Source organism: Myxocyprinus asiaticus, chromosome 13, assembly GCF_019703515.2.
Source record: "Myxocyprinus asiaticus isolate MX2 ecotype Aquarium Trade chromosome 13, UBuf_Myxa_2, whole genome shotgun sequence".
Taxonomy (NCBI): Eukaryota; Metazoa; Chordata; class Actinopteri; order Cypriniformes; family Catostomidae; genus Myxocyprinus; species Myxocyprinus asiaticus.
In genome coordinates, this window is record NC_059356.1 from 41,561,033 (window position 1) to 41,834,008 (window position 272,976).

At 39.5% G+C, this 272,976-nt stretch overlaps 2 protein-coding genes across 11 annotated transcripts; one reads left to right on the plus strand and one right to left on the minus strand.

Moving 5' to 3' along the window:
- Positions 1-1,030: 1,030 nt before the first annotated feature.
- mrtfaa (myocardin related transcription factor Aa) lies at positions 1,031-75,685 on the plus strand. 8 transcript variants are annotated; one of them, XM_051713993.1, is made up of 19 exons: positions 1,057-1,253; positions 2,843-2,905; positions 17,417-17,600; positions 22,567-22,627; positions 35,076-35,141; positions 54,480-54,535; positions 54,640-54,796; positions 55,927-56,088; positions 58,234-58,394; positions 59,753-59,866; positions 61,550-61,800; positions 62,051-62,219; positions 62,369-62,791; positions 63,689-64,231; positions 66,143-66,343; positions 66,746-66,862; positions 67,180-67,326; positions 73,107-73,164; positions 73,268-75,685. In XM_051713993.1, exons 3-19 carry the CDS (start codon positions 17,535-17,537, stop codon positions 73,804-73,806), a joined length of 3,291 nt encoding a protein of 1,096 aa, XP_051569953.1. In that variant the 5' UTR covers positions 1,057-1,253; positions 2,843-2,905; positions 17,417-17,534; the 3' UTR covers positions 73,807-75,685. The 8 variants fall into 8 exon arrangements, with proteins under 8 accessions (XP_051569950.1, XP_051569953.1, XP_051569949.1 ...); XM_051713990.1 differs by lacking the exon at positions 22,567-22,627 and having other exon boundaries at positions 1,031-1,113; XM_051713989.1 differs by lacking the exon at positions 22,567-22,627.
- An 8,999-nt stretch (positions 75,686-84,684) lies between these two features.
- LOC127450155 (protein shisa-9-like) lies at positions 84,685-202,781 on the minus strand. 3 transcript variants are annotated; one of them, XR_007898922.1, is made up of 7 exons: positions 202,517-202,781; positions 199,419-200,598; positions 143,882-143,997; positions 143,656-143,697; positions 98,371-98,481; positions 90,873-91,758; positions 84,685-89,118 (listed from the first exon to the last, which is right to left on the minus strand). XR_007898922.1 is itself a non-coding variant. In XM_051713997.1 (6 exons), exons 2-6 carry the CDS (start codon positions 199,967-199,969, stop codon positions 91,292-91,294), a joined length of 1,287 nt encoding a protein of 428 aa, XP_051569957.1. In that variant the 5' UTR covers positions 199,970-200,598; positions 202,517-202,781; the 3' UTR covers positions 84,685-91,291. The 3 variants fall into 3 exon arrangements, 2 of the variants coding, with proteins under 2 accessions (XP_051569957.1, XP_051569958.1); XM_051713997.1 differs by having other exon boundaries at positions 84,685-91,758; XM_051713998.1 differs by lacking the exon at positions 143,656-143,697 and having other exon boundaries at positions 84,685-91,758.
- Between the last annotated feature and the right edge of the window lie 70,195 nt (positions 202,782-272,976).

Sequence of the window (272,976 nt, forward strand, 5' to 3'; positions counted from 1 at the left end):
AACTCCTTTTCCACTGTACATCTGGCACTTGCATCTGGAAACAAATAGGTTACTTTTAGGCTGCCTTTGTGCGCTATTTGGAGCTTCACAGTGTTGGTCACCATTCACTTAAATTGAATGGACCTACATAGCTTTTTTCCCTCTAAAAATCTTTGCCTGTGTTCAGAAGAAAGCCATACACATCTAGGATGGCATGAGGGTGAGTAAATGGTGTGAGAATTTTCATTTTTGGGTGAACTATTCCTATAAAATCTCATATTTGTACACTAGGAGATATACATGCTTAAATATTTTAATTCCATTGATCGATACCTAACAGACAAATAGAAATCCGCCTAAGGAAGCTCTATAAAATTATTTCTTGGTTAATAAATAATAATAATAATAATAAAAAGTCCTGTAAACATACACAACTACCAGCAAACACATAATGTTGCCCTAACAATAGTATATGGTTCCCATTTGGTTTTGTTTTTCAGTGCCAACTCCTAACATTACAGGAACGTTCTTTTTGGGTTTCATTTTTTTTTTAAACCACAAATTATCCTTCCCATAACATTCTTGGAACCTAAAATTGTTAATTGGGCTGTAAATGCTTCATCCTGGCAAGTGATGAAAAGTATAAGTTCAAAAGCGGCTAAGGCAGTAAATTACACCTATAATTACACAGAGAAACTTTAATAGCAATTGAATCGAAATTACACTGTAAAATAGGAGACCTATAATTTAGACCCAATCGTATCTGGCCAATTTGAGACACTAATTGGTATTCATAAACACAGTTATTTAATAAACACTGTTTTATATGCACACTTCAATTGTGAAATTTCAACAGAGAGCAAAACCGGTGAGCATTTTCATTGGTTTACTAATCTCATCATTAATAGACGAGCAGCGAGGCGATTGGCTTAGAGGATCAACGAGAAACCCCATGCCGAAGTTCATCTGAATGATCCGATTGGTCATTGCCAACGTCAATCTGCAGGGTACTCTCTTACTATTGGATGAGTCTTAAACTAGGCGGGTTTCCTGTTTAAGTTTACTGGATATCGTAAACAAATACAGTTGAGTGCAGATCATTGGGATTTCAATAGATGAGATGCTCCAACCAACGTAAACTAAGGCAACTTTATTTATTTATGATGTTAAAACTTTCGTTTGGTGCGCAGTCTTTTATTCGTGTGGTTTCCTGCATGTTTAAGCTTGCTGGAAGTTGTATTGTTAAGTTGTGAGCAGCAGCAGCAGCACATGGAGTGAGTTGGTTTGTTTATGAGCTACTGTGCCACATGTTTGCAGAGTAAGAAAGCCTCTTGTTTGGATCTGTTAAAGGCTTGACTAAAGGTCTATAAGGGATACAGACCTACTTGGTAACATTGGGGCGTTGGAGGGTGTCTGTGGTCCTGATGCTGTGGAGGTGGGACTGTTATGTAACATCTATCAGGTTTGAGATGGAGTCTTCTGCTCTGCATCTGTGTTAAGTCCATCTGTAGGTTGGTTTTCCCATTATGCTTTCAGTAAGTGCTGGTGATATAAATGTGTTTCCAAGGTCTGGGGTTGGAATAGTTTAAAAAAGTGTGCATGCTGACTTGTTATTTGTCTTCCAGACTGTGTTGATGGAAGACAAAAGGCTGTTGTTTGGTGTCTATTGAAAGATTTGTCTCTGAGATGAAAGATTACTACTTTCCATATGCTGTTTTTTGAAGTGTGCACAAAGTACCATGTTATTACCATGTGTTTTTGTCCTGACATGTCACCAAACCATGGTTTTGTTTGACACATATACCATGCTAACTATTTGTTTTGGACATCTAGCCTATGTAAATAGTATGATATATGAATATATTAATAATTCAGAATCAAAGTACCATGGTATTACAAATCTACTGTACGATGGTAACACCACAGTACTACTGTAAGGCTTAAAGATCAAAGCCACAAATATTCATTTGAACCCAATCTAAAGTTTTATAAATGCTGTATTGATTCATAAGAAGTAGTTTAACATCCTGTTTTGCATTAATAATACAAATGGCGGTTAATGGTTTGACCATTCAAATTATTTTCAGCTTGTTAGGGTTCAAGGTTCTGTTGTAAGACGCATCTTGAGGCGCATTGCATGATGCATTGCAGTTATTGATCAGTTTTTCTGTCATACTTGCAATTCAGCTGTATGATGGAAGTATGAATACACAATATCCCACCGTTTATCATCAACAAGCATGACTTGTGTGACTTGTAGTGATAAAAAAAAAAGTGAGACAAAAAGAACTCAAACGTCCTGCAGGGTTTGAAGTAAAGCAGCTTAAATTTGTAATCATTTTGCAATATATTGACAACATTTGTGTTGATGATTGTCTTGGAAAATAATTTTCCATACAAAATTGTGTGTTTTTGGAGCTGTAAGTTGTATAACTAATAATAATGTTTAATAGTGTAATGTTTATTTATTGTGGCTATACTTCCAAACCAGTGTATGTTTTAGGCTAACGTTTATCCTGGTGACATGCTTTGTCCCTTTGACTTCCATTGTAAGTGCATTACGGTGCACATGATCTTGGTTTGATTTCACCAACTCGGGGACCTGTCGACATTATTTTGTCATAATCGACAGCATGCCACAGATGTAACAGATTAACTTGTATGAACCCGGAATATTCCTAAGCAACTCCTTGTTATTCCTTGTGTGAGATCAACATCATCTCGCATCATCTTTGTAAAATGCAAAAGTCTGTATGTATGTAGTAATGTGGGCTTGACTGCAGGCCCCTAATATAATTACATCTATTTTATGTTTTTTTTTTTTTATTAGTTAATCTTTGATTCTTTCTTTTCTGTTTTTCAGTTACTGCTGTCACACATCTGAAATGGAAACTCTCAGGACTGTGTTGAACAGGAAGTAAACCAGGTACACCAAATCACAGGCACTCACAAATAAAAATATTTCTGGGTATTTTTCCCACTTCACATAAGACTCATGTTTATTTAGCTACTGTTCCGCGTACACTTCTCTGTGATTCTTAGTAACTCTAAACTCTGAATTGTAGTAGGTAGTTCATTTGATGTCAAATTACCAAGAAAACCACACTTGAGTTAACTACAGTAATATCTGCAGGGCAGTGCTTGCACAACACCCATGAGTCGTGGCCTAAAGCCAAGTAGTAATGCAAAATGCAGTTCGCAACCCATTTTACTTCTGTTATCGGATATATTTTTGAACGGGATATTCAATGGGGGGAAAAAATGTAGGGCGAGACTTTTTATCCACTGGAAACGTTGTCCATCGAAAACTGATTGGATTGTGCAAAGTGGGCATTAAATACCAGAATGAAGCCAGGTGGTTGGAGGGCAGGGGTGAATAGTAAAAGGGATTGACGTCAGCTGAAAAGAAAAGTTGTTTGATGTGGAGCAAGTTTTTACATTTTGATTAAAGATTACGAAGACATTTTATTTCTTTGGAATAACATGCATTGATAAATAAAAGATCAGGGAATAAAAAGGATAAAACTTGAAAGTGTTAGTATGATGCATTAGACAGTCAGCGAGACGGACTGTCACGTAAACGTTTTTTATGGTGCTGTGTTCAGTTGCCTGATTTGCTGCCATTATTCATGTGCTCAATATAAATGCATTTTCTGTTTGTTTATACTGCAGTTGGGGCAAGCTAAAGGTTTCTGGTCATCGACTGTATTCCACAGTTGTTGCCTATATACTGTAGCTTAGGTTGTATTTAACCAGGAATATTCTAGGGTTGGGGTAATACCTCTTGATTCGGTTCAATGTACGATATGAAGTTCACAAAGTGATATTATCTTGATTCGATATAACAACACTAATGACAAAGTATGAAAGTAGAAAAATGTTTAAATAAAATGCAAATTATAATTTCTTATAATAAAGTTATCTATTAGCCTACACAATATAAACACTCAAGTTCTCATTTACCTTTATAAGAAAAAATAATTTATATAATTTATACACTAATAAATAAACCTTAGGACAAGCAATAAAACTGAACAGAACATGTCCTGAAAAATGACAAGTTGTAATCAAAACTCTAAAACATGAAAGGGACAGCTCACAGACATAATTATTGTGAGAAAGAAAAAACACGTGTGTGTATATATATATATATATATATATATATATATATATATATATATATATATATATATATATATATATATATATATATACACTGATGAGCCGAAACATTATTACCACCTGTCTAATATGCTGTTGGTCTTCCTTGCGCCGCCAAAACAGCACCGACCCGCCGAGGCATGGACAGTACAAGACTTCTAAAGTGTCCTGCAGTATCTGGCACCAAGACATTAGCAGCAGATCCTTCAAGTCCTGTAAGTTGCGAGGTGGAGACACCGTGGATCGGACTTGTTGGTCCAGCACATCCCACAGATGCTCAGTCAGATTGAGATCTGGTTAATTTGGAGGCCAGGGCAACACCTTGAACTCTTTATCATGTTCCTCAAACCATTCCTGAACAATGTGTGCAGTGTGGCAGGTTGCATTATCCTGCTGAAAGAGCCAACTGCCATCAGGGAATACCATTGCAATGAAGGGGTGTACCTGGTCTGCAATGATGTTTAGGTAAGTGGCACGTGTCAAATTGACATTCACATGAATGGCCGGACCCAGGGTTTCCCAGCAGAACATTGCCCAGAGCATCGCACATCCTCCACCAGCTTGTTGTCTTCCCAAAGTGCATCCTGGTGCCATCACTTCCCCAGTTAAATGGCACACATGTACATGACCGTCCACGTGACTTTGGACCAGGCGAACTTCTTCCACTGCTCCAAGGTCCAGTTCCGACACTCGCATGCCCATTGTAGGCGCTTTCGACGGTGAACAGGGGACGTCATGGGCACTCTGACTGGTCTGCGGCTACGCAGCCCCATATGCAGCAAGTGTGATGCACTTTGTGTTGTGACACATTCTTCTCGGAACCATCATTACATTTTTTTTTTTACTTGTGCCACAGTAGACCTTCTGTCGGTTTGGACCATACGGGATAGCCTTCATTGCCCTCGTGCATTGATGAGCCTTGGGTGGCCAACACCCTGTCGCCGGTTTGTGGTTTGTCCCTCCTCGGACCAAAGTTGGTAGGTACTCACCACTGCTGACCGGGAGCACCCCACAAGCCTTGCCATTTCAGAGATGCTCTGAACCATTCATCTGACCATAACAATTTGGCCCTTGTCAAAGTTGCTCAGGTCTTTACTCCTGCCCATTTCTCCTGCATTCAACACGTTGACTACGAGAGCTGACAGTTCACTTACCATCTAATCTACCTAGACCTTGACATGTGCCCTTGTTAGGAGATGATTAACATTATTCACTTCACCTGTGAGTGGTCATAATTTTTTGGCTCATCAGTGTATATATACAGTGCATTCATAAACTATTCAGACCTCTTCATTTTTTTCACATTTTTTTATGTTGCAGCCTTATGCTAAAATGCTTTAAATTATTTATTTTTTGCACATCAGTCTACACTCCATACCCCATAATAACAAATCAAAAACCAGATTTTTGATAACTTTGCAAATTTATTATAAAGAAAAAAATGAAATATCACATTGACATAAGTATTCAGACCCTTAACTCAGTACTTAGTTTAAGCACCTTTGGCAGCGATTACAGCCTCTATTCTTTTTGGATATGATGTGACAAGCTTTGCACACCTGAATTTGGGGATTTTCTGCCATTCTTCTCTGCAGATCCTCTCAAGTTCTGTCAGGTTCTATGGGGACTGTCAGTGGACAGCCATTTTCAGGTCTCTCCAGAGATGTTCGATTGGGTTCAAGTCCGGGCTCTGGCTGGGCCACTCAGGGACATTCACAGAGCTGTTCCTAAGCCACTCTTGTGTTGTCTTGGCTGTATGCTCATTGTCCTGTTGGAAGGTAAACCTTCGGCCCAGTCTGAGGCAGGGGCGGTACTAGGGTCAATGGACATTCAGGGCTTAGCCCAGATACTTTGATGAAATATCAGAATATAATACGTTTAATAATAAAAATCTGAATACATCTATGATGTGTCATTTATATAGTAAACTAAAAAAGTCTCACTAACTTATGTCTCAGATACGCTCGAAGATCAGAAATTGCATGCTTTTAACAACTATACTTTAAAACACAATTTAAAAAATCCCCACTATTTTGTCCCTTTCGGCTTTCTGTAGTTTGACACACATTGTGCTGTATACAGTTTTCATTGATTCGTCGGGTGCTTAAGTTAATTTACAAGAAAGCAGGTTGTAAACAAGCTAAATTGGTACTAGAGATGAAAAATAATAGCTAGATTACCTAAAGTTTGCTATGTTTATTGTATCCTGTCTTAATAAAGAGTTTTGTTAAACACGCAAATGTTCTGGCTCGTGACTTTAACGTTAGCAAATTCCTCGAATACATCTGTATATATTACTCCTTGTTTTCAGGGTTATACATCTAAATATTAGGTACTCACTGCATCTGGATGGACCAACTCAACACAGTATCCATTACACAGCCGCAATCGCGTGCCTCAAGCTCTCTTTTTGCATGCGCACACAAACGTTACATGAGAGCTGGAAAGCAGCTCCTGACAAGACAGCTCATGGGTACTGAATTGAGTCTGTATTTGGTGTTGTCAATACCATAGAAAGACAGGAATCATTCATGTATACAGTATATTACCCTAACTTTAAAATGTAATGTTAAAATAATAAAATGTAATATGTTTTCATATCAACTTGATACCCAAGCTCTGGTACTTATGACATCACTACAAAAAGATGATCAAAACATTCGGGGCTTTACAGAAAACATTCGTAGCTTGAGCTCCGGTAGCCCAGCCATGGAGCTGCCCATGGTCTGAGGTCCTGAGCACTCTGGACCAGGTTTTCATTAAGGATATCTCTGTATTTTGCTGCATTCAGCTTTCCTTCAACCCTGACCAGTCCCCCAGTTCCTGCCACTGAAAAACACCCACACAGCGTGATGCTTCCACTACAATGATTCACTGTTGGGATGGTATTGCGCAGGTGATGAACGGTGCCTGGTTTCCTCCAGACATGATGCTTGGAATTGAGACCAAACAGTTCAATCTTCATTTCATCAGACCAGAGAATCTTGTTTCTTACCGTCTGAGAGTCCTTTAGGTGCTTTTTTGCAAATTCAAAGCTTTTATGTGTCTTGCACTGAGGAGAGGCTTCCGTCTGGCCACTCTGCCATAAAGCCCAGATGGTCAGGAGTGTTGCAGTAATGGTTGTCCTTCTGGTTGCCCATCTCCACACATGATCTCTGGAGCTCAACTAGAGCGACCATCGGGTTCTTGGTCATCTCTCTTACTAAGGCCCTTTTCCCCCAATTGCTCAGTTTAGCCAGGCGGCCAGCTCTAGAAAGAGTCCTTGTTGTTCCAAAGTTCTTCCATTTAAGAATTCTAGAGGCCACTGTGCTCTTGGTAACCTTCAATACAGCTGAAATGTTCTTGTAGCCTTCCCCAGATCTGTGCCTCGACACAATCCTGTCTCTGAGCTCTGCAGGCATTTCCTTTGACTTCATGGCTTGGTTTTTGCTCTGATATGCATTTTCAGCTGTGAGACCTTATATAGACAGGTGTGTGCCTTTCCAAATCATGTCCAATCAATTGAATGTGCCACAGGTGGACTCCAGTCAAAGTGTAGAAACATCTCAAAGATGATCCAGAGCTAAATTCCTGAGCTAAATTTCAAGTGTCATAGCAAAGGGCCTGAGTACTTATGTCAATGTGATATTTCAGTTTTTTCTTTTTTGCAAAGTTATCAAAACTCAGTTTTTTGCTTTGTCATTATGGGGTTTGGAGTGTAGCTCGATGTAAAAAAATTAAATCATTTAAAGCATTTTAGCATAAGGCTGCAACATAACAAAAAAAAATAAAATAAAAAAAACAAAAAAACAAAAGGGTCTGAATACTTTATGAATGCACTGTATATAGTATGTGAAAGTGTATGTTTTTTATAATTTGTTTGTGATCATTATTGCTATCACATTTTAGCTTTCCAAAAATGTAAAAATTCCACATTCTATCAGTTAATATTGTTATGACAAGACAATTTACAACATTGAGCTGACATTCATTTGTATAACAGTGCTAAAATTTTTTCCCCTTTTTCACCCAATTTGGAATGCCCAATTCCCAGTGCGCTTTTAAGTCCTCGTGGTCGCATATTGATTCGCCTCAATCCGGGTGGCGGAGGATGAATCCCACTTGCCTCCACGTCTGAGACCATCAACCCATGCATCTTATCACGTGGCTTGTTGAGCGCTTTGCCACGGAGACATAGCGCGTGTGGAGGCTTCACGCCATCCACCGCGGCATCCGCACTCAACTCGCCACACACCCCACCGAGAACGAACCATATTATAGCGACCATGGGGAGGTTACCCCATGTGACTCTACCCTCCCTAGCAACTGGGCCAATTTGGTTGCTTAGGAGACCTGGCTGGATTCACTCAGCATGCCCTGGGATTCGAACTAGCAAACTAGCGAACTCCAGGGGTGGTAGCCAGCGTATTTTACCACTGAGCTACCCAGGACCCCAAATCACGGCAGACTTGCGTGAAAAGTGACTCTGTCATTTTTGCAGCTCAAGGGCGTAGATTTGGCTTGACCATTGGGGGGTTGCAGCGTGAAGCATTTACGTATTTCCATTGATCATGGTATAAATAATGGGGGGATGGTACTTGCTTGTTTTGATGGTTACCTCCCCCCATCCACCCTGGAATCTACGCCCCTGTAACAGCTTATTTTAAAAGTTCAAGGTAACATTAGAATGAAAGTTATTGGCATTTTTTGACAATAAATGTTTGCTTTATAAGACTAGCCTGTTGTTGTTTCAAATCACTATTTTTAAATTAATAAATTACTGTGTTGAAATTGTGTATCAAATTTGAACATTAGGCTTTACGGGTTAAATATGCCATTAGCACTCTATGTATCTGACAGAAATGTGTCTGACTGAAAATTTACAGTGTTATAATTATAATATTATTGTTCTTTGCTCTTGAAAGACTAAATAGTAAACTTTTGTTATATTTATTTAAAAATATGTGTTATAAGTGTCAAATTTATCAGAAAATTATTTGTTTTTAGAGGGCAAAAAGTTATCTCAGATTTCAAATATGACAAATAAGTTATATAAATAATAAATACAAAGAAAAATATGAATGTACACTGGTGGCCAGAAGTTTGTGTGCAGATTTTGCTCTTATGGAAAGAAATTGGTACTTCTATTCACCAAAGTGGCATCAACTGATCACAGTGTATAGTCAGGACATTAATAACATGAAAAATTACTATTACAATTTGAACTAAACTAACTTGAAATAACTTAAACTACTTCAAAAGAGTTCTCATCAAAAATCCTCCATGAGCAGCAATGACAGCTTTGCAGATCCTTGGCATTCTAGCTGTCAGTTTGTCCAGATACTCAGGTGATATTTCACCCCAAACTTCCTGTAGCACTTGCCATAGATGTGGCTGTCTTGTCGGGCACTTCTCACGCACCTTACAGTCTAGCTGATCGCACAAAAGCTCAATGGGGTTAAGATCCATAACACTCTTTTCCAATTATCTGTTGTCCAATGTCTGTGTTTCTTTGCCCACTCTAACCTTTTCTTTTTGTTTTTCTGATTCAAAAGTGGCTTTTTCTTTGCAGTTCTTCCCATAAGGCCTGCACTCCTGAGTCTTCTCTTTACTGTTGTACATGAAACTGGTGTTGAGCGGGTAGAATTCAATGAAGCTGTCAGCTGAGGACATGTGAGGCGTCTATTTCTCAAACTAGAGACTCTGATGTACTTATCCTCTTGTTTAGTTGTACATCTGGCCTTCCACATCTCTTTCTGTCCTTGTTAGAGCCAGTTGTGCTTTGTATATGATACAAAAAAACAAACAAAAAAAAAAAGTGCAAAATTGTTTCTTTTTATATTTTGTTTTGTGTCAAACAATTTGAATTTTCTGACATTTTTTTCAAATGTCAGGCTTTACAGGGTTAAGTATTCCAAACAAAGTCTAATTTAAGATAATCATTTTTGCTTTTTGTTTTTGTTTTTTTTGTTTTTTTTGCTTTTTGATCAACAACTGATTGTAAAGAACATAAAGGATATTATAAGTAATATTATTTAATTGAAGCGGAGGGTGTGGATCTCATCTTTGACGGACACGCATTACAGGGAAGAAATTTTCCATTATAATTTCAAGCACTTTTAACCACTTATCAACAAAACAAGGCGATTTTACAGGTATTCCAGTCTTAAATTTCTAAAAGCTAAATTCATGCACTTTAAGCACTTCACGGAGTTTGTGCAAACCCTGTAAACAATGTAGAAAAAAGCAACAGAGATTTTCTGATGTTTGATGGGTCATGTTATTTATGATCACAATGTCAGAAAACAATGTTGCAAATTCCAAAAAAAATTGTTTTTTTTGCCTCTATATGGTTTGTCATTAATTTTGGTTTGCAATATTTCAAAACTCCATATATTGTCCCATCTCTAGAAGATTTCCTTTAAGTGCAAAATGGAGTTCTGACTGGCAGTTGTGGATAACTTGGTTGAGTAACAGGGTGTTGGCGTAGGTGCATCTGTCATGGATTAGCCAGTTGCTGCTGTGCCGAGGCATTGGGCACACAGCATGATATTCTGACCCAGTGACATCATCTTTTGGGTAAAGTGTGTAGTCTTAAATTTTTTGCTTTGCCTACACCCCACTTGCTTTGCTTGGTTAACAGAAAAACGGAATCATCTAACTGTATAAAGTGCCTGCTGTTGAAGCCTCTCATACCATCGGTGAGCATTTGAGAGGGAGGATTCACCACAGAGTGAAAGATAGTTTGCATGTCAACCTCGATAAAATCAAATTGAATGACCACAAAAGCTAAAAGAAGAACCATGCCCACAGTTTTTACATTTTAAAGAAATGACTGAAACCACAGTATAAAAGGCTAGTGCATTATTTAGCCGACATCATTTTGAAATAACACATGCATTGTTTGGAAGAGTGTTGAAAGGAAAGTTTATTAGATTTGTCTTTTTTCTGTTTCATTTGACTGATAGACATGATTATGTTTTGGTCTGAGCCATGGTGCTTATGCTGTAGGGGGGGGTTCGAGTTTGGCATGCGCTGTGACCTGATCTTATTCCCCCACCTAAAAAGTAGCCATAAAACTGAAAATGATGTGAATGCTTATAGTCTTTATCTGAACTCTACTTTTAAAAAGTCTACTGGATGGAAGGAATCGGATAGATAATAACTTCAACGTAGAGATTATATTAATCTTTAAAGTGATGGACGGTAAGTGATGTCAGTAAGTGCTGATTGCGCAATATGTTCCCAGCACTGGAACATCTGTTTCCCATAAAGGTCAATAAATCTTATACATTTAGTCTAAGTGTATAGAGAAGATGTCTACATCTTCCATTTGTTACCAGTGAGCGTGTGTTCATCTGTACACTAAGGATGTCAGAGAGCATGTTTTTATGTTTAAAGTGCACTTCTACTGTATATAAGACTTCACTGTTTTTAACTCAATCAATAAGCCACTGACTCAAGGCTGTAGGTTACTGTATGTACTTTGGCATGATACAAAACAGATTGCCTAAAACACCTTAAAGCTGATGTTTGTAATTTCTGTGCCACTAACACCACCAAACGTAATTGCAAAAATAAACTTTGTTTTCAAAACAGCTTTCTGACTGTGCCCCTCGTCTTCTGTTGGTCAAACAAAGAGATAGTCCCGCCCCCAACTCATGCCATTGGTTAAGTAATGTTGTTAGGGCTTTTCTAAGCGGGTTACGCAAAACAAACAGCAGTTTTCAAAGTGCCACACAAACACAGTGTTTATAGTTTTTGAGAAAATTAACCAATGAATGGCTTGCTTATAGTTGTCTCTGCATATTAAGCTAGGATAAAGTTTTTTAACAGGAAGAGTTACATACTTCAGCTTTGAAGTCAACATGAAATCTAGGTTTACCATATTTACTTTCACCATACATGTCTTACTGTGGAAGATTCATCGGTTTGCCTTATTCCAAATAAATAAAATGTTTGTCTTCGTAATCTTTGATGTGAACTTGCTCGGTCTCTAAAAATAAAAGTCATCCATTTGCATTCTGGGACTGGATTCAGGAAGCATTTTTAAAGGGATAGTTAACCCAAAAATGAAAATTTTCTCATCATCAACTTACCCTCATGCTATCCCAGATGTGTATGACTTTCTTTCTCCTACTGAACACACAAAACAATATTTTTAGAAGAATATCTCCACTCTGTAGGTTCATTTAATGTCACAACATTAAAACCACCTGCCTAATATTGTGTAGGTCCCCCCTGTTCCGCCAAAATAGCGCCAACCCGCATCTCAAAATGGCATTCTGAGATACTATTCTTCTCACCACAGTTGTACAGAGCGGTTATCTGAGTTACCGTAGACTTTGTCGGTTCGAACCAGTCTGGCCATTCTCTGTTGACCTTTCTCATCAACAAGGCATTTCTGCCCACAGAACTGCAGCTCACTGGATGTTTTTTGTTTTTGGCACCATTCTGAGTAAATTCTAGAGACTGTTGTGTGTGAAAATCCCAGGAGATCAGCTGTTACAGAAATACTCAAACCAGCCCATCTGGCACCAACAATCATGCCACGGTCCAAATCACTGATATCACATTTTTTCCCCCATTCTGATGGTTGATGTGAACATTAACTGAAGCTCCTGACCCGTATCTGCATGATTATATGAACTGCAGTGCTGCCACGCAATTGGCTGATTAGATAATGGCATGGATAATTGTTGGTGCCAGATTGGACCTACAGAGCTGAGATATTTTTCTAAAAATCTTCATTTGTGTTCAGCAGATTTACATATCTGGGGTGAGTAAATTATGAGAAAAGTCAATAGTTTTCAGTTGCAGATGCCATTTTAGAAATTCCCTATTCAAAATCAGCCATGATTAATTTAATCCAAGAGTGAAAGTGTCCAATAAAAAGATGGTTACTAAGATTATGTGAGTAGTATTCAGATGGTCATGTTTCTAAAATGGCAGCCCCTGTCCCACGTAGATGAAAAAAGCTTTTATAAGGCTACTGATGTGACTAGAGTCCTCATCTCAAGTGAGTGGTCATAATTTTATACTTGTGTTTAAAAATTGGAATTAATTTCTTTAAGAGGAAATCTTTTTTTTTTTAATGGGTAAAAATTACTGAGTGCACCTTTAAGACATTTTTCGTGAATCTGGCCCCGGTTCTGGCTCCATTCTCACACTTTTCCATACCCGATGGATAAAATCCTGCCCTGTATTTTCTTGAATATCCTGTTTCACTCTGAAGTAAGTCACATTATGTAAAATAAAATGGGTTGCAAATTACATTTCATGACAACGTCCAGTGGCTTATTGTTTTATAAAACAGCAGCAACTGCAGTATTAAGACACCAATTTAATAATAATAATCACGATAAGCAGTTCTTCTGTCAAATAATATAGTTCATTAGTTAACTGTAGGCCATTTACCATTACCAAGCAACAATTCAACTGTGTGTGTGGTCACAGGTGACTGTATTTTGGCTTTTTTACAGCAATTCAAACAAGGCTTGTCCAATCAGAACTTTAAACCGAAACTCTGTTTTAAGATGTTTGATTAGCTCTATAACAGACTGTAAAGCATTGATTGCATCAACAGACAGACAGTCTCTTCAGAACATGTCTCGTCTCACTCTCAGCACATTTCACATACCACAAATACTCATATTTTTTGTTTTACTACCAAGAAATGCTCTGTTAACCAAACAAATGAGAAGACAAAAGAGGATATTAGAGTAACATAGATGAGTTTGCAAAGCAATTGTACAGCAGTGCTGAGAAACCTTCCAAAAATGTATACAGAACGTGGCTGTCAATCATATTTTCCCTATTATGACATCATTCATCACCATGGTGATAGATTCCAGCGCTGTTTTGTGCAGATGCCCGATGAGTAGAAAATGTGTGGGTGAGTCTCTGAGTTAGCTCATGACTAAGCTGTTATCTGATCTGTACAGAAATGGACCTGCAATTCTCTGCACTCAAATCTTGAAGAGTCAAATGAATGTCTTTTGACAACAGCTTTCATCAAAACCACTTCTCTTTGTCTGCAATAATACATTTGAATTTTGTCTGACCCTCTGTGTTTAAAGGAATAGTTCACTCAAAAATAAAACTTGTGTCATTATTCACTCTCCCAATGTCATTCCAAACCTGTATGCTGTTGTTTTTTTCCATGGAACTCAAAAGGAGAAACTTGGAAGAATCATTATACAGCTGTTTTCATACACTTCAAACTCTTCTGGCTGTGTTTCCCAAAAACATTGTAAACCTAAGTAGATTGTAAACCATTGGAGCCAATGGTCTCTACGATCAACTTAAGTTTGCAATGCTTTTGGGAAACGCAGCCCTGGTCGGTTACTCACATAAAGCTCTCATATGGCTTTAGATGGCTTGGAAGATAGCTCACAAGTCATATGGACTAGTTTTATGGTGTTTCTTTTCCTTTTTGGAGCTTGACAGACTTGACTTGTGTCAAAGAAATCTCTTATTTTTGCTCCAAGGAAACAATAACAGCATTTGGGTTTGACAGAGTTGTCCGTTTTGGGGTTTAAATTTAGTGTCTGCTTCATGAAAAAAAGTATTGCCCTGCTTGTGTTATATTGGTCTCTAACTGCTTTTCAGTGTTTGTGCTTTGGTGTTTTTTTTTTTTTAAGAAGCCTTTTGTTCATGTCAACAGAGAAACTTTAACTCACCAAGAAGCCCGACTACATCAATCAAAATTCTTGATGTTGTAATTTTTGAAAATTAATATTGTCTGTGTTGTTTGATGAGAACAGAAAAGTTAGATTTTTCACCTCATTATACTCATTAAGAGCAGCTCTTTCTAATGATATATTGCTCAAATATTAATGGAGTTCTTTCAAGTAGATGAACTGAACTCCATATAGCTCAGTAGCTTTGTTGAACCTTGCAAATTCTTCAGTAAACTAGCTGATTCAGCTGTGTTATTTCCCTATTATTCAAAGCAAGTTAATGGGAGGTGCCAGTGATCTTTTTCTAAAGAGAAAATTTGTCCTGAGTGACTCTAGAACAGGTTTTGTAACATGAGAGCAGTTCTCTAGGAAGCATACCCAAAACAGAGAAAGTTGAGAGACTGTTTAATTGAAATCCACTGAAAAAGAGAATCTATGATGGAAAGATAAGATTATCACATTTCTTTCAAATAAAGTAATGCGGAATCAAAATTTATAAATTGATTGCAGTGTGCAATTATTACATCACTTTTCAGAAGGTTTTATTTTTCAACTATTAAAACACAGACGGTGAAGTGACATATCTGCACATGATCTGAAACATTACAGTTCACTACATGCATTTGCTGTATGATTGCACCTGTAACCACAAACCATCCGTTCAATAAGAAAACTACTCTTCTGCACTACTGCACCATTTATCAACAATACAGCATATGCAAACTATATATGGACTGACAAATGTAAGCTGACAACAAGCTATATATACTGTATATATTAAAGCAATTTCACACGAGCAAGAGTGCTTTATGGCCCATCCATCAGCACAGCTGTGATTCAGCCACAGGTAATTACAGCCATGCTGATTTTGGGCCATACAGCACGATTGCGAGTGTTATATTGCTTTTATGCAACAGCTCAACGAACAAGTAAATAAAACAATCAGGACAAGGACTGTCACCAAAAAACGTATTTGTGCATGGAACTACTTTCTTCCGGCACAGATCTGGATCTGTCGTTGCTAGTTAAAAAGATGCGCACTTCAGTAGCAACCACGGCTTGAGCTGTTTCTAAAAGTTATTGGAAAAACAAGGGCTACGTTCACACAGTCAGTGTTTGAGATTGACAGCCGTATTTACTTACAGGTGTGAGTCTTGAAATGTCCTGTTCATACAACAGCTTACAGTAGCAGTAGTGTAGTGTTCTAGTCAGCTTGCTGAAGATAATGGGAATTCTGGTCAAATACATCATATTTTCTCCTACCAGATTTGACGATGGTTTTGCTATAGTAACATTAGAGTAACCATGCAGAAGCCATAGTTTAAATGCAGTTAACCATGGTGTTACTACAGTAATGTGGTGTTAATATAGTAACCATGATTAATTGTGAGGTTACTATGATTTTACTACAAAATACCATGGTCATACTATGGTAAATTTTTTTAAGGTTAGGTTTAGGGGGTAGGGGTGTGTGAAGGATGTCTGTGGGACTCTAAATGAACACAATAAACACTGCTATTTCAGCTTAGTGCAAATAGCCTCTGCCTTCTAGAATTATGTTTTTGAACATTCAAACATTCTAAATCTTGCCAACATTCTAAAATTACGCTTATGAACATTCAAATATTCGAAATATTGTCACCATTCTAAAAGTCTGCTTTTGAATATTAAAATGTTTTAAATCTTGCCAACATTCTAAAATTCTACTTTTGTACATCCAAGCAGTCTAACTCTACCTAACATTAACATACTGGCGTACTACTGCATACAATATTATTTTCAAGAGTTTGTTATTGTGGAATAAATGTAATGTATACAGTACTTGTAATGTTTGCTGGAACAGTTTGCCATAACACAAAATCTCACTATTTATTAAATTACCTTTTTGATGTTCTATCACTATAAAAATTGTTGCTGGGAAAGAGTGATGCTCATAAGCAGATGTGGCCATGACCGTATGTGTGACTCAGCATTGAGATGATGTCATGTGTTGTTTATGTGTGTCAAATACCCGACCTATCACTGTTGAAATGCTGCTTGTAATGTATTTTTCTGTGTGTGAAGTGTTATAACTTGTTACCGTGATAATCTTTGTCATCTGCCTAAAATGTTTGCGGCAGCGTTTGAGTTACTGCTATTTTTCTGACACACACACACACACACACACACACACACACACACACATACATTCTCTCCAGATAAGATTCCCCCTTTTTCTTTGTGAAATGTGACCTTTAGTTACATAAAAATGATTTACTTTTATTTTTGGAAAATATCATTTTGTATATCTTGTAAAGTTGTTCATACATCAAAAATATTTATGTTTTTCCCTTTAAGAGAAACAAGTCACTAACAAAGTTAAAAAAGAAACTGACCATTGCTTTTAACACCAAATTCACATCTGACTTTATGCACAGAATTTTTAAAGCATCCATTATGAAGGCGGTATAGTGTGTCAAAGTTGTCAAATGTAATGTTACCCCCCACTGTTTTATATGTCACTTTTTAAAGGACTTTATTTCTTGTTTGTGATTTTAATGTTTTGTGTGAGAAGCTGTGGAAAATTAAGTATCAGTCAGTCTATAACTATAACTGTATTTCTCTTTTTCCATCAGGCATATTTAACTATGGCTACAGTGGACTCCAAGCTGGGGGAGGAGTCAAGTCCCTGCAGCACTGCCCCTATTGTTACCTCAGGCTCTGCCTCCAGTCCACAGAGTGAAGCTGTAACCAATGAGCTACAAGAACTGTCTCTTCAGCACGCCCCCAACTTACTTCCTATTTGTGAGAGGAGGAATGGTGAGGATTTTATTATTATGCTGAAGAGATTAGATTTAAAATCAGGAATGAGTCATACTTCAGCTTTTGTGAGCACACAACATTCAAAACTATAATTACTCACTCATTTGTCTAATTGACTGTTTTTGTGTTAAACTTCACTTATACGGTTGCCGAGCTACTTTAATATAGTGCATTAATATAGAATTCTGTTTCTACAGAAATAAAGAATAGATGTGCGATTGCCGGTGTGCTGATATCGGCTTCTTTGAACAACAATTTTAAACGTGGCTCATCCAATCTGAATTTAAAGCCAGAACTATCAGGTTTATAATTACGCTTTAGTCACATTAATCATATTCAAGCTAATAAACTGATGGACACTGTGTCAAAATAAGAGCTCCCACTTACACTTAAATGTACACACACACACACACACGGACACACACAACTGCATGCATAAGGTTATAATTTGATACAATAAGCTTAATGTTATGATCTGCACAGGTGCACATGACAAATGCAATATATAATAATATCTTTGAAACATGGCTAAACTGATTATCTGTGTTTGGTCTCATGGCAGTGACATACGTACTGTAGCATATTGTTACTGCCCCCTAACTAATAAAAGTTTCTGTAGTTGTTTGGATGACTTGTAGCTTGTTATCTTTCTATCTTTGTACGCGCACACACACTTGCAATCGCACAATCTCTGTGTGTCTTCAGGGAAATACAGTTTCACTTTATGGTTGTAAAACTTATGAGCAGAACAGAAATGTATTCAAAGGATCTTAAAGGGATAGTTCACCCAAAAATGAAAATTATGTCATAATTTACTCATCCTCATGTCATTATAGAACTGTTTGGAATTACACAAAGAGAAATAAATAATGACAGAATTTTAATTTTGGTTGAACGATTCATTTAAATATCGATTGAGGAGAGAAAACAAGATGTAACTGATGGGAAGAGAGAAGTGTAGATGCAAGATGAAAATATATATAAGGATGAGGCAGAGCTGGACATGATTAAATGATTAAAGATTTTCATCGTGTAAGTAAGAATCTAGGCCTCAATGTTTTATGGACAGCATTATTTATTGATTAATTATTTTGAGGAAATCTTTGCTTTGCCACCCAGTGAAACTTCGCTCCCACCCAGTGAACCTTCTGAGCACTGCAGTGAAGTTTAGTTTGTTTATTCTTATCTTGGAGGAGTATAGACGCTCTGAAAATAGAGTTATGGTTGCTTCATCGGCTCTTGCTGGATTCGAACTTGCATACGACCAACTGATTACCAGACCAGACCTTTAACAACTATGCCACACCTCTCGTGTGCAGAATCATTGTAATGTTAAGTAGATTTGCTAGTGTGATTATATGCTTATTAGTGTCAGTGTCACTTTTTTTATTATTATTAAGAGACAATAAGTTTTCCCTATATGAGGGGCTATTTTTTCTACTACTAAAGACTACTACTTTTCAAGGAAACTCATAATTGGACAGACCTAGAATAGAATAGAATGAAATATATCAAATGTACAGTTGAAGTCAGAAGTTTACATACACCTAGGTTGAAGTCATTAAAACTCATTTTTTTAACCACTCCACAGATTTAATATTAGCAAACTATAGATTTGGCAAGTCATTTAGAACATCTACTTTGTGCATGACACAAGTAATTTTTCCAACAGTTGTTTACAGACAGATTGTTTCACTTTTAATTGACTATATCACAATTCCAGTGGGTCAGAAGTTGACATACACTAAGTTAAATGTGCCTTTAAGCAGCTTGTAAAATTCCAGAAAATGATGTCAAGACTTTAGGCAACTAGCCAATTAGCATCTGATAGGAGGTGTACTGAATTGGAGGTGTACCTTTTGGATGTATTTTAAGGCCTACCTTCAAACTCAGCGCCTCTTTGCTTGACATAATGGGAAAATCAAAAGAAATCAGCCAAGACCTCCACAAGTCTGGTTCATCCTTGGGAGCAATTTCCAAATCTGTATTCATCTGTACAAACAATAGGACGCAAGTATAAACACTATGGGACCACGCGGCCATCATACCGCTCAGGAAGGAGACGCATTCTGTCTCCTAGAGATGAACGTACTTGGTGTGAAAAGTGCAAATCAATCCCAGAACAACAGCAAAGGACCTTGTGAAGATGCTGGAGGAAACAGGTAGACAAGTATCTATATCCACAGAAAAACAAGTCCTATATCGACATAACCTGAAAGGCTGCTCAGTAAGGAAGAAGCCACTGCTCCAAAACCGCCATAAAAAAGCCAGACTACAGTTTGCAAGTGCACATGGGACAAATATCTTACTTTTTGGTGAAATGTCATCTGGTCTGATGAAACAAAACTGTTTGGCCATAATGACCATCGTTATGTTTGGAGGAAAAAGGGTGAGGCTTGCAAGCAGAAGAACACCATCCCAACCGTGAAGCATGGGGGTTGCAGCATCATGTTGTGGGGGTGCTTTGCTGCAGGAGGGACTGGTGCACTTCACAAAATAGATGGCATCATGAAGAAGGAAATGTGGATATATTGAAGCAACATCTCAAGACATCAGCCAGGAATTTAAAGCTCAGTCACAAATGGGTCTTTCAAATGGAAAATGAACCCAAGCATATCTCCAAAGTTGTGGCAAAATGGCTTAAGGACAACAAAGTCAAGGTATTGGAGTGGCCATCACAAAGCCCTGACCTCAATCCGATAGAAAATTTGTGGGCAGAACTGAAAAAGTGTGTACGAGCAAGGATGCCTACACACCTGACTAAGATACACCAGTTCTGTCTGGAGGAATGGGCCAAAATTCCAGCAACTTATTGTGAGAAGCTTGTGGAAGGCTACCCAAAACATTTGACCCAAGTTAAACAATTTAAAGGCAATGCTACCAAATACTAACAAAGTGTATGTAAACCTCTGACCCACTGGAAATGAGACGAAAGAAATAAAAGCTGAAATAAATCATTCTCTCTACTATTATTCTGACATTTCACATTCTTAAAATAAAGTAGTGATCCTAACTGAGCTAAGACAGGGACTGATTTCTATGATTAAAATTTCTGACTTCAACTGTATACATTTATACAGTACATGCCTAAATTCAAACCCTTAACACATTTATTCACCAACAAACCAATGCTTACCAGCAAATCAAATACACATTTATTCCCTCATGCATTTTATCAGTCTAGTTACATTTCTGTCATCCTTCAGCATGTCTTATACTGAAATGAGATTTCTCTATCCTTCTATCAACACATTCTCTTAAGTGCTAAGTTTATCTATGAAGCGCACGCAGCTTATGACATAATGTTATTTTCTCCTCCACAAATACTTTACACCCTCACACTCCAGCATTTAAAACAGGAAAGAGACTGCAGCACATTTGCTAAAAACAGCTCCCTGAAACACCTGCTGAATGAAGTGATTTTACACCTGAATGGTGAGAAGGTGTGGGTTTCAAACACACTTTTGACATATTTCCATAAGATTCAGCACTGATTTTTAAATAGTTGTACCAGACAATTGTGTGTTTGTCTGTATGGTCGTCAGAAACTCTGCACAATTTTTAGGAAGTCACATTTATGTCTTTGAGATTTCATTCTAGCCATATTCTCAGAAATTTTGATAAACGCACACACTTCTCTAATGACCGTGTGTGTAGGAGTTTACCATAAAAATAAAGAGTTGTAAAATTATAGTTAGCATTAAACGGGTGTCTGTTGCTGTGGCCTGGATGATTTTTCTGATTGGTCATTTACAATTACGCTTGCTGTCCTCGTTGTCGGTCAGAAAGAGCATATTTGTTTTGTGCTATTAACTGTACACTATGTTAAACTTTCTTAGTGCAAGCCATTGTCATCCAGACCACTGCTAAAGCGAGTGATAATAAGCATGTAATCACATGGAACGTGCTACTTTTCTCAGCGCTGGCAGCGATGGAATGTTAACTGATCTCACAGTGAAATCAGAAACAGTAGGTTGACTTTTCTTTAGCTAAAATCGATCTGTTTTCCAAAATTAAAAACACTGGCCCCAGGGGTCAAAGCAGTCTAAGCTCCATTTTCCAGGTGAAGTGTCCACGGAGGGGACAGATGTGATACAGTGAAGAGGAATGGATATTTTATAAACTTCACCCCCCCAAACCTAAACCATCAGTGGCGTAAAAATGTTATGTTAGAGGGAAAAATGCAACCTCCCTGTCGCTTTTGTTGCTGATTATGCAAATGCAATTACTTCATGGTTTCAACGTGGGATCTGAACTCGGGTCTCCCAAACGCTACTGGTCACACCACAAGGGAAGGTAAAACACACTTGAGCCGTTGCAAACATTGCAAGTCAGTTGGCATAATGTGGCTGGTCCTAGGGTACTGGATCTCTCAGAAACAACATGCCACATGTGTTCATGTTGTGGACTGGATGGACCACTCGCAGCCACTTGTGATTACAGGATAGGTCATTTTATTGGATTATTTTCTAGAGATTGGAGGGGTGGATGTCCATGTGTATCTCAGGTACCAATCTTTGGAAGTAATCAAATTAAACAAGCATACTTTTTGTGTAAAGATATCCCCAGTAAGACAAAAAAACCTCTCAAAATTTAAATGTGGCCCGATGGAGGGTTTGGCTTTTCAAGCCGGTAAACGCCCCCTAGAGGAAGACCCTGCAGTTTCTCATTAGCCAAAATTGTAAGTCGACAGCATTTGCCATCCAATTAAGTTTACTTAGCTATACAATAGGTACTAGAGGTCAACCGATATATCAGTTTTGCTGATTAATTGGCACGTTAACAGAGTTCTGGCACTATCGGTTATAGGCAAAAATCAACACCGATAGGTTTTCCCCATTTCTTCCGGTGCTGGAGCGGCTGGGAATGGTCCGCTGTCGTTACAGTATGAAAGCGGACTCTAGAGGCGAAATAAAAACTTTCACTTCACTGATGCCTTGTGTTGTTTGTTTTGACACATGAGACTACACTCTTCATGGAGCAGAACACTCCAGATGCGGATTTAAAACATCAACAACGAAAAGGTATGTATACAGTACACTACAGTACTCATTGTCATATCATTATAAAGTAATTAATTTGTTGACTAGATGCTGCATTAATAGAGAACAGCAGTATGTTTGCCGACAAGGCTGAGAGGACGCTAACATTAAAGCTAACCTCAAGCAGTTAGAACAGTGTGACAAAAATACACGCATGTCCTACCCAAATGTTTAAATGTCACGATTGTTACCATCTATTACCATCTATTTGCATTAGTTTATATCCAGCTGGTCACTATTATGTATTCGTTAGCCAGCTAAGTTGCATATTTAAAGCTAGTGACGTGAGAAGGCAAATAAAAATCTTCATGCATCTGAGAGAAACATATAAACAAATCAGAAAAGCATCTGATTTCAGTTAAATTGTTTTATCCTCACTGTAATATGATGACTTCAGATCGATCATATTCTTGTGCTAAAAAAGGCTAGACACAGTGCAGCAAATACAGTTTAACAGAAAGCATGTGTCTAAATATGTTTTTAAAGTTCTTTTTAATTAGACACATCATCTACAAAACAGCGCTCCTGCATGAGACGCTGAATCAACAAAAAAAAGGAAACAAAGACGTTCGTCTAGCGTACGTTTACATAGAAAAACAAATGGATGGTTGCAAAAGCGTTCGGTGTGAACAGCCCCTTACAGTTGGTGGAGGTCTTTGGCCATTGCGTCTTGCTCTCTTATAAGCGTTTCTCAGATTAAGCAATGAGTTGTTTAATGCTTTGTAAGGAAAGATGTTCAACTTGGAAACGTGTGTCTCGAGATCCTCGCTGTCAGTTCCAGTCTGTTGTGTTCCATCTGTTTGAACAGCCCCTGGCCTGGGCTCATAGTCTGAGCCACTTCACCACCGAGTTCAGCCGAATACCACTGCTGTCTGTGAATATTGCTACTCTACATACAAATGTACTGAATCTGAAAAACACTGTGGTATTTCGCTGTTATTATGAAGCTTGAGTCTAGAGTAGTAGGAATCAGTGCAAGTGTAACACCATGTGAACTGTCTATTGAAGCGTTTTCCCCCCTCATTTTACTTTTAACTTAACATTTGAGAATATGGACCGACTTTTTTAATTTGATGCACATTAGTTGAAAATGAAATGCTCTTTTTTTTTTAACAGCCAGGATAGGAATGTTTTATGCAATAATGTAATGGTGCTGAATGGTTTATGTATTTATTGTGCCCTCTTGTGGTCTAAGGAAACAACGTCAATTTAAAAATCAGCTGACTTTAAAATTAGAATATTAGTTCATATATATTAATATTTATTTATTTATTTATTTAATTTTAAAAAGTACAATACATTTTCATGGCTCAGTCAGTACTGTTTATTTTTGTAATTAATTCAGCACTATTTTACTTTGTGTGTTGTTTTTTCATTCAGTATCAATTTTAAAAACGGTTGATTAATCGGTTATCAGCAGGTACTGCCCAACTTAGTTATCGGTATCAGTAAAATCCACTATCGGTCGACCTCTAATGGGTACAAAATTGTCCCCAGAAGTGAGCTAAATCTGACAAAACCTCTCAAAGTTAAAAAATTAGGATAAATAAAGATGGTTTTGCCTCTAAAAATGCCAAAAGGTTTTCCTTTAGAAGTTGAGTTTGCATTTATATTAGAATTAAGTCTAGGGATTACAGTACTTCTAGGATATGCATTTTTCCGTGCCCCGTACTGTCTCGCACACGGTCGAGCAAGTATATTCTTTAGATTGCAAGCCTATATGGCCGCATTTGACACATGTGAACTACGACTGCTTTGTGATACTCTTAGCACAGCCAACGCCAGCTGCATGTGCAAAGCCGCGGACAGTCCATGTGTTTAGAAAAACCAGGCTTAACGCGGACAGTCTGCGGAAAACTGAAGAAGTGTATACTTTGGCCTTAGTTTGTTGTATTTAAAATGTACTTTATTTAAGAACAATATATTTCTATGGGATGTCCTCATTTAGATTAAGGTGTGTTTGTACAGGTTTGGCTATTCTTTTTGCCTCTAATTAAGACTTCTGAGAATATTTGAAGTAGTTCTCGCTGTTTGAAATGTTTTGCCCCAAATCTACAGTTATAATAGCTGTGTCTCGTTTCGAAAGGCTGTGTGCTCTGGAGGTCGCTTTTTTCGGCCACATATGTCACAGAGGCTGTCTCATTTCAGAAAAGTAAGTAGGACACTCCCCAAATGTGACCTTCTTTCACAGGAATTTGGAAGATGCAAGAGGTGTATCCTTCGTTGGCACTCACAACCCACAATTCTTTGCTTCAACAGAAACTTACCTAATTTCTCTGAAAATTACACAGATTTACCAAACATATTGATCTTCAAATGAAAGTTACAACTCTCCTAAAGTTTACCTCAGAGTTCCCTTCTCACTCAAGCACTCGTGCAGGTTGAGAGCGATGTGAGCTGTGATCACAACCATGATATGTTCTCTTTCGTTTGTCCTGTGAAGGCCATCTCTTTTAAACGAAGCTAATTTTAGGTTGAGGATGATCGGTATACTGCTGTCTTTTAGAGGATGGGTCCTACCACAGCCTTCGAAACGAGACAGTGCATGTCAACAGGTTTCTGTGAGGGTTGGGTTTAGGGGTAGGGTATAGTACAGTAAATATCATTTTCTAAAACCACTGGGTCTTAGTCATGTAATGAGCAGAACAAATTTGTGTAAATCTTTAGTAAAACCACTCTCTACATATATCGTCCCATTGAATTGGAGGATAATTTATGTACCGTATGCAAGTATGTATTCGTGAACGATTTACACACAAATTTGTTCAGCCCTTGTTTAATGAAAAAACCTTGTGTCTATGAGACGGCTTCATTAATATAGCTTCAAAGGTGTGTGTGTGTCATTCTGTCTGTACATAGAGGTCAGCAAGTCCAGTGTGGACTGCTTTATAAAAAAACACACTAATCAGCAGAAGTTGTGTGTGTGTGCTGAATGAGTGACTGAAGGAACAGCTGCAGTAAAGTTGCTCGCAGGAGCAGTAGTGTCTCACTCACACACATACACACACCTTTCCCTCTGGATAACTTCAGTCTCCATGCTACCACTGTAACGGCAGGAAGCTCAGGATCTTTGATGTGTCTTTTTTTTTTCTTCTCGTCAGATATCTCCCCTCTTATTTTTTATTTATTTCATTTCCACCATTTCCTGCTCTTTCATTTTTCTTTTATTATGATGTGCAGCAGCTTGGGGGTCTTCTTGGACTTGAAATGACTGAAACAGATGAAAAATGAAAGACAATCACAACCTGAGACTTTGAGACTTTTGAGTTAAAAACTTTTAAGTCTCTTTGAAGGAAAAGTGGCGAAGATCTTCTTTTTGCTGCAGAAAGATTTATATTCCTTCAAAAGCCTGATTACCATGCTGGACACCAGCTCATGCCTCCATATTGGCCCCGCCCCTTTTGGATCTCCTCCAATCAGCCGAGGCATGGAGAAACAAGCTGGCAGATTAGATCGTGTGCGGCGTGCTTGCAACAGTCTTAGAGAAGGTGTGGAGTCATGTTGCATGCATTTGTGCAGACAAACATGTGTTTGCAGTGTTTGCTAAAGCAAGCATGACTGTTAGTGTTTCTCATACTTTGAACAAACCCCTAACCCAAAGTATTAAACATTGGTGTGTAACTCGTCCCACACCGTTTGTGCTACAGACAATGATACCTCAAATATTGAGGCTTGTTGAGGAGAGCTGTGATCTGTAAGTCAGATCACACAGCAGATTTTTGCCTGGCAGCCAATTAAATGGGCAAAAAAAAATAAAAAATAAAGGCCCATTGACTTGTATTAAAGGGAAGAGACCCAAGACACATCAAGGGACAATAATGTCATAGAGACATTGGGCCGGTAAGCTGCCATCTAGCAACCACACAGAACTAAATCCCACTCTGAACATTTAATTAAATAGGATTTTGTTAGTTAGTGAGACCTGTGTAAACACCAGGCACAATCCATAGAGCATGTGTTTGTATGATCGTGCTTGCTCGGCTTGGCATGCCATGGGTGATATTGGAACTAGAATGTTGAAATCCCGTCTATCCTGGATAAACAATTGTCAGCTCTTACACAAACACGTGCACATGGTTGAACTGTGGGTTTCAGTTTCTTGCAGGTTGCAATTTAAGCTGTGAGATGTAATTTACATTGATATCCTCAATAATCTGGCAGCAGCACAGAGGCCTGCCTCACAGATTGAGTGTCATGTAAATTATGACTGTGAAGACACAAATAGAAACATAAGAATGCATTACAGAGAGAATTAGAGATGTCTTGAAACTTTAACCATAATTCTTGTAACCATATGGTAGCCATAGATTAATTATGGTATCCATAGCAAGACCATAGTTAATACAGGTAAAACCCTAGTTGGGTCCTTATTACTATGGTTAGATCATTTACATCCAGTGTTGGGTAAGTTACTCTAAAAAAGTAATTAATTACTAACTACTAATTACATCTACAGTGTAATTAGATTACTGTACTAATTACTGTCTGAAATGTAATTGCATTATTTATTACATATTACTTTCTAAATCCCTAATCAACCTCGACCAGATAAAAAAGGATTGACATGAAATTGTTCTTTTAATTCTTTCAAATAAATCATATAAAATCAAATAAATTATTCAAGAACTGGCCAAAGAATTTAAGGGGGCAGCATTAAATTAGAAAACATACATTTTAACATTAGACGTTAAATTTAGATTTTATTTTATATATTTATATTTGTTTTATATAGAATTGTTCTATAGTCTATACAGTATTTAACACAATTACATCAGAAGTAGCTGTAATTGAATTACTGAAAAATTAAGAGTAATCCCTTTACTTTTTTCACTGAAAAAGTAATTTAATTACAGTAATTAATTACTTAGTAATGCATTACACCCAACACTGTTTACGTCTATCTATGCGTTTAACTAACACTTCTCTATTCTGACAGTGCATTCTAGGTATGTGTTTTATCAGTATGTGAACTTAGCCTACGACCTTGCCATTGCTAGCACCGTGCTCTTCAATTTGAACTACAGGAACTCAATGTTATAATGCCATTTGTTATGAAAAATTAGCACATTTAGGAACTATACCTACATTTTACTACACAGTTGCCCTCTCTCCCCCAGTAGATTTAGTATGAATTTACAAAATCTTTACCAAAATAACACAGGTCACTTGGCAGCCATATTTGTTTCTCTATTGGAAACATGCAGGATAAAATTACAGCTCCTGTCTACTTGAATGGGGAAAGACCAAAATCCCCAAAATGGTCAGTCAAGATTACGATCAATTAACATCAATTCCAGCTCTGCAATAAAATCTAACAACAATGGTATCATCAATAGGGATGTGCTGAACAACTAATTTCACTGACGTTTAAACAGAAATTTTGATGTCGACTAGTCTAAAATCAGTGGCGGGCCGTGCATTTAAAGTCTAGGCCTTCAATGTGATTCATGCCATTAAGAAAACACAGTTTCACAATGAATAAGACACCCTATGCCTTTGGGCATCATACATTATGGCGCAGCTAACTAGTAATACCAATTGACATTTTAAAAACACGTCCACGCACGAAAGCCAGAACTTGAAACGACACTTAATGCTCAAGCAAGCCTAAACTGCAGCATGACTGCTTTGTGAAATTAACATCTCCCGAACAGACATTCAAAAATCATAATTTTTCATATGAATCTATCAAGGAGGTCTATAATACCTGGAAAAATCTATCTAATAATATTTGCAATTTAAATGTTGTTTGCAATGAAAGTTTCGTCAGGGTACACGGTTATGCTGCATTCCATTCAAGTTGGATGAGGTATATTCCTACTTGATATTTCCGACCATAAATGCATTCCATTCCCCGATATTCGGAAGATGACGTTTAAGAAAACAAAACTGCAATGCTCCCGTTAGCTTAGCAGGGGTTTGACTCTTATTAGAGATGTCTCCTTGCAAACCAACTGATAAACAATGCTGCAGCGCTAGCATTTGTGCTTCAGGTGTACAATTATATCAAAAGAGATTATAATGTTTTATACACCTGTTTCTGCAGGCATTTGTTAAACAAGCTTTAATATCATGTAATGTGGAAATGAACACGTGTATCGATATTACTTAATAAAGTGAATATTTCTCACTTACTTTGTATATCTCCCTGAGTGTTGACATGTTTGTGTGACATCATGCCCCTGCATCTCGGCGAAATCGGAATTGAGAATTTCTGCACGAGCCTACAAGATGCATTCCATTGTACTTTTCCTAGTAGGAAGTTGTAAAATCCGACTTTCGGAGTTGAATAGAATGCAGCTCTTCTTTTCAAAACTTGATCGGACACTGAATGCTCAAGCAGCCTAATTTATACTTAGAAAACTCCTGATGTTGCTATGACCATGCAAAAAGCACTTACCAATTTACTTGAAGTGAAAATCAGTCCTTTCCTGTTTAATAAATTAAGCAATCACATGGTCATGCAGAACATCTCCTGTTTTTAAATCCATAAGGATCTCTTTCTCAGTGGTGATGTGGCAGTGACAGCCGACTCGTCAGCAAGATCTCCCGCTCTTCACTTTCAAATTACATCACTTAGAGCATGATTGCGTCATTCAAGGCCAGCTAGAAGGCCTCGACCGGGACATATCCCAAAGATCACACCCACCAAGAGCAAATAAATCAATCTGATTGGCTGATGAATCTGACAGTCTGACTTTAGTTGCTCATTTGCACTGAGAGATTCTGAAGGCCTGATGGGGTGGAGCTCAGACTCACACGCTGCTTCGGGCATGTTATTTGTGAAACAGTTGTCATACTTTGCTTGTAAGCATCAAGGACTTAATTCTGACTGGATAAACTTTTCATTTTTCTCTATTTGTTTGTAGATTAATTAAGAGTGGAAAGCGGTTAAAAATACATAGGCAAAAAGGTGATTGAGAATGAAAGGATGAAAAATATTTATTTATTTGGCATGTTAGGCCAGCAGAGAAGGCTTTGCCGACCCTGAGAATTGTCTAAAAGAAACCAACCTTCAGAAAACAGTCAAAAAAATGTGTTTATGCAACCCATTTAAAATACTTAATCTATTCCAAATCCAAAGCTAAATTCCACTGAAACGGGGCATTTATCTGCTATGTGCTTGCCTTGAATTATGATCATTGTACTTTAAATATAGAACAGCATTCAATGAATCAGCGTTAGCGAATATTTAACAGGTATATTTATTGAAAACAATTGAATGAATAGTGCAGGACCATTAGAGCAACCCAGCCTGTTCTAAACGGAATTCACCACGTAAATGTTACTTAACATATTAAAACAGTCAGGACATTGTTGAAAATAATTAACAGGTAGACTAAGCCAAATCTATGAGAGAGAAAAATGCGCTGAAAAGTTGTCCGTATTTCACAAGGTACAGTCGTGCATTACCCATTTATCTAATATGACAGCTGTCAGGTAAAGAACGTTAACCAATAACAGTTACGATGTAAAAAAAAAAAAAAAAAAGTAGCTATAGGATACAAAAAATAGGCCTGTGATGTAGCCTGCAATAAACCTAATGTATTCTAAACATGACGTGCACACAGAATAAAAGATAGTTTAACCTTATAAGCAGTCGGCACCTTGTTGAAAATAGCCTTCTTAATCAGCAGATAAAAAAATGGCCTACCTACCTAGAAGTCAATTTCTAGGCTACTTACTCAAAAGCATAATATTTTTGATGAGCAAAATGAACACGTCGACATGGTCCGGTGAAAGACGGGACTTGACTCACCTGAGGCATCTATCCTGCACTTGAAAAAGCCCGCTCAGCAGAAAAATAACTTACAAGCATGCACAGACTTAAAGAAGACTCAAATGTGAAAACATCCATAGGGACTTTCAAACGTTTGGAAATCCGATTCCCGCACCACCACCGAAGTGATTTCACAGCTACTTTGCTGAGTTTGCTTGTCTAGCGAGAGGACATTTTCCTGCGTGCGCCGTGAGTGAGAGAGAAGAAGCACGTGCAGCCTGAGGTGAAATTAAACTTTGTATCTGCTCCAGATATCCTGTTTTTTTTTAAATAAGATTTGTATTATTAATTCTATTAAAATATGTAACATTAATATGACAGTAATTTAAGCACAGCCTCTGCAAAAAATATAAAGCCAAACATAAATGTGTAAAAATGTTGATCAGTTTAATGGGGGAAATATTAACCGACTAGTAATTCCAGTGTCGCCTAGCAGCATCAGAACCGTTTAGTCGACTAGTCTTGCACATCCCTAATCATAAATTATGTTTCTTTAGCTCAGATCACGCTTAAAAATACTGTTTTTCAGACTGGTCCTAATGCACATGCGCATTCTCAATACAAACTGTCATTTGATCTTTTAAAGGTGCACTAAATAATTTTTTCCTCATTAAAAAAGCTGTGCTCCTTAAGAAATGAATTGTAATTTTGAAACGTATGTAGGAAATCATGACCACACATTAAAATGAAGACTCCAGTCATATCAGTAACCTTATAAAAGCTGTTTTATTCTACATGGAGAGGGTCCGCACATGGGGGCTGCCAAGTTAGATTCACATGACCAGCCAAATACTACTCGCTTAATCTCAGTAACCATCCTGTTATTTGACACTTCCACTCATTGATAAAGTATTCATGGCTGACTGTGAATTGTGAATTTTTATATTGGCATCAGTAACTGAAAACTGTTGCGTTTGAATGATGCTGCATCCAGGCCACTAGGTGTCAGTGTAAGTCTGAGATGACATGAACAAGAACTTAGTGCACCTTTAACTGTATGGCGGGACTTGCAATTACAGCGCTGCCATAATCAGAGTTATGGCCTGTCTCATTCTATACTGTCTCTGATCATATTCACAGGTACTGTGTTTATTTCTCCCATAGTAAAACCATGGTACATTTTTGTAAGAAATATTTTGGGAAATGACAACAAGTGGTTAGAGGGAAGGAGTTAAAAAATGAAAAGGCTTTGTGACGTCAATCGAAAAGGAAAGTTGTTTCAGAGGCAGAAACATTTTATTTCTTTGGAATAACAATTGTTATTTCATGTTGACTTTAACCATGGTATGACATTTCTCTGATATGAGAAACTCTTTAACTTTGCACAAAGGTGTGTGGCTTCAGCAGGTGTATGGTCTTTATACACTGTATGGTCTATTTAGAACCTGCGTCACTTCATTATTTTCTCTTTTGTTTAACTGCTTTTTAACACTGATCTCTGATAGTGACAACACATTTGCCACAACATTAGTTCTACTTAAACATTTACACATGCCTCTTGCCAGGCATCTCGCTATCACCTCCCATAAGTATCTTCAGTGACCTCATGCCAGATCACAGTTTAGCATCCAAACAGCTGTTGTGAGGACAAGTGCCAGATCACAATTTAGCTACACAACAGGTGCTGCACTGGCTCCATTCCACCTCACAAATAGCATGCGAACAGGTCTGAAGACCCTCTGTTAATAAATATAAATGTACGGACAAGTTCAGACCTCAACAACATCTGTCAAGTCTAAAAACACGACTCTCCTCTGGCTTAGTTGTCAGATTTGTGATAAAATGCTTTCGTGATTAGAGTTAGTCCCTAACTACGGCACCATTTTCACATCGTAAATGTCATGACCATCAAAAGTTTTTTTTTGTAATAATAGCTTTCTTATTTTGATTGGTATTTTGCGTATTTCTGACCTGCATCTTCCACATGAACACCACAGCTCAGCGTTTTTAGAGCATGTACATTAAAGGTGCTGTAAGTGCATTTTTTTTTTTTTTGTTTTGTTTTTTCCTCATGGAAGAATATGCCTGATATTTTCCTTCTTCCTTAAAGAGATTATTGAAATAAGTGTCCTGAGATATCTCATCGGTCTCTGTGACAGTTGTAGACTTTGTAAACAGCACACAAAAATGTGTTAGCGGACCACGGTCAATGACGCTTTTCACCTGTCAATCATTCTGCTCATTCTCATACTGTTGTATTTGAAGCGGACCATTGAGGCTATGATTCATACTGTCAGTTGAGGGCGCTATTGTGCCACTGTTGAATTTGACAGCCACAGGAACAAACAATGTTGCTCTTTTACTCGGTTTTGGTCTCAAAATTATGTTTGAGGGTGGGGTTTTTGAATGAGTGGGCGTGGCTTATTAAATGGCTCAGTCACATAAAAGCTTCAGAATGCTGAAATTGCTTACAGCACCTTTCATAACTAGGCCACAGCTCCAAAATTGATTACACTCTTGACATTCTTCCCATCACATATAATGTGCTCGAAAAATCTTTCATTTTTTATCAAGTTCTTTGATTTGTTACAAGGTAGATATGAGAGCAGATGAGATTAATATTGAAGTTTATTTGATATTAATTCCAATTAATTTTGTTTTAAAACTTGTAATTGGAATATTTGTTATTTTAATATGAATGTATTTGAATATATTAAAGCTTAAAGGGTCACTTTATCCATTTCAAAAATGTAAATTCTGTCATCATTTACTCACCTTCATGGTGTTCCAAACCTGTTCCACTTTCTTCTGTGGAGGACACAAAAAGGGATGTTAGGCAGAATGGTAGCCTCAGTCACCATTCACTTTCATTGTATGGAAGAAAGATGCAATGAAAGTGAATGGTGATCTCCTTTTATGTTTCACAGAATTATTAAACTCATACAGGTTTGAACCAACTAGGAAGAGTAAAAATAATTTTTTACTGCCTTAAATGTTTTAAATATTCGTTAACATGATGGGTTTTTTTCAGCATGTTTGGGGAGCTCTTTCTGTGATTCCGCTAATGTCTAGGTTCATACATGCTGATTCTACGCTACCACAGTGGTTCTCAGCTTGGGGGCCGGGACCCACTAGGGAGCCTCAGCACACTTCCAAGTGGGCCTCAAGATGACTTAAAATTAATTTAAAATAAGAAATATTAAAATAATTAAATATAATCCAACTTAATTTAAATGCTAAAAAAGACTTTAAGATGTATGCCTACAAATGATAAACAGACTCTTTCTGAGACTTCTAGAATTAAAAATTATCCATGATGAATTATTTTAATCAGACATGTCTAGTTTCGGGTGAGGGGGCCTTCAAATATTGTCTTGGGACAGTGGGGGGCCTTGGAGTCAAAAAGGTTGAGAACCACTGCGCTACCACATTGTTAATGGTTACACCAGGGAGCAGACATGTCAAAATGTCATATGCAACAACCTAAACCACAGCGCGGATAGGCTCGATTTAGCCTCGTATCAGGTTATTAATCTAACAGAGAGGAGCTTATTGCCCATGTGGTTGGGTTTAGTTGCATGTTTGTTACATGTACAACTTGCTTTTGCTTTCTTGTAGGAGTAAACCTTCAGAGATATGATACGAATATACAAAGTGGAACACAAAAGGAGATATTTGGCAGAATTTTAGGGACTGACAGCCTCAGTCACCATACACTTTCAATATATGGACAAAGGAATGGTGACTGAGACTAATAGATATTAACATAGACATACTAATATATATCGTATCGCTTAATGAGGGTGAGCAAATGATGACAGAATTTTCGTTTTTGGGTGAACTATCATTTTTATCTCACTTTTAGTTCAAACACTGCTCATGGCAGTTTCAGAGCAACATGAAATTTACACTATGTCTTCCTGTGGTAAGCTGTAGAAACATCTCCAACACTTGCTTCTGTTTTTAAATGAATGCCGAAACAGGAAGAGGAAGTATGTTGTATGTAGTCTGTACTCTCTTCTCTATAACTGATAAGCTCTCTGCCGGCTGTCAGGAAGAGCTTGTTTGAGAGGAGGATGAAGAAGACAGACCAAGCTGCTAGTCGGGTATTTTACTACTTACTGTATGTATCTTCTATCATGGTCTATCATGGTATATTTCCTGATAGGGTGCTTTCTTCTGAAAACATGAATATCATGCAGCACAACGATAGCAATGGGCTACTTCGAAACATTTCGTACAGAATTAATTTTGTTTCCTATTCAGGTCTATTAACCTGTTCCGAGAACTTCTATGTTTTTCATTGCAAAAGACCTGCCAAAACATTTGCTTTGTTATTTGCTTATATTGTACTAGCATTTTATGGTATCTTTTGGTCTGTACTTGCACTATATGAAATATTTTGCAATGTGAGTGAGCGTGTATATGAATAGTTTTATATTTATGCACTTTTGAATTGCGTACATTTGATGATGATGCTGTTTTGCTCCTGAATTTACAGTATATTTATTGGTTAATCAACCAATCAATCTGCAGTATTATTGAATGGCAATCCAAGGAATTTGCATATTGAGTGTATTGGAGTATTTGTGAGCTTCAGTGTGTATCGCTCTTTGCCTATATTGATAATGAATAGACTGAATTAGTCACTTGAATGTTTATTTTTGTTCTTTATAATTAACTGTCTCTAACTTGCTTGTTTTCTTCTAGTGCTTCAACTCAAACTTCAGCAGAGGCGGACTCGAGAAGAGCTGGTTAACCAGGGGATCATGCCACGTAAGAACCATTCGCACTCTCGTACTAGAAGTTAATAATAATCTATTGTACTTGGCAGTAAAGTTCTAATAGTGCTTGAAGGTTCTACTCAAAGGAATGTTCCAGGTTAATATGTGTTAAGCCAGTGATTCATTTATTTATATATATATATATATATATATATATATATATATATATATATATATATACTGTATGGAGATAACAATCTCCACGGCTCTACAATAGGAGAGAGTGTAACGGTCAACTTGCGTGTTATGACAGTAAGTCACCGTTTACAGATACTATACAAATTAATGGGGTGAGCCGTAAGACACCTACCTGTCGCAAAATCCTCTGTGACTTCTCTTATAAAACATCAATTTATCGTTGTAAACTCCACACATAGTTCATTCTAAAAGGATTGTTTAATGTAAATCATGTTGAAGATTAGTGGACAGGTGGTCAGTTCATTAAGTGATGAGCTATTTCCTCACAAAAGCAGTTTATTCAGCACACTAAGGCATCTCCTCCAGACATACATTCAAAAAGAACGGCCTCTTGGCTCCTCACCAGTGTACTGGCGCCGTGTTATGCTGTTTTGGGCTAAGCTTGTAGGCTCCCCTATTAGAAGGGTTCTGGTTAAGTTCAATCGGCAGTATTGATGTCATAATGTTGATAACCACATTAATACAAAGAAATGCTATTACATTAAGGCACTTACAATGGAAGTGAATGAGGCCAGTCCATAAACATTATGATAAACATGGTTTCAAAAGTATAGCCACTAGACTTAAACATCATACATGTTAACATGATTTTAGTGTGATAAAATCAGGTATTTACCGTGTCACACAACATTTACAGTACTAGATTACACGGTTTACCAACGTTAAGTTGTAATATTGCATATAACTTTACACAGATAAGGTTACCAAATGATTTTATCACACTAAAATCAAGTTAGCACATATAATGTTTACGTTTTGTGGCTTTACTTTTGAAACGGTGTGTATTTCATTGTTTATTGACTGGCCCCATTCACGTCCATTGTAAGTGCCGTATTGTAACTTATTTGCTTTTTTTAAATAAACGAGGGATGAGGTGAAATTATTTTCTGTCTGATTAAACATTGTGCCATACATGCTGTCGATTGAACTTAACTTGTGTATATAACCCCGAACCATCTTGTAAGATTTGTGTATCCCAGAAGTTCTGTTCTATGTCAAATGTGTGCTTTGCATTTCAAATGTAGTACTGTACATCCCGAATGTTTCTTCAATCCATAAGTGATATTTTAGAGATATTTTTCCTCACTTGCTCAAAATTCCTCCCACATGGTCTCACAGTCTTCATCCTCATGTGAATCTGGGTGAATTCTAGTTGTCTTGTGGTTGAAGTTGGCAGGTTTAGCTAGTCTCTGTCATCCTGTCTAACATGCTGATTTGGTTTGGTAAGTGTAAGATAGTCAAACTCACTTCCTTTGTAAGTGGTTTTTCACTGAGCTGCGTGGAAGGTTGGCCCATTCATATCAAAACATTTTGAGCTTAACTGTTGGTTCATCACCATTGTGCTGATGTCCATGCACTAAAAATTTATTAAAAAGTTTGGCTGCATCTTGTTGTTGGAGGTGGACGGTACGATTAATGCAGTTATATTTTACAATTTTACTTTATATTTTATATATAAAATAAAATTTGTTTTATGTTTTACAATTTATGATCTGAATGAGTTAAATTAGTTAAATCAGCACCCAATATTCTCACCCACACACAGACCCAACTTATGTTTAAACAAGCTTTGTTTCAGGGCCAAAACTTCATAAATAGCTTAGCAGCAACTCAACAAATGTTAAAGCGAATGGTGACTGAGGCTAACATTCCACTTCACATCTTCTTTGTATTCAATGCAGACAGAAAGTCATACAGGTTTGGGTGAGTAAACAATGACAGAATTTTCATTTGTGGGTGAACTACCCTGTTAATGTGGCGTCTACTTCAGTTGTTGCAGTTTGGATCTAGATTCATTTAAAACTTTTTTTTGTATCAGTGTAGATTAGCTGCAAAATTCAAGAGAGTTCATTTATGCTTAGCTCTGAAAGAGCGCTGTAGTGGTTGCCAAGTTTAGCCGGGTGAGAAGTTTGAGTCTCATAAGTCTAGATCAGTGGTGTTTTTAGCAGTTGTGTTACAGTTGAAGTCAGAAGTTTACATACACTTAGGTTGAAGTCATTGAAACTAATTTTTTAACCACTCCACAGATTTCATATTAGCAAACTATAGTTTTGGCAAGTCGTTTAGGACATCTACTTTGTGTATGACACAAGTAATTTTTCCAACAATTGTTTACAGACAGATTGTTTCACTTTTAATTGACTATATCGCAATTCCAGTGGGTCAGAAATTTACATACACTAAGTTAACTGTGCCTTTAAACAGCTTGGAAAATTCCAGAAAATGATGTCAAGCCTTTAGACAATTAGCCAATTAGCTTCTGATAGGAGATGTAATGAATTGGAGGTGTACCTGTGGATGTATTTTAAGGCCTACCTTCAAACACAGTGCCTCTTTGCTTGACATCATGGGAAAATCAAAAGAAATCAGCCAATCCCAGAACAACAAAGGACCTTGTGAAGATGCTGGAGGAAACAGGTAGACAGATATCTATATCCACAGTAAAACAAGTCTTATATCGATATAACCGGAAAGGCTGCTCAGCAAGGAAGAAGCCACTGCTCCAAAACTGCTATAAAAAAGACAGACTACAGTTTGCAAGTGCACATGTGGACAAAGATCTTACTTTTTGGAGAAATGCCCTCTGGTCTGATGAAACAAAAAATGAACTGTTTGGCCATAATGACCATCGTTATGTTTGGAGAAAAAAGGGTGAGGCTTGCAAGCCAAAAACACCATCCCAACCGTGAAGCATGGCAGCATCATGTTGTGGGGGTGCTTTGCTGCAGGAGGGACTGATGCACTTCACAAAATAGATGGCATCATGAGGAAGGACAATTATGTGGATATATTGAAGCAGCATCTCAAGACATCAGCCAGGAAGTTAAAGCTCAGTCACAAATGAGTCTTCCAAATATAGAATGACCCCAAACATAGCTCCAAATTGTGGCAAAATGGCTTAAGGACTACACAGTCAAGGTATTGGAGTGGCCATCACAAAGCTCTGACCTTAATCAGATAGAACATTTGTGGGCAGAACTGAAAAAGCGTGTGCGAGCAAGGAGGCCTACAAACCTGACTCCGTTACACCAGTTCTGTCTGGAGGAATGGGTCAAAATTCCAGCAACTTATTGTGAGAAGCTTGTGGAAGGCTACCCAAAACGTTTGACCCAAGTACAAACAATTTAAAGGCGATGCTACCAGATACTAGCAAAGTGTATGTAAACTTCTGACCCATTGGGAATGTGATGAAAGAAACAAAAGCTGAAATAAATCATTCTCTCTACTATTATTCTGACATTTCATATTCTTAAAATAAAGTAGTGATCCTAACTGACCAAAGACAGGGAATTTTTGTCTACGATAAAATGTCAGAAATTGTGAAAAACTGAGTTTAAATGTATTTGGCTAAGGTGTATGTAAACTTCTGACTTCAACTATAAATGCAGTTCACACATAACTGTGTCAATAACACTAAGTTTGCTGGTCACAGGAAACAGTCACCTGAGCTTGTTTAGACACTTAAACAATTTAAAAATCAAAGTAATTCATCCAATATGCTTGAAGATTTTAGAAACTGTTTAATGGACCCATTATGAGCTAATGTATTATGTTAGTGGTAATAAGCACTGAAAGTCTTCCATATAACCGGGCTGCAATTCATGTCAGTTGTATCTGACAATGTTAACTCAAGATATGCACAGGTGCTTAAACTGACACCTACCTGCCGCAAAATCGTCTATGACTTCTCTTATAAAATTCAATTAATTGTTGTAAACTTCACACATAGTTCATTCTAAAAGGATTGTTTAATGTAAAACATGTTGAAGATTAGCGGACAGGCGGTCAGTTCATTAAGTGATGAGCTATTTCCTCACAAAAGCAGTTTATTCAGCACACTGAGGCATCTTCTCCATAGACATACATTCCAAAAGAACGGCCTCTTGTCTCCTCACCAGTGTACTGGTGCCGCGTTATGCTATTTTGGGCTAAGCATGTAGGCTCCCCTATTAGAAGGGGCAGTGGTAGCTCAGCGGTTAAGGCTCTGGGTTACTGATCAGAAGGGTGGGGGTTCAAGCCCCAGCACTGCCAAGATGCCACTGTTGGGCCCTTGAGCAAGGCCCTTGACCCTATCTGCTCCAGGGGTGCCGTATCATGGCTGACCCTGCACTCTGACCTCAGCCTAGCTGGGATATGTGAAAAAAAAGAATTTCACTGTATATGTGCAAATGTAAAATGTGTGATAAATAAATAAAATTATTTATTATTTATTGAATTATTTAGAAGGGTTCTGGTTAAGCTCAATTGACAGCATTGATGTCATAATGTTGATAACCACAAAAATGTATTTCAACTCATCCCTCATTAATACAAAGAAATGCTATTACATTAAGGCACTTACAATAAAAGTGAATGGGGCCAGTCCATAAACATTATAATAAACATGGTTTCAAAAGTATAGCCACTAGACTTAAACATCATACATGTTAACATGATTTTAGTGTGATAAAATCAGGTATTTACCATGTTACACAACATTTACAGTACTAGATTACATGGTTTACCAACGTTAAGTTGTAATATTGCATATAACTTTACACCGATAAGGTTACCAAATGATTTTATCACACTAAAATCATGTTAGCACATATAATGTTTACGTTTTGTGGCTTTACTTTTGAAACGGTGTGTATTTCGTTGTTTATTGACTGGCCCCATTCACGTCCATTGTAAGTGCCATATTGTAACTATGCTATTTGCTTTTTATAGATTAAACATTGTGCCATAAATGCTGTCGATTGAACTTAACTTGTGTATATAACCCCGAACCATCTTGTAAGTTCCACTGCAGATTTGTGTATCCCAGAAGTTCTGTGCTGCTATGTCAAATGTGTGCTTTGCATTTCAAATGTAGTACTGTACATCCCGAATGTTTCTTCAATCCATAAGTGATATTGTAGAGATATTTTTCCTCATTTGCTCAAAATTCCTCCCACATGGTCTCACAGTCTTCATCCTCATGTGAATCTGGGTGAATTCTAGTTGTCTTGTGGTTGAAGTTGGCAGGTTTAGCTAGTCTCTGTCATCCTGTCTAACATGCTGATTTGGTTTGGTAAGCGTAAGATAGTCAAACTCACTTCCTTTGCTTTGTAAGTGGTTTTTCACTGAGCTGCGTGGAAGGTTGGCCCATTTGAATCAAAACTTTTTGAGCTTAACTGTTGGTTCATCACCATTGTGCTGATGTCCATGCACTAAAAATGTATTAAAAAGTTTGGCTGCATCTTGTTGTTGTTGTTGTTGGAGGTGGACTGTTCGATTAATGCAGTTATATAAAGACAGTTTATGATCTTAATGAGTTAAAGCAGCACCCAATGTTCTCACCCACATACAGACCCAACTTATGTTTAAACTAGCTTTGTTTCAGGGTCAAAACTTCATAAATAGCTTAGCACCAACTCAACAAATGTTAAAGCGAATGGTGACTGAGGCTAATATTCTGCTTCACATCTTATTTAGTATTTAATGGAGACAGAAAATCATACAGGTTTGGGTGAGTAAACAATGACAAAATTTTCATTTGTGGGTGAACTACCCTGTTAATGTGGCATCTACTTCAGTTGTTGCAGTTTGGATCTAGATTAATTTAAATCTTTTTTTGTATCAGTGTAGATTAGCTGCAAAATTCAGGAGAATTAGCTCTAAAAGAGTGCTGTAGTGGTTGTCAAGTTTAGCCAGGTGAAAAGTTTGAGTCTCATAAGTCTAGATCAGTAGTGTTTTTAGGCAGTTGCATTAAATGCAGTTCACACATAACTGTGTCAATAACACTAAGTTTGCCGGCCACAGGAAACACAGTCATCTGAGCTTGTTTAGCTACTTACACAATATGAAAATCAAAGTAATTCAATAAATATGCTTGGAGAAGGTTTTAGAAACTGTTTAATGGACCCATTATGAGCTAATGTACTCTGTTAGTGGTAATAATATAATATCTGGCAATGTTAACTCTAGGTATCCACAGGTGCTTAAAGTGGATAAAATTTTACTTAAATAAAGGCTAGAAGATGTCTTGATATTTCTTAAAGGAATAGTTCAAATAAAATGCAAATGAAAGACAGAAAGCAGAAGCAGAGAGTTTAAATTTAGTAACAGTTCTCTTTAGTAAGTTCTTGTTATGCTTCAGACTGCTCCCATAATATCTCCCAGTATCTGTGATCCAGTTTGAACCTAGTGTCTGCTGATATCAGCATCTGGCTTTGGCACACTGGTTGGCCCATAAACACTGAACACAAATATATTCTTGACTGGTTTTCTGGAACATTGTGGAATGAAAAACTAGGAAGTAATTGCTGGTTTCCTTGCTTGTCAACTATACAACTTCCATAATTAGTGCTATTGTTTATTGGAAATTAAAGCTGCTGTAAGCTATTTATGTATTTATTTTTGATTACCACACATAAAATATAATTGAAAATAAATATAAATACACTCAAAAATGATTTTAGCTTATTTAAAAGATTTACACATTTTTAATTTCATAACAAAATTCCATCAAATTGAATTGTGTAATGTTTAACAAAATTACATTAATAAAACTTAAAATATTTTTGTATTTTTATTTTATTTTCTTAACAATTACTTGATTCAATTTGATGGAATTTTGTTATGAAATTGAAGTGCATAAATCTTAAAATTATTTTTGAGCATATATGTTCTAAGAAATAACAAAAAACTTGCCTGTGTGTTAGCCAGTCAAAAAACTTGGAGGTGGCTCTCTGCAAATGGCATGAGTTTGGGGCGGGACTATCTGTTTTCCCAACCAATGGAAAACAAGGGGAGTGTTTGGGAAACCTGTTTGGAAGATCATTATTATTGTAATTGTGTTTAGTGCTGCTAGTGGCACAGAAATTACACACTTCATCTTTAAAATTAAAGACTTACCATTCAATCTAAAACTTTAATTACATCCGATTTTACAGACTTGTAGAATAAGACACACTAGCATACGATAAAGATAGTGTGTGTAAAGGCAAAATAGAGTTTTTACTCTTACTCCAAGTGAATGCATGGCAGGCAATGCACTTTATTTGGGTGGGCTACACACACACACACACATTTACATACATGAACCAGAGACCAGGTGTTAAGTGATATATTTAAATATATGCCCTAGGGATGTGCCCGAAGCCAATTACACTATTCAGAAAGGCACGAATATTGACTTAAAAACGAATAACAGATTAATCCGAATAATATAAAAAAAGAATCGTTTGACTAATTATCCAAGAAGCACAAGGATGAAGCGACATTTTAAATAAATATATCCAAAATGACAACTAATTTATGAATCTGTGCATCCAATATTTCTAAAGTGTAAATTTTATGAATGAAAATGCGCACAATGTGATTTCAGATCGGATGGGCGCAGTCTCGACTCTGTTTGCTGTCTCCGTTAATTGTGCGCACGTGGAGCTTTTCAAGTGTAACATTAACTAAGATACAACCTCATATACACTTTCCACTTCTTGAAATATTTATGTTAATGATTCACACATGATTCTCATGTATTAATTTATAGCCTAAACCTGAGCGCAATGTTAAATTCTTGACCTGAAGTGATGATTTCACATCAGAGCTCGTCCATCCATCTCATAAAGTTGACCACATTTATATCCACGTCAGTGATTTAAGGTTATATGCTGGTTAAGTTTAAATGCTCCATAAAGGTTTAAATGCTCCATTCATCTATTAGGAATATTCCTGCTTGTGTAAAACGGAGAAACAGAAACATTCTCCGTTTTTTTTTTTTTTTTTTTCTTTTTCTTTTTCTTCTTTAAACTGTGCTAAATTTGAGAATGTTAAGTGTTCTTAAGCTCTGGAAAAGCACTATATAGATGTAACATTGTTGTTTATATTAGGCTATTATTATTATTATTTAATTAAATAATTGTGTCCTGTCATAAAAATTCTTGATAGACTTATGGGAATTTCACCTGTTTGTAGGCTATATTATTTTATTTAATGTTTGAATTTTTATTTTTTATTCACTGCAAATGTGTGCTTGACATTTCACAATTTGCTTGACACCTTCTGCTTCCAGAATAATATTGGTATACATGAACAAACAAATGAAAATTCTGTTTCATGCAGACATTAATATCTGAAATACCAGGAGAAACCACAGTTAACAACATATTCCACAGTTAATGTAGCCTACAAATTCAGCTTCATCTGGTTAGAAAAAATACATAAATTAAATAATAATTCTATAATTAATAATAGTAATGTAAGAAGAAAATATTAAATAATCATTTAATGAAATAATAATTCTATAATTAATAATAGTAATAATAATAATAATAATAATAATAATTATTATTATTATTATTATTATTAGGCTATTATTATGAAAAGGCATATACAAGGCATATTTTATTAATAGAAACTATAAATGTAAGAGTAACATTTAAAAATGGGTGTTTCATTTAGTTTGACGCACTTCCATTTTAAGCCCTGCCCACACCCGGTTCTATCCAAATACAGAGACAGATACAGGTAATTTTGTCATATGAACAGATACAGATAATGTCTTCACTGCACACACCTAATATCCCCTGTTTCCCATTATATCTGTTAGGCAAAGGTCAGTCCTATGCTATATTAATAAAAATGGTTTCCAAAAGAAATTTGGTTATATGGAGATCTAACTAGATACAGTGAAGAGAGAGTATAGAAAGATGAAAGGGACTGTCCAGGATACAAATAAACAGCATGACAGCAGATAGCACCCTAAGGGGTTCTTCACAGCACTCACCCAGTAACTAAATCTGGAACCAAAAGAAAATTAAAAGCCACCAGCTAATGTGCAATACATACACACATCCAAAGTTTCAGAGTGTGGCTTCAAAAATCTGCTTTTTATATCCTCTTTCACTCTCTCCTTCCTTTCACTTCCTGTATATGTTGACATGTACTTCCTGTCAACTTGAATGCACTCTCTCTCTCTCACCCCATCTCACATGCATACACATAAAATGCTCAACAGGAGAAACAAGTTCTCATACATTTTTACATCACTATTTTGCATTTAAAATATTTTGTGTATCTACCCTGGATACTCCTACTTGGGTGTGGATTCTGATTTGTGTATGTCAGTCTTGTAGGACATTGTAAAGCATAAAAAAAAAGAATTACACACATCAGCTTTAATAAATTCTAACAAAATCGACAAAGCAAACGTACAGTTTAGAAACAAAGAGCTCTACCACGGTTCTTAAATTTGTGTAATCAGCACCCTGAATCACATATCCAAGATGCCGTTCAGAGACTTTAATTGCACTTTGAGTTTACACAGGGATGTGGTTACGGGGACTTTCTGCTCAAGTACTGATTACATAATCTAAAACAACTTAAAATGTCTTAGATACAGCACAGTTGAAAGGGATTACATAACATGAACTGATTCTATCTGTGCTCTAATTTGTACCTTTTTTTGCCTTAATATTTTCTCATTGATCAAACCATCTTTGAATAAAAGAATTGTACATTTAGGATGCTCATTGTGGCCTGCTTTAAAGTGTGTAATTTCTTTGTTGCTTGCGTCACTAAACAGAATTTTAAAAATAGGTTGGGATGCTCAAACAAACGGAGGAATGTTGTGATAGCACTGCAGAGCCACTGTTTGCACTTTTTGGGAATGTCAGCCTACAAATGGCTTACTTATATTTATCTCTACATATTAAGCTAGGATATTTTTAGTATTTAAGACTACATCCACATTAAACTGGATACATTTGAAAACGCTGTATTCACATTGTAGTGTGGACTTGGAAATCTGAGATATTCTAAAAAAATAACTGTGGTGATGTGGGCGTGGCCAAGCGACATCTGTGGAGAGCGAGGCCGGGAGAGGAAGAACAGTAAGGATTGACACCTGTGGGAAATTATCTCTAACAGCTGTTCTGTGTTTCAGTGAGAGCTTGAGGGGGTTAAAAAGGGTCTCCAGACTGCCGGAGCGGAGAGAGAGAGATGCATGACGCTGATGGAGTATGATCCTGTTTGGGCTGAAAAGCCATTTGTTTGTGTGTTGCACTGAAAGAGTGTTGTAAATAAAAGACTCACGTTGGATTGTTCACCCGGCTCCCTCTTCCTCCTTCAGAGAGTTAAAGAACCTTGTCACAATGACATACTGTATATGTTGCCATGTCCCATTCAATCAAAATTTTTGCATGTTTCAGTGTGGATGAGCGGTTTTGGAAAACAGCAGTGTGGACTGAGAGCATTTTTAAACTACAATGCCATTTTCAAATGTAACCGGATTAATGTGGACGTAGTGTTAATATCAAAAAACTTCACCTTTAAATTATTATTAGTTTTAGGAGTTTGTCTATTCAAGATTATATGGCAGTAGCTGCAACAAAATTTGAACCCGATTAAATTAATCCCCAATATGAAGATGGCTGCTGGGTGGCGTCATGTTTGAGGGGGCGTTAGAGCTGAAAATGATGATGAGACCATTCACACATGAAGTGGTTTTTCTCAGCAAACACATAATCTCTCTCTCCCTCTTTCTCTTTCTCTCAAACACACACACTTCACCCTCTTCAGGCAGATGGCTGCATGTATTTTGCTTGTCATGGTTAAAGGGCATTTTTGGCTGTGTGTGTGTGCATTGATGTGAAAGGAGCCACTGACTGCTGTGGGGTCTATGACCCATCCATTCTTATGACCACCCATCTTCCTCTTACTTTTTCTAGACTTTATGGCTATATGGTTTATGAATGTATGTGGCTTTCAAAACATCTTAACAAGAAAGGATGGATAAGTGTTTAGTTCTTTGAAAACCTGACATATAATGAGGGGGGTTGCGGGATTCACTAACAATTAATTCTTTCCAATTAAAGCGCCATTCATTTGCACACTCGCTGGTTTAGCGCACAATTGATTAAATTATGCAGATCAGGCAACGCCGCAAACACAGCCACAAAATCTGGGGTGAATGCTATTTGCACGACACAATTCCGATCTTTTGGCCCGATTCTGAGCGCTTGACCACATCACGCATCTGGATAAATACCAGGTTTTAATGCTGTTCTCCATCATTTGATAATTATTTGACAAATTACTGCTGTCATGGTCTATAGAAAATGTACATAAGCATCTCCTTTGAATGAAATTCAGTTTAACATCTGCTTTCCTCGGGCGGTAATATCGCAATGTATATTGCACAGGGCAAATAGCAGAGTTTAGCTCCATCTATAACGAGCCAAATTCACATAGAAAGGAGACATGTTTGCACGGAAAGAAATGACATTGACTTGATCCAAATACTCATGATACAGCGCTACTTCAGCGCTAATTGTGCCTGTTTAAACTTGACTGCGTGTGGTTGGTGAATGAGACCACTGAAATACCAGGTGCAAAAGTGGCCCAACTGTTTATTGAATTTACCCCACAGTGATTACTGTTTGAATATGGGATTATCATCAATTATCGTCACAGTAATTTAAAAAAATGCTAATTAAGGCTGATACCAATATGGTCACCACACTCAAGAAAAAAAATAAAGCCTATTTTTAAGTTTTACTAATTTTAATTCCATAACTAAATTTGATCAATCAATTGAATTGTGTAATTTTTAACTAATTTAAAACCTAAAATATTTATTGTTTTATTTTTTAATACTTTTTACTACACGCACACACCATCAACACACTGATAAACAAGTACATAGTTATATTAAATGGTTCTGTCATAAAGGCACTTAATAAATGGTGTTTGCCAAGGCACGCAAAACTATTTCTATTTTTAAATAAACCTTAAGTATTACGTTTTTGGACACATAACTTGTCCCACTCCATTTACAAACATGAATAAGACAGTACCTCAAATGATGTGCCTTGTTGAGGAGTGGTGTGCTATTGGTTAGATACATTTTCTGATCAATCAGACTTAAAGGAATATTCCAGGTTCAATACAAATTTAGCTTAATCGACAGCATTTGTGGCATAATGGTTAAATGTATTTCGACTCATCCCTCCTTTTCTTTAAAAAAGCAAAAGTCAAGTTATTTTTATTTGTATAGCACTTTTAACAACACACATCGTTTCAAAGCAGCTTTACAGGAAATCATGCATTAACAAAAAAATGAAACTAATATCTATGAAGTCTTAGAGTGATCATTGTGTAGTTTGATTAAATATGATTGTAAATTGTGTATAAAAACTTAAATAATTAAATAATAATTGTATTTAGAACCCCTGTGAGCAAGCTGAAGGCGACTGTGGCAAGGAACACAAAACTCCATAAGATGTTGGTTAATGGAGAAAAATAACCTTGAGAGAAACCAGGCTCACTGTGGGGCCAGTTCCCCTCTGGCTAAACAACATGAATGTAATGCCAGTATTAGTTATTTATGTGCAGTGCAGGTCATGGTTTAAGATTAGTAAACTAAGTAAGTGTTAAGATCCAGTGTTTAAAAAAAAAAAAAAAAAAAAAAGATTTTTTATGAACCGTAAGATTAATGACTAATGTCTTTGAAGTCCATCCTGGGTTAACTGCAGAGGTTCACATAGATGCATTGTCCTTTGTTAGGTGGCTGATGAAGGCTTTTGTTGGCAATTGAATGATAGTCTATGTATTCCATTTCAAGAGTGTAGTCCATCCATAGACAAAGGTGATGCAGGCAGAAATCAATGAGGTGAATCACAGGTAATTTCGGTGAGGTTCATTGGGGTCCATCCTAAGTACAAGGTTCAAACAGTGGCATATGAATTATCCGATGTCTTACAATTGGAGTTGGCATCAGTTCATCCTCTGAAGTCCATCGTAAAAGACTGAAATGATGTCTGGCTAACACTGACTGCATTTAGTCGTCATCACTCAGAGACACGTAGCAGTGGAGTCTGACACCAAGCAGGAATGGAGCTGGATCTGGCCTGCTCTGGTAACCTCAGGATATGAATCCCGAGGTTGAGACATGGAAACAAATAGAATAAAATTAGCGCAGATGTTATTCAATGACTATTCCATAGTTTAGGAGCCAAATAGGAAAAGGATCTACCTCCTTTTGTGGATTTTGATATTCTAGGAACTATTAACAAGCCAGAATTTTGTGATCGTAATGAACGTGATGGAATATAGTGCGTCAGAAGGTCACTTAAGTACAGTGGAGCTAGACCATTTAAAGATTTTTATGTAGTTAACAGAATTTTAAAATTAATATGAAATTTAACAGGTAGCCAATGTAACATTGATAAAAAGGGGCTGATATGATCATATTTCCTGGTTCTAGTCAGCACTCTGGCTGCTGCATTTTGAACCAATTGAAGTTTATTTACTGATCTTGCTGGACATCCTCCCAGTAATGCATTACAATAATCTAGTCTTGAGGTCATGAACGCATTAATTAGTTGTTCGGCATCAGGAGGTGGAAGAATGCTGTTCTACAAACATTGGAAATTTTATTTTCAAAAGACAGATTGGTATCAAATATAACACCCAAGTTCTTCACTGTAGAAGACGACGCAACAGTACATCCATCAAGAGTCAAATGATATTTTTAGAGGTTTTTGACCCCTGTTTTGTTGGAATTGAGTAGAAGGAAATTTCTGGCCAACCAGTCTTTGATTTCATTTGATACTCTGCTAATTTGGAGAATTTTGTATTGTCGTTTGGTTTAGAAGAAATATAAATAGCAGCTTTATATCGGCATAACAGTGGAAACTTATTTCATGGTTCCTGATAATATCTCCCAGGGGAAACATATATAAGGAGAAAAGCAGAGGCCCTAAAACCTGATTCCTATGGCACTCCATACTTAACTTCTGTTTGATTTGACAATTCCTCATTTACACAGACAAAGTGGTAGCGGTCTGATAAATAGGACCTAAATCATAATGCAAATCCACTAATGCCAACATAATTCTCCAGCCTATTCAAGAGAATGTCGTGATCTATCGTGTCAAAGGCAGCACTAAGATCTAAAATCACTAGAAGAGAAATGCAGCCGCGATCAGATGATAAGAGCAAGTCATTTTTAACTCTGATAAGTGCAGTCTCTGTACTGTGATGAGGCCTAAATCCTGACTGAAATTGTTCATATATACCATTTCTCTGAGAAATGAACATAGTTGGGAGGACACTACCTTTTCTAGTATTTTCGACATAAATGGTAGATTTGAAATCAGTCTGTAATTACCCAATTCTGCAGGATCAAGCTGTGACTTCTTAATAATCAGTTTGATAACTGCCATTTTAAAGTTTCTTTGGTCATGTTCTAAGGATAGTGAGGAGTTAATAATATTAAGAAGAGGTTCTGAGATTACAGGGAATACCTCTTTTAAGAGTTTACAGTTGCAATCAAAATTATTCAAGCCCCCCTGACCAGCAATACATTCTGGTGATGTGAATTAAAACACATCAACTAAAACCTAGATAAACAGTAAAAGTACGTTTTTAATACACATATGAGTGAATTTGAGAACAAAGAGTTCAGTTTACCCAAATTTTAAAATAAAAAAATAACTAATTCTCTCCACAAATGTCATGTAAAAAATATTCAACCCCCAAAGTCAATCATTTGTCATCACCTTTATCCTTAATAACAGCAAATAAATGTTTCAGGTTAGTGTTCTCAGGCTTGAGACACCTCTCTATTAGAATTTTTACACATTTCTCATGAGCAAAAGCTTCCAGATCGTTGACATTCTTTGGTTTCTGTGCTGCCACTGCTTCCTTGAAATCCCAACAAAGGTTTGCCATGGGATTTTAATGATGGACTGAAAGGGCAATTTAAGGACATTCCACGACCTATCCCTGAACCAGATTTTGGACAACTTGGATGTATCCTTGGTGTTATTGTCTTGCTGAAAAGTCCAGTGATCACTGATCTTCAGTTTACACACTGAAGGCATCACATTTTTCATGCCAAAATGGCCTGATACCTGAAAGAATCCGTGGTGTCAGTCACATAGTCAGGATAGCCATTTCCTGCAGCTGCAAAACACCTCCATAACAGGACTGACCCACCTCCATGCTTGATTGTGGGGATGGTATCGTTCTTGTCATCACCTTGTCATCTTACTCCAGATGTACTGCTGACCCATGGGTCTAAAACTCATTTTCAGTTTAGTGTCATACGTCTATAAAACCTTCTTCCAGGACTCCACAGGTCTTTCCTAATTACTTCTTGAATATTCAGTCAGCTGGAGTCAACATTTCCCTTGGTGAAGTTTTGCTTTCTTCCACACCCCAAGAAGGTTGCTGTTGTACCATATTTAAAAAATGTATGAATGGTGCTGTCAACTTTGTCTATTGGAAATTGAAGTGCCTTGGAAATGTACTTTTAGCCATGACCTTTCTTGTGTAATGAAATAATCTCCTCTATTTGTCCTCTATATATCCTTTTGAGACAGCTTATTTTTAATTGCATTTTTTGCATAGAAATACATTTTTGCTTACAACGCTAAACTTAAATTTTAAAACTTAAATAAGTGCCATTGCAGATTGATGACTTAATTTTGTTTTAAAACAATTACTTGTGTAGCCTTACATATTTAAGAAACAGCTACATGCAATAGGAGTTGAATAATTATGACATGGCTGTATTTTAAAAAAAATTAATGAGACACTGTTTTCTGAGGTGCTGTGACAGTTGATTGCATAGTTCCAATTTTATTTATGATTATTTCAATTTTATCAGTAAAGAAATTCATGAAGTCATTACTCTTGTGCTGTGACAGAATATCTGGTTCAGTTGATATTTTATTCCTAACCAATTTAGCCACAGTACTGAATAAACACCTAGGATTGTTGTGGTTATTTTCTATGAGTTTGTTAAAATATGCTGACCTGGCAGCTTTTAGTGCCTGTCTGTAGCTACAGACACTATCCTTCCATGCACTGCAAAATACCTCTAATTTTGTATTCTTCCACTTGCTGCTCCATTTTCCGAGCTGCTCTCTTGAGAGCATGAGTGTGATCATTGTACCATGGTGCGTGGCTTTTTTTCTTGAATTTTCTTTAATCGAAGGGGGGTGACACTATCAAAAGTGCTAGAGAAGACTGTATTTATATTTTCTGTTATTAAATCAAGTTCTTCTAGACTTTTTTGCCTACTAAGTATGTGAGACAATACTGGAAGATTAGTAGTGAAGCTATCTTTTAGTGGTCGAAAGAATAGTTCTACCTGAACGATAGCGTGGTGTAGATTGAGTAACATTAGCTGATCGCAGCAAACAAGAGACACGGTAGTGATCTAAGGTGTCATCGCTCTGCGGTAGATTTTCTATAGTATCAGCATCAACTCCTTATGACAGAATTAAATCTAGCGTATGATTATGGCGATGAGTTGGTCTTGTCACATTTTGTCTGACTCCAAGAGAGTTGAGAATATCGATAAATGCTAATCACAATGTGTGATTTTCATTATCCGTGTGAATGTTGAAGTCACCAACAATTAAAGCTACATTAACTACTAGATCTGACTAGAAATTTGCAAATTCACCACGGAAATCCGAATACGACCTGGGTGATCTATATACTGTAGCAAGTGCAAAGGACATTTTTGTATTTATATCTGACGGTGTCACATTAAGCATTATTAGTTCAAAAGACTTATATCTTGTTCTCTGAGTAACACCAAAGACTTCACTGTAAATTGTAGCAACACCTCCTCGTCGACCCTTCAGGCGAGGCTCATGTTTATAACAATAACCTGAGGGAGTAGATTCATTTAAACTCAAATATTCATCCAGTTTAAGTCAGGTTTCAGTCAAACAGAGCGCATCCAAACTATGATCTGTAATAATTTCATTTACAATTAGTGTTTTGGTAGAAAGAGATCTAATGTTTAGTTGCCCTACATTCATGTGATGTTTATCTTCAATTTTTATTATTATTATTATTATTTTTTTTTTTCAAGTTTGACCTTAATCATATTTTTTTTAAATGATTTAGTGAGGGGTTTGTGTTTGGTAGTTCGGGGAAAAGACACAGACTCTATATGATATCTAGGTGATACAGTCTCTGTGTTGTAGTTTATGTGACCTGTGTGATGTCTCAAGGCAGCTAGCAGACGTTCGGATTAACCAGTTTGTCTGCTTCCTGACCTGGACCCAAATTAGTCAAATACGTTCACTGTTAAGACTATGAGCCAAATTAATAGAGAGGAGAGCAGCACCTTCCCTGGAGGGATGGAGTCCGTCTCTCTTTAGCAGGTCAGGTCTACCCCAAAAACTCTTCCAATTGTCTATAAATCCAATGCTATTCTCCGGACACCACTCAAACATCCAGCCATTCAGTGACACTAATCTACTATAATCCTCCACATCTGAAACAGTATCTACCGGCTTCTATTTCTCACTGACCTCCACTAGTGTTTGGATGCATGTCTCTAACTCATTAATCTTCTCTGTCAGCCTGACTAATTCCTTACATTGAACACATGTAAATGCCTCACTGCTGACGGAAGAAGCTATAGTAAACATGTGGCATGCAATGCAGGAAGAAATAACATGAGCGGATGCCATGACTTTCTGCAATTGTTTGTTGTTGTTGTTGTGGTTGTTCTTGAGTGGCGAGGGTTTGAGATCGATGTGGTTCCTGATCAGTAGATGTTTGAGATTGATGCAATAATCTGTGTAAAACACAGTGGAGAAAATTAATACAAGCAGTTGAGACGTGAGATGTAGACAAGCGGGAAAAGAAAAAAGAGAAAACGGGTGCACGTGGTAAAAAACACGCAGTTGAAACCTTAGAAAAGAGGAAAAACACGAAGCACACGGTAAAATGGCAAAGGATAAAATGATGAACGTATAAGAATAAGCAACGCTAAGTAGGCTAGCAAGCTACAAACACTTGTGCAGCATGCCTGCAGCAACCGGAACAGCAAAAGTCTGTGTTGCAGTGAAACACTTACAATGGAAGTAAATTGGGCCAATCTGTAAACGTTAAAACACTCGCTGTTTCAAAAGTATAGCTGCAAGACATAACATAACATGATTTTGGTGTGATATAATCGTTTACTAACCTTTTCTGTGTAAAGTTATATGCAATTTTACAACTTCATTGCCATGACAACATTGTCAGCAAACCCTAAAACGACCACAAAAACACAAATTTAAACAACTTTACAGCACAAATAATACACAAGTTTTAACAGAATTATTAATTTAAGTGCTTTTATAAAATTATAAGATGCACATTTCTGCCTTTAAACCCTACAAAAATTGGCCCCATTCACTTCCATACTTTGCCTCACTGTAATCTCGAACCTCGACAAAATGAAGGACGATTTGAAATTATTAGTTTAACTTGTATTGAACCCAGAATATCCCTTAGTTTTGTCCTTTAGACTTGCATTTAAGGGGGGATCTGTAACTTATCTAGGGACCAGAATTGCATAGAGACTTTGGGGTGAGCTTTTCTGACCTGGACCAAAAAGAAACCCCCTCGCAATGCCATAGCAAACATATAGCAACACCCTGGCAACCACACATAACAACCTAGCATCGTGACTTTTGCACAGGCAATCACCACTCACATTTTCTTCAATAAATGTATAAAAATTCCACCTTTTTTATCATCAGCACACTTTTTTTTCACTCTCTGAAGTCACAGTGTACCAACAACAATGCTAACCGAGAAGAGAGGAGTAGTGTTTCTAGAGTGTACCAAATATGGGGGAAACACACATACACATGCCGAACTCCTCAGACTGTGAACCTGCTGTATTAAACTCTCTCTGATGTGTCTGGCTCGATATTATTTTTAGATCACATGCTTGTGCGTATGTGTGCCTGCAGTGAAAAGGTGCATTGAAAGTGTTGTTCCCGGTAACCGATGCCTTTAACAAGTCTTTCTTTCTTTTTTTGTCTCTAATTTGTTTTTTTCCTTTTTTTGTTTTTTTTGTGTTTTTGCACTCTCTTCCTTGTCCTATTTCCCAAGTATGAGCTGTTGTTCACTTATACCAAAATAACATTTTCAACTGATCAAAAAAGCTAGGAAATATATTTGCATCACAGTGAAGCCTAAACGTTGCCTGGTATCTGCACTACACAAATAACAAGTTAGCTATTTAGGATTTCTCTCATTTACTGAAATTTTTTTCCCATCCTCACAGCTGTTTTTGTAAAAGAGAAATATTTTTATTCTAATAGTAATTTCTCTTTGTATCTCTCTTTTTATCCTCCAGCACTGAAAAGTTCTGCTTCCTTTCACGAGCAGAGACGAAGTTTAGAGCGAGCCAGAGTGAGGCGCTCTCCACTACATTTATTTATTTATGTATTTTTGCTCATTTCTTAATGGAACAAACAAAAAAACTCTTTCTCTCTTTTACTTTCTCTGTATCTTAGACTGAGGACTACCTGAAGAGAAAGATCCGCAGTCGTCCACAGAGATCAGAGCTGGTCAGGATGCACATTCTGGAAGGTGTGTCTTTCACACAGTCGTATACCCCTTATCAAACACTGTCACACACTTCCACCATTACCGGTCCAGAGACTAATAAAGGTATATATGGGTGTTTCTTCAACTTAAGGCACTTTTAGCGCTGTGGACTTTTAGAAAGTGTATTCTTGTTGAAGCATTATTTTCTCTCCAGTTTTTTTATTTGTCCACTAACAATGTCCAATGTCCAGTGTATGTACATGCATTACATGAGATTTATGTCATGTTTGTCATTTGTTTTCCTGAAAGTAATAAGAATTCCCGCCACAGTGTCATTTCGACCACATCTCAAATTCTGTGTTGCTTTAAATTGAATTTAGTGGAAATGACGGTGATAGAAATGACTTTTTTTTACTTTTTCTTTAAATAAAATGTCAGAATACCTTGTCTTTATAAGGCTAATTTCATATCACACATTTAATGTATCCTAAATACACACAATGAAATAATCATTTTAAAATTTTGGTAAAATTTAGTTTTCAGCTTCATTGGAAATGACGGCCAATTAAAATAAATATTCTGCTCACAAGTGATATTTACCCTGGTTTCCTTCAAATATCACTTTTTCATCTCAAGCATGCTTGGTTGACAAGTTCATTAACATTTGAAAAAGCTTTTTTAGGGGAAAAGTTGTTTGGTGTGGTGAAATTGACCGCACAACTGTGGGACAGTCGTAATTTAAAAAAATAAAAGAAATAATTGTAATTTAATAAATATTGAATTGGTTTGTTTATTTCACAATTTGTTTAGATTATCTTAGTTTTAAATATGTAACAAGTTGTGTTTTTGTAATGGATTTTCATAGTTTGAAAATCTGGGTCAAGTTTAAAACACTAAAATCTACAGTATACACAAGGCATTTTGAAAGTACCAAAAATAAATGATGAAGGCCTGGTAAAACGTTTTGAAAGTCAGTTTTAATGTGACCTTCATATGACACAAACGAAAGACTTGAAATCTGTTTGTTTATATAAAAAATCAACTCCTGGGACATGAAATTGCCAGAACTTGAAGAAACACTCATATATCTATCATCCTTATTCATAAAAAGTGGCAGAAATGCCAAAAATTAAGGAAATGCTCAAGTAAAAATAATAACCATTGTGTTCACATGATGCCAGATTATTTACAGTATGTATATGTTCTAGTATGTATTTACAACAGTGCAATTGAATGTATTTTTCCATATACAGAGACGTCAGCGGAACCCTCTCTTCAGGCCAAGCAGCTTCTCCTGAAACGAGCTCGTCTGGCAGACGATCTGAATGATAAAATCTCCCAGCGGCCCGGCCCAATGGAGCTCATTCACAAGAACATCCTCCCAGTACACAGCAGCCTCAAACAAGCCATCATAGGTACTGAATTAAAGCCATAAATGATACTGTACAATGGCCCCAAAGCATATTAAGCCACACATACTGTAAAAGTCACACTTAAGCCACATTTAAAAGTATTACAAATATCAAACCATGTTGGTTGTATTTTCATAAAACATAGCACAAGTACATTTTATGTAGTAAACAAAACTTTTCACTGAGAAATTTGTTGGATTTTAAATGCTAAAACATTATATATACGGTACTGTTCAAAATTAAGATTTTTTTTTTGTTGGCATTTTCTAGTTTTTCAAATTTTCACATTTTCAAATGTTAGCGGAACATGTCCATAGTTAAAGGGATAGTTCACCCAAAAATGAAAATTCTCTCATCATTTACTCACCCTCATTCCATCCCAGATGGGTATAACTTTCTTCTGCAGAACACAAAGATTTTTAGAAAAATATCTCAGCTCTGTTCGTCCATACAATGCAAGTGAATGGTGACCAGAACTTTGAAGCTCTAAAAATCACATAAAGGAAACATAGAAGTAATCCATACGACTCCCGTGGTTTAATCCATGTCATCAGAAGCGATGTTATAGGTGTGGGTGAGAAAGAGAATCAAATATCAATAATTGTTTTGCTCTAAATCTCTACTTTCACTTTTACATCTATAAAGATCTGATCACCATTCACTTGCATTGTATGAACCTACAGAGCTGAGATATTTTTCTAAAAATCTTTGTGTTCTGCTGAAGAAAGAAAGTCATACACATCTGGGATGGCATAAAGGTGAGTAAATGATGAGAGAATTTTCATTTGTGGGTGAACTATTCCTTTAATACGATAACCAGTACCAGTGGAACTTGAGGGGAACTGATTTCATCCACTAAAAATGAACTTGATTTCAGTTGAAAAGTAATTTAAAAAATGCTACTTCTGAGTAAAGGTCTAACATCATTAGTATGCAGCTGCCACTTGGTTTGATAGTTGTTATCTAATGTAATGCAATTCAGACATTTGTATTTTTTAAGTGTGGCTCTCTTTAGGAACGTTCAAACACTATTTGGGGCCACTGTACACACTACCTAGAGTTAAAGTTAAGTTTGCGCTGGCTAAACCTTAAGATAGTGTCACACTTATTGAACTTTTACACTTTCATTCATACTTTACTCTTTTATCTCCACTAATTCCCATCTAAATCCCTCTATCTTTATCTATCCTATCCTCATCTGTCTCTTTTTTTTTTCCACCGTTCTTACTGTCCTGACTGAAGCGAAGCTCCTTTTTTAACATTACCTTTAGCGATCGAGTCATCTAATGCTCCGAGTCATATCTCAGACTCAAATATCCGCATTTATATTCCTGCCGCTCAACACTTTCCTCTCACTTTAAAGCCACACACAGGCACTCAAGAGCCCGTTCCATCGCATCGTTAGCGGTATGTGCACATTCATCTTCATATTTTATCCTGCCGTGTTCCTGCAGCGGTGCAGTGGGCGATAATTAAATGCTGAGTTATGGTAATGAGATTGGTGCGCATCAAACACAGTTAAATTAATTAGATGGGAATTAACATTCATGTTCACATTCGCCGCATTGTGGTGGACTGAGTCGATTAACTGAAGTTTATGCAGTGTCATACAAAACTGCACAGTGAAGAAATGCTGGGATCATGTTTGGAATGCAATTTAAAATGTTTTAATCTGAGCACGTTCTAATTAAATGTAAAGATTTAAAGGCTTTATTATTTCCTCTTGGGTAATATTATGGCAGAGTTAGTGAAAACCGAAGCAATAAACTAAAGATAAGAGGTTTCTTTCATCATGATGTGAAAATGCTTTACTTTTTATGTTGTTTGCTAAGGAAAGCATCTATTATTATTATATTATTATTGCTTATAATTGGCATTAGAGATTTTGCCACGTAACTCGCCCCACGTTTATGCTATGGATGTAAATATTACCTCGAATCATGTGGCTTAAGGAGAGGTATGCTTTTACTTTTCTAGGAAATCAGACTCATGATATTGAAATGGGTGAAAAAATCCCATAAATTTACTTTGAAGGAGGGGCCCAAGCCATACCTTGATTTCAAAATGATTGATTAAAACTTACTATCCTTTTTTTAACTATCCGATTTTTTTATTTCACTCTTCCTCTGTTCACTTTCTATGTATCAGAGACAGAGTTTCCAAAGGTAGTGGGGGAGAACTCTTCATTCGACGAGGAAAGCAGTGACGGATTCTCTCCGGATCAGATGTTCTGTCAGCACTCTCCTCCCGACCCCACCCACTTACCTTCACCTCCTGAGACACTGGCCAATGAAACCACACCCAAACAGGTGCACAAACTCTTATCCTCTGTACTATGCTTCTGGCGAACCTTGTGTATTTTAACATTTATTTTATGGCCTTGTTTACATCCATTGTAAGTGCCTCACTGTAACCAAGATTTGTGCTTTTATTTTTTTATTTTTAACTAAGTGACAAGTCATATTTATTTTCTGTAGAAGTTTTTATTGAACCCGTTTACACCTGGTATTAAGAGTATTAAGGTAACGTGGTCAGACGAGACACTTCACTGTTTACACCTGGTCGCTAAAGTCTCTCCTGTGACCACGAGCATTCGGATTTCGAGGGGAGGGTCTCCGTTTCAAGACGACATACATCAATCACTATGTCAGTGTGTTACTGCATGACATTAAAGCGCAACAAAGTCAGAAAAGACAAAGAAAGCGCAAAAAATAAAATAAATCGGCGCGCTCTTACTAAGCACAAACGCAACATTTACAGCAAAATTACGCATTGTTTTAGTGGAGGACCTGTATCAGTTGAGCTCCAGATGTGAGTGCTTGTCATCTGTGTCTCTGCATGTTGATTTCAGACACACTGAAGAAGATCCGTGAAGTTCTTGTGCTTGTGTATGTTTCAGCTTTTTCAAATTTTCCGATCGGATGGTTATTTCCTTTTAAAGTAGCACATAACCGGTAAAGTTTAATTTCTTGTGATAGTGCAGTGGTTGATTGACAGATTGACACATTTAGGACAGATTAGCGTTTACACATCAAATGCAATGTCACCGTATGTGGTTTTTGTGATCCAATCACAAACCGTTTTGCACCCAGTTTACACCTGTATTTAACGCTGACCACTTGTGAACGGATCAACCGAAACGCATCTTAAAACCAGGTGTAAACGGGGTCATTATGCTACAAAGGCTGTCGATTGTCCCAGTACTGGTGCACTGTGTTGATATACACTCAAAACTATGTACTTTGCTATCACCAGTTAAGTATATACTTATATTGCATAGTGTAAGTATGCAATATGGGATAAGGCCAGACACATTTTCTCAAATACATACAGGTTGCACTTTCAGTAAATCTAACCTTAAGGTTAATAAAGTAATTATCCTTCATCAGAGTACTAGACACACACTTTAATGTCTCTGCATAGTTCATCATGCTCACTCAGCTCTCTATAATTGTGAATTATCTAGAGTACACTCCTTCTCCATTCCGCTCATTAAACTTCCAAACACAGACACCACCACACACGTATGCAAACACACAAGCAATGTGTAATCACATTTTATCATCTGCACACATTTGTGTATTGGTTCTTTTGTCACATTTATGTCATATTAATGTAGTCGCACAGAGTTCCTCAAGTTTATGTGCTTCTCTAATTTCTCTTTTAGGTCCCGCCCCCTCCTCCTCCTCCCCCTCCACTGCCAAACACAGCTGGACCCGCCCCTCAGCAGAATGTAGCCAATGGAACAACAGGCCAAAAGCAAGCCCCTGCACTGCAGAAGGTGATTGATTTTGTATATACAAACTATAACAACTGCAATCACATTTGAGGTTTTCTGATAGGTCATAACCAGTAACCAACACATTAAAGCCACAAATGCTGCAAATCTCCACAATCAGACATTTTTTTCAGTGACTTTCCCTTATTGTTTTTCATGACACACTGACTAGCTCCACCCTCACTGAAATCTCAGTGGTGTAAAAAATCCCAATCCACAAAGCTGTGTATTAAACATCAAACATTATCTTTTTACCTGCAGGGTTCCACAGTCTCAGAAAACTTGGAAATTATAGGGAAATTAAACAGTATGATTTCCATTGCTAAAACTTGAAGAGCCATGAGATCTTAAAAGAATTTGGTAACACTTTATAATAAAGTGCCATTTCTTAACATTAGTAAATACATTAGGTAGCAGTAACAAACAATGAACAATATATTTATTACAACATTTATTAAGCTTCGTTACTGTTAGCTTATAAAATTACAATTGTTTATTGTTAATGTTAGTTCATATTGCATTAACTAATCTTAACAAATACAACTTTAGATTTAAAAAAATGAGTAATTAATGTCATAATTAACATTAACAAACATTAATAAGTGTTGTTCATTGTTAGTTCATATTAACTAATGTTGTTAACAAATGACACTTTAATGTAAAGCATTACCAAGAATCACACACATACACACACATACACATAGAGTATATATACATATATACAGTATACAGTGTGTGTGTGTGTGTATATATGATATATATATATATATATATATATATATATATATATATATATATATATATATATATATATATATTAGAGGTTGACTAATCTATCGGTTTTACCGATTAATCTGTGCCGATATTTGCTTTTTGGAACTATCATTTATCAGCAAAAATCAACACTGGTAGTTGCCGATAGTGGGGTTTTTTTTTTGTGTTTTTTTGCATTCTTCTGTGGCCGGCTTGGTTTTGCAGTGTAACAGCGGCCTCCAGAAATAAAATAAAAAACAATCACTGACACCTCGTGGGTATTTTACTGTATCTAAATCTTTTATCATTGACAATATTCATCTTTATTTTTACTTCAGTGCATATTTTGATATTTTGAGTCCCTAGAGAAAAGGAGAAAAGTCTGTTTTATATATTACTGGACAATTATGACAAGTGTTCACTGATGATCTACTGTTGAAGAATTACTGATCATATGGTATTTATTAGCCTATATGGCAATATTTACTTCATAGTGTTTATATTGTAATATATTGTAGAACATTATAAGAGTCCATGTTTTGTTTCCCTTATGTGTTTGTGTGAGCTGGAAGCACAGATGTGATCACTAGTGTATTTCCGGCTTGTTAATAGCTAAAAGTCCTGGCTGCGTTATGCACAGAATCTAAAAAAAATTCTGATCATTACTGGGATTTTGTTTGATCAATAAAATGATAATAATATGGGACTTTATTAATTGTGTACTCTTGTAGCCTCTATTTCTGTGCCTGTCACAATAAGGAACCCTGTAGCTGTATTTCAGTTGCTGAGTATTTCAATTTCAGTGAGGGAGAAGAACTACTCGACACTGGAAATTGTTGCGTTGCATCTGATTGCAATGACTGACTTAGAATGTTGGTTTGCTTCTATAACTAACATGTTGTCGTCAGAACATTCATCATCTATCTCTTTCAGGGTGGTAAAGGGTCAAGTGAGCGCCCTGGTCAGCGTTCTAAGAAGGTGCGAGATAATAAACCGAAGGTAAAAAAGCTGAAATATCACCAGTATGTTCCTCCGGATCAGAAAGCCGAGCGTGAGCCTCCACCTCTGCTCGACTCCTCCTACGCCAAACTTCTCTATCAACAGCAAATCTTCCTCCAACTACAGATCATCAACCAACAACAGCAAAACTACAACTACCACACCATCCTACCTGCCCCACCCAAGTAAGACACACCTCTGTACATGTGCTTACGCAAAGAATAGGACTATTCTGTCACGTCATACACATTGCTTAATAAATCTCTTTTTTCCAACTTATCTTATGAACATTTTTAAGATCTCCGACAGAGATTGAAATCTCCCGGAATTTATTTTCCTGTACTTTTAATATATTTTATACTGGTTAACTAGATGTCTTTTAGAACTGTTTGTCTTCAACAATGCAATTTATTTGTGTTATGTTAATATATGTAGGCCTCCTGCTGATCAACACCCTGCTTCAGCCAATGGCCCTTCACCATCCAGTAATGCCCCGTCCCTTCAATCAACATCTACTAATTCAACTGGCCAGAATCCCCCGACCACCACAAATGAGTGCGGGATTAAAATAGGGCCTCTGCCTCCCAATCTGGAAGAGCTAAAGGTACTAACACCTCCTGCTATCAGTAAACATCTTGTGTGTTTATTAGAATACTCGTTCTGCATTCAGTATTCATCACTAAATGGCTATTCAGTAATTGGGCAAATCTTTGAACTGATGTAACATCCTGCTATTCTCTTCATTCCCTGTAGGTGGCAGCACTGAAGCAGGAGTTAAAACTGCGAGGATTAACCGTATCAGGCACCAAAAATGACCTTATCGAACGGCTGAAGAATTTTCAGGAGCAATACGGTGGAAATGCCGTCACTAATGTGCCAACATCATGTAAAACCAACATAACCCAACCAACACCACAGCAGTCAGGTGTACCCTCTGCCCCTGCAGTGGGAGGGGTCTCTTCCCCCTACCAATCAACAGACAGCAGCATGGTGGTTCCTACCTTCTCATTTGTCGGCACTGTAGAAAGGGGCAGGGCTCAGACTACAGCGCTCCATATAATGCAGTTTGGCAGCACAAGCTCCTCCCCTCCCGTTTCCCCCGCCCACTCTGATCGCTCATTGGCTGGAATTAGCCCAGATGAAATGAGTTGTAACGGGGATGCTTTTGGGGAAATGGTAAATAATCATATTGTCATCAGACAGATTGAAAAGGATAGCTACTGAATTATTGATCCAATAATGCATTTAAAAGTGTAAAAAGTGATATATAGAGATGTCCTTATCAGCGAATGTAAATGGTAAAAAAAAAGCACAAATCTGGGTTACAGTAAGGCACTTTAATGGAAGTGAATGGGGCCAATTTTTTGAGGGTTTAAAGGCAGATATGTGAAGCTTATAATTTTATATACTTTCATACATTCTTTTGTTAAAAATTGTGTATTACTTAAGCTGTAAAGGTGTTTAAATCATCATTTTTACAGTCGTTTTTGGGTTTACGGCGTTAGGTCGTCATGGCAACAAATTTGAAAAATTTAATATAACTTAACACAAAAAAGGTTTATAAGTGAATTTATCACATTAAAATCATGTTAACATGCATGTTGTTTACATCTTGTGTTTATACTTTTGAAACGGTGAGTATTTTAACACTTACAGATTGGCTCCATTGACTTCCATTGTAAGTGCCTCACTGTAACCCAGATTTGGCTTTTTTTAAAGTCAAGAAGTAAGAAAAGTCAAAATTTATTTTTGTGGTAATCAGTATTATGCCACAAATGCCGTCGATCAAGCTTAACTTGTAGTGAACCCATAATATTCCTTCAGATATTTGACCAGTGTTGGGCAAGCTACTCAAAAATGTAGCAAGCTAAGCTACAAAATACTCAACAGAAAAATGAGTTAAGCTAAGCTAAAAGCTGCACGGTGTAGCTTTTCCCAACGCTACGCCGCTACCCGGTCAAAACATACTTCGCTACTGAAAAGCTACTTGATTTAAAAACTAGCGAAGCTACACCTTCACTGGATTTGAACCCCTAACCCTAATTGTTAAACTGTGGTTGCTGTCCTCTCCAGGTGACCTCTCCTCTGACCCAGCTTTCCTTACGGCCTTCACCTCCTCTCCCCACCACGGTCAGCATTAAAGAAGAGCCCGACAGTCAGATGCCTCAGTCCTCCTGCTGCCTGGTGACTGTAACGGCCCCTATAGACAAGGACCAGATGCTGAAGGAGAAGGACCGGCGCATACAGGAGCTCACACACATGCTGTTGCAGAAGCAGCAGCTGGTCGAATCACTGCGCTCGCAGCTGGAGGGCAAACAGGTGGGTGCGCCAATCCAGGTGAAAGAGGAACCTCCTGGTGTCACCGTGGAGATGGTCAGGGTGACCGTGAAAGAAGAGGTCATAGAGTTGGAGGAGAGTGAGATGGGAACTGAGCTGCAGGTGTTCCCTCATGAAGCACAGGTGCAGGTGGCAAATGAGACGGAGCAAAACCAGCAGCAGCAGCTCGTAATGCAACAGATTCAACGTAACCTGCAGCAACAATCACATCAGAGGAAGAGGAAAACAAACAAACAACAACGCAACCAAATGCAAGGCAAACTGCAACAACAAAAAGAAGTGAGCACTGTACAGCACAGCTTTGAATCCTATGATGTTGTTACGACATGGTCAGTTTTCTAATCGGAGTTCAAGTCAGAGCATAGTTCACCCAGAAATGAAAATTTTGTCATCATTACTCATCCTGAAGTCATTCCAAACTTGTATGACTTACCTTTTTACGTGGAGTTGTTAGGTAGAATGACTTCACTTTTATTGGGCCTCATTCATGAAAAGTTCATAAATATACGAAAAAATTAAATACGGAGTAATTAAGCGTAAAATGGAGCTTCCTGAAAACTTTGCGGCAGATTCACGAATGCATCGTATTCCCCAGATTTGTTAGTGAAAGGTATGTTAGTGAATTCCAAACATTCGTAAATGCGCATGCACGTTCATTCAAAATGTTCACAATCCACGACCATGAAAACGCCATATAAGGAAGGCTTCAGACTTGCTAGGAAATGACAGTCAGGGGCGCCATAAGGGGGGAAGGTTAGGACGATTCTAAGGGCCCAGGACAAACATGGGGCCCTGCAGAACTCCCAGTCTTTTCCTGCATGATTTTCTAAAATGCGCTTCCCACTGAGCACGTCTAAACACTTTCTGCGAGAGATGCAGCTGTTGTCACGGAGACTGTCCGCAACCGCGAAAGGTGTCCTTGTAGCGCAACAACTGGAAGGGGAACTCTGCGGAACAGCGAGCCCATGGGCCAACAGGTACTTACAGCGCCCCTGATGACATTAGGAAACTTTTAACATCTATGCGAACAGTAATCTTTATTTTTTTTTTATGGAATGCATTCACATCGTAAAATATTAATTTAGCAAACGCTTGCATGTTTGTTCTAAAAAGTAAGAGAGGAACTTACAGTCATCGCATGCTTTTGCAGAGGTTCTTTTGTCAATTAAACAGTCCAAGTGGTCAATAAGAATTGTTTGAAATGAAGCTTTAGTATAAAAAATGAGGATGTCCATCACCATTAACCTTCCCTGGTTCAGTTGAGCACATCATTGGTGAAATTTCTCGGTTAAATCATGATGTAACAGTGATATTTCCCTTGCAACAGGAAAAATCTTCAAATAAATTGATAGAATGCCTGAAGAAGGTCTTTGACCGAAACACTGTAAGATATTACAGATTTGCTAACTATACGACAGTGTGCGGACCCTAAATGAGTTTAACAGCATTACCATTGACCGTACGTTATCAACTGAATGCAATTTAATGATGCCCATACTAAATTATGAAATCTAAATGATAGAGCTCATATAAAAATATGGCCAGTCACATTTGAGGGCATTCATTTTTTTCAAAAATCAAACACAAACTGTATCTTTCCATGAACCTTTCACCCCATCAAGAACTTCTGCTGGAAAAGTAGAGTTGAGAAAAAACTATACTTTGAAGAAATAAATGCAAGCAGCAAAGAAACGTTTCTACATAAAAGCTTTTTTTATTTTTTATGTTATTTTTTAAGGTTAGTTTCTCTAATTTAATTATTAGTTAATTTTTTCGTTACTTATTTCATTTTACTTATCAAAATGTAGTCATGGCAGTTTGTCTGAGAGAACACAACATATTCGGATGTCTTACGCACGATCTACAGTTGGTCGGGAGTAGGTGTAAGTTCTGTTCGTATTGACTAACATTTTGAAAATATGAAAACTTTAAATGAATCCGAAAATTTACATCAGACCGGCTTCATGAACGATTTACACAAAAATTTGTTCTGCTCGTGTTTCATAATTGAGGCCCATTGTGTGGAAGAAGATGCACTAAAAGTTGTAACTGTATTTGTGAAAATAACTGTGAAAGTAAAACTTTTATTTTATTGTAACTTATAATGGAAAGTCATGGAGCATCTCACTGTGTTGTGTATTTGTCCATGTTTTTTTGCTAACCTTTCTTCTTATCCTTTTTTTTTTTCAGCAGTTGCCTAAAGCACATACCAACCAGCAGTCAAGTCCTGTTTCTTCATTCCCAGTGGACATACTTAAATCTAACTCTGCCCCCACAACAGTGACAGACAGCAATGGCAACCAATTCCTGCTAACACTGTCCAATCAAAACACAGAGACACCAGCCAGAGGTCGCCCTCAGGGCAAAATATCCAATAACATCCCAGTGCAGGTAATATGTTTTTGTTTTTGTTTTGTTTTTCTTTATGCTGGAATGCTTCACCCAAATATGAAAATTCTGTCATTCATTAACTCTCATGTTTTCCCAAATCTGTATGACTTTCTTTCATCCATTGAACACAAAATGCTAGAATTAGGCAGTATGTTATTCTCAGTCACCATTCACTTTCATTGCATCTTTTTTTTTATTCAATGAAAGTGAATAGTGACTGAGGCTAACATTCTGCCTAACATTTCCTTTTGTGTCCCACAGAAGAAAGTCATACAGGTTTGGAACAACATAAGGGTAAATGATGACAGGGTTTTAATTCCTTTAAGAGCGTCAAGCTCTATAAACCTCTGAAATTGTTGTGTAATCACTGACATTTCCATTTTTGTTTTTTTGTTTTTTCAGAGACTACAGTCCACACCCAACAAGTTACCCAGCCAATCAGAATTTGAATTGCTTAACAACAATAGCCTATCTGAAGAGCCCATGCAAACCGTCATTTTGAAACAGCCAATCAAAAAGGTCTGTACAAGGTCACTGTTGTGCAGTTTATGTATATGAGAATAGTTTTGTGAACAGCTTTTCTTAAGCATGTCAACGTAATTGAGAGTGGGTTATGTAAGCAAGTGGTGAAAATGGCCGCCAATATAAATGAATGATTTGTATAAAGCAGAATCATTTATTCTTGATAAGTCATTGAACATGGTTATGGGGCTTTTAAACTGGCTGATTAAAATGCTAATGACTGATCACTGTCACTAGCATTTAAATGGAGACTGCAGGCATGGGATATTAGCCCATTAACATGGCTAATTGAGATGCATCTTTGACTTTGACAGGTGTTAAAGCCAGAACTAAAAGTGTCAACCAGTTACAAAACAGCAAACTGTACGTCCATCATGGCACCACTCAATGTACAACCATTCTTCTCTTCAGTGGATACCATAAACAACAGTGAACCGGTCCCCTCATCTCCCAATAATAATGTAAGTGTTTTGTTTGTGTTTAACTCTGTTCTAAAACCTATTTAGAAAGCTTTTAAGGGGCACCCCTAGCGAAAAATATTTGAAAAGGTGGGCAACAACACCATACCTCGTTTTTTCCAAATTCTAAAGCAGCAAGGCATGTTGTTTTGCGAAAATCTTCGCTACTTAGAGGGATAGTTCACTTAAAAATTTAAATTCTCTCATCATTGACACCCTAATGTCATCCCAGATGTGTATGACTTTATTTATTCTGCTGAACATAGATGAAGATTTTTAGAAGAATATCTCAGCTCTGTTTGTCCTTACAATGCAAGTGAATAGTGGCCAGAACTTTGAAGCTCCAAAAAGCACAGTAAAAGTAGTCAGTACCACTCGTCCACTACAAATCATTGGTCAGCCCCATGTATACAGCGCCCAAGTCAAATATGGTGATGCATCAGTAACATCAAACCTAATTGGTTCTTACATGGAGTTGTTAAATGAATTGATTTGAGAGTGAATAACGACTTAAATTTCTGTCCGTTCATCACACAAAGTGATAGTATGGCTTTAGAAGACTTGGAAAATAGAGTCGTATCGACTATTTTTACTGTGGTTTTGTAGTTTTGTTTTTTTTTTCCTTTATGAAGCTTGACTGCTTGGAGGCAAAAGACATGTGAAGATTATTTGTTTTCCACGGAAGAAAGTTTGTAACGACATGAGGGTGAGTTATTGATAACAGAATTAGAATTTTTAGCTGAGGTATCCCATTAAGGCAACATTCTGAAATGGAACCTCATGCAGCTAATTTTTGTTCAAGTATCGTCATATTGTGCTCCTTGAAACAACCACACCGTCTTTTTCCAGAGCAGCCTGTATTTCTCCTGAGGTTACCTGTGGGTTATTCTTTGTATCCTGAACAATTCTCCTGGCAGTTGTGGCTGAAATCTTTATTGGTCTACCTGACCTTGGCTTGGTATCAAGAGATCCCCGAATTTTCCACTTCTTAATAAGTGATTGAACATTACTTATTGGCATTTTCAAGGCTTTGGATATCTTTTTATATCCTTTTCCATCTTTATAAAGTTCCATTACCTTGTTGTGCAGGTCTTTTGACAGTTCTTTTCTGCTCCTCATGGCTCAGTATATAGCCTGCTCAGTGCATCCACGTGAGAGCTAACAAACTCATTGTCTATTTATACACAGACACTAATTGCAATTTAAAAAGCCACAGGTGTGGGAAATTAACCTTTAATTGCTATTTAAACCTGTGTGTGTCACCTTGTGTGTCTGTAACAAGACCAAACATTCAAGGGTATGTAAACTTTTAATCAGGGCCATTTGGGTGATTTCTGTTACCATTATGATTTAAAAAGGAGCCAAACAACTATGTGATAATAAATGGCTTCATATGATCACTATCCTTAAATAAAAGACATTTTTTTTGTCATATTTCATCAGTCATATTTCATCAGTTCATATTTCATCAGATCAGTCATATTTTCAAAATCAATGCCAAAATTTCACAACTTCTGCCAGGGTGTGCAAACTTTTGAGCACAACTGTATATGGTTCGCTCTCGGTGGGGCGCATGGTGAGTTGTGTGTGGAGGCCGCAGAGAATAGCATGAGCCTCTCGCGCGCTAGGTCTCCGCGGTAACACGCTCAACAAGCCACGTGATTAGATGTGCGGATTGACGGTCTCAGACATGGAATCAACTGAGATTCGTCCTCTGCCACCCGGAGTGAGGCGAGTCACTACGCCACCACGAGAACTTAGAGCGCTTTGGGAACTGGGCATTCCAAATTGGGGAGAAAAGGGGAAAAGATCCACAAAAAAAAAAAAGTCTATGATTGTCACCACTTGGGGCTGGTTTAGGATCAGTTTTCTCATTTAATTTGTTTTACTGAAATTTTTTACGGACTCGCACTGCAAATTTTTTTATAAAAAAAATCATCAAAAATGTTTTACTTGTGAGCTGACAAAAAGACATAATGACATAAGATAGTATATATTGTTTACAAATAAATATAAAAAAACATTTGTGATGTTTATTCTTAAAACTACATAAAAAATAAATAAATAAAAAAAACATTCTAGTCCAGTAAGTCATCATTTTTATTTGTATAGCGCTTTTTACAACACACATCGTTTTAAAGCAGCTTTACAGGAAATCATGCATTAACAAAAACATTTAACTGTAATATCTATAATGTCTTACAGTGATCATTGTGTAGTTTGATTAAATATGATTGTAAATTGTGTATAAAAACTTAAATAATTAAATAATAATTGTATTTAGAACCCCTGTGAGCAAACTGAAGGCGACTGTGGCAAGGAACACAAAACTCCATAAAATGTTGGTTAATGGAGAAAAATAATCTTGAGAGAAACCAGGCTCACTGTGGGGCCAGTTCCCCTCTGGCTAAACAACATGAATGTAATGCCAGTATTAGTTATTTGTGTGCAGTGCAAGTCATGGTTTTAAATGTGTAAATTAAGTAAGCGTTAAGGTCTAGTGTTTTAAAAATAAAAATAAAAGATTTTTTATGAAGTGTAAGATTAATGACTAATGTCTTTGAAGTCCATGCTGGATTAACTGCAGAAGTTCACATAGATGCATTGTCCTTTGTTAGTTGGATGATGAAGGCTTATGTTGGCAGTTAAATGATTGTCTACATATTCCATTTCAAGAGTGTATTCCATCCATAGACAAAGGTGATGCAGGCAGAGATAAATGATGAGGTGCATCGCAGTTCAACCTGCAGGCCATTTCGTTGAGGTTCGGTGGGGTCCATCCTAAATCCAGGGTTCAGGCAGTGGCATATGAAGTATCTGATATCTTCAGTTCATCCTCTGAAGTAAAAAAACTGAAGTGATGTCTGGCTAGCACCGGCTGTAGTTTGTCGTCATCTCTCAGCGACACGTAGCAGTGGAGTCCGACACCAAGCAGGAACAGAGCTGGATCTGGCAGGCTCTGGTAACCTCGGGATATGAATCATAGTCGAGATACGACATGGAAACAAATAGAATAATATTAGCAAAGATGCCATTCAATTTTATGCAGAGTTATAGATCATGATGGACGTTTCTGGTTCCGGCAGACCTAACTAAAGCAGCCTAATTGTGATTTGATGGATAAATTAGGTGTATGCCTGGGTAAATAGATGAGTCTTTAGTCTAGACTTAAACTGAGTGAGTGTGTCTGCATCCCGAACAGTGTTAGGGAGACTATTCCATAGTTTAGGAGCCAAATATGAAAAGAATCATCCACCTTTTGTGGATTTTGATATTCTTGGAATTATTAATAAGCCAGAATTTTGTGATCGTAATGAACGTGATGGAATATAGTGTGTCAGAAGGTCACTTAAGTACAGTGGAGCTAGACCATTTAAAGATTTGTATGTATTTAACAGAATTTTAAAATTAATATGAAATTTAACATGTAGCCAATGTAACGATGATAAAATGGGGCTGATATGATCATATTTCTTGGTTCTAGTCAGCACTCTGGCTGCTGCATTTTGAACCAATTGAAGTTTATTTATTGAACTTGCTGGACATCCTCCCAGTAATGCATTACAGTAATCTAGTCTTGAGGTCATGAACACATTAATTAATTTTTCGGCATCAGCAACAGAGAGCATGTGTCGTAACTTAGCAATATTTCTGAGGTGGAAGAATGCTGTTCTACAAACATTGGAAATTTGATTTTCAAAGGACAGATTGGTATCAAATATAACACCTAATTTCTTTGCAGAAGAAGAAGACGTAAAAGTACATCCATCAAGAGTCAAATTATATTTTAGCGGCTTATTTTTAGAGGTTTTTGGTCCAATAATTAGTACCTCTATTTTGTCGGAATTGAGTAGAAGGAAATTTCTGGCCATCCAATCTTTGATTTCATTGGTACACTCTGCTAACTTGGAGAATTGTGAATTTTTGTTGGGTTCAGAAGAAATATAATATTGGGTGTCGTCGGCATAACAGTGGAAACTTATTGCATGATTCCTGATAATATCTCCCAGGGGAAGCATGTATAAGGCACTCCATGCTTAACTTTTGTTTGATGTGACAATTCCTTGTTTACACATACAAAGTGGTAGCGGCCTGCTAAATAGGACCTAAACCATGTTAATGCAAGTCCACTAATGCCAACATAATTCTCCAGCCTATTCAAGAGAATGTTGTGATCCATCGTGTCAAAGGCAGCACTAAGATCTAAAAGCACTAGAAGAGAAATGCAGCCGCGATCAGATGATAAGAGCGAGTCATTTTTAACTCTGATAAGTGCAGTCTCTGTACTGTGATGAGGCCTAAATCCTGATTGTAATTGTTCATATGTACTATTTCTCTGTAGAAATGAACATAGTTGGGAGGATACTACCTTTTCTAATATTTACGACATAAATGGTAGATTTGAAATTGGTCTGTAATTAGCCAAATCTTTAGCAACAAGCTGTGGCTTCTTAATAAGCGGTTTGATAACTGCCATTTTAAAGTTTCTTGGGACATGTCCTAAGGATAGCGAGGAGTTAATAATATTAAGAAGAGATTCTGAGATTACAGGGAATACCTCTTTTAAGAGCTTAGTTGGTATTGGATCTAACATACATGTTGTGGCTTTTGATGTTTCAGTAAATTTTGTTAGCTCTTCATGATCTATGACAGCGAAGGGTTGAAGTTGCTCGTGAGGAAAATTATGAGACACTGTTTTCTGAGGTGCTGTGACAGTTGATTGCATAGTTCCAATTTTATTTCTGATTATTTCAATTTTATCAGTAAAGAAATTCATGAAGTCATTACTATTGTGCTAAGACGGAATATCTGGTCCAGTTGAGGCTTTATTCCTAACCAATTTAGCCACAGTACTGAATAAACACCTAGGATTGTTGTGGTTATTTGCTATGATTTTGCCAAAATATGCTGACCTGGCAGCTTTTAGTGCCTCTCTTTAGCTACAGACACTATCCTTCCATGCACTGCAAAATACCTCTAATTTTGTTTTCTTCCACTTGCATTTCATTTTCTGAGCTGCTCTCTTGAGAGCATGAGTGTGATCATCTTACCATGGTGCAAGGCTTTTTTCTCGAATTTTCTTTAATCGAAGGGGGGCGACTCTATCAAGAGTGCTAGAGAAGATTGTATTTATATTTTCTGTTATTACATCAAGTTCTTCTTGGCTTTTTGGCTTACTGAGTATATGAGATAAATCTGGAAGATTATTAGTGAAGCTATCTTTAGTGGGTGAAATAATAGTTCTACCTGAACGATAGCTTGGTGTAGACTGAGTGACATTAGCTGATAGCAGCAAACAAGAGACACGGTAGTGATCTGAGATGTCATCGCTCTGCAGTAGAATTTCTATATTATCAACATCAACTCCATATGACAGAATTAAATCTAGCGTATGATTATGGTGATGAGTTGGTCCTGTCACATTTTATCTGACTCCAAGAGAGTTGAGTATAACAATAAATGCTAATCACAATGTGTAATTTTCATTATCTATGTGAATGTTGAAGGCACCAACAATTAAAGCTCTATCTACAGTAACTACTAGATAGTAATGAGAAATAACTTTTCCTTTGAATTAATCTAATTTGTCTAACCCCATTGGCAAAGTTTTTTTTTTTCTAAGCTTAAACCTAGCTAAATTTTATTACATTTCTCTGAAAACAAGACTTAAAGTCATATGTAATGTTGCTTTTTTTTTTTTTCAATGCAGAGCTGATCCAATATCAGATTATTGATTCAGTGTTTCAATGTTTGTGTATCTAATGGTGTTGGTGTTCTTGCAGGGAAATGGCTGCAATCAACGGGTTGATGACCTGTTTGACATCCTAATTCAGCGTGGAGGTAATGTTTCATGCTATATATAAATATTTATTGACCAGTAGATATCCTTTTATTGTTTGAAAGATGTTATAGATGCTCACACTCACGGTTTGTTTTCCTGCAGAAATATCAGAGAATTTCAAAGCCACTCCTGATCCTATTCTTGAACGGCTCCGCCCAAACACGCCCCTTTTGTCAAGCTCCGCCCCTCTCAATATCTCCACCCCTCCCACAGATTGCCTTATCAAAACTTTGATTTTAGAACCGCAAGCTCCCTCATTTGAGACACACAGCAGTTGTGACTCAGGAAGTGGGCGTCTTGAAGATTTCTTAGAAAGCACTACTGGCAAACCGTTGCTGGGAGTGGAGCCAGGAGGACCTACAACGCTAATTGTCGACCTTCACAACCAAATGCTAAGCACACCAAGTATCCTAGACCACCCACGGTCCCCAATGGATACATGTGATCTGAGTTTTTCTAGCAACATGCCATCAGATTTGGTTAACTCTGCATCTGACAGTATGGATTGGATGGACAGTATTGGACACTGTGGAATGGGCGGGGATGGAGGGGAAGGGCCAGGGATGAATGCTCAAGTCTCCTCTAGTTTATTTTCCACGGACTTTCTCGACACTTCTGATCTGCACTGGTCCAGTTTATAGCCCAGTGGGACATACGATTTATCCAAGGCTTATGATTGCTTAAATATTTCCAAAAAGGTCCAATCATGGATTAGCTTTCTTCGCAACAGGTTTCCAACAGTGACTTTTCCAGTTATTCAACAACTACGCCGTATCCTACTTGGATTACTGTATGTTACACTTTAAAGCACTTTTCATCCATCCCCACCCCTTTCAAACGCACTCACACCCATGTCATGACGTCTATTTGATGAATCGTTTTTAAAATGTCATCTGTCGGATGTTAGAATTATATTCATGAGATGTTTTCGCAACATCTAAAATGTATAATTCATGTGAACTGCTCTTTTTAAGAGGCTTATCTGTTGTTTGTACACATATGATGCTTAAAAAGAGGGTGATGCTGTTCTGATGATGCACTCTTTCACAGTTGTCTTAACTTTGTATACAGTCATACAAACAAGCAACATACTTCTCTCATGAGTCACCATACATTTTTCCCTCAATATTGTCAAATTCACAAACAGTGAATTTTAAAGCAACTTATCAAAACAATTAATAAATGCAACATTAACAGACATAGCATAGGCCAGGTAAGGAACAGACTTTTAACATCTGCATGCATCCACAGCTGTTACCCATAATATTATCTGTTAAACATTGTGTTGAGGTGCCAGAAATATTAGCTGTTTTAAGAGCTACGTAGATTGCAGTAAACTATTCGCAATTATAGTTTTATTTTATAATTTGTTTACTGTGTGGAATTGTGGAGTTGTGTGAAGACACAAGGTCATTTTTGTTGCTGAGGAAAACCTTTACAAACCTTTTTGCTAGAATGTTAGCATTTGCTAGCATTGAGACTTAACAAAAAACAGTTATTGCGATCAAAAACTTGCATTTATTTTTTGATTGCTAAATTACCAGTTTAATACATTCACAGAGTGCTTGATATATTTATTTGTAAAGATAAGCATACAACTCTGGAAAAAAAGCTTGGCCAAAACAGTTGCCAAATCAGGTGACAAATTTGAGGGACTTATTGGAGTTATTTTTAGACACGACAAATAACTCCATACATGTTGCTCAAAACTTAGGGTGGTACAGTATGAGACACATACAGTGCTATAAACATACATTATTAAGTTGCATTTTAATTTTGTGTTTACATGTTTTATAAAAGATCTAAAATGGAGATGCCTGTACCTTTCAAACATGTTGCTGTTTAACTATGTTGCATTGCATATGAACTTAACTGTTATATTTGCAGTACCATCACAGTACTCAATGCATGGACTGCACTGTATTTTGTCAGTACTCCTGTCTGCCAGCAGTTTTGATAATAGGATTATAAGCCTATGAGATAATGAATGTTTCTAAAAACAATTAAAAATGTATAGATTTTATTGTACAGAAGATTATAATCAGAAATAGTCCAAGTGAGGTATAATCACATTTAATCAATAAGCAAGATACAAATTACGAGGACCCTCAAACCAACTCATATATATTTTATCTGTTAATCTGAAGGCGCATTATGCTTGGATGTGCATTTTTCAGTGTAATTGCATTTTGCATATCAGCTCAGGAACCTACAAATTGTACAGTGGGTGTGTGTGAATGCGTATGTTTTGCTGTATGTGTGACGTCATTTGGGGAACAGCATTACTGTCTGCAACATTCACTGTCTCCATCTGTCTGAATTTGCACTTACAGGGTTTTGGCTAGTGCTTCCTGTGGCCGAGCTCAAATTAAACTTCATATCCAGTCCAGTGTCCCCTGCTCTCTGCTGGAGATTGAAACTCCACACTGTTTCATTGGCTGAATGTGTAAGCCTCTTGGGGCTTAATCTCTAAGATTTGTTTTTTATTTATTTTTTTAAATAAAAAAATAAAAAAAGTAATTTTTAATTTTCTTGCTTTCAAAAAGAGAAGGTGCTGATACTAAAACCAAACGAAATTATAAGTTGCATTAGAAAAGAAAAATGTTTCCTTATTTAGTGCCATTGAGATTTTTTACATTGTAGTATTATTTTAATGACAATTAATACCCCCCGCCCCTTATAATTACAAAAACATTTATAAATTAAGATATAAGATACATATTTTTTGATAAATATTGTTTTTGATAATAATAATATTATTTAAGAATTTTTATTTATTTAATACAGTCAGGAGAATGGCATTTTTAGTAAGCTGCTGACAATTGGGGCATGCTTTAGCCATTGAAATAATGTCACATTGCAAAAACATTTTAATGGTCACAAAAATAGGTTTTATTATATTTATGCAATTTTATTTCTTTTTCTTTTGATTTTGGGGTGATTTATGACCTGGATATTTCTTGATAGTTTAAGTGAGGTTCACCTGCGCAGTATGCATATTTTTGTACACATTTGACCTGAAAGTCCATGCAAGAATTTAAGGTTAGCCATTCCAATGTATTCATCTTAGAACATCTTATAAATTGCATAAATCAAGAAGTGCAACACTTTGTTGGTCACGATCATGAATATACGATTTTATTGCAACTTTATTATTTTTACAACTATATCTTTAATGGTTGCATACTGAGGGTTTGCACACCATGGTTCCATGCTGAATTTTTCTGAGTGACAATTTATTTTGTTTTTATTTTTTGTGTGTGGAAGCAGACTGTCTGAGCTCAGTTTGCTCAGTTTCATTCATGTTCACTGGACCTTGTGTTTTCAAGGCAGCTGGTAAATTAGATGGTGCATACACAGGGGCGTAGATTCTGATTTGATTCAAATAATCAAAACAAGCAAGCACAACCCCCGCCCTCCCCCAATATTTATACCATGATCAATGGAAACATGTAAATGTTTCAAATTCATAACTTTTCCTCTGTCAAGATAAGAGTAGAGCAACTCTCCTGTCTACAAAAAGCTTATTCATACCCTAACATTTGTTTGAGTGCAAACCCTACTGCAGCCCTTAATGAGCCCATTAGGGAGTATCTTGACCCAAGAATAAGAATAAACTGTTCTAGAGACCCTACAGCAGAAATCATTGCAGTTCATTTGAGTCAATTGCTCCATTTAACTACAGCCTTACAAGATTCAAGTGCACGATCAAGTCATGTCGGAATTAAAGTATGTTTCTTAACGTGTTTGTTGAATTCATAATTACTATGTGAAACCCAGAATTTAACGATAGCTCCACATCCTATGTTCTATGTGAAAAAATCATTTTCATTTTAACTTCACACTTTATTTTTTTTATGACAAATTCTCCTTTACAGGTCACATACAGAGGTTGTGTTACAAATTTCTGACGGGCTGAGTTGTAAAATTACCATCATGGTCATCAGTCATATTAGTTTAGATATCCCTGATACATTGTATATTTGATGTTGTCTCAATATTGTCAGTTAAAAATGGCTTTGCGTAGTAAGCGTGAGTCTGATAAACCAGGTGTTCTACTTAATCATTTGCAGAGCTGGGGAACATACTTTTAAAAGTATACTTACGTTATTGATGTTTCTGGCTGAGAGCGGCAGAGCATGTCTGGCCAGTAGATATCTCTTTCCCGCACACACATAGGCCTACAGCACATGGAGAGAGAGAGAGAGCGTGTAAAAAATAGGATTTTGAAAGAGTGCACGCTCTGCCGCTCTCAGCCAAAATAATCACATAAGGAAATGTGTACGCACGAAAATGTGCAGTATCAAATACACAAAACGTATAATAGTCCTAACTGTGGAGAGCACATCAATATGAATTCAAAGACAATGGCAATTTTTTTAATCCCTGCCAGACGCCTTTTTCAGGTCCAAAAAAGAGGATGGTCGTATAATAATACATGCTGTAAAAAAATAAACTTCTTTTACCAGTAATTTTATTTATGTAACATGAATATAATAGTTAATGAAATGCTAACAAATGGAGAAAATATGTTATCAAATAGTTATGCATGATAGGAATTTTATCTCTCGCTGCTCCCAAGAACGCACAGATAATAAGAAACAAAATAAACATATTCAGAACAGAAAATAAATCCCTCAAAAAGGCAATAATAACTTAGTAAAAAGTATAGGTAAATATGCTGTTGTGTTGTCTATTAACAATAAAGTGTCTGAAACATTCTTTGTTTCATAGAAAAGAATGGTGTCCTTTTATCATTTTCAGATTTACCCAAGAAGGCATAGTTGCCTGTAGATGGTGGTAATGCTCTGTTTTAGTTTGTGATCTGCCATTACAAAAGAAGAAGAAAGACACTGCCTAATACTGAGCAGTAGCCAGAAATACGCTGCTAGATCATCAGATGTTTTTCTGGTAGAAGTTTGACTTCTACACCATAAAGAAGGTTATTAGTCATAATCTTACCAGAACATGATGTAGTGTTTGGTCACTACACTGCTACTTGCTGGAAAAAGTAGTTCGCTACTGGAAAAGCTACACTATTTTAAAAGCAGCTGAGCTACTGTTAAGCTCCTGAAAAATGTAGTTAAGTTAGTAACGTCACTACTTGTAGTTATCTACTCCCCAACACTGGTTCAGGAAAACTGAAAACAGTCGTTATTTTTGCAGTTCTGTTTGGTGACGCTAGTGGCGCAGACATTATACACTTCACCTTTAAAGGTAGTTATAGCAAAATCTCCACAACTTAGCCTTTTATCGCCAATGTAAACTGGTGCACTTCTGAATGTGAACGGTTCAGAGTAGAAATTGACCCTTCACTAAGCTCCGCCATAAAAGCACTTCTGACCAATCCTGTCTTAGCAACAGTTGCCCTGCCGCCATTACTCTGACACTTGTTTGCTCTTTTCTAATGTCAGCCTATGGGAGTAATGTGTGTCTGAGTAATTTGAAGCAGGATTTTATCAAAATAATTAAGAAAATGTAAAACACGTTGTTGCCAGGTCATTTATAATAGTGACGCGAGTTGCCCAGAGTGGATACCTGCAGTGTTTTTTGTTCTTTTTAAAAATAATCTTTAAACAATCTGGAGAAGAGCATGTTATGGATTAAACTGTGTCAGCCCTCATTCCCAAATGAACATATATCATCTGCAACGACACCTACATTTGCTCCAAGATAAATTAAAGCTAATAACTGAACGCTAATTAATTTACATATTGATTCAAGTCATAGTAAAAGTAATAGTAAATAAACTGTTCACAGCATCTAAATGAGTGTGTTATGAGATGTTATAAACAGCTCTGTTCACTCTGTTATTAGATGCGTAATCACTGTTAAATGAAGTTTTTCTCTTTTTAAGTGACTGTACACAGTTTTTGATCAAATTATTGTGTAATTTAACAATTTCTTTTACAAAAAACATAAGATAAATATGCATTACAAAGTCACACTTCATACCAGTTCATGTAAAAATATTATCCATTCCGTTTATGAGAATATTTAGCTAAAAACCGTGATGTTCTCAGCAATCTCACATTCTTTCCAATGGGGCTTTCTGCAGAGCTTGTCAGAGCGAGCAACGGGAACCAACGGGGCGGAGCTTAGCGAAGGGTCAATTTTGAGTCATCTCGTAATTACCGTAATTCGGACATGATGTGAATGCAGCACAAGTTTGTCATCTAACAAGACGTTTTGTTCTACTCCTATGTCCCACGGCCTCTTTATGACATCATCGTCCTGTCCCGTGTGATTTCCATTTCCAGTGTCCATTCATCACATCGTTTAATCAATTTACTGAAATGCAGAAATCTATCAGCTGAAATTGACTGCCAACCCAACCCCTTTCCCAGACAGCCCCTCTCTTAACGATCCAAATTAATTAAATAATGGCTAGTGCGGATGGAGGGTCTTTTCACAGCACGACTGTATTGCTCCATCGATAGAACACTATATGTATTCAAAGCAATAAGGTGATTGACAAAAGAAACTGCGAGGGTCCAACGTTTCCTCATTATCAGAAGTGCAGGATTCTCCTCAGCAGTTAAAGGGTCAACTGGTGACCTATTACATTGGTGCTTCTTCAGTTCAAGAGCCCATGAAATCACTTTCTTGTGTTGACATATTTCCTATTGAAACAGCATCAAAGGGCTCGTCCCTATTTTTTTAAATACATCACAGCCATGAACCATGAATTGCCACTTGCTAGTCAGTTTCAGGTGGTATTAGGGGGAGGGCCATCCTCATTTTTGAGTGCATTTGATTGGACATAAATCTGTGTAGTGCAGGATGAGTCATCAATATTTTTGGTCTGTTTTTCTGGAAGTGAAATACAGAACATTTTAAATGCTTGTATCTGCTAAAGTTTATCCTAATTAACAGTGAAAGAGCCATGACTTTTTCACAGGGGTGGCCGGGCAGAGGCCACTTTCCTGTCTTTCCTGGAGGGGGAAAAGGTGCAGCTTTGAGTGGGGTGGCCATCCCCCTGGCTCTGCCCCTGTTAATTAAGTCAACTTTTTGAGTAAACTAGGATGTAGATCAGGAATGGGCAACTTTGAAGGTGGCGAGGGCCAACATTTTTTCTCCTCTCTACCAAGGGGCCGGAATACAAATACACACTCTCACAATGTTCACCCCCTAACTCAATTTCCTCATTATTGTGGGTAATCTATGCACAACTAATGCACTGTGCTTTTTTAGATTTGAGATTTTGTAAACTGTATTAACATTTTTATTTAATAATATTTATAAAAATATTGTAAAACTTGCATATTTACAAAAAAAAAAATAAAATGCCGTTCACGTGTACAAATTCATGTTCAGTTGACAAGTGATATACTTCAAACTTACATTTTCAAGAAAATTTGCATTGTCCGTACATTTGCAACACACATGAAAACAAACAAGGATCATATTTTCAACTTTTTCAACACCACCTCATAAAATGGCTTATTGGTATTAGTTAAAATCTAAATATTAATATCGCAAGACTTTTCAACAATAAGACAGACACGGCAATAGCGCATTTTTCTCCCTCTGACAACAGCTTTTCCATTTCACGCAAGCTCGAGCGCAAAATAGCGTAAGATGTCTTTGGCGATTCATGCGCTGTCATGGATGGAAAGTTTTGAGGCTGATGTATTTACCCTTTACATCTGTGAGGAGAGCAGCTCTGACAGCACCAGTGTCCGCATCTCTCATACTCTACGTCTCTTTGATCAGTTGATCAGTGGTGTAATGGCGAATCAAATTGAAATCTTTAAAGACAAGGCAAGGATTTCCCCTGCGTACATTAACTTAAGTACACACTGAGGTAAATATTTGCTCAATTTAACTTATAAATGAAATGATGAACGAGTACAATGATCAGCAGGTCTGCTAAGAACAAGCAACCTCTTTTGGTTGATTGTCGTAATAACATCAAAGCCTGAATCCAATCTTTACATAATCCCTTTTTCAGTTAACTAAAATCAATCCTCAGTCTTGTCCGACGGCGACTGGCCGTACATGGTCCCGCGGGCTGCCAGCTGCCCATCCCTGATGTAGATGGCTTCAGAACAAACAGACATGGACTATAAGCCACAAAACTACAGTGTTGATTTCATGGGGTCTTTAAGGCTGCCTACACGCTTTTTGACTGAGCGTGTTTTGAGGGTGTGGAGCAAAATTGGACTTCCGAAACTGTATTCGCCTGGTTCTCGTTGGTCAAAGCATTGTTATGGCAGATTTTGTTGCAGCAAAAGTTACACTTTTCATGGTCACATGTTTGAGCTTCACATTTGTTCATGTTTTTCTGCTATGTCCTTGCAATGCACCTTCCCCATTGAAATCAATAGATTCGCAGCAGTCTATAAAGCTGTTTTTTGAGCTTTACATTTAGTAGCGGGGTAGCACTGCCGCTGAATAACACAGCAGGAAGCACTGTCGGAGATTTATTTTTATTTTTTACGTTGTTCTGTCCTCATTGGTGGAACAATGCATTTTCAGAAACTGTTAACCTAACCAAAAGTCATGAAAACCAAGGATCCAGTAATTTTTAAGACATGGAACAGTTTTTTTATTTATTTTTTTAAAATAATAATCGGTTCTCTATTTCTAACCAACATTATCACACAAGAAGTCGGCATGTTGTTTCCGAGAATTCCGGTACCCTAGGATCGGCTACATTATGCCGACTCGCCGACAAGCGCCATCAGACCTTTTTGCATTGTCGGATCCAGTGTTGAAACCAAAAAGCCCAACAACACTTACCGCTTTGGCCACTGGGGGCAGTGTTTCACATTTCAGAATGATTTTAGCTAAAGAAAGATCAATCTACTCTTTCCAATTTCACTGTAAGATTAGTCTGTCTCAACCCTGGTGATAGAAAAATGAATAATTGAATACAGTAACATTGAGTCGCATGGAGTGACAGTAACTGCAATGATTGGCAGGTCATAGTTCTGGAAGTGACAGAGAAGTACTGAACCACAGACAATGCATCTATAACTCAAACGCATTTGCACTTGCTTGTAGAACATTTGTTGACCATGTTCTGCAGACCCCTTGCCCATCTGACCCCAACATTTATCTTCCATGTGTCCACTCCACCCTACTTCTCTCTCTGTCTCTCTGCCTGAGACCAGTGATTGAAGGAGATGTAACTGGGTAGATAAGGGGGAGGTCTGTGAATGTGTGTGTGTGTGTGTGTGTGTGTTCGACTTAGTCAACAGGGAGGAGTGTAATCGTGAAATGGCCTGCATTCTCTATAGACATGGATAAACAGTAGATGTGCACTTTATGTGTGAGTGTGTGTGTGTTCTTTACATTATCTCTCACCAGTGTATTAAAGAAAAAGTTCACCCCTAAATGAAAATTCTCATCATTTACTCACTTTCATGTAGTTTCAAACCCATATGACTTTCTTTGTTCTGTGGAACATAAAAGGAGAACTTTTTGAGAATGTACTGGTTGCTCTTTTCCATGCAGTTAGAATGAATGGGGACTGGATCTTTCAAGCTTTAAAAATGACACAAAAGTGCCATAAAGGCATCATAAAAGTGGTCCATATGACTCATGCACTGTATTCCAAATCTCCTGAAGTCAAACAGCAGCTTTGGGTGAGAAACAGACTGAAATTTAAGTTGTTTCTCACTGAAAACCTTGAATTTTGGTTTGTTTCTCTCCCAAAGTTATATTTTATATATATATAAAAAAACAACAAGTATACACTATGTACTGTATGTAATATGTGTTTTTGTTCTGCAGGTTGTTGTTTGCATTCAAGTCTATATCCAAGTGTCCTTTTCCAACTAAAGGCCCTAAGTGTGTGTGTGTGTGTGTAGGTTTCACTGTATTTGTGAGTGCCATTGTCCTCACTAATATAGTGAAACTTGTTGAAAACCCACTAGTGAGGACATTTTCGGTGGGCCTCACTAGTTAAAAAAAAAAAAAAAAAAAAAGAAAAGGCCCACAAATTGGCCAAATCTTGTTTAGCCTTAAATCTACTGATGTGCACAGGTTTCTGTGAGGGTTAGGTTTAGGGATAAAAAATATGATTAACCATGAAATTGCTATGAAAGTAATGGAAGTCTATAAGATATTTTCACTTATATAGTGAAACAAACCTGTGTGTGTGTGTGTGTGAGAGAGAGAGAGAGAGAGAGAGAGAGAGAGAGAGAGAGAGAGAGAGAGAGAGAGAGAGAGATTTTGTTGTTTGTAATAAATATGTTGAGAAGGTTTATGGTTTATGCACCAATTCATTCTATCAGCCACTGGAATGCTAATCTCAGCCAAAAGTTGTCTAAAATAACAGGTTCCACTCTGATTGGCTGGCACAGTTTCCTGGAGTCACAGTACACTGGCTTTTTTCAGGCCATCTAGAAACAAAACTGTGTTTTAAAGGTACCAGGCTGCTACAATAAGCTAACCCAAGGAAGAATTAGTCTATGGATTCACCAGAGTTTGCAAATATTGTGGTATCAAATCTTTGAACAATATTTAGGTTTGTTTGAAATCCTTGGTAGCAAGAAAATTACATGACCTTGAGTACAGCCTTCATATTCTGCTTTGTTTGTTTCTGATTAACCCAATTAACCCGTAATACCAATAATATAGTAAATGTTTCACTGAAGGCTTAAAGTCTTAAAAAAAAAAAAAAAAAAAAAAATGTTGGCACAAGTAGTTTGGAATTGTCTTTTATTATTTATTTTAATTTTAATAATTTAATAATTTTATTATTATTTAATTATTATTATTAAGATATTATCAATATTAAAAAAATTAACATCAGGTGGTGTAACCAACATCCAGGTTTATATTTTGTTGTCATGTAACAACCATAAACCAGAAAGGACGCCTTTAGACCCTCATGACTGCAAGGTTTTAAAAAAATATGGATTCTTTGACATTTTTATAATAAGGCACATTTTGTTCAGGTCAAATGAAGTAACCTTAAGAAACTTTGTTGGCATTTGTGCTCAAAAAACCATGATATTTCGAAGAAGAAGAAAAAAATACCTTGCCTTGAAACTTTATTTAAATTAATGTTGTGTACACTGACATGTATTTAATGCCTTTTACTTATGGTTACATCTTTTGACATTTTTTTTTTTTTTCGTACTATAAATGTTTTTCAAAATTGTATGAAAGCAACATGGGCACAAATGTTAAATTTCTATTTACTTTTGATGCATGTGTTTTAAACTAGATTTTTAAAAGAGTGGGCGGTTCTTATCCAGAATAGGCTGCAAAGTGGATCAGACTTTATACCGATATTCGAAAGTCTGGCTTCATGAGACCCTCTGCATCTAGCACAAAACTCTTATGTAAAACCACAATGCCTGTCTATACAGTTCTCTATCTATATACACTTTCTATTATGATCTATCTATTATCTATTATTATCTATCTATCTATCATTATGGATAGGTTGAATGATGTTTTTTTAGTAGATATTCCCAGAAATTGCAGACATACATAAGAATGACAGATCCCCATCTAGCATTGTATGGAATAAATGATCAGAATCAGTCCATAAGTGTATTTCACTCTGCCTTTTATTTTTTAAACAAGTTTATACAAAGAACACTTTACAATGTTTCTGTTAGAAAGAGATGCTTAAAAAGCCATTAAATCAGTTTGATCATGTCTTTCCTTATAAATTGCTATTAGTGTTGTAGAAACAGTTGGCATTGTCTTTGCTGTTGTGTCGGCATGGTCACTGTTGATATCATCAGCATCTTTATCATCATCGCTGTCCTTGTCATTATTAACATCAAAATATGCACTACCAGATGTTCATAATGTTCACTGCTTATAGTAAAAATTGGTTTCATAATAATAATAATAATATTAATCACAATTTACTGAATAAAGTTTATCTCATGCGTACCTAACAGCAAACTCTTACATAACTCTTTCTATCTGACAGTTATAACAATTGTTTTATTGAATCATTGGATCTGTAGCTATGGCCTTTAAAGTTTTAAAGGGATAGTTCACCCAAAATGTTGTCATCATTTACTCACTCTCATGTTGTTCCAGACCTGTATGACTTTCTTCTCTGGTACAGTACACAAAATAAGATAGTAGGCAAAATGACAACCTCATTCACCATTCACTTTCATTGTGTGGAAAAAAAAAAAAAAAATATGCAAGAAAAGTGAATGGTGCCATTTGATTTCCACAGAAGAAAGCAAGTCAAATGGGTTTGGAGCAACATGAGGGTGAGTAATTGAGGACATAATTTTTGGATTAACTATTGCTTTAATGTCGAGCCTAAGCTTCCCTGACCTAAGACCTTTTTAACAGTCAACAAATGCTTTTAAAAACATTGTACATTGAGATTATTCCCAAACACTTGCATGGATTGAACAGGTATTTTTTATTTTTTTTGCTTTTGAATCTCGACAGTCTTTCATGAGCTCTCTGCAGCACTCTGTTTCTGTGACTGTGTGTCTCTCTTTCGCCATCCTGCAAATTTTACTTCTCTGAATTATTTAGCGTCTGCTTAAAGTGCAACCAGACTTAAGGAGAAAAAAATACATGGCAGATATGGAAATGGGGCATTAGACAAGCAAAAGAGATGAAGTACATGGAAACGAGAGAAGAGGATGACAGATCCTTCTCCCTCCCTCCACCCACAGCTCTTCATCATCATGTACTGTATTATCCATTTCTCTTTCTCTCTCTCTCTGTCTCTCTCTGCAGCCCCTGGAGACCCATATTAACTTAGATATCACTGACGGCTAAGATTTGTATCACCCACTGTCCCCATGGAGAGAGAGAGAGAGTTAGATGGAGGAACAAACAGAAACAAGAGAAAAGGAAAGCAAAAGAGAGAGACTATAATCAACTTACATTTAACACCGTGTCTACACTGCAAGTGAGTGGTGTGACAAAAACTAGATCACACTTATTTATCAACAAACCTCTCTACACTGCATGCATGCCCAGGTCCTACAGGTCCTGTATGTGCATTTGTGTCTATCTGTAGAGCATAAGAGTGCAACAGTGCCGTCCATTTTTTCAACCGTCTTGGTTCCGGAAGTATTTTTCCCATGCATTTTTTTCTATAGGGATTTCTTAAAATCCTTAGTAAAAGAGTTCTAAGTGATGAACCAAACCAACCAGCTCTGAGGTAAATCACAACATTACAAATTTTGATTTGAAACAAAAACAGATTTGAAAATCGGATGAAAAGACAAAGGTACAAGACTGTGTACTTACTGTTTTTTATAAGGGAATGAACTACAATCACATGAAGCATTTGAATGATATAATCTAATTAAAAATGTTGAAAAAATATAAAACTATTAATTAAAAGTTGTTGATTTTAAGTATAAAATCGATATTATGAAATTTATTGCAAAATATTCAGATATATGCAAATTTATAAGTAGTTTTAGAGTGTAGGGAATACGACTTCATTGCGTCATTTGCAGAGCTTTTTTGGTGTGCTTTGTTTGCTGGGATTCTCTGATTGTTGAATCTTTCTCAGCAGAAACTGAGGAATAAGGTCTTCACCATAAATTCCAATATTAAACGTGATTTGTTTTTTATTAAGTTGACATAACGCCGACTAATGGCTTCATAAGAGGCACATATCATCGATTTTACAACCTCTGAGCTCACGGTACATCTGTGTTTAAAGGTTTATAAGCTATAGTAAAAAAATCAATGCCCCTATTGAAACGATGAATTACATTTTGACTTGTAGAACCAAACTGTTGCACTCTGTTAAGTGAGAAGATGAAAGGCGACATATAAAGAGTTAGAAGAAAAACGATGTGCTCGGTGCTCAGTGTTTTACAGCGTGAACTGCCCCCCTAACCTTGTAATCAAATTGCTGGGTGAAGTTTCCAAATCTGTCCAAACTGAAAGTGAATCAGAACATATTTGATGTTCATTATGCAGTTGTGTGCAACGGGATTTTGGACCAATGAGAGTTGTTGGCGGGGCTTTCAAGCTCATCTCTTGTGTGTGTACAGTACACGCACATGTGTTTGTGAGACGGTGTGTGCTACTTTATATTCACATCATAAACTTACAAATGTTACATAATATTTACATATTTAACTTTTTGCTTATTTATTTATTCATTTATTTTGTATGAAAAAACATATAATCAGTATATAACCAGTAAACATGAAAATGGAACATAACTACTGAGACAGGGGATATTTGTCAATGCCAGGTATTGTGGGGAAGAAAAAAAAACCCTGGCTCTTTAAGTTAACAAGCAAGCATAATTACTCTTCCTGTTGTTCTCTTTATTGATGATGTAACCTTGTGAGAGGGTGAATATTAATTAGGATCAAACTGCAATTCTGTAGCTGGCTTTGGATTTCCTTAAATGCTGGTAAGTTCAATCAGAGAGCAAGATCAGTGATTCCAAATGTCTTTATCGTTCCTCTGATAAGTTCTCACATGCTCTCTCCTTAAAACGTGTTTGCATATACTTTCAGGGTCCAAACAAGAAAAGTCCCTGTTAACTCAAGGAGGGAGCATCTTCTTTTTGCTGTGTTGGACAAAATGTTTGCGTTTTGTTGCGAGGAGGGGTCATGTGAGTTTATAATGCACAGCCTGAGTTAAAGGCTGCCTTGAAAATTCTATTGAAAATTGTTGGAACTAGATCAGTACTTAAGGGGCAACTCCTGTTAAGAGCACATACTGTGCTTCTTTTAAAAGCCCTTAGTATAATTCAACCAAATTATACATAGACAAAATACACAGTTTAAAACAGTGCATAAGAATAAAGCATTCAAACGTACCACCAAACAAATTGAAACAATTTGAATCTCCAATACACATATTACATGTCTCTGGACTGGTAACTAAGATGTCATTCAAGCATTGGTTATAATACATCTTGTAAAAATGATTAAATAAAGCATATGCTCTATACATATAGCGCAAGATTCAAATATGGCAAGTCATCTTTTAAAGCAACAGTTCACCTAAAAATGTACATTTTGTCTTTTACTCAATTACTATATTGTTTCAAATCTGTATGACTTTCTTTCTTTCATGGAACACAAAAAGAGATGTTAGGCAGAACCCCCTAACATCCCCCCCCCACACACACACACATTTAAAAAAAAACAAAAAAGAGTAAATGACAGAACTTTAATTTTTTTTGGTGAACTATAGCATTAAGTTAGTAAGGAAGGTATTAGAAGTTAATTAAAATTCGGAAGCACTTTATCTTCGTAAAATGGTTGTCAACTGTGGCAGGCTTGACGCTATTTCCAATAGCGCTTACGGTACAAAAAAAGACAACATTGCAAATAGTACATAAACAGTAAAAAGTACATAATGTATTGCTAAAGATAAAATGCTACCCAGTGGCATTCACATCGCAGGTAGAACACTCATTTTAAGAAGAAAACAGAAACAAATGTCTTAGGCTTATTGGGTGGTTTTAAATAACCACTGAAGAATGTCTTCACACTTGTCTGAAATGGTATTTGGAAGCAAAAACTAATATTTACACCTTGTATTTTTTGTGTAGCAGATGTCCATGTACTCAACCTTCTTTGATTTTCATTGTAGGTCCTAAACCTCCACAGTTTTAAATGGTTAATTGACCAATCCAATGGTTCATGGAGCTAAAGTCAAAAATAAGATTCATACAGTAGTTTATTCCTGGATCTTATTCCTCATTTGATTCAGCAAGAGACCATGTTTCGACCATCCCTAAGAGCGCTTTGACACTGGTTTGATTTTCACTGGAGGAAAATAAGCTCCATTATTTCCAAGTGTGTCTCAAAGACAGTATTCATGACCTCACAGCATGCAATGTGGCTCCAGTTCAGGCCAAGTGCTGTGTAGCTGGTTTACCTTGGCATCGCTTGGCATCTTTGTGCCAGGAGAGCTGACGGCTGTGTCTGTCCTCCAGGGTTTGGCCCCTGAAACCCAATGCCACCCTGGAAGCGTCTGCCACGGAGACAGAATGAAGCATCATTTTCTTGTTTGACCTATGAGAACATGTTGAAACAACCTCACATCTATTAAATGGTCGAAAATATCCATCCAGGAACATGCAGTAATTGTATTGCCATGCTATTTTTGGAGCTGCTGTCCCTGGAATTGGTCCAGAAGTAAAATTTATTTCCAAAATGAAGCTGGAGAGGGTAGAAAGAGAGAGAGAGATGGAGCTACTTGTTTTGTTCTTTTTTCGTCTTTTTGTCATAGTTCATTACCGGCCCAATTGCTGTAAAGTGTACTGCATTGACTGTAATGCAATCTACTGTTCCAAAAGGGATGCTTTGTACTGCTACAAGAGTGTTGCCTCATTCTTCTGAGTTCAATAATCCTTCTCTGCTTCTCGCAATATGGTGGTTTTATTTAGAAGCAGCCCTAAGCAGCAGTTCTATTAAACTCTATCCTTGAACATTTCACACTCTGTAATAGTCCCTAGGAGGCTCATACATTAGATGTCATCGGCCCGTTAAATCTCTTCTGTTGCTCACTAGGCTGCTCAAACAAAGGGTACTTGCTAATGTTTGGACTCACAGCTGTTTGCTGGGTAAACAGATGGTTTATTATGATTTTAAGTCAAGAGATGTTGCCATCGGACAATCGACCCAGGCCTCCTTAAAGTTGGTAAATGGTGCAGTTTGCAAGTCTATTTTTGTTACATTTCGTGGTCTCACATTTGGAATCTACTTTGAAACCACTGTTGAATAAAGAAAGACAAGAATGGAAACAAGAGATATTATGAGTCTAGAGGCAACATGGGAAAATGTGTGTTTGGATAGGTTGTATTAGACATGGGCCGGCATCAATTATAGCGCCCCCTGTTGTTCTGTGGCAGTGTGGTGGCCAGAAGCCTGGTTGGGCACAGCTTGGAGTGGCAAAGAGAGAGTGAGTTTGGGAGCTGTGCTCATCAGTCACTTGGCTCCTGGCTGGAAAGTACCGATAAGTCTAGAATTGCTACTATTATCCCTGGTCCCTGGAGCAAACCCGAATACATCTAACTCACAGATCTTGTGCTCTGAGGCTTTATGGCTTACAGCCTAAAACTGATGCCCAGCACTTTTCCATGTACATTATTAGGATGATACAATATGATAATGGTATTGCTACTGCATGCTAGACTTGGCCATACCAGACCTGGTATAATAGGACCAAAACTTGCTCTCACAAAAAGGATAACTATTTACATTCAGATAATTCAAAGGAAGCAAGTTGTTTCACAGATATTGCAAAGGATACTAATGGGACAGATTAAAGTATATTTGGCAGTGCTACTTATGACATTGGTAGACTATTTCACCTAGATGTGTTCTCCTCTTTCACTATGGCACTTTATCTCTGCGGGCGACTTTTGTCCCTGGCAATGTTCCTCTTGAGGTCTATCTGTAGGGGGATACATGCTCATTGACCTTGTCTTTACCTGTGGTGTGTCTCGAACAAGGGTTTGAAATAGAAACAGCCAAAATAACTATGACTGAAGCGATGTTGGCGGATTGCTCCCAGGATGAACATCGGAATGCATTCTTTGACCACAAGGTGTTGAATTAAAGAGACCTTGGGAAGAGAACTTTGCCAGTTACATCTAGTCCTTGGTCTACATAAATTTCAAACCCTTGGCCCTCCCAATACTTGAAACTCTCTTTCTCTCTCCTTCTCTCTCCCAGGACACCTTGGTTTCTCCACTGTCCTCTTCCTAATGCGTTATGCCTGTTCTTTGTCTTATGTGGTCGGAATTGTCTGAATAATGTCTCACCGTGTGACAGTTGCTGGTTGATGGAAGCTGACAGCACAATGGCCTTGTCTAGGAGGGTGTGAAAGCTCCTGAGGTACAGGACTCCAACCCTCTGACCTTTGCTATTGGACACATGGGTCTGGGCCACAGGAGATTTCAGAAGGCCAAGGTAACAAGAAAAACAGGCCAGATTTTTCCAGGAAAACAGGTTCCATCAAGAATCAGAGTCAATACCATGCAACATTTTCCTCTGTTGCTCTTGGTATTATAGTACGATGAAAATATATCTAGTTAAAACAGTAACAAGGAGGAAAGATAATAATATATATAACTGAAGCACATGTTTTGACGCTTTCACATCCAGTCTAATCACAGTCATGCTATTCTGTGTTCTCTCTCTTCATGATCCCTTTTTGTCCATCTTTCCACGCCACCCCACCTCACACCGTGACTTCTGTCTTGCTGTTTGTGGGCAGTCCCTTGTGTTTAGGGTGGAGGTGCGGAGACTGTCCGTACCCTAGGGGCTGGGAGAACAATTCCGGAAGAGTCTCAATGCTAAACTGCCGCTTGGTGGAGAAGGCCTGGCGCCGACTGTTAGGTTGGGACATTGGTGGCTGCTGCTGGGACATAAGAGGGACCTGGTGTTGGATGTGGCTCTTACTGGGGTCCCAGACTTTGAAGGCCGAGCTGGTGGTGAGTGGGTGAGTGCTGGTCTTAGAGATTTTGGGCTTGGGGACTTGGGCTGACGTGATGGTGATGGCCAAAGGAGTATGGATGTCTGGAGGGGGTAGGAAAGGTTTGTCTTTGGGGTGGAAAGCGATGGGTTGGAAGGTTGCAGGCGAGGGTTGACGGTGTGTGTATTCCATCATGTGGTAGCTCTTGGGGTAGTAGTCCCTAGCTGTCGTATCTGCAATGGGGAAAGGCAAAAATAAACAAGAGACAATTTTTTCCCCCTATTAGCTGTAATTTCTTTGAAACCCATTATTATACCATCTAGATTGACATATTTTATGTACCGTACAAACCTCACTGCATGTGTGTGTCACTAACTATCACTGCTATATTTAGTATTCAAAAGAACTAATGAGTAAATCACCTGGAGTACAGGGTCATTGAGTGCGACATGAGCCTGCCAATGGCACTTTTACATCATGCCACACACATACGTTCACTTGAAGCAGCACTGGGTCATAGCACTGGGTCATAGAAAAAAATATATGTACTTTGGATGTTCTGAAACCAGACTGTGTTTGAAATTGTGAACCCAGAAAATTTCCAGTAAAAATTTATAGATGCATAGACACATACAAGTATGGTAAAACAGGTTACCTATAGTGTTGATACAGCATGAGAAGAATCAGTTGTTGGATATATTCTATTTGTTATGAGCAGTATAGGTTAGGCTGGTTATTTAATTCTGTACAAGGTTGAATTTGGTTAGCATGTTAGCAACAGATGACAGAGGAGAGCTAGCCTTTAAGCCTGTCTCGTTGAATTAACCCATCTGTGCTCAGCGCTGCCAGCTGCAGAGAGGGCACTCGCTTCACTGCCTTCAGAAATAAACAACCTTGCTTCGCTGTTTTGAAATTTTTGTCTCCTGTTTTGAGTTTTCCTTCCTGCCATCCTATACCAACTTGCCTCGCTATCGATTGAGTCATGTCCAATGCGTAAGGCAAACAGATGCTGACAAGGCACACAAGCGTGTAGTGCAATTTCTGTGTGTGTATGTTCTCTCAAATGTACTGTGCCCCCCCCCCCAAAACAATTTGGGCACTTTTGGTCACTTACTTTCACACCTACTGTACACACAGTATTTTTAAATGTCATTGCATTAGATACTTAAAATCAAGCCAAGTGGTAACAATGGTTACCATGGTGACTGCATCAGTATGGAGGAGCGCATTGTTTGTAGTTGTGCACGAGCAAATGTCGGTTAGTATTACAATCAGTTTACTAGGGCAAAATAAATCCTGAAGGGTGACAGTATAACATATGCTCACGGCAAAACCCATATCTCTTCACTATACAACTTAAGTGTGTGGAGATGTGACAAAATTGAGTCAAATGAGGATGGTAATTGTTTCCTAATTTGTGGACAGTAAATCAAGCAGTAATGTGCTAATATGTTTAGACATGTAGATTAGCTCATATTAATTCTTTTTGTTTTTAATCTTCAAGTGAGCGCATCAGTTAGTAGCACCTTCATGTTTCTTTTAATTTGGGTGTGTTTTGATTTGAAATTTGAAGAAGAGAGGAACTAAAGAATCCAAGAGTATACTTAAAAGTCCAGTGAAGAGGTGATGCAGGGAGCGTGTGTCGAGCGGGCATGAATTATTTATAGTGTTTATAGTGAAGGACTCTAAGAGTCTATTACACTGCTTATGAGCAAGAGAGGATGAACAGATAAAAAAATAAAAAATAAATAAAAACAATAAATAAATAAATTCAAGTTATTTCCATTCCTAAATTGCAGTTTTATTTTAGTGGTAGGGTTTGGGTTTGGGCTAGTCTGTACTTGAATTTGCTTTATATAATAACAATAAATGTCTATAATATGTCCTCATTTATACAGCCAAGTAAACGTGTGTGTGTGTGTGTGTGTGTGTGTGTGTGTGTGTGCATGATTGCTGCTCACAGAGGATCAGGCATTGCAACGGGAGAGAACGTGAGATAACAGCCTGATAATGTCACACACAGGAAGTGTTAAGAGAGCTAACATATGCATCAAACTAATGAACAGACGGCAAATGTTCCAACAAATGTCCTCTCTGTCCATTTCTTCTATTTTTTTCATGCTGTCCAGCTTCCCCTCATCGCTACCAATTTTTTTTTGCTACCTTTCTTTATCTCTCTCACTTTCCTTGCTCTATTTTTTCTTCGTTTATCTCTTTCTCTATATCAGAGTCTTTACTATCATTACTCTTTAATTAAGATGGTGCTTTGAAACTGTCTTAGGCATCTGCCACACTTTGGCTCTGACCCTATTCATTACACCCCCTCCCACTGTGCATGTTCTCCTCCGTTCCTAGCCTCATCTGCTCATCTTCCCCTCCACTTGCCCTGTTGAACCCTCTCCATCCTCTCTCTGACTTTGCCAGCACAGTTAGGGTTGATCCACCTTGAGCACTCCAAAAGCAGTAATCCAACAGAAAACATTGTGCCAGGGAGTGTGTGGCTATGTGTATCTAGACATCATTTCAAGAGGAAAAAAACGAAATACCGCTCCATATTTGTGTGTGTTATCCCTCTTTTTCTCTTGGATGTTCCGATTTTACATAATTAATAGCCCACAATAGCTATACAGTACACAGTCTAAATTAAGAAAAGAAAAAACACAAATAAACATTACATGTGCAACCAAAAAAAAAAAAAAAAAAACGTAGAGGAGAGAACTTGCAGAACCAGAAAAACATTAATTTGCATATGCATGTGCCAGCCAGCTGAGCCAAGTGACCAGCATTCTGACACAAGCGCAACCCCGTTGGCATCCAATCTGTACGTGTGTTTGAGTGTATAGTTCTCGTATGTAGTTTGAAACACATTGAATTGTAAATGTGTCCTATCAACACAATCCAAGTGGCAGGTGGTTTAAGAAATAGCTCTCTCGATATGCATTGTCATTTATTTAACAGTAATACTGAATATAATCTTTTCCTCTTGATGTCATAATTTTTCATATGCCATTATTTGCTGTGAGCCAAAAAGGCCAGAACTGGACATTTGCTTTTTTTCAGGGAACTCGCAGAAGGTCATTTTCCGGAATTCAGCATATATATGTATTTATTTTGAATACCAATAATTATCGGAGGGCTAAATTAGCTCTCCAGATACACTATATTGCCAAAAGTATTCGCTCATCTGCCTTTAGACGCATATGAACTTAAGTGACATCCCATTCTTAATCCATAGGGTTTAATATGACGTCGGCCCACCCTTTGCAGCTATAACAGCTTCAACTCTTCTGGGAAGGCTTTCCACAAGGTTTAGGAGTGTGTTTATGGGAATTTTTGACCATTCTTCCAGAAGCGCATTTGTGAGGTCAGACACTGATGTTGGATGAGAAGGCCTGGCTCGCAGTCTTCGCTCTAATTCATCCCAAAGGTGCTCTATCGGGTTGAGGTCAGGACTCTGTGCGGGCCAGTCAAGTTCTTCCACACCAAACTCGCTCATCCATGTCTTTATGGACCTTGCTTTGTGCACTGGTGCGCAGTCATGTTGGAACAGGAAGGGGCCATCCCCAAACTGTTCCCACAAAGTTGGGAGCATGGAATTGTCCAAAATCTCTTGGTATGCTGAAGCATTCAGAGTTCCTTTCACTGGAACTAAGGGGCCAAGCCCAGCTCCTGAAAAACAACCCCACACCATAATCCCCCCCCTCCACCAAACTTCACAGTTGGCACAATGCAGTCAGACAAGTACCGTTCTCCTGGCAACTGCCAAACCCAGACTCGTCCATCAGATTGCCAGATGGAGAAGCGTGATTCGTCACTCCAGAGAACGCATCTCCATTGCTCTAGAGTCCAGTGGCGGCGTGCTTTACACCACTGCATCCGACGCTTTGCATTGCACTTGGTGATGTATAGCTTGGATGCAGCTGCTCGGCCATGGAACCCATTCCATGAAGCTCTCTACACACTGTTCTTGAGATAATCTGAAGGCCACATGAACTTTGGAGGTCTGTAGCGATTGACTCTGCAGAAAGTTGGTGACCTCTGCGCACTATGCGCCTCAGCATCCGCTGACCCCGCTCTGTCATTTTACATGGCCTACCACTTCGTGGCTGAGTTGCTGTCATTCCCAATCGCTTCCACTTTGTTATAATACCACTGACAGTTGACTGTGGAATATTTAGTAGCGATGAAATTTCACGACTAGACTTGTTGCACAGGTGGCATCCTATCACAGCACCACGCTGGAATTCACTGAGCTCCTGAGAGCGGCCCATTCTTTCACAAATGTTTGTAGAAGCAGTCTGCATGCCTAGGTGCTTCATTTTATACACCTGTGGCCATGGAAGTGATTGGAACACCTGAATTCAATTATTTGGATGGGTGAGCGAATACTTTTGGCAATATAGTGTATGTTGAGTGGATCACCAAAGGAATATGTTAATTCTTCTGCACACATTGTTAAAAGGTTTTGCCGTTGAACTTCAACTTGATGTATACAGTTTGATATATGTTGCAGAGTAACTAACTAAACGTACTGATACTAGTAAATTAACTACATGTTTCAGTAGCATGACAGTATCTCTAATGTTTTCAAGACAGTGTCCTTTTCGAATAACAAGTTCTTTTTTAAAATAAGTAGCAGTGTATCTTGACAGAATGCTACATTGCTGTTTTTTGTTACATTCCATTGCAGGAATGTGGGAAGTGGGTGTGCTGGGGGTGCTGCAGCACCTTGAACCTAAAATTTATTTATATTTCAATTATCATTATTATTATGTTTACTTTTATAATTGTCTTTAGATCTTAATTTGTATAAGTTATTTTCCACCTGTTGTTGTAGACGGATACTTGCGTGACGGCAAATGAGAGATGGTTAAATATAGGCCTACGAATGTTTTGACCTCTTCATATTTTAATAGCTTTTTCGATTAGTTTGAAGTGCAATTTGAATGTTTTTCATGTTTAAATTAATTTAATTTTGAGAGCAAAATCAATAAAGCAAAAATACACCCTTAGGCAGTGGGGGCAGGGGGCTTGACGATGTAATTGGAAATAGCGATTTTTGTATAATATTGTGAACATATTTCATTAAATATCGCCCAGCAGTTAAAAAAACAAAACAATACATTTTACACTTTCAATAAAGGGGGGGAAAATAACTCAAAATAGAAGCTTATTTATTGTCCAACACTTCAATTAATAAGCTTGCATTTTGTGTTGTGTTTTATATATGATTCCTTCATATATTTATGCAATAACTTCTACATTTAGTGGGTGTGCATTTACTCAATTGTTTTTTTTCCAAAGGAACACATTCAGTAAGGCATTTAAATATAACTTAAGCAAGCTATAAACCTATGCTTTAATTAAATAGTTTTCATTTAACATTTTATGATTTCTTTCTCGAAACAGGATAAGTGCATCATATCTTTCCTCTTCATTGACGCACACACGTGTGGCCCTGGCGCAGGAGATGAACTGTAGCTAAAAATCTGATGGCACAAAACCGAATTTCAGATTTTTTTGTGTTCATCCAAATCAAAATTTCTCAAACAGAACAGACATTCAGACCCTAATAAAGAAATTCATCTGCTCTAGAGCTCAAGTCCAACTTCAGTGTACTGTAAGGCAGGCACAAGAGTTTATTTTCGTATTTATTTTAGTTTATTTCCTATTCCCATTTTTTTTTTTTTTTTTTTTTTTAATAGCCAGTCAATTTTAAATAGCGCAAATTGTGTTTATCCTGACTTCCTGTGTTATGGTGGACCATTAGGCTATGTTACAAATGCTAGCGGTCTCACTATTTTCTTTAAAAAATGTACACGTAATATATATAGTCAAATGTAGGCTAATAGCATGCATGCTCCAGTTTAAATAGGGGTTCTGTAATTACAAAATTATCCATTTCATAAATTTTTTTTTTGTTTGTTTGTTTTTTTTTTTGCTGTATTTAGAGTAAATGTATCTGTTTGGTACTCATTGTGTTTGAGTCAGATATTGTAAATACTAACCTGATTTTTAAATAAATGATATAATCTGACATTGCCCTCTTTAGTAGTTTCAATGCAAAAACTTTCCAAACGCAAACATTTATTTTCAGATGGGTACCTTGACAATAGCTTAGCTTGTTGTTTAACTACTTTAAATTATTTAGCAGCTTGTATTTTTAGAGTTTCAAAGTAACTTTCACAACAACAGGACAGTGGGTTGTACAGTATATGTCAAGGCTTTTTGTAAAATCACAGGTTTGCAATAAGTTTTTTCACTTGGTACAACAAGGTTATTAAAATTGTGTGTGTGGTTGTGTTTATATGAGGTATATTAGTGTAAATTCAAAACTGCTTCCCAGCTTTATGATTATTAATGTGTCCTTGAGTGTGTTTCTGTATTTTCAGGCTATTGCTCAAGCAACATGTGGTGTGTTTTTCATTGATTCGATGTAAAGAACACACATTCATTCACATTCCAGCAGATTTCCTGTCAGCCTTATTGCCCAATGATGTCTCTCAATCTGTCTGTCTATCTTCTCAGAATGTGTGTACATGCTCCTAAGATCACCCAACAGACAGTCATTGTGCTGTAATTTTATTAACATATCAGGGTTGTTTTTCTTTTGATGTGAGAGGTGATATTTGCATAAGTGATTAACGTGCTTATATCTGAGATGCAGAGGAGCTGTGTTTTTCTTTTCCAGCAGCCTGAGAGCTCAGATTCAATGACACTGGGAATCATTTGCAATGCTAATCAGTGGTTCTGGGTAAAATGACCTTCATATACATGTGGCATTTATAGTGTACATTACAAGACATGACAGCTGTTCATGTGGATACTGTGTATGTGTGTCTTACCCATGGCCTTGAGAGAGGTGTATTTGTTGAAGCCCATGTTGTTGTGGGGCTGGGACAGGGCCATTGCGGGAGTCAAAGGAGGAAGTGCGGCGTTATTCAGGTGGTTATGCTCTGAAGGAGGAGAGAAAGCACAAAGGAGTGCACAGAAAGAGGACAGTGAAAAACGAGGGAGTGTAGAGGTGAAATGGAGAGAGATAGAGAGACAAGGAGGAGGGGTACGTTAGTAAATGGATAGTCAGCACATTTAGAGAGAGATGAGTGCATTTGATTATACAGTAAAAGAAAAACTCTGCCATTAATTAAAGCAAGTAAAGGGGAATGAAGGACACTCATACATAGCCACAGGAAAACCGTATTGCTCAGAGGCTGCTCTTCATGGAGTTATTGGTTCTGTTTCATTTAAGAACAACTTTGTCAAATTTTCTTAGGAAATATAAAACTAGAATCAAATGAGACATTTGTTGACGTACAGTAATAGCATAGAGCTATCAAATTAATGTGGATAGCATAGCTCAGATAATTTGGTCTTGGGAGAATTGAGAAATGATTGAGTTCAGATAATTTACATTGAATTTACATTGAACATCAAAATAGACACAAATGAGACCAAATGATGACAAATCTGAGCACAATTTGTGACATTATTCTGAAACTCTACAGGAGACACATGAGATTACTGGAGTATTTCTCAGGAGAAAAATCTGAGAAGCAGAAGACTTAAGCAAAAATTTCCATTTGATCTCCATTTAATCTAATCTAAGAAAGAACTTGGAGAAACAACTGAAATTATAATGAGATCTCATTTGTGATTTTCTTTGCTACGGGTGTGTGTGCGATTGTGCGCAATTTATGTCCAATTTAAAGGCGGATGCATGCAAGTCTGTCTATATGCCGTGTGTCAGTAAAGGTCAGGTTATTTAGGACAAACATCCTGTGTCCTCCCCTTTGGGCTGGGGTGTGAGGTCACTGACCCAATTCTGTCAGATCACTTTGTGCTTGTGTGTATGTGTGTGTATGCACTTAACGTATATATGTTAGTAAAAATGCATGTTAAGGCTTTTAAGGCGACAGGACAGATCGTTATGCCACAAACACACAGACACTCACACACACACTCTCACACACATGCAGTCCAGATGCAATTAAATAGATAGGTTATATCCCAGCAAATGGACACAGGTCCCAGAGTCAGGTTAATTTTTGTCTATGTGTGTGCCTAACATGCTGTTTATTGACAATGTCTGACACATTTTTAAAGGGTTAATTGTGCATACACGCAATCACATTTAGAACCGTAGAGTCTGTGTTGCATTTTAGGTCACATTCTGTACTGTCTAGTTTTTATTGTCTTTTATTGTATTCAGTCAGTCCTCCAGTCCAGACCTACTTTAAACGTGACAATTTATTTACATATTTACGTGTTTGTTTGATAATTGATAATTAAGTAATAAGGCTCTTTGAACAGCAAATTGTTATTTGAACAGCAAGCCAAACTTAAAAAATTATGGATTCTATTGCATCAGATACAAAGTATCAAACCAAGCAAAAGCAATAAATATATACATACACACGATCAGCCACAACATTAAAACCACCAGCCTAATATTGTGCAGGTCCCCCTCGTGCCACCAAAACAGCGCCAACCCGCACCTCAGAATAGCATTCTGAGATACTATTCTTCTCACCACAATTGTACAGAGCGGTTATCTGAGTTACCGTAGACTTTGTCAGTTCGAACCAGTCTGGCCATTCTCTGTTGACCTCTCTCATCAACAAGGTGTTTCCATCCACAGAACTACCCCTCACTGGATGTTTTTTGTTTTGGCACCATTCTGAGTAAATTCTAGGGACTGTTGTGTGTGAAACTCCCAGGAGATCAGCAGTTACAGAAATACTCAAATCAACCCGTCTGGCACCAACAATCATGCCACGGTCCAAATCACTGAGATCACATTTTCCCCCCATTTTGATGGTTGATGTGAACATTAACTGAAGCTCTTGACTCATATCTGCATGATTTTATGCACTGCAGCCACACGATTGGCTGATTAGATAATCGCATGGATGATTGTTGGTGCCAAACGGGCTGGTTTTTCACGCACAACAGTCTCTAGAATTTACTCAGAATGGTCCCAAAAACAAAAAAAAACATCCAGTGAGGTGCAGTTCTGTGGATGGAAACACCTTGTTGATGAGAGAGGTCAACAGAGAATGGCCAGACTGGTTCGAACTGATAAAGTCTACAGTAACTGTTTTGGTGGCACGAGGGGTACCTATACAATATTAGGCAGGTGGTTTTAATATTGTGGCTGATTGGTTTATAATGTAGTATTTATATATATACTCCTAGCAGAGTAACCACAAGTGTACTGTAGTTATTCACATTAACTATGGACATGTCCAACTAACATTTGACAACCACAAAGCATCCAATACATTTGGTCTTAATTCTGATGTTTTTTATACTTAATTATGTTAGCTTAATTATGTTCATTATGTTCTAACATACTATTTTACACTTTAGACTGATTTGGGACTTTCCAAAATACCAAAAAACAGAATTAATGAACATAACTCCTCCTATATGTTTCAAGCTACATCCACTTGCTACAGACCTTCAGATTCTTCTGACTTAAAGGAATATTCTGGGTTCAATACAAGTTTAGCTCAATCATCAGCATTTGTAGCATAATATTCATTACCACAAACATTTATTTTGATTCGTCCCTCCTTTTCTTAAAAAAAAAAAAAATGCAAAAATCTGGGTTACAGTGAGGAGCTTACAATGGAAGTGAATGGGGGCCAATTTTTTATGTTAAAAATACTCACCGTTTCAAATGTTTAGCCAGAAGACATAAACAATATGCGTGTTGACATGATTTTAGTGTGATCAAATCAAAGACTAACGTTTTCTATGTAAAATGTACATCTTTGTTGCCATGATGATGTAATGACAACAAAACCTAAAACCCTCAAACAACTTTACAGCTCAAATAATACGTTTTAACAGAAGAATTCATGTGAGTGCTTTTATAAAATTATAAGCTTCACATTTTTACTTTTAAACCCTCCAAAAATTGGCCCCATTCATTTACATTGTAAGTGCCTCACTGTAACCTCCATTTTTGCTTTTTTAAAGAAAAGGAGAGATGAGTTGAAATTAATTTTTGTGGTAATAACATTATGCCACAAATGCTGTCGATTGAGCTTAACTTGTATTGAACCCAGAACTTTCCTTTAAGCCTGATTTATACTATGGGAGAAGACATTTTTTTTCTCCTGGACAAACTAAAGCACCCTAGGTGAAGAAAACTGCCATTTATACTATGCGCCACATCATTTAAAGATTCTGTTACAGAAGTAGTACCAATAATGCTGGTCTTTCTCTAAGTGGATAGCAGCTTTTAGCTCTGCATTGCTACTTTCACTACTGAACTTGTCACAGAGCCCCTTCCACATTTGCCACCAAGTTATTTTATCTGACTTCATAAAAACAGTGGCACAGTCTCTCTCCATGCATTTGTCTTGTCCATGCTGTCTTTGTGGGGTTACCCATAGTGGGCGATTAAAATCCCAAAAATTCCATAGACATACATTGACAATGTTTAAATGGGCCTAGACTTTTAAACCTCATCTGTCAAAAAAGCTAAAGTAATCAAACACGCACATGGTCTCTCTCTCTCTCTCTCTCTCTCTCTCTCTCTCTCACACACACACTCTCTCTCTCTCTCTCTCTCTCTGTAAAACCCTGATGATTAAGACTAATGTCCTTTCAAACTCCACACCAACTCTATCTCATTCACAACAGGAGATCTGCTTCTATTCCTTCACTTCTTTTCTCTTTCATCTTGCTCTCACTCTTTATCTTTGTCCCTCTGTCTGTTACACTCCCTTATTCACTCACAGGCACACAAATTCCAGTCTCAAATCTCAGATGAAATTTTAGTCATGCACACCCACCAGAAATACTCTACATATTGAGGATTGTGACTTAAAGGGGACATAGCATGTGAAAACATAATTTTTCTAGCTCTTTTAAAATGAAACGTAATGTTAGAACTATCAGCACGTTAACATATGAGTGCCTCGTTTACTTTTCAACAGCCATTCGGTATTCAGCAACTTGGCCCACCCTAAAGAATAACTGAACAGTGGTACATGAAAGTTAGTAAGTCATAATAGAGGTAATTTACTTTTTGAAGTCTTAACAGTACAGCAGCAAAAACAGGCAGTTTAAGAGAGTGGAAAATTGGTGTGTTCAATGGCAAGCCAAATTGCCTTTTAATCATGTTCAGGATATGAATTATAGATATCAATAACTGAATTTTCACTAGCTAAAATGCTAATTCTTAATATCAGGAAAGAATGGAATTACTGCTAGTGAAAGTGTAGTTGATATTATTAAATACATTTGAACTAGTAAAAACATTCATTCTTGATATAAAAAATTATGTCATCACTTGCTGAAATACATTCTTGAGATCAAAAATGGAATTTCAACTAGGAAAAACTGTAATTCTTTATCTGTAATTACATTTTCAATATTAGAATTTCACAATTATCTGTCAAACTATCGCAAGCAGTTTAAAAATTGAATCACGTTCAGGATATGAATTACAGATATCAACAGTTACATTTTCACTAGATAAATGCTTGATACCAGGAATGGAATTACTAGTAAAGGTGCTAATTATTGATATTAGTAATTCAATTTGAACTACTAAAAATGTAAATTCTTGATATTAAAAAAGATGATGTCATCACTTGCAGAAATACACATTCTTGATATCAAAAATGGAATTTCAGTTAGTTCAAAACATTATTCTTTATCTGTAATCACATTTTCACTAGTAGAATTTCACAATTATCTGTCAAACTATCGCAATTCATTTTAACATTTAACCATTTGCAGGATATGAATTATAGATTTCAACAATTACATTTTCACTAGAAAAATGATAATTCTGCAAATGTAAATACTGATTTTAAAAAATTGCACTTTCACTAGTAGTAATATCAAGAATTAGCATTTCAACTTGTGAGAATTAGATTTGTGATATCTGTAATTCATATCATGCACATGTTTAAAAGAACAAAACTGTTTTTGACTGTTTTAGTCCTTTTACTGAATGTGTTCACAGCGTTCCAGACAGGTGTTTTGCTGTGCTTTGTATAATGACACTCAACAATGGATCCTGTTTTGGCTTCATGGAAGTATCTGGAACTATTTTCTTTGGCGAAGCAAAAATAAGTCCCCATATTGTGTCTAAAACACACATTAGTAACTTCTCTCTCACTCTCTCTCTCTTTCACATCCTTTGCCTTAACTGGAAGTATTCTTACATCATTCTCCAGAGGACATACAGAATAAGAAGTCTCTAATTGTCCACACACAGATCTAGAGTTTTTCTCTGGAGGCTTGTTTCAGAATAGAGGTGTCAGACTCCACATAATGAAAGTTGTGACAACTGCATATTCCCTTGCTTCCTTACTTTTATTTCTAATGTTTACTTCCTCCATTTTTCGTGTTGTGAAAGACAGTGGAATCACCATGCTGAATTACCTTGTCAGGTACACTGAAAGCTGTCTATGTTCGGGTGTGGAAAAACAGATAAGACGTCTATAAAGTAAAGATATTCTTTATTTAACAATACAAATTTACCACTATTCCTTCAGTGGCTTAATAAACAATGTTGGTTTGCAATTTAGATCTGTTAAATTAAAGACTGAGTAATCGTAGTGTCTCCTTCCTGCTCTTTCATGTGAAGTATACAACTATGTTCTAACCTGCCAACAAAGCATTGTGTTGGACTGCATGAAAAAAAAAAAAAAAAAGATTTTTTTCATGTTAAGAGAAAATGTGAGTGGTGCTTGCGTGTACAAGAAATGCAGTTACTAGGGTGTTCTGGGCTAGGTTGTCAGGCGAATGTTTACTGACCAAAGTTGAAAGAGCCCACCCCCAAGTCTCTATATTCTGTTTATGATATTTGCTTCAAAAAGTAGCACATCTCTACATAACAAACCTCATAATTTCATGTCTGTAGCACAAACGGTGTGGGACAAGTTATGATCCAACTTAGGTTTTGTTCAAATCCCTAAGCTTTAGTTTTATCAATACTAACAGTGATGCTTTCTTAGTAAACAGCACTAATAAACATTTCTCCTGAAAGCCATTTTTGACTTTGTCTTTACTGTAGTCTGCATGTCTTAAAGCTTGTAGAACTGTCCCTCGCTCTCTATTCTGGACTCAGTGTAGCGATTTCTGGTGTGTTGATTGGCCATGATTGGTGCTTTTCAGGCTGGTCTGAAATCAGCTGTGAGGGTGAATTGTCTGCCTGAAGAGAGAATTCCTGGTGTGCCAATTCACAATGCCTGGAAGTCAACATTGCTCCAAGTTCTTGCACTGGTGGACTAACATTATGAGCATGAAGCTCAGAGCGATTTTCTTTGGTCAGGCTGCAGTTGTAATCTAATAATCTAATAATATAAAGTAAATTACATGCAGACACAGGGTTCGGCCTCTGATTCCATCAGACTGATTCAACATCACTGTCTCACACTATAACACCAACCACTAGCTCTCTCTTACACTTGCTGGATTTATCCTCTTTCTGTCCCTCACTCCCTCTCTTTTTTCTGTCCTGTCCTGTCACATTATTTCTTCATTACCATCACTGATTGCAGTGCAATCAAAAAATCACCAACAAATCATAACAAGGTCAACGGTCAATTCAGGACCCATTGATAAACGCTACTAGGTGACATGTTCCCTAAAAAGGAAGGTTATGGTTGGGTTAGGGTAGTCTCAGCCCAAAATGGACTGCCCAAAGTCTGTTCACGGATCATCTGATGCTTATTTCACACAAAACTGGAAATATCTTTCTCAATCTGGCAAGCTCTCAGTGGCGGATTTAGGCATGGGCGACATGGGCAGCCACCTGAGGCGGCATCTTGCCGGGGGCGGCACGGACCCCCACTTCAGCACACACCACCCCCCACAAACCCCACCCCCGTTAACAAATTTTGTTAAGATAGAATAATAAGATCAGATAATTCTGATTACATAGTCCACACAATTTCACTACAATTTCCACAGTTTTTCCGATGTTTTCTGTTCAATAGTTTGTAGAGACTTTTTTCAGTGCCATCCCTAAATGGCATACAAAAACAAAAAGAACTGATTGGTTGCTTTTCATGACGCTCAGTCTAATTGGAGGCGGTTCTTTACCAGAATAAGCTGCAAAGTTGACCAGACCTTTTGCTGTTTAGTCAAAGGTCTGGCTGTGCAAGACAAGGGTTATGGTTAGGATTGTTTGTAATGTTATATGTAATGTTGTTACAGGACTATCAAAGGATGTTGATCCAGGTAAATGTCCTTTTTGGATAAATAATGTACCCCTAAAGACCCTAATACAACACCTTAACCTAGCCCTAAAATCAGAGGCCAATGATAGGTGAATAGTAATATTATTACAGGACCATGTCCTACTTGAGCAAATAATTTTAAGCGGGTAGATTATATTATTAATTATAGAAAACACCTGGGTCCGGATTCACGAAAATCTAGTTACTAAAATAAATTAAGAAAGTTTTTAGGATAAACTAAGAAGTTCGGAAGAAGGTATCTTGCTATTAATGTTGACGGTTTCAGAAAGAATATAAATAAATTCTTAAGAAGTCTTTTTGGGAGTACAATATATGTATAATTTAAAGTTTAATAAATTTTAGAATTTAAAAAAAAAAAAATTTGTAGTCATGCAGCTACTATCTACTCAAGTGGAGACCAAAATCTCAGAAACTATCAAGATTAAATTCAAATGATAAAATCCGACAATGATCTCATAAATTGTACTTCTAGCTTACATTATATATATATATAAACTCAATTTTTTGCCTGGTTCAATGCACATACATGTTCTCAATAAAAACAAAGGCAATGTTTCCTCATAAAGGTAATTGGTTCTTTTAGCTGTAAGGCGGGACATCCATACATAACAGCCACCATATTTAGCATCACAATTTCTCCCGTTCATATAGGAATGAGATCAAAATAGTCACAATTATGTCACAATAGAGTCAACATAGAACTACAATTGAGCTTGAATGGCACAGCTAAAACCTGCACACCTGCAGGGTAAAATGCAAGTAAGCAATGGAGAATCGTACTGAAGCAACAGAGACCAATGGTTCTCTTACAATCTCTTTTTACATAGAAGAAATGTAAATGATAAAGGTTTCCATGAACCTGCTGCTTTTTGTCCAACCACAGGAGGTTCAGCTTAATTTTTTTAGACAGACTTCACAAAACTTTTTTGTAGAGCAATTCATCATTGGAGAACAATATGTGCGGTGGAAAAGCCATGTGATATCTGGCCGTGGAGTCCATTGGAGTTGGATTTCTGTTCTCTGACGGTGTGCAGTACCTCTGGGTTTAAATTCAATCAAACACACCCAGCTTGCCACAGGAAACGCCATACATCTCATTAATAATGCATCATCCCACTCAGGAAGAAAGAGCAATCAACATGCATATTCATTTAGCTTTTTAAATATTACTGCCCAGCCCTTTAAGGCTTTGAAGAGCATTTTATAGCAAGGATGAGAGAGAGAGAGAGAGAGAGAGAGGGGGGGGAGGACAAGAAAGTAAAAAATTATGTGATATGCACAAGAAATACTGACTGCCACAAGGGAGAAAGTAAAGGCTATGTAGCCTTGCTTTATTGCTTAAGAAGTGAAATTGAGTTTGTCTGTGTATGTGTGTGTGTGTGTGTGTGTGTGTGATCAGATCTTTTCTAACACCTAAGTACACACTTAGAATTTTCCCCCATTCTGATGGTTGATGTGAACATTAACTGAAGCTCCTGACCCATATCTGCATGATTTTATGCACTGCACTGCTGCCACACGATTGGCTGATTAAATAATCGCATGGATGATTATTGATGCCAGATGGGCTGGTTTGAGTATTTCTGTAACTGCTGATCTACTGGGATTTTCACACTCAGCAGTCTCTAGAATGTACTCAGAATGGTGCCAAAAACAAGAAACATCCAGTGAGTGGCAGTTCTATGGATGGAAATGTCTTGTTGATGAGAGAGGTCAACAGAAATTGGCCAGTCTGATTCAAACTGACAAAGTCTACGGTAACTTGGATAACCGCTCTGTACAACTGTGGTGAGAAGAATATATATATAAAATTATAAGTTAACATTTTTATAGTTAGAATGTTCTAATGTTAGTTAATGGGATAGTTCAAATGTAAATTCTCTCATCATTTACTCACCCTCATGCCATCCCAGGTGTGTATAACTTTCTTTCTTCTGCTGAAGACAAATGATGAATTTTGTTTTTTATTTTTTTTTTTTATATATATATATCTTTTTTTAGAAAGATATCTCAGCTCTGTGGATGAAAGACAGATTAATATTTAAGTCCTTGAATTTTTTACTATAAATCTCCACTTCAATTTTCAGATGTAAATGTGAAACTAAACAGTGCCACATGTGACTTAAGGATGTGAAAGTGAAAGTGGAGATTTATAGTAAAAAAGGACTTAAATATTTATCTGTTTCGCACCCACACCCATCATATCACTTCTGAAAACATTGATATAACCACTGGAGTCTGACTGATCACTTTTATGTTGCCTTTATGTGCTTTTTGGAGCTTCAAAGTTCTGGCCACCATTCACTTGCATTGTATGGACCTACACAGCTGAAATATTCTTCTAAAAATCTTCATTTGTGTTCAGCAGAAGAAAGAAAGTCATACACATCTAGGATGGAATGATGGTGAGGAAATTATAAGATAAATAACATTTTTCGGTGAACTATCCCTTTTAGTAATTATTTTAAACAAGGTTTGGGTTGGATGGATGGGAGTTAATGCATTTTTTGGAATGGATGGATGGGTGGATGCACTTTTTTGATCCATAAGGGGAAATTTTGTAGATGGTCAAGGATGCACACATATACACATGCTACACACACGGGGTGGTTCTAGGGTCAGTGGATATTCAGGGCTTAGCCCAGATCTCTGTGGATACATAAAGGGGGCCATCCTTTGATGAAATATTGGAATATAATACACTTTATAATAATTTTTTTAATGTTACATCTGTGAGATGATGTTTATAAAGTAAATCTTTAAATATTACTTAAACTAAAACTAAGAGGTCCCACTAACTTTTGTTCCATCTTCAGTTACGCTCTAAAATTAGAATGTGATAAAAAAAAAAAATCTTAAAAATAAAAAAAATAAAAAAAAACACTACATTGTCACAGAATGACAGAAAAGGAGGAGATTGCAGCATTTTAGGAAATGCGGAACATTGTGAACTTTCAAATACACATCACCTTTTCTGTGTCAAAATAAAAGCTCCTTGTGAAGTTGAAGTAAATGTGACAGTACTTTTGATGTCAAAATCAAAGCCCCAGGTGAAGATAAAGTAAACAGGGCATAAATATATTACTTTTGTATAATGCAAATGTAATGTTATTTATGAAATATTAATGAAAATTATTGAATTTCATCCTCCCTTGTGTTTATTTAGTGAAAAACTAATTATTTTAAATAGATTTATATTTAATGTCTTTAAGAATTGAATATATTTGGCTACAGTGGATGTATGGTTGATGTGATGGTTCCTCTGATTTAAAAAAAAAAAAAAAAAATGTTTGAGCCATTTCAGAGCAAATGCATAATTATCGAGCTATAGCGAAAATCACTAATAGGCTGAAAAATATCGAGATTAAATTTAAGACATATCTCCCAGCCCTAATTCGCATGAGTGCTGGAAAGCAGCTGCCAATTGGAATTACTGATACTGTAGAAAGACATGTATTATTAATATATATATACAGTATTAGGGGTGTAACAATTTATTGTGGGACGATATATCATAGTTCAAAAATGTGGCGATGCACATTGTGGAGATTGGACTATTTTATTTGTTTTTACTTATTTTTATGCCTGTTCTATCCAATACATGCAACGCCCTATGCCTACTTCACGCGGGTATGCAAATGAAAGTTGCTTCATTGCACACTAGCAGCAGGTGTTGATGAGTCCAGTTGAAACCGATGTGGAGAACGAGCAATGATAAACAATGATCATCATCTAATATTATCCACTTCTCAGGCTGATACATGCTTCGGAAGCGCTTAACAGTCAGCAATATGAATCCTCATGATAAACGAGCAATGGGTGTTCATGCTTCTGAAGTTAACATCTATATGATTTAATATGGAACATCAATGAAAGCACACTATAATAATGTGGTTTAGCATGAGGGATCTAATATCCATCTTAAGCGCCAAAGTAAATATGCACTGTGAGAGAAAATTATAGTTTACAGAGCTCTAATTATAGTTTTATTAATCTCCTATATCTAATTTTGAATATAATGTATAATAATGCAGTGGAGGAATATAATCCTAATATCAAATGTGATGTCAGAACTGATTACATTTCAAAGCCTACATTAGAATATTTTAGAAGTAATCAGTGACAACTCAATTTTAGAAAAATAAAATATTAATTTAGAATATTTTAAATGTATGTAATTCTGTGAAAGCATACAGTATATCTAACATAATATTTTAACTATATTTTCAGCTGTGCAGAATTATTTTATTTATTTTTGTGTTACCATTGCCCTGTGCTGGGCTGATTTTAGTCCCAGTACACTTTAATGAACAGTTCTTTTAGTTACATTTTACAGTCAGTCATTTTTACATCATTGAAAAAGTTTTACTCCTAAAGAAATTAAGTGCCATTTTGAAATCTATGTATAAAATCATAAGCACTCTAATGAGATGAAGACTCCATTCATATCAGTAACCTTATAAAAGCTGTTTTATTCTACATGGAGAGGGTCCCCTCATGGGGGCTGCCATGTTGAGATCACATGACCAACCAAATACTACTCACTTTATCTCAGTAACCATGCTGTTATTGGACACATTTACTCATGAATTAAATTAATCATGGCTGACTGTCAATAGTGAATTTCTACAATGGCATTGGTAGCTGAAAACTGTTGTGTTTCAATGATGCTGCATCCACACAGCTAGGTGTCAGTGTAAGTACGAGACGACAAATTAAACAAATTAATGAGTGCATCTTTAAAAGTAATTAAAAAAAACGTTCAATCTCAACTTTTTGATTCAGGCTTTGTTCAAGTCATGAACTGAACTGAACCGAACCGAACCATGAATTTAGTATTGTGAACCGAACAGAATCATGAGATGAGAACCGTTACACCCCTAAAATATATGGTACTGGTACTTCAGACATCACTACAAGATGACAAAAAATGTTGGAGCTTAACAGAAAACATTCGTGGCTTAAGCCCAGCACTAGCACCGGCCATGAAGATATGTCTGCTGCATGAGTGAACTGCAAAAGGCACTACCATTCTAATTTTTCTGCGTCTCTTTGGAATGCAACTAATTTAATGACACATACTCCACTAGTTCTTCAAGCTACATACACACTAGAAGATTCACACCGAAACCTCATTATCAGCACAGGAAATCAGTGAGTCAGACTTCATGCGTATCCCAATATATGAGATACAGCAATCTGCAGTAAGTACAGCCCAGCCATTTATAAAGCTGATGGACCAACGCAAGAGCAGTTCATACATACACTCCATGCTGTGTGTGTGTGTGTGTGTGTGTGTGTGTGTGTGTGTGTGTGTGTGTGTGTGTATGTGTGAGACAAATTATACAGTGGTGTGCATGCAGTTCAATGCAATTCATTCACTCTGCAGCACAGCCTGACTCAATCTTTCCAAAGTGCTTGCGAAGCAATTGCACGCACACACATATGTGTGCACATGTCAAAATATCAAAAGCCACAACATGTATGTTAGATCCAATACCAACTAAGCTCTTAAAAGAGGTATTCCCTGTAATCTCAGAACCTTTTCTTAATATTATTAACTCCTCACTATCCTTAGAACATGTCCCAAGAAACTTTAAAATGGCAGTTATCAAACCACTTATTAAGAAGTTACAGCTTGATCCTAAAGAATTGGCTAATTACAGATCAATTTCAAATCTACCATTTATGTCGAAAATACTAGAAAAGGTAGTGTTCTCCCAACTATGTTCATTTCTACAGAGAAATGGAAAATATGAACAATTTTAGTAAGGATTTAGGCCCCATCACAGTACAGAGACTGCCCTTATCAGAGTTACAAATGACTTGCACTTATCTGATCATGGCTACATTTCTCTTCTAGTGCTTTTAGATCTTAGTGCTGCCTTCGACACGATAGATCACGACATTCTCTTGAATAGGCTGGAGAATTATGTTGGCATTAGTGGACTTGCATTAGCATGGTTTAGGTCCTATTTATCAGACCGCTACCACTTTTTATGTGTAAATGAGGAATTGTCTAATCAAACAAAAGTTAAGTATGGAGTGCCACAGGGATCAGTTTTAGGGCCTCTGCTTTTGTCCTTGTATATGCTTCCCCTGGGAGATATTATCAGGAATCATGCAATAAATTTCCACTGTTATGCCGATGATACCCAACTTTATATTTCTTCTAAACTCAATGAAAATTCACAATTCTCCAAATTAGCAGATTGTATCAATGAAATCAAAGACTGGATGGCCAGAAATTTCCTTCTACTCAGTTATGACAAAACAGAGTTACAAATGATTGGACCAAAAACCTCTAAAAATAAGCCGCTAAAATATAATTTGACTCTCGATGGATGTACTGTTACGTTGTCTTCTTAAGCAAAGAACTTAGGTGTTATATTTGAGGTGTTATATATACCAATCTGTCCTTTGAAAATCAAATTTCCAATGTTTGTAGAACAGCATTCTTCCACCTGAGAAATATTGCTAAATTACGACACATGCTCTCTGTTGCTGATGCCGAAAAATGTATTAATGTGTTCATGACCTCAAGACTAGATTATTGTAATGCATTACTATGACGATGTCCAGCAAGTTCAATAAATAAACTTCAATTGGTTCAAAATGCAGCTGCCAAAGTGCTGACTAGAACCAAGAAATATGATCATATTAGCCCAATTTTATTGTCGTTACATTGGCTACCTGTTAAATTTTGTATTAATTTTAAAATTCTGTTAACTACATACAAAGCTTTGAATGGTCTAGCTCCACAGAGCTTAAGTGACCTTCTACCACGCTATATTCCATCACATTCATTACGATCACAAAATTCTGGCTTGTTAATAATTCCAAGAATATCACAATCCACAAAAGTTGGATGATCCTTTTCCTATTTGGCTCCTAAACTATGGAATAGTCTCCCAAACACTGTTCGGGATGCAGACACACTCACTCAGTTTAAGTCTAGGCTAAAGACTCATCTATTTAGCCAGGCATACACCTAATTTATCCATCAAATCACAATTAGGCTGCTTTAGTTAGGTCTGCCAGAACCAGAAACATCCATCATGATCTATAACTCTGCATAAAATTGAATGGCATCTCTGCTAATATTATTCTATTTGTTTCCATGTCTCAACATATCCTGAGGTTACCAGAGCCTGCCAGATCCAGCTCCATTCCTGCTTGGTGTCGGACTCCACTGCTATGTGTCGCTGATAGACGACGAAAAACTACAGCTGGTGCTAGCCAGACTTCACTTCAGTCCTTTGACTTCAGAGGATGAACTGATGCCAACTCTGACTGTAAGACATTGGACACTTCATATGCCACTGCCTGAACCTTGGACATAGGATGGACCCCACCGAACCTTACCGACCTGCAGGTTGAACTGTGATGCACCTCATCATTTATCTCTGCCTACATCACCTTTGTCTATGGATGGACTACACTCTTGAAATGGAATACACAGACTATCATTTAATTGCCAATCAAAGCCTTCATTATCCAACTAACAAAGGACAGTGCCTCTATGTGTACTTCTGCAGTTAACCCAGGATGGACTTCAAAGACATTAGTCATTAATCTTAAAGTTCATAAAAAAATCTTTTCTTTTTAAAACACTGGACCTTAACATCTACTTAATTTACAAATTTAAAACCATGACTTGCACTACACACAAATAACTAATATTGGCATTATATTCATGTTGTTTAGCCAGAGGGGAACTGGCCCCCACAGTGAGCCTGGTTTCTCCCAAGTTTATTTTTCTCCATTAACCAACATCTTATGGAGTTTTGTGTTCCTTGCCCCAGTCACATTCAGCTTGCTCACAGGGGTTTTAAATACAATTATTATTTAATTATTTAATTTCTATACACATTTTACAATCATACTTAATCAAACTACACAATGATCACTGTAAGACATTATAGATATTAGTTTCATTTGTTTTGTTTTTGTTAATGCATGATTTCCTGTAAAGCTGCTTTGAAACAGCATGTGTTGTGAAAAGCACTATACAAATAAAAATGACTTGACTTGTGTGTATGTGTGTGTGTGTGTGTGTGTGTGTGTGAGAGAGAGAGAGAGAGAGAGAGAGAGAGAGAGAGAGAGAGCACTCAGTTAAACCTGATTGATGGTCTTACACATTCCACCAGCCTTCTAACCTTCATACCACCTCCAGTCCCTGTACCCCCTCTTCCTGCTCTTCAGTTGGTACCACCCTGTTTAGTCCCTATCTGGGTGCAGTTAGACTGGGTCAATGCACTTGCAGAAGCAGGGTACTTCATCAACACTGTGTAAGCACTCTAATTGGACCATATAACACAGTATCGGCTTTGATCTGTATAGTAAAAACTGTTAAGCAGAGAGAGAGAGAGAGAGAGAGAGAGAGAGAAAGAAAGAAACAGAATGGAGAAAATATAAAAAGAGCAGGAAAGAGGTAGAAAATAGATGATGAAGTGAGGAGAAGAAATCTTTGAAGTCCTTCAGAAGCAAACTTGAGTTATTTGTGTAGTAATTTGCAATTTGAGAGAAGGTGCAAAATAAAGGGATGAGAAAAGAGAGATTTAGAATGACAGGACACAGGGCGAGATGAAGGCATGTTGAACACAGAGACCAGCTGCTCTTCTGTCACAATAAATAACCCTCACTCTTTTCCTCTTTCCTTATGCCTCTCTTCCTTTCTCTCTCTCTCTCTCTCTCTCTCAGTTTATCTATCTCTCATGATGTGCTGATATTGTCACTCTGAAAGCATGTTTCAAAAGTAGTTTGTGTGTATGCTATAGGGTTGTTCATTGTGGTTATTTAATAAAGCAATAAGCCTCTTAAGGCTGTGTATAACAGTGACTTTACCGCGATTAAAGGGTGTTGTTAGGCATGATGCAGAAGGGGACACCGATGTTTAAATGAATGTTCCGGGATAAAACAAGTTAAGCTTTATCAACAACATCTGTGGCATGCTGTTGACTACCACTGGGAATATTTTTGACTCGTCCCTCACTTTGTATCAACAAAAAGAAAATCATGTTTACAGTAATGCACTTACAACGGGAGTCTCTTATTTTTCTATTGCTTTATTTTATTTATTTTTTTAAATAAATGAGGGACAAGTCGACATAATTTTTTTATGGAAATCAACATTATGCTACAAATGCTGTTGATCTATTGAACCTGGAACATTTCATTTAAAAATTATATGTTATATGTGAGAACCCAGAACATTCAATTAATAATTTAAATTATTAATATTAATCACAATAAACAATTATTTAGCCATTTAATATGTAGTAGTTCTTGTTTACATTAGGCTGTTTACAATTGTCAAAAAACGTACACATACAGCATATAAGTTTTATAATTGCTTCAGACCTGGCTTCACCAATCACACAGCGACTGGGGGAGATGGGACTCTGCCCAAGGAAGACGCGGGTTTACCAATGGAGAAACCATCTCATGGAAGATACATCACACGAGGTTACAGACAGGTAACCAGCGCATGTTGAGCACCTACCCTAGTACAGGGCCTACTAGCATACGTACTGGGCCGGCATCGAGTTTCTCTGTGAACTCGCCTGCCACAGGGCTAAGGAGGAAGGACATCCAGGGTCCACGGTCTCATGAACACAGCTGGGGGGTAAAAGCGCACGTCTTCCCCTCCAGGAGGGAAAGGCGCTATGTGCAAGTGGTACACCTGGCCAGTTGTCCCGTACACTTACCTGTTCATACCTGACAATACACGGGACGAAACCGGCTCAACCCGGAGATTGTAGATCCTCGCGAAGGTATTGGGTGTTGCCCAGCCTGCTGCTCTGCAGATGTCTGCTAAAGAGGTGCCATTGTTCAGGGCCCAGGAGGCCGCCACACTCCTGGTAGGATGTGCTCATAGCCCCAAGGGGGGTGGCACGTCCTGGGCATAATATGCCAAGGTGATGGTGTCAATGACTCAGTGGGCGATCCTCTGTTTGGAGACAGCGCTCCCTTTCCGCTGTCCTCCAAAGCAGACAAAGAGCTGCTCAGAGCATCTAAAGCTCTGTGTGTGGTCCAAATAGATGCACAAAGCACGCACTGGACACAGCAAGGACAAGTCTGGGTCTGCCTCCTCCTGGGGCAGTGCTTTTAGGTTCACCACCTGATCCCGAAACAGGGTCGTGGGAACCTTGGGCACATAGCCCGGTTGGGGTCTCAGGACCATGTGAGAGTATCCCAGACCGAACTCCAGGCATGTGTCGCTGATGTGTCGTGTACCCTCTTGATGTACGTGAGCGCAGTCAGGAGGGCAGTCTTCAAAGGGAGTGCCTTTAGCTCAACTGACTCCAGGGGCTCAAACGGGGCTCCCCGCAGGCCCCGTAGGACCACGGCGAGATCCCATGAGGGAATGAGGCACGGTCTGGGAGGGTTCAGCCTCCTCACACCTCTAAGGAAACTGATGATCAGGTCGTGCTTCCCGAGAGACTTACCGTCAACTGTGTCATGGTGCGCCACTATAGCGGCCATCTACACCTTCAAGGTGGAGGGGGACAGCCGCCCCTCCAGCCTCTCCTGCAGGAAGGAAAGCACCGGCATCTCTGGGGGTCTTCATGTCGGGAAGAACACCACTTAGTGAACAGACGCCACTTCAAGACATACAGGTGCCTCGTAGAGGGAGCCCTAGCCTGAGTGATCGTGTCTACCACCGCAGGTGTGCTAACGCAGTCGTGGCCCCTTCCAGGATATGGCGGCTGCGTGCCCATTGCACACGGCACCCCAGCCTGACTCCGAGGATGCCATATGCCCCAGGAGCCTCTGAAATTGCTTCAGTGGGACCGCTGTTCTCCACCTGAACGATTTCATGAGGCGTGCAATCATCGAGCCTGAGTCTAACTCCAACCCGAGAAAAGAGATGCTCTGAACCGGGGAGAGCTTGCTCTTTTCCCAGTTGACCCGAAGCCCCAGCTGGCTGAGGTGCCTGAGCACCAGGTCCCTGTGCACACACAACAAATCCTGAGAGTGAGCTAGGATTAGCCAGTCATCGAGATAGTTGAGGATGAGGATGTCCACTTCCCTTAGCGGGGCAAGCGCTGCCTCTGCAACTTTCGTGAAGAAGCGAGGCGACAGGGACAGACTGAAGGGGAGGACCTTGTACTGGTACGCCCGGCCCACGAAAGCAAATCGCAGGAAGGGCCTGTGTTGAGGTAAAACCAAAACGTGGAAGTACGTGTCCTTCAGGTCTACCGCCATGAACCAATCTTGCTAAAATGCGTTTCTGCATCAGCATCGTGAACGGGAGTCTGTGCAAGGCCCGGTTCAGTACTCGCAGGTCCAAGATTGGCCGCAACCCACCACCTTTCTTGGTACGATGAAGTAGGGGCTGCAGAACCCCTTCTTCATCTCGGCTGGAGGGACAGGCTCTATTGTGTCCTTCCGCAGAAGGGTCACAATCTCCGCACGCAGGGCAGCGGCGTTCTCGCCCTTCACTGAGGTGAAACGGACGTCGTTGAACCTGGGCGGACGCCTAGCGAACTGAATCGCAAAGCCGAGTCGGATGGTCCTGGTCAGCCATCGCGACGGGTTGGAGAGCGCATGCCACGCCTCCAAACTCTGGACGAGGGGGACTAGGGGGACAATTGCATCAGACGTACCAGCGGGTGGGGCCTCGCGGTGGAGCGGTGCCTGAGGCGCCATGTTTAGGGGGCTCGAGCCCCGAACTTGTGGCCGAGCTGAGTCTGGGGTTGTCGAAGCACTTACCTGGCTCTGGATACCCACCATAAGACCGGTCAGGGAGGGGGGAGGAGGGGAATCATCCCCGTAGTCCGTCAAAACCACCCTGGTGTGGGTGTGTTTGTGCCACAGCTGGGCGCGCCAGGGTGGGGGGCCCGCTTCCAGGGCGTGAACACCGGGTGTGTGACCCAGGGAATGAGGAAACCTCTCTTTTCTTGACAATGTGGGTACCGCAGCCCTCTGGGCATGCGGCAAAATCAACAGAAAAGGAAACAAAAGATGCCTTGTCAGCTCCCTCATCTCGAGCAGGTTGAGCCAAAGGTGGCGTTCCTGGACCACGAGGGTTGACATCGCCTGCCCGAGAGTCCGTGCCGTGACCTTCGTCACCCGGAGAGTGAGATCGGTCACCGAACGCAGCTCCTGCATCAATCCTGGGTCAGAACTACCCTCGTGCAGTTCTTTTAGTGCCTTGGCTTGGTGTACTTGCAGGAGAGCCATGGCATGTAGGGCGGAGGCTGCCTGTCCAGTGGCACCATAGGCCTTAGCCGCCAGAGACGACGTAAACCTACAGGCCCTGGACAGGAGTCTCGGGCGGTTCCGCCAGGTGGCCGCCTTATCCACCTGGGGAATTGTCGAGTACCCCCTGGCAGCCCCACCATCGAGGGTAGTGAGAGCGGAGGAGCTGAGAGACCGTGTACGGGCAGTGAGAGGTGCCCGCCACAACCTCGTAAGCTACTCACGCACCTCCGGGAAGAAAGGGACCAGGGTGCGGCCGTGAGCTGCGCTCTGGGCCCAGGAACCAATTGTCAAGCCGCGAGGGCTCAGGAGGGAGTGGAGGGTTCCACTCCAGCCCGATGCTCACAGCCGCCCAGGCAAGCATGGCCGCCAGCTCCGCGTCGGCCTCCGACTGTGCGACCACACCTGAAGGTGGGAGCCCAGCCTAGTCCTCAGCATCAGACTGGATGAGCCCGCTCTCCGATGCTGCGATCAACAGCTCATCCTCTTCGCGAGCCCCGAATGAGACCGCGAACTTGCACTGAGACAAGCCGGCAGTCTCATCCCAGAACTCGACCAGGGCGAAAGAGCATGCTGGGGAATGGGAGGTTCATCGGGGTTTACCCGGAGAAGCGGCTCCCATTGGGGTCCCCAGTGCTAACCGACACGGCCTCATACCCGTAGGTAGAAGGACCGAGGCGGGGAGCCGCTGGGGTGGCTTCCCCTCTCACGAAAGAAAGCCGTGACCGCAACGTTGCCATGGTCATGTTCTTGCAGTGAGGACATGACCCGTCCACAAATGCTGTCTCCGTGTGGGCAGCGCCCAAGCACGTAAGACAGCGATCGTGACTGTCGGAAGTGGAGAGGTAACAACCGCAACCAGGAATTATACACAAACGGAAAGACATCATTAAAAAGACGCTCTCCGTGAATGCCACTCTTTTAGAAGGAAAATATACTCTTTTAGAGAAATAATATACACTTTTAGTCTGCTCAAGCACCCAGGGGTGTTCTCTGCACTCCACCTGTGCAAGAGGGGGAGACGCCGCTGTAATGCACCGTAAATCCAACAGCTTTTGTAGAGGTGAATGGATCGGCGGAGGAATTCAGCTCACTGAAATACAACCGCTCGGCTCCAAAGAGAAAATCTGAATGAGTGGTTGCAAGCCAGCTCCTTTTACACCCGTATGTCTGGGGGAGTGGCATGCAAATTCCACTCGCCAATTCCCATTGGCCTTTTCTCAAAGACCAGAGGTGTTTGGGGCTCCCAAGAGTGACCCCTAGTGTCACTACATTGACACAACATCGAGTGAGTGACAGATAGGGAACAAGGGCTTAAATACACAGAGGCAAACAAGGGAACAAGGAACACCTGGGGAAACAATCAGGGGAAAACCAATCATAAAATGAAACTACAAAGGACTACAAAACTAACAGGAAACAGGAACTAAACAAGAATTTCAACAAAACTCTAAGCAAAAAACAGGGAATACATGACAGTGACACTCTGGAAATGTACACAGTTAATGATGAACATATCTTTTAAGTAAATAAAATGCATCAATCAGGCAAATTACGTTACATTACATTATTACTTGAAAAAAAAGTGTTTAGAAACGTTTGCAGGGACAGTGCATGAAACATGGTAAGTAGTAAGTTTCATGGTGAGTTTCTCTGATAATTGTTCACCTGCAAAACAAATGATATTTTGTTTCTTCATATCTTCGCAACATGGACCAACAGAACGCTGTGGTCGGGAACTGGAGACAGCAAGTAAGAATACTCCACATTCGATTTTGAATGGAAGGGCATATAAATGGTTGTTTAACTCTCTGATCTGATCTTGTTCTCCATCAGGCACATAAATCTAAGGGACAGAATCTTATCCGACACAGCATGTGCAGGGTTTGACTCTGTTTTCCAGAGAGTGGCAGAAAACAGCTGGTTTTAAGGACATCTGAAAACATCTGTCACACATCTGGATGTAAACTGCCAAGGTCAAACTAGATGAGTCTCTCACACACACTCACTCATTCCGCCTACAGCTTGTCTATCTCACTCTGGGGGAAGTCAAAGACCACATCAGTTTAAATACACACCGATGTATACACAAATGCATTCAATGCATTACATTGAATTCCAGGAATTATTCACATATGAAAACTAGAGGTATTAACAGTGTTGGGCAAACTACTATTTTAAGAAAGTATTCTGGGGGGCCTGGGTAGCTCAGCGAGTATTGATGCTGACTACCACCCCTGGAGTTGCGAGTTCGAATCCAGGGTGTGCTGAGTGAATCCAGCCAGGTCTCCTTAGCAACCAAATTGGCTCGGTTGCTAGGGAGGGTAGAGTCACATGGGGTAACCTCCTCGTGGTCGCGATTAGTGGTTCTCGCTCTCAGTGTGGCGCATGATAAGTTGTGCATGGATCGCGGAGAGTAGCATGAGCCTCCACATGCTGTGAGTCTCCACGGTGTCATGCACAGTGAGCCATGTGATGAGATGCGAGGATTGACTGTCTCAGAAGCAGAGGCAACTGAGACTTGTCCTCCGCCACCTGGATTGAGGTGAGTAACCGTGCCACCACGAGGACCTAGTAAGTAGTGGGAATTGGGCATTCCAAAATTGGGAAGAAAAGGGGGATAAAATAAATAAAACAATTAAATTAAATTAAATTAAATTAAAATAATGTATTCTGGGCTAAAGACTGAACACTCTTTCTTAAATGTATTCAGTATTGTATTCCGATACATAACATAAAAAAGTAATGCATTCAGAATAGTTTTACAATACTTTTAGAATACAAATTTTTAAGGCAAGCACAATTATAAAAATTATATGTAATAAGTCATTATTATCTTATCTGAACCACTACATCTCCACTATTAACCTTTAAGTGAATCTAAATAGCTAGTTTCTTTAAATTACAGTAGATGTAGAGTTGGACACTAATGCTTTTCTTTATGGAAGGCAGAAGGCAAACAGTAAGCAGTTTGTGGTCAACTACACTATTGTAATATTTTAACAACATTTTAATCTTCTTCTTAACCCATTATTTGATTATTAAATTTTGACACAAAATTAGATAAGAAACGCAAATAAAGCCGTAAATTTTACAGTAGCTAAAGTTTTTCTGTCATCATTTGGTCTCTGATCTGCTTCAAGTCCTTTTCACTTTTTCAGTCTTTGCAGTACTTTCTTCCATATTTACCTATTTATATTATTGTCGTTAATAACTGTTATTTCTCAAGAGTTCTTCATTCAACATGTTTCTGATGTGGACGTGACTCACCAAATGCTTATCGTGAGCCATCCGTCTTTACTCTGTCTTTACATCTGCAGCTGCATAAATGTATTTACACAGCAACAATTGCGGGAAACAATGTATCATGCGTGCGAATGTTATATTTATAGAAAAACAGTTGCTGGCTGTATTGATACTGCTGCACGCTGTGTGTGACTGTGCTGTTTCCAGATATTCAATCCGGGAATCATTATACATGAATGAGACGTTGCATTTCTATTCTTCAGTGCTTACCATCAGAGCTTTTGGTGACCGTGGTCCATTTTTAAAGTATCTCAAAAACACAACCCAGGATTCTTTGATTTTAACCCGCGGTTGTGTTTTCAAATTAGCTCAATTTGTTGTGAAAGCTGGCAACACTGCACTGCTACTGCTCTAAAGGAAGAGCAAGTGAGTGTGTAGTGTGCGCTTGTGCACTGTTCAGAAAAACTGTTTCTTACTTGATTTACAGTTTTTTATTTTCTTTTACATCTGCCCTATTTTGTGTTCATTATGAGAGAAGTATTTTAAAAGTATCCTAGCAAAATGTATAAACTGAAGTAACTTTATTCTGTATACAGGTGCTTGAAAATGTAACTGGGCTGAATATAGTTACTTTATTTCTGTATTCTGAATACGAAACGCCATTACATGTATTTCATTACAGCCCAACCCTGGGTATTTATAATGTGTAGCTGACACATAACATGTCCATAAGCATTTTTGTTTTATAAAAATTAAGATTTGAGGTTAAATATATGAATGTATAAGGGAAAGCGTATATTTTAGGTGCTGTTAGTGGTCACCATTGTTTTCGGGTTTTTCATTTAATTGATTCACCTTAACAAAATTAAATTAATAAAACTTAAAATGTTTCATTTTTTTATTTAATTCAATTAGATGGAATTTTGTTATAAATTGAAATGCGTACATTTTAAAATATACCTGTATATGTATTTTTTTTTTAGTGGAGATGAATATACCACTTAATGTGACAAATGTGAAAAAAATAAAAAAAGAAAAAAAGAAAAACTGGGTGTGTGCGTTCTAAGGTTAAAGCCATGTACTAGGCAAAATACACATGCATACAATACACTGTAAATAAATAAATAAATAAATAAAAACTGCCAGCTGTGGTTGCCAGAATAATTATGTAAAAAATACAGTAAAAATGTAAACAACTTTACAGAACAACCTGTAAATTTTACAGTTTAAAACTGTTGTAATTTACATGACCACAGTTTTACAATTTACAGTAAAAAAACATCATAAACTTGATATTAAACTTATGAAACTGTAAAAATCAGCTTTTTACTTTATAAGGTATTGTTAATCACCGTAAAATTACAGAAGAGCACATGATAACATGAAGTTCACCAATAGTGTCTCTTCCAGGAGCAATGACCAATAAACATGTAGAGACAGTGCTCAGTGTCACTCACACAAACACTAAACACCATCAGGGTAACACATGCATTATTTAAATAATGCAATAAACATTAACTAAACTACATCAAATATAACACAGAACACCCCAATGTACGTAACTGATATTAAAAATAAGAAGAAACATAACTATTCCCATAAAATATAATGAAATATAATGGGTCACACAGGGAATTGTGGGAACGCCCGATTATTGTTTTTACTGTAATTTTAACAATAATTTACATGTACTCTCTTGTTAAACATAATATAAATTTTGACCATTGATTATACAGGAAAATCATTCTTTTTACATCTAAATAATGTAATTTTTACAACATTTTATTGTAAAAACTACTGTATTATCTTTTTAAATATATTAAAACATTTTACTGTATATTTTACAGTTAATACTCGTTAATCAATTAAAAAAAAAATTCTGTAGCATTTTTACAGTCTTTTACTGTTAAAATTACAGACATTTTTACAGTGTACGTCATTCTGCTATGTTTGACATTTTGGTGTGTCTGCTTAGAGCACATGTACTATCTGCCTTGTGACATTTAAACCTCTTTCAGATGAAAGGAAAGAGGTTTAAAGGGCAATATTTTCCACTGTTCTGAGTTTTTAGTATTTTCTGGTCTTCCACTCCATTTCCTAAAAAGCATCTCTTAACCCTACCTCTAACCGACTCTGTCCCTTTCTCTCTCACTGAGTCTACATGTAATCTCTTTTCACCCCTATACTTTTCTCTTTTTCACTTTAATCATACTCTTTTCAGTCAGGCATCAATGCATGTTTGATTGACATATTCTACTACAGCTTTATGACTGGTGCCTTTGCAGCAAGGAAGCTTCCTGTTGCTAAATTGCAATGGCGACATGCCAACTTTTATCCCTCCAAAGACCCGTGGAATAACATTAACTGAATTGCACAGTTGTGCCAGTTGATCATAGACTATCGTGTTTTGTGTGTGTGTGTGTGTGTGTGTGTGTGTGTGTGTGTGTGTGTGTGTGTTTAGGGCTGGAAAGGGATTTAAATTTTAGTGTTTGAATCTTATGAGCATGCATTTTTATGTGATTAGAGTCCGGTCCAAAATGAAAGAAATACAGGTATTCTGGGTTTAATAAGCTCAATCACCACAAAAATCTATTTTGACTCGTTACAGTGAGGAACTTACAATGGAAGTTAATGGGGCCAATCTGTAAACGTTAAAATACTCACGGTTTCAAAAGTATAGCCACAAAATTTAAACAATATGTGTGTTGACATGATTTTAGTGTGATAAAAATGTTTAACTAACATGTTCTGTCTAAAGTTATATGCAATTTGACAAATTCGTTGCCATGACAATATAATGCTTTAAATCCTGTATTCCCCATAATTTAGATAATTTAAACAACTTATTAGCTCAAATAATATGAGTTTTAACAGAATAATTGTTTTTAAGTGCTTTTATGAAATTACAAGCATCAAATTTCTGCTATTAAACCCTCCAAAAATTGGCCCCATTCACTTTTATTGTAAGTGCCTCACTGTAACCTCAATTTTTAAATTTGTTCATTTTTCAATTACAACTGGAGTTGTAATTATTTTTCGGGGGTTATCAACATTATCACAAATGCTGTTGATTGAGCTTAACTTGTATTGATGCCTAGCTTTTTTTTTTTCCAGGACTCATGTTGGAAGAATGACACATAGTTGGGATATTCCTTACATCACCCCAAACATTTTTTCATTTGCTACTCTTTTTGTAACAGGTGTAGTTTTACCAAGATATTGGCAAAGTACATATTCGTTTTCAGTTCACCTGTCATTGGCAAGTATGGTAAAAAGTATATTTGGTAGCACTTTACAAAAAGGTTGTATTTGTTGTTAACATTAGTTAATGCAATAGTAACCTGTAAAATGAACAAACAATGAACAAAACTTTTACAGATTTGATTAATCTTGGTTAATGGTAATTTTAACATAAACTAATACATTTTTAAAAATAAAAGTTGTATACATTAACATTAGAATGCATTATGAACTAACATGAACTAACAATCAACAATTGCATTTTTACAAATGAACATTAACCAAGATTAATAAATGCTGTTAAAAATATAGTTCATTGTCAGTTTGTGATACCCAATGCATAACTAATGTTAACAAACAGAACCTTATTGTAAGGTGTTATCATTAATTTTGGACCCTATGTATGAAGTTTCAGGGTTGAGAACATCACTGACTACCTCTGTGCACTTCAAGTGTGCAATGGCCTTTATTTAAAGCACTGATTTCAAATATTGTACATTTAGGAAACACAAATAATTTATTCCAAATATATTCCTTCTTGTCTGGCCTTCCAAAGACTCTTAAACAATTCCTTTTGATCTTTTTGGAATGCTGGTGATTTTTGTCCCTCTTGAGACACAACCTTTTCTACGATGATGTTTCAGTGGTAACATGCTGCATGAAGAAGGTCACACTGTAATAATCTTATTAATTAGGAGAATTGCAAAGGGCTGTAATAGCCTTCAGATCCTACCAGAGAAGAATATTACAGCCAGAGATTATTAACATCCTACCACCATACCATTCTATAGCAAATTTAATACAAGATGTTTTGGTAACACTTTATTTTAAGGGTCCATAATAATTCACTTGTTAAGTATAAGTAAGACAGTAATTAATAATGAATTGAATGTTTAGTAAGGCTAACTTTGACATAATTTACAACTTATTAAATGCTGCAAGACCACACATCAATGTACTAGTTAAGCATGAATAAGGCAGTAATTAATAATTAACTGAATGCTTGGTAAGACGATCTAAGCCATCATTTACAACTTATTAAATATCCTATTTCTGTATAGAAAGACTTGTAGTTAATGTTTGACTTTAGAACTGAAAGCCACATTGTTTTCATTTTAATATTTAAGCAATTCATTAGTAACTTTGTAAAATAGGCTACTTGAATACCACCTAATAAATCCAAAGCAAACAATTTGAGTAGATAAAATGTTCACTTTAGAACAAGGGGTCAAATTGTCTTTATTACAAGATATTAGCAACTAATAAGTAACAACTTTGTACAGCCAATACTAATTATCATGAATTACTGGCTTAATATTGGTTTGTAAACTTGATATTTGATGGGTCTTAGAAATAGAGCATTAACTACTAAGCATTAACTACTAATTAACTAAGACTTTCTATACACTGTAAAAAGTGATTCTCGTTTCAAGTAAATTTGATTAAAAAAACAACATGAAGTTTATTATGACTGATATCATTTTTTTTTAATGGCCGATGCCAATATCCAGAGATCAGCGTGGCTGATAGGCTGATATAATGCCAATATATCACACAATTTAATATAGTAAATAACATTAACTTGCTAAAAAAAAGAAAAATAATAATAAACTCTTTAGCACTATATTTACTCTATTTCACACAAACTTAAAAAAAAATATTGTATTTAAAATGGTAGATAGCAGTTTGTTCTGATTTCTATTTAGTCATCAAATTTTAGTAATTTATTTGTACATGAAGAAATTGTTAATACATTAGGAAGAAGGAAATAACAGTACACACAGTAGTCCAGCAACCATGGATGGCATGTCCAATCCAGCAATAGGATTTACTCAAAAAATATTGAATCAAATCGATTGTACATACAGTGATAGTGAATATGACATTTACTTATAGCACACGTGGCGCGCTTTTACCTTGGGCAGCATCCGAAAATGTAGGCAGCTGAATTGCTATCTTGCTGCCTACTCAGTTAATGGCTTAACTGACAGCTGTTTTGAATGAATGGAACTCTTAAGGAAACTGGTCTCTGAACAGTTTGAAAGCACCTTATTTACATCGTACCTCTGTATACAGCAACCGGTGGTAGCATTTTCCTGGTTTCGGATGCAGCCTTGAAGTTGCACTCACGCGCTTGTGCGGATCCAGCGTGAGCCTCAATCTCCTGACAGTTTAAATGGCCTAGATCGCCTGCTTGGATTGTCACAGATGGACCGTCATGATTTGTGAATGAGAGGAACTTTTGATGCTGATCCTTAAGTTTTTGATTCTGGCTGATAGAATACAAGCTTCAAAGGAAGATAAAAGATGAGGGTTTGTGAATGACATCTGTTTAAACGAGATATCTGCATATTTGCAGACGGCATATAATAGAAGTTTTATTGATATTTGCCTTTTATCATTAGAAAAGTTACAGGGAACAGTTGAGGAGAGACTGTTAGAATACGTGCTTCAGAGGAAGATTCATGAGCGTTCTACAGGATGCTGGATCTGCTGAAGTTGTGTGAGGTTGGTTTATTACATCTGTTTAAATGAGATATGCGCATATTTGCAGACGGTATATGATATTAGTTTTATTGATATTTGCCTTTTATCATTAGAAAAGAAAGTTAAAGGTGACATGGAAGTGTTATGGAAAGACTGTTAGAATATGTGCTTCAGAGGAAGATTTATGAGCATTCCACAAGATGCTGGATCTGCTGAGTTGTGTGAGGTTGGTTTATTACATCTGTTTAAATGAGATATGCACATATTTGCAGACGGTATATGGTATTAATTTTATTGATATTTGCCTTTTATCATTAGAAAAGAAAGTTAAAGGTGACATGGAACTGTTGTGGAGAGACAGTTAGAATACGTGCTTCAGAGGAAGATTTAATTAATTGAATTAAAATTTTAAAAAAATGTGTTCCACAGGAACGCTCATAATTAAAAAATTAATTGAATTAAAATAAAAAATAAAAATGAATTAAAAAAGTCAGAATATCGGTCGATTTATCACCTCGATGATATATCGCACTTGTAGAATTTGACCTTTGCAAGATTAAACCTGGCTAGCTGGCCTGTAACATTGCAATATTTGGAAAACATTTCCAACTAACCTAGATGAAAAGGGGGAACATGATTACACTAATTGGCTATTGGATAGAGATCATGGTTTGTATAGAAATCGTAACTATGCCTAACTGTTTTATTTTAAAATTATGCATTAAGTAATTTTTAAAAATCAAATTGTTTTTTTTATGTTTTATGATTACTTTTTCCATTTCATTTTGTTTTTCATTACATTGTGCTTTATGTTTTAATTTAAACAATTTATATGTTTTATATAATTCAAAACTATTTCATAATATTTCAAAATATATATATTTTTTAAACCAAAATGTTTTGTGTCATGTACACTGCTCTCTGTTTGATAAAATAAATGCTTAACCATATACTGTATGTGTATGTCTTTGTTTTTGTTTGTACAAGTTAATAATATGTGTGTGTGTGTATATATATATCGTCTTGGTTACTGTCGTAACCTCCGTTCCCTGATGGAGGGAACGAGACGTTGTGTCGATGTACTGACTCTAGGGGTCGCTATTGGGAGCCCCAAACACCTCTGATCTTTGAGAAAAGGCCAATGAGAATTGGCGATTGGAATTTGCATGCCACTCCCCCAGACATACGGGTATAAAAGGAGCTGGCTCGCAACCACTCATTCAGGTTTTGTGCTGAGGAGCCGAGACAGGGTCCTGGACATTCCAGCGGGTAGTACAGCATTGTGGTAAGAGGGACACAATGTCTCATTCCCTCCATCAGGGAACGGAGGTTACGACAGTAACCAAGACGTTCCCCTTCTGTCACTCAGTCGACGTTGTGTCGATGTAGAGACACTAGGGGTCCCTATGCCAAAATGCCACAACAGCTGAACTGTGTTATGTGAACTGCCGATGCAGGTGCAAGCAAGCTGCTGCGTGCGTAATAGCAGGTGCATCAGTCTGCACGTAGCCTCCCCCAACGCCCCAAAAGACGTCATGCAGTTCCCCACACCCCTGAGGGGGAGAAGTGACGTAACTTTTATGGGAGCAGGCCGTGCTAGCGGCAGCCTTTTCTCTCTGTGTTCTCTAGATTCGGCTGGGGCCATCTAACGCTATTACTCGCACTGGAGAAGGTGTTTTTTTCCTTTCCTATTCTTTCAGGGGGAAAAGACCCCACGGAGACCACATCCTGCCTGACGGGGAGGTAACGTGGCAATACGTCACTTGGGCTCACCAGCCACACATGGAAGAGGCACGGTGGTAGGTCCTGCCTCGAAGGGGAGGAGCTCTATGAACACAGCGACTGGGGGCAGAGAGAGATCTGCCCAAGGGAGACGCAGCTCTGCTAACAGGGAGACCGTACCGCGGAAAATACATAACAGGGGGTTACCAGAGTAACCAGTACCTGTGGAGCACCTATCCCAGTACAGGGCATATTAGCACACGTACTGGGTCTGGCTGCGAATTCCTCTGCTGAATTTGCGAGCAACAGCGCTAGGGAGGAAGGACATCCAGGGTTCACGGGTTCGTGAACTCGCATGGGAGAAGAGCGCAAGTCTTCACCTCATGGAGGGGAAAGGTACTATACGCAAGCGATACACCCAGCCAGCTGTTCCGTATTCCCAAACGTACCTGTTCGTACCTGACAAAACACGGGACGAAACTGGCTCAACCCGGAGATTGTAAAATCTCGCAAAGGTATTGTGTGTTGCCCAGCCCGCTGCTCTGCAGATGTCTGATAGAGAGGTGCCATTAGCCAGTGCCCACGAGGATGTCACACTCCTTGTAGAGTGTGCTCGTATTCCCAAAGGGGTGGGCATGGCATGGTCCTGGTATGCCAGAGCGATGGCATCCACAATCCAGTGGGCAAGCCTCTGTTTGGAGACAACGTTCCCTTTCCACTGTCCGCCGAAGCAGACAAAGAGCTGCTCAGAGCGTCTAAAGCTCTGTGTGTGATCCAAGTAGATGCGCAAAACACGCACCGGACACAGCAATGACAGGGCTGGGTCTGCCTCCTCCCGAGGAAGCACTTGCAGGCTCACCACCTGATCCCTGAAGGGGTCGTGGGAACCTTGGGCACATAGCTCAGTCGGGGTCTCAAGATCACATGAGAGTCTGCCGGACCGAACTCCAGGCAAGTATCACTGACAGAAAATGCCTGCAGGTCCCCAACCCTCTTGATGGAGGTGAGCGCAGTCAGGAGGACCATCTTCAAGGAGAGGGCTTTCAGCTCAACTGACTCTAAAGGCTCAAACGGGGCTCTCCGAAGGCCCAGGAGGACCATGGAGATATCCCTTGAGGGGAAGAGGCGTGGCCTAGGAGGATTCAGCCTCCGGGTGCCTCTGAGGAACCTGATGATCAAGTCATGCTTCCCTAAGGACTTACCCTCCACTGCGTCGTGGTGTGCCGCTATGGTGGCCACATACACCTTCAAGGTGGAGGGAGACAGCCGCCCCTCCAGCCTCTCCTGCAGGAAGGAAAGCACTGACCCAACTGCGCATCTCCGTGGGTCTTCGCCTTGGGAAGAACACCAACTCGTGAACAAACAGAGGGAGAGGGAGCCCTGTACTGAGTGATCGTGTCTACCACTGCTGGTGGCAGGCCACTTAGGTCTTCCACGTCCCATCCAAGGGCCAGACGTGGAGGTTCCAGAGGTCTGGGCGCGGGTGCCAGATGGTGCCCTGTCCCTGAGAGAGGAGGTCCTCCCTCAAGGGAATTTTCCAGGGAGGTGCTGTCGCGAGGAGCGTGAGGTCCAAGAACCAAGTCTGGGTGGACCAGTATGGGGCCACGAGGATGACATGTTCCTCATCCTCCCTGAGCTTGCACGGGGTCTGTGCAAGTAGGCTCACTGGGGGGAACGCGTATTTGCACAGCCCCTTTATATACGCTACCGTCGCTGTGTTGTCCGTCCGGACCAACATGTGCTTGCCCCGGATCAATGGCAATAGCCTCCGCAGGGCGAGTAGTACAGCCAGCAACTCGAGGCAGTTGATGTGCTAACACAGCCGCGGTCCTGTCCAGGAGCCAGCAGCAGCATACCCCAGCCTAACTTGGAGGCATCTGTCATGACCACGATGCGCCTGGACACGTTTAATGCACCGTATATCCAACAGCATTCACTTCTTCGAGGTGAATGGACTGGCAGTGGAATTCAGCTCGCTGACACACAACCGCTCGGCTCCGAAGAAAAAATCTGAATGAGTGGTTGCAAGCCAGCTCCTTTTATACCTGTATGTCCGGGGGAATGACATGCTCATTGACCTTTTCTCAAAGATCAGTGGCGTTTGGGGCTCCCAAGAGCGACTCCTAGTGTCACTACATCGACACAACGTCGAGTGAGTGACAGAAGGCGAAATATATAAATTCATGTTTAAATGCCTTGAGTGTGAATATTATTTAAATTATTATTGATAAATGCATTAAAAATTCATTAAGTATTAATAATTTAAAATATATTCAGGTGGTAAAAAATTTCACTTTTATGATTTTGAGCCTTACAAAAATCAGTAAATTAGCTTAATATTATTAATAGAATAAAGACCTTGTGGTAAAATTCATCATGCGTCATATACTAACTAATTTGAGACACTACACTAGATTTAATTAAGGAGATTTCTTTTTTTTTTTTAAATAAGGCTTAAAAAGTTCTTACAAATATTTAAGATTGTTACCATACTTTCTTTAAGTAGTTATCACATAATACTTTTTACAGTGTACAGAATGGTATAATAGGATATTTAATAAGTTATAAATGATGGCTTAGATCATCATACTAAGCATTCAGATCATTATTAATTACTGTCTTATTTATGCTTAACTAGTACATTATTGTGTGGTCTTACTGCATTTAATAAGTTGTAAGCTATGGCTTAGATAGCCTTAATAAACATTTAATTCATTATTAATTACTGCCTTATTTATGTTTAACTAGTGCATTTTTATGTACCCTTAAAATAAAGTGTTACAGAATTTTGACATTTTGTTTAGAGAATGTGAGAGGTGTATGCCTGTGCAAAAGTCGCTGCCACAATGTTAAGGTGTTATGGTTTGTTGCCAGAGTGTTGCTGTGTGGTTGCTAGGGTGTTCTAGATGTTCTACAGTTCCATATGTACTGTTTGAGGATTATAGTTATTCAGGATGACAATGACAGATTTCACCCTGTCTCCATAAGAGACCGTCATGTACACTAATGGACCCTGATTGCTGGTTCTGCAGCCAGTCTTGCTTCAGGCACACACCTACACTGCTGAAATCAGCTCTGTTCTGTGGAGACAACAACAGAGCCAAGATCAGTGAGCATTTGAACAGGCCTCAGATCAGTTTAACCCCATTATGAAGAAGTGTCAGCGATAAAGTGAATGCTCTGAGCTGGTGTGGGATCAGAATATTGAAATAATGCCTGTATCGGTTTGAAACCATGTGTTTGGCAAGACCAATCTGATGGTCTGCTGAGGTGTGTGGATGTGTGTGCTTGTGTGTAAGTGGTTGAGTTGGTGTGTGTGCAGCAGCCAGTGGTCGATTTGCCAAAAACATTCAAGGGGGATGGTGGTGTCAAACTGTATTTTTTTTCTCATGGCTTATTGACAAATAAGGTTTTCCGAGGTGTTAAAAATAAGAAATCTTTTAAAAATCTAGTTTAAAACACTTGTGTCATGTTCTTAGAAATATTATCTTTGTATTCAATCTGGTTTCATACATTTTTTAAAAACATTTATAGCACTTTCTTCAAAAAATATATAAATAAATAAATAAAACTTTAAAGATGTTAAGTGGTCTAACCATAAAGTAAAAGGTATTATAATACTTTCTTTGCACCTTGAAAACACGAGAGGATAAACAACCTCATCACTAATTTCAAAAAAGTTTTCAAACATTTTCTAGGGAATTTAAAAAATAAAATAAATATCATGAATTTTTTTTGTCAAAAATATCACGTTTTCTCAGGGTTAAACCACATTACCTCAACAAAATGTGCCTTTTCATAAAAATGTCACAAATAAAATCTGATTGTTTGTTAGTTTTTTTTTTACTTCACGCTGTCTTGGGGGTCTCAAGGTGTCCGCTCTGTTTTCTGGTTTTTATGGTCAACAGAAACAACACCACATGACTTTGATTTGGTGGACAAAAGCATTTTTAAAAATGAATAATATTTTAAAACAATTGTTTCACTGCTTTTTTTTTCTTTTTTTTTTCTTTTTTTTTTAAGAAATAAAAACAAAAGTTTATTCTGCAGTAGTCATGCCAACATTTATTATTGCAAGAATTTCAGATTTTAATTAATTTATTTTCTTCTTCTTCTGTTTCTGGACACCACATGACGTTTTTTATTTTAAGCCCCAGAATAAAAATATCATTATGACTTCAAATTCACAAATGTAAAAATATGCACAGCATAGAAGAGGTGTATTCAAGTAAATGTTTAGTGTGAATTGCATTTTTATGTAGGCTATTATTAGTTTAATAGATCTGGACAAAAAAAAAAAAAATTGAGCGTCACGTTTAATGACCCTTATACATGGCCATAATATGCACCTGTTACCCTCTGTTGTTGTATTTTATGATTAATTTTGTAAAGAGAATCCTCGTAATAATCATGAAAAGAACACACGCATTTCAATAACTGAACTAGTTATGGAAGTTTGGGCTGTTTCTATGAAGGATGCTTAAACAGTGGTGCAAAAAGTTGTTCTACACACAAAAGCGTTTTATGGACGAAACCTGAAAATTGTATGAGTGTATGAGAAAAAAAAACATGTAGGCTACATGTTGTAACTGCACATTTGTCATAGCAGTTTTGTACCTTCTGTTCTCTTCTTTTTAAAGAAAGTCAAAATATTTCCTTGAACTGTTCACTTGGCCATTTTTGCGAGTTTTTGCAAGTTCACGAAACTTTTGAAAACATGCATTACATTCAGTGGCGTAAGTTTCATGTGAGCAATAGGAAGGGCAAGTCAACCCATCGTCGCTAAACTTCGACATACTGTACCTGTTTGCCGGCGTTTTCAGAAAACTGGCGCCTTTTTGCAGTGAGAGAGTTCGAGCGCTCATGGTTGCCAGATAGCACAACTAAAGCGTCACACTGGCAGAATAATTTCAAACTGTGCAAGTGTATAGATCTGATTGGGATATTTTACCTTATGAAATCTGGCAACCCCAAACATATCTAAGAGTACGTTTACACGACAATGACATACTAAAAACGGAAAAGTTTTTGAAAAGTTACGCGTACAGATGACAACATTGTCAAAACGATCCCCGTTCACACGGATCCGCGAAAACGACTAAAAACGCTGTATTATGCATGCCAGGCCAGTAGTTGGCGATGTCACTTTGTAAAGAAATGATGGCGATAGCATCGAGCAATTTTGTCTGGACGGATGATGAGGTTACTTTATTACTACAATTACTTTGCTGGAGAAGCATCAATAAACTCAAAATCTTGAGCAGCACAAACACTGTCCTGTAGTCCGCCATTGTAGTTTTGAATGTCTCGCGCGTTGTTTTGAAGTACTCACGCGCGTGCCTTTAGACTGAACTCTCAAGATTATACAATAAACTCTGCTCATTTTTACCATCACTTTGTCCCCTGCCTTCTTCTGTATTCCCACTGCTGACTCTTGGGCTGGTAGAAGAGTGAGTTAACATAACAAGCTGTTGATGTTGACTGGTTTTGGATATCAGACAGAACTCTGATATATGGATATCTTCTGACGGAGAGAGAGGTCTTGTGTACACTGGATCTAACATGCATTTTCACTGCCTCATGTTTTCCATATTCAAAGCATATCATTGAATACTGTACATGGCATCACATCTCACGTCTATAGGCTACATACATAAGCGGTGAGTGAATGAACTGCAGGGTAAAGGTACATCAAATAAAATTAAGTAAATAAATAAATAACATTTAAAATACAAATACATTTTTCCCATCTGAATCCATACATTAATTTCAAGATTTTCAAATTGCAGGTTCTGCCCACTGTACAATGTTCACACTCCATACAAAACACTCCAAATGTATAAATTGTTGATTATTGTTATTCACAGACACCAGTATTCATATTGATAATTATACATCTCAAATCAATCCATCATTCTTTATATAACACGTAATACGCATCCGCATGACGTCATCGTTTTTGTATGTTTACACGGAGACGATAACGGCATCGTTTTCAAAAACGTGCACTCTGAAACCCGTTTTCAAAAGTTTGCATTTCAGGCCCCAAAACGCCGTTGTCATGTAAACGAACAGCCAAAATGCATAAAAAGTTTTCCGTTTTTAGTTGAAAAAGTTGTCGTGTAATCGGCCCCTAAATCTAATTCTGATTAGTTAATAGTCAGTATTTAAAGTCGGTTATTTATCAAAAGTAGAGAATTAAATATTTTTGACGGACAGTTCAACACCACTGACTCTAGAAGCATGTGGCAGGGAATTAATATCATCACGGACTTCAAAGGGAATAAAAACTCCGCCGTGAACACCGCTGCCTCTCTCCCGGATGAGCTTAATAATTTTTATGCTCATTTCAAGGGAATTAACACCGCCCTCGCAAGCTACAGAGGTTAGTTCACTCTCCGTCTCTGTAGCGGATGTAACCCGATCCTTCCGACAGGTGAATATCCGTAAAGCCACGGGTCATCAGAGCATGTGCGAACCAATTGGCTGGTGTTTTTATAGACATTTTCAACCTTTCCCTCTCCTTGTTTGTAGTCCCCACATGCTTTAAAACGTCCACCATTGTACCAAAGCAATCCAAAATCACTTGCTTAAATGACTGGCGTCCTGTTGCTCTGACCCCCATCATCAGCAAATGCTTTGAGAGACTAATCAGAGATTACATCTGCTCTGTGCTGCCTGCCTCACTGGACTCACTGCAGTTTTCATACCGCAACAACCGCTCCACTGATGATGCCATTGCATCTATACTACACACTGCTCTCTCCCACCTGGAAAAAAGGAACACTTATGTGAGAATGCTGTTTGTAGACTACAGCTCAGCATTCAACACCATAGTGCCCTCCGAGCTTGATTTGAAACTCCGGGCTCTGGGCTTAAACAGCTCGCTGTGCAGCTGGATCCTGGACTTCCTGTCAAGCAGACGCCAGGTGGTTAGAATGGGCAGCAACATCTCCTCATCACTAACCCTTAACACTGGAGCCCCGCATGACTGTGTTCTCAGCCCACTCCTGTATTCCCTGTACACACACGTCTGTGTGGCAACACACAGCTCCAATGCCATCATGAAGTTTGCTGATGATACAACGGTGGTAGGTCTGATCACTGACAATGATGAAACAGCCTACAGAGAGGAGGTGCACACTCTGACACGCTGGTGTCAGGAGCGCAACCTCTCCCTCAACGTCAGCAAGACCAAGGAGCTTGTGGTGGACTTCAGGAGAAAAGACAGGGAACACAGCCCCATCACCATCAATGGAGCACTGGTGGAGAGAGTCAGCAGCTTCAAGTTCTTCGGTGTCCACATCACAGAGGAACTTACATGGTCCGTCCACACTGAGGCCATTGTGAAGAAGGCTCACCAGCACCTCTTCTTCCTGAGATGGCTGAGGAAGTTTGGAATGAACCACCACATCCTCACATGGTTTTACACCAGCACTGTAGAGAGCATCCGGACTGGCTGCATCACCGCCTGGCATGGCAACAGCACTGCCCTCAACCGCAAAGCCCTGCAAAGGGTGGTGCGAACTGGCAGACACATCATCGGAGGTGAGCTTCCCTCCATCCAGGACATATATACCAGGCGGTATGTGAAAAAAGCTTGGAGGATCATCAGAGACTCCAGCCACCCGAGCCATGGGCTGCTCTCACTGCTACCATCAGGCAGGCGGTATCGCAGCATCAGGACCCGCACCAGCCGACTTCATGACAGCTTCTTCCCCCAAGCAATCAGACTTTTGAACTCTTGATCTCTCACGATCAATATACATCAGCACTGCACTTTATTAATCTCACACTGGACTGTCATAAATTATATTCTCTCTTAACAACACACTGGCAACTGTCTATCAACCGACAGCCATAATGTCAATAAAGCACAATACAACCTACGGTATATTTTATATATATTATTTTTATTGTATACTGTGCATTCCATATTGTGTGTATTGTATACTGTACATTGTATATTATTATTTGTATATTGTGTTGTGTGTAATTATATGTATATTAGATATGTAAATTGTGTTGTGTAAATCTGATGTTTATAGTAAATTGGTATATGTCTCATCACTATCATGACTGCTATGTTGCTCGGAACTGCACCCAAGACTTTCACCCACTGTTGCACTTGTGTATATGGTTGAGTGACAATAAAGTGATTTGAATTGATTTTACTTGCATGATTAGTTCTAAGTAGCCTAATACATGACGCAATTGATCAAAAAGGTATGTTAAGAAGGGATGGTGGTTTTACAAGGGGCACGGTTTTTGGGATCTCTTGTAACAAGGGGGATGGCATCCCATCACATCCCCCCTCAACTCGAGCCCTGGCAGCAGCCACAGCTGCTGAGGTCATCAGCAGGGTGTTGGAGCTGGTTAGGAAGACAGGGTGTGATCAAACTTCCACTTCATTACACACACATGCACATGGTAAATGTTTGGCCAATTACACTGGAGCAGATTCTCAAGGGCACAAGTGGAAAAACACTCAATGCATTTATAATGAATAAGAATGAATTGCGTTCACTGATAGCGTCGTAGTTTAACAGGCTTGCCTGCTACTGTACCTTTAAGACTTCTATATGTAAATGGCCTGTTATTGTTAGCTAACCTTTTTGCATAGACCTTATTCATGCAAGTGCCATCTTTGATTTTTAATGGGAATGATAGTGAGGCTGTGAGGGATAGATGTACTGTCTCTTCAATGGGCTGTTCTGCAGTTTAAAGTGTTTTTGGATCATTCCGTGGACAAAACATTGATAAAATATCTGTCCAAGGACATTCAGTAAACAAAGAACTCCAGACAACATGAGCTGTGGATCAGATATTTTCTAGGAGCTTTATACAGCTTTATATCTTTCGTGCCATTGAAGAGAAGGTAAGTCTATCCCTCTCAGCCTCGTTGTCATTCCCAATAAAAATGTCATAACAAAGAAAAGTTATAATGTAAAATGAAAAATTATTATTTCATATTCTGCACTAACTTTAGGTCGCTAATGAAATGTGAGCAAATTTGTGACATTGACCATGTTAACTCCTTTGTACATAAGGTCAGATTTGCCTGCTTCCACTGAAGCACCCAAGATGCTCTGTGTAATGTTCTAACATCATGCTGGATAACATGGATCATCATGTTTTGCACAAACTTGTGGAGTCCATGCCAGCCCGAGGGCATGCTTTCATTTAAAGGTGCTGTAAGCGATTTTAGCATTCTGAAGCTTTCACGTGACTGAGCTGTTGAATTAGCCAAGCCCCCTCATTCCATTTTGAGACCAAAACTGAGCAAAAGAGCAGCATTGTTTGTTCCTGTTTTGTCCAGTGGCACAACAGCGCCCTCAACTGACAAGCATTATGAATCATTGCCTCAATGATCCGCTTCAAATACAACACTATGAGAACAAGCAAAAGGATTGACAGGTGAAAAGCATCAATGTCTGCAGTCCGCGGACACATTTTTGTTTGCTGTTTACAAAGTCTGCAGCTGTCACAGAGACTGGTGAGAAATCTCAGGACACTTATGTCATTAATATCTTCAAGGGAGTAGGAACATTTTTTGCATACTTTTCCATGAAAAAAATCACTTACAGCACCTTTAAGCAAAAGTGGGATATACCATACTTACATTGTTGTGCTGCAAATGTAATTTGTAATGAAAAAGATACATTAAATTAGGAAAGATATATTTTCACTGATGCTCTCAGACTTTAGGACCCCACTATTTGTATCTCCTTTAAACCCTGTATGAGAAACATATTCATACCACTAGTTCTAGATGTGCATTTCCATCCTATACAGATGAACATACTGTACTGTAACAACACTGACAAAAAAATATACTCCCAGACATATGGACATACACGCGTTATCCTCAACACTTACATTCTGATGAGTTGGATGTGTTTTTCATGGGTGGTCGGTCATACAACCTGCCACTCACCACACATGCACACACACACACATAAACACACATGCTGTCTGCCAAGAACATGATTGGCACATATGGCATGGAATCTTTCTCCCATATACACACACAAACAGTGCAATGTTTCATCGTTAAATGCAAACAGTGTGTCAACTCATGCTGTTGCACTCATTAGCTGCACATATGAAACATTTTGCACTTTGTCAGACCCGTAAGAACTGCATATTTAAAACATCTTGGGCTTTTGCTATAAAAAACACACTTATACACTTATATCAGCAGTAAGATCTTCTGTGTAAGAGAAATAACTAAGCAGGTGGAAAAAAACATGGAGGGCCTCTCAAGTGTTTTGCCTATAGGCAGTTCTAGAGGCATTTGACTTGTCAGCTAGACAGCAAAAAACAAGAATCAAAATTCTAGACTGGTAACAAATTCTTTACTGTATGAAAAACATCTCACCACCTGTCACAGTCAAGCCATCAATCATCCAGACTTGTTGTTTTAAGTGTGTAGCTGAAAATGAAGTCACTTTGCAATGGCAGTTATTTGTCTCTATACGGTTGCCAAGAGTAAAAATGAACACAATAAAAACATTGTTTTGAGATGGAATTATATCATTTCTTGCTACATTCTTCGAATTCACCTGATGCCATACAATAATCTTTAAAGTTCCACAAAAACTATCCAAGCTATTATGAAGATAAAACTATAATTAAGCCATTTGTCGATTGATTTCCTCGAAAACTGTAAACACAATTTCTTTGGCACTATAAAAATTGCCGTTTGTTTTGGGTGACCCGTCCAGCCAGACACAGCAACACTGGCTCGACCAGTGGTGTGACTTTTGGGCGGTACTATCTGTTTGTTTGATTAATGCCAGCCGTTTTTATGTTGTTGTTTTTTTTTCAAACTCTGTTTGATGACATTAGTGGCACAGACATCACATACTCCAGCTTTAAAGTTGCTTTTAAAAAACCTCAAAAACAATATGCTGAACTGAGAAATGTGATTAAGAACTTCTTCATCTCCAAAGATCCATAAAGCCAAGTCAAGGACGCTACACAGTGAAAAAGGTTTTTTGATAAGAGAATTACTAAAGCAAAGGTGTTACAAAAAAAAAAAAACATCGAACAACCTTTATTTTTAAGAGTGTAAAATGGTTCTGAGATACAGAGAGAGATCTCATTCTACTCTAATTTTTCATACTTTCTTCTTTCATTCGACATCTTTCACATCCACACAATTCCTCACATGCAATCATCCATCCTTCCTTTTTTATTTCTCCCCTTAGGCTCTTCCCTCTTATCTAATCCCATTATCTATCTATCTATCTATCTATCTATCTATCTATCTATCTATCTATCTGTCTGTCTGTCTGTCTGTCTGTCCGTCCGTCCGTCCATCCTCCGTCTGTCGGTCTCACCTGCTTGTTTATTTATTCATTCAATCTCTGTCTGTCTCATTTTCATTCTATTTTTCTCCACTAGATTTCCTCACCTACCAGTTCTCAAGATTCCTCAAATCTTGTTACCCTTCTGAGATCATCAGCTCATCCTGCTTCATCACTCAGTCACCATCATAAGATCCATCCATTCTTCCTGGCCACCTGCTTCTACTAGGGTTTACCTGTCACGACTCTTCTGCAGTGTGTGTGTGTGCGCAGATGGGTCGTTCTTAGACCCCAGTGGCCCGTAGTGTGATCCAGCTGGCGTAATGAACACTTAATGAAACACTCGTTGAAGAGAAAGTGAAAGATGCACACCCTGTTCCAAAACGCAGAGCACTGCCAATGGAGGCAGCATTTTAAGGCATCTTATGCACCTTCTTATGCTGCCTTCTAAGATACCCTCTTCTGACCAAATTCTAAGACAGCATCGCTTGTACCCTTCATGGAGAAGGCAATTCATAATTTGCAATGAGCTCAGTGAAAAAAATAAAGGCAGATGCTATGTGCACCCTGGTGCAATTAATGGTATATGCTATTTACACCCCAATGCAAACAGTGGCAGATATTATTTGCACCCCAACCCTGGTGCAAATAATGGTTGATACTGTTTGCACCCATATTTAAATACTAACATACAGTATATGGGCATCACTGCAGTATGTTTATTGTGTTTATTTAGAGTCCCACAGACACACTACATTATCCCCTACCCCTAACCCTAACCCTAACCTTCCCTTAGAAAAAATAACCTTAGTCAAATGTTTTTTTTTTTTTTTTTTTTTTAAAACCATGGTTACTTTATTAACAACATATTACTGTAGTAACACCATGGTTAACTGCATTACAATTATGGTTTCTCCCAAAAAAACATGGTTACTACAATTTTACTATAATAATAAAGTGATGCAATCTACACATAAGCGACGCCGAGCCACAGGAACGAATGCGATTAACAGACCCCACCTTCGGATCAAACACTCCTCTGCACTCACTGTGATGAAATCAACATTTATATTCATTTTTATCTGTTATTTTAAGTAGTATTAAAGGACATTTTAAGACGGGAAACAGGAAATCGGATGGGAAAAAGAGTGGGACAAAAAGCAGATTCGAACCGAGGTCACTAGGACAACAGTACACATTCACACCGTCTTTACACCCCACGTCACTGCAGCAACACCTATTGTCTTGTTTGATGTATATTCCTGTGGTTTCACCAGACTATTGGGGTGCAAAAAGCTGCACTGTGTGGCAGATGCCATTTACACCGGGGTGCATATAGTCACTCCGAAAAATAAATCCAAGTAGGCAAGGAAGATAAATTGTGATTATAAACCTGTACACTTAATGCTAAGAAGTATTAATAAAATATAGTTCAGTGCAGTTAAAAATTTAAAAAGAGAGAGGTGAATTTAGAAAAGGAAAAGATATGATATGATAAAGTATATCAGCAGGAAAGGAAGTAAAAATCTAAAAGTGACACAGTGTAAATACTCACACTCACACAGTACTCACACCAAAGAAACAGTAAGAGGGAAAGAGATAAATGGGTCCCTAATTCTCAGCCAGAAGGGCGGTGTGTTCTTGATCAGCAGGTCTTGGCTGAAGTTTCTTAATTATGTCTTAATTAACACCGTTGCTTCGTTAAGACACTTCCTCCTCCAAGGCTGAGAGGGAGCAACAGCAAGACCTCTTCATATATGCAAATTTAATTAATCCCTCATTCCAGTTCACTACACTCACAGGGCCAGTAGGTGATAGTCTGTAAAGCCTACAGTAAGTGTGTTTGCTAGAGTTTAATCAATAACATAGCTTGACGATGTGTGTCTGAGATTCATCCAAGACATTATACTCGTGCAAGAAATTAAATATTTAATACATTTACTACAAAAGGAAATTGAGTCCACATAGCCTGATGATGTGACTGTATGCAAGTAATTTTGTTTTTCATTTGTGGTCATTTTATGATTCATTCATGAATAACAAAGTAATTGCAAAGGAATGTACCTGGTTCAATACAAGTTAAGCTCTACTGACAGCATATGTGGCATGCTGTTGATTATTAATTTTACAGGCCAATGGCTGAATGTTTGCTGCACAGCCTTCTATTCAGGGTTTCCACGGTCATGGAACACCTGAAAATATCAGGGGATTTTAAAATTGTGTTTTTCAAGCCTGGAAAAGTCATGAAAATTTCTATACTGAAAATGAATTTTTGTAGTTACGCTCTACTTTAAAATATTTCATCAAATAAATGTTTCTTTTGGTTTGAGCTTGTTTAGAGTAGAACTTGATTTCAAGCTATGGTGATGACCGGTTTGTGAGTGAATCCTTCTTTTGAGTAGGTTCTTTTCCATTAATTGGTCAAAATGGTTCACAAAAATGGTCTTAAAGATTAATTAACGAATCAAAATTTTCCAAAAATGACAAATGACTTGAAAAGTCATGGAAATTCATAGGTCAAAAAGGGTGGGAACCCTGTCGATTGTAAGCATGTAATTGCCAACACATTTATTATATATATATGTGTGTGTGACGAGGAGGAGGGTGTGGCCGGGCTGTAACGATGGACGTCCGGTGCTGAATCAGCCCAATCAGTTGGGAGAGGGATAAAGAGGAGCCGGTGATGCTAGTTCGAGAGATAGAGAGAGAGAGAGAGAGAGAGAGAGAGAGAGAGAGAGAGAGAGAGAGAGAGAGAGAGAGAGAGAGAGAGAGAGACACACACACACACACACACACACACACACACAGCAGTCTTGTGTGTGTGTGTGTGTGTGTGTGTGTGTGTGTGTGTGTGTGTGTGTGTGTGTGTGTGTTTTGTGTTATGCTGGGAAGCAGTTTTATTAAAGTTTACAATGACTGCTCAGCTGGTTCCCACCTCCTCCTTGCCTATTCTGTGGACCTGTTACAATATATCTATCTGTCTATCTATCTATCTATCTATCTATCTATCTATCTATATATATATATATATATATATATATATATATATATATTGTATATACTGTGTGTACATATATATATATATATATATATATATATATATATATATATATATATATATATATATATATATATATATATATTTATGGTTTGTCTCTCCTCGGACAGCTGTCGGTAGGTACTCACCACTGCTGACCGGACGCACCCACAAGCCTTGCCATTTCAGAGATGATCTGACCCAGTTTTCTGGCCATAACAATTTGGCCCTTGTCAAAGTCGCTCAGGTCTTTACACCTGCCTATTTCTCCTGCATTCAACACATTGACTACGAGAACTGATTGTTCGCTTACCATCTAATCTACCTAGACCTTGACATGTTACCTTGTTATTCGCTTCATCTGTCATAATGTTTTGGCTCATCAGTGTGTGTGTGTGTGTGTATATATATAAATACAATACAAATTATATGTAATTTTATATGTATATATATGTATCATTTTTATTGCATTTTGTTATTGGAAAACAAGACAAAAATAATCAAGAAGATTGTGTTTTGCTGAGTGGTAAGTGACAGGATGCCACAGATGCTATTGATAGAGCTTAACTTGTATTGAACCTAGAACATTCCTTTAAACCGTGCAAGATTTTTGCTACTTTGTAAAAGAGCAGCTCCATCAGTACTTACTGTGTTCATGTGTCAAACTCTGCTGGGCTCGACTCAACTCAACTTTCAAGCATCAGCAAAGGAAATAGAAATACAAGTGTAAAATTTGTAGAGTAAACTTTTTCACCCCAACATTGAACATTTGACGTTTTATATTTTATTTGACATTCATTGTATCTGTTAGACCCCTGAGAATCAGTACAGCAGATTCTCAAACAGTAGATGTACATCTGGAGCTCTAACTTACCGTTGTTGGTGCGCATCGATCTCCCAGAGATGCCGTTGGATCTGATTGGGTGGTGGCCTCCTCCTCTGTCCATGCCTCCTACCTCACCTGGCTGTTTCAGCAGTTCTGTCAGGGCCCTTAAAAGAGAAGGGTATGCACACCATCAGTTTCTTAGCAGGGCACTTGGCATAGAAGGGTAAGCAATACAAACCAGACAAGCAACTCATGTCATTTCTCAACAATTCAGATATTTGCTAAATCAAGTCATTAGTCTTAATCCCATGACTCAGTCTGGCTTAAAATTTATGTGTGCAATTTTTTGGATGCTAAAATACTTTCTACAATCTGAGCTTAATATTCAGAGACAAGCATAATTAGGCCATTGGTACTGTCGGTTGTTATCCTGAAATGTGTAATCACTATGGCTCTGTGGTATATCAATACATTGCTCTCTTTTTTTGTTTGAGCATCCCAACCAGCCTGACACAGCAACATTGGCTCAACCAATAGCTTGAGTTTAGGGTGGTACTATCTGTTGGCCGACCAATAGCAGATGAGTGGAGTGTTGGGGAAACTTATTTGGTGCCATTAGTGGTGCGTAAATTACACATTTCACAATTAAGTCCAAATATTTCCAGAGTTATCTCTGATATAAAATAGTTGTAGGTGTGCACATTTGATTGTTTAAGATATGCTATCCAAAACTGTATGCAATGGACCCTTTAAATTTTTTTTACACATTCCAACCTTAGTGAGCAGTGAAAATCTAGCACATTTGTTATATTTAAAAGTTTTTAATTATTTAGTGTAAATTTTAACATTATTCTTTGTGTCATATTAACCTGCCATTAATTTAAGAGAGAGAAAAAAAAAGTTACCACAGCTGCAGTAGGGTTTTAAATACAGCTGCTGAGGGAGTAAATTTGGCATCTTTCTCTCTTCTAATTTCCATAATGCATCTCTATCTATTTCTTTTTTTTTTTTTTTTTTTTTTTTGAAAGTCATGGAAACGTAATCATGGATCTTTTACTGTTGGAGCAAATTGAAACACAAAAAGAATATTTGCTGGGGTCTCCCATTCACTGCAATAGAAGTATACACACTATAGTTTACTTCCATGTTTCAAACCTGGAAGTATGAAAAGGGTCAATTACCACACATTTTTGTGCAGGAGTTCGAGCCTATATTTCAACCTCCAAATTTGGAATTAAGTTTTGAGAGTGCTGCCGAGAGTGATCAGTAAAACGAGTACGTCTGAGATTTCTTACGATTCCCTGTCACATATTTCATCACCTCATTTTGGCAGCAAATCAGCATGAGACTCACCAAAATAAAACCAGGAGCACCTCCTGAATTGGTGTACAGCAACTGTTGCTTAATTTCTAGAGGCTGCGAGAGATTGGCAGAGCCATTAAGGATTGAATCTGTAGAGCTGTTAATGTTCACCCACTGACAGACACTGTAGTGTGCAATCATTTTGTTTTTCATATGATTATGTAAATGAGGCTAACGACTGAAAATTGGAGGAAAAATCGGATGGTGGGCTGCCAGCTTTAGCCATCTTAAGACAGTGAGCTGGTCCTTTGACAACTACCTCACAGTTTGATCTTCATTCGAGATATGTCTAACAAGACAAGGACGCTTGTTCTTAAACCAGCAGTTCTCAACTCATTTTCTTTAGGATCCAGATTTTATGTTGCACAATAAGTGGCGACCCAACACAAAACCAAACCTATGCAAAATTTTCCCATGCAACCTGTCCATGTTGGTATTTGTCTAATTCAGCTAGCTTCTACTAAGGGACAGATGAATTTACGTCACAATAGTGTAGAGTTTGATTGGTCAACAAAAGATACGGTAAGCATTTTCTCCCAATTTTAGAAGTTGATAAGCCTTTTTTATTTTGCTATCCTAACTACACTGTAAACCCTAATGTTGCCTTAATGAAACATTGCTTGAAATGTCAAGTTTTGGGCTCATAACTCAAATATCTAAGTTCCTTTAACTTCCTTTTATTACAAATCCATAGACTTAAGATTTTAAGTTTTATTAACTCAAAATATTGATCACAAAATTGAGGCTATGGGGAATACCCACAATTATTTAATTATGTTTCCTGGTCAAAGTGAACATATAAGGGCATTTAAATAGTTGTTATTAAGAATTCAGAGAGGTTCTAGCCCATGGGTAGTATTATTTATGTTGTTTTGTTGCAAATAGTTGTTTCGTGTGATGTCACCATTAGGGTGATCTGTGTCCCCTTCAGTCAAGTTGGAACCTGTTAACACTATCTCAGTTCTCTTTGTACATGTGCAACTGAATTATACAGGCATATGTGCATTTCTTTGGAGAAATAAGTTTTTTTAATAATTGACCAAGAATCAGTTACAATCTTCATTATTTAAACTGTGTTACTGTATGATCTAAATCTCCAATCTCTAAAGTCCATTCAGTTAAAATTATTAATTTAAAACAAGAACGTTTAAATGGCAAATCTGAGTTAAGTCTACTTGGATCTAGTTACCTTAACTTACATAGTTAGGTAAATTCTGTTGGTATTCCCAAGTTAAGTGAACTTAATTACAAAAGTTTTGGAGATGCCATTACTCAATTCTATTGAGGGAATGAGGTTTTAGACCTATGATCCATTTTTGGGTCACTACACACCAGATGAGATCCACTGCTTTAAATAATCTTTGTTTCTTTACATCATATTCCATTGTTAAACAGGGATCATCCTTAGAAAGCCATTGATAGAACTCTACAACAGCAATGAACTACAGGATGTGGACGCAGTTACAACAAGCACTGTCATCTCCATACACTACCTACAGGTTTGTTTATTTATACATGATGCTTATGATGATTATTTTATGATGTTCTGAGTCTACTATTGCACAGTCCTTTGTGCATTTTTCATTTCTTCTGATTCAGTAATTAGTCTCTATCTTCTTTTTATTTGTCATTCCCGCACCAGTTCTCTCATTCCATCTTATTTTCATTTCATTAAACCACTCTCTTTCACTATTCTGACTTTGTCCTTGGCTTGTCCCTCTCCTTTGTTCAAAATCTCCTGTTCACTCCTCTAGAATCCAACCAAATCCCTCACCGTGATGTTTAGTGACCGTAACCTTCACTGGTCATCTAGGACTGAGCCATCTTTGAGCTCACAATACCTCAATACCACAGTAATTTCCACGAATAAGATACACAATGGAGTTTATAAATACATTTTTTGTCAAATGATCAGTGAAAGGAGATGCTTAACCTTCAGAAAATATAGTGAAACAAAGTATTATACAGTATGTGCGGTTTTATTTTAAAAGTAATGCTTGCAATTTTTGCGACCATGTTACCTGTTGTAACCCTGTTGTGGGACATGTCAACAGTTTAATAATAATAATAATAATAATAATAATAACAATAATAATAAACTGCAGCAGGATGAGTAACAGAGTTGAAAGTATCATGGATGAAGATCTAGCCTAAATCAATCTATCATACAGTAGGGGCTTGCAAGTTTGAGAACAGAAAAGTTGGTTTATTAGTACAGATGAATTTAATTTTGATGAAATTGCTATCAACACAACAATTTGTGTACAAATTGAGAAAATGGCAATACGAAATAAAGTGTACCCTATTCGTGGACAGTGCCTAACATGGAACAATCAACTTTTCCATGTGTATCATTGATGAAGTTTGAACTAGTGGCTAAATAAAGATTATATAGGTGCACACAACTGCACAGGAAGTGTATTGGTGCAACCTGGTCTCATATAATGAACGTTACTCTATATACATTTTTGCAAACTGACTTGTATGTGCTTTATCTCTGTTTCACTGCAGTTTCCTGGTGAAATGAACACTAGAGGTGCTGCAACAACTGTGTGGTTTAATAACTGTCACACAATCATGAGTACAATTGCTGATTTTGATTTGATAATTTGATTTGATTTTTCATTCTATTACTCACCCCCCACTATGTTATGATATCAAAACACTTTTACTTTAACGCATGATTTAAAAAACAAAAATTTTAACACTTGTATTAAAGATCCACCTACTGTACATATACACACTTATTCCTATACCTTTAGTTTGCTTGGTAGCTCGCCTGATAGGGTTTGAGTCCAGCCATAGATGCACGAAAGTGAAAGCGGCATAGAAGCAACATAAATTGACGTGGTTGCTTCAGTTAATGTGTGTTTTCTTTTTTGAATTTTTTGAATTTTCATTTCGGTTAGGTTTAGGTGTTGGTTTTTATTAAACTCTCATTTATAGTTTCAGACACTATTGGTTAGGTTTAGGGTAAAGTTTTAAGTTAGGGAGGTACATTTTACTTATTAAAACCAACTAAAATTCACATTAAAAACCTCCTCTGATTACAACCACATTTCGCTCAGTTTTGGCACCCCCCTCTGGACATTTCACTTACAAACTGCAGCCAAACGTTTAATGAAGCACGTAATTTCTGTTTTAAATAAACGCTGCAATGCTCACATAAATTTCATGAAACCAGGCTGAATGGTGACCTGATTCAAGTGCAATTCAAAATTCTGGTCAGCTGTTCTGCAAGGTTCCATTATTTCCCTAGAGACATCATTGTCTCTCCATTTTGTTCATGCAGCTCAGATTGAGGGCAGGACAGAACCTTGGGAGATGTTTCTAAAGCAACAGTTGCCAGGAATGCTGTACTAAGGAATACCAAAAGGGTCTGTCTCTTTCATGATAACGACGAGAAGAATGAGGCTCTCTGTTCCAGCCTGCTCTCTGCTGAAGGCTCGACTGATGTGCTGCCCTTCGAATCTTCTCTAACATCCCATCACAGCCTGTAGGCCACAGAGAAAGATAGCTGTCCTCAAACTTCTACAAACCTCCTGCCCCACTGGTGAGTCGTTTCAAACCAAACCCTTCAGTGGAGTTGAATGTGGCTTATTATAGGCTCAGAGAAGACTGTGTGATTTGTTTTGAGGTAAGGTGTTTTCAAAGGGTTGGCTTAATCGAGAAATAAAAATCCTATATTCTGATACCTCAGAAAGAAAATAATATAATCAAACTTACAAACTCGAATGAGAAGACAGATAGTTACGTTAAAGGGTTAGTTCACCCAAAAATAAAAATTCTCTCATCACTTACTCACCCTCATGCTTTCCCAGATGTGTATGACTTTCTTTCATCTGCTGAACACAAACAAATATTTTTAGTCAAATATTTCAACTCTGTAGGTGAATGGGTGCCAAAATTTTGAAGCTCCTAAATCCACATAAGGGCAACAAAAAGTACTCCAGATGACTCTTGTGGTTAAATCCATGTCTTATGAAGCAATATGGTAGGTGGGGGTGATAAACAGATCAATATTAAAGTCCTTTTTCATTCACTTTCCCTTTCTCCTTCTTCTGTTTTTGGTGATTCACATTCTTTGTGCATATCACCTCCTACTGGGCAGAGAGAAGAATTTCAAGCAAAAAATGACTTAAATATTGATCTGTTTCACACCCACACCTATCATATCATGTCTGAACACATGGATTTAACCACTGAAGTCATATGGATTACTTTTATGCTCCCTTTATGTGGATTTTGGCGCTTACAAATTTTGGCACCCATTCACTTGCATTGTGAGGACCTACCGAGCTGCAATATTCTTCTAAAAATCTTCATTTGTGTTCTGCAGAACAAAGAAAATCATACACATCTGAGATGCCAGGAGCGTGAGAAAATCATGAGAGAATTTTCATTTTTGGGTGGACTATCCCTTATAGGTCAACACAAAACAATGTTTGCAACCCGTTCTACTTCCATAATCTGATACTTCCAGCATATTCAATGAGAAAAAAGTAGGACGGGACTTCATTTTATCTATCAGGAATTGATTGGATCATGAAACGTGGGCGTTACATACCAGAATCAGCCAAGTGATTGGAGGGGAGTCGTTTAAAAGTAAGAGTTCAGCCGAAAAGGAAAGGCTTTAAAAACAAAAACACATTACGAGGACAAAGTTTACGAGGACACTGATGAATCATGCACAATAAACTTTAAAACCTAAACGTTTTTTATTTAATTTTACATAATGTTCACTGTAAAATAATTAAACATTATAACGTTAGTTTAAAAATTCTCTTTCAAATTGTTTGAGAAGGTGTTTTATTTAAATGTTTTAATTATAAAAAAAAAAAAAAAGTGGTAAGCAGGAACAGAGGGAGATGTCTATGGCCACGTACACACTGCAGCTAATTTCAGATGTCAGTTCACCCTTTAGTGCTTTAATCCTGTTCTGTACACACAGTTCGATAAAATATAGGAGTGAAAACAGAATTCTACAACCGAATTAACTCACGAAAAATTCAGGTAGTGACAATCGCATTATAAAAAATTCCACACAATGTGTATGGAACCGAACTGAACAACTAGTTGTTAATGACATGATTAATGGTGCGTGTGAGATGTGTTCGTCTTTTCCTGGTGCAGATAACACAAACATAGGTAAATGTCATCATTCCTTCATTCATATATTCCAGTTTCTCTCTTCACTGTAGATTCTCTCATCATCCCTGCGGTCTCAGGGTAACCTGTACATTACAGTCCATTAAAAACAGCCGCTTAGATGCGCACAATCAAAAAAGGCAGAGGCTATTTGCACTAAGTGTAAAAAACAACAAAAAGCATCTTCTTTGCACTAAGTGCAAATAGTTGCAGATACTCTTACACTCCTGTTTAAATACTAACATACAGTATAATGGCATCACTGCAGCATTTTTATTGAGTTTATTTGGAGTCCCACAGACACCCTACACCAACCCCTACCCCTAACCCTACCTTACAAATTTATAAAAAAAATTTCTAGTAGAATCATAGTAACCACAAAATTAAACATGGTTACTATTAACTACTATTAACAACATTATTGTAGTAACACCATGGTTAGTACATCAGAACTATGTAGTTTCCACCAAAACACATGGTTACTACAATATTACTACAGTAAAACCATGGTTAATTTTATCCAGATCAAATCCTTCTCTCAACTTCCCGACCTTCACTGTGTCTAAAATCTCTTTCATTTATTACTGTATGAAGGAGTATTATAGGAAATATTAAGAGCAGAGACATGGGAAAAAGTGTGTCAAGGGGTGGAATTAGAACCCAGATCTTCAGTGTGTGACAACACATACCGTCATTACACCCAGAGCTACTACAGCTGCACATGGTGGCTCAGTTTGTAAAATCTTGTTTCCACCAGACTATTGGAGCACAAATAGTCACTTAGTTCCCTATCTGTCACTCACTCGACGTTGGTGTTGATGTAGTGACACTAGGGGTCACTCTTGGGAGCCCGAGACACCTCTGGTCTTTGATAAAAGGCCAATGAAAATTGGCGAGTGGTATTTGCATGCCACGCCCCTGGACATACGGGTATAAAAGGAGCTGGTATGTAACCACTCATTCAGATTTTCTCTTCGGAGCCGAACGGTCATGCTCATTGAGCTGAATACTACTGTTCATTCACCTCTGCTGGATCTGATGGTGCATTTCAGCGGCTTCTCCCTCCTCTGCACTGGTGCACTGCAGAGAACGCTCCTGGGTGCTTCGGCAAAAAACTAGAGAGTATATTTTCTGAAAGAGCATTTTTCCCCTCTAAAAGAGTATATATTTCTCTAAAAGAGCGCACACACGGAACGTCTTTTTAAAGACGCGTCTTTTTAAAGATGCTTTTCCGATTGTGTGTTATTCCTGGTTGTGCTCGTTATCTCTCGCCTTCTAACGGTCACGATCACTGTCTTTCTTGTCTGGGCACTGCTCACGCGGAGACAGCGTTCGTGGATGGTTATGTTCTCAATGCGAGAATATGTCCATGGCAACGTTGCGGTCGCGGCTCGCCTTCGTAAGAAAGTGAGCCACCCCAGAGGCTCCCGCCTCAGTCCTTTTACCCACGGGTATGAGGCCAGCGCGGCTAGCACTGGGGGCGATTTGGGGACCCCCAATGGGACCGCCTCCGCCGGGTATCCCCCCGTGGATCTCCCATTCCCCAGCACGCTCATCTGCCCCAATCGGGCTTCCGGGTGAGTCCGCCCTCTTATTCGGAGCCCGCGAAAGTGATGAGCTCTCGAGGGCAGCATCTCAACGGATCAACGGCCGAAACCTCTGCAGGGCGAGCAGAATTGCCAACAACTCAAGGCAGTTGACGTGCCAATGCAGTCAGGGACCCGTCCAGAGGCCGGCGGCTGCGTGCCCATTGCAAAATTCGGTCACAACAGGTTACCTTCAGTGGAGAGTGGAGACTCCACCTTCAGGTGGTCCAGCTGATTTGGAGTCGATTCGACAGGCACAGGTGCACCTGTTTGCCTCCCAAGAAGCATCCCCACTGCCCGCTCTGGTACGCCCTAACCGAGGCCTCCCTCGGCATAGACGCGCTGGCACACAGCTGGCCCCTTGGCATTCGCAAAGATGCGTTTCCCCCTGTGCAAGGTCAGGGAGGATGAGGAGCAGGTCATCCTGGTAGCACCCTACTGGCCCGCCCAGACGTGGCACTCGGAGCTCACGCTCCTCGCGACAGCACCCCCCTTGGCAAATTCCCCTGAGGAAGGACCTTCTTTCTCAGGGAAGGGGCACCATCCGGCACCCGTGCCCAGACCTCTGGAATCTCCATGTCTGGCCCCTGGACGGGACGCGGAAGACCTAAGCTGTCTCCCACCTGTGATGGTAGACACGATCACTCTCTACGAGGCGCCTGTATGCCTTTTAAGTGGCGTCTGTTCGCTAAGTGGTGTTCTTCCCATCGGGAAGACCCCCAGAGATGCGCAGTCAGATCAGTGCTTTCCTTCATGCAAGAGAGGTTGGAAGGGAGGCTGTCCCCTTCCACCTTGAAGGTGTACGTTGCTGCCATAGCAGCACACCACAACGCAGTCGACGGTAAGTCCTTAGGGAAGCATGACCTGATCATCAGGTTCCTAAGAGGTGCCAGGAGGCTGAATCCCTCCAGGCCGCACCTCGTTCCCTCATCGGTTCTTCAGGGTCTACAGAGATCCCCTTTGAGCCTTTGCATTCAGCCGAGCTTAAGGCACTCTCCTTGAAGACTGCCCTCCTGACTGCACTCAATTCCATCAAGAGGGTAGGTGACCTGCAAGCGTTCTCTGTCAGCGAAATGTGCCTGGAGTTCGGTCCAGGTTACTCTCAAGTGATCCTGAGACCCTGACCGGGCTATGTGCCCAAGGTTCACACCACCCCTTTAGGGACCAGGTGGTGAACCTGCAAGTGCTGCCCCAGGAGGAGGCAGACCCAGCCCTGTCGTCGCTGTGTCCGGTGCGCACTTTACGCATCTATTTGGATCGCACGCAGAGCTTTAGAATCTCTGAGCAGCTCTTTGTCTGCTTTTGGTGCACAGCGGAAAGGAAGCGCTGTCTCCAAGCAGAGGATCGCCCACTGGCTCATTGACGCCATTACTATGGCATATCTTGCCCAAAACATGCTGCCCCCGGTAGGGCTACGAGCCCATTCTACCCGTGGTGTAGCGGCTTCTTGGGCCTTGGCCAGAGGTGCCTCTCTAACAGACATTGCGGGCTGGGCAACACCTAACACCTTTGCAAGGTTCTACAAGCTCCGGGTGGAACCGGTTTCATCCCAGGTAGTGGCACGCAACACAAGCGGATAAGCCCGGGATAGCCGGCCGGGTGTATCGCTTGCACATAGCGCCTTCCATCTCCTTTTGAGCTGAAGACGTGCACCGTTAATTCCCAGTAGTGTTCACAAAATTTGTTCCCTGGTTGACTTCCTCCGAGCCCTGTGGCAGTCGAGTTTTCGGAGAGACTCGCTGCCGGCCCAGTACATGCACTAACTAAGAGCCCTGTTCTGGGGTAGGCGCTCCGCATGTGGCGGTTCCCTGTAAGGCTAACCCCATGCGATCTATATCTTCCGCTAATTTGTTTCGCTGCTGGCAAACTGTGTCTTCCTTGGGCAGAGCCCCTCTGCCCCAGTCTCCATGTTTGTAGTAACTCCTCCCCCATTGGGCAGGATCTACCTTGAAGGCTCTCCACATGGTTGGAAACACCATGTGATGTATTCTTCCACTTAAATAGCGAGATGTGGTCTCCGCGGTGTCCTCCCCTTGGGAGGGACACCCCCCGACTAGACCTGGCGGCCCAGTCGGATAATCCCCCTTCTTTTTAGGGAGTGGAAAAAGAGAAGGGGGAAAAGAGGTCATGACTGGGTTAAGCCTGTCTCTATCTTTGGGTAGTTGACTTGTCCCCAAAAAGGGCCGTTCGACACTCATAACTGTGTTGGGGGAGGTTACGTGTCGACCTGGTGTGCTGGCTATGAGGCACACAGCAAGTCTGCCCACCACACTCCGCCAGTTCACGTAACACAGTTCAGCCTTGTGGCATTTTGTATAGGGACCCCTAGTGTCACTACATCGACACCGGCGTCGAGTGAGTGACAGATAGGGAACGTCATGGTTACTGGTGTAACCTCCGTTCCCTGATGGAGGGAACGAGACGTTGTGTCCCTCCTGCCACAACGCTGAACTACCCGCTGAAATGGCCGGACCTTATATCGGCTCCTCAGCGTAAAACCTGAATGAGTGGTTGCATACCAGCTCCTTTTATACCCGTATGTCCAGGGGAGTGGCATGCAAATACCACTCGCCAATTTTCATTGGCCTTTTATCAAAGACCAGAGGTGTCTCGGGCTCCCAAGAGTGACCCCTAGTGTCACTACATCGACACCAACGTCTCGTTCCCTCCATCAGGGAACGAAGGTTACACCAGTAACCATGACATTTTACAACTTTGTTGCCATGACGATGTACTGTCAACAAACCCTAAAACCCTAAAATTACTGTAAAAATTATGATTTTAACAACTTATTACACAAGTTAATAAGTCAAATAATACACAAGTTTTAACAGAAGAATTAATGTAAGTGCTTTATAAAATTATAAACCTTCTAAAACTCTCCCAAAATTGGCCCCATTCACTTCCATTTTTAAGCTTTAAAGTAAGCCACTGTCCACTGCCATTGTATTTAAAAGAACAACAGCAATATTCATTAAAACATCTCCTTTTGTGTTCTGCATAAGAAAGAATGTCATACAGGTTTTAAATGACATGACTTTAAGTAAATTCTGACATAATTTACTATTTTGGTGAACTATCCCTTTAAATTTGCACTGTGTTGAGCCTAAAAAAAATAATAAAAAAAAACCTTAATTGATCCAGGTGTGTCAAAGGTTGTTGGAAATGTGGCAGCACAATCTTTAAATGCAACTCAGAGCACGTGTTCCATCCAATATCACTTTCACCTTTGGACTCAGGAGAACGGCTTTTACGCTGTGCTCCCATGTAAGCAAGCACAGAATACAAATATAGGGAATCTGAGAAGCATCAGCACACATGCACCACTCTACTGCTAAGAAACATCTGCTCCCAGCTGTGTAAACTGAAGAGCTCTCAGCTCACCCGATTGTTCTGCAGTTAAATATTTTAAACGGCTCAATCTGTTTCACCTTGTGCCAGTTTTTATATGTCAGAACAGAGCAGCAATCACTAATTATTCAGTCATTTATTGATAGAAAATTATCGCTAATCATGCTGATGGTCTTAGTTTTCAGGGTGCGGTAATGTGCGTGATGAATGAATTTCTGATTGAGAAAGTATGTGTTGAATTGCATTGTGTGAGAATAATATGTGTGTATCTTATGTGAAAACTCGAGTATCTGAAAAAGATTTCTAATCTTGCTAATGTTCTCTCAGCATGTTTCCTTTTCATCATGCAAACATGTGGTCTTTAATTAAACTGTCACTTTGCAGCAAATTTCTTATTACGACTCTCCGGTGGTTATCACAAGTGGAAAAACTAACTGCAAGCATCCCAAATCAGTCTTAAGTGCCCCCAACTGGGTCCTTAAACGCTCTTTAAGAACCAGCCAGGGGTACTTAGACAAGCATGTGTACAGTACGTGTTCGGTAGACTCCTTTCTAATGAAAATAGTGAATTCCCTTCTAAAAAAAAAAAAGAAAGAAAGAAAGAAACAGCTAGACCAGCTTCAAAATGAAGATAGTTTTAGATTTGTTTGATTCAACAATGGTTTCTGTTATTAGCTGGTTTAGATGGTTATTGTTTCTGCTAGAGAATCCAGCTTAAGCTGGTAAGACCAGCTAGTTTGTTACTGGTTCATGATGGTCTACCATCTGAAACTGGATTATCCTGTGGGGATTGCAGGTAGACCATCTTGACCAGTGTAGTCATGTAAAAACTACTCTAGCATGAGAGTTTCCAAAAACATACCTGATACTGATCATTCAAGATGCCACTAGTTGATCCACCTTAATTGGTCTAGGCAGTTTTTAGCAGGGTTTATTATCTTGGTTAGTCTCATATATGGCCACTGTCTCTTAAAAAATTTGAACTAATATAAAGTTTAGAACAGAGTAAAGTACTCTGAGCTGATTAATGAGCCTGTAGCACCCACTCAGCATAAAAAATATTTAGGCAAAGAGCTTTTTTTTTTTTTTCTTTCTAGTAATGCATTGGGAAATAGGTAATTAGCCGTTAGCATGCTTCGGTTAGCTCAGTCTTTGAGCTGGTGAGGCAGATGGTTCATAGTGGCCCGGTTAGCCGCAGGGCTAATGCTGCTTCAGTGGAAGAGACTGTGTGTGTGTGTATGAGTGTGCAAATATGTGTATACAGGTATGTGTGTGTTTCTAGTGCATTAGCCATTAGCAAAATCACAGTAGGGGAAATATTTGGCCCTGATATGCCTGGCACACTAAAAAGGAGCTTCAGATGTGGTTAGCAGCAAATGAGAGTGTGTGTAGTTGTGTGTTTGCGCTCTAATCTACATAAGAGACCTTGTAGTTTGTCCCCTGCATGGTGTATCATTAAACGCTGCCATGAGACACCATTTGGTCTTGTTTAAGGCTTTCTGCTTGGATACATAAAACATTCAGATGTCAGTGGGTGTGTTTATTTGCTTTAGCAGTAATCTATGGGTGGGTAAGGGAAGATTTGCTGAATAACAAAAAAGCAATGAAGTTTGACATCCTTTCCTATCTGAGTGATTTTTTTACAAACTCAATAAATCCTGACAGTAGCAGATTCTGTCTGCTGAGCGCTACAGTTCATACACTCTCTGCTTATTAACCAGACCTGGGACAAGAGTATTGTGAGCAAATGTTGAAAAATGGTCCACCGTCATAATTCTAATTCTAAATCTTTTTACGTTTCGGTGTTTGCTTGTGAAAAACTTGCTGCCATAATGCTAGGGTGTTTTGAGTGGTGGTTTCTAACTGGCTCAAGTCAAAAGAGCCCACCCCCTAGAGTTTATGACATTCTGGTCCATAGATGTGGTTCGGGTCACTACTTTATTGTAAGTCTATGGTATTTTTCGGCTGTTTTATCATCTGCCACATAAATATTGTAAGTCTGGTCGTGTAAAACTCACCAACACATTCCTAGGGTGTTCTAGATGGTTTTCAGGGTGTTGCTTTGTGTTTGCTAGGGTGTTCTGAGGGGTTGTTTTACTGATCCAAAACCAAAAGTGCCCACCCCAAAATCTCTAAGATCATCTGGTCCCACAGAAATGGCTTGGGCCCCTCCTTCATTAAGGGTTGCCAAATGTCCTGTATTAGCCGGGACATCCTGTATTTGGGTGGAATTTCACTTACTTTCACATATTTTAGTGGTGAGACACTCGAGGGGAGCTGAACTGATATAGATTACCTCCTGGAATTAGCACAGCCATGGATGCACCTCAATACACTCAAACAGTTCAGGAAAAAGAACCAGTTGTCCAAATTTCATGATAACTGGCTTGTTTTCCAGTTTGCTTTTATCTCTTTGTCTGTCTTTATTGCAGTTATGTGCACATGAAGGCTTTTGTAGAGTTTGTTGAATCATTTGTATTCTCTCTTGTCATACTGTCATTCTCCTTCTAAAAATGGTTCCCTTTAGATCTATGATAAATCTCTACCGAATTCATAATGATCCTGAAGGCTGCCAGGTGCAGTCCATAAATCCAGAAGGATGTGTGAGGGAGTGTATGTCTCAGTGTCTGGGTTTATATGAACTGCAAACACTATTTAATTTATTATAAGAAAATATTCCACAATGTGCGTATATAACTAATATAATTAAGCTGGAATGTGAGAAATAATTTTAACACTGGAAAAAAATGACACCTCAGCTTTAAGACAATGCTTTTTAAATGCCAATTTCTTATTCAGATTGTTGCCTTAGTGTGGTCAGATTTGATTTCCATGTAAAGATATCCCTCGTGTCAGATTCCAGTATTTTACCACTCAGCATTGTCTGAAAACAATACAAAAGGCTTCCCCGGTTCAACCACACACACTCATATAAATATCACTGGGGCTGTACACACACATACACACACTCCACTTTCCAGAACAGATGAGGCTTCAGGGCTCAGCTAAATGACTGATGTCACTGTGATGCATCTAATGTGAATTTGGTACACACACACACACACACACACACACACACACAACGTTAACATATGCTGTAAAGTAAAAAAAAAAAAATTATTATAATTCTCAAGTTCATACTATATACACACAATTAACTTTCAAAATGCATACTAAGTCATCACAGCACCTTAGTAACAAACACTTCACCAAAATAGAATGATTCACACTATAGAGCACAGGGTGTAATATCAACAACACTCAGACCACAGGGAACTGTGTGTGTTTGTGTTTGATGTGATTACACTCCACACACCTCTTCACACACCGCTGGAAGACAAGCACATGTGGTCAGAGAAGTTTTCAGCAGATGTGAAGTACCATATATAAAGCTGAATTTGATGGACATGAGACATGTCCTCATTTAGATGTCAAAACAAACTTTGATGGTGGCTTGACAAAGCCTTGCCAGAATGATTAGGTTAGTATTTTTTTTTATTTTTTTTATTTTTTTTATTGGTAGGTTTTCAAGTATACACACTAATTTTTACTATTAGTGAAAAATAGTAAGCTTTTGCCATTGTAAGTAGTCATTAAGTTTTTCAAACCAATATCTGAGAAACATTTTCAGTTCAATCCAAGTTTATAATGCTTTTACAATAAACATTTTTCCAAAGCAGCTTTAAAGAACTGTGACTCTCTTACTGTTAAAATACTGTACATTTTGTAAAATCGTTTATTTCTCTAAAAAAAAAAAAACGCATTAACTATTTCACTACAAATGACAATTTTCCTCCATGTTCATTGACTTGTTAGAGGACACAAGTTCTTGAGCTGTCACAGAAACGCAATTATGTACATATTAATGTAATTTATCTTTTAAATGTACCCTACATATACATTTTTGTAAGAAATATGTGAAACCCAAGTTAAGTAATTAAAAGTAATTATACCATGGTCTGTTCAAACACTCGATTCTAATTGGCTGGAAAGAGTGCATTAAAACCGTTTATTACACGGCTCTCTGGAATAATTGAGAAAGACCATATGGGCTCAATTCCACCATCCAGCGGTCAGCTATTGCTCTGTAACAACCACATATCTGGGGATTTAGACGTATCAGACCGCTCATCCAGGTTCTGCGAGCCATCTCTCCTGCTTCTTGGCTCACTGTGCGATCTCTACAAGTAAGCTAATAAAATAATTTAAACTCAAATCAATGTTTCATGTCCATTTATTTATTTATTTGGCAAGTAGTCTTGTAATAGGCTGAATAATGAGGAGTAAGACGGTAATTTTCACAAAATAAACACCAACAGAATTCGGACGCAAACCAGAGGTTGATTCCAGCTGTTCAGCTCTTTATTTCTTCTCATATTACATAATTTCAATGCAAATCAATATTTTGTGTCCATGTATTTATTTATTTGGATAGTAGCGGTATAATAAGTGGGATAATGTACAGTCAGCCTGTTGTTATCGCAAAATAAACCCCTTCAGGGTGATACAAGACCCCTCTGCTTTGCATCAGGGTCCTGATCACCCTGTCGGGGTTTATTGTGCGATAACAACTGTCTGACTGTACATTATCCCTTACTTAATGCACAGATAGTTCCAGTCAGTTTTAATCACCGGTCTATATTAATGTGCCTACTCTGCTGTCCTCCGTAATGAGACATTGCAAGAGTTTTATGCCTCTGTTCAAATGACCTCCGGACGCTATATATTGTCTCAGAGCTGTCATGCCTTGCTGTGCCATCTTTAAACCAACTGTGAAGCACTACAGGAAACACGGAAAAGACAACAGTGTTCATCAGCCCCATATTACTCACCCAAAGCGCTGGTAAGGAAAGTATGGTTTGACATTCAGCTGTTTTGCACAGAGGGGGAGAGAGGCAAACCTGGACCTATTAAATGGGTGTTTCGCTGTCCGGCAAAACAAGGCAAGATGATTTATATTGTAATATGATCATCTAAAATGGCTGCACTGCTCAACATATGCATTAGAGGGTGCCCCGCAATCACACATCTTTTAAATTTAAATGCATTTAAATGCACTTTGTTGGTTGGTTCTTCACATCCATGTTGTGCATTAAAATCGTTTAAGCTGTGGATTATCCCTTACCTCCCTTATTTGAAAGTCAGTAACTATAAAATCTGATTACAAGAATTTGAAATGTAATGCACTACACTGCACTACACTGCTTTTTGTGCTAAAAAGTAGATTGCCATAATTAATTACTGTGTAGTTAGATTACATCCAACAATGCATTATAATTATTGAATATAACTGCAAGACAGTCACTGAGCTCAGAGTGAAACTGATGGTAAAACAACTATTATGGTTTTGAAAGTGTATAAAGAGCCCTGAAAAGAAACAATCGGGTGAATCTCAATATTTTTTCCTTTTTGTTCCTAAAAATGTTTTTTTTCCATTGTGATCCCGTATTCCCCCAATTCTCATTAACCCTCCAAAGTAGTATTTGTTTACTGGCTTTAACTTATGCAGATTTTATTTAAAAAAATCACTGCTTTCTGGCAGGATGATATTCATAACTGTATTTATTAAAATTTTATAAGACATCAATGGGAGTAATAACAATTACAAACAAAACTCAACACTAAAACATCTGGACACGTTATGGTAATTAGAACTGTGTTGTGATGACAGTGTCACAAAGCAAAAAAAAATCTAATTGATCTTCATATTCCTTATACAAAATAGTATTTAAAAAAAATGTCCTGGTTAAATATGAGATATGACTTTCTGAGATTTACATACTCACGCACATATATTCACATTCTCTCATGACTATAAATGCACACCTGTGACGCACATTCTATATTAATGCGCCAGTTTTCTATTTTGCTTTTACCTGTGGTTAAATCACTGTAATGCATGGTCTCCTATGGCTAATTGCTTTTCTGAATTTCATTCATATGTAAATCAAAAAACATGCAAATAGTAAACCTAAAAGATGAGGAGGATCTGTTTGTGCACTCTTTTGTGTGTGTGTGTTATTTGTGCTGTTTAGCTGTGCTTAGCTACACCTGTCATCTTGCATTTGGTTTGTAAAGCTGCAATATAACAAATGCCCTCTGATTCACATATACACAAACACACACTCACAATCTTGTGCAGATAAACATCCAAAGATGCTATTTGGCCAAGAGTTAGCAGCCTGACACTTCAAGTCCTCCAGATCTGAAACTTATTTTTTTGCAATTCCATTTGGTGACACTGGTCGTGCTTTAACATGCTTATTCAAGTTTTGAAAAGTAACTGTGTACCCTGATGAAGCAAAATTTACTGCATATATATATACACTGATCAGCCACAACATTAAAACCACTGACAGGTGAAGTGAATAACATCGATTATCTCATTACAATGGCACCTGTCAAGGGGTGGGATATATTAGGCAGCAAGTGAACTGTCAGTTCTTGAATTTCATGTGTTGGAAGCAGGAGACATGGGTAAGCGTAAGGATCTGAGTGACTTTGACCATGGCCAAAGGGCCAAAAGGCTAGCCTGTCTGGTCTGATCCCACAGAAGAGCTACTGTAGCACAAATTGCTGAAAAACTTAATGCTGGCCATGATTGAAAGGTGTCAGAACACACAGTGCATCGCAGCTGCGTAGCCGCAGACCGGTCAGAGTGCCCATGCTGACTCCTGTCCACAGGACACCTTCAGAGGTCTTGTGGAGTCCATGCCTCGACAAGACAGAGCTGTTTTGGCAGCACGAGGGGGGCCTACATGATATTAGGCAGGTGGTTTTAATGTTGTAGCTGATCGGTGTATATACTGTACATACTGTATATATACTATGTATACATATATACATACAGTATACACATATATATACAGTATATATACACAGACTTACATTTAGACACGTGCACTCACACAAACAAATTCATGTAGCAATCAGAGCAAAGAACAGACTGCAGCTGTACTTGTAAGATGTTAATTCCTAAGGCAATTCTCTCTCTATCTGTCTGTCTCTCAACAGTCTGCCATCATTAAGCTGATTAATGAAGAGAATCTAAAGTCAACTTGAGAATTATTGGCACCCTTCATTGAGCAAACTGTGTCATTTAAATTAAACAACAAATACCATGAGGCATATTTTAGGCTCAGTCATATGCATGTTTTGCAAGTCATGTTTTCTTATTCTAACATAAACATTTAATTTCATAGGGTGAATTGGGCTACTTTCAGTTTTGTTTTGTCTTTTGTTTTGTTTTTTAATTTTGACTTTTGGTAATTAATTGTGATTTCACCCCAACCCTTCAGACCAAGAAATTAACCTTCATCACATGACAATCCAGCACGAATATTGACCTGGGTAAACGGCGTTTTTAATTTTTCATGATTGATATTGATTATGTAATTAAGTGGGTTGTGGACAAGGGCAGACTGGCCATATGAAGAACTCATTTTCACTCTTTCTCTGCTTTGGTCCAACTAGTTTTGTTTAATAATAACACATTTCATCTTGCCCTTATCAAGACAGAGGAAGAAACAGATTTACACACTCAAAGGGAGCCAGAGTGAGAGAAATGCTGGCTCATACCTCCTTCTACATTCAAATGAACAGGTCAGTTTTCATTGATTGCCTGTTTTTAAACTAGGCCAGGGGGAATATTGGGTTTATTTCAGAGGTGGGTAGTAACGTGCTACATTTACTCCATAACATTTACTTGAGTAACTTGATAAAATGTACTTTTTGAGTAGGTTTAAAAATGGGTACTTTTTACTCTCACTCAAGTAGATTTCTAATGAAATGTTTTACTTTTACTTAGTTACAATGGGTGGTGTTACTGTCCTTACATTACTGGGTTTAATTTTAGTTAATGTGTAATTTATTGAGAGATTACTGAATGGGACTTTTACGACAGCGGAAGTTCACACAGCTGCATGCCACAGACTGTCACTCAAGCCAAGTCTATCACTGCTGCAGCATCATGCTCTTCAAACAAAGTGAAAAACTTTCTTTGCTCCGCACAGTGAAAAAAGAATAGTTTCATCATGCAATGCCTTCATTTAACTCCAAGACAACTGGATATTTCAAGATTAAAATTGAAGCTCCAATTTAAGGCAGCACGCTGAGGTAAGTTGTGGCTCTAATGCTAACGCAGGCTTTTCTGTGATTCTGTAACTGGGCTCTTATGACATCAGTTTTTCCATGTACATTTTTAAATCAGTGCAGCAACATACCAGTGCGCTTTGTCCCGCATGTCATGAGCAGTATTTACGCATTTACCCCACGCCCTCACACTGGCAACTACTGCAGCTGCTTCATGCTGATTAACTGAATGAATCCATGTAAACATCTAAGTTAAATGTCTTTTGCTCTGCCGTTCGCATGATTGACAACTGCAGTGCGAACAGACAACATTTCTGCACGTGCACAGCGAGGCGTGTGCGTGAGAGATGTGCGGGTGCGAGGCGATCGTATGGCGAATAATATATATGTTAATATAAAGAGTAAACACATTTTATCTAATGTACATTATTGTTCATATTACAGAATTATCATTTCCTATCATTTATCATTGTCTCCTGAGTTAAAATAATATCACCTCAGTGAATTATTTAGTAAATAAAGAATTCTTCAGCTAATGGCAAAATTCTGTATAAATATAAATAAAGAGTACATTTTAAAATGTATCTGTATGTTTTGCCTCTCTATATGTAATGTTGTTTTAATCAAGTAATGATTTGTCAAAAAGTAATTTAATACATTCAGCATGAAATAAAACATTGCTGGAGTGAAGGAAGCAGTAAACTCCCAGCTCGTACGTCTTCCCCGCAGTGGATTATGGGCAATTAACCGTCATCAAGTGTACATCAAATGTATTCTCAAATTAGAGTGCATTGTGGGTAAGAATGAGTGAAGAAAATCAGGGAACGAGTGGCTCACTTAGAATTTAGACACTCCTACAAAATGGCGGACACCCGAAATAGTACACTATATAGTGGATAGGGGGCGGTTTCAGACACAGCAAATGTTCCATGACTGGGGTTGTTGCCCTACGCAGGCTGCATACTCTGCGTTTAGAGAGTGGTGGTACTGCTGTACAGAACTAATGATCTAAAATCTTTTGACGCTGAAAACTGTAACTACACTGAAATAAGAATCCACGTAGGACTTTAAAAGCTATGAAATAGCAAAAGTAGGCACTAATAAAACATGATCTTGCTTTGGTTTATATTTCAGCATTATATATAATGTCCCTGTGGGACATTTTCACGTTTTCACCATAATAACTACTAGAAACGTTTCCAAACCTCTCTTCTTATTCACAAATTCATCCAGATCTGACAAGAGCCCTTAAAGGAAAATTCTCTCATCATTTAGTCACCCTCATGATATCTCAGATGTATTTGACTTTCTTTCATCTGCTGAACACAAATGAAGGTTTTTAGAAGAATTTCTCAGCTCTTTCTGTCCATAAAATGCAAGTGAATGGGTGCCAACATTTTAAAGCTAAAAAAAATATATATCACATAAATTAGCATAAAAGTTATCCATAAGACTGTAGTGGTTAAATCAATATCTTCAGAAGCGATGTGATAGGTGTGGATGAGAAACAGATCACTTTCACAGGGAGAAGAATGTTTAGCAAACACATTACTTGAGTACTCTTTTAATTGGATACTTTATTACTCTTACTCAAGTAATTATTTATGTTAGTACTTTTACTTCTACTTGAGTAATTTTTTATTAAGTAATTGTACTTATGCAATTCACATTGACAAAAAGTATTTTTTAAAGTAATTGTACAGTTTTTGGCTACTCTACCCACCTCTGGTTTATTTATCGCACTTCACTCAAGGGCACTCTCTCTCTCTCTCTCTCTCTCTCTCTCTCTCTTACTTTCTGAATTTGTGTGGTCTTGTGTGGTTACATCACTGCAATTCTGGTGTTACTGGTTGGATCGCTGTGCAAATACTCAAGTGTTAATATCAACAACGCTGACTTTGCTGAAAGCAAAACGTCATGGTTACTTGTGTAACCTCCGTTCCCTGATGGAGAGAACGAGACGTTGTGTCAATGTAGTGACACTAGGGGTCACTCTTGGGAGCCCGAGACACCTCTGGTCTTTGACAAAAGGCCAATGAAAATTGGCGAGTGGTATTTGCATGCCACTCCCCCGGACATACGGGTATAAAAGGAGCTGGTATGCAACCACTCATTCAGGTTTTATGCTGAGGAGCCGATATAAGGTCCGGCCATTTCAGTGGGTAGTTCAGCGTTGTGGCAGGAGGGACACAACGTCTCGTTCCCTCCATCAGGGAACGGAGGTTACACAAGTAACCATGACGTTCCCTATCTGTCACTCACTCGACGTTGTGTCGATGTAGTGACACTAGGGGTCCCTATATGAAACACCACAACTGGCTGAACTGTGTTACGTGAACTGGCGGTGTGTGGTGGGCAGACTACTGTGTGCCTTACAGCCAGCACACCAGGTCGACACGTAACCTCCCCCAACATAGTTATGAGTGTCGAACGGACTTTTGGGGACAAGTTGACTACCCAAAAGATAGAGACAGGCTAACCCAGTCGTGGCCTCTTTTCCCCTTCTTTTTTTCCACTCCCTAAAAAAGAAGGGGGATTATCTGACTGGGCTGCCAGGTCTAGTCGGGGTTTCCCTCCCAAGGGGAAGACACCGCGGAGACCACACCTTGCCCAAAGAGGGGGGGATATTTAAGTGGAAAAATACGTCTTTCCGACCATGTGGACAGTCTTCAAGGTAGATCCTACCCAACGGGGGAGGAGTTACTACAAACATGGAGACTGGGGCAGAGGGGCTCTGCCCTAGGAAGACGCAGTTTGCCAACAGGGAAACAAACTAGCGGAAGATATATATCGCATGGGGTTAGCCTTACAGGGAACCGCCACATGAGGAGCACCTACCCCAGAACAGGACTCTTAGTTAGCACATGTACTGGGCCGGCAGCGAGTCTCTCCGAATATTCGACTGCCACAGGGCTTGGAGGAAGTCAACCAAGAAAACAAAGTTTGTGAACACTACTGGGAATTAATGGTGCATGTCTTCAGCTCAAAAGGAGGTGGAAGGCGCTATGTGCAAGCGATACACCCGGCCGGCTATCCCGGGCTTATCCGCTTGTATTGCGTGCCATCTCTGCAAATGTCTGTTGGAGAGGCACCCCTGGCCAGGGCCCAGGAGGCCGCTACACCCCTGGTAGAATGGGCTTGTAGCCCTACCGGGGGCGGCATGTCCTGGGCATGATATGCCATAGTTATGGCGTCAATGAGCCAGTGGGCGATCCTCTGATTGGAGATAGCGCTTCCTTTCTGCTGTGCACCAGAACAGACAAAGAGCTGCTCAGAGATCCTAAAGCTCTGCGTGCAATCCCAATAGATGTGTAAAGTGTGCACCGGACACAGCAACGACAGGGCTGGGCCTGCCTCCTCCTGGGGCAGCGCTTGCAGGTTCACCACCTGGTCCCTAAAAGGGGTCGTGGGAACCTTGGGCACATAGCCCGGTCGGGGTCTCAGGATCACATGAGAGTAGCCCGGACCGAACTCCAGGCACATTTCTCTGACAGAGAATGCTTGCAGGTCTCCTACCCTCTTGATGGAAGTGAGCGCAGTCAGGAGAGCAGTCTTCAAGGAGAGTGCCTTAAGCTCGGCTGACTGCAAAGGCTCAAAGGGGGCTCTCTTTAGACCCCGAAGAACTACAGAGAGGTCTGACGAGGGAACGAGGTGCAGTCTGAGGGGATTCAGCCTCCTGGTGCCTCTTAAGAACCTGATGATCAGGTCGTGCTTCCCTAAGGACTTACCGTCGACTGAGTCGTGGTGTGCTGCTATGGCGGCAACGTACACCTTCAAGGTGGAAGGGGACAGTCTCCCTTCCAACCTCTCCTGCAGGAAGGAAGGCACTGATCCGACTGCGTATCTCTGGGGGTCTTCCCGTCGGGAAGAACACCACTTAGCGAACAGATGCCACTGAAAGGCATACAGGCGCCTCGTAGAGGGGGCCCTAGCCTGAGTGATTGTGTCTACCACCACAGGTGGTAGACCGCTTAGGTCTTCCGCGTCCCATCCAGGGGCCAGACATGGAGATTCCAGAGGTCTGGTCACGGGTGCCAGATGGTGCCCCGTCCCTGAGAAAGAAGATCCTTCCTCAGGGGAATTCACAATGGGGGGGGGCTGTCGTGAGGAGCATAAGGTCTGAGAACCACGCTTGGGTGGGCCAGTAGGGTGCTACCAGGACGACCTGCTTCTCGTTCCTCCTGACCTTGCACAGGGTATGTGCAAGTAGGCTCACTGGGGGAAAACGCATATTTGCGCATGCCAGGGGGCCAGCTGTGTACCAGCGTGTTTATGCCGAGGGGGGCCTCGGTCAGGGCGTACCAGAGCGGGCAGTGGGGAGGATTCTTGGGAGGCGAACAGGTGCACCTGTGCCTGTCTGAATCGACTCCAAATCAGCTGGACCACCTGAGGGTGGAGTCTCCACTCTCCTCTGAGGGTAACCTGTCATGACAGCACGTCTGCTGTAGTGTTGAGGTTGCCCAGGATGTGAATGGCTCACAGCGACTTGAAGTGCTGCTGATTCTAGAGGAGGAGACGGCGGGCGAGTTGTGAAATACATCGAGAGCGCAGACCGCCTTGGTGGTTGACATATGCTTCCGTTGCCGTGTTGTCTGTCTGAACTAACATGTGCTTGCCCTGGATCAATGGCCGAAACCTCCGCAGGGCGAGCAGAATTGCCAACAACTCGAGGCAGTTGATGTGCCAATGCAGTCGCGGGCCCGTTCACAAGCCGGCGGCTGCGTGCCCATTGCAAACAGCGCCCAAGCCCATTTTGGAGACCAGTTCTAGGGGAACACCTGCCCATAGAAATGAGAGGTCGGTCCAAGGGCTGAAAAGACGGTGACAGACCGGCGTGATGACCACGCGATGTGTCCCGCGGCGCAATGCCCATCTCGGGACTCGAGTCTGAAGCCAGTGCTGAAGCGGTCTCATATGCCTCAACCCGAGTGGGGTGGCCACCGCTGAGGATGCCATATGCCCCAGGAGCCTCTGAAAAAGTTTCAGTGGAACCGCTGTTTTCTGTTTGAATGCCTACAAACAGACCAACACCGACTGGGCGTGCTCATTCATGAGGCGCACTGTCAAAGAGACGAGTCCAACTCCAAACCGAGAAAAGAGATACTCTGAACCGGGAGGATCTTGCTATTTTCCCGGTTGACCCGAAGCCCTAGTCGGCTGAGGTGTGAGAGCACCAATTCCCTGTGTGCGCACAACATGTCCCGAGAGTGAGCTAAGATTAGCCAGTCATCGAGATAGTTGAGAATATGAATGCCCACCTCCCTTTGCGGGGCAAGGGCTGCCTCTGCAACCTTCGTGAAGATGCGAGGAGACAGGGACACACCGAAAGGGAGGACCTTGTACTGATATGCCTGACCCTCGAATGCAAACCGCAGGAAGGGTCTGTGTCGAGGAAGGATCGAGATGTGGTAGTACATGTCCTTCAGGTCTACCGCCGCGAACCAGTCTTGATGCCGGACGCTTGCAGAATGCATTTTTGCATCCACGTCTTGAACGGGAGTCTGTGTAAAGCTCAGTTCAGTACTCACAGGTCCAAGATTGGCCGCAACCCACCACCTTTTTTCGGTACGATGAAGTAGGGGCTGTAAAACCCCTTCTTCATCTCGGCTGGAGGGACAGGTTCTATCGCGCCCTTCCATAGGAGGGTAGCGATCTCCGTGCAAGGTAGCAGCATTTTCGTCCTTCACCAGAGTACAGACCAGCCATCGTGACAGATTGGAAAGCGCAAGCCACGCATCCAAGTTCCGCGCAAGGGGGACCAAAGGGACAACATCGTCGGACGTATCGGCAGGTGGGGCCTCGTGGCGGGGCGGAGCTCGAGGTGCCACACCATGTCGTGGCTGTGCTGAGTCTAAGGACATCGAAGCACTTATCTGGCTCCTTGTGACCACCCCGGAACAGCCTGGGATGGGGGAGGAAGAGGCCTGTCCTCGTCACATTGGGGGTGAATTTGTGCCACAGCTGGGCGCTCAGGGACGGGAGACCGCCACTGGAGCACCAAACTTGCTAAATAGAGTGGTGGACGGTGGTCGTGATGACGGCCGTGCACACCGGATACGTGACCCAGGGAACAAGGAAACCACTCTTGCTGAACTCTTGAGTACTGCAGCCACTTGGACATGCAGCGCAATTAAATGCAAAAGGTAACAAAAAGATGGAGAGGTCTGCTTACCAGCTCCAGAGCAGCGGGTTTCGTCGTCCCTGGGTCGCCCGTCTCAAGGGCACTTTGAAGCCATTCACGGGTTCTGGGCGGCCGCGAGATGGGCGGCGTCTGCTTCCTGCGGTGGGCTCCACACCGGGGCCGGGCCAAAGAGGCGGGCTGCGGCGGAGCCGGTGCAGTCACCGCAGGGGGACCCCCTTGGTGACGAGTAGACGGGGTGCGGGATCTTGAGCCGATCTTGAGCCAATCTTGAGCCGTGCCGGGGCAGGATATGCCGGATAGCCTCCACCTACTGCTCCACTGTCGAGAACTGCTGGGCAAAGTCCTTGATGGTGTCGCCGAATAGACCAGCCTGGGAGATGGGGGCAGCAAGGAATCGTGTCCTGTCGGCCTCACCCATCTCGACCAGGTTGAGCCAAAGGTGGCGCTCCGGGACCACTAATGTGGACATCGTCCGCCCGAGAGACCGCACCGTGACCTCCGTCACTCGGAGAGTGAGGTCGGTCACTGAGCGCAGTGCTACCCTTGTGCAGTTCCTTTAGTGCCTTGGCTGACTTTCAGGAGAGCCATGGCATGCAGGGTGGAGGCGGCTTGTCCAGCGGCACCGTAGGCCTTGGCCATCAGAGACGATGTAAACCTACAGGCCTTGAATGGGGGCTTTGGGCACCCGCACCAGGTGGCGGCACTCTGCGGGCATAGGTGCACCGCGAGCACCTTTATCCACCGGGGGATTACCGAATAGCCCTTGGCCGCCCCACCATCGAGGGTAGTGAGGGCGGGGAAGCTGAAAAGATCGGGACCAGGCAGTAAAAACTGCCTCCCACGACCTTGTCAGCTCTTCATGCACTTCTGGGAAGAAAGGAACGGGGGCGGGGCGTGGCTTTCAGCGGTGCCGCGAGCCCAGGATCCAATCATCGAGCCACGAGGGTTCAGAGAAAAGAGCAAAGGGTTCCACTCTAGCCGACACTCACGGCTGCCTGGGAAAGCATGTCGTCATCTCCGCGTCAGCCTGTGACTGGGCAATCGTCCCCAAAGGGAGGAGCCCAGCTGAGGTTTCCGCGTCCGACTGGACGAGCCCGCTCTCCGATGCTGCGCTCGAGAGCTCATCACTTTTGTGGGCTCCGAATAAGAGGTCGAACTCGCCGTGAGACGAGCCGGCGGACTCATCCGGAAACCCGATCGGGGCAGACGAGCGTGCTGGGGAATGAGAGGTCCGCAGGGGTATACCCGGCGGAGGCGGTCCCATTGGGGTCCCCAAATCACCCCCAGTGCTAGCCGTGCTGGCCTCATAGCCGTGGGTAAAAGGACCGAGGCGGGGAGCCTCTGGGGTGGCTTGCTTTCTTACGAAGGCGAGCCGCGACCGCATCGTTGCCATGGACATGTCCTCGCAATGAGAACATGACCATCCACGAATGCTGTCTCCGCTTGAGCAGTGCCCAGACACGAAAGACAGTGATCATGACCGTCAGAAGGCGAGAGATAACAAGCGCAACCAGGAATAACATACAATCGGAAAGGCATCTTTAAAAAGACGCGTCTTTAAAAAGACGTTCCGTGTGTCGCTCTTTTAGAGAAATATACTCTTTTAGAGAAATATACTCTTATTTCTGCCGAAGCACCCAGGGGCATTCTCTGCATTGCACCAGTGCAGAGGGGGGAGAAGACGCTGAAATGCGCCATCAGATCCAGCAGAGGTAAATGAACAGTCGTGGGAATTCAGCTCAGTGAGCATGACCGTTCGGCTCCGAAGAGAAAGTCTGAATGAGTGGTTGCATACCAGCTCCTTTTATACCCGTATGTCCGGGGGAGTGGCATGCAAATACCACTCACCAATTTTCATTGGCCTTTTATCAAAGACCAGAGGTGTCTCGGGCTCCCAAGAGTGACCCCTAGTGTCACTACATTGACACAACATCTCGTTCCCTCCATCAGGAAACAGAGGTTACACAAGTAACCATGATGTTTTGCTTTCAGCAAAGTCAGCATTGTTGATATTAACACTTGAGTATTTGCACAGCGATCCAAACAGTAACACCAGAATTGCAGTGATGTAACCACACAAGACCACACAAATTTAGAAAGTAAGAGAGAGGGAGAGAGAGAGAGAGAGAGTGCCCTTGAGTGAAGTGCGATAAATAAACCAGAGGTGGGCAGAGTTGCCAAAGACTGTACAATTACTTTAAAAAATACTTTTTGGCAATGTGCATTGCAAAAGTACAATTAGTGACAGATAGGGAACTGCATTACATGCCTCTGGATGTATAATACACACACACTTACCCTTGAACACACACATTCTTAAGAGATGTCAAAGAGAAGTGAGAAATAAGAGCTGGATTCAGATGAAATCCATGAGAGATTTGAGAGTATTTACTGTGCGGAGACAGAGCTTTCGGTTTAAATGCACAAGAGATTTGAGAATGTGTGTGTGTGCATTGAAATAGAAGTGTTGGGTAAAGGAGAGACAGAATTTGTGCAAGAAGAGGCATACATTTACAAAAAGTGAACATCTATAAATGATCAGCAGATTCTGGAAAGAATCAGCAATATTTGAGAATATTTTGCCATACAGGATTGTTTAAAATGAAGCACTGAACAATTAATGTGTAGAAGAATGTTGCTTCCAGCACTTTTAAAGGAATGTTTGGGGTTCAATACGTTAAGTTAACCTCAATCAACAGCATTTGTGGCATTATGTTGATAAATGCAGAAAATAAGTTTGACACGTTCCTCGTTTCTTTTTTAAAAAGCGAAAATCGTGGTTATCAGTAAGTAGTAGGCCAGTCCATTAACATTAAAATACACATTGTTTCAATAGTATAACCACAAGATGTAAACATTGCACGTTAGCATAATTTTAGTGTGATAAAATCATAAAATCGCTTACAGGGTTTAATGCCTTGCATCATCATTGCATTGAAGTTGTAATACTGGATATAACTTTAAACTGATAAAGTTAGTAAGTCATTTTATCATACTAAAATCATGTTAACAGGTGTAATGTTTATGTCTAGTGCCTATACTAAACAGTGTGTATTTTAAAGTTTATTGACTGGCCCAATTCACCCATTGTAAATGCCCTACTGTCACGATTTTTTCTTTAATAAACGAGGGAGGAGTTGGAAATATTTTTGTGGTAATCAACATTATGCCAGAAATGCTGTCGATTGAGCCTGAATTGCATTGAACCTGGACCACTCCTTAAATATGAACAGGCACAGAATGTCTTTTGAACAAGCCCAGATTCATACATTGCATGGCTCTTTGTGTACAGTCTGAGCTTGTGATGAAAGCCATTCAGCCAGAGGTAAATGGTAAATGAAGTTGTATACAAGTAATTTAATCCAAAATCAAGTTAATCAGCTTGACGGTCTGAAAAGCAACAACCATTTATGGTGCAGTCGTGCAGCAAATTCCAAACACATTCACAATGGACGTGTGGTTTGAGCCAAGTACTTCAATTTGGGTCAGCTGTTGTAGAGCTAATGGGCTCATGGAAGAAAAACAGAAGAGGTTTCGCTAAAGGCACTGGGAAACCAGGATGTTATTTGACCAGGTTGAGTGAAATGAGTGGCTGAATGTGTACAGTGATGAGGTTAAAGAGAGAAAGAGACACACACATTTATCACTCCCTTGTGAGGGGATAAATGTTTCATGTAGGTTTTTAATCCACTTGGAAAAAACAAATACACATTGAATGCCTTAACTGCTACATACACCAGAGTCCAGACTCCAGGATGGTGCAATTAGAAGGGAAGTGATGAACTACCAGAACCTTTGCTGAGTGAAGGTTTATAAAAAACATCAATCCTGCACCACTGCACCAACCTTAACAACCAGCTAGAATGAGAGGAAACTGCTCTCCACCTCAAAGATGAATGACCTGCACCTCCTTCTGTAAAGGTCAGGCTGCACCTGCATGTTTCTATAAAGGAGATAGGAAACCAGTCTGCTGGGAGGTTAGATGTAGGTCTTTGTTATGAGCAGGGGATTCTTAAGGAATCAAAACAAAAATTAGAGGAAAAACTGGGACTGAAGGGGTGTTCACACGGACAGCAATTTACAATGACAAAGTGACCCGAAAGATTTATTTGGTTATTGGGTTGGTTATTTGAGCAAAGTTGAGCAGAGTTCAACTTAATGCAAATGTGCAATGACGTGATGCACTGACTACCAATGCAAGTGAAGAAGAAAAAAAGTAACGACAGAAGGTCAAAAGTTTTGCTCCTGAAATCAGTCTGTGCTGACCGAAATTCGAATCACTGCCCCCAGTGGCCAAAGTTGAAACTGTTGTTGAAAGAATGGGCACATGTAAGCTTCAGTTTCCGGGTGAAATGTGCACAGGGTGGCACCAATAGCGAGTTGTATTTTAAGTTGTAAATGATGTAATGCACTCAGCAGAAATGCATATTTTATTAGCTATCCTCTAACCCAGACCCCAACCCTAAAAACAACCGTCAATGGAATAAAAATGTAATTTTAGAGCGAATATGCAACCTCCGAATCACGCTCATTATTATTATGTAAATGTGATTACTTCCTGGTAGGGGCTGACCAATATGGTTTTCTTCAGGGCCGATACCGATAACGATTAGTAATCAAGGAGACCGATAACTGATATTTGAGACCGATATACATTGGCAGTAAAAATGAAAATTTTAGTGTCAAAATTTATACTAACACAAACTTTTTTATACTAAAAAACTTCCTTTAAATGCCTTTGAACATGTTTTAATGAAATACTGCAAAACAGAACATTTCAATATTATCTTTTGAAAAATACCGGAAAACAACATATCAACAAAATGGAGGGAGCTCCTAGCAGCATTTCTATTTAACTGAAACTTTAAATATATAAAAATAATGAACTAAACAGCTCATAACAGAATGTTATGTATTGACATGTGATAACAGATGAGAATCAATGTTATTGCAGTTGACACTCTTCGTGTAGCTTGCTGGCTAGCCCGTTTAGTCAAGTGCAAAAAGGGCAATGGGATTTTATTCACAACGGAGGTGAAAGATTTAATGTTAGCAAAGTTGACATTATGCTTGCTAAACCTCCTAACGCTGGTTAGCTAGCTACCACTATCAATGCCATCATCAACTATAACATGTAAAAACAACTCATATGGTGAGTACTCTGTTAAATCAGTCCTTATCTCTGCCGCCCATCTATATTGCTGCTCACTGTATATCTCCGTTATGGTCTACTGTTGTTGAAATAACCGCGTCTGCAGCTCTACTATGCGGTGCCTCATGTCGCAGGCCGAGGGAGAGAGGCAATGCTTGCGGAGCACAAAAGGGCATCATTAATGACGCGTTTTCGGTGCTAGAGAAAAATATTCAAAGATATAGCGCTGAAAGATCAGTGCTATCTACACCCCGGAGCGCTTGCGGTGTACACAGCTCCGTTGTTTTGTCACACTGCTAACCTAAAGTGTAGAAACACTGAGATGGGGCAACTGTTGTCATGATGTGTTGCAGTCCGGACCGCGGTCCGCTAACTGGTGACCGCTGGCATAGTGTATTGTGATGTTTATTGCAACACCAGTATCTGCATTCTTACCTTTGAAAACAGCTTGTCTTCTCAGTGATACAGCTTTCTCTCGCTGCTTTCCTCTTTCCTACCTCTCCCCCACAAATACGGAGTACAGTGTTGATTGGCCATTTATTCGTGACACATAACTAATCCGATAATACTGTGGGCAGGACATACAGCCAAACTACAAGCAGTAACCTTTCAGAGAGAGGTGGTGGCATCAGAGCCAACAGAGTGCATTTTTTTTTAGTTTAATTTTTTTATCCCCTTTTCTCCCCAATTTGGCATGCCCAATTCCCACTGCTTACTAGGTCCTCGTGGTGGCGCAGTTACTCACCTCAATTCGGGTGGCAGAGGACAAGTCTCAGTTGCCTCCACTTCTGAGACAGTCAATCCATGTATCTTATCATGTGGCTTGCTGTGCATGACACCGCGGAGACTCACAGCATGTGGAGGCTCATGCTATTCTCCACGATCCACACACAACTTACCACGCGTCCTATTGAGAGCGAGAACCACTAATCGCAACCACGAAGAGGTGGAAGAGGTACCCCATGTGACTCTACCTTCCCTAGCAACCGGGCCAAATTGGTTGCTTAGGAGACCTGGCTGGAGTCACTCAGCACACCCTGGATTCTAACTCGCGACTCCAGGGGTGGTAGTCAGCATCAATACTCACTGAGCTACCCAGGCCCCCAACAGAGCAAATTTTTTTATATATCGGCATTTAGATCAGACAAAATAATGATTCTGATGATTAGAAAAATTATTAATATCGGATCAGTCGACCCCTACTTCCTGGTTCCCACAGGACTAGAACCCGTGCCTCAGTAGCGCTAGAGGGAAAGGTGACCATGTCTGAATCGAAGCAAAAATGTCTGATGTGTGACGGCGCTTGTCAGTAATTCGGCAGTATGGGGTTGATTTCAGGGTACATGACATTTTCATTTAGCAGACACTTTCATACAAGGAAGCTTACAAAATGTGGAAGGATACAACAAAATTGATTCATCATCAAGGAGACAGTAACATGATAAGTGCTGCAATAAGAAGTTTAAATTGTATTAGGAAAGTACAGCCAAAACAGAGATTAGAGTGCAAACTTTTTTTTTTTAATGAGTGTAGGGTGCTCACGGAAAAGTTAAGTGCTCACGGAAAAGTTGTCTCTTTAGCCAGTTTTTCAAGACAATATCAATTTCATGTCGATATCCTGTGTGATTATGTTTGATCTGCCTTCTGAGACAGATACCGCAGTTGAGGAACACCTTGCTGTCCCACCTTTAACCAATCAGATTGTAAGGTACTGCCCACTATGCCACAGTAATCAATCCCAAAACTGAAAATGAAATGTTGCGCAATTGTTGTTTTTTCATTATCGATTATTGCTGTCACTTCTGAATACTCAAGTACTTGTGTCCATCTAGTGTGTTAAAGAAATGTTCCGGGTTTAGTATAATAATGTTATAATGTTGTAATGCCATAATGTTGATTACCACAAAAAATAATTTCAACTCATTCCTCGTTTATCAAAAAAAAAAAAAAAAGTAAAAATAGCACTTACAATAGAAGTGAATGGGGCCAGTCCAAAAACGTTTGTTTCAAAAGTATAGCAACTAGATGTAAACATTAGCTATAAGTATTAACATGATTTTAGAGTAATAAAATTGTTTACTAAATTTATCTGTGTAAAGTTATATCCAATATTACAACTTCATAGTCATGATCCATTGGTAAACCCTAATCTGATAAATGCCATAACTGTGGTAAATTCCTGATTTCATCAAACTAAAATAATGTCAACAGGTATAATGTTTATATCTTGTGGCTATACTTTTGAATGTTGTTTATTTTAAAATTTATGGACTGGCCCCATTCACTCCATTGCAAGTGCCTCACTGTAACCACAAGTTTTGCTTTTTTTTAAATAAATGAGTGACGAGTTGAATTTATTTTATGTGGTAATCAACATTATGCAACAAATGCTGTCAATTAAGCATAACTTGCATTGAACCTGGAACATACATTTAATACCTGTTGTTAAAAGGGTCTTCGTTACGTTTTTTATCCAAAAAACTCCAAGAAATTTAGTGGAAAAAATTTAAGCATGAAGGGTTCGTCAAAAAGAACAGAAAATCCTTCTTTTCTTCCGTGATTCTACTCCGTTCTCTTCATTTGCTTCATCAGTCATATGAAAAATATATTTATTCCTCCCTCTCTTTCCCCAATTTTCTTTCTCTCTCTCACACTCTTACTCTTTCCTCCATCCACTCTCTTGCTCTCTCTTATCCTCCTGTGTGTAGAGCTTGACTGACATGTCAGAGATCAAGATAAATATCTGTACCATCCCTGCCCCACACCCCCTGGTCTCAGTCAGGTCGTCTCTTGCTACACTTGGCCTTGACAACACCCCCCTCCCTCCCCCCACCCTTTCACCTCACCGGAACAAGTGTGTTCAGGATGAGTGAGCAGCGCTGCTCTTCTGAAATGAGGGATGAGACATGTAGAGGGAGAGAATGTCTCACCGCACTCATTTGTCCTGTAGGGGTTTGGCTCTGAGCGTCTCATCAGTGACACTTATCTATGCACTGTTTTGTGTTTTCACTCATTCTCTGTTTTATGGGGGGATTAACAGAACAGTGTTGTGCAATAATTTAGAATCAAGGTGAGTAAAAAGAGAGGGTAAATTACTGAATTTGCTATAACAAATTGCAAATTAGGCATTGACTTTATTTCAGTGTGATAAAGACACAGAGCACATGCACAAACACACAACTCACTGTGAAGGCCAACACAATACACATCTATAAAGACACACACTTGTGCCATCTCAGGGGCTGTTCACACAGGATGCATTCATGTGTCTATTTTTTTCCATCAACCTGGTCTCGTTATATATACCTGCATGTTGTATGCATCCCTGCAGTTTCTGGGTGAAATGAACACTAGAGGAGCTTCCACAAAGTTTTTTTATTTCCTTTCATAAGTAAAATGGCAGATTATCAGTTCACAAACACTTACTTTTTACCCGATTCCTTATACAATGACATCTAAACACTCGTACTATAGTGCGTGATTTGTAAGGCAATACATTTTAACATTTGTGTCGCATTTTTCATTTCACATTTGCTTTTTATGACATTATCGGTTACTAGGTTTAACGTTTAGGGTAGGGAGCTAGGTTTTGTTGATTTTGACTCAACAGAGCATTAACCTTTATAACATCAAGTGTTTGGGAGAGCATTTAAATCGCTTTTAGCACCACGCAGTGGACATTTCATCTCAGAACTGCCACAATACGTGTAATGATCCACGTAATATCATTTTGCAAAAATAAAAGTCATGTTATTTTCATGACACAGACATCTTTGACTTTCACAGTGTGTTTTTATGTTGCTTCATAAACAGAATGTTTTTTTTGTTTTGTTTTTTTCAATTTGGAATGCCCAATTCGCAATGTGCTTTAGTCCTCATGGTCGCGTAGTGATTTGCCTCAGTCTGGGTGGCGGATGACAAATCCCAGTTGCCTCCGCATCTGAGACCGTCAACCCGCGCATCTTATCACGTGGCTTGTTGAGCGCATTGCCATGGAGACATAGCATGTGAGGAGGCTTCACGCCATTCACTGCAGCAACCGCAGTGGTGAGTTGGGCGCGTGGTGAGGTGGTGAACAAACCACATTATAGCGACCACGAGGAGGTTACCCCAAGTGATTCTACCCTCCCTAGCAACCGGGCCAATTTGGTTGCTTAGAAGACCTGGCTGGAGTCACTCAGCACGCCCTGGGATTTGAACTAGTGAACTCCAGGGGTGGTAGCCAGTGTATTTTACCACTGAGCTACCCAGGCCCCCCCAAACAGCATGTTTTTAAGATCCAGTGTAAACTGAAAAAGTGTAGCTTTTTAAAGTGGGTCTTGAGATACTTGTGTTCAGCTGTGTTGCTTCTCGATGTTTTTTAACACATCATTTTGTGTGATGGGGCATCCTGTGTGAACCCATACATTACAAAAAGTAGTTTTGTTTGGAATATTTCAACTGCAAATTAAGTATTTCCTGTGAAAATTTCACATGTTCTAACACTGTGTCCTAACAAACAACAGTCAGAATATTATAACTAGTCTTGCTGAATTTTTTAAAGAAAACTTTTTATGAACATTTTTATTTTGCTAAAAGTTATTTATGAAAAATAGTATCCTGCCACAGTTAACAGATTATCATATTTAATTTGAAACTGCAACATTTTTAAATATACTTAAATACCACTTACTATTGTATAATAGTGATCAATTTTATTAAGGCTGATGATGTGTTTTTAAAACAAATTTACGTTGGTGCATGCCAAAATAATTCAGTAGAGCGGATTCCTTGAGCAGGTTGTTCTGCGATCGCGCGAAAACCAGGCTTCAGTTGCGCTCCGTCTGCGTTTGTGCAAAATATGCAAAGATTAGAAGCATATTTAACACATATTAAGTGCAGAGCAATTCATTTATTAATTAATTTTGTTTCGACGGCCTGGAATTTCACTCGGACAGCCACCGAAACATTTTCAATGTAGGAAAAACCCTGATTATACTGCCCAGTCTAACTGTCCTTAATGATTATATTATACTGTATCAGCATAACATGCTACACTGCAAATAGATCAGTCGAATTAAAAAAAGGTGACGAGTTTACCCAGTATTTGTGTACTTGTTTGTGTTATGCTTATTAGTGGTCAGTATTAGCTGTTAGCTTAGCAACATGCTAATATAAACTACTGTAGATTAAACTGCAAATTAAGTCTCCCAGGCTTCACATAAGAAATGCTATTTGTGTGTTACTGCCTAATAGAGCGTTCCAAATCAGTCACTTGTGAGATTCCATTTCAGTTAGGAAGCTCCTGCAGACAGTAGACATCAAGGTAGTTTCTGGAGTGTTTATGTGTGTGTGTGTTGAGTTTGCTGTTCATTAGCTATATTTCAAGTGAGGAAAATGAGATGCATTTAAGTGATGTCACACGCTGTGCCCGGGGTGTTTTTACTATCGACCCATGTTATGTAACATTGCAAAATGGCTGTGTGTTTGAGTCTGTGTGTGTTGCATGTGTGTGCCTGTTAAACAGTTGGGGATCACAAACATTCACTGCATGCAGAGGAAGCCATTAACAGAACATGCGTAAAAGCACCACAGGCATTTACAGCGATTTAAATTGAAGTCAGCATGGTTCACTGTGTCCACATTATGTACGTATGTGTGCGTGTGTGAAATGGTCATTTTGATTTTGAAGCTAAATTATTTATTTTACAGTTTATTTAAATGCTAATTTAAGAAGTTGAAACAAAAAGTATGTCATTATTTATTCACCCTCATGTCATTCCAAATCAGTATGCAGTTTTTCTGTTGAAGAATCTTCGCAAAGTTTCTCTTTCGGGAGCACTTGACCCAATCCTAGTAGTACGTACAATAAATGTCTTCTTTCTTCTTCATATATATATATACACACACTACTGGTAAAAAATTACCAAATTATAATTTTTTAAAATGTAAAAAATTATAATAAAGAATGAGTGTTTCAAAACTTTTGACCGGTAGTGTGTGTGTGTGTATATATATATATATATATATATATATATATATATATATATATATATATATATATATATATATATATATATATATATTTTTTTTTTTTTTAAATATCTCTCTCTCTCTCTCTCTCTCTCACACACACTTTCCTCTCTACTTGTGTTTCTCTGAGCAATTTGCAACTTTGTATTAAAGCACTTCTCTTAATACTGCCTCCTTTGGATGAATCGCTTCTGTTGTATTCCTCATGTGTAATTCACCTTGGATAAAAACATCTGCTAAATGAATGAATGTAAATGTAAGTTTCACAGTAATCTGATATATGAAAAAATATATAAAACCAATATATTATAACTTTGTTTATGTTTGTTTGTTCACTAAATATAAGAAAGTCACGTGCGTGTGCATAATTCCAACATATATTAAAAAAACATTTCTTTTAAAAATGGCCGTTTGGAATATGTTCCTTATATTTCCATAGATCATTTGAATTTGAACATATATGCTCAAATATATGTAAAAAAAAAAAAAAAAAAAAAAAAAAAGTTCATATATGGCCATATTTCACATTTCTGTATAAGACAAAAAAACACCATAAAAACCATTAAAGTAGTCCATATGACTTGTGCGTTAGTAGATTCCAAGTCTTCTGAAGCCATGTGATTAGTTTTGTGTGAGGAACAGACTGAAATTGAAGTTATTCACTGAAAATCATCCCCTTAATCTTAGCTATTAAATCTTACACTCCAGTTAACATATTTTACCTGGCATGTAACTTTTAGTCATGACATACATATAATAAAAAATGGCATTATAGCACCAATATCGTCAAATCTCGCAATGTGCCATTTTTGAATCCAAACATTCCAAACAAATCCAAAAGTTTGATTTTTTTCTTTTTTTTTTTTTGGTGGAGGCAAATATTTCCAGTGAATAACAGTCTAATTTTCTTTCTGTTCCTCACACCAAGCTATTGAATGGCTTTAAAAGACTTGGAATATAGCGCACATGTTATATAGAGTATTATATGATGTATGGTTTGTCTTTTGTCGGACTGACAGCTTAGTCCCTGTATGGAAAATAGCTGCTATAAAGATTCTTCAAAATTAAAATTATATTGGTTTGGAATGACATGAGGATGTATCAATAAAGACTGCATTTGTCATTTTTGGCTAAACTGTTTAAAATTAAACTCCTGAATTAGCATATTTGAAATGTATTTTGATCAAATGTGATGGGTTAAAGACATGTTCTAATAATTAAACTTTTAATTTAAGGATGTTTGTTATACATTTCTATCTGGCATAAAATTAAATTTAATAAATTTCTATCTACTTTCTCATGCCTTCTGACATTCTTTCTATGCCCTCATACCAAATACAATCATTTTGCTTTACTAGTTTTGGTATCTGAGTCAAAATGGAATCTCAGCAGAAGAGTATCCTGTGGTTAAGTGCTGTAATCACCATCTAATTCATCCGAAAGTGGCAGCTTTCGTCACTGACATCTTTGCTCTTGAGGCAGTTTCCTAGAGGAATTGTGGCAATCATGGACGTAATGGTCCATTTAGTAGCTTTACAAGACGGTCACCTTTAGAGCCGAAATGATGTCCGTCTGTGCGTAACGTGTGGTTCGGTTTCCTCACTGAGGCATTGATAGACAGGTACATGCAATGAAACTGTTAATCTCAAAGGGCTCTGATAGCTCTGAGTCCCGGGCTGCCAGCAAGCCCTCCGAGTCCTCTCAGTCTCCAGTGAAGCAGGGGCAGTGCCAGGATTTTTTCACAAGGGGTACCCGGGCAGGGTATTGTGATCAGGCACCAGAATTTTTGTCCGACCGGGGCGGGGGGGATGTGTTATATTGTTTGACCGGGGGGGGCGGGTATTGCTAGTGTTATATCGTCTGGGGGGGTGAGTGGTGGATTCAAGTGGAGTGTTGTGTGACCTTGGGGGTAGTGTGAGTGTTATATCGTTAGTGCCCCCCAGGTCCCCCCTCTAGAACCGCCACTGCAGTGAAGCGGAACAGAACATCAGAGGCAAGCTCGCGTGTGTGCGTGCACATACAGTGGGTACAAAAGTCTGACACCACTATTGAAAATACTTTTAGATTGCATTCCTTTCTTATATTATCAGCATAACAATTTGAGTGAAAAGATAAATTGAAAAAGTACATGAATTTCAAGAATTTCTTATTAGGCTATTTGATATAACCCCCATTTTGCTTTAATGTCAGCATGTACTCGAGTTGGCCTGGACTCCACAGGTTTGTGCAAAACATGATGATCTATGTTAAGTTAATATGGGATATGTTAATATGGGAGTTAAAATGGTCAATGTCACAAATGTACTTTATATTTAATATTATAAACACTAATATTAAAGTGACCTAGAAACTGTCAATAAGAATTGGAAATCTTCTACATTTTACGTTGTAACTTTTATTTGTTTTATATTTCTTCCGTTTATTTCCAGGTTTAAATAAAAAAATCCCAGATTTCCAATGTAGTCCAATGTAGACGACACTATCACTATACCATCGCTATAATCTCTAAATGACAGCTATAGTTGCAAGAATGGAACTGATTGTAAGAAAAGACCAGGAAATTTAAGTCAGACTCGAACTCAAGTCACCTTTATAAGCACTACGGCTCAGTGTGGAGCATGTGCACTAGCCGCTAGGTCACATCTCCAGTGAACAGGACATTCTGTTCAATAAGAGGAAAAGTAGGGAAGACCATGGCTAGTTATAACTGTTTGTCCTTCATTGAGTGTTTCTAAGCTTAGATTTATTTCTGAAAGTCAACTGCTTAACAGGCACAAAAAAGCTAATGAACATTTCCAGCATTATTGCCCGGGGGGAAAAAATACATTTTGTGACAACATGCCCCATATGGCAGCATACTGTACAAACCTACAAAACTTACAAAAATATCAAACCATTGTTTTGGTTAGCAAAAATTTTAATGACTAAAATGCATAAACATTAAACATTAAAAAATTTAATTGGACTTAAAAAACTAAAACTGACCCAGTAACTAAAAACACCTTTTATTTACTAAGATAAAGGCCTCCTGGTGACAACTTCTGGTATGACAATTAGCCCAGTTCTCTCCTATATTTCTTACCCTTTTTTTTTTTAAACCTAGAAATAACTACAAAGACTAAGAATGACTAATCAAACTATACTGTTATGGGCAGAGTCAGGAAACAATATTACAATGCTAATGATGAGGCTACGCTGCAGTCAATTGGAAAACTCACTGTTAAGGACACGATTGTTCGTTGGGAAATGTTTGCAGTGATCATAATTTTATGTGAAAAACACATCATAACAGCAGCTCAGATGGTAGTGTCTTAGTGTTAACTTGCTAGCAATAAACAGAAAATATTACACAATTTAGCGATTATGCTAACAATTAACCTCACCCAATGTGATGCTAAATTAGTGACCTGCTTAAGTATATAGACTAGAGGAAGACGTTTAGGTTTATTAAAATCACATCCATACAGCACACAATGAGTACATTTTAAAAGGAAGTTCATAAAAAGGGTAAACAGACTTTATTTTCATATTAGCATATGCATGATTTGTTGTTGATGGAAAACCACGAGTGGGCCAAGTAATTAGCTTCAACTCCTCAAGCTTCAACTCCTCAGGAGGCAGAAATATGTTTAGCAGGTCAGACTCGAATAGTGATACAGACTCAATGTGAATAGAAGCATCAAGAAGTTTATTTTCATTCCGGTTTTGTTTTCATAAATATTCTGACAATCCACAATGACAGTTTTAGCATTTCAGGGGCCATTTACACAGGACTCGTTCTTGCATTCTGTCTGCACTATTTTTTAATTGTTGGTAGTTGAGGGGATTTTGATTCATCCCAGGGACTCAAGTCTTTTGTATCCATTTAGCAAAAAGATTCGTTTACTGCTTCATTCAGCGACCATTTCAGCAAATTATGCCATTGCGCCAGTAGGTGGCAACAAATGAGCGTTGTTTTGTTTTGTTTTGTGCAAATCATTGAACCAAAAGCACTGAGTCATTCAGACCAAAACAAGTCTAACTGTCCTTTATTAAAATTTAGTATACATGCTAGAGACTTCAGCAGAGTGCTTAAAGGGATAGTTCACCCAAAAATGGAAATTCTCTCATCATTTACTCACCCTCATGCCATCCCAGATGTGTATGACTTTCTTCTTCAGAACATAATTAGTTTTTTTTTTTAGAAGAATATCTCTGCTCTATAGGTCCATACAATGAAAGTGATTGGTGGTGAGTCCACAAAATCGCATAAAGACAGCATAAAAGTAATCCATAAGACTCCAGTGGTTAACATTAATATCTTCTGAAGCAATATGATAGGTGTGACTTAGAAACGATCAATATTTAAGTCCTTATTTACTATAAATCTCCACTTTACCTTCCACGTTCTTCTTCTTTTGTTTTTTGGTGGTTCGCATTCTTCATGCATATCGCCACCTACTGGTCAGGGCTGGTCAAAGGAGGAGATTTATAATAAAAAAAATATTGATTTGTTTTTTGGTCTCACCCACACCTATCATATCACTTCAGAAGAAATTAATTTAACCCCTGGAGTCTTATCGATTACTTTTCACCATTCACTTGCATAATATGGACCTACAGAGCTGAGATATTCTTCTAAAAATGTAATATGTGTTCTGCAGAAGAAAGAAAGTCATACACATCTGGGATGGCATGAGAATGAGTAAATGATGAGAGAATTTTAAGCAACATAAGCATTTTCCCCACAAATGAAAAAAAGTGTATCACTTTGTGAACTGCTGCGCACGACTTTTGTCAAATTATACAAAAAAGACAACAATTATAGCCAATAAAATGTGTTTCACTAATGCCCTTTTGTCATTGTAATGTCTGGTCATCCATCACTTTTAACCATAATTCATCCAGCACACATCTCAAGTTCCCTGCTTTTTGTAACATTTTGTTACACTCCATCCAGCTGTTTTGAACACAAGAATGCATACTGTGTAAACAGCCCTTTGGAAGGAGTAATTATGTAACCGTTTTAAATTCTACTTTTATTCAGAATCTGGGCCAGCTTAATTTGCTTTTTGACATGCTACGTAAAATCAGGAATTTTTTGGAGTGTTATATAAACTGACCTTGAAACGTGGCTCAGTTTTTTGCCCTTTTTGTCATCTGCACTTCATGATTCATGCCCTCGTCATTACACCGCCAAACATGTCAAGAGTCATTCTGCATAATTTCTCATCAGTTTTGCCCTTTCTTTCCTTCAGATGAGTCTAGATGAACACCCTGAAGTCTTTGACTTGTAGGTAAGAGAAGTGCCGCAGGTTGCAGTGTATTCATGAGGTTTGCATGAAAGGACCTGTGAGATGTCTCCCGATGGTTTCTGTTCACCTTGGTGGACTCACTGTGGAGTTCAGTTTGTTTGTCTCGAACATAATGTATTCCATAGCCAGCTTTGGGAATCATTTCTATCAGAAGTCGGAATGCATTTTTAATGGGTCAGAGCTGCATTCTGTGGCCAATGTGTGTTGACCACCAGTAACGCAGAATATTGACTTGCAAACAAACCCTCTTAAATCAGAGGAAGAGAAATTTGTAGCAGTATTTACCCCTAAAATTAACCTTCATCATACAAATCAAGGGGCTTTAATGCATTGACTCTGATAACACAAATTTATGTGAGCATTGCAACATTTTTGCAAAACTGAAATTATGAGCTCCATTACACATTTGGCTGCAGTTTCCAAGTTAAATGTCCAGCGGGGGGGCGCCAAAACTGAGCAAAATGAGGTTGTAATCAGACGAGGTTTTTAAGGTGAATTTCAGATAGAGGTTTTGATACTGTAAGTAAAACGTACCTCCCTAACCTAAAACTTTACCCTTAACCTAACCAATAGTGTCCGAAAAGTTCAATTAGATTTTAACACAACAGACGTCCTTACCTTTAACCAACACCTAACCCTAACTGATAGTGTTTTAAAATACAAGTTTGAAAAGGAAAGCACATTTTCTGAAGCAACCATGTAATTTTGTGGCACTTCTATGCCACTTCCACTTTCGTGCATCTTTGGCTGGGTCCAAAGTCCAACGTCCTACCAGGTGTGCCATCAAGCAAGCAAGCAAATCATATTGGAATAAGTGTGTATATTTAGGTGGGTCTGTAATACAAGTGTTAAAATGTGTAGTTTTTCAAATCATGCATTAAAGTAAAATAGTTTTTATATCTTAACATAGCGGGAGGTGAGTAATAGAGTGAAAAATAAGTGTTTATAAAGTCATAATTAGCTATTGTACTCATGATTTGTGTGACAATGAATAAAACGCACAGTTGTTGTAGCGCCTCTAGTGTTCATTTCACCAGGAAACTGCAGTGAAATGTAGAAAGCGGCACGTAAAAGTAAAAATTGAAAAAATGTACATAGAGTAGCGTTCATTCTATGAGACCAGGTTGAATTTTTCTCAAATATTGACGTTTTAAGGTTGCAGTAGAACAGCTGATCAGAGAAAAATCTAACTTTGTATGAATAAAGCTTTGATTGGGAATAATATGCATCTTTTTTTATTTTTATTCCAAGCTGTACACCACTTACAGCTTATTATTGTTAATGTTAATGATTTATCGATTTTCATTCAATAATGTTAATGACTGATTAAGGAAATGTCTTAAAATTTCCAACCCAAGTTTTTATCTGGGATTTCATTTTATAATGTTTGCTCATCTCGATATGTCACTAAAAAGTTCCCTCTACGATCTAAGACACCCTAGGAGATGTTTTCGTAACATTAATCACATCCAGAATGAATTGCTGTTTTTAGATGATTAGCAGAATGAGTTATACACAAATATGATGCTTAAAGCTGAAGCTAAAATACTTTCTCCTATCCTTTCTCCTATAGTTTAATATGCAGATACAACAGGGTTTTTCCTGCATTGAACATTTTTCGGTGGCCGAAGCAAACTTATGATATACTTGTTGCTTTTGGCACTTTATTAGCGCTAAATATGCTTCTCATGTGGTATGCGGATGTGCACGGGGTCATTGAAGAGCGTTATCCACCGAGAATATCTCTGTTCTTCTCTATCCTACTACTGTATACTGGAGCACGCAGGTACATGCACGCATCAACCGGGCTTCCATCCATATGTGAGCTCCAGTAACAGGATAGTGCAGAGCGGATCACACGAGTGATTAAACTGAGCTTCCCTCGATATCATGCCGCAAAACAAACCTAATGCGACCCATTTGAATTCTACACAAGAATTTTCTATTTTAAAGCACTATGGAGCAATTCAACCATTTCAAATGGCTACAGCATTGACATTCTGAACAGCACTAACCAGGTAAAGAGAAAAGACCTGCCCTTCACCAGCAACAATTACAAGACCTTTCACATCTACACATCAACACCTTTACTAACATTTATCACAGTAAACTTTAATTGATTTTTTCATTACATTACAACTGTGGCAGTTATATTTTAAAAAAAAAAAAGTTATACAAGTTATTATATATAATCCGCCTACGTATCGTAGCGGCACGGTTGCAGCAGCACGGTTGCAGCAGCACGGTAACATACAGCGTTTCTCCCTCCACCTCCCCAGCACCACATGTCTAGATCTGCTCTACGGGTATGGGGATTTTATGTTTGTTCAACAGAAGCAGCACGGTCTCTGTCGGCAGCAGCAGCGCATGGGTTCCATGCAACTGCAGCAGCATATTTACTCATGTCAAGTAGCAGCAGCAGCATGCGGACCTAGTCCGCCAAGACCAAGCTCATACAATGTCATACATAGAATAAAAAAATATATATTATACTACTCCGAGAGTTGTCCTAACTGAAATAAGTTGTTAAGTTTGTATGAATTCCCACAGCACCATAATGTACAAACAACTTTTGAAACAAAATATCTTAAATATTAATTGCAACTATGTAAAAAAACAAAAAACTACATCGTGATGGACGTGTATGTCAGCCACTACCGAAGACCATTTTTGACCCAGGAAAAATGCTGGACAACTATAAGTAATTGATTTGTAGTTTTATACAGATCACACATAATAAGACAAGGAAATGTATTAAGAAAGAATATAAGGTAAATTTTCATTTCATGTTATTTTTTTAAATTAGAGCATCGACGTCTTGGCAATGTACGTGGACTTAATGGGGACACACTCATTTAAAACTTAGTTGTGAAGTTTTGTTTCTGTCCTTCTATACTTCTTGTTCTCTCTCTTTTTCTCATCTTCATATTGTAGAGCTTCCATTTGCATGCTGACACATTTTAGACATTAAAGAAACATTAAGAAAGCACTTCCATTAGAGTCTGGAAGCTCATGTAATACGGCAGCACTTAATGTACTTCGAAAGCACACAAATCCTCTCTCAAATACCGTAGGTGGAGTTCGGGGGGGTTTCAGAGGCCAGAGACGAAATTGTTTTATCACAGAGTGTGTACATAAAGTAGATAAAATGAGCCTGATCTCATGAAAATTACATAACTGTGACGATAGTTTTGCTAAATGATATTACATGACACCTATCACAGAAGTTTTGAGGTGAAATGTCCACTGTGTGGTGCTAAATGTGAATTACATTTTCTCCCAAACAGATGAGGTTTTTAAGGTTAATGCCCTATCGAGTTTTAAATCAACAAATCCTACCTCCCTACACTAAACCTAACCCATAGTGTCATTAAAAGCAATTGTGAGATGAAAAGTAAAATTACTGAAACAACCATTTTGTAGTACTTCTATGACACTTTTAGTTCACATGTCAACTCACATGCTCTTCAGGACTCATACCCCAGTCCTTTGCGTCGCAAGTGTTACACTCACTTCAGTTGAGCTACCACGCAATTTGATTGCAAGTGAAACATCTTGTAAATATAGTTGCTTATGAAATGCAAATGTTAAAATGTATCCCCTTAAAAAGGTATAAGAACTAAAAATCTGCTGTTTTACTTGTGATTTGTCTGAAAGAGAATAAAAGTAATTGTTTTAGTGCCTCTAAAAACCATTTGCAAAAATGTAGGCATAGAAACATGTTTCTATAAGACTGACAAGATAGGATGAAACACTTGTTTTATTATTATTATTATTATTATTTTCACTGCTACTGCTACTGCTACTACTACTACTACTACTACTACTACTACTACTAGCACTAGTTTACACCAGTGTAAAGTCTACTGAGTCTTCCATTCTTCTAGCTCAGTGTCTGAAACATTGCCATTGTCCTGACAATCAGCATACGTCTTTTTCTCCTCAAATACAGAAAAGGTCATTATTAAAGGTCAAATTATGCATAAAAATGTATACATTAAAAAAAGGGACACCTGAACGACTGAGGCTGCCACGGTCGGTTTGCTTAGAGCACACGTAAATGAAGCAAATGTTTTTGTTTGTAGACACTTCTCTAGTCATTAGTCACTGTTCTGACCCGGCGATTTAATAAGGTCACTGGCATAGGATGCGTGTGTGTGCGTTTGTGTGTTTGAGTGTGTTCGTTGTGTTCTATATTGGCCCATGTTTGTGTTGGCTGAATCTGGTCATGTTGGCCTCATTGGATTTCCCAGAGCTGGTCAATCGAATCTCTCTCTGTGTGCTTCTCTATTCCATCCTAACTCACACACTAGATATACACAAGATGTATTGTATCTTTTGTTCTGCCATAATGCCGTACACGCATACACAGACCTTTATCTGATACTTTTGGCACGCATTAACCTGGCGTCATTAAAATTTACTATGTTAAATTCTGTAAAATTACAAGAGGCTGGCTACACACTTCAGTAACTCGCCCTTCCAACACTGCCTATGTCATTGTGTGCTCACACACACATATGTACAAATCTAAATGAGAATAAACAATAAACTTCTATTGTTTTATTTAAAGTTAATCATAATTAGGATAGACTAACCATACCCCTCCCCCTAACTCAAAAAGAAGACATTTAGCATTGTTTTTATTTGATTTATGAATATTTTTTTATTTATTTTTATTAGTACATCATAAATTGTCCACAAAGAAAAGTTTTGTCATTTTAAGTAAACGTCAGAGAGCAAATAAAACCACAGCTAAGTACGTGCACACACTCATTCTTTGTCAGTAAGAACACAAGTACGTCCTTAAACACAGAGCATCTCATAAACTTTAAGCATGATCTCATGGAAATTAACTGACTGTTGCAAAATTTTGCAAAATAAATTACGTGGTTGCTTACACATACTGTATATGGGCAGTTCAGAGGTGAAATGTCCACTATGTGGCACTGAAAGCGAGTTAAATGTTTTCCTAAACAGATTACGTTTTTACGGTTAATGCTCTATCAAGACTTATATCAACAAAACTTACATACCTACCCTCAACCTTAAACCTAAACCTAACCAATGGTGTTATAAAAAGCAACTGTGAGATGAAAAACATAATTGAGGAAGCAACCATGTCATTTTGTGATTACACTTGAACAGTCTTGTAAATGCAGTTGGTTTTGTAATGCAAACATTATAATGTATCACCTTACAAGTCATGTGCTCTAGTAAAAGTGTTTGGATGTCATAAGTAGGGATGTGCCCAAAGCCGAATACCTTATACGGAAAGGCACAAATAATGACTTCAAAATGAATAACTGATTCATCCGAATAATATAAAAATTATTTGCATGACTGATTATCCAAAAAGCACAAGGATAAAGCGACATTTTAAAGGGGACCTATTATGCAAAATTCACTTTTACATGGTGTTTGAATATAAATGTGAGTCGGCAGTGTGTGTACACAACCACCCTACGATGTTAAAAGTCCACCCACTCCTCTTTCTTATATTTCTATTCATCTAAAGCAGTGTCTCAAAGTGATTGGTTTTCGTTTCTGCTCTAATGTGATGTCATGTTAGAGCAGGCCACGCCTACGACTGGTGACGGACTCCACCCTATTATCATAGATCCTCCCCTCAGTGATCTACACACAGTCTGCCATTTTTTTCTGCACTGGAGCAGCTACAGTGAGAAGAATAATGTCTCAGCTTCGTAAGCATCATAAGTGTTCTGTTGTTGGCTGTAAAAGTGAACATAAGAGTCTTCATGTACTTCCGGCATCAGAGCCACTGAAGATGCAGTGGACAAGTTTTGTTTTTGAAGCAAATGTGCCCCAAAACTTACCAAAATTCGTGTATGTTTGTGCAAATCATTTTACACCTGACTGCTTTGTGAATGAGGGTCAATATAAAGCAGGATTTTCCAATAATTTGATTCTCAAGCATGGATCAGAACCAACTGTTTGTTTTCCAGCTTTATATCCTGAAGATATAAGTATTGCACTTTGTATTTTGTGAATGTTTGCAATTCGCCTTTCCGAATGTGCTTGTTAGCTGATTCCACGGCTAATGAAGCTAAAGTTACCATTGTCTCTGATTGTATTCACGGAGAACAGAGCTATGTTGTTATTTTTATGCTTACTGTCTGTATAATTCATAACCGCAATTTTATTATGCACAATATGGTAAGGTGACTGTCTTTTTGATAACTATGTACATTTTCTGTGAACATAAGAGAGTTGTACTAAAAGTGGAATGAGTGGTTCTGATTTGTTGTTGCTATAATATCCGAAGCACAAGCTGTAAAGGCACAGCCCTCTTCCGGAAAGGGGGCAGGGAGCAGCAGCTCATTTGCATTTAAAGAGACACACATGAAAACAGCGTGTTTTTGATTCCACCCAAAAAGAGGCATTTACAACATGGTATAATAAATGATCCATGGGGTATTTTGAGCTGAAACTTCACAGACACATTCTGAGGACACCTGAGACTTATATTACATCTTGTAAAAAGGGCAATAATAGGCCTCCTTTAAATAAACATATCCAAAATTACAACGAATTTATGAATCTGTGAGCCAATATTTCTAAAGTGTAAACCTTATGAATGAAAATGCGGTGTGATTTCAGATCACATGGGTGCGGTCTCGACTCCGTTATATTTTTTCACTTCTTGAAATATTTATGTTAATGTATCACATGATTCACACGTAATTCTCATGTATTTATTTATAGCCTAAACCTGAGCAATGTTAAATTCCTGACCTGAAGTGATGATTTCACGTCAGAGCTCGTCCATCCATCTCTTAAAATTGACCACATTTATATCCACATATATCCAGCAATTAAGGACCTCCCGTTCCCCAGCATGCTCATTTGCCCCCGTCGAGCTCCGAGATGAGACCAGCTCGCCTCACGGCCAGCTTAACGTCTCTTTTGGGGCTCGCGAGCAGGATGAGTCCTCGATCGCTGCATCGGTGAACACGCTGGCAATGTCGGACGCCGAGGACTCGACTTAGTCTGAGTCCGACGCAGAGCTGACCGCCATGCTTGCCCGGGCCGCCGCAAGTGTCGGGTTGGACTGGAACCCTCCACCCTCCCCTGAGCCCTCGTGGCAAGATGATTGGTTCCTGGGTTCGGGGCGCCGCTCACACCCCCGGTCCCTTTCTTCCTGGAAGTGCACGACAAGCTGACGAAGTCGTGGAGGACACCTTTTTCTGCCCGAACCCGACTTCCCAGTTCATCCGCTCTCACTACCCACAATGGCGGGGCGGCCCATGGGTACACAGAGATCCATGTGCATCTGTGCCTGCAAAACACCGCCACCTGGTGGGATTGCCTGGCGCTCCCCTCCAGGGCCTGTAGGACTACGTTGTCTCTGGTGACCAAAACCTACAGTGCCACAGGACAGGCCACCTCCGCCCTGAATGCCATGGCCCTCCTGCAAGTCCAACAGGCCAAGGCACTGAAAGAACTGCACGTGGGTAGTCCTGATCCCAATGTGATGCAGGAGCTGCGCTCGGCGACCGACCTCGCCCTCCGGGCGACGAAGGTCACGGCGCGAGCACTCGGGCAGGCGATGTCCACCTCAGTGGTCCAGGAGCGCCACCTATGGCTGAATCTGGTCAAGATGAGGGACGCCGACAAGGTTCACTTTCTCAACACGGCCATCTCCCAGATTGCCCTATTCGGCGACACCGTCGAGGACTTTGACCAGCAGTTATTGCCGGTGAAGAAGCAGACGGAAGCAATACAGCATATCTTGACGTGGCACAAGATCCTGTACCCCATCTGCTCGCTGAGTGCGTCCCCCTGTGGCGGCAAAAGCCCAGGCGGCTCCGCCACAGCCCAAGCCCAGTCCTCGGCCCCAGCGTAGAGCCCCCCGCAGGAAGCTGATGCCCCCCGCCTCACAACCTGGCACGAGGACCCGGAAGACGACCCAGGGAATGAGACGTCCACTGGAACCATGGAGCTAGTATCCAGACCAAATGGGCTGTGGTACCCACATTTAAAAAAAAATGGTTTCCTCACACCTTGGGTCACACAGCCGGTGTTTACGACCGTCGTCATCATGGCAACTGGACACCGAACACTCGCAGCAAGGGCCCCCCGCCTTCGCACACCTGGCCCACTACACCCACACCTCCGGCCAGCTGGTTGTGACGAGTCTCGAGGACGGCCCAAAAGGCCCTTCTCAGTCGCTGACCCGCCCTAGGCTGGGTATGCGGAGCAAGGTAAGTGCTTCGAGGTTCCCTTCAGCACTGCCACCTCGGGACGAAGCGAGGCTCCTCGAGGCTCCTCACCACACTCCGAAACACATTCAGAGGCTCCTGGGGCATATGGCATCCTCGGCGGCAGTCACACTGCTCGGGTTGATGCATATGAGACCGCTTCAGCACTGGCTTCAGACTCGAGTCCTGAGATGGGCATGGCACCGCGGCACACATCGCGTGGCTATCACGCCGGTCTGCTGCCACTTGTTCAGCCCTTGGACAGACCTTGTGTTTCTGCGGGCAGGAATCCCCCTACAGCAAGTGTCCAGGTGCGTCGTAGTCATGACAGACGCCTCCAAATTAGGCTGGGGTGCAGTGTGCAATGGGCATGCTGCCGCTGGCTCTTGGACAGGACCGTGGCTGTGTTGGCATATCAACTGCCTCGAGTTGCTGGCTGTACTACTCGCCCTGCGGAGGCTATTGCCATTGATCCGGGGCAAGCACGTGTTGGTCCGGACTGACAACACAGCGACGGTAGCGTATATAAATCACCAAGGTGGCTTACATTCTCGTCGCATGTCGCAACTCGCCCGCCATCTCCTGCTCTTGAGTCAGCAACGACTGAGGTCACTGTGGGCCACTCCGGGCAGCCTCAATACCACAGCGGATGCGCTGTCACAGCGGGCAACACTCAGCGGAGAGTGGAGACTCCACCCCCAGGTGGTCCAGCTGATTTGGAGTCGGTTCAGCAAAGCACAGGTGGACCTGTTTGCTTCCCGGGAATCCTCGCACTGCCCGCTCTGGTATTCCCTGACAGGAGCCCCCCTCGGGACAGACGCATTGGCACACAGCTGGCCCCAGGGGCTGCGCAAATACGTGTTCCCCCAGTAAGCATACTTGCACAGACCCTGGGCGGCTGTCCCCCTCCACCTTGAAGGTGTATGTGGCCGCCATAGTGGCACACCACGATGCAGTGGATGGTAAGTCCTTAGGGAAGCACAACCTGATCAACAGGTTCCTGAGAGACGCCCGGAGGCTGAATCCTCCTAGGCCAAGCCTCGTTCCCTCATGGGATCACTCCATCAAGAGGGTTGGGGACCTGCAGGCGTTCTCTGTCAGCGATACCTGCCTGGAGTTCTGTCCGGTAGACTTTCATGTGATCCTGAGACCCAGGCCGGGCTATGTGCCCAATGTTCCCACGACCCCCTTCAGGGATCAGGTGTTGAGCCTGCAAGCACTGCCCCAGGAGGAGGCAGACCCAGCCCTGTCGTTGCTGTGTCCGGTGCGTGCTTTGCGCATCTACTTGGATCGCACGCACAGCTTTAGACGATCTGAGCAGCTCTTTGTCTGCTTCGGCAGACAGCGGAAAGGGAACACTGTCTCCAAACAGAGGCTTGCCCACTGGATCGTGGATGCCATCGCTCTGGCATACCAGGCCCAGGCTGTGCCTGCCCCTTTGGGAACACAAGAACACTCTACAAGGAGTGTGGCATCCTTTTGGGCACTGGCCAATGGCACCTCTCTAGCAGACATCTGGGCATCAGAGCAGCGGGCTGGGCAACACCCAGTACCTTTGCAAAATTTTACAATCTCCGGGTTAAGCCGATTTCGTCCTGCGTTTTGCCAGGTACGAACAGGTACGTTTGGTAATACGGGACAGCTGGCCGGGTGTATCGCTTGCGTATAGCGCCTTTCCCCTCCATGAGGCAAATATGTGCGCTTCTTCTCCCATGCGAGTTCACGAACCTGTGAACCCTGGATGTCCTTCCTCTCCAGCCCTGTGGCTCGTGAATTCAGCAGAGGAATCCGCAGCCAGAACCAGTACCTGTGCTAATATGCCCTGTACTGGGGTAGGTGCTCCACAGGTGCCGGTTACTCCGGTAACACCCTGTGATGTATTTTCCGCAGTACGGTCTCCCTGTCGGCAGACCCGCATCTCCCTTGGACAGAGCCCTCTCTTCCCCCGGTCGCTGTGTTTGTAGAGCTCCTCCCCTTCGAGGCAGGACCCACCACCGCGCCTCTTCCATGTGTGGCTGGTGAGCCCACGTGACGTATTGCCACGTTACCTCCCCTTCGGGCAGGATGTGGTCTCTGTGGGGTCTTTTCCCCCTGAAAGAATAGGAAAGGAAAAGAACACCTTCTGTGGTGCATGTAATAGCGTTAGATGGCCCCAGATGAATCTAATACTCTGTGGAGAGAAAACATAGAGAGAAAAGGCCACGGCTGGCGCCCATGCTAGTTATGTCGCTTCCCCCCCTCAGGGGTGTGGGGAACTACATGATGTCTTTTGGGGCATTGGGGGAGGCTACGTGCAGACTGATGCACCTGCTATTACGCACGCAGCTGCTTGCTTGCACCTGCATCGGCAGTTCACGTAACACAGTTCAGCTGTTGTGGCATTTTGGCATAAGGACCCCTAGTGTCACTACATCAACACAATATCGATTGAGTGACAGAAGGGGAACGTCTTGGTTACTGTCATAACCTCCATTCCCTGATAGAGGGAACGAGACATTGTGACCCTCTTGCCACAATGCTGTACTACCCGCTGGAATGTCCGGGACCCTGTCTCGGCTCCTCAGCACAAAACTTGAATGAGTGGTTGCGAGCCAGCTCCTTTTATACCCATATGTCCAGGGGAGTGGCATGCAAATTCCACTCGCCAATTCTCATTGGCCTGTTCTCAAAGATCAGAGGTGTTTGGGGCTCCCAAGAGCGACCCCTAGTGTCACTACATTGACACAACGTCTCTTTCCCTCCATCAGGGAATGGAGGTTACGACAGTAACCAAGACGTTATTATCTGGTTAAGACTTTATTGTGAAAAAGTTAGAATGCTCCATAAAGGTTTAAATGCTCCATAGAGTATTCATCTATTAGGAATATTACTCCTTATGTAAAACAAAGAAACTGAAACATGCTCAATCTTTCTTCTTCTTCTTCTTCTTTAAACTGTGCTAAATTTGAAAATGTTAAGTGTTCTTGAACTCTGGTAAGGTACTATATAAATGTAACATTATTATTATTATTATTATTATTATTATTATTATTATTATTATTGTATAGACTTATGGGACTTTCACCTGTTGTAGGCTATATTGATTAAATTTCAATTAAAATTGTATTTAATGTTTGAATTTGTATTTATTATTCACTTGACACCTCTTGCCTCCAGAATAATGTTGTTATAGATGAACAAACAAACAAAAATTCTGTTTAATGCAGATATTAATATCAGAAATACCAGGAGAAACCACAACATATTCCACAGTTCAAGTAGCCTACAAATTCAGCTTCACCTGGTAAGGAAAAAATAATACAATAATATTTTTGTAAATAATAATTGTATTATAATAATAATAATAATAATAATAATTATGAATTATGAATTATGAATAATTATGAAAAGGCATATACAAGGTATATTTTATTAATAGAAACTATAAATGTAAGAGTAACACTTAAAAATGGGTGTTTCATTTAGTTTTGACGCACTTCCAGTTTAAGGCCCGCCCACACCCGGTTCTATCCATAGACAGATACAGGTAATTTTGTCATATGAACAGATACAGATGCAAATACAGATAACGGATTTCGCTGCACACCCCTGATCATAAGATAGCATTGTGTGAGGAACAGGTAAAAAGTAAGTGTTTATGAACAAGAATCTGCAGTTTTACTCATTCTTGGTGTGAAAGGGAGTAAAAGTAATTCTTGTTGTAGCGCCTCTAGTGTTTATTTCACCAGGAAACTGCCACGAGAAAAATCGTATTGCAGAAATTTAGGTATAGTAATGTGACACAATGAGACCAGGTTGCATAAACTTTAACAGGCACATGTCATGCAACACTTACCCCCTTTTTTCTCATTGTTTTGTTTCGCTGTAAAAAACGGAACACATTTTTTTTTGTTTAACCTGCCCCACCCCCTAAAATCATCAGACAGCGAATTATCTATAACCCCATACAAACACCCCCCCCCACCCCCCCCCCCCCCCCCCACTCTCACACACTTTCTATCTCGGGCAATGGCATGCTACCAGCCCTTATCAATAGCCCTCATTAAATCATGGTGGTGTCTGTCTGCCATACCACATTATGAATGAGAGACAGATACTTGGATTGATGTTCCCCCCTTCCCGCCCCCGGAGGAAAACACTCTGCTTTCCTTGCACTGAAAGAGACCAAAGTGTCAGTTTTATTTACATTACAGTGGTGTTGAGTGCTTTCTTAAAATGGTTATTTCTTTTTTCTAAGACATCATATAGTCAGAACATGTAACAAAGAAGTACAAAATTGTGAATATTTCATTGTCCTTTTAAACCAGTTGCATCCAGTACAGTTTCATAGCACTGTAAATACACTCTTAAAAATAATGGTTCTTAGATGGTTCTTTGGTTCAACAAAGAACCCTTGCCTAATCAAGAGCCATTTTTCACTGTTTAGGGTTCTTGAATTGACTATATGGTGGAAGAAGGTTTAAATGTGACATGTAGGTTCTTCAGATCAGTATATTTGTTCCTGGGTTCTTGAAAACTAGACAGAGACAATAAAAGGTTCTCTTGTGGCTTTAGGTTGTTAAAGCAATTTCTGTTCTAACTGGAAGCTTTATTTTTAGGATTGTACTCTCAACCATAGAAAAGAAAAATCTCAAATGAGATCTCTTAATATATAATTGTTTTGTCCAGGACAGCAATCAGATTAAATGGAGAGCAAAAGAAGATAAAGGGTACTTTTGTTTTAGTTCCCTGCTTTTCAGATTTTTTTCCTGTAAATAAGACCCCAGTAATCTGATGTTTCCTCTAGAGTTTCAGAAGAGATCACAACAATGTCTCAATCTGTGCTTGGATTTGCCAAGACAACAAGTTCTGCAACCAAAGGTCAGTTTTCTATTTAAACTCAAACACTAGTCATTAAATTGATCCATAACCAAATTATCTAAGCTAGAGTTTCAAAGAGGCCTCACCAGTGTCTCAAAATGTGCTCAAATTTGCCACCAAAGTCTGCAGCCAAAAGCCATATTTCAATATGAACTCAAACATTTCTTATCAAATTCGTCCAAGATTAAATGATCTGAGCTATACTATCAATATTAAATTTGAAGCTCTATACTTTTACTGTATGTGAACAGTTCTCTCATTTGAGTCTATTTTTCATTTTAACATCTTAGACAAAGTTGATAATCAAAACATATCTAAGTATTGCATTATGTCTCCTTAGCTATGATTTTCACACATGCCCTCACCTGGAGTTGGTCATGTCCGTCTGTCCTCCTTGACTCTTTTCCAGGCCCAGTTTAGTGAAGATCCCCACCAAAACCATGATGGCCACCACTCCACAGATTATATACACAATCATGTGAGTGCGATCCCGGTCCGGTTCCTCTTGCACATCCGTTACTGGGGCTGCTGGCTTGCCCGTATTGGCCCACACTGGGGTGTCATAATTGGAACAAGACGTTTGGTCCAGGCTGTGAACCTTGAACTGACAACAGAACCGATAGTAACAGGAACCGCAGCAGAACAGGTAAATTCCCGCGTTACAATTAAACGGTGGATCCCACTGGCCCATCACATCGAAGTAACCCCAACAACGACTCCCAGGCGATAGAGTTTTGTCCTCTGCGTCTGACCCCGGGGTTGCTAGAGTGACCTCAGGGGCGCCAGATGGCGCAACCGTCCGATTGTTCGTCTGCACACCTGTATTTTCAACGTTAGGTTTCTGACTGTAAGAAATACCACTCAAGAGCAGAATAGCATTCAAAAATGCATTCAAAAACAGATGAGATGCAGCCATGATCCTGTTTTAGTAATCCCACAATGTGTATCCCAGAATGAAACAATGCACAGACACAGGGGAGAATTAAACCAGTGGAGTTTATTTCAGTTAGTTTGCTGAATGAAGATTTCTGCCGCCAAGTTTAGAGCTAGTTCAATGTTGACTTGTTGTCCAAGAACAGCAAGCTGATACAGGAAAAGCAGCCCTCATCAGGGAAAGAGAAAGAAAGAGAGCTTTCCATGCCACTTCAGCACACAACACGCTCTCTGTTGTCATCACTACTGGGAGAGAGCGAGAGTGAATGAGATTCCTCCCCTTTGGAGAGACTCCAGATTTGAGGATCTCACCCTGAGACAAACTGTTGTCCAAGAAATATCCAGCAAAAAGATTTGTCCAATTCAGATGCCTGAAGTTATCACGTTGATGTTAGAATTAAGCCATATCCACGATCTTTGTCTCACCAAGCACTGCGTTATGCCAGCGAGGAAGAGACGCCTCATGTTACAATTTAAAGATATTCCACAAGTCATTGTCAATGCTTTCCACGGTTTATTCTCTTAGAGAAATGTCTTTGGTTCTGCATTTGTCTTCCTGCTGTTTTTTTATTTTCAAAATCAAGGTGACTTTCTTCTGCGTAGTTCTGTCCCCTGTGACAAAACACAAAAAAATATGTTCATACATTCTCATTTTTAGGTTGAATCCTGGAAGAAAAAGATAATGATTGAAGATCTTCTATGATTTTCTGGGTCACACTTTTACAGTGCTCATGTACAGAGTAATGGTAATTAATGGTAATTAAGTAAAGAATAATGTCAACTGGTGGTTATAATGACCGGCTGACTGGTCCTACTTATTACATGGCTACCTAGCACAGAAATATGTAAATGGACATGAAATATTGATTTGCATTGAAATTATGTTATTATGAGAGAAGTTTCTAGAAACAGCTGAATTTCATCTACGGTTTGCTTTCTGTTGGGTTTTATTTTGCTTAAATTACCCATCTGACTGCTCATTTTCCCGCTAATTACAAGACTACTTGCCAAATAAATAAATAAATGGTTATGAAACATTGATCTTGTTGAAATGATTTAATTAGCATACTTGTAGAGATAGTAAAGATGACTCGTAAACCCGGTCTAATATCAATTTATCCCGGATGTGCTGTTGTTATTAAAATAATATCAGACCGCTACATGGCGTGATTGACCAGTAACAATTGAATGTTCCAGAGAGCCAAGTAATAGCTAAAATAATGACTTTTGAATATTCTGTGGATCTGTTCATACAAATCCACACTTTTATTTATATTACTATATTATTAGCATGTTATAACATGTAATAAAGCATGAATATTTTAAAAACAGTGTTGGTCATAATTACTGTATATGTGTTTTAACTGTGAGATATTGCATACATGTACTAGTTTCAGCAAGATCTAGACCAGAGTGAGTAAAATATACATGGATTAAAAAAACTAGATTTGACTAGACTCCTAGTTAGAGGTCATAAATAAAATAGTTTTTCTTTTTGATTCAGTCTGATATAGTGAACTCTATTCTGTGACTGAACGCTCGGCTGTAGCTCTGTCTCACATGGGTACTTTTGATCATGCGCTCCGATTTGCCCAGATACCCAAGACTGCAATCAAAAATCAGATTTCAATATGAATTTGAAATTGTCTGAGCTATACTATCCACAATTATTTTATAACTTCATACCCTTATGTCAGCAGTTTGTCTCATTGGTGTCTGTTTTTATTTCTTCGAAGGATTTTAAGGAGAAACATCTTGGACAAAAGTTGACACTTAAAGTGCAACTGAGATTCATAAATCTCTGCTGAGTGATGAAAGATCACCCTCTGAGAAATAACGTTAGATTTGTTTGAGGCCTCTTTTTTCTTGTTTTGCTGCTTTAACAACTCTTTTGCCTTTGCTGTCCTTCTAAATCTATCATGCACATAGACAAACACACTTACACACACATACACATTTGCTTAGCTAACGAGGATATACCAAATTCTTCTATTGTTTTTATTCTAAGCTCATTTTAATTACTACAGACCAGCCGTAACCCCAAGCCTACCCCTAAAAGGAAACTATTACTAAAAAAAAAAAACTATTCATGAATCGTTTTTTTTCCAATTACAGATGCCCCCAAAGTCAGATTTTAACTTCTGGGGACACATTTGTCCCCAAACTAAAGCTAGTTACATTCACAAACACACACAAAGAGGGTTCTAAGCATTTCTGTTCTTGTTTCCTCACATATAAACCACACACAACAAAAATCACACACACACTCATACTAAAAGACACAACACCACACCTAATCCAGCTCCCAACAAGCCTGCAAAGCACCTGATCTAAGCTCTCTCTCTCTCTCTCTCTCTCTCTTTCTCTCTGTCTCTCTGTCTCTCTGTCTCTCTGTCTTTCTTTATGTGGATAAAGAAGAATCTCAGAGCATGGTGCAGACACACACTCACACGTCTCAGAAAGCAACATATCATCTTCCTATATTGAAGGAAATGTTGGTGAAGCACAGAATGTGAATCCAGAATCTTACCCAGATGCTGTTTATGAAAACAGGCATACTGTATATTGATATATGTATAGGATTGTTATAGATATATCTCTATATGTATGTGTTTTCACTGGAGGTTCTGAAGAAGTTCTCCTCAGAAACAGAAAAAGTGAGAGTGGATGACAGATGAGTGAGGAAGACCAACAGATGGAAGGCAATATTTATTCCCCTCTTTTTTTTCCATCCCAGTGCATTCCCATCTCTGCGTTTCCCAGCCCGCCAGATTCCGTGTTCCAGGGATGCTGTGTTCCCGTGTGGAGCCAGGAACGAATGATAGTGGCTTGCACTCTTTCTCTCTCCCTCTCTCCCTCGGTCTGTCTCGTGAGCGAATGAGCGTATCTCGCTTGCAGACTCCCCCTCCCTCTTTCTCTCTCCCTCTCTGTCATTGACACCTTCTCCCTCCTTTGTCCAATGTTTTGTTCTCAATATTCCAAAATATTCCTGTCTTGTTCCCCTTTTTCTGTTCTTTAGAATTTTGTTGGAGTCTTTTTATATGTCTATCTTTTTCTGTGCCGCTTTCTGTTTAGGGATGCGTCACAACAGTCGACTAGTCGACTCGTCATCCAACAACAACTAGTCAACTAAACACGATTATTTTTAGCTTTGATATTTTTGCACCGTTGCTTTAATTAGCATAAAACAGCATTCTGTACTTTCAGCTTGACGGAGTGCAATGGAATGGAATAAAAGCATGTTTTTCAAGACACTTTTTAAAAGTTGAACTGTTTTTAATTAATTCCTTTCATTTATATAGCGCTTTTCTAGGCACTCAAAGCATGTGCTTTGAATACCTAGAAAAGCACTACATAAATCTCCTTAACCACCTATACTGTGGCGTTAGGACCCACACAGTCTGCAGGGAGAGCACCCCCTGCTGGCCTCCTTGACACCTCTTCCAGCAGCAACCATGGTTTTCCCCAGGAGGTCTCCCATCTAGGTACTAGCCAGACTCAACTCTGCTTAGCTTCAGTGGGTAACCAGGAAAGAGCTGCAGGGTAATATGCTTCTGGCAGTATTTTTAGTCAGGGACTAAAAGTGGTTCAAGGAACGAAAACCGAAAACTTTTTGCAGAACGTAACCAAAAATGGTCCTTTTCAATTGTTCCAGAGTGAAAACTTTATTTTTTAATGGTGATGCACTACACTGCATAGTGTGTTTACATAGATACGCAGTTAAAAAATAGAGAATTTGTATGCAAGAACACATTCTGTATTTCATTGACCCTTAGACAGCCTACATGGTAAAACCATCGGAAACACTTCATTTTTCAATTATTCCTTCTCTTTTGCTTTTCATTTATGTCTTTTTATATGTCAGTTTCTTTCTCTGCCTCCTTCTGTTTAGGGATGTGTCACAAAGGCAGTTGACTCATCGGCTCATCATCCAACAACGACTCAATGAGTGAGGTCGGCTAAATTGTCTTAATTTTTGCACAGGACGAATTCAAAAACAGCTAGACAGAGTGCAATACAACAGTTGTAGTTGGCTCATACAAAAACGTTGTAGAACTTTAACTCCCACAGAGAAAAAAAAAACAAAAAGTGTCATTGTGATTTTTCCCAAGTTTAAACCCTAACCCACATCCTAAACCTAATAGGAAAATAACTTTTGTGTACCACAGAAGAAAGCACTGGGGTTTGGAATGTTTATTACAGGATATTGTAAGATATCTTACAATTTCAAAATCTTGTACCAGTTAATAGTTGTCATAAGATGATGTCATAAGATGAGAAGACGCAAGTGTCTTCAGATGCTTTTTAAAAGTTAAATAGTTTTTAGACACAGTCTTAAAAAATAGCATTCATGGCACAAGACGCTGAAAATACATTGCATCGCAGTGGTTAAAAACGGTCAGTCTAGTGCGTTTACTTAGGCAATTAAAAAATAGCACAGATGGATGCAAATAATCTCATGTGTGAACAAATAATCAAATCAAATCACTTTTATTGTCACACAACCATATACACAAGTGCAATAGTGTGTGAAATTCTTGGGTGCAGTTCCGAGCAACATAGTTGTCGTGACAGTGATGAGACATATACCAATCTGCAATAAACATAAAATTTACACAACACAATTTAAAATCTAATATACACATAATTACAAACAACACAATATACAAATAATAACATACAATGTACATTATACAATGCACACAATATAGATTATACAATTATACAATTTAAAAAAAATAGTATATATATAGTATATATAAAATGTACAGTAGGTTGTATTGTACTGTATTAACATTCAGGCTGTCAGTTGATAGTCAGTTGCCAGTGTGTTGTTAATAGAATATAATTTATGACAGTCGAGTGTGAGATAATAAGATTAATAAAGTGCAGTGCTGATGTATATTGATCATGAGAGATCAAGAGTTCAAAAGTCTGATTGCTTGGGGGAAGAAGCTGTCATGAAGTCGGCTGGTGCGGGTCCTGATGCTGCGATACCGCCTGCCTGATGGTAGCAGTGAGAGAAGCCCATGGCTCGGGTGGCTGGAGTCTCTGATGATCCTCTGAGTTTTTTCACACACCGCCTGGTATATATGTCCTGGAGGGAGGGAAGCTCACCTCCGATATTGTGTCTGGCAGTTCGCACCACACTTTGCAGGGCTTTGCGTTTGTGGGCGGTGCTATTGCCGTACCAGGCGGAGATACATTCAGTCAGGATGCTCTCTACAGTGCTGGTGTAGAACCATGTGAGGATGTGGCGGTTCATTCCAAACTTCCTCAGCCATCTCAGGAAGAAGAGGCGCTGATGAGACTTCTTCACAACGGCCTCAGTGTGGACGGACCATGTGAGTTCCTCAGTGATGTGGACACCCAGGAACTTGAAGCTGCTGACTCTCTCCACTGGTGCTCCATTGATAGTGATGGGACTGTGTTCTCTTTCTCTTCTCCTGAAGTCCACCACAAGCTCCTTTGTCTTACTGATGATGAGGGAGAGGTTGAGCTCCTGACACCAGCGTGTCAGAGTGTGCACCTCCTCTCTGTAGGCTGTTTCATCATTGTCAGTGATCAGACCTACCACTGTCATATCATCAGCAAACTTAATGATGGCACTGGAGCTATGTGTTGCCACACAGTCATGTGTGTACAGGGAATACAGGAGTGGGCTAAGAACACAGCCCTGCAGGGCTCCAGTGTTGAGGGTCAGTGATGAGGAGATGTTACTGCCCATTCTAACCACCTGGCGTCTGCTTGACAGGAAGTCCAGGATCCAGCTGCACAGTTTAAGCCCAGAGCCTGGAGTTTCTCATCAAGCTCGGAGGGCACTATGGTGTTGAATGCTGAGCTGTAGTCTACAAACAGCATTCTCACATAAGTGTTCCTTTTTTCCAGGTGGGAGAGAGCAGTGTGTATTGTAGATGCAATGGCATTATCAGTGGAGCGGTTGTTGCGGTAAGCAAACTGCAATGGGTCCAGTGATGGAGGCAGCACAGAGCAGATGTAATCTCTGATTAGTCTCTCAAAGCATTTGCTGATGATGGGGGTCAGAGCAACAGGGTGCCAGTCATTTAAGCAAGTGATTTTGGATTGCTTTGGTACAGGCACAATGGTGTACGTTTTAAAGCACGTGGGGACTACAGAGAAAGAGAGGGAAAGGTTGAAAATGTCCGTAAATACACCAGCCAGTTGGTTCGTGCACGCAATGATGACGCGGCCCGGAATGCTGTCTGGACCCGCGGCTTTACGGATATTCACCCGTCGGAAGGATCGGGTTTCATCCGCTACAGAGACGGAGAGTAAATTAACCTCTGTACGTTCGGCCGTGAGAGTTCTCTCTGCGAGGGCTGTGTTATTTCCCTCGAACCGTGCATAAAAACTATTTAGCTCATCCAGGAGAGAGGCAGCAGTGTTCATGGCGGAGTTTTTATTTCCTTTAAAGTCCGTGATGATATTAATTCCCTGCCACATGCTTCTAGAGTTGATGGTGTTAAACTGTCCTTCAATCTTGTTCCTGTACTGGCGTTTTGCTGCTCTGATGGCATAACTGGCTTGTTTATGCTCCTCCGCGTTCCCGGAATTAAAAGCAGAAGTCCGCACATTAAGTGCCATGCGAATATCGCTATTAATCCAAGGCTTCTGGTTCGGGTAGATCCGTATTGTTTTGGATGGAAAAACATCCTCTACACACTTTCTGATGAAACACGTTACGCTATCAGTGTACACCTCGATGTCATCATCAGAGGTGGACCGGAACATCTCCCAGTCCGCGTGATCAAAACAGTCTTGTAGCATAGAGTCTGATTGGTCCGATCAACACTGGATCGTTCTGAGGGTGGGTGATTCCTGTTTCAGTTTCTGCCTGTAAGAGGGCAGAAGCAGACTGGAAGAGTGGTCCGATTTGCCAAATGGTGGGCAGGGGAGGGATTTGTAGCCATTCCAGAAGGGAGAGTAGCAATGGTCCAAAACCCGGTCCCCTCGTGACAAAAAAACATAAGAATTGTAAACAAAACAAACAAAAAACTACAATGTTGTTTCTGAGCTCGCAACGCAGCAGCCATACACGGCGCCATCTTGAGTCCAATTCAGCACTAGTTTGCATAGTAAAACCCTTGGAAAGTTGCATCTTTAAATTCATCCTCTTTAAAATCTACTGTTAAAGCCTGACACATACACAAAGACTGACATATTGTGCTTTTGTTGAGTGTCTCTCCAAAAGGCACTGTCACTTTAAAATTATTTTGCACTCCATTTAGGTGTTTTTGAATGCAAGAACATGTCTTGAGTCAACACTCCTTAGAAATGCATCCGTTGAATCCGAAACCAGCCTAATTATACTGGAATTACTATAGACCAACTATTTGACCAACAAAGTCTCATGAGAACTCATTTTGTTTTCAAAAATAATTTTATATTTATGCAATGCAGGGATCACATTTTAACTAGCCTCCCATCCAACACTTTATTTTAAGAAAATAAACATCCGTTTTCCCTTACTCATTCCAAGTGTCTTTATTCAATACAAATTTCTGATGTGTCAGTAACCTGTAATATGTTTCCCTCATCTCGTTCCAAGCCCTGATGTTTTCTTTCTTCTATGGCACTCTAAAGATATTGTTCAATTCAAATCATGATTAGGTTTAAGGTTTGAGTTAGAGGTTTAACTTAAAATCTTAAGTCTCCTCATTCAAAACTCTGATGTTCCTCTTTCTTCCATGGTACACAATAGTGATTTTAATAGAAAAATCATGGTTAGGTTTAGGTTTGGATAAGTGCTTAAAATAAAAATAAAAAATAGTAATAACATTGTTTGTTGGTTTGTTTATTTTTACACCAACAATTTCATAAGATATTACCATCTCTACTATTCTCATGAGTCAGGGTTGAGTTTACTTGACATTCAGGCAACCGACAAGTCCATTTTAAAAATATGTATCCCTACTTCTGTTTCCTCTTTTCTTCATGCTCTTACTGTCTCCAAAATATGCTATCCCTCTTCTACCTCAATTAACCATGTCTCTCTCTCTCTCTCATACTGAAAATTAAAACCTGTGGTTCAACATATGACTGCAGCAGTGTTTACTGAGGCAGCAGGGCACAAATCTGTGTGCGCGTGTGTGTGTGTGTGTGTGTGTGTGTGTGTGAGTGTGTGTGAGTGTGTGTGTGAGTGTGTGAGTGTGTGTGGGGGGGGGGGGGCATGTTTACGGCGCTCTTTTAGGGGTTTGGTTTAGATGATGGGCATAAAGCAGCTGGGGATTAGAGGAACGAGGGATCGTGGAGCAGAGAAGGAGAGATAGAAGAGTGGAATGAGAAATATGTACTGAGGAGAGAAAGAATTTGTATGTCTCTCGTAAAAAGAGGGCCCTATTTCTCTTGTAAAAGCAGAAAACAGATATTGGGGTGAATCTCACAACGAAATGCCATATTTTAATCCCAAAATCCAAAGAAAATTACAGCAACTTACAGTGCAGTCAAGGTATACATTTATCAGTATGTTTGTTCCCTAGGAATCAAACAAATGACCTTGTAGTTGTTAGCACCATTCTCTACTAGCTGAACTACATAAAATATTTAGGAAGAAAACAAAGCCTATTTTTGCACTTACATTATTTGCCAATTAATTAAACAATTAAGCACATTTTCCAAAAAAAAAATATTACCATATTACTGTAATCATCCTAGTCACAAACCTTTTTTTTAACGAATGCTACTATGATGTAAATTTACAATTGTACTTTACAGATGTATTTAATTTTTAATTAATAATCATAATGATATAATATAAATAATTTATAATAATGTAATGTGTGTGTATATATATATATATATATATATATATATATATATATATATGTGTGTGTGTGTGTGTGTGTGTGTGTGTGTGTGTGTGTGTGTGTGTGTGTGTGTGTGTCGCTGTCCTTTTCTGCATATCGTGTCCTCCTTCAACATATCGCGGTGCCATTTTGCGGCCCTCTTCAGCCAGATGCGGTCCAGTTCGGCATAACGCGGCAGCGTTCAGCTGTAAAAAAAAAAATTTCCCCTATGGCCATACTTTACATATACACTGCCTGGCCAAAAAAATAGTTGCCGTTTGGATTTAAGGCAGTGTTATGTTCTGGGGTTCAATTGGTCAGGTCTAGGCTCAGCAAAATTATGCGGCAATAAAATGAAGTCAGCTGACCACCTGAATGTACTGAATATCCAGGTTATCCCATCAATTTATATTTTTTTTCCCCTGATGGCACGGGCATATTCCAGGATGACAATGCCAAGATTCATCGAGCTCAGATTGTGAAAGAGTGGTTCAGGGAGCATGAGGAATCATTTTCACCCATGAATTGGCCACCACAGAGTCCTGACTTGACCCATTGAAAGTCTTTGGGATAAGCTGGAGAAGACTTTATGGAGTGGTTTGAGTCTCCTGTCATCAATACAAGATCTTGGCCAAATATTTATGCAACTCTGGATGGAAATAAATGTTGTGACATTGCATAAGGCTGTCGAAACAATGTCACGATGAATGCATGCCATAATCAAAGTTAAAGGTGGCCCAACGAAATATTAGAGTATGCGATTTTTTTTTTCCAGCCAGGCAGTGCATATATATATATATATATATATATATATATATATATATATATATATATATATTATAAAATAAAAATATTTTTTTTGTTTTACTGTAATGTGAATGAGATTTTTTTTGTTGGGTCTTAATGTGCTTAATTGTCATAAAAAAATAATGTCACAATGCAAAAAATCTTAATGGTCTTTAAACTGTGCTGCATTTTCTTTGTCAAATATAATTAATTTTTTTTACTTATAATTTTAGGGTGAAATATTACAATTTCTTGTTCATTTTTGTGTTATTTAGGCAACATAGTCTCATAGAATGAACGTTGCTATAACCAAATTTTTGCAAATTGACTTTTATGTGCCGCATTCTATGTTTTGCTGCAGTTTCCTGGTGAAATAAACACTAGAGGTGCTACAACAACTGTGCGTTTTATTCACTTTTACACAAATCACAACTACAACAGCTGATTATGACTTTACAAACACTTATTTTTCATACTATTACTCACACACTGTTATGTTATGATATGGAAACACTGTAACGCATCCTTTGAAAAACAACACATTTTAACGTTTGTATTACATACTGGCCTACACACTTATTCCGCCATGATCAGCTTTCACAGAAGCTCACCTGATACAGCATTGGTCTTTGGACTTGGAAGACTGTGGTTCAAGCCCAGCCAAACACACAAGCTTACAAGTGAGACAACAATGTCATAGAAGTGACACAAAAGGATGTGGGTGCTTCAGTAAATGTGTTTTTCATTTATCATGTTATATTTGGACATTATCGGTTTGGTTTAGGTGTTGGTTAAGGGTAAGGATGTCTGTTTTGTATAACTCTTCTTGGCTTTCAGATCACTATCGGTTAGGTTTAGGTTAAAGTTTTAGGTTAAAGTTTTAGGTTAGGGAGGTACGTTTTACTCATTAAAACCTCCATCTAATATTTACCTTAAAACCTCGTCTGATTATGACACCACTTCATTTGCTTTTGGTGCCCCCTGCTGGACATTTCACTGGGAAACTGCTGCCAAACGTGCAGCACATAATTTCGTTTAGCAAAAATTTTTCCATGGTCACGTAATGTTCATGAGACCAGGATAGATTTATCAGATGATCAGCAGCATTTACATTTACATTTTTGGCATATGCTTTTATCCAAATAAACTTCCAATGCATTCAAGTTGGCCTAAACATTTCATCAGTAAATGCTTTCCCAGGGAATCAAGCACATGGCCAAGCACAATGCCCTACCAGTTGAGCAACCGAAACCAAGAAAACAGCAAAGAAGAAAACAGCAGCGCAGCAAAGAATATAAACGAGGTCAAATACAGAACAACTGGAACAGAGGGAGAAAGAGAAAATCATTTGCATATATTATAATGCTTTTGTTGAGTGTTGTGGTTGCCAGTGGGTTTGTAAGCTCCGATAGCTGTTAAATATTTCTGACTCATTTAAACAAGCTGATCTTACAGCACTCATGATTTATAAAACAGGCTGCAGCCATGCTGTCATGCAGTCCCTGTGTTTCTCAGTCCCTCTCTCCTCCCCTGCAATCTTTATATCACAGAAATCTGTCTCCAGTCTTAGGGTCTTTTCTCCAGGTCTGTATTATGAATAATTGTGGCACCAATGCTCTCTGCACCACAGGGAAGAAATGGATGCGTTCAGAGGTCCCCTGGGAGTAACGGGGCAATGAGCGCTTAGAACGGAGGAAACTTATCTTTAATCATTGTTCCCTTTCTCCTCTCTCTCTCTCTGACCAGATCATGCCATTTCTCTTCTAGGTGAAAGGAAGTGGCCTTGGTTAAACTCCTGTACTCATGTGTGTCTGTGCACATCCGGTCATTCTCTTCATCTCTTAAAGTCTTTGAGCTCTGCAGAACTGATTTTCCTTGCACAGAACATAAGAGGTTTGGCTAACATTAGAATGAAGAAATAAGCCAAGATGGGCAGTGCATTAAAGGTTAAAGGTAATACACAACCTTGAGTGGGTTATTGCTTTTATAAAATGGCGGCCTCAGCAAAATGATAAAAATTATACAAATACTGATAATAACAATAAAAAATTCTACTGCAAAGTACTCATTAAATGAATAGTATGTCATCATTTACTCACCCTCATGTGATTCAAACCTTCTTAATTTTCAAGTAATTTAAACTGATACCTGCAATGGGTTTGTCTGATGAACAAACCAAAATGTATGTTGTTATTCACTGATAAAATTTGCATTCTGCTTTAGCTCTGAAATCTCATTCACAAGGGTGCATATTAAAAAATTGCAATGTCAGACCCGGTTTTAATATTCGTAATCGAATATGCCAAACTCATAATCAAAGTCTTGTAATCAAATATGACACATAAAGTTTGACTATGAAGAGACGTAAATGAGAATTGAGAGGGAAATTTTTTCAGTGAATAATGACTGAAATTTCTGTCTGGTCTGTTATTGTATGGCTTCAGAAGACTTGTAATATAGTGCACAAGTCATACAGTATGTACTACATTTATGGTGATTTGTTTTCATCCTTTTTGTAACTTGACAACCCCTGGTCACTATATGCTTTCATATTATGGAATAGAACTGCATGATTTTTTCAAAATATTTTTTCCTCAAAAAAAGTCATACATGTTTGGAAAACATGAGGTAATATTCCTCTGCCTGAGTAACTTTTTCTTAAAAAAAAAAAAAAGAACAAGCAATTTGTCCACTAAGTAATATGGTTCTTTAGCTTAACTGTAGGCTTTTTACTGTTGCCAAATAACTTGGTGTGTTAATATAGAATTAATTTGATGTGTGGTCACAGGTTTATTTACATATTGACTATCGACAGATTTTGGAACTGTAACTCTATCTGTTTTAATAGACGCGTATCTCAATCTTTCCTCTTTCACACTTGCATTTCCTTATCTCTTATTGTGATTAAACAACATCAATACTCCATCCCTTTTATTTTCTCACCTCCACCAAATATCTCCCTCACTCTTTCTCTCTCTGTGTGTCTCTCACTCTGTTTGTCAGCAGCTGTCAGTCAGTAGTAAATAGTAAAATGCTGTTAAGAGAGAGAACAGCAGATCATTTAAGTCTAATATTGAAGTGAGAAGATCTCTGAAAAGCAGATGATGAAAGTAAAATAAAATGTAAAATAAAGAAATGTCTGAGACAGACATTAGACAGTTTATAACCAATTTACAGATGCAGACCCAAAGTCATATTCTTATGGACGCACAAACAAAATGTTATTTTTTATAGACTTGTTTTGAAGTACTTTTTGTTGTTAAAGGGATAATTCACCCAAAAATTAAAAATATGTCATTATTTACTCACCGTCATGTCGTTCCAAATCTGTATGACTTTTTTTATAACTTCTCCTCCCTGCCCAGTAGGTGGCAATATGCACGAAGAATGTGAATTGCCAAAAACCAAAGAAAAATAATGTAAAAGTGGAGATTGATCCTAAAAAGGGACTTAAATATTGATCTGTTTCTCACTCACACCTAACATATCACTTCTGAAGACATTGATTTAAACACTGGAGTTGTATGGATTACTTTTATGCTGCCTTTATGTGCTTTTTGGAGCTTGTGTGAAGTTGCATTGTGTGGACCTACAGAGCTGAAAAATTCTTCTAAAAATCTTCATTTGTGTTCTGCAGAAGAAACAAAGTCATACATATCTGGGATGACATGAGGGTGAGTAAATGATGAGATAATTTTATTTCTGGGTGAACTAACCCTTTAAAAAAAGCACCCACAAGTGTCATAAAAGTAGCCTTCTGAAGGTACACGATCACTTTGTAAGATGAAAAGAATGTAATTCAATTTATTCACTCACAAATCAAATCATTAATCACACTCTGTAAACAGTGCTAAAATCCAATACTGCGACTTTGTCGATAACATCAGAATTCATTGGTTCTTGTGAGTCTCGTGACCAAAAGTCATGACTTCATGTTGCAACCTCATTGGTTCTTGTTATAACATGGAAATAACCTTTGATAATGAAATCAACATTTCCTTTTGTGTTCCACAGGGTAAAAAAGAAAGTCATATGTGTTTGGAATGACATGAGGGTGAATAAATTATGACAGAATTTTCATTTTTGGGTGAACTATCCTTTTAAGTGACCTCTTCTAAATTATCACATGCCATAGACTTGTTTTGTTTTTATTTGAAGCTAATTTTAATTACTAGACACTAACCTTACCAAACTCTCAAATAAAACATTTTGCATTTTAAGTTATTAATTATATATTTATATATATATTTATTTTTTATTTCCGAGGATGTGCCCAGGCATTCCTAAAGTGAGGCTTTGTCAGATCTTCGTAACTTCTGGGGACAAATTTATCCCAAAAATATAGCTAAATAAAACTACACACACACACACATTGGTGCGGCTATCCTTATGAGGACTCTCCATAGACATAATGATTTTTATACTACTTTACGAACTATAGATTTTATCCCCTACCCCTACACCTAACCCTCACAAAACACTTTCTGCATTTTTACATTTTCAAAAAAAACTTTGTTTAGTATGTTTTTTAAGCGATTTGAATTATGGGGACACTAGAAATGTCCTCATAAACCAGATTTATAGCATAATACCCTTGTAATTACCAGTTTGTAACCTAAAAAAAATGTCCTCGTAAACCAAACACACACACATACACACACACACACAATGTCCTTCTCTCATGGTGGAGTCACTCTATACCATCTATTGATTTGCTCCACAGGTCCAGATCTTGTTGTCCTTCCACTGAAGTCTAAAAAGGGTGACCTAGATGCAGTCTATAAATGTATGATGTGTGTTTTGTGTATGCGCACATTGTGTCTATGACCACCTACAGTATCATATAGAGACCACTGGTCACGAGACAATCAATTCCCTGAAAATTTTTCAATATTCTGTTTCACTCCAAAATACTGTTTCGGTAGTAAAATGAGTTTCATTTTGATTTGAAAGGTTATGTGTGTAATTTTCAATGTTAAAATACTATTAAGCTATAAACAACTATAATACTTTAAAGTATTCCAGCTAAATATGCAGAGACAGCCACTGTAAGTTGATTTCCCTAAAAAAGACAACATGTGGCATGAGTTTTGGGCGGTACTATCTGGGTGACCAACCAATGGCAGATGGGGGGAGGGTTCAGGAAAACTGTTAGAAAACAGCCATTATTTTTGCTGTTATGTTTGGTGATGCTAGTGGCTCAGAAAAAATACCATATTAGTTTCAGCACTTTTTATGGACTTTAGTAATGATTTATTTAGAGAGTAGGGCTGAACGATTAATCAAATTAAAATTTAGATCAGTGATATTATCAAACTGCGAGGGCAACAATTTAATTAAATGAATAAGTAGTCTGAATGTGCTGCCTGCAGTGCTGCACTTATGTGTGCAGCTGTTTTCTATAGTGTATAGTGTTTTCTTAAACACATGTCACTGGGTTCAGTGTATTACAGATGTGTTTTCAGTGTGTTCAGAATCAGAATCAGAATCAGAATCAGCTTTATTGCCAAGTATGCTTACACATACAAGGAATTTGTCTTGGTGACAGGAGCTTCCAGTACACAACAATACAAAAACAATACAAAAACAGCAGCAATACATAGATAATAATAAAAAAATAAAAACTAATTATACACATACGTACAGACATACACATGGGTAGTGCAAATCTAATACAATCTGTTATGTACAGTGTCAATACAAATCTGTTATGCACAGTGCAAATGTTTTTTTTTGTTTGTTTGTTTGTTTGTTTGTTTGTTTGTTTGTTTGATTGTTTTTTCAGAGGAATGAAATAGCAGAAGAGGTTGGATGTGTCGGCCAGAAGGCAACAGTTCAAAAAGGTAGTGGGCAGGGTGAGTGGGGTCCAGAGTGATTTTTCCAGCCTTTTTCCTCACTCTGGAAGTGTATAGTTCTTGAAGGGGGGGCAGGGGGCAACCAATAATCCTCTCAGCAGTCCGAACTGTCCTTTGTAGTCTTCTAATGTCTGATTTCGTAGCTGAACCAAACCAGACAGTTGAAGTGCAGAGGACAGACTCAATGACCGCTGAGTAGAACTGTATCAGCAGCGCCTGTGACAGGTTCAACTTCCTCAGCTGGCGAAGGAAGTACAACCTCTGCTGGGCCTTTTTCACAATGGAGTCAATGTGGGTCTCCCACTTCAGGTCCTGTGAGATGGTAGTGCCCAGGAACCTGAATGACTCCACTGCTGCCACAGTGCTGTTTAGAATGGTGAGGGGGGTCAGTGTTGGGGTGTTCCTCCTAAAGTCCACAATCATCTCTACCGTTTTGAGCGTGTTCAGCTCAAGGTTGTTTTGACTGCACCAGACAGCCAGCTGTTTAACCTCCCTTCTGTATGCAGACTCATCGTCATCTCGGATGAGGCTGATGACAGTGGTGTCATCTGCAAACTTCAGGAGCTTGACAGAGGGGTCCTTGGCGATGCAGTCATTGGCGTAGAGGGAGAAGAGTAGTGGGGAGAGCACACATCCCTGGGGGGCACCAGTGCTGATTGTACAGGTGCTGGAAGTGAGTTTCCCCAGTCTCACAAGCAGCTGCCTGTCCGTCAGAAAGCTGGTAATCCACTGACAGATAGGCATGGGAACAGAGAGATGGTGTAATTTATTCTGGAGTATAGCTGGGATGATGGTGTTGAAAGCCGAACAGTCCACAAAAAGGATCCTTGGATATGTCCCTGGTCTGTCCAGATGTTGCAGGATATGATGCAATCCCATGTCGACTGCATCATCCACAGACCTGTTTGCTCGATAAGCAAATTGAAGGGGATCTAGAAAGGGTCCAGTGATGTTCCTCAGGTGGACCAACACCAGTCTCTCAAATGATTTCATGACCACAGACATCAGGGCGACAGGTCTGTAGTCATTAAGTCCTGTGATTTTTGGTTTCTTTGGGGTGGGGATGATAGTGAAACGTTTGAAGCAGCATGGGACTTCACAGTGCTCCGGTGATCTATTGAAGATCTGTGTGAAGATGGGGGCCAGCTGGTTAGCACAGGATCTAAGACATGCAGGTGAAACGCCATCTGGGCCCTGTGCTTTCCTTACCCTTTTTTGTCGAAAGACTCAGCTCACATCATCTTCACAGATCTTAAGTGCAGTTTAAGTAGCAGGAGGGGGAGGAGGGGGATTGCAGGAGGTGTTGGTGTTTGTGTGAAGTGAAGGTCAGAGTGGGTGTGGGGTGTGAGATTGGGCCTTTCAAATCTACAGTAGAACACTTTCAGGTCATCAGACAGTTGTTGGTCCACCACAGGGTTGGGGGCAGGAGTCCTGTAATTCATAAGTTGTTTCATGCCACTCCACACTAATGCAGGGTCGTAAACTGAAAACTTGTTTTTCAGCTTCTCAGAGTATCTTCTTTTAGCCACTCTGATTCCCTTATTCAGTGTGTTCCTGGCCTGATTGTACAAGACTTTATCCCCAACTCTGTAAGCATCCTCTTTGGCCTGACGAAGCTGCCTGAGTTCCGTTGTAAACCATGGTTTCTCATTGTTAAATGTTAAATAAGTACTAGTAGGAATGCACGTATCCTCACAAAAACTGATATATGATGTAACAGTATCTGTGAGCTCATCCAGATTGGTGTCTGCAGCCTCAAAAACACTCCAGTCAGTGCAGTCAAAGCAGGCTTGTAGTTCCAGCTCTGCTTCGTTGGTCCATCTCTTTACAGTCCTTAATACAAGTTTAGCAGATTTTAATTTCTGTCTGTAGGTTGGAAGAACATGAACCAGCCAGTGATCAGATAGTCCCAAAGCTGCTCTAGGAACAGACAATATGCATCCTTTATTGTTGTGTAGCAATGATCCAGTATGTTTCTATCTCTGGTGGGGCATGTGATGTGCTGTTTGTATTTGGGCAGTTCACCTGTGAGATTTGCTTTGTTAAAATCCCCAAGAATAATAATAACTGAGTCCCGGTATTGTTGTTCTGTGTCTGTGATTTGATCAGCCAGCTGTTGCAGCGCGGCATTCAAACACGCGTTTGGCGCGATATACACACTCACCAAAATAAACAAGGAAAACTCCTGCGGCGAGTAGAAAGGCTTACAGTTAATAAAAAGCGCTTCCAAATTAGGACAGCACATCCTCTTTAACATTGTTACATCTGTACACCAACATTCATTGATGTAAAAGCATGTTCCACCGCCTCTCGTTTTCCCCATTAACTCTGTGATGCGATCCGCTCTGAACAGCTGAAAGCCCGGCAGATGTAATGTGCTGTCCGGAATGGCTTCACTCAGCCAGGTTTCTGTGAAGCACAAGGCAGCAGAGTTTGAAAAGTCCTTGTTTGTGCGGGTGAGGAGATGTAGTTCGTCCGTTTTGTTAGGGAGAGAGCAGAGATTCACTAGATGAATGCTCAGCAGCGCTGTACGAAAGCCGCGCCGACGGAGTTTGACCAGCGCGCCTGCTGGTAGCAGGTTTAAACAACACAGCCACGCCTCCGACTAAAATGTCAAACAAAACGTCAGAATATTCAAAATCCGGGAAAAGATTGACTGGTGTATGCTGTCGAGTGTTCAGCAGTTCGTCTCTGGTAAAACTGACTGAAAAAAGATTACTAAACACAGGACAAACAAACAAAAATAACAAAACAATAGAAGCGCTCCACACCGAGGCGGCCATCTGCGGCGCCATCATGATGTATATCCAGTACACGTTCAGTGCAGTATAACGAACGTTCAGTGCATTTCTGTGCCCTGAGTGACAGATGTGCTCTGAGTTCGATTTGGTGTGCTAACATGCACTAAGCGAATCATATTTAAAGTACCTAAATTTTTGTACATTTGCGTTATTCCGCATACCTCTATGTTTGGCACCAAGGGTTTGGGTTTTTGTGGACAGAAATGGAAATGAGAGCATTTCACTGCATTAAAAGGCTGTTGTCAAACCAACTACAAAAAACAGAGACTCTTTCAAAATAAAAGCTTCAGCCAAAATAAAGGCTTGAGGGTTTAACCGGACTACATAGCAATGCCACTTGCAAGTTTTTATAAAATTAAAAAAGTAATTATAAAATAAATAAATTACTATTTAATAATAATAATAATATATTATTATTATTATTATTATTATTATTATACAATGATAATGTATTTCTATAATAATTTCTTAACATTATTATTATTATATTTAACAAATTGGACAAAAACAAATTTATGCAGCAGACAGATGCAATTTAATTGAGGTTTGTGTGTGTGTGTGTGTGTGTGTGTGTGTGTGTGTGTATATAATGTGAATAATGACTTTAAATACGGCCTGTTCATAATGCAAATTGATCGTACGCCTTCAGATTGTTGTCTCTGCATATTAAGACTTAGAATATGACACAAGAGTCACATGTACTACTTTTATGACACTTTCGAGTGCTCTATAGAGAGTTAAAGTCAGTCACTCTGTATTGCTTTTGTACTGAATTCAGACAACAGGACATTCATTCAATAATTTATTATTGCTTTCTGTAGAGGAAAGAACATCAAACAGGTTTGGAACGGCATGATGGTGAGTAAATCATTTTAGGGTGAACTGTTGCTTTAAAGATTCAAACTCTTTAACTAAAAATCTAAATGTAGAATGCCGTATAAGTGTGTATGACTATCTGTCCACCTGTTTGTACAAGCCAGCTTCCCATATATATTTCAGTCTCTCATCATGCATAATTTCTGCATGCATTTCCTGTTTCTTCTCCATCAGGAAAACTCTTTTCGGTTTGTTTGTTTTGATTTGTGTGTGTTTCTCTGACATATAATCCCTCATGTTTGTTTTTCCCAGATACGCCTGTGCAGCTCCCCTGGTAGAGAGTAAATGCATGAGATGGATAGAGAGAGAAAGAGAGAGAGGAGGTGGAAAATGAGTCTGTAATCAAACTCCTCCCTTTCTCTCACTCTCCAAACGAGCTCATCTCTCTCGCCTGATCCTTCTATTTCCATCAGCTCAACTCCCCAATCGCTTTAGATCTCTATTCCTCATTACTCTTTCTTTCTAGGGTGATGTACTCTTGCTATTTTTTGGCTCACTTACCTCTGCTCTAACTCCTTGCCTTCATTTGCTTCAAAACAGCATGACAAACGTTTGCGAAGGAAGACATTACAGACTAACAGACATTTAGAGAAACTTGAGGGTTTCATTAGTCTTTGATCAGTCCAATCATTTATTAAGATTATTAAAATATTTATCTGAGATAGAAGCCAGAAGCAAGTGTAATTCTTCAATTAGACTAAATGGGATTATTTTAGTTTTGATGTCATTTTGGAAGCTGTGGTAGCATGAACAACTTTTGTGTTTCTGTTTAAAGAGAGCATTTTGAAAAAGATTAGAGAGACAAAGTTGTCTCCGTGTACTGTACATAACCCCAGGCGTCACTTTGCATACAACTCATATTTCACGGAAAAACGGAAAAAAAAACATTTGAAAAACAAAACCTAATTTGTCATTTGGTTCAGTCAATTTATTGCCGCATGTTTGCGCACACAAAGTAGACACTGCTTGTTTTTGTATTTATTTTCGTAATGAAAATCATTAAACTCAGCAAGGCTCTATCGTAGTACAATTTGCAAAATAAATAAGTAAATTACATTTAATAAAACACAAACAACCCTAGTTATACACTGAGAATTTGGTTTAGATAAATGTGTGAATGTGGTTTATACATGTTCTGTATTTAAACAAACGTTATAGTGGCTATATCATGAGAAATCACCCTTTGAAATAACAAAGTTCAATTTAGAAAAGCATCCCTAACTTTCAGAACGTTTTGTACTTCTGCAAATATGTTTTTGCCCATAACTGTCCACATTTACACATTAACAACACCAATTTTGTGTTCAGCAAATTGGCACACCAAGTCCAGCATGATCACACTTGAAAACGGCGAGCTATGTTTTTCCTTCTAAAAATGGACACGGACTGAATCTCACAGTGAAATTGCAAACAGTGGGTTGACTTTTCTTGAGCTAAAATTGGTCTGTGCTTCCTGAAATTCGAAACGCTGTCTCCAGTGGCCAAAGCAGTAAGTGTTGTTGGGCATATGGACACGTGTGAGCTCCATTTTCCAGGTGTATTGTCCACAGAGGGGCACAATAAACAAGTTTTGAAGCGAGTTGTTTTCAGCTGTACAGGATATTATGTTGAAGAGGAATGCGTGTTTTAGAAACTGTGCCACCCAACCCAAACACCAAACTTAAGCCTAACTATCAGTGGAGTAAAAATATAGGGCCCTATTTTAAGAGCACTAGCGCTAAGTGCAGCACAATGCTTTAAGACATAAGCGCAAAGACAGTGGGCATGGCCATGAAGTTTTGGTATTTCGTGCAAGCACGCACTAAGTCTAGGCGCAAGTGAGTTTGGCGAGATCGCCCGAGCAATGCGCAAATGGGCTGGGTCAAGAGCAATTTAATTCTGAGGTTCATCTCCTGTTATCATACAGTCCATTTCATTTACTGAAACACCAAAAAATTAAACCAAAGATATTTTTAAATTCAAGTTACACTTCAAACAAAATGGAAATATAATAAAAAAAATTTGCGCCACATCAGTTACATACAATACACCCACAGTTTGTGCAAACACTCCCACCCATGGCAAATTGCGCTGGCACGAAAATTGCACTTAGAATTAGCGCTCTCATGAAAATTGGATGAGACGTTGAGCACTGTCGTAGCACGTAGCGCTGTGCTTTGCGCACTCACGAAAATAGAGCCTGTAATTTTTGAGGGAAAAATTCAACCTTTGAATAACACTCGTCATTTTTACTTGCACTGATTATGTGAAAGCGATTGCTTTTTGGTTTCAGTGCAGGATCTGAACCCAGGTCTCCCATGCTGTGGACACAGTGCACTTCCGGTCATGCCAAATGGGAAGGTAAACACACTGTATTCAAAGTAAAAATGCTTGATAGGCGATGACGCTTTTCTTTGAGTCTGCATGATGTGGCCAATCCTAGAGTACCAGAACTCTTGCAAACAACATGCCGAATTCCCATGTGATTATGTTGGAAATCTGGATGTTCATACTCTGAAAAACAGCCACATTGCGTCTTTGATATCACATCCCTTTTGATGTCCGGCAAGCAAGATACTACTAAGTGAAAGAATATTGTTTTGGTCTCAGTAATGTTACAGTTAGGATTACGTTTAGGGTTTTGTTTAGGAGTCTGTTAATGTAATCTCTACTCAATCATTTCCAAATATAATGAGCAATGTGCTTTTCATGTCATATCCATTCATATGTATCATTCAAATAATGTTTGCCTGTTTTTGGTGCTTCCGACTGTAGTGCCAGATTTTTCCGAAGTTCGGAAATTCGGCAAGCATGAATTAATTTGAGCAGACAAAAAAAAAATTTACCTCCTGATGCCAACTGTCCCATGAGAACAGTCTGTTTACATGTGCAGACAACATGCACAGATGTGGACTGTCTGTGAGTCTAAAAACTAAATTTACATCACATGCACTTTAACGAGATGTAATAGCACAGAAAACTGAAGTATACTTTGGTCTTGAAAAACACAGCAGCAAAAATGGCCCATTTAATTCTGAGGGTTAAGAGAAAGGGTAAAAATGGTCATGGAAACCTTATGCCTGTCTTTGTCCCAAAACAACCTTTATAACTAAATTTTAAGTGGACCTTGGGGGAAAAATAAAATGAAAAATATATAATACGACCCATTAACACAGAGAGACACTGAGAAAATAGCAGGGGATGTACCTCATCCTTAGAGATCTGCTCACACACATGGATGACATTTCAGCTCACATTTCAGATGTCATGAAGGTAGAGGAGTTAGAGAGAAAAGGAGGAAGAGGAGAAAAAGAGGGCTTAACTCATGGTGAGAGAGATTTCCATGTCAGCAGGAAGTATAAAATTCTATTTGATATTCCTGCATCCTTATAGCTGGAATAGTAACAAGCAATGAGACAGTGACCTAGAAACACAAAGACTAGAGCAAAAACATCCAACAGCACCATAATGTGATCATAAAAATAAGACAATAATCTTGATTTATGACTCATTTATGAATTACTACTCCTGTACTTCCCAACACACAAATATACAGATACATTTATTCAATAACATTTACACATTAAAGCTGAAGGGAATGCTGGGGTCTCTAGACATGTTTTTAAAAGTTCGATTATTTTTAACTTGACACAGCATCTTAAACATTCAGTGCTTGTGTAGGGGACAACGTGAGACATAGCAAATACCAAATACTGTATGTCTGCCAGAATATGTATGGCTGTAGCTGTGGTGCTTTAAAGGAGACAAATTTAAAGATGCAACTTTTTCGAGAGGGTTTTACCATGCAAACTGCCTAACAGCTTTTGGCACGCTAATTAAAGCACCGCCGCTAAAAATATCAAAATTTAAAATTATATATTTGAAAAAAATCAAACTATATTGGTCGACAATTTAGTCTCAGTAGACTATTTGGTTGTTGGATGACTACTTGACCATTGTAACCCATCCTTACACTAAGCGTCCCATGCAGCATTCTAATATTTTAAGTATCTGTAAATAATACAAATTTCCGAGTGCAGACCATAAATTAAACTAGGCTGTGTAATGCTCTTGATATCTGTCATGCTGTCAAGTTCTGAGGGGCCTATATCCAGTCCTTGGTTGCCAAAAAAAAAAAAAAAAAAAAGCTTACGTCTGCCTGTGGTTGTCACTGGTTTACAAAATGAGATATACCCATTCCCATTTCATACAGTAGATTAAATGGCAATAAATGTCAGATAGAGGCTATTTACTTGTGGAGCAAAGCATCCTGGTAAAGAGGCTGGAAACAGCTGTCAGACGCTGTTTAGGTCTGTCTTATTTTAAAATTATGAGATCTATTTTAGTGCCGAGATTACCTAGAGAGCATGAGAGAGGGAAGAGAGATATGGCTGAGATGAGGGTATAGCGAGTTTTGTATTCCACTACAGTTACAATTATCATTGGTATTTAGAATACAGTTACATACTGAAGAGATTACTTTGCATTTTATTGTCATTTGTTTCATTTAATATTTAGTCCTTTCAGATGGAAAACATTTATATATATAAATGATGCGATCCAAAGTGCATTTGAACAGCGGTGAAACACTTTCTTATGATGTGTTACATTCATACGAGCAGACAGAGAAGTAAGTTTGAAGTAAGTTTGGAGCAGAAGAAATACAAATAAACCTTGTGTAAATTGTCAGCTTTATGCTAAGCTAAAATGCTATTTCTAGCCATTTTACATGCACATGTTACCAGGCACGATCATATTTTTTTATCAAGAAAATTCACGTTGGATCATAAATTATTTTTTTCTAGTAAGACATTTGATATTAGAGCAAAAATCATATTCTTGATAATAATTTTTGTATTGTTTTCCTGTAAAAATATCAAAAAATCCTTAAAACAAGATACACATTTTGAAGAAAACAATTTGATTTATCTTGTTTTAGAAACATCACTGTATTAGATATTTAGGGTTTTCAGAGAATGTATTTTGAACATGTGTATTTTGTCTTACTGTACTGGCAGAGTTTTTATAGTCAAAACAAGTGAAAAAATCCACCAGTGCTGAAGAAGTAATCCAAAGTATTTAGAATACGTTACTGACCTTGAGTAATCTAACAGAATATGTTACAAATTACATTTTAGAGCATGTATTCTGTAATCTGTAGTGGAATACATTATGTTAACATGAAGCACAATTTGTAGGTTACTCCATAAAACATATTTTTAAAGTGTAAATTATCCATCCAGATCTTCTCAGCTTGGTCACTTTTGACCCAATTATATAAATTAACCAAGAATATCCATCCTTAGAAAAGTTGGGAAATGCAAAAACAAAGGAAGAAGCAACCTAACAAACATTACCCTGACTTACTTGCTACAGCTAACTGTTGCAGAATTTGAAAACAGAACCTGAAATGCAATCAGTAATGTGTCTTTAAAATGAATTGCAAGGTTAACACAAGTTGACAAGTTGACATTACAAGAGTGCTATGCAGCAGGCCTACATCACTTTACATTCATGAAGGTGCTCATCCCTCATTATTCAACACTCTGTTTGAGACTACCGGTTTGCTCCAATGAAAGCTGAACAGCATCAAGCATTTGTCTTTACTCTAGCTCCACAATAATCAAGGCAATCAATTAATCAATTAAGTACATCACTATAGTTACCAGAGGAGCCTGAGGGCCAGGACAACCTTGTTTGATCCCCTGAGTGATGTTACACCATAGAGTTACAAAATCTCTAAACAAAATATAGAAATCTTTAAATCCACTTTGTGTCTAAATCAATCGCAGGGCTCTTAAACACCTGCCACTGTGACAGCATCAAGGGACAACAGATATGCAATATTGCGAGCATCATGGATATGTTTGCTGTTTGTCATGTAATTGCCGGGACAGTGTATCATCCATTCCAATTTGCATTGTTACACAAGATAACCAAACAACGTGTTCATGAATGTAAATGTCAGACTAACAATGCAAAAAAAAAAAAAAAAAAGAATAAGGCTAAAAGCATACAGTAGCTGAATATTTAAAGGGATATTTCACTCAAAAATTAAAATACTGTCATCATTTACTAACCCTCATGTTATTCCATTACCTACATTTTTTTCTTCATTCTAGAGAATGTTGACCATACAGTGTTGACGCTGCTTCCATACAATGTTGACGCTGCTTCCATACAATGTTGACGCTGCTTCCATACAGTGTTGATGCTGGTTCCATACAATGTTGACGCTGCTTCCATACAGTGTATGGATGCTGCTTCCATGCAGTGTTGATGCTGCTTCCATACAGTGTTGATGCTGCTTCCATACAATGTTGACGCTGCTTCCATACAGTGTTGATGCTGCTTCCGTACAGTGTTGACGCTGCTTCCATACAATGTTGATGCTGCTTCCATACAGTGTTGATGCTGCTTCCATATAATGTTGATGCTGCTTCTATACAGTGTTGATGCTGCTTCCATACAGTGTTGATGCTGCTTCCATATAATGTTGACGCTGCTTCCATACAGTGTTGATGTTGCTTCCATACAATGTTGACGCTGCTTCCATACAATGACAGTGAATGGTGACTGAGGCTATCAGTCCCTCATACTCTGCACAGAAGAAGAAGAAAGTCATACAGGTTTGGAACAACATGAGGGTGAGTAAATAATGACTTTGAAACTGTATCTTCCCAAGCTATAAGTTACACATAACATACTGTAAGTAGTTAAATAACAGTCAGGTTACTCATTTTAAAAAACAGTTAGCTACATTACAAGTTAGAAACAAAAAGTAGCTAACTACATTGAATATTTATAAAGAAAAGCCTATTTTTAAGATTTACACATTTCAATTTAAAAGAAAAAATGCCATCAAATTGAATTGTGTAATTGTTTTATTTTTATTTTTTATTTTTAAAGATTACTCAATTAATTTTGATGGAATTATGTTATGAAATGGTAATATGCACATTTAAAAGCTATTTTAATAGTACAATTCGATGAAAAAAAAACTAAATATAGTGATTAACCAGCCTGATCTCATGAACATTACGTGACAGTGGCAACTGGCAACATTTGTGCAAAACAATTAGGAGCTTCATCACACTGGGTGCTAATCACAATGGAATAAGTGTGTAAATGTAGGTGGGACTGTAATACAAGCACTAAAATGTGTCGTTGTTCAAATTATGAGTTATAGTAAAAGTGTTTTGATTAGGGGTGTGCAGCGAAGCCATTATCTGTATCTATCACTGTATTCGGATTGAACCGGGTGTGGGCGTGGCTTAAACTGGAAGTGTGTCAAAACTTACTCTTACATTAATAGTTTCTATTAATAAAATATGCTTTGCATATGCCTTTTCATAATAATAGCTAATAATAATAATAATAATTAATATTATTATTATTATTATTATTATTATTATTATACAATTATTATTTTAAAATATATTATTTAATTAATTTATTTTCTTACCAGTTGAAGCTGAATTTGTAGGCTACATTAACTGTGGAATATGTTGTGGTTTCTCCTGGTTTTTCAGATATTAATGTCTGCATGAAACAGAATTTTAATTTGTCTGTGCATGTATAGCAACATTATTCTGGAGGCAAGAGGTGTCAAGCAAAATGTGAAATGTCAAGCACACATTTTGCAGTGATTAATAAATACAAATTCAAACATTAATAGAAATGAAAATAAAATCAATATAGCCTACAAACAGGTGAAAGTCCCGTAAGTCTATCAGGAATTTTTACGATAGGAAACCATTATTTAGTTAAATAATAATAATAATAATAATAATAATAATAATGTTAAATTTATATAGCACCTTACCAGAGTTCAAGAACACTTAAAATGTACAAATTTAGCACAGTTTAAAGAAGAAAAAAGATTGAGCATGTTTCAGTTTCTTCGTTTTACATGAGGAGGAAGATTCCGAAAAGATGAATATTCTATGGAGCATTTAAACCTTTATGGAGCATTTGAACTTTTTCATAATAAAGTCTTAACCAGTAAATAACCTTAAATCGCTGATGTGAATATAACTGTGGTCAACCTTAAAAGAAAGATAGGCGAGCTCCGACGTGAAATCATCACATCAGGTCAGGAATTTAACATCACTCAGATTTAGGCTATAAATTAATACATGAGAATCACGTGTGAATCGTGTGATACATTAACATAAACATTTCAAGAAGTGGAAAGTGTATATGATGTCGTATCTTACAATGTATCATTTTCATTCATAAGGTTTACATATTAGAAATATTGGCTGCACATATTAGTAAATTAGTTGTAATTTTGGTTATGTTTATTTAAAATGTCGCTTCATCCTTGTGCTTTTTGGATAATCAGTCATACAAATATTATTTTATATTATTCGGATGAATCAGTTATTTGTTTAGAAGTCATTATTTGTGCCTTTCCGAATAAGGTATTCAGCTTCGGGCACATCCCTAGTTTTGATATCATAACTTATTACATGACTCTCTGAAATACTCAGTTCTGATTTGTCAATGGTGCCATCTAGCAGTATTTCTCAATTACAACCGCACATCCATGTATCAGACGTTGTATCCAGGTATTGCGAGCTTTGTTCCTGCTTTTCGGATTACTGTGCAATCTCTACAAGCTAATAAAATAAATTAAACTCAAATCAATATTTCACGTCCAATTATTTTATTCCATTTGTTTAAATACTTGGTTTTTTAAGCCTCATATACAGCAGTTAGTGAGTAAACTGAAGTTGAAACTAGCCTTTTGTTTTAGGAACAAATTAGGTTTTCACTTGATGTGAGAAGGAGGACTTCTCTCCTCTTTTGCCGATAGAGTTTCTGCTGCTAAAATGTATTATTACCAGCACAAGATCAGCAACATTTCAGATTCCCATAAACTATTTTCAACTTTCTCATGTCTTCTCAATCATCCTCCACCATATCCTACTACTTCTCTTACTGCTGATGACTTTGCCACGTTTTTTACTGACAAGGTAGTGAGCATCAGCAGCCAGTTATCTACATCTAACCCCCACAGCTTTCTTAAGATATTAATATCTCTCCAAGACTGAGGTCTCCAAAGTGCTTCTTTCTAACCGTCCTACTACCTGTCCACTTGACCCTATCCCCTCCTATCTTATGCAAGCTGCCTCTTCATCAATCTTTCCCGCACTCACACACATTATCAACGCATCTCTCAAAACTGAAAACTTTCCCAATACATTCAAGCTGGCTTGAGTAACCCCACTGCTTAAAAAACAACTCATAACCCTACAGAAGTTGACAACTACAGATCAGTCTCTCTCCTACCATTCCTGTCTAAAACTCTTGAGAGGTACGTATTCAACTATTTGTCTGCTTTTCTCTCACAGAACAAACTATTTGACATACATCAGTCTGGCTTCAAAAAAGGACACTCAACAGAGACTGCCCTCTTGTCAGTAGCTGAAACCATGTGACTGGCTAGAGCTAACTCCAAATCATCCGTCCTCATCGTCCTTGATTTGACTGCTGCCTTCGACACAGTGAACCACAAGATCCTCCTATCCACCCTCTCTGACCTGGGCATCACAGGAACTGCGCTTGGATTGAGTCATATCTTACTAGCAGATCGTTCAAAGTCTCCTGGAGAGGAGAGGTGTCCAAGACACACCAGCTGACCACTGGGGTTCCTCAAGGATCAGTGCTTGCACCACTCCTCTTCTCGATATACACAACATCACTCTGACCTGTCATTGAGGCACATGGCTTTTCATACCACTGCTACGCAGATGATATGCAGCTCTACCTGTTGTTCCAGCCTGATGACCCTACTGTCTCAGCTCGTATCTCTGCCTGCCTCTCTGACACTTCAGCCTGGTTGAAGGAATGACACCTTCAGCTCAACCTTGCCAAGACAGAACTCCTCGTGATCCCATCTACCTATCTATAACCTCACTATTCATTTTGGTTCAACTACACTAACACCAAACAGAACAGACTGGAACCTGGGAGTGGTGGTCGATGACCAGCTTAATTTCACTGCACACATCTCATCAGCCGCCCAGTCTTACAGGTTTGTGCTTTACAACATCAGGAAAATCAGACCTTTCCTGTGTGAATATGCTACACAGCTCCTGGTCCAAGCTATGGTCATTTCAAGACTGGACTACGGCAATGCTCTGTTGGCTGGCCTTCCAGCTAACACAATTAAGCCACTGAAGATGATCCAGAATGTAGCAGCGCTTCTGGTCTTCAATCAGTCAAAAAGAGCTCATGTCACCCCACTCTTGATTTCACTCCACTGGCTACGTGTAGTTGCCCTCATCAAATTCAAGGCTTTGACTCTGAATTTCAGGACAGCCAATGGAACCGCACCCTCTTTATTCACTTCTTCAGGTCTATGCTCCAACTCGCTCTCTGTGGTCTATGAACGAGCAACACCTTGTGGTCACATCACAAAGAGGCTCAAAGTCTACTCTGTGGTGGAATGAACTTCCAACCTCTGCACGATCTGCTGTTACCTTCTAAACATTCAAGAACATGCTGAAAGCACATCTGTTCCGCGAGCACTTAACCAACCCAAACTAATTCCACTTACTACTGCACTTAATGTTAAAAAAAAAGCTGGATAATGAGCAGTCAGACGGCCATTTGCCCAGAATAAACACCAATAAAACTCATAACAGACAAATGTAGCATTTTGTGACGCTTCAGCGCTACTCGTTGGAAAATGTAGCCCATGTCACCCTCCTAAACAAAATGGTTAATTTCGTAGCATCACTACTTTTAGTTAGTTACTCCCCTACACTGCCTTTAAGCCAGTGAGATATTAACACAAAATAATGTCAGCATACTGATCTGGCCTCACTTGATATTTGACTGCAAGTGGAAGTCTTGGAGGAATGTGTCCCTCGTGTGTCAACCGTGGGTTGGTTTCCTTTATTCCCTCGCCATCCACTACAGAGAGACACAGTTTGTGAGGAGGAAAAAGGGTGCAGCCCAAAAGGTGGTAGTATCTTCAAGTATCTCCAAGGCTACCCAGTTTATTGCAAGCACTTTTTTCTCCAGCCCTGCAATGTTCCCTCCAAAGTCGCAACAGATGTTTACCATATCTCTCAAGGTAAACAATGACATCATTAAGGTAAGCAGCTGCTTAACATTAGTTAGACTGTGACATGATAGAGTATGCAATAATCTCTAAAAGGTGGCAGATGTCCCATGCAGACCAAAAGGTATTTTTCTTCGCTGTGGGTGAGAAGTGCCCTTGCCAATTTCCCAGTGTGAGATCCAGAGTAAAAGTGAACCTTGGCTAGCCTTTTGCAGCTTGCCTAACTTGGTTCAGTTTTTGGAGGAATGGGGTAGCTCAAACTGCAAGAACTCGTTGAACAACTGGTATAATCAAAAGACAATCAAATCATTTTTAATCATGTGCATTCATTCAGGTTATGTTATAATCATGAATGTTACAGGTCATTTGTGTATTTGACCTCTGAAGGGTGACTGAACTGTCTGATTTATGTCAGGAATTCATTAACAGTGCTTGCTCATTTAGCCCGGCTCCCAGAGATGGATTTACATGAGAGTTGTAATTAATTCCTTGATCATTGATCAAATTAAGCAAAAGTTTTATTGTGTTTGACTTTTAGGTCATTAGTATACCACATGTATTTATTGACACAAATACGGTATATTCTTAACATTTGTAACTAAAAGTATATTTCTTCTTAACTTTGCTCTGTTGTGTTTGGATGTATTGTTCTATCATCATGTTTGTTCCAGCTTAACAAGGACTGTATCCCAGTGAGGCCTGACTCAACCTTGAGGGAAAGCCTTTGTTGTGTTCTGTCTAATGATGTCATTGCAGGTATCATTTGGCGATTTAAAAGTCAAGTCAGAGGGACTGGACGCCAGTTTATCTAAAAGGAGAAGAGCACTCTTACTTCATATTTCACCTCTGACCTGTTTCTGCTGACCAATTTGACTTTTAATCCTTTTAATTGAGTGTTTAAAAGGATAATCTTTTGAATGGAACAAGTGGACAGGCATGTAGGTGTCAATGGAGACATTATTCACCTTATTGGGTTGCCAACCTCCTTTTGTATCTTCCATTGATAATTGGAGGTGAGGTCTAGGTGTTTGCGATTATGTTGCACCGCTTGAGGCATCTGTTTTGGTGTGGTTTCCCAGGATGATGCTAAAATCATGTGACATCACAGTAAACAGAGGGCTCACACTTACTGTATAAATCTGCACAGTGGGGGGAACAAATTTTTGAGACAACTAATGCTTCTTTTTTTGCATTTTCTAATTTAAAACAGTTTTCTTATTAAAAATTATAAAGTATTATCAGCATAACAGTTTGAGTGAAAGGTAAAAAAAAAAAAAAAAAATGAAATAGTTTCAGTTTTTGGTGTGTTGCCTTTGCTTTAATGACTGCACACACAGGAGTTGGCATGGACTCCACAAGTTTGAGCAAAACCTGATGATCCATGTTATCCAGCATGATTTGAGAATGCTACAAAGAGCATCCTGTGTGCTTCAGAGGGTGCAAGAAAATCTGACCTTTTGGGGTTACATGGTAATTGTAATGCTGTCGCTGGCAATGACAAAGACGATGATTTGTGATGAACCCAAGTGCAGTTTTATTATCAAACGTGAAATTCCAAATCTGTAACTCCCAATGTGAACAAAATACAAAAACATGAACTTGACTTTAACTTGACTTGACTTGATTTGATTAAACTTGACTTGATTTGACTTGACATGACATGACATGACATGACATGATATGAACCATCCAACAAAGTTACACTCACAAACAATGTTACATTAACAATACCTGACAATGGACAATGGCAAACATGAGGCTTAAATACATGGACAAGGGAGAAACATGACAATGATAACCAATGATAAGACAGAACTGATAACAAGGAAACAAGACAATAAACCAAGACCCATGGACATGGAGGGAAACATGAAATCACATGGCCAGGGGACCACATGACATGAAACACATGAACAAACACATTAAACATTACAGTAATAAATGTGCTTATTTTATTAGTGACCCAGAGAATTGTGTGGAATCGTTAAATATTTCTTCATTTCACATCATAAAGTTTCTTTGTATAAAATTTTCCATAATCCTAAAGCTTTCTCTTTTTTTCAGGTTTAAATTAGATTTTGAATCCCAAATTTTCAATGTGGCACACTGTTAATGCATGGTATAACTATTTCTATGATGCACTATGAAGTAACGCGACTCAAACTTTTAGCATTTTTAGTAAGGTTTAAATATTTACAACTTCCTCCTTAAATAAGTACATGCTCAGATATGTACTTGGACCATAGATAACAACATTAACGCAAAGTATAAGAAGTGATATCATCAGCAGGAGTGTGACGAAGAGAGCATATCTTAAGTCTTTTGTTTCATGAATTGTCCCGCTGACACAAAAATTCCAAGGATAAGAGCAGAACATCAGCAGAGGACAGAAGAGAAAGGGAAGCAAGGAACGAATGATAGGAAACCAAGGTGCCTCTTTTGTTTAATTAGCTGAGCCAAATTAATTAGTAACAGAAGATTGAATTAATTATGGCTGAAAAGTGGCAAAGACTGACAGTCGCAGTAGCGTCCCAAAAGATTTACTGTTTCGGCTTCTGTTAATGTGCAATTAGACAACCTCTCTCTCTCTCCATTTCTCGCTCTCTCCCATTCATTCTTATATAAATAAAGTTTCTCCCAAAACACAGCTTTCATTTCCTTTCTGCTGTTTGTGTCTTGCTGTGTTGGTTTCTTGTGGATCAGTTCATTCTGATCGGGCTCTGTAATTTGCAGCCTTCTATTTGTTTTAGTGCCAGAGAGCTTGCTGTTATTTGTTTTAGGGTTGGTGTAATATTTGGACTCTTTCTGCTTAAGTAACTACACTTAATTGAAGGAGTACTGTATGTGGGTTGGTGTGTTGCCACTCACATGAGTGTATGTGTGCATTATTTCTATTTCATATATTATGAAAATATACATGATGATAATTTGTGTGCATTTGATAAAGACCTGTGCCAGTTCTAACCATGTTAGAGCATCAAGTTACTGTAAAGTGCAAATTTGCATATTTGTGTATTTATTAAAGGGATAGTTCAACCAAAAAATTTAGGTCCATACAATGCAAGTGAATTGTGGTCAGAACTTTGAAGGTCCAAAAATGACATAAAGCAGGCATAAAAGTAATCCATACGACTCCACTGGTGTCGTATGGAAGATTCATATCTTCTGAAGCAATATGATAGGTGTGGGTGAGAAACAGATAAATATTTAAGTCCTTTTTTAATATCAATCTCCACCTTTGACCCGCCTCGACCAGTAGGTGGCTGAATGTGAAAGTGAAAGTCATTTCCACACCAGAATGTGGGAGTGAAAGTGTAGATTTATAGTTAAAAAGGGCTTAAATATTGATCTGTTTCTCACCCACACCTACCATATCGCTTCTGAAGACATAGATGTAACCACTGGAGTCTTATGGATTACTTTTATGTTGTCTTAATGTCCTTTTTTGGACATTCTGAGTTCTGGTTACGATTCACTTGCTTTGCGAGGACCTTGAAATATTATTTTAAAAAACGTAGTTTGTGTTTTGCAGAAGAAAGAAAGTCATACGCACTAACCGACTGTAAGTCCAAATAAAATTTTAGAGCAAAAATGCAACTTCCGAATTGTGTACACCATTATTTATGTGGACAGGATTAAATCCTTGTTTCCACAAGACCAGAACCTGTGTCTTGAGGATGCTCGCGCAATGTGCTATCTGTAATATGAGATGGAAATGTGTTCACATTTGAATTGATCCAAAAATGTCTGATGGGGGATGACGATTGTCAGTAATTAGGCTGAATGGGTTAATTTCAGGATACATGAACTTTTGGTAGCAACATCTTGATTTTACATTTGATCATGCTGCAAGAGTAAAGCAGTCTTGCGGAAACTTACACTGTCTCAGATGACAACTAATCAGGGCTGCTGTGGGTCTCGCATCTGATCAGATGGTAGGAAAAAATAATGTAGTCTATAAAGGAATGCAACGCTGTTGGGATGCAATCTTGGCTAATAGGTGCACACATTTGTGCTGTTTACACCACTCTGTCTTGGGAAATTTGCTCTGGTGGTGTTGCTGACAGAAACAAATAAAGTGTCATTTGCATATCCATTCTCATTGGTCACTTTACACATCAGAGAAGATTTTTGGCTGTCAGGCTCTACTGGCATTCGTGCAGTGATTCCAATTTGCCTAGGCTACGGCACATGAGAGAAAAATCAAATAATATAAATATTTATACACTATATACATCTGGATTATGCACATTTGTGAGAGATTGATCAAAACTGTTCATTTATTATATTCATATAAATTTTTGAGGGGCCAGAGTGCCTCTTATGACAGACTGCCACAAGACCTTCAGTAAATCAGTCAATTTGAAATAGTACTAAAACCAAATGATACGTAATGTATAGAACGTTTGTATGTCTATTTTTGTATTCTCTCGGAAATTTGTTCAAATGGGATCAAGTATAACTGCTTTATATGGATGTGGTGGTACTGTAAGACACAAGCCAATGTTACTAAGCTAACTTAGTTGATGTTTATAAATATGTTTCTGCCTGCCAAAAGATTTTGGATTTGTTTCAGACGAATACTGTGGATTCACTAAAATATGTTTGCTATAGCTGCCTCCTAAATCATCGTCATTGCTAGGCACATATCTAAAATTCAAATGCACAGTTTTTGCATTCGAATGTGCAGTTTTATCTTAAATTAGATGTATATTTGAATTTCTCATTTTAATTTGACAGCCTTACCAGTGCCGCGTTGTGGACTTTTGAAATGAGGAGGCAGAGTGTCATCTCAGCATTTTATTTTTTCAATTCAACATAAATTCCTTTTTCAGTTCCAGTTGACATTTAAATAGCTTTCAGGTTAAACCCATACAAATCTGAAATCTGATTTATCACAACATATGATATGAAAAAGTATGCCTGCATAAAAATAGAGAATATAAAAAGTGACATATTTTGCTTATCAATGCAACAACATAATAACAAAATACTAAAATGGCTGTTGTTCTATATGTAACATATATTTTCCTTAAATTAGTTTATTATCATCAAATTTGTTCCCCCAGCCACTGGGGGTTGCGTCAGGAGGGGCATCCGCCGTAAAACCTGTGCCAAGACAAATATGCAGATCACGGATGATCCGCTGTGGCGACCCCTAATGGGAGCAGCCGAAAGAAGAAGATTATCATCAAATGTGTAAAGGCTATGTACATACAGTTTATGCCCCCAAAAAATGAATATTATATATGTTAATATATGGGATGGGAAGGCATATGAAATATCTTTTAACTTACACTGTAAATAAGCATGAAATACGTATATGTTTGTAAGTTAATATTAACACTGTTTATTAAATCAAGTCAAATGAAAGACTCATCAAGTGTATGCATTGTTTTATTTTTTATTTTTTTTTTATTTATTTTTTTTGCATTGCCTCAAAAAAAACAAAAAAAAACCTACAAGAATACAGCAACAAGCATATTTCATGTGTAGGAAGTGGAGACATTTCATGGAAATTAACTCACCATAAATTGGACGTGGCCCCTTTAAGAACCAGAGTTTTGCGACATTTGCTTTCCGGCACTCTCTCTCTTTCATGTTGTGCATGTGTGCTGGTTAGAGATGTGAGAACATACATTGTGCAAGAGAGCTCCCGGTTTTGATCATCGGATGAGAATTCTTGGGTAAATATCTAATTTTACACAAAATGCTTATAAATTGCATTAAATATGTTCAAATGAGTCATATGTTCAAACTGAGTGTTTGTTATGGATCATTTTTGAAGGATGCATATGGATTGCATGTGTGAAGTTTGACGAGGACTGGTTATGTAAATTTAGTATTAATCTTATCTTATTTAATCATATTTAATGATTTATATCCCAGTGTTTTCCAATTAAGTGAACATGTGTAATGAGAATTTTATTGCTTTAAACTGTTGTACATGTCCTTAAAGCCTGGTTAAAAATGCATAAAATGCTCTGAGTGATTTAAGCAAGTACTTAAATGTATAAAATGCTGTGAATGATATAAGCATGTAATAAGGTGATGTATGCTGAAGATATGGGCAGGCTAATGCCCTGTTTGTATTTTCATTTTCATTTCATTTCCATATTTCATTACCGTATTTCATTGTACCATATTTCATTTCCGATTTTTCATTTTACCGTTTTTTCATTTTACTGTGTTTCACATATATCAGCATTCCTTTTTTTATATATGGCCCCATTGACTGTTGTTTTTTTTTTTGTTTTTTTTTTTAACAGCCGTCAGATAAACCCCCCCAAAAATAGTTTTGTATCCTGTGCTGTTTATTTACAACTCACCGACTACACATGTATATTTCTTCTGTTCACCTATTATTTTTATAGTCATTTTATATTTGGTTCCCTATCTGTCACTCACTCGACGTTGTGTCGATGTTGTGACACTAGGGGTCACTCTTGGGAGCCCCAAACACCTCTGCTTTTTTGAAAAAAGGCCTATGGGAATCAGCAAGTGGAATTTGCATGCCACTCCCCCGGACATACGGGTATAAAAGGAGCTGGTATGCAACCACTCATTCAGATTTTCTTTTCGGAGCCAAGAGGTTCTATTCATTGAAGCTGAATTCATCCGCGAGTTCATTCACCTTATTTGCTGGATTTTACGGTGCATTTCAGCGGCTTCTCCCCCTCTGCACCCGTGGAGTGCAGAGAACGCCCCTGGGCGCTTCGGCAGAATAACAAATGAGTATATTCTAAAAAGAGTATATTTTCATTCTAAAAGAGCGGCACACACGGAACATCTTTTTAAAGATGCCTTTCCGTTTGTGTGTTATTCCTGATTGTGGTCGTTATCTCTCCGCTTCTGACGGCCACGATCGATGTCTTACGTGTCTGGGCACTGCCCACGCGGATACATCGTTCGTGGATAGGTCTTGTCCTCATTGCGAGAACATGACCGTTGCAACGTTGCGGTCGTGGCTTGCATTCGTAAGAAAGCAAGCCACCCCAGGGGCTCCCCGCCTCGGTCCTTCTACCTACGGGTATGAGGCCGTGCCAGTTAGCACTGGGGGCGATTTGGGGACATCAATGGGACCACCTCCACTGGGTATCCCCCCACGGACCTCCCATTTCCCAGCACGCTTGCTTGCCCCGGTCGGGCGCTCAGATGAGACGGCCGGCTCGTCTCAGGGCGAGTTCGACCTCTTGTTTGGAGCCCAGGAAGAAGAGTTTTCGAGCGCAGCTTCGGAGAACGGGCTAGTCCAGTCGGACGCAGTACACCAAGCCTACCGACCTCGCTTTCCGGGCGACGAAGGTCCCGGCGCAGTCTCTCGGGCAGGCGATGTCCACCCTTGTGGACCAGGAGCGCCACCTTTGGCTCAACTTGGTTGAGATGCAAGAGGCTGACAAGGCACGGTTCCTTGACACCCCCATCTCCCAGGTTGGCCTGTTCGGTGGCACCGTCGAGGACTTTGCCCAGCAGTTCTCGGCGGTGAAGCAGACGGAGGCCATACAACACATCCTGCCCCAGCGCGGTTCAAGACCCCGCACCCCGTCTGCTCGTCGCCAAGGACATCCTCCTGCAGCAACAACACCGGCTCCGCCGTAGCCTGCCTCCGTGGCCCGGCCCCTGCGTGGAGCCCAATGCAGGAAGCAGACGCCACCTGTCTCACGGCCGGCCACTAAGAACCCGAGGAAGGCTTCGAAGCACCCCTGAGACGTGCGACCCAGGGGCGAGGAGACCTGCTTCTCTGGAGCTGGTGAGCAGACCACTCCATCCCCCGGTGGAGGGCCGGGAGGAGAATCCTTGGTTTCATTTATTTTGCCGCATGCCCAAGAGGCTGCGGTACCCAAAAGTTCAACAGAGTGGTTTTCTCATTTCCTGGGTCACATGTCCGGTGCGCACGGCCGTCGTCACGACCACTGTCCGCCGTCCCATTTTTGCAGGTATGGCGCTCCAACGGCGGACCCCCCGCCCCTGTGCACCCAGCTGTGGCACAAACACGCCCATACGGGATTGTTCCGGTGGACTATGGGGACGAGATTCCTCCTCCCCCCTCCTCGGCCAATCTTATGGTGGGCGGCAGGAGCCAGGTAAGTGCTTCGATGTCCCTGGACTCAGCACGGCCACGGGGCTCAAGTCCCCTCAATGTGGCACCTCGAGCTCTGCCCCGCCGCGAGGCCCCACCTGCCGGTACGTCCGACGTGATCATTCCCTTGCTCCCCCTCACCCGGAGTTTGGGTGCGTGGCTCGCGTTTTCCAACCCATCTTGATGGCTAACCCGGACCATCCGACTCGGCTACGCGATTCAGTTTGCCAGGTGCCCGCCCAGGTTCAGCGGCGTCCGCTTCACCTCGGTGAAGGGCGAGTACGCCACTACCTTGCGTGCGGAGATCTCGACCCTTCTGCGCAAGGGTGCGATAGAGCCTGTCCCTCCAGCCGAGATGAAGAAAGGGTTCTACAGCCCTTACTTCATCGTACCGAAGAAAGGCGGTGGGTTGCAACCAATCCTGGACCTGCGAGTACTGAACCGGGCTTTGCACAGACTCCCGTTCAAGATGCTGATGCAAAAACGCATTCTAGCGAGCGTCCGGCATCAAGATTGGTTCACGGCGGTAGACCTGAAGGACGCGTACTTCCACTTCTCGGTCTTACCACGACACAGACCCTTCCTGTGGTTTGCCTTCGAAGGCCAGGCATACCAGTACAAGGTCCTCCCCTTCGGCCTGTCCTTGTCCCCTCGCATCTTAACGAAGGTCGCAGAGGCAGCCCTTGCCCCGCTAAGGGAAGTGGGCGTGCGCATCCTCAACTATCTACTACTGGCTAATCTCACTCTCGAGAGTTGCTGTGTGCACACAGGTACCTCGTACTCTGGCACCTCAGCTGACTGGAGCTTTGGGTCAACTGGGAAAAGAGCAAGCTCTCTCCTGTTCAGAGCATCTCTTTTCTCGGTTTGGAGTTGGACTCAGTCTCGATGACGGCACGCCTCAGGAACGAGCGCACACAGTTGGTGCTGAACTTTCTGAAGGCATTCAGATGGAGGACAGCGGTTCCACTCAAATTTTTTCAGAGGCTCCTGGGGCATATGGCATCCTCAGCGGCAGCCACACCGCTCAGGTTGATGCATATGAGACCGCTTCAGCACTGGCTTCAGACTCAAGTCCCGAGATGGGCATGGCACCACGGGACACATCGCGTGGCCATCACGGCGATCTGTTGCCGCCTCTTCAGTCCTTGGACCGACCTTGCATTTCTACGGGAAGGGGTTCCCCTAGAGCAGGTCTCCAGGCATGTCGCAGTTACAACATATGCCTCCAAGATGGGCTGGGGCACCATATGCAATGGGCATACAGCCGCCGGCTCCTGGACTGGCCCATGGCTACGTTGGCACATCAACTGCCTAGAGTTGTTGGCAGTACTGCTTGCCCTGCAGAGGTTCCGGCCGTTGATCCAGGGCAAACACGTGTTGGTCCGGACGGACAACACAGCGACAGTAGCGTACATCAACCGTCAAGGCGGTCTACGCTCCCGTTGCATGTCACAACTCGCCTGCCATCTCCTCCTCTGGAGTCAGCAGTGCCTCAAGTTGCTATGAGCCACTCTCATCCCGGGCGACCTCAACACCACAGCGGACGCGCTGTCACGACAGGTTACACTCAGGGGAGAGTGGAGACTCCACCCCCAGGTTGTCCAGCTGACTAGTCCATTAACCAACCATAGTTGATTATGAAAACATGTAGAATTGCACATCCAAAACCTGGTGTCTAGCAGCTCTGCGGCAGACCTGTTTTTGGAAGTGAAAGTATTAGGTTGCTCTTTTTTGAATTCATCCCAGTGGGAATAGAAGAGACCTTATCATTGCCTGAGGAACAACAACATGCCTTCAATGTTGCTTTAGGAATTAAATGATTTATCTTGCAAGGAAGATTTGGTTCAAGAGAGTTTCACAGGCTTATTTATGAATGTCAGTCGTGGCTCAGATTTTATATACAAGATTAAATATTTAGATAACTTCATTAGAGGTAGATCCATTCAACCTATGATTAACAAGAGGAAGAGAATGAGTGACAAAGAATGAGAAAAAAAACTGCGAGATCCCTTAAAGGAACAGTTCATTGAAAAATGAAAGTTCTATCATCATGTACTCCCCATCATGTTGTTCATTCTTACGTGGACCCAAAACATTCAGCAGAATGTTACTGCTGCTTTTTTCCATACAACGAAAATGAATGTGAACTGGGTCTGTCAAGCTCCAAAAAAATCACACAAAAAATTACTGTAATAATGTCATCATTGGTCATGGCTTGACAAGTTTGAATATGCAGAAGCACCAGTGAAATTTGCGTTATGGCAGAGGGGAAGGATATCAGTGAATTAGGACTTAAATTTTGGTCTCCTCCTCACACAGAGCTATCGTATGTTTTCAGAAGACTTGAAACATAGTGCCATGGTCACTGTATGCTGTAAGATCACTATAAAATTCTTCACAGTGTATAATTTCATGTTCCACGGAAGAAATTCACACAGTTTTGGGACAACATGAGGATGAGAAAACAATGGCATACTTTTCATTTTTAGGTGAACTATTTATTTAAATTGCTTTACAGACAATTCTTTAAACTCTTATGGCTAAACTAAAATGGAAGTTCCTTCTAAATTTTATTACACAGCATGTCGTGAGCGAATCTCAGTATGCTCCAACAGGGGCACAATTTCTTTCCACAGGCGTGTTAGCAATGTGTTAGCCAATGTTCAAATGCTCAAGGCTCACTTTCCTTCAAGCCTAATTTCACGCTGATGGTTGTGAAAACATCAGTAGTTTAACCTCAGCAGAGGTCACGCACAACTGAGAAGACAGACAACAGCGATGCAGCTGTGTTTTTCGGAAGTCTAAAACCAAATTACATCACAGCAGGTTGTCTTAAAGGAACAGTTCACCCAAAAACATTTCTTCTGCCATCATTTACTCACCCTGATATTGTTCCAAATGTGTATACTGTTATATTGTATACAGAAAATGCACACAGAACAATTCTTCAAAAATATTCTCCATTTGTGTTCCACAGAAAAAGTAACAGCATACGGTTTTGGAACAATGTTAGGGAGAGTAATTAATGACACAATTGTGTAAACTTTTCCTTTAAGTCTAGAATCCAAAGGGGAAAATTAAGTCATCAAGATAACATCTCAAATTACAGCAGATTTATTTAGGTCGCCTCACACCAGAAGAGTTCTTTGATGTCTTTCGTGTTAGCAACGTTTGTCATTTTCAACAGGCACACACTGTGGAAAGTAAATGACGCAGAAATTGTCTCAGATTTTGTGTCCAGTTTGAGTCTCTCATGTCTGTCTGGATCAGACTGGATCTGTCTGCAGGAGACACGCCAAAAGCAAGTAGAGGAATGAACATTTCCACATTTAAGATTCTGTTTCTCCTTTATCTCTTTAGTGTCCATTCAGATCCGGTTATTTTCTCTTCTAGTTCCCTGTAGCCTCCCCCACCACACACAAAAACTCAAACACACACCTCGGCCTGCCTACAATCTCCCTCTCTCTCTCTCGCACATCCTCCCTTTTGAGGCTGTCAAATGTGTTGTTTGAGATTAAGTTTGATGTTTGCAGAGAGAATCCAAATCTGAACTCGAATTTCCACAATTGCCAGTATTTTAAATGAGCTTCAGAAAGAGCTTTTAGACACATACTGTAGATGTAATAAAATGAAGTGGTGTCATAGAGAAGTGTTTGTGTCCCTTCTGGATGGATGGATGGATGGATGGAATGAAGCAGGCCTTCTTGCTTAGTTTCAATCCACACACACACAATTCTCTGAACTAAACAGCAATCAAACTAATTTTATTTCTGTGTCTAAGGGTCACTGTTTCCACCACCGGGCTGACCCAGATAAATCTGGGCATGTATATTCACCATTATTTGACTCTGGGCTCTCAAGCAGTTGTCACAAAAGAGCCACAGCTTGCAAAGCTACTGACCCACATTGCTAACACTTCGACTGCTTACAACACAATGGATTTCAATGAAAGTCTGAATGCAGCGTTTTCTGGTAATGCCCAAACTCTCCCACCCATCAAACTATACAAATCAAAGGACCTGGTTTACCTAGGTTTACCATCCATACACACACTCTGCAGATACATTTAAAGGGATAGATCAAACAAAAATGAAACTTCTGTCAATAAAAGTGGATCAGAGACAGCCATCTTTCCTCTTTCATAGTATGTAGAAGAGCAGCTTGAACATTCTGCTGGGTAACTCCCTTTGTGTTTCACACAAGAGAGAAATTAAAACAGATTTGGAATGATGACAGTGAGTATATGTGAGAATCTTCATTATTAACCCTTTACAATTAGGTTGTATTTGTTACCATTACTAAATGTCATGAGCAGTGGCATCTCAGGGCCATTATTTTGTGTGGGGCACAAACAGTCACTTAACAATCAGTTATTTGACTGAACTTTGAAACATTGACAAATAATTCAAATTTCTGTCTGTCATTTTGACAGATAAGAAAGAAACAAGAAAAACATTTTGTTGGGGCTTCGTTCAGGAGCGGGTTTGATATTAGAAATAATTAATAATTATCAAAGATAATTATTAATTATTAAAATCAATAGCACATTGATTAGAATCAACATTATCTTAATAATCCTTCAAATAAAAAATAATCAAAGATAATTATTATTAAAATCAATAGAACATTGATTAGAATCAACATTCGCTTACTAATCCTTCAAATCAACAATAATCAAAGATAATTATTAATTATTAAAATCAATAGAATATATATAATAAGGATTAATATTGCAGAGGCACCACCCTGGAACCAGGGACTAATAACCAGACAGTATAGCAGTCTCAATATAGGATTGTTCTCTTAGGAAAGTCGACATCCAGTGAACATCGTCATTCAAAAGGTAAACAATGAAGGCTTGAATCCGAGCACTGACATACCCTGCCAGCCCTTGACACAGGTGTATGCAAAACAAACCAAAAACACGTCTCTTTAAAGTATAACAAAGTTTATTGATGCAGTAATGTCAATTAATAATCAATACAATGCAGTCGATAAACTTCTGACTTCTAACAACAAATTAAAGAGTAACATGATTAGATATGGTAACAGATAAGCCTATGATACATGAGAGGAGGGTAGGTGTGTGTGTGTGTGTGTGTGTGTGTGTGTGTGTGTGTAAGGAGTGAAGGAGTACATAAAATGGTGGGCATGGCCAGAGAATGTGGCCGCAAATGTGGGTGGAGAGACTGGTTAATGGCATCTGCCCATTTAACGTGTGTCTCAGCTGGTACGATAACTTGGGGACAAAGCTGGGCTCTTTCGCCAAGTTATCTGTTCGCCAAATGTGTGTGTGGGTATGTTTGTGTGGGGTCGTGTGTGTGTGAGGTTAGTATGAGAGAGAGAGAACAGGGTGACGGTACCGAAGCCAGTTTAGTGATCTTGGGAGAGATGGCAACCGTTAGTTTTATCACTCAGAGACGCGGTTAACGGCTCATAATCAATGGCAAATGCACAAACAGCCCAATGTGGTTGGACGACAACACAGCAAATCTCATTCGTGGTAACAGTGAGTGTGGCAGGGAGGAGGGCGTGGCCAGGTCGTGATGCTGCACACTCGGCCCCTAATCAGGCTAATCAAGCCCTCCAGAGGGATAAAGGCGACCGGAGGCAGCAGTTCCAGAGAGAGAGAGTTACGGGCAGCTGCCTGGCATGTGTTTGTGTTTGTCTTTTTGATTAAGTTAATCATTAAATGATTATTTATGTTGTCAAGCCAGTTCTCGCCTCCTCCTTTCCATTGAACTTCGTTACAGTGAGTTACAGTAATACCTGGAGTATTATTAGCAGCAAACTCAGCGGTCCATAAACTGTACAAGCAATAACCTTGATACACAAGAATAACACTATAATAATCTATCTCTGCCCAGACGTAAACCTCTTACTTGAATCGCATGAGAATGCGGGTGGAATGTGTTTTCGTCCGTCGTTTGACTCCAACTCGGATCCTGATCACAAAGACGATACTTTGTGATCAGCTGAATGCCACTTTAGTGAATTAAAGTACCAATTTCCTTCCGAAACAGCAAAATCTGTACATTATTCCAAACTTTTGTCCACCAGTGTATGTCGCGTGCAGGGAGAGGAGATGGCGCACGCTCCACACGAGGAGGCGTTGTGCAAGGCTCATCAATAGTAGCGATTGAATGCCACCATGGCGATTTATGTACGCTACCACTGACATATTGTCTTACCTAATCAGAATGTGATGATTCACTATGTCGGAATGGAAAGCCTTTACAGCTAAGAAGACGGCTAGCATTTCCAAGCAGTTGATATGCCACACCTGTTCTGCACCCGTCCAAGTGCCGAAAGCCAGGCGTCAATCGCACAGCGCACCCCAACCCATGTTGGACGCATCCGTGGTCACCACTTTCCATCTAAAAAACCTGACCCAGCATAATACCCTGCTGATAAAGGTTTGAAGCTGTCCATGGTGCTAGAGCAGCCAGACAGTGGCGAGTCACTTTGACAGGCATGCGCCCCCGGTGCCAGGTGTGACGCAGTACTTGGTGTTTGAGCCAGCACTGGAGAGGTCTCATGTGTAAAAGACCTAACGGTATGACAACAGCTGCTGCTGCCATAAAACCCAGCATTTTCTGAAAAGACTTGAAGTGGAAATGGAATGCTTTCCACAGTTTGAACTGAGATACACTAATGAATGGTCCAAACGCGCTCGCTTGTGAGCTGCGCACACATGCTCGTGGAGTCGAGTCAAACCCCCTAAAAAGGAGATTTGTTGGCTGGGAGAAAGTGTTTTTCGCCCAATTGACATTAAGACCTAGGCTGTTCAAATGGTGAAGTATCAAGTCGCTGTACTCGCATAGCAGAGCCTCTGATTGGGCCAGTAATAGCCGATCATCGAGGTAATTCAGAATGTGCACGGCGTTCATCTTCAAAGGAGCGAGTGCTGCATCGACACATTTTGTGAACATACACGGGCCAGAGACAATCCAAAGAGGAGGACTTTGAATGATATGTCGTTCCCTTGAACGCGAATCTCAAGAACAGCCTGTGATGTGGTACAATTCGGATATGAAAGTACGCATCCTTTAGATCTACTGACGCAAACCAGTCCTGTGGGCAGATGTGCGATAAGATCTGTTTCTGAGTTAAAATTCTGAATGGGTGTTTTGCAAGTGCACGGTCTCAGATGTTCTCAACTGTCTCAGATCTAAAACTAGTCGAAGCCCGCCGCCTTTCTTCAGAAAGAAAAGGTAGCAGCTGTAAAACCCTTTGTAGGTGTGGCAGCTCAGAACAATCTCTATCGCATCTTTTGCGAGGATATTGTGAATTTCTGCACGTAATAAAGGCACGTCCCATGATGGAACCGTCAAGGACAAAACGCTGTTGAAACGAGGCGGTCTGCATGCAAATTTGATCAAATACCCATGTTCGATCATTTTTAGCACCCAATCTGACATGCCTGTGAGCTCCTGCCACGTGTTCAAGTAACGGGATAGTGGGGCTTTATATTTGACACTAATTGTGAAGTGTTGGGAAGCGGTTGTGCACAGTGTGTGAAATGGTGAAGCAAGGCAAATTCTCAAGGATGGCCTGAGCCAAAGTTAATAAGTACACTAAGGTATGGTGTATGAGGTGCAAACATAAGAGAAAATTGTTTGTATGTGATCAATAAGAACAGAACCCAAAGAGGGCTCAATTCAAATGTCACAGATGCAGATAAGCCTGGAGGCCACCGTCTTTCTGCATATTGATGAGAAAATAACAGCTGTGACATTCTCTCTGTGCACCGTACAGGGAACGACCCCTATTTAGTCTCTCACAAGGAGATTTACTACCTCGGGGCGCAGAATGGGTGTGTCCTGCACTTGACCGTGGAGGATAGAACGCTGTTGAAGCGAGGTGGCCGCGTCGTGAACCGGAATGTATAACCGCACACTACCGTTTTTTTTATTTTAACACACTGAGAAATGCTCGGTAAGGCGTGCCACGCGACCGTGCAATGCACGGGTGGGCACCAAGTTTCATGCGTGTGTTGAGGGGAGCTGCCGTTTACAAGATGGAGCATTTTGTGTGTTGATCTTTCTCTGAGATGCCTGGAAGTGCGCCACGCGATCGGGAAACGCGTGAGTGGGCGCTGATAACAGGCAAAGATAGCTGCCGCTTATCAGACAGGAGCTTCTCACTCAGAGCATGTCATGCATCTGTGCACATTGCTAATAATGTAAAGGCTCGAGCGAGCTTACAATAGACACCAATCACCTGCAGTTATCATGGCGAGTGAGTTTGGTTGGAAAAGAAGAAAGAGCTTTTTCAGCCTTCAGCGTGCATCGAGCAGCCACTACGAGGTACGCACACTATTCAAGCAATGCAAGGAAGCGTTGCAATAAAAACTCATTTCCGGCGAGAATAGCGGGAAGGGCGAATCGAAAGATAATAGAAAAGGCAGGAGCTCTAGATTCCTATAAATGCTATACTTCCAGGGGGTTTTTCCCACTGGGGACTGACAGTGCTATTTGTGTCACACTACAAAGATGTTAAAATATGCCTGAGGACGGCAGCCCCTCCGATCTGGACACGTGTAGAGTAGGGCCCGGGCCAGGTATCAGTAAGCTGCGTGTGAACCTCAGGGAAGAACAACACTGATTTCAGAATCACGGTCTCTTACGGCAGACGGTGTGCAGTAATAATTCATTCAGACGAGAATGTTCTGGCTCGACAGGAGACGACCACTCAAGGCCGAGCTCATCAACCTCGTATCAATGGCCAGTGTGTGCTCCTCACCCTCGCTGGGGGGAGGGGCTGCAACATCCTCCATAGACCATTCTTCCATGTCCGATGCTGCAAAGGACACGGCATCATTATCATCGTCAGACCCACCGAATACGACAACACTGTGCTCATTCACAGAGGGCCGGAGGTCGTCGTGTGTGTACTGCACTGGAGAAGACGCTGCATGGGAAGATCGAGGGGCTCATGGGGCTTGCTCCGCCGCAAGATCCTCCTCGGGTTCTTCCATGCTTACCTCACAGCCCTGCCATGCTTCCTCATGTGGTCCCTCGAGACTTAACACAGAGAAAATGGTCGGGAGGGCGTGGGATGCAGAATCGTCCCTCAGAATGAGGGCAACCCTAAAGCGGAGCGTCTTGAGACTCATGTCCTCACAGTGAGGGCAGTCTGTCCCCATGAGAGCTGCTTTGGCATGGGTGCAGCCCAGGCAGCTCTCATGTTTGTCTGATGGAGCGATGTGTCACTCACAGGGACATTTGAGATACGACATCTTTAAAAAGACGTGTACACACAAGCAGCTCTTTTATAGAGTATTTTATGTCACTTGGACGGAATATTATATATATATATATATATATATATATATATATATATATATATATATATATATATCGCTGAAGCGAAGAACCCGATGCCAGTGGCGAGGCGGAGAAACAAATAGGCAAATCGTCAAAGCGTGTGCATATTATCTCACTAACTCGAATGAAGAGCATAAAAAAACTAATCAAAACGACAGACTCCCAATATTTAGCAGTCATTGATATCTAATACAAACCAATGCATCAACAACACAACACCTCAACACAATGGCATACAATTCAATGAAATGATGAACGGTGCTTAACTAATCCAACCAACAGCAATTTAGAAAAAAAATAGCTTTTAAAACTTACCAATGAAGTTCACTACACAGGTCTGTAGTCAAGAGCGGAAACTTCTGATGCTCATGTCAACAGCTGTCAAAAATATGCTCAAAGTTTTTGATTGGCTCAGGGGCAAAGGCAAACTAGCCCCTCAGGCCATCGTTGAATGCTCATTGCACATGTGCATGACGTTCTCCAGATCTCCATTGATTAACATTGAGGATGAAGGGCTAGCCCCACGCATAGCAAATGAGAAAGATTAAATGGCTTTTACGAAACATACCTTAATAATAATGGAATTTCTCAAAAGAATATACTTTTTTCTTGTATAATGGACATAAAACATGTTTAAGTTGTGGAAAATATATTATTTCTTAAAATAAATTTATGATGATGCCATGCAATTGAGGCTAGAAACCATGGCTTTTCTACCCTCCTTGCTAGCGCGTCCGACTCCCATGCCGGGATCGCTGGTTCAAATCCTGCTCGGGGAAGGTCGAGTAGAATGGGTGACATTAAAAATGAACAATAATAGCACAGCACTTATTAACAATTTGAGCTATATTTTCAACATTTTTTTTTTACAGCATTTATTAATCTTGGTTCATGTTCATTTAAATCAAGTTAGTTCATGATGCTTTAACTAATGTTGTTACACGGGACTCTGGAATACTCAATTCTGATTGGTCAATGGTGCCATCTAGTGATCTGATATTCCTGAATAACAACTGCACATCCGGGAATAAAGTTATCTAGTTATTGGATCACTGTGTGATTTCTACTAGTAAGCTAATAAATAATTTCAACTCAAATCAATATTTCATGTCCATTTATTTATTCATTTGGCAATTAGTCTTGTTGTAATAAGCTGGATAATGAATAGTCATTTTCAGAATAAACACCAACAGAACTCACAATCTGGAGGTGAAATTCAGCTGTTCAGTGATTTCTTTCTTCTCACATAATTTCAGTGTAAATCAATATTTTATGCCCATTTATTTATTTATTTGGTCAGTAGCTGAATAATAAGCAGGATTCTGATCACCCTGACGGTGTTTATTTTGCGATAACAACCGGCTGACTGTACATTACTTAATGTTTATAACTTTTAATGTTAAAAATATATTTTATGTTGAATGCATAATGTATATGTTGAAATCTAAATTAACCTAGACTAACAAGTGCTGTACAAGTATTGTTTATGAACTAATTTTGATAAGTACAGCCATATTGTAAAGGGTTACCTTTTAATTTTGTAATTTTTAATTTTGATCCATATAACAGCTTATCTGAAAGATCGCAAGCAGCCGGGTCTTCCATTCAGAAACTGTCTTTGTTTTAATATTTCAGCAACCTGAGAATTCGTCAGATCACAGTCTCAGGTCTATCGCATCATTTCTAAGTCACACACATTCACACACTCTGTTTTATGTCACTTGAGTCAATAATGTTAATTATTTTCAGTACACCGGTAATTACTGTGCAGGGAAATTTCACAGCTCTCTCACACAAGCACACACACACACACACACATTTACACACATACTCTCATCTGCGAGACAGGCAGGTATTCTTAACACTAACAGCAGCACAGCTATTTTCATCTCATTCAGTTCCTGCCTGTCTGCTCTGTTAACACAAACCCACACATACACACACACACACAGAGAGAGAGAGAGAGAGAGAGAGAGAGAAAGTAGGTGCTGGCACAGTCAAGTCCTGATAAAATACTTTTTTATTTGGAAGACTGATAACCTTGGTGGCATTGCATAAGTATGTGTGTACCACTGTCGTGTTTGTCTCAGTGTTGTTAATTTCATTCTGCCAGGGGGAAAAAGCATTTTCTTTTACTTCTCAGTCAAAGACCCAGTTAACTAGGTCAGTTAACCTTTGACCTACAGAACCTGAAGCTGTCAATTCTTAAAGAAATGTTCAGAGTTAAAGGGAAGAATTTCTGTGCCGCTTGCAGCACCAATTTCAATCTGTATAAGCATTATCAGATATAACAATATTCAGTCAACCAATGGTGTGGGTTTAGGGGGACTATCTGTTTTGTCCAAACAATGAAAGACAGGGCGAGTGTTTAAATGTTTTTTGAAAATAGTCATTATTTTGGTGCTATTTGGTGTATCCGGTAACTTTTGCATGATATTCGGCAAGGGTACCGAGAACGGATGTGACATAACTATCCGAAAAGCAGTGTTGGGGAAGCGACTTTGAAACTATAGCTTCCCAAGCTATAAGCTACCCATGACTTAAAGTAGCTAAAACTACAGTCAAATTACTCTTTTATAAAAATAAAAATAAATAAAAATAAAATAGCTACACTACAAGCTACTAACAAAAACTCAACCTTGTCTCATAGAATGAATGTTACTATAACAACATTTTTGCAAACTGACTTTTACGTGCCACGTTCTACGTTTCACTGCAGTTTCCTGGAGAAATAAACACTAGAGGCGCTACAACAACTGTGCGTTTTATTCACTTTCACCCAAATCACAACTACAACGGCTGATTTTGACTTTATAAACTCTTACTTTTTGCCCTATTACTAGCACACTGCTATGTTATGATATCAAAACACTTTAACTGTAACGCATAATTTAAAACAATTATACATTTTAGCACTTGTATTGCAGGCCCACCTACATTTACAAACTTATTCCAAAGGGATTCACTTGCGCAGTAGCTCACCTCCAAACTCCAAGACCAAGCCTTGAGCCCAGTCAAGGATGCTCAAAACGAAAGTGGAAGTAAAACAAAAGTGTCATAGAAGCAACATAACATGATGTGATTGCTTAAGGAAATCTGCTTTTCATGTCGCATTTACATTATAAAACACTGTCGGTTAGGTTTAGGCATTGGTTAAGTGTAAGGATGTCTGTTTTGTTCACTTCTCATTTATCTTTTAGGACACTATCAGTTAGGTTTAGGTAAATATTTTAGGTTAGGGAGGTACTCATTAAAACAATCAATCTAAAATTCACCTTAAAAACCTCGTCTGATTACATAATTTAAATTGCTTTTGGCACCCCCCGCTGGACATTTCACTGGGAAACTGCAGCCAAACGTCAGTCAGTAGCGTCACTACTTTTAATAAGTTACTCCCCAACACTTCTGTAAAGCACTTTTTAATACAGCAAACTCCACCCACAGGAATTACATTGGTAACATATCCTCCTTCTTTCAATTTAAGTTCATCCACCAAGAAAAGTAGTCCCACCTCAAAAGGATGATCTAGATATCGTTACAGCTCAAATAACAATAATTTTACTGTGCTGTAACAAAATAATACAAGCTTTACATTTCTGCTTTCAAACCCTCGGGTACACTTGCCCCATAGACTTCCATTGTTAGAGCACTAGTGATTGTACACACGAGCGCTTTTACAAACTGAGGGACGAGAACAAATTATTGTCTATAGTAATCAACAGGATTCCGCCAAAGATGCAGTCGATAGAGTTCAACATGTATTGAACCCGAAACATTCCTTTCATTTAGCTTCTCAGCGTTGATTTAGCCAGCAGCGGTCTACATGGCTGGAGTGATATAATCCTGCCAAACTGCAGTACAGAGAGCCCTGTTTATGTTTGGGTTTTGTGTTTACATGCTGTGACGTCACCACCTCGCCTTACAAAGGCTGAGCCGACTCCCCGCCGTGACGGCCAATAACATCAAAGAATTCACTGAGGCAACAAGACATCCGACGTGAAGTCAAGAGAATTTCTGCAGCATTCAGATACAGATTGTGCGCTTGTGCGTATAGGGTCTAGAGATTGAGTGATTGGAGGGATGCACATATCAGCAAAGAAACATCACAGTTTATTGTACATCCAGAGGGAAGCAAGGGGAAAACAGCAGGGAGAGGGAGCAAGGATGATGCTAAATATGGATATGTCCCGAGGTTCAGATGCTAAGTCTACATGTCCAGCATTTTATACATAGTCACATATTTATTTTGATGTAAACAAAGTGTACTGTAAGTGTTTACAGTTCACAGTTGAATGCAAGTTTCACCTTAAGGGAAGGATAACTTGAGCTGTTGAGATGTTTTTGTAAGAATGAGTGTGTGTGCATGCATACGTGTGTGCTCACTAAGTAGGTGCAGCCATGGAGATGCATGGATGACTTGGATTAACAGAGTGAGAGCTAAAGAGAAAATGTAAGACAGCTGAGATCATACACTTCAAAGCTGCTGTATAGTTTCTGTGGCACAAAATGGAATTGCAATAATATCTAGATTTTAACATATTCTGAAATGTGAGAGGTGGTTTTTAGATAGTTGCAAATAAAAATTGTAAGTCTGATCACTGAGAAAGGTAATAGCACAGCTGATTAGCAATAAGCTGTGTGATTTCAGGTACAGTATCAGTTATGTTTGTAGCACAAATGGTACTTTGTGAGTTACATACAGTACTGAAGTTTAATGCCAGAAACATACTTTACAGGTGCAATCGAACACAGATTGGTTGCAATTGGTTAATACATTGCAAACGTGCAGTCCGGTTAACATACTAATGTGCGTTCTTGTGTTACTGTGGCGGTAGCAAACCTCAGAACACAAGGGGTGATAGAGTTACCTTCAAAAGTTTGTACTATAAACTGACTTGTTATTCAGGTAAGTTGCTATAAATACATTAACTAATATACTTTCTCAGCAAAACTCCCTTCAAACTGTTGCTCCGCCATGACAGTATTTGACTTGAATGAGAAAACTCACTATAGAAATAGATAGTTTCCACTAATGTCACCTATAGCGCCCCTTGCGGCAACATTGACAACTTGCATTGAGTTACAAATTGACCCTTCACTAAGCCCCGCCTTAAAAGCGCTTTTGACCAATACTGTCTTAGCAACAGTTGCCCTGCCGCCATTACTCTGACACGTTTTTGCTATTTTCCAATGTCAGCCTATGGGAGTAATGTGTGTTTGAGTAATTTTAAGCAGGATTTTATCAAAATAATTTAAAAAAATTTAAAACACTATTTGTAATAGTGATGCGAGTTCTTTCTTTTTTTAAATAATCTTTAAACAAATCTGGAGAAGAACATGTCATGGATTAAACTGTGTCAGCCCTCATTCCCAATGAACATATATCATCAGCAACGACACCTACATTAAAGATAAATTAAAGCTAATAACTGAAGGTTAATTAATTTTCGTATTGATTCAAGTCATAGTAAAAGCAATAGTAAATAAACAGTACACAGCATCTAAATTAGTGTGTTATGAGATGTTATAAACAGCTCTGTTCACTTACGCTAATGTTATTAGATGTGTAATTGCTATTAAGTGAAGTTTTTCTCTTTTCAAGTGACTGTAATAATCGTTTGCCTTGATTCTGATTCACAGTCTACACAGTTTTTAATCAAATTACAGTGTAATTTAACAATTTATTTTACAAAAAAACTTATAAAACAGATAAATCTGCATTACAATGTCACTCTTCATAACAGCCCACGTAACAATATTATCCATTCTGTTTATGAGAATATTTTGCCAAAAACCGCGTTGTTCAGGGAAATCTCCCATTCTTTCCCATGGAGAGTTCTGCAAAGCAGACGTACCGAGCAAACGTAACCAAGTGGGGCAGAGCTTAGCAAACGGTCAATTGCAGTCTGACACATTTTGGAATGCAATAATGTGTGAAATCGAGCTTGCGTAGACACCTACATGTGTAGAGAATAGGTATGTCCCAAATTGCGTACTTCTGCACTATTTTATGCCATTTTATATGTTAACACTAAAAATGCAACAAAAAGAAGTGCACGACGAGGGACCCTTTGATGAACGTCTTTAACTGAAAAAGCAGAATGTGGAAAGTTGGACACTTCATGCACTCAATGGTCACAGCTTATCTTACGTAGCGAAAAGGGCGGAGTTACCTGGCCGCAAAGCTTGTATGACAAAACAATTGTGGGTGTATCTCAATCAGCTCCCTTGCTCCCAAGTTGTGAATCAGTATGTCATGAACACAAATTCGAGCAGTGGCAAGGGTTTTCATCCACTGAACATTGGGACACTTATGTTGACTTAATCACATGCGACAAACGAACTTGCGCATTAAAACACAGCTGGTATTAATCAACACCACTGCTGTAAAAATGACAATGTTGTGCATTTTCGATGTAGATATTCAGATGTACAGTGTATTATGAATGTAAGTGGCATAAACAAAGAAATAAAAATGCAAAGGAAATTTAATGTTTAAAAGATTTTAAATATTAGTTTCCCTTCCACGCTCATTATGGATGAAAGACATTACGACATCTCTCTATTTGTATGTATGTAATTTGTTGTTGGGTCTTATTTCTTTTTTCTTTTCTCACTGTATTTTTTTATTTTTATTTATATTGTTTGTGATATATTTAATAATAATAATAATTTGTATTTATATAGTGCCTTTCAGGGACCAAAGGACACTTTACAAAGCATAGGCAAAAACAGAAATGAACATATAAAGTAATTTCAAGCATGTAAGCAAGCATACATAATCAAAACACAAATAATTGAGGCATGTATAATACAGAGACAACAGCTTTTCGGGGATCAGTCAGTTGAAAAACATAGTGTAAATAAATTAGTTTTTAATTGGGATTTAAAGATCTGGAGCAATGTAGTAGATCTGGAGTGATGTAGTTTGACAGAGGTTTTGGGGCAGCATGTTCCAAAGCTTAGATTCAGCAATGCTGAAAGCTCTACCCCAAACAGTAGACCATCTAAACTTAGGTATGACAAGCAAGTTTCCAGCACTGGATCTAAGAGTGCAGAAGGGAACATAAGGATGGGTTCATTCTGTTAAATATGAAGGTGCTAATCCATGAAAGGCCTTAAAGACCAAGACAAGTATTTTGAACTATATGCGATAGGTAATTGAGAGCCAGTGCAGTTGGTGAAGGATCGGAGTGATGGGAGCAGATTTTTTGTTATGTGCGAGAACCTAACAGCAGAGTTTTGAACAAGTTGTTCATGAAGAACTTAGGCGGGCAATATTGCGAAGGTGAAAAAAGCAGGATTTAACAAGTTGGCTGGTATGGCCTCAAAACACAGTGTAGGGTCAAATAGCATGCCCAGGTTTCATATAATGGGTGAAGGCCTAACCAGAACATCGTCAATGTCAATAGAGAGTTCATGATGGGAAGAGACCAGAGCTTTTGGGCCAACAAACAAAATTTCAGTTTTGTCTGTTTTCAGTTTTAGAAAGTTTGCTGCCATCCAGACTTTAAGATCTTGTTGGCAATCAGTAATGGAAGTGGGTGGAAAGACAGATTTGAACTGGGAGGAGATATAGATTTGCATGTCATTAGCATAACTATGAAAACTAACACCATGGTGACAGATGATCTGGCCAAGCAGAAGCATGTAGAGAAGAAAAAGAAGCGGACCAAGAACCGATCCTTGAGGTACACCACATGAGACAGAGACAGAGCGAGATTTGTGTTTGTTAATACTGATGCATTGTTGCCTTTCACAGAGATATGAAGTTAGCCACTGAAAGGCAGTACCAGTAATGCCAATAGAAGATAGGCCAGATTTTTTTGTTGTATGTTCAATGTAATATATAAAATTAAAAAAAAACATCTCTTTTAACCCTCTGGGGTCTGAGGGTGTTTTGGGTCCTGGAGAAGTTTTGACATGCTATTTGTGCTTTTTTCAGTTGCTTAAAACATATTAATGGCTAAAGTCTGATAACTGTATTCAACACAAACTGAGCTACAATAATATGTGAGCAACATGTATGTACATGTTTGTATTTTTGAGAAAATAATGTTTATGCGTGGTTTTTGAAAAAACAAAAATTTTAAGTCACTGAAATAAGGCCATATAACACATACTAAACATTTGTTCACAAGACTTTTGTGAACTGGATCTTGTAACCTAGAGTTTTTGCTACAAAATGATGTGAAACCATCCTGATCACTCATTCAAACAAAACAATATAGTCATTTAACTTTTGTAAGACACTTTTAGTGTTAGAAAGGCCACATGCGAGGAGGCGTGGATGATCATGAATATTGATGTGATTCACACCTGAGGAAACAAAGACCTCTCCCCTGAGAGAGAATGAATGTGAAGAGACTTAATGATTAAATGTATTATCTGACTATACATTTTCTTTACATAAAGACTTTACTTAAAAACATTAGACCTACACTACCATTTAAAAGTTTTAGATCGGTAAGATTTTTTAAATGTTTTTAAAAGAAGTCTCTTCTGCTCACCAAGGCTGCATTTATTTGATCCAAAATACAGCAAAAACAGTGATATTGTGAAATATTTTTACAATTTAAAATAACTGTTTTCTATTTGAATATATTGTAAAATGCAATTTATTCCTATTTGCGAGTACAAGCTTCATTGATGATAATGAGGCAGCATAAACACTAGTTAAAATATAATCTAAACATTCATATTATTTTTATATCATATTACATATCATATTTATATCATACAGCATACAATTTTAATACCTGCTTCAGCTGAAACAACATTTAAATGTAACTAAAACTTGCCTATTAGGACATATTTCAAATTTCAATACTCTGAATACTGGATTGCAAGTCTGGAAATAGTCCAACTAGTGAAATATGTACATGTTTATATAAAATAGCATGTCAACTAATGTAAGTAAAGACTTACTCATCGAAATTGTATCCTCGGCTGGATCGCTCTTCAAAATGCAAACGTTCATCATCGGAGTCCCGCTCTTCTTCTGAGGAAAATGTGAACTCTTCATCGCTATCCAGGACCATCTATAGAGCTTCCTCACCTGTGTAGTGTGCCATCTTCCAAACGCGCAGGAAAGTGCATGAATCTGATGATGAACTTTTTTAAGGCATTGTTGGGGGCATTTACCATTTGCATAGATCATCTCAGCACATTAACGTATGAATAGCGCCCTCTGCGCATGGGTGTGATCACATTAGCGATAATTAGCTGAGCTAGGAGAAACATCATGGTTACTGGTGTAACCTCCATTCCCTGATGGAGGGAACGAGACGTTATGTCGATGTAGTGACACTAGGGGTCACTCTTGGGAGCCCGAGACACCTCTGGTCTTTGATAAAAGGCCAATGAAAATTGGCGAGTGGTATTTGCATGCCACTCCCCCGGACATACGGGTATAAAAGGAGCTGGTATGCAACCACTCATTCAGGTTTTATGCTGAGGAGCCGATATAAGGTCCGGCCATTTCAGCGGGTAGTTCAGCGTTGTGGCAGGAGGTTACACCAGTAACCATGACGTTCCCTATCTGTCACTCACTCGACGTTGTGTCGATGTAGTGACACTAGGGGTCCCTGTACGAAACGCCACAACTGGCTGAACTGTGTTACGTGAACTGGCGGTGTGTGGTGGGCAAACTGCTGTGTGCCTCATAGCCAGCACACCAGGTCAACACGTAACCTCCCCCAACATAGTTATGAGTGTCGAACGGCCCTTTTTGGGGACAAGTCGACTACCCAAAGATAGAGACAGGCTTAACCCAGTCATGGCCTCTTTTCCCCTTCTCTTTTTCCACTCCTTAAAAAAGAAGGGGGATTATCCGACTGGGCCGCCAGGTCTAGTTGGGGGGTGTCCCTCCCAAGGGGAAGACACCACGGAGACCACACCTCGCCCAAAGAGAGGGGGGGATATTTAAGTGGAAGAATACGTCACATGGTCTTTCCAACCATGTGGAGAGCCTTCAAGGTAGATCCTGCTCAATTGGGGAGGTGTTACTACAAACATGGAGACTGGGGCAGAGGGGCTCTGCCCAAGGAAGACGCAGTTTGCCAGCAGGGAAATGAACTAGCGGAAAATATGTAATCGCATGGGGTTAGCCTTACAGGGAACCGCCACATTTGGAGCACCTACCCCAGAACAGGGCTTTTAGTTAGCGCGTGTACTGGGCCAGCAGTGAGTCTCTCCGAACACTCGACTGCCACAGGGCTCAGAGGAAGTCAACCAGGGAACAAAGTTTGTGAACACTACTGGGAATTAATGGCGCACGTCTTCAGTTCCAAGGGAGGTGGAAGGCACTATGTGCAAGCGATACACCCGGCCAGCTATCCCGGGCTTATCTGCTTGTGTTGCGTGCCTACAACCTCCTGGTTCCACCCGGAGGTTGTAGAACCTTGCAAAGGTGTTGGGTGTTGCCCAGCCCGCTGCTCTGCAAATGTCTGTTAGAGAGGCACCTCTGGCCAGGGCCCAGGAAGCCGCTACACCTCGGTTATAATGGGCTCGTAGCCCTACCGGGGGTGGCATGTTCTGGGCGAGATATGCCATAGTTATGGCGTCAACGAGCCAGTGGGTGACCCTCTGCTTGGAGACAGCGCTTCCTTTCCGCTGTGCACCAAAGCAGACAAAGTGCTGCTCAGAGATTCTAAAGCTCTGCGTGCGATCCAAATAGATGCGTAAAGCACGCACCGGACACAGCAACGACAGGGCTGGGTCTGCCTCCTCCTGGGGCAGTGCTTGCAGGTTCACCACCTGGTCCCTAAAAGGGGTGGTGGGAACCTTGGGCACATAGCCTGGTCGGGGTCTCAGGATCACGTGAGAGTAACCCGGACCGAACTCCAGGCACATTTCGCTGACAGAGAACGCTTGCAGGTCACCTACCCTCTTGATGGAAGTGAGCGCAGTCAGGAGGGCAGTCTTCAAGGAGAGTGCCTTAAGCTCGGCTGACTGCAAAGGCTCAAAGGGGGCTCTCTGTAGACCCTGAAGAACTACGGAGAGATCCCATGAGGGAACGAGGGATTCAGCCTCCTGGCGCCTCTTAGGAACCTGATGATCAGGTCGTCCTTCCCTTAGGACTTACCGTCAACTGCGTCATGGTGTGCTGCTATGGCGGCAATGTACACCTTCAAGGTAGAGGGGGACAGCCTCCCTTCCAACCTCTCCTGCAGGAAGGAAAGCACTGATCCGACTGCGCATCTCTGGGGGTCTTCGCGTCGGGAAGAACACCACTTAGCGAATAGACGCCACTTAAAGGCATACAGGCACCTCATAGAGGGGGCCCTAGCCTGAGTGATCATGTCTACCACCGCGGGTGGTAGACCGCTTAGGTCTTCCGCGTCCCATCCAGGGACCAGACATGGAGATTCCAGAGGTCTGGGCGCGGGTGCCAGAGGGTGCCCCGTCCCTGAGAAAGAAGGTCCTTCCTCAGGGGAATTCGCCAGGGGGGAGCTGTCGCGAGGAGCGTGAGGTCTGAGAACCATGTTTGGGTGGGCCAGTAGGGTGCTACCAGGACAACTTGCTCCTCGTTCTCTCTGACCTTGCACAGGGTCTGTGCAAGCAGGCTCACTGGGGGAAACGTATATTTGCGTAGGCCAGGGGGCCAGCTGTGTGCCAGCGCGTCTATGCCGAGGGGAGCCTCGGTGAGGGTGTACCAGAGCGGGCAGTGGGAGGATTCTTGGGAGGCGAACAGGTCCACCTGTGCCCGTCCGAATCGACTCCAAATCAGCTGGATCACCTGAGGGTGGAGTCTCCTGAGGGAAACTTGCCATGACAGCACATCCGCTGTAGTGTTGAGATTGCCCGGGATGTGAGTGGCTCGCAGCGACTTGAAGTGCTGCTGACTCCGGAGGAGGAGACGGCGGGCAAGTTGTGACATACAGCGAGAGCGCAGACCGCCTTGGCGGTTGACATATGCTACCACTGCCATGCTGTCTGTCCAAACTAACACGTGCTTGCCCTGGATCAATGGCCGGAACCTCCGCAGGGTGAACAGAATTGCCAATAACTCGAGGCAGTTGATGTGCCAATGCAGTCGTGGTCCCGTCCAGAGGCCGGCGGCTGTGTGCCCGCTGCAAACAGTGCCTCAGCCCATTTTGGAGGCATCTGTCGTGACCACAACGCGCCTGGAGACCAGTTCTAGAGGAACACCTGCTCATAGAAACGAGAGGTCGGTCCAAGGGCTGAAAAGACGGTGACAGACTGACGTAATGTCCACGCGGTGTGTCCCATGGCGCCATGCCCTCTCGGGACTCGAGTCTGGAAGCAGTGCTGAAGCGGCCTCATATGCATCAACCCGAGCGGGGTGGCCACCGCCAAGGACGCCATATGCCCCAGGAGCCTCTGAAAAATTTTCAGTGGAACCGCTGTTCCCTGTTTGAACGCCTTCAAATAGGCCAGCACCGACTGGGCGCGCTCGTTCGTAAGGCGCGCCGTCAAGGAGACTGAGTCCAACTCCAAACCGAGAAAAGAGATGCTCTTAACCGGGAGGAGCTTGCTCTTTTCCCAGTTGACCCGAAGCCCTAGTCGGCTGAGGTGTGAGAGCACCAGGTCCCGGTGTGCGCACAACACGTCTCGAGAGTGAGCTAGGATTAGCCAGTCGTCGAGATAGTTGAGAATGCGAATGCCCACCTCCCTTAGCGGGGCAAGGGCAGCCTCTGCGATCTTCGTCAAGACGCAAGGAGACAGGGACAGGCCGAAAGGGAGGACTTTGTACTGATACGCCTGACCCTCGAACGCGAACCGCAGGAAGGGTCTGTGTCGAGGAAGGATCGAGACGTGGAAGTACGCATCCTTCAGGTCTACCGCCATGAACCAATCTTGATGCCGGACGCTCGCCAGAATGCGTCTTTGCATCAGCATCTTAAACGGGAGTCTGTGTAAAGCCCGGTTCAGTACTCGCAGGTCCAAGATTGGCTGCAACCCACCGCCTTTTTTCAGTACGATGAAGTAGGGGCTGTAAAACCCTTTCTTCATCTCGGCTGGAGGGACAGGTTCTATCGCGTCCTTCCGTAGAAGGGTAGCGATCTCCGCGCGCAGGGTGGCTGCGTTTTCGTCCTTGACCAAGGTGAAGTGAATACTGCTGAACCTGGGCGGGCGCCTGGCGAACTGAATCGCGTAGCCAAGTCGGAGGGTCCGGATCAGCCACCGCGACAGATTGGAAAGCGCGGGCCACGTGTCCAAATTTCGCGCTAGGGGGACCAAGGGGACAACATCGTTGGACGTACCGGCAGGTGGGGCCTCGCGGCGGGGCAGAGCGCTAGGTGCCACAGCACGTCGTGGCCGTGCTGAGTCTAGGGACATCGAAGCACTTACCTGGCTCCTTGTGACCACCCCTGGAACAGCCTGGGACGGGGGAGGAAGAGGCCTGTCCTCGTAACCCTTGGAGGCTGCCACATCAGGGACGGCTGTGTGCCACAGCTGGGCGCTCAGGGGCGGAAAGGGCACCGCTGGAGCGCCAATCCTGCAAGAAAAAGCCCTTGGACGGTAGTCGTGGTGACAACTGTATGCATGACCCAGGTATGTGACCCAGGGAGGAAGGAAGCCACTCTTTTGCTGAACTGTTGGGTACCGCAGCCACTTGGGCATGTGGTGAAATCAAACAAAAAGGCAACAAAAGATTTTCCACCCGGCCCTCCACTGGGGGATGGAGTGGTCTTCCTACCAGCTCCACGTGAGTGGGTTCCCTCGTCCCTGGGTTGCCCATCTCAGGGGCGCTTCGAGGACCTCCGTGGGTTCTTCGGCGCCGGCTTTGAGACAGGTGGCGTCGGCTTCCTGCGGTGGGCTCCACGCCAGGGCCGGGCCGAAGGGGCGGGCTGCAGCAGAGCCGGTGCAGTTACCACAGGGGGACGCCCTTGGCGACAAGCAGACGGGGTGCGGGATCTTGAGCCACGCCGGGGCAGGATGTGCCGGATTGACTCCGTCTGCTGCTTCACCGTCGAGAACTGCTGGGCAAAGTCCTCGACGGTGTCACTGAATAGGTCCGCCTGGGAAATGGGGGCAGCAAGGAACCGTGTCTTGTCGGCCTCACTGATCTCGACCAGGTCGAGCCAAAGGTGCCGCTCCTGGACCACTAGTGTGGCCATCATCCGACCGAGAGACCGCGCCGTGACCTTCGTCGCCCGGAGGGCGAGGTCGGTCGCCGAGCACAGTTCCTGCATCAAATCTGGGGCGGAACTACCCTCGTGCAGTTCTTTCAGCGTCTTGGCTTGGTGGACCTGCAGGAGATCCATGGCGTGCAGGGCAGAGGCGGCTTGTCCAGCAGCACTGTAGGCTTTAGCCGTCAGGGACGACGTGAGCCTACAGGGCTTGGACAGGTGCTTAGGGCGTCCACGCCAGGTGGCAGCGCTCTGCAGGCATAGGTGCACCGGGGGAATCGCCGTATAGCCCTTGGCCGCCCCGCCATCGAGGGTAGTGAGAGCGGGGGAACTGCGGAGACTTCGTCAGCTCCTCATGCACTTCCGGGAAGAATAACACTGGAGCGGGGTGCGGCTGCTTTGAGTGGCGCCGCGAGCCCAGAAACCAATCATCAAGCCACGATGGTTCAGGGGAGAGCAGAGGGTTCCACTCTAACCCGACGCTCGCAGCTGCCCGGGATAGCATGTGACTGGGCGATCGTCCCCGAAGGGGGAAGCCCAGCTGAGGCTTCTGCGTCCAACTGGACAAGCCCGCTCTCCGATGCTGCGCTCGAGAGCTCATCATCTTTGCGAGCTCCAAACAAGAAGCCAGACTCGCCGTGAGACGAGCTGGCGAACTCATCCGGAAGCCCGACTGGGGCAGACGAGCATGCTGGGGAATGGGAGGTCCGCGGGGGATACCCGGTGGAGACAATCCCATTGGGGTCCCCAAATCGCCCCAGTGCTAGCCGCGCTGGCCTCATACCCATAGGTAGAAGGATCGAGGCGGGGAGCCACTGGTTCCGTGTTGGTCGCACCCAGACATGAAAGACAGCGATCATGACCATCTGAAGTTGAGAGATAACGACTGCAACCAGGAATAACACACAATCAGAAAGGCATCTTTGAAAAGACGTGTATTTAAAAAGACGTTCCGTGTGTGCGCTCTTTTAGAGGGGAAAAATGCTCTTTCAGAAAATATACTCTCTAGTTTTATGCCGAAGCGCTCAGGGGCGTTCTCTGCAGTGCACCAGTGCAGAGGAGGGAGAAGCCGCTGAAATGCGAAGTCAGATCCAGCAGAGGTGAATGAACAGTGATATTCAGCTCAATGAGCATGACTGTTCGGCTCCGAAGAGAAAATCTGAATGAGTGGTTGCATACCAGCTCCTTTTATACCCGTATGTCCGGTGGAGTGGCATGCAAATACTACTTGCCAATTTTCATTGGCCTTTTATCAAAGACCAGAGGTGTCTCGGGCTCCCAAGAGTGACCCCTAGTGTCACTACATCGACACAACGTCGAGTGAGTGACAGATAGGGAACTGTACATCGCTTTAGTTTCATACAGATTACATTTCAGGAGAATATTTGTTTTAAATATGAATTGTTTTATTTAAAAGTAGACATTTTAAGCTTTCTTTAGACATATGTTTCATGTTTGTCTGATAAGTAGTCGCGGAGTTTCAGTTCATTTTTGTGACGTGTTTCAGAAAAATGCTCGCGGAGACAGAGACGGCTGAAAGCACACCCTGTTTATTTTCTTTATTTTACAAAAGCACAAGGTTTTGTTGTTATTGTGAGTGTACACAAATAAAAGTAGACCTTTTATAGTCTCTAATGATGTCTTACACTTATCTGTATGCCCAAAAATGACGGAGTATTTTAAGTTGTTTCTGCTGTTATGAGGGAAAAATCCAGCAGGGTGTGCCGACGCGTCCGTCGACCCCTGAGGGTTAAAGAGAAAATAAAGCTTTGACTTCATAGTTTTACACGTGTCCTTGTCTTCTAATGACTTGAAAGACTTCAGAAGACATGACAACATTTCCTGTAAGGGAACATAGTGAATTTTTAGGAAGCAATCATTTTCGTGCACTGGAATGATTTTGTGATTGAGACAGCCCCAGAAATGGCCAACTCGCTGATCAGTGTCCTGACTACTGAACTAGGGAGCTGAGTGAGATGGACCCTGAAATCAAAATTGAATGTGGCAACTAGCAACTTATGTAGTGCTCTCTAATTGAAATATTACTAGTCAAATTGCAGTTACAAAGAGTAATGCTGGGTGCATTAAAAGCTAAACTGGCTTGCCATATTACCATCACCCCATGCTGTGTGAATGTTTTTTAGATGTAAGTGTTGGACTGAGATAATGCGCTTAAGCAAGCAACACATTGCGTGTGTTTAAAACACCACTTCCATCAGTGGAAACACCACTAACGGCAAACCCTCTCCTATCTCTCATTGTTTAGACAAACAGATAGTTCCACCCCAAACTCACCCCACTGGTTCAGCAAATAGTGCTATGTCGGGCTGCTTACAGAAGAATATGAGGAGAAGAGAAAGGGAAAAAATTAGGACATGACACAGGACAGATTCAAACCCATCTCCCACATAAGAACTTCAGCTCTGTGTATCTGGAGTATTTGCGCTAAGTAATTTTAATTGCAATTTCATTGCCAATTTTAATTAAAAAATTGACCCAGGTTTAAATTGGGATATTCACCTTTCACATTATACATACAGTAATGTAGCTTTTGTAATTAATTGGTTAGAAATCACAGCTTCTGCAAATTTATTTTGTTACTAGTTCACTTACCAGAGAAGTGCAGCCTGTGGTTTTACTGAGGAAATCATGTCAGAATCCCTTTTCTCCTAGACAGGTGGCTGTGCAAGCACTGTCATTAAATAGGGTTTATCACTTGCTACCTTTGGGAATCAAACATCCACTTCAAAACAAAACCAATTACTCAAAGTCTAGAGAACTAAAGGTAAGCCTGGTGTTAATGCTTTTTTAGAGGAATATTAATGAGCTCTGTCTACACACTCATTTTAATCAGTCGTTTCTCATTGTGATGTACATGACAATGATACTTTATGCCCTTTTCAGAGCAAGAAGACACAAAAACAGAAAGGAAAGAGTAAGTGACCTTTAGAGACAGTGAAGTCTACATGGTATAATACACAATTTCTGCTGTATACTGTATATTTTTTAGAGAGTTTAAGGGTAGATGACATATTTACTTTGACACAAATGGGAATGAGGCTGTGAGGGTGGATGTCCGTTCAATGGGTTGAACACACACAAGATAGCATCAGACTTGGTGTGTTTGTGTCTAAATTACTTTGCTCAGTCTGGTAGCCCAATAGGTGATGCTTTATCAGTAAAGTCAATAGCATATACAGACAGAGAGATGCAGTCTAAAACAATTTGAATAAAACAGTTGTGTCTTTTTAGATAAAAATATTTATATTGATCTGATCTTAGATGTAGGAAAAACGGCACTCACAAATTTACAGAACCAAACTCAGAAACGGTCAGGGTGAGGCTTGTTAGTGTCCTTTGTGCATGTATTTACAGTATCCAACATTCCTGATAATATCTTAATAAGTCTTGCTCATTCATTAATAGATGTGGTTGTTCTCGTTGCATTGCATCTGGTCCTTTTCTAAGGAAATAGTGCCATTTGTGCCAGTAAATTTCAGTCATTTTTTAATATTATTATTCATTTTATTATTTCTTTTAAAAAGGATATTGCTGAACTCTAAAGAAATCATATTTTTCCACCTCAGACCCAAAGACCCTGGCCAGTGAAAACTGGGGGCCCACCACAGAGGGACGCACGGCCCACAATATTCAAGTTAGTTGTCAACATGGTAGATTATAAAACTAGTAAACTCAATCCCAAATATGTTGTTACAGCCTTGCAGAGTACCAATAGTTATTTATCATTACTAACCTTAAAGGGATAATTCACCCAAAAATAAAAATTCTCTCATAATTTACTCACCCTCATGCCATCCCAGATGTGCATGACTTTCTATCTTCAGCAGAACACAAACAATGATTTTTAGTAGAATATTTCAGCTCTCTACTGCCATATAATGTAAGTGAATGGGTGGCAAAATTTTGACGCTCCAAAAAGCACATAAAAGCATCATAAAAGTAATCCATCTGACTCCAGTGTTTTAATCTATACCTTCAGAAGTGATATAATAGGTGTGGGTGAGAAACAGATCAATATTTAAGTCCTTTTTTTGTAGAAAATCCTCTCCCTTACCAGTAGGGGGCCAAATGCATGAAGAATGCGAATCACCAAAAACATAAGAAGAAGAATGTGAAAGTGAAAGTGAAAATTAAAGTGGAGATTGATTGAGCAGGGAGGATAATTTATAGTAAAAAAGAAAAAAAAAAAGGACTTAAATATTGATCTGTTTCTCACCCACACCCATCATATCACTTCTGAAGATATGGATTTAACAACTGGAGTCTTATGGATTACTTTAATGCTGATTTATGTGATTTTTGGAGCTACATTTTTTTGCACCCATTCACTTGCACTGTATGGACCAAAAGAGCTGTGAAATTCTTCTAAAAAATCTTTATTTGAGCTCAGCAGATGAAAGAAAGTCATACTCATCTGGGATGGCATAAGGGTGAGTAAAAGATGAGAGAAATCTAGCAAATACCAGCGCATCATTGCACTACACCATATTATTCACAGTAATTATATAAGTACTATATGCGAAGAAAAACTAATGTGAAAAAAACATTAAAAATCAAACAAAATAATTCAATACTGATAAAGACTGTAAAATAACTTCTGTTTAAACCAAACCATTATTTTTAAAAGGGGGAAATGTCACAGTGTTTCAGAGTTGAACAGAAAGCACAGGGACAGATACATTGTCTCAGCATTTTTTCAGAAATTATCCATTTTCTCTGAATAGCGCTTTTAGTTACGTTTAAGTTCGGGGGTTAGGAAATGTTATTCTGTATAACCCATTAAAATGTAATGGTGTTGAATGGGGGCATGCAAATCGGCTGACATTCCAATGCAAATCAAATATTTAAAATTCAGTGTCAATGTTAAAAATTTCTTTTGCATTACATTTTAAAAAGTGTTTAATCAATATTAAGTCAAAGTTCAGTATCTGTGATTTTTTTTAATTACTAATTAATATTATTTATGTAGAATACTTTAAAAACATGAATTGTCTTCATATGTGTTCATCTGTTTGCATTCCTGTGACAGCTGAAAGGTGTGTATAGATTATCGATATTACAGATACAGTATACAGATATTATATTACAGACATTATTTTTTTTGATAGTAGTACTGTAAGTCATAGGGACACCATTTTCAAGAATGAGCTCTCCATGTGTGTGAATGAGTGTGTCTCTCTCTCATGTCTCTTGTATGTGTTGTGCATTTTGAGTGAGAGTGTGTGTGTGTGTGTGTGTGTGTGTGTGTGTTGTATGCATGACAACGTAACACCGGTCACATTGTTCCTGCTGTTTCCAGAAAACAGAAAGCACATGCAGTGCTTTCTGCTAAAATCACACATTTACATTTTCACACATGCATAAACTCTGTCCTTTGTGTGCATGTCTTTAGCTCACTGGCCTTGACTGAGGTGAGGTTATGCCGATCTCGGGAGAAATCCATATGGCTTCAGCCCTGCAGGGGTCCCCCTCAGGTCAATGTCACTAAAGTGTATAAAAGACAAAGTCGTGCGCAGAAGGACAAATGAAATATAACTTTTATGAAAAATAAAGCTTACTGGACTGAAAGAGCTTTAATTTGTTTTAATTAAATGTGACCTGCTCCATTATTTTAAGTCATTTTGTCTTGGAAACCCATTTTGCATTTTATGCATTGCACATGAAGCATTTAAATGATTATACCTGTCAAATTGTAAATAATTATATCTTAATAATGGTTTGGAGTAAAAACATAATAGTTGTATAGTTGAAAAGCTTAGACTTTCATTTTTTACTTAGTGAATTAAACTCAAAATGTGTTTTAGGTCGAAGTGTCTCAAATGATTGAGCAGGTCCCAAATACAGCACTGTGCAAAAGTCTTAGGCACATTAGATGTTTCACAAAAATGTTTGTCTTAAGATGGTTATTTTATATCTTCTCCTTTAGTGTGTCAATAGGAAATATCAATTTTAGATTTACAAACAGAAGAACAAGGAGTCCTGCAAAAGACGGTATGACCCCCACAGAGCCCAGATCTCAACATCATTGAGTCAGCCTAAGATTACATGAAGAGACATAAGCAAATGAGACTTAGACTAAATACACAGAAGAACTGTGGCAAGTTTTCCAAGATGCTTGGAACATCCTATCTGCCAACAACCTTAAAAAACTGACCTAGGAGAATTGGTGCTGTTTAAAAGGCATAGGGTGGTCACACGAGATTTTAGTTTTTTTCTAATGTTTACTGCACTTTGTATGAAGTTATCTGATAAATTTAAATTATTCATGACATTATCTTTGAAAAAATACTCACTATACAACATTTTTCAAAACTGCCTAAAGGTATGGTCACACATACCTTCTCACGGTGAAATTCCGCGGGCGAAGATGGCGTGGGCGGATGTAGAGTGCGTGTGAAGTGAGCAAAATTATAATTGTCAAACAACCTTTTTTTAAAGAGATGGTTCACCCAAAAATGAAAATTCTCTCATCATTTACTCACCCTCATGCCATCCCAGATGTGTATTACTTTCTCTCTTCAGCCGACATAAAAAAAAGACTTTCAGATGAACATCTCAGCTCTGAAGGTCCATACAATGCAAGTGAATGGTGATCAGACATTTGTAGCTCCAAAAATCATAAAACATAAAAGTAATCCATAAGACTCCAGTGTTTAAATCCATATCTTAACAAGCGATATAATAGGTGTGGGTGAAAAAATTAAGTCCTTTTATATTCTAACTCTCCACTTTCACTTTTACATCTCAAAGTCACATGTGGTGGCTGTTTAGTTTCACTTTCATATCTGAAAGTAAAAATTAAAGTGGAGATTTAGAGTAAAAAAGGACTTAAAGATATTGTTCTGTCATGCACATCTGGGATGACATGAGGGTGAGTAAATGATGAGAGAATTTTCATTTTTGGGTGAACTATACCTTTAATGCTGCACTTTCTACTCAGTGAGATTTAAAGCTACACCATGTAACTTTGTTTTGTTAAAAAATAACAAATTAATGAGAGAGTGCAACAAAAATCCATCTTCCAAACCATGTCTTTTCTTTACCCAAATACACTTTGATAAACCTATAATAATGATATTATATTATAAATATTTTAGAGCTGTCGGGATGGGATTCACGGGAAATTGCATACATACATCATTCGCCCGTGCATGTTGGCATCATATCCATACACAGAGAAAATAAGATACGGCTACTGTAGCGCGCATGTGGGAGTAGTTGAAGCTGAAAGTTTGTTGTCCCAACGAATTAGAAAAATTGACCATGGATCATTCAAAACAGCAAATTTTCAGGGAATCACCGGTTGTAAAAACAAAGGAACCCCAAACAGAGCAGAGCCTACAAGCAAAAAGGGAAAATGACAGAGTCCGTAATAAAACCCGAATCAACATCGGCTTGGCTTTTCAGAGGTGGCAACAACTCCGAGATCTGAAAGGATTTTAAAGCGGCCCAAAGATGCCTTTTTCTTACTCAACAGGTAAGATGTTTTATTGATATGGTTTATATATAGTTGTGTAATCACACACACGTCTGGTTGTGTGTAGTGAAATACAATAATTATACTGTAATCGGTGCAGAACTTTTCACTTGCTAGCACACGTGTGTATTTTTCTTTATAATGGCAATTATTTATATAAATAAATCCTTTAGTCCTAGGCTTGAAATGATGTTGACCACTGGTTGGTAACAATGACAATCTATTAATTAGTTACTACCGTGGTCTATTTGGTCAGAATATCCTGCTGTTATAAAAAATGGGTGGAGGGCGGGGTTGGGGATTGGGAGGGGGAGGGGTGGTTGTGGGGTTTAAATGTTGATTCTATGTATATACAGTTGTGCTCAAAAGTTTGCATACCCTTGGAGAATTTGTTATATATGTACCATTTTTAAAGAAAACATGAGTGAGCAGGCAAAACACATTTCTTTTATTTCTTATGGGATTCATATTCAACTGTAGGTTATAACAGAATGGCACAATCATAAAACTAAATGTGGCAACAAAGAAAAAAATGAAATGACCCCTGTTCAAAAGTCTGCATACCCTTAGTTCTTAATATTGTGTGTTGCCCCCTTTAGCATCAATGACAGCGTGCAGTCTTTTGTAATAGTTGTCTATGAGGCCCCAAATTCTTGCAGGTGGTATAGCTGCCCATTCATCTTGGCAAAATGCCTCCAGGTCATGCAAAGTCTTTGGTCGTCTTGCATGAACCACACGTTTGAGATCTCCCCAGAGTGGCTCGATGATATTGAGGTCAGAAGACTGTGATGGCCACTCCAGAATCTTCACCTTTTTCTGCTGTAATCACTGGAGGGTCAACTTGGCCTTGTGCTTAGGGTCATTGTCGTGCTGGAAAGTCCAAGAGTGTCCCATGCGCAGGTTTCGTGCAGAAGAATGCAAATTGTCTGCCAGTATTTTCTGATAACATGTTGCATTCATCTTGCCATCCATTTTCACAAGATTCCCCGTGCCTTTAGAGCTCACACACCCCCAAAGCATCAGTGAGCCACCATCATGCTTCACAGTGGGGATGGTATTCTTTTCACTAAAGGCCTTGTTGACCCCTCTCCAAACATAGCACTTATAGTTGTGACCAAAAAGCTCTATTTTGGTCTCGTCACTCCAAATTACAGTGTGCCAGAAATTCTGAGGCGTGTCAAGGTGTTGTCGGGCATATTGTAACCGGGCTTTTTTGTGACATTGGCGCAGTAAAGGCTTCTTTCTGGCAACTCAACCATGCAGCAAATTTTTGTTCAAGTATCGTCGTATTGTGCTCCTTGAAACAACCACACCGTCTTTTTCCAGAGCAGCCTGTAATTCTCCTGAGGTTACCTGTGGGTGTTTCTTTGTATCCCAAACAATTCTTCTGGCAGTTGTGGCTGAAATCTTTCTTGGTCTACCTGAACTTGGCTTGGTATCAAGAGATCCCCGAATTTTCCACTTCTTAATAAGTGATTGAACAGTACTGACTGGCATTTTCAAGGCTTTGGATATCTTTTTATATCCTTTTCCATCTTTATAAAGTTCCATTACCTTGTTACGCAGGTCTTTTGACAGTTCTTTTCTGCTCCCCATGGCTCAGTATCTAGCCTGCTCAGTGCATCCACGTGAGAGCTAACAAACTCATTGACTATTTATACACAGACACTAATTGCAATTTAAAAAACCACAGGTGTGGGAAATTAAACTTTAATTGCCATTTAAACCTGTGTGTGTCACCTTGTGTGTCTGTAACAAGGCCAAACATTCAAGGGTATGTAAACTTTTGATCAGGTCCATTTGGGTGATTTCTGTTATCATTATGATTTAAAAAGGAGCCAAACAAGTATGTGATAATAAATGGCTTCATATGGTCACTATCCTTAAATAAAAAACTTTCACAATTTCTGCCAGGGTATGCAAACTTTTGAGCACAACTGTATATCTTGCTTTTCTTTATTTATTGTATGAATCAATAAAAAATTTAATTACAAAAAAGATAATCCCATTCTACCATATCAAATGCTTTTTCGGTGTAAAGTGAGATGGCAGTGACCGGAGTCTCATTGTTCGCCACAGCCCACATGACATTAATGAAACGCCTAATGTTATCAGAAGAGTTACAGCCCCGAATAAACCCCACCTGATCTATATGTATAAGAGATGTCATAACTTTACTCAATCGGTTAGCCAAAATTTTTGACAATATTTTAGTGTCTAGCTGGATCAGGCTTGTGTCATGGTTGGCGGAAGCTTTACATTCTTTAATGATTCCGTATAAACTTCAAGCAAAAGTGGAGCCAGTTCCCTATCTGTCACTCACTCGACGTTGTGTCGATGTAGTGACACTAGGGGTCACTCTTGGGAGCCCGAGACACCTCTGGTCTTTGATAAAAGGCCAATGAAAATTGGCGTGTGGTATTTGCATGCCACTCCCCCGGACATACGGGTATAAAAGGAGCTGGTATGCAACCACTCATTCAGATTTTCTCTTCAGAGCCGAACGGACGCAGTCGATGGTAAGTCCTTAAGGAAGCACGACCCGATCATCAGGTTCCTTAGAGGCGCCAGGAGGCTGAATCCCTCCAGACCGCGCCTCATTCCCTCATGGGATCTCTCCGTAGTTCTTCAGGGTCTACAGAGAGCCCCCTTTGAGTCTTTGCAGTCAGCCAAGCTTAAGGCACTCTCCTTGAAGACTGCCCTCCTGACCGCGCTCACTTCCATCAAGAGGGTAGGTGACCTGCAAGCGTTCTCTGTCAATGAAACGTGCCTGGAGTTCGGTCCGGGTTACTCTCACATGATCCTGAGACCCCGACCGGGCTATGTGCCCAAGGTACCCACCACCCCTTTTAGGGACCAGGTGGTGAACCTGCAAGTGCTGCCCCAGGAGGAGGCAGACCCAGCCCTGTCGTTGCTGTGTCCGGTGCGCGCTTTACGCATCTATTTGGATTGCACGCAGAGCTTTAGAATCTCTGAGCAGCTCTTTTTCTGCTTTGGTGCACAGCGGAAAGGAAGCGCTGTCTCCAAGCAGAGGATTGCCCACTGGCTCATTGACGCCATAACTATGGCATATCTCGCCCAGAACATGCCGCCCCCAGTAGGGCTACGAGCCCATTCTACCAGTGGTGTAGCGGCTTCCTGGGCCCTGGCCAGAGGTGCCTCTCTAACAGACATTTGCTGAGCAGCGGGCTGGGCAACACCCAACACCTTTGCAACGTTCTACAACCTCCGGGTGGAACCGGTTTCATCCCAGATAGTGGCACGCAACACAAGCGGATAAGCCCGGGATAGCTGGCCGGGTGTATCGCTTGCACATAGCACCTTCCACCTCGCTTGGAGCTGAAGACGTGCGCCATTAATTCCCAGTAGTGTTCACAAACTTTGTTCCCTGGTTGACTTCCTCCGAGCCCTGTGGCAATCGAGTTTTCGGAGAGACTCGCTGCCGGCCCAGTACACGTGCTAATTAAGAGTCCTGTTCTGGGGTAGGTGCTCCGCATGTGGCGGTTCCCTGTAAGGCTAACCCCATGCGATATATATCTTCCGCTAGTTCGTTTCCCTGTTGGCAAACTGCGTCTTCCTTGGGCAGAGCCCCTCTGCCCCAGTCTCCATGTTTGTAGTAACTCCTCCCCCATTAGGCAGGATCTACCTTGAAGACTCTCCACATGGTTGGAAAGACCATGTGACTATTCTTCCACTTAAATATCCCCCCCTCTCTTTGGGTGAGGTGAGGTCTCCGCGGTGTCTTCCCCTTGGGAGGGACACCCCCTGACTAGACCTGGCAGCCCAGTTGGATAATCCCCCTTCTT

Excerpts from the sequence above, each read along its gene's own strand:
- LOC127450155 (XM_051713997.1), bottom strand. The coding sequence starts at position 199,969 with ATGGCTGCATCTCATCTGTTTTTGAATGCATTTTTGAATGCTATTCTG. Across the intron at positions 143,698-143,881 it reads ATCGATGCGCACCAACAACG|TTGAGTTGAGTCGAGCCCAG; the intron begins GTAAGTTAGAGC and ends GATGCTTGAAAG. Across the intron at positions 91,759-98,370 it reads CACCTCTCTCAAGGCCATGG|ATACGACAGCTAGGGACTAC; the intron begins GTAAGACACACA and ends TCCCCATTGCAG.
- mrtfaa (XM_051713990.1), top strand. The coding sequence starts at position 17,429 with ATGGCTACAGTGGACTCCAAGCTGGGGGAGGAGTCAAGTCCCTGCAGC. Across the intron at positions 58,395-59,752 it reads ATGAAACCACACCCAAACAG|GTCCCGCCCCCTCCTCCTCC; the intron begins GTGCACAAACTC and ends TTTCTCTTTTAG. Across the intron at positions 61,801-62,050 it reads ATCCTACCTGCCCCACCCAA|GCCTCCTGCTGATCAACACC; the intron begins GTAAGACACACC and ends TAATATATGTAG.